At 37.1% G+C, this 246267-nt stretch overlaps 26 protein-coding genes, 6 long non-coding RNA genes, 1 other non-coding gene and 1 pseudogene across 64 annotated transcripts; 20 read left to right on the top strand and 14 right to left on the bottom strand.

The window, feature by feature from the left end:
• The first annotated feature begins 4785 nt into the window (after positions 1 to 4785).
• Positions 4786 to 13245, top strand: LOC124300559 (tubulin alpha-8 chain-like). Its single transcript, XM_046754776.1, has 4 exons — positions 4786 to 4806; positions 11630 to 11846; positions 12031 to 13024; positions 13116 to 13245. The coding sequence occupies exons 1-4, from the start codon at positions 4786 to 4788 to the stop codon at positions 13243 to 13245; spliced, it is 1362 nt and encodes a 453-aa protein (XP_046610732.1).
• A 7252-nt stretch (positions 13246 to 20497) lies between these two features.
• On the top strand, positions 20498 to 39070 carry LOC124300795 (modular serine protease-like). 2 transcript variants are annotated; one of them, XM_046755185.1, is made up of 14 exons: positions 20499 to 20944; positions 25519 to 25647; positions 25693 to 25842; positions 25921 to 26241; positions 26314 to 26345; positions 27179 to 27184; positions 27254 to 27555; positions 28856 to 28966; positions 29268 to 29545; positions 31303 to 31518; positions 32699 to 32863; positions 34067 to 34365; positions 34640 to 34796; positions 35787 to 39070. In XM_046755185.1, exons 1-14 carry the CDS (start codon positions 20881 to 20883, stop codon positions 35975 to 35977), a joined length of 2421 nt encoding a protein of 806 aa, XP_046611141.1. In that variant the 5' UTR covers positions 20499 to 20880; the 3' UTR covers positions 35978 to 39070. The 2 variants fall into 2 exon arrangements, with proteins under 2 accessions (XP_046611140.1, XP_046611141.1); XM_046755184.1 differs by having other exon boundaries at positions 20498 to 20944; positions 25519 to 25842.
• LOC124300802 (dihydropteridine reductase) lies at positions 36772 to 48044 on the bottom strand. Of its 2 annotated transcripts, none has more exons than XM_046755193.1 (5): positions 47913 to 48044; positions 41072 to 41155; positions 40259 to 40505; positions 39446 to 39638; positions 36772 to 39088 (listed from the first exon to the last, which is right to left on the bottom strand). In XM_046755193.1, the coding sequence occupies exons 2-5, from the start codon at positions 41135 to 41137 to the stop codon at positions 38989 to 38991; spliced, it is 606 nt and encodes a 201-aa protein (XP_046611149.1). In that variant the 5' UTR covers positions 41138 to 41155; positions 47913 to 48044; the 3' UTR covers positions 36772 to 38988. The 2 variants fall into 2 exon arrangements, with proteins under 2 accessions (XP_046611149.1, XP_046611148.1); XM_046755192.1 differs by lacking the exon at positions 47913 to 48044 and adding an exon at positions 46361 to 46562.
• On the top strand, positions 46971 to 64537 carry LOC124300796 (E3 ubiquitin-protein ligase KCMF1-like). Its single transcript, XM_046755187.1, has 8 exons — positions 46971 to 47201; positions 49269 to 49436; positions 51323 to 51462; positions 51567 to 51763; positions 52869 to 53061; positions 53376 to 53596; positions 56794 to 57256; positions 61732 to 64537. The coding sequence occupies exons 1-8, from the start codon at positions 47186 to 47188 to the stop codon at positions 61927 to 61929; spliced, it is 1596 nt and encodes a 531-aa protein (XP_046611143.1). The 5' UTR covers positions 46971 to 47185; the 3' UTR covers positions 61930 to 64537.
• Positions 64538 to 66991: 2454 nt separating this feature from the next.
• LOC124300801 (ribose-5-phosphate isomerase) lies at positions 66992 to 71137 on the top strand. Its single transcript, XM_046755191.1, has 6 exons — positions 66992 to 67173; positions 67318 to 67378; positions 68379 to 68494; positions 68900 to 69033; positions 69620 to 69761; positions 70707 to 71137. Exons 1-6 carry the CDS (start codon positions 67018 to 67020, stop codon positions 70899 to 70901), a joined length of 804 nt encoding a protein of 267 aa, XP_046611147.1. The 5' UTR covers positions 66992 to 67017; the 3' UTR covers positions 70902 to 71137.
• A 1181-nt stretch (positions 71138 to 72318) lies between these two features.
• Positions 72319 to 77813, top strand: LOC124300804 (ADP-ribosylation factor-like protein 3). Its single transcript, XM_046755194.1, has 4 exons — positions 72319 to 72838; positions 73469 to 73655; positions 74708 to 74889; positions 76040 to 77813. The coding sequence occupies exons 1-4, from the start codon at positions 72695 to 72697 to the stop codon at positions 76238 to 76240; spliced, it is 714 nt and encodes a 237-aa protein (XP_046611150.1). The 5' UTR covers positions 72319 to 72694; the 3' UTR covers positions 76241 to 77813.
• LOC124300798 (nucleolar protein 16-like) lies at positions 77459 to 79942 on the bottom strand. Its single transcript, XM_046755188.1, has 3 exons — positions 79693 to 79942; positions 78878 to 79217; positions 77459 to 78504 (listed from the first exon to the last, which is right to left on the bottom strand). The coding sequence occupies exons 1-3, from the start codon at positions 79791 to 79793 to the stop codon at positions 78001 to 78003; spliced, it is 945 nt and encodes a 314-aa protein (XP_046611144.1). The 5' UTR covers positions 79794 to 79942; the 3' UTR covers positions 77459 to 78000.
• Positions 79943 to 85568: 5626 nt separating this feature from the next.
• LOC124300797 (threonine--tRNA ligase 1, cytoplasmic-like) lies at positions 85569 to 87713 on the top strand (annotated as a pseudogene).
• Positions 87714 to 87720: 7 nt separating this feature from the next.
• LOC124300799 (nucleolar protein 16-like) lies at positions 87721 to 89837 on the bottom strand. The gene is made up of 3 exons (XM_046755189.1): positions 89511 to 89837; positions 88696 to 89035; positions 87721 to 88322 (listed from the first exon to the last, which is right to left on the bottom strand). Exons 1-3 carry the CDS (start codon positions 89609 to 89611, stop codon positions 87819 to 87821), a joined length of 945 nt encoding a protein of 314 aa, XP_046611145.1. The 5' UTR covers positions 89612 to 89837; the 3' UTR covers positions 87721 to 87818.
• A 444-nt stretch (positions 89838 to 90281) lies between these two features.
• On the bottom strand, positions 90282 to 93538 carry LOC124300800 (nucleolar protein 16-like). Its single transcript, XM_046755190.1, has 3 exons — positions 93192 to 93538; positions 92595 to 92934; positions 90282 to 92220 (listed from the first exon to the last, which is right to left on the bottom strand). The coding sequence occupies exons 1-3, from the start codon at positions 93290 to 93292 to the stop codon at positions 91717 to 91719; spliced, it is 945 nt and encodes a 314-aa protein (XP_046611146.1). The 5' UTR covers positions 93293 to 93538; the 3' UTR covers positions 90282 to 91716.
• A 314-nt stretch (positions 93539 to 93852) lies between these two features.
• LOC124300488 (uncharacterized) lies at positions 93853 to 95591 on the top strand. The gene is made up of 2 exons (XR_006907226.1): positions 93853 to 94037; positions 95506 to 95591. It is a non-coding gene; the product is annotated as an uncharacterized LOC124300488 (long non-coding RNA).
• LOC124300487 (nucleolar protein 16-like) lies at positions 94344 to 97518 on the bottom strand. Its single transcript, XM_046754653.1, has 3 exons — positions 97091 to 97518; positions 96276 to 96615; positions 94344 to 95902 (listed from the first exon to the last, which is right to left on the bottom strand). Exons 1-3 carry the CDS (start codon positions 97189 to 97191, stop codon positions 95399 to 95401), a joined length of 945 nt encoding a protein of 314 aa, XP_046610609.1. The 5' UTR covers positions 97192 to 97518; the 3' UTR covers positions 94344 to 95398.
• Positions 97519 to 97751: 233 nt separating this feature from the next.
• On the top strand, positions 97752 to 99490 carry LOC124300491 (uncharacterized). Its single transcript, XR_006907227.1, has 2 exons — positions 97752 to 97936; positions 99405 to 99490. It is a non-coding gene; the product is annotated as an uncharacterized LOC124300491 (long non-coding RNA).
• On the bottom strand, positions 98243 to 101204 carry LOC124300490 (nucleolar protein 16-like). Its single transcript, XM_046754665.1, has 3 exons — positions 100773 to 101204; positions 100176 to 100515; positions 98243 to 99801 (listed from the first exon to the last, which is right to left on the bottom strand). The coding sequence occupies exons 1-3, from the start codon at positions 100871 to 100873 to the stop codon at positions 99298 to 99300; spliced, it is 945 nt and encodes a 314-aa protein (XP_046610621.1). The 5' UTR covers positions 100874 to 101204; the 3' UTR covers positions 98243 to 99297.
• A 229-nt stretch (positions 101205 to 101433) lies between these two features.
• On the top strand, positions 101434 to 103172 carry LOC124301387 (uncharacterized). The gene is made up of 2 exons (XR_006907464.1): positions 101434 to 101618; positions 103087 to 103172. It is a non-coding gene; the product is annotated as an uncharacterized LOC124301387 (long non-coding RNA).
• LOC124301378 (nucleolar protein 16-like) lies at positions 101925 to 119872 on the bottom strand. Of its 2 annotated transcripts, none has more exons than XM_046756340.1 (5): positions 119750 to 119872; positions 117222 to 117228; positions 104455 to 104718; positions 103858 to 104197; positions 101925 to 103483 (listed from the first exon to the last, which is right to left on the bottom strand). In XM_046756340.1, exons 3-5 carry the CDS (start codon positions 104553 to 104555, stop codon positions 102980 to 102982), a joined length of 945 nt encoding a protein of 314 aa, XP_046612296.1. In that variant the 5' UTR covers positions 104556 to 104718; positions 117222 to 117228; positions 119750 to 119872; the 3' UTR covers positions 101925 to 102979. The 2 variants fall into 2 exon arrangements, with proteins under 2 accessions (XP_046612296.1, XP_046612295.1); XM_046756339.1 differs by lacking the exons at positions 101925 to 103483; positions 103858 to 104197; positions 104455 to 104718 and adding exons at positions 109517 to 111075; positions 111460 to 111799; positions 112275 to 112538 and having other exon boundaries at positions 119750 to 119816.
• On the top strand, positions 105116 to 106854 carry LOC124301388 (uncharacterized). Its single transcript, XR_006907465.1, has 2 exons — positions 105116 to 105300; positions 106769 to 106854. It is a non-coding gene; the product is annotated as an uncharacterized LOC124301388 (long non-coding RNA).
• On the bottom strand, positions 105607 to 108590 carry LOC124301380 (nucleolar protein 16-like). The gene is made up of 3 exons (XM_046756341.1): positions 108365 to 108590; positions 107550 to 107889; positions 105607 to 107165 (listed from the first exon to the last, which is right to left on the bottom strand). The coding sequence occupies exons 1-3, from the start codon at positions 108463 to 108465 to the stop codon at positions 106662 to 106664; spliced, it is 945 nt and encodes a 314-aa protein (XP_046612297.1). The 5' UTR covers positions 108466 to 108590; the 3' UTR covers positions 105607 to 106661.
• Positions 109026 to 110764, top strand: LOC124301386 (uncharacterized). Its single transcript, XR_006907463.1, has 2 exons — positions 109026 to 109210; positions 110679 to 110764. It is a non-coding gene; the product is annotated as an uncharacterized LOC124301386 (long non-coding RNA).
• LOC124301374 (threonine--tRNA ligase 1, cytoplasmic) lies at positions 118340 to 122603 on the top strand. Of its 4 annotated transcripts, XM_046756326.1 has the most exons (6): positions 118340 to 118486; positions 119748 to 119787; positions 120139 to 120225; positions 120287 to 121842; positions 121977 to 122266; positions 122381 to 122603. In XM_046756326.1, the coding sequence occupies exons 1-6, from the start codon at positions 118473 to 118475 to the stop codon at positions 122527 to 122529; spliced, it is 2136 nt and encodes a 711-aa protein (XP_046612282.1). In that variant the 5' UTR covers positions 118340 to 118472; the 3' UTR covers positions 122530 to 122603. The 4 variants fall into 4 exon arrangements, with proteins under 4 accessions (XP_046612282.1, XP_046612281.1, XP_046612280.1 ...); XM_046756325.1 differs by lacking the exons at positions 118340 to 118486; positions 119748 to 119787 and adding an exon at positions 119523 to 119655; XM_046756324.1 differs by lacking the exon at positions 118340 to 118486 and having other exon boundaries at positions 119651 to 119787.
• Trnar-acg (transfer RNA arginine (anticodon ACG)) lies at positions 119051 to 119123 on the top strand. The gene has a single exon. It is a non-coding gene; the product is annotated as a tRNA-Arg (tRNA).
• On the bottom strand, positions 121914 to 123835 carry LOC124301385 (uncharacterized). Its single transcript, XR_006907462.1, has 2 exons — positions 122776 to 123835; positions 121914 to 122203 (listed from the first exon to the last, which is right to left on the bottom strand). It is a non-coding gene; the product is annotated as an uncharacterized LOC124301385 (long non-coding RNA).
• Positions 123836 to 123910: 75 nt separating this feature from the next.
• On the top strand, positions 123911 to 124781 carry LOC124301384 (bis(5'-nucleosyl)-tetraphosphatase [asymmetrical]). The gene is made up of 2 exons (XM_046756347.1): positions 123911 to 124340; positions 124430 to 124781. The coding sequence occupies exons 1-2, from the start codon at positions 124229 to 124231 to the stop codon at positions 124744 to 124746; spliced, it is 429 nt and encodes a 142-aa protein (XP_046612303.1). The 5' UTR covers positions 123911 to 124228; the 3' UTR covers positions 124747 to 124781.
• Positions 124782 to 125254: 473 nt separating this feature from the next.
• Positions 125255 to 127598, bottom strand: LOC124301382 (GTP-binding protein Rit2). The gene is made up of 5 exons (XM_046756345.1): positions 127029 to 127598; positions 126904 to 126960; positions 126769 to 126842; positions 126489 to 126680; positions 125255 to 126380 (listed from the first exon to the last, which is right to left on the bottom strand). The coding sequence occupies exons 1-5, from the start codon at positions 127177 to 127179 to the stop codon at positions 126144 to 126146; spliced, it is 711 nt and encodes a 236-aa protein (XP_046612301.1). The 5' UTR covers positions 127180 to 127598; the 3' UTR covers positions 125255 to 126143.
• A 1502-nt stretch (positions 127599 to 129100) lies between these two features.
• Positions 129101 to 138969, top strand: LOC124301372 (spatacsin). Of its 5 annotated transcripts, XM_046756308.1 has the most exons (23): positions 129101 to 129290; positions 129378 to 129707; positions 129788 to 129954; positions 130100 to 130453; positions 130514 to 131314; positions 131417 to 131589; positions 131675 to 131949; positions 132031 to 132201; positions 132284 to 132484; positions 132560 to 132751; positions 132833 to 133127; positions 134076 to 134296; positions 134392 to 134552; positions 134707 to 135025; positions 135100 to 135268; positions 135348 to 135731; positions 135817 to 135975; positions 136378 to 136526; positions 136609 to 136719; positions 136913 to 137206; positions 137663 to 137734; positions 137930 to 138252; positions 138510 to 138969. In XM_046756308.1, exons 2-23 carry the CDS (start codon positions 129435 to 129437, stop codon positions 138718 to 138720), a joined length of 5475 nt encoding a protein of 1824 aa, XP_046612264.1. In that variant the 5' UTR covers positions 129101 to 129290; positions 129378 to 129434; the 3' UTR covers positions 138721 to 138969. The 5 variants fall into 5 exon arrangements, with proteins under 5 accessions (XP_046612264.1, XP_046612265.1, XP_046612268.1 ...); XM_046756309.1 differs by having other exon boundaries at positions 129101 to 129707; positions 137933 to 138252; XM_046756312.1 differs by lacking the exons at positions 129101 to 129290; positions 129788 to 129954 and having other exon boundaries at positions 129614 to 129707.
• Positions 138970 to 141211: 2242 nt separating this feature from the next.
• On the top strand, positions 141212 to 146853 carry LOC124301381 (aquaporin AQPAe.a-like). 2 transcript variants are annotated; one of them, XM_046756343.1, is made up of 6 exons: positions 141212 to 141439; positions 145012 to 145187; positions 146006 to 146149; positions 146244 to 146474; positions 146565 to 146645; positions 146737 to 146853. In XM_046756343.1, the coding sequence occupies exons 2-6, from the start codon at positions 145116 to 145118 to the stop codon at positions 146839 to 146841; spliced, it is 633 nt and encodes a 210-aa protein (XP_046612299.1). In that variant the 5' UTR covers positions 141212 to 141439; positions 145012 to 145115; the 3' UTR covers positions 146842 to 146853. The 2 variants fall into 2 exon arrangements, with proteins under 2 accessions (XP_046612299.1, XP_046612298.1); XM_046756342.1 differs by lacking the exon at positions 141212 to 141439 and adding an exon at positions 141956 to 142291.
• Positions 146854 to 148993: 2140 nt separating this feature from the next.
• On the top strand, positions 148994 to 152939 carry LOC124299615 (odorant receptor Or2-like). Its single transcript, XM_046752880.1, has 7 exons — positions 148994 to 149459; positions 150096 to 150477; positions 151084 to 151183; positions 151334 to 151438; positions 151990 to 152051; positions 152434 to 152527; positions 152623 to 152939. The coding sequence occupies exons 1-7, from the start codon at positions 148994 to 148996 to the stop codon at positions 152671 to 152673; spliced, it is 1260 nt and encodes a 419-aa protein (XP_046608836.1). The 3' UTR covers positions 152674 to 152939.
• Positions 152940 to 153972: 1033 nt separating this feature from the next.
• Positions 153973 to 164001, bottom strand: LOC124301383 (protein lethal(2)essential for life-like). Its single transcript, XM_046756346.1, has 4 exons — positions 163860 to 164001; positions 160882 to 161130; positions 156141 to 156362; positions 153973 to 154401 (listed from the first exon to the last, which is right to left on the bottom strand). Exons 2-4 carry the CDS (start codon positions 161128 to 161130, stop codon positions 154312 to 154314), a joined length of 561 nt encoding a protein of 186 aa, XP_046612302.1. The 5' UTR covers positions 163860 to 164001; the 3' UTR covers positions 153973 to 154311.
• Positions 164002 to 166435: 2434 nt separating this feature from the next.
• Positions 166436 to 187933, bottom strand: LOC124301373 (high affinity cAMP-specific and IBMX-insensitive 3',5'-cyclic phosphodiesterase 8). 9 transcript variants are annotated; one of them, XM_046756315.1, is made up of 20 exons: positions 187551 to 187933; positions 185073 to 185177; positions 178412 to 178497; positions 172386 to 172445; positions 172070 to 172260; positions 171920 to 171979; positions 171775 to 171841; positions 171503 to 171670; positions 171221 to 171435; positions 170871 to 171106; positions 170663 to 170799; positions 170008 to 170112; positions 169720 to 169922; positions 169279 to 169557; positions 169067 to 169193; positions 168663 to 168806; positions 168322 to 168483; positions 167332 to 167461; positions 166735 to 166802; positions 166436 to 166576 (listed from the first exon to the last, which is right to left on the bottom strand). In XM_046756315.1, exons 1-20 carry the CDS (start codon positions 187660 to 187662, stop codon positions 166496 to 166498), a joined length of 2736 nt encoding a protein of 911 aa, XP_046612271.1. In that variant the 5' UTR covers positions 187663 to 187933; the 3' UTR covers positions 166436 to 166495. The 9 variants fall into 9 exon arrangements, with proteins under 9 accessions (XP_046612271.1, XP_046612273.1, XP_046612274.1 ...); XM_046756317.1 differs by lacking the exons at positions 185073 to 185177; positions 187551 to 187933 and adding exons at positions 179875 to 180286; positions 183982 to 184267; XM_046756318.1 differs by lacking the exons at positions 185073 to 185177; positions 187551 to 187933 and adding exons at positions 179875 to 180162; positions 183982 to 184267.
• Positions 167345 to 193615, top strand: LOC124301376 (protein Cep78 homolog). Of its 8 annotated transcripts, none has more exons than XM_046756334.1 (6): positions 167345 to 167476; positions 189928 to 190236; positions 191200 to 191423; positions 192282 to 192448; positions 192515 to 192967; positions 193078 to 193615. In XM_046756334.1, the coding sequence occupies exons 2-6, from the start codon at positions 190088 to 190090 to the stop codon at positions 193609 to 193611; spliced, it is 1527 nt and encodes a 508-aa protein (XP_046612290.1). In that variant the 5' UTR covers positions 167345 to 167476; positions 189928 to 190087; the 3' UTR covers positions 193612 to 193615. The 8 variants fall into 8 exon arrangements, with proteins under 8 accessions (XP_046612290.1, XP_046612291.1, XP_046612289.1 ...); XM_046756335.1 differs by lacking the exon at positions 167345 to 167476 and adding an exon at positions 188346 to 189105; XM_046756333.1 differs by lacking the exon at positions 167345 to 167476 and adding an exon at positions 190871 to 191097 and having other exon boundaries at positions 190102 to 190243.
• A 339-nt stretch (positions 193616 to 193954) lies between these two features.
• LOC124301377 (coiled-coil domain-containing protein 112-like) lies at positions 193955 to 198099 on the top strand. Of its 2 annotated transcripts, XM_046756338.1 has the most exons (5): positions 193955 to 194205; positions 194280 to 194389; positions 194467 to 195322; positions 195435 to 195659; positions 195754 to 198099. In XM_046756338.1, the coding sequence occupies exons 1-5, from the start codon at positions 193955 to 193957 to the stop codon at positions 195767 to 195769; spliced, it is 1458 nt and encodes a 485-aa protein (XP_046612294.1). In that variant the 3' UTR covers positions 195770 to 198099. The 2 variants fall into 2 exon arrangements, with proteins under 2 accessions (XP_046612294.1, XP_046612293.1); XM_046756337.1 differs by having other exon boundaries at positions 195435 to 198099.
• Positions 195944 to 205503, bottom strand: LOC124301371 (nipped-B-like protein). The gene has a single exon (XM_046756307.1). The coding sequence runs from the start codon at positions 205439 to 205441 to the stop codon at positions 198797 to 198799; it is 6645 nt and encodes a 2214-aa protein (XP_046612263.1). The 5' UTR covers positions 205442 to 205503; the 3' UTR covers positions 195944 to 198796.
• A 3089-nt stretch (positions 205504 to 208592) lies between these two features.
• On the top strand, positions 208593 to 236289 carry LOC124300122 (aryl hydrocarbon receptor nuclear translocator homolog). Of its 5 annotated transcripts, XM_046753815.1 has the most exons (12): positions 208593 to 208768; positions 209083 to 209131; positions 218564 to 218644; positions 226122 to 226282; positions 229968 to 230288; positions 231502 to 231705; positions 232162 to 232356; positions 233281 to 233439; positions 233506 to 233814; positions 233939 to 234120; positions 234204 to 234351; positions 235125 to 236289. In XM_046753815.1, the coding sequence occupies exons 1-12, from the start codon at positions 208726 to 208728 to the stop codon at positions 235349 to 235351; spliced, it is 2079 nt and encodes a 692-aa protein (XP_046609771.1). In that variant the 5' UTR covers positions 208593 to 208725; the 3' UTR covers positions 235352 to 236289. The 5 variants fall into 5 exon arrangements, with proteins under 5 accessions (XP_046609771.1, XP_046609770.1, XP_046609769.1 ...); XM_046753814.1 differs by lacking the exons at positions 208593 to 208768; positions 209083 to 209131 and adding an exon at positions 211839 to 212504 and having other exon boundaries at positions 232189 to 232356; XM_046753813.1 differs by lacking the exons at positions 208593 to 208768; positions 209083 to 209131 and adding an exon at positions 211839 to 212504.
• On the bottom strand, positions 235795 to 239091 carry LOC124300123 (U3 small nucleolar ribonucleoprotein protein MPP10). Its single transcript, XM_046753818.1, has 4 exons — positions 238861 to 239091; positions 237096 to 238443; positions 236867 to 236975; positions 235795 to 236780 (listed from the first exon to the last, which is right to left on the bottom strand). The coding sequence occupies exons 1-4, from the start codon at positions 238935 to 238937 to the stop codon at positions 236407 to 236409; spliced, it is 1908 nt and encodes a 635-aa protein (XP_046609774.1). The 5' UTR covers positions 238938 to 239091; the 3' UTR covers positions 235795 to 236406.
• Positions 239092 to 246267: the final 7176 nt, after the last annotated feature.

The following is a 246267-nucleotide window of genomic DNA, read 5'->3' as shown; positions in this document are numbered from 1 at the left end:
AATTATACATTCAACCACATTTTTGCCGAACTGTCAAATCTATTCGATAGCTTTTCTTCAACATTGTAGTTTGGTAAAATTCTCACTCGCTCTTAGGATACAATTCTACTAAAATTCTGTTAAAAATCCAATTGTGATTAAGTGAATTGAGAGATTGAGGAAAACCTAATGGTTTTTGGGCATAGAATATGAATGTGGCCGTGAAAGTTTCCTACTCGATTAGTAATTTACTGATTAATTTAGTTTGAACTAAAAAAAAAATATACTGCATTTCATACGTTTTTGAGAAGGTTCAAGATACATTTAAATTTCCGTCGCTTATCCTGAAAAATAATGTCTTTGACTGACTTCTCGCGTGAATTCTGGCGTAGAATTAGGGTAAGCTGTCTTACACTCAATGACACGTTGCGTAAAATTGAGTTATTCAAAAGTGTGCAGGCGCCAAAGAAAGTCCTAGAGTGTAAAATGTAGCATTTCAATTGTGCGTTTGTGCGAACGTCGATTTGTCAAAAGTTTGGATATGGCGCACTCTACGAATGCTCTACAAGCTTCGAAAATCGAACTTTCCAATGAGGTGTTGAAAGTCTAACCTTTCGTACCATTCGGTGTTCTGCCGTTGTCCTATGAAATTCAGAACCCTTATATAAAATATAAAAATACGATGTCAGGGTTGTTTTTTTGATACGATCTACAATTCAAAATTATAATTCTACCAAGAGCAGCTCTCCCGGTCCTTCTGATAATCTATTAAAGTCAGAATTTCAATATTCATTACGTGTATAAGCTGGCCGGTGACTTGGTTTAGAGTTTTGCACATGGAAAGATACAATCGTCAGCCTTAATATCGCGTGTCTTATGGCATGAGGTCGAACCATTTCTTTTTCTCGTATTTATGCTGAGCATATAAAAATTCGTTTAGAAACGTAAAAATTTAATTCTAGGTCAATAAAAGTAGCAGGTTTTACGTATCAGTGGTTGTCGCCTTTCAACCCTGCTTTAAAAAATAATTGCTTTTACTAATTGCATAATGTCACAACAGCCAAAAATGAAACTGATCCTTTTTTTAACTCGAGTATAAATTTATCAAATAATGCCAAAAGGACTTATATACTTATGTCAGATATGATTTTTTAGTACAAAATGAAATTAGCGCTTACAACCTTCTGCTCCTATATACTTATAATATATTCTCTCAAGTTCTTAGAAACACAGTTTTTTTCAATTCATCTTCACATTTCATGGATTTACATGGCTATTGCGCGAAGATAGTGAAAAAGGCGCTTACGACTGGTTTTAACCTACGGATACTTTTTCGGAACTCTTGAAACTCCGATCACTTCGATTTTTCCATGCGTACGAGTAGTTTGTATCGCAATTGTACAAAAAAATAAAAATACGTCCTTACGCCTCTCTTTTTTTACGTATAAATAAATTCGGTGAATTTTTATTAATTCACTAAGTTCTCATTGATTCAGTTATTGTGCACAAATTTCTATGATTCTCATTGATTCAGGTAAATTATAGTTAATTCACAAACATATCGACACGTCAATTAAACGACTTATTTCCCCCTCGGGTGTAATCTCAATATTGCGTTTCGACGAATTAGGGCGTTTAACATTACTAAACACACGAAAGCACGATGTACTCGAAAAGCTTGTCATTCGGCAATCGATTCGTTAGTTATCGCACTTAACACCGCGATTGGTATGCCTGCAAACATAAATGGCAAATACCGCGCAAGCAAGTATTTGAAAAAAAATTTGGAGTTCATATGACTGTCAGAAAATTCACGGTGTTAATAAAAAGTCCACACCGATTGGTGTAAAATTAACCATGATCGGTGTAAGTCGTTCGATTATTGACACCAAGTGGTTTCAAAATCAATACCAAAACGTTGTGGACTCCCGAATATTTTCGGTGTTACATATAACACCACATTTCCAACATCATATACGTATGTTAATATCTATCACATCTCGTGTGAATTACTGATTGTGAGAAAGAAAGAGAGCTGCGGCGAGAAAGGAAAAGCAAAGAGGGTTCGGAGGTCACGGTAGCAGGGCCACGGTCGGGGCCATATTGATCCCCCGGAGATATCCTCTTTACACTAACTCCCACGCTCCTGGCGGCTTCAAGGCTTCCTGCTTTGTTCAACCGACCAAGTATCTGGTTTTCATCTGTGAGTGATTCTTTCACTAATATGCCAAAGGGGAAATACGCCAAAACTTCCGACTGCCCAGCAAAGCTGTGGTAGCCTTGCATTCGGTTTCCTGTAACAATGACGTCACGTCAAGCTCGAGCTGATTTACACAGTCGATAAATAAGACATCGTTGTTTAGTGCCAGTGGCGCGTAAGAAGCCTGACCTAAAAAATAAATAAAAAGAACTGGGCACACCGAGTTAGTTTTTCCGATAGAGCGTGCTGTGTCTGCAGGCAAAATCGTATCAAAGTGCTGAAAATGTTGTCAAATAATTTATCCGGTTCTAAATAATGTTCGCTCGTCCAATTTACCGAAACAACAAAACCGAAGCAAGACATAACAATTCACGATGAATGTGATGAAATTTCAATCAAAAATTATATAGAAAAACAAATCACACTAATTGATTGTTTTCCGACCAATTCACGTGATTACCAAGCCACCCAATATCTGTACGCACGCGGTCATCAAGTCGTCATCAAGGTCGTCAAGTACAATTTAATGTGATTGGTTGAAATGAGTTCAATAAATCCATCACAAATAAAATTGCTTCACGTTCATTTACGGTTTCATTAACCATTAACAATACAAAAACATGGTAGATCCCTGACTATAGAAGCAGAAGTACATGATATTTTTATTAATAATAATAATAATAATAATAATAATAAATTTACAAAAATAAATAAGTAAAAATGGCTACGTACAACGACAGTTACATTTGTATAGATGTTGATGAAATTTTGTTTTCTATTTTCAGATAACCTTTTACCGGGATATCATTGCCACGATGGAGGGGAAATTTTTTTACTAGTCGTAAAGTCAAGGCCCATATTTTGGTTAATTTTGAATTTTTTTTAACAAAAATTTTTATAAAACAAGTTAAATATACTAAAATATATATAAAACGTCGTCGGTTGAAAATTAACACGGCACCGTCGGTTCATCACTTCGGAAATTCGTCGTTTTAGGTTTTTTTATATTTTGTTCTAAGCTGGATTTAACAAATCCAACCATCTCAATTTTATAGCGTTGAAGCTCCACTGTATCTCATATTCAGCGGGGTGTTAAAGAGTATTCACGAAAAATGCGACACATTTTTTCGCATAAAAAAATAACAACATCCAATTCGAATTTTTAAGTATAAATTCGGATTTGTGATTAACGATTCAAATTCCCTCAGTTACCATATTACATGTGAATATGATATTTTTTTTATTTTCAACCACTATAATGGATCCACCGTTACAAATTTTGGAAGTCTGATCTTGGATACGTTATCGGTGACTAAAAAAATCTTCGTCTACTAATTTCTACCAATATCCGAATATTTTCAGGTTTTTTTTTTCACAATCTAGGATTCTCCATTTTGTATTTCGCAAGTCTGACCTCAGATTCATGATCAGCCTCCCAATAAACCTTCGAGTACCAATATTCATAAAAATCAATGACCGGATTCCCCAAAATCGCAATAGTAAAATCGTAAAATTCGTGCGATTTCTTTATGTTTGCATCAAATAAAAATAAACTGGAATATTTTCGTTCGGTATTGCGTACAGAATGGATCCGTTAAGCCCTTTTTTGTGTTCGAGATACGTGGACTTCGATATTTGGAGATGTATACCTTTGGGTCGGATCACCTACAGGCCGTAACGTGCACTCGCACGAGGATCCGACCAATCACGTGTGCGAATGAACGAGCAATCCGTAGGTGATCCGGCAACCAACGCAAGTCGTTTCTTGTGCTCCAGGCATTACTAGGGTCAAGGATCGAAGCCTTGGAGCCGGTTCGCAAGCCTTAGCTCTGTTACACGTACAGCACACAGGCACGAACCGCGTCACATTTGCGATCTGCTGCGCAGGATCAACGTGTGCGATGTATACCTGGTCTATGCCTGACCTGTTCGTAGTCCGATGCACAGGTAAACCACTTATGTATGTACCTCGTTAGGCACAGTCATAAATCTAAAGGAGCGTGGCGAGAATTCGAACTGCGAGCGTGCAGCCGTCTCGGCACGGACTCGCATTGGTGCCGGAAGACTCGCCGAGGCAATAAGTCCGACCGGACACCTTCGCTGCCTCACCGCTACCTTTTAAATAATTATTATTGCAGTTGTTGTCGCTTTTTAGTCGTTTGCGTTAAGAGCGGACTTCTCATTGGCAGGAGTGCGATTGTAGATGAATGAATTATATTCTCCTTGGAAAGAGATGCTTATGTTTAACTGCAAGTTATGTTACGTTTCGTAGTTTCGTAGCAAGTATGACCGAACCCTGCCACCTGAATCGGAAGTTAGGACAAGCAATAAATAAAGTCTGAGAATCTCCAGTGGTGTAATTTACCCCGATGATGGTGAGCACGAATGAAACAACATCCGTAATATGTGATAGAAAAGAATCCGAGCGAATTTGAACAGCACACACTAATTGGATATCATCAATTTCGGAAAAAGCTTCATGGTTAGACATTCTGAATGACAAAACTCTGGGTTTTCAACCTAGCCAAATATTTTTGGAGACATTTTGCTCCCTGACCAGATTCCCACAAATTGTTACGCTAAAATTATTATATCAGATCTCTATGATGAAGAAAATAATCCCACAAGTATTACAGCTATAGTTTGTAGACAGCAGAAAAATTAAAATAGTAGCACGTCAAATAATGTATTGGCTGGGTGTGTATGGAAATATCGAGTTGATAACACAGATATGTAAAACATGCGTGATATTTATTATTAACCTTTTTGATGCCATCAAAAATATAACAGATATTGCATTAAATAGTTCACGAAAAAACATTACTCTTTTATGCCAAAATATTTTTTGTCCGACTTCAACCATCCATTATATACGGGTTTAAAAAAAGAATCATTTCCGAAACGAGTAAATTAAAATATCTCAAAAAATTCACAGAGAGTCCCTTAAAGTAGTACTACTATATGTATAGCCAATTATGGCACAGGTACGAGAGGATGAAAAAAAAGTGGCTGAGTTGGTTGAGAACGTCTCGTATATGGAAATAATAAATCGATACTGAAACTCATTAGCGTCACAAGGATCTCATGCCAGTGTAATTTTTGAAGGAAATTTTTATTCAAGCCCATTATATCCTAAGCATTAAAATATTTTTTTTAGATTTTGTATAGCAACAGCTTTGACTGAAGTAAAATCGATATGACGTGCGCATGGCCAGCTAAGTTTTTCAAATATAAATGGCCAGTCGTAGGATTGAAAACCATAATCGAGAGGCCATTCACTTGAGAGATTAGTTGAAAATCAATAAGACGACGAAGAATTTTGAACGTTTAGTAATCACTCAGAGATCAGTGGAATTCTAGCTATTTTTTAATATTGGGAATCACTAGGAAATCACTTGTGAATTGTTGGTGATTTTCAAGCGACGGACCCTTTCGGCCATCATCGTAGAATCTGGCCACAGAATTCTTCGTACAACTTTATGATACCTCGCAAGTAATTTTATAATATTGCTCTAGTAAGTTTGTAAATTTTTAAATTTTCAGAATATACAGTCGAGTCTTTCTGAAAGATCACAGTAAGACCAATTCAACGGCAAATTTTCACTTTTGTCCACTTCTATTTCATTGAATATTTAATTATCAATGGCCTCAAAAACTTGCGAACTCCCTAAGGAACATCTCAGGTAAAAAGATCTTTTCCCAAGTACATTAAAGTAAAAACTACTAATAAAAATTTACTTTGCCACCAAACTGACAATGTACGTTGAAATAAGTACCGACAACGATACCTTCACCTACAAATAATATTTAAAACAAAATCCTAACTGCCAATTAACTTTTTTGCAAAAATAAGTAACGAACGCGAACAATAAAGAATGGGGGACGATATGAAAAATTCGAAGTTAGTTGTACTTGGTGGGCTTTTTAGAAAATGAAGAACGAAATACGGTGCACGTCGATAATATTTTTTCTGGTACTTATTTGAATGTTCATTGTCATTTTGTTGGTTTATAAATCACAACGTGAATTTTTTATGGTAGTTTCCACTTTAATATGTACTTGACACAAGAATTACGCACCTTTAATAAACTTCTGTATAGCAGGCCAGAGGAATGATTTCCAAAAGTCAATCCAAATAAATCAATCCTCTACGATAATTTAACAGTATTCTTAGCGGATGTGTTACGGTGAAAAATTGCGTAAACTCATAGCGATTATAAGAGAAAAACTTTATTACAGGCAAAACATCGGATCATTTCGAAAGAATCACTTATGCAATAAACATCATTAAATTGGGATTATACGGAATCGATCTGCCGTAAACATCTGAACGCGTAGCCTGCTCAAATCCACCTTATTTCAGCCAAATCTGTTGAAAATGAAAAAAAAATCTCCCGAGTTCGCGTGCCTGCATGTAATATTAAGTTTCATAGAGGGAAATCGTGTCTATCAACGCAAGCGAAAAAGTGTCCGACTGTTCGCGGATAATCTTCGTCCTAGACGCCTGCAGACTTTGCAATATGGAAGTTTGAGGAGAAGATTTACCACCCACCAAAGAATCGGAGCTTTTCAAGATGACGTGGATATACGTGTGCGTAAGTGTATATCCGCATATACTATACAGTGCAAACTCCTGCCTGACTTATGTAAGCCCCCCCCCCAACTCCCAAGTTCAAGTACATATAAAGTATAAAACACGGAATCTTCTAACGCAGGTGTGACAGTTTCACAAGTTAAAAAATTCTACCATAGACGGAGCAATTTATTCGGAAGAATCTTCACGGTTTATACTATTACGGACGTAAGTGAAAGTTGAAAATAATTTCATATAACGCGAGCATGCTTCACACGGTTTTTCACATGTGTTTTCCGTGTACAAAGTACCCGTTTTTACGACGACAGAACGAGTCTGCGAATACGCGTGTGGGGAGTACAGAAAAGACCACTTTTAACTTCAGTGATTTTTTCTGTACTGCGCGAATGCGTTGTCGCAAAGAAATCTAACGTTACGCGACCCTCAATTCAATTTCGTGCTTCGTGAAAAACCGCGTAACATACTCTTGTTATGTAAAGAATCGTATGCAACGAAAAAAAAAAAAAAACCGTTCGGCCCGAAAAGACCGAGTTGGCCTCCTTGTTACAAAATATAATATTCTCGTCCTGTCCAGTGCGAGAAAATGTGCTCACCGAAAGGTAAAAAACCATTCGACGTAGGCCGAGAAAAGTGAATATAAGTAAATCTCTGCTGAGCCGAAAAGGTGGCAGGGTGGAGGAGGAAGTATTAAAAACTTTTTATCACGTTAAAGAAAGCACGCCTCCAACGAATTGGGGCTCGACTCTGCACGATGTGTAAGGGGGCATCAGCCTCGAGATAAGAATGTGCTGCGTCGCTTCCATCAGCGCGAAACACCTTAAAAATTTTTGGTTTTTTTTCCGCCGAAAATTTCATGCTGAATTTTAAATCCCCGAGTGGCTATATAATACGTATACGTTCAATGTGCGTCTTTATGACACGCCATCAATTTAACGATACTTAGGTTATAATTGATGATAATTATACCTTGGTAAAATCACAAAATGGGTCTGTTTCATTTTACTTGTTTCACGTATTAAAAAACGTCTACTTACTGCAATTTTTATTTAATGATATATTAGGCTGTTTAATATTGGAACAATTTTATTTCTGCTACATCAAGGTCTGAATATTAATTCCCGCCTGCAAAATGAAAAATCCAAGAATTCATAGCGCTAAATCAAAAATTTAACCAACTATAAGGCTAAAAGATGCCTGACAGTTTGCCACTTTTTCCCCTTTAAAAAGAATGGTCTTACATGAATATAACCGTGCAAATAATTAAACTATCTTCAAAAATGATTCGAACAGCTTCTTGCACGTTCCAGTAACCGGAAATTTCATATCAGCACGATCAGGACTTTTTCTATTTATTTTACAAAGTGGATGAATAAAGTCGACCTTCCATCCAACCATTTTCGTGCGATCACAATTTTCCACTTGTCAGAAATTTCCTACCTTCGGCACTTTTAGCACAATGTACTATTTACATCCCTCTTGTTAAATTTTGCTGGGATGTTTACGCATTTTCATATTTAATAATGAAAAAGCGTAGATTCTGCTAATATCCCGGAATGTGATATCAAGAGCGTACTCAGAAGAAACGAGCGATACCGTAATCAGGGCGGATCTCAACTTTAACACGGAAGTTCCTTGAGAGAAAATTAAGCAGCCTTCAGCCAGAAGCGCGTAGGCCGTTCCCCTTCTCGCCGCAATACTGCCAGAGAGGCGGAATCCGTAAAAATGGAAAATGAGGGTTACGCTTTTTTGGCGGATATCCGGTCAAAATTTTGAGGATTTCGAGCGCTTTTTACGTGCATTACGGCGTAGATGTTTTAGTTCGATTACAAAGGATTATTCGAGCGATTTGTTGTTGGTATTGATCAAGTATTTTTACTTGTAACCATTCTTTTAACCCTTTCATGCTTGGTGGTAAGTATACCTAGCACCTCTTTATCCTCACGATTTCTTCTTTTCTACGTATCCGATTACTATAAAAATGGGTATGCAGGGATTTTCGAGGTCGCTGATCACATATTCACGATCAAATTGTCGATATTGAACATGGCGGTTCCAATATGGCAGACAAAAATTCTAAAAAGCCATCAGAATTAGAAAAAAAAAAAAAAAACAGTAAAGAAATCTTACGATTCTCGAGCCACTGAACGTAGCCAACATAAGTCTGTGAATCGGCTACAATTTTGAATGTTTTACTGCCTCTTTCAAAGCATGATCCATACATGAAACGGCAATGATAGAATTCCATTTATTCCTCAAACTATTTTTCTAAAACGCCCCATCAATTACCACTTCTTAGTTAAACCTCTTTTTATTTCTGGATTCTCGACTTCCTTCGCTTCCAACAAATCAAACGCTGTCTAATCACTATTTGTACGAACCAAAACGATTTCCTGCGCAAACAGATGTATTACGAAAAACCTGCCCGTAATCCAGTAAAAAGGAAATCAGAGAACCTTCAACTTCATATTCACTCTTGTATCAAACAGATGGTAGTCAGATTATTTGCCGTCAATACGTAGCCAAATGATGCCACAATATCTTGGACTATTGTTGATACTATGGGACACATAAATTTCAATTGCTTGAAAAAAAATATTGTTGCAATCGATATGAGAGTCGAATTTCAACTAAATCCTATCGCGCTGATCAAAAAATTTGTCTGCCGTGCGCCTTATTATACGCATCAAGATAAACTGTCGCGTAGTTGCAGTTCTTGCTGATGATACTCAGGCGGAGTTATAGTCCGACTCAATGGAGGCAACCAAAGTATCTATTGCGATTGCTTTTTCCGACAACGGTGCATTATAGAGCTAAAAATTATTATTAAAACATTTTGGAGCGGAAATTTTATGATACCGTTTAGGTGCAGGTGGCATGGTAATTGCCTACCTCCGGAAGTAAATAGGAAACCTGCTGTTTATATTGTTGCATCGATTGTCAATAACAAATTGCTTTTACAAATGACGAGATTATAAAATTTGAAAAACGTGAATAAATGGTCCAATTGTTGCGTTAATATGATTCCAATTTTCGACAATATTCTATGACGGTGAGGTAATGATTTTACATTGCGAGACATATATTTAAAATTGATTATCCGTTTTGTGTATTTTTCGTAGTGCAATAAAAACTTCGACATACAATTAACACTCATTTTCGGATATTTTAGCAACATTCAATCAATAAGAACATTGCATTTGAGATGAACGGCTTTTTTATTATTCGTCTCGGACTAAGAAACAAGGTGAGGGAATGACTTTTAGCGAAGTAAATTGACCGAATTATTTTTTCTCCAACGATATCCCGGCAGACTCATCAAGGGCGTATCTAACAAGAATTAATAAATTAACGGTCACGCTTCAATTTTGTGGGTTACGCCCTTCCAGCAGCAAAAAGGCGTATAATGCACGAAAATTGAAGAAAGATGTTTCCTCCCTTAGGCCTTTTTGATTCTCATATCTCGATATTAAAGTCATGGCAGGGTCGCCGTAAAATATGCTTTCCCATGTCTCCGGATATTTTGCCAGACCGACCAAGAAGGCAGCGCTGTGTAAACAGAGGAGGTATTCGCGTTTCGCAGGAACGAGGGTCGGTTTGATGTATAACGTCATTTCCGTACGAACTCGAACACCGTGAGCGGAAGAACGCGGTTATCCGTTACGATAAACTACACTGGAAGAAGTCGCAAAAGGAACCGAGGCATATCGGCGGAGATACAATTTCCCACCGCTGTAATGCCCCGGGAAATTATTCTAATGCAGAGACTTTTCTGCAGTAATAGTAGAAAAAATTGAAATTGATAAAAGGTGATAAATTTGTTAAACTGTAAAAGGAGGTCGAGAAATATAAGAATACAGGAGGGATATTGTTTTTTCAATTCGGATGAAATTTGCATGGATTATATTTTCGATTTCTTCCGTTTGTTTTCGAAAGCAGCATTAACGATTTTTTTGAAATCTTATTCTTAGCTTGTTCTCAAGCTATGATTTTTCAAAAAATTTCTTCTTCAACGTCTTCAAATAAACATTACTCAATAACGAAACAAGACGTCAAAAAAGGCGAAATATATTTACGAAATTTTGCAGTCGATTGAGCGATACTTTGCGAGAAAAATTTATTTTATTTATCATAAAAAAAAAATGTTTTTATTATAGGTAAAAAATTAATTTTACAATAAAAAAACACTGTCTTGTACTATTGCCCATTGGACTGCTTTGAATAAATAATTTTCTCACTTGGTGAGAAAAAAACATCAACGATCCTGTGGATAGATTGAATGGAATTAGTAAAAGTGAAATTCGACCTTAAAATTTCATAGATTTCAAAAATAAGGCCTCAGATATGTGTTTTACGAATATCAGAACGTCGTTTCACATATTAAGTAAATCGTCGCCAACGCAAAATGGTAGAAACAGGAAAATCGCTTGGAAAGGATCACTGTGCCAGAAGAGAATCTCCCAATTATTGTAATCTCCAAGACAACCGAGAAACAAATCAAAGACTTCTCATGTTTCCTCCAGTTTCGTTTCACCCGTGTTCGTGTCAAGATCGTTCGTTCATCCCACCCCCAATTTTTCGACATTCTTCTTCACTACCAATCCTTGCAAGATGGTAATATACCACTGTTCAACCATCTCAGCGGATCTGATACTGCCTCGCACCTCGCGGACAATGTGCTACACAAGTGATTATACGTGAATATAAGAGAATATTGTAATATCATCACGTAGTAAAAAGCCAATGCCTGCGGGGCGAGAGACAATATCATGCCAGCCATTGCGGCTGCATAACTGTGTTTCGGAAACTGATCACATACCTGACCCGAATTAACCTGATAACCGTCGTCATTCGCGTAGCGTGAGGTGCTTTCAATCCACATTGGCCAAGGGGGCGTCCAAATGGGAAATGCATGCTGGGAGCTCTATTGTCTGGAGCACGGAATTCAGCCCGACGGTATGCTGCCCCCTCAAACATGCACCAACGATGAGGGATTCCAGACCTTCTTCAGCGAGACCGGAGGCGGAAAATACGTGCCACGAGCAGTCTTCCTCGACTTGGAGCCCACTGTCATTGGTACGAACCTTCGTACGCCCGCCGTTTTACATTGCTTTGGCATCGATTTCGCCGTACAACCGGTTACACACATAGGATTGGAATAAGAGATTTAGTGATAATCACACTCATCCATGCGCGACAACCCTTTTCACTCTTTGTTTTTCCTGCCACGCCCTGATTCTGATTCTCGCAATCCATACAGACGAAGTCCGTACCGGAACCTACCACCAGCTCTTCCATCCGGAGCAATTGATCTCGGGGAAGGAAGACGCCGCGAATAATTACGCCCGAGGGCACTACACCCTTGGTAAGGAAATAATCGAGCTGGTGCTGGACAGGATCCGCAAGACTGCTGACATGTGCGCCGGTCTTCAGGGCTTTCTGATATTCCACGCCTTCGGCGGGGGAACCGGGTCCGGGTTCACATCCCTACTGATGGAGCGACTCTCCGTCGATTATGGGAAGAAGGCAAAGTTGGAATTCGCTATCTACCCGTCGCCCCAAATCTCGACCGCCGTCGTCGAACCCTACAACGCGATCCTGACGACACACACGACCCTGGAACACTCGGACTGTGCGTTTCTGGTCGACAACGAGGCCATATACGACATTTGTCGCCGCAACCTCGACATCGAGAGACCGACCTACACGAACTTGAACAGACTGATAGGTCAGATAGTGTCGTCGATCACGGCGTCGCTCCGGTTTGACGGGGCTCTGAACGTCGACCTGACGGAGTTCCAGACGAATCTGGTGCCGTACCCTCGCATCCACTTCCCCCTGGCGACGTACGCGCCTATCGTATCAGTGGAGAAGGCCTACCACGAGCAACTCACCGTCATGGAGCTAACCTCGTCCTGTTTCGAGCCCGCCAATCAGATGGTGAAGTGCGACCCGAGAAAGGGGAAGTACATGGCCTGCTGCATGCTCTACAGAGGTGACGTCGTGCCCAAGGACGTGAACGCATCCATCGCGGCGATCAAGACCAAGCGGACCATCCAGTTCGTTGATTGGTGTCCGACTGGGTTCAAGGTCGGAATCAATTACCAACCGCCAACTGTCGTACCGGGCGGTGATCTGGCCAAGGTACAGAGAGCCATGGCTATGCTGGCTAACACAACAGCCATCGCGGAAGCCTGGACCAGGTTGAACAGGAAGTTCGACCTAATGTTCAGCAAGCGAGCTTTCGTGCACTGGTGAGCTGCAGGCTATGTCGTTTCCATTCATCTTTTTTTCTTTCAGTAAAACTAAGTGATTTGAATTCGGTGATGGGCGATTTCTTCGCAGGTACGTCGCGGAAAGCATGGACGAGAGCGAGTTTAACGAAGCTCGCGAGGATCTCGCGGCTCTTGAGAAGGATTACGAAGAGGTGGGCATGGACTCTGCGGAGGGTGGTGAAGGCGGGGACGAGAACTGACGAGTTAGAAGAAATGTTGTGGCGTGGCTCGGACGGCGGATGATCGGAGAACGTCTTTCTTCGGAGGGAATAACCAACGATCGCCGACATCCGGAGTGCCACAGCTTTTGGTGGGATGAACGAACACACTCGTCGCTGACGAAGCGACAATGTCCTTGTCATTTATATTTTGATACAAAGTACTGTACAGTTTTTTGTAATCGTGGGTGTTTTGTGTAGTATTTTTATTCAAGCTTATTTTTTTTATACTGTCTTTTTGTCGTATTTATCGTCCTAGAAAATACACATGTATAAAAACGTTGATGTAACTTTCACAATTAGCATGATTTTTTGATTGATCATTCCGAAAGTCATCGCTTGAATCTTAGTCTTTTAGAATGAGTCCTTCATGGCATTTACTATGTTCAGTTACGAGTGCATTTGAAGCTGTTCAGCATTTGGCGGCAAATACAACGCTGTTTTATACTGATTGTGATCCCTGACTGGGGAAATTTCATCTGGCACAAATTCGGAATGCATTCCAAATTTTAAATCCTTATCAGGAACAATCTCTCATCATGGCACTTCCACTTTTTTTCAATCGCAAATAAGGTTACAAACACGGAAACGACTGGCTAGATGATTTACTGAAGATTACTCAGGGAATGATTGCATACAATAAGTGAGAGTTAAACTGCACAAAACGAAATCGGATACGTAACTTTTTACTGACATTGATGCCAATTCCAAGTAAATCGATCTCCTCGGTTTCGAGATTTTAGATTATTTCGCGAAAATGCAGCATGTTACTTTTTGCGATCGACATTATTTTGTTCTTAATACATGCAAATTTACCCTGTGTCAAGTTATCCACGCGACACTTCAAGGTTGGCAGTAGCCTACAAGCAATGCCACGATTCGTTTTCATCAGTAAGGATTGAAAAAGTAATGGTACGTAATAGTGGTAATTGCGGCTACTCGAACTCAGGTCATTATTTCACGATGATGCGCTAACGAAGCAGATACGAAAGAATTCGAGATTATATTTTTCGGTGAGTCTAGTCTGATCTTTTGAGAATAGAACCTCCGGAACTCATAATTCCAGACAGCTGCGAAATTATCTTTTAGATTGTCCGGGATTTCGGAAATGGCTCTAATCCGAAATTTGCGAAAGTCGGATTTTATTTTTGAAGAAACGAAAACAGCCGTGACGAAAATTTTCAAAAACTTCGCAATTTTCGGCAAACCCGATATTTCCGGGTACCCGAAATTTTTGGGTAATCCATTTTACCCGACCCGACCCGACCCGGAGAATTTCAGTACCCTAGTGGTAATTAACATTACTCTAGCTATATTACGAGCAGAGCAATCCGAAATCAACATTTATGCAAGGATGAATATTTTTTTCTCCAATTTCTGGTAAACTCTGTGAAATATCTCACCAAAAGTTTGCGAATTGAGACTGTGTAAAACATAAGAGAAAAAATAATCAGAGATGTTTCCTGTAAATTTTTTACTTTTTTTAACAAGCTCTCCATTCTTCACACAATTTCTTTCTAATATTTCTGAAAAATGAAACAATTCTCTGCATTTTGACATACAGTTTCTTTACATCCCTATGAAGCTGTGATTTATTTTACTACACTAGTCTGAAGAATTCAACACTACGAAAAAAAGTTTCATTAATCGTACCCAATCATTAACATTCAACGAGTTATATTCTGAATATTTATTTAGTATACATCAATATCAACTGATATCAACGGAATCTTATTAAAATATTGTACCACATCAGTATCAGACATACGATAATAATTTTTTTCATCCTCCCAGCGACTTTTTCAAAACCCGTTTTTCAAGAGCGCGTAACTCAGCAAGAAATTAAGATTTTCCATATTTTCTAAGGCAAAACAAAAGATTTATTCTTATAATTTTGAGCAGAAAAAAGTTCCTGAAATTCGGCCAACGTGTTCGAATTTTATTCTCGTTTTAAATTTGTCGTTTTTTCTTTCTTTTTTTTTTTTTGTCGACCGTATACGTAACAGCAGCCCGCCGTGGCTCTGGTCATAAATATTTTCAATTGCTTCTTGTGGCAAAACTATTAGACATAGCTATATGCTCGCATAGACTTTTTGCAGATCTCACTAAGACCGTGAAAACTCTTGAACGTAACTTTCCACTATCTGCAAGAGCTTAATTGGCGTTCGCATAAGTGTGAGATCCCGTTATGTTTCGACTTACAAATATCGTTTTATTTGATTTGAGTTGATTTGAAAAATTGCACGATTTACATTTTAGGGAAAACGAAGCCAACGGTAGCTACCGCGGAATGATATTGTCGAACGAAATGAATGTTCCATGTAGCTGCGCTCCGTAACGTCAACCAACTAAGTGACCGAATGAACGAGCGATTGAGGATTCTGAACGATGTATGTGTGGTACAGGTATATCCGATGCAGAGGATGAAAATCGAGCAATATATATACTCGGATTCACGTTCTTACGTACCACTTCGCGGTGATACGGGATGGGGAAATAAAAGATTACCCAGTCGTCACATGATTATTCCATGAGGATAGCGACCTTTTTATACCATGAATCGTGAAAAGCTTTTAAGACATACCACTCCGGCTCCCTAGGCGTGAAAAAAGCCCCGAATTGATCTGCTAAGCTTTCGTGGAGTTATAGGATGGGCAACTTGACTCTGCGTGTAGATGCATGCACATGGGTATGAGGAATTAATTGATTATCGAGTCTAAGTTTCTTAGATTAAACATTACCTAATTGTGGGAAATTCAGGTGGATAATTATGTTTGTACATTGATCAGAACTTCATTTTAGTCAGCTTAGAATGAGTATCATTTTGTACCATTTAAACTCTGTTTGGTTGACTTCATTCATTGAAGTGGATGTCAGACTGATTAGCGATGAGAGATAATATCGATGAGGCGGTTATCGTTGGAGTGAGGATAAGGAAATATTACGGCCGAGATGATCATCGATTACTTTCAAGCAAACGCGTTTTTTAGTACGTTCCAACCCACCACAGTTTACCCTTCCAAACTGTTTAGAGTTCAAGTCCTCTCCCGGCACCAGAATGGAGCAGCCAATTAACTGTACTCTAATAACTCCAATAGTCCAATCGTACTCTCTTCGCTCTATTCATCCCTGCGTTTGTTTATTCGATGACTCACCTCTTTTTCACCACGCAGAAATATTATATGAATTTAATAAAAATTTCGTATCCAGAATCAACATCTGCCTGACATTGAATATCTTGTTACGAGTTCGCAGATTGGACATTATCATATGACTACACGCGTTCTAACGTAATTGATGTAATTAATGGTTGAATATTTTGCACCGATTTAAGTGAAGTGGTGCCTAATTCCGTTTCATGGATTAGTATAGTCGAGGAGCTCGTTAATTAGTTTGCCCTGTACATAGACGTGTACCTTCTCCCCTGTACTTCCCCGTTTCCCAGGCGAGGCGTAGCAAGATCAATGGCCAACCACGATGCGGTCAGCTCTGATCCGGTCAGGCAATCTACTGTACAAACTCTCGAACAATCAAATTCAATGCAACTTGATTTGGAATACACTTGTGTTTGCGTCTACGTTTGTTCGGGAGCCTATAAGCTCTTTCTAATTATCGAGGTTCTCTGTATCTTGCGGTCTCCGAGAACGCTGAATCCGAATCTGAAACCAGATTTCCAAAATTCCAAATAGTAACTTCGTATCATCGAACGTCGGACTTACCATTTTGACTTTTTTCAGCATCACATATCAATTTTAACTGATTGTGAAATCTAGATATTTTTTCAAAATTCGAATCTACCGTAATGGATCAGCGACGTCGAATTCGGAAGTTCTGTCTTTAGATTCAGATCCAGCGGCCTGATTAAAAAACTTCAGATATCGAAGTATACTTGAATTGTAATATTGTCAACAGGTTTTTTCCTTTTAAGACGTGAATGTGTTTCGTCCTGCAAAAATGGCACAACATTTTCCTTGCCCCTACATACGTGTAAAAAATATTACATATGTAAAAAATATCCGTTTTTTCAGTCTATTTTTTGCCAACAATGGCTAGCGATTTTTTTATTTGGACAAAACGTTGACCATTTGTGATCAAATGATAGTCGATCTCTGGATAAAGGTGCTACCCGGAGCACACAACTTAGCGAGAATAACAAACAAGTATCAGAATTTTATTGCAATAACTAAACTCCATGAGAGGGTATGTAGGTCTCACCAGCGCTGTCATAAGTCCGGTATAGTCGGGGCATCTACTTTACCAACAGTTATCCCAAACGTTTTTTACTGACAATGAGTCTGAACTCCGTTGCGGGTGTCCATTCACTTAGGTGTTTAAAGCTCCGATCGTAATTCAAGTATTTTATTTGCAGGCTAACGTTGAAGATGTAACGGTTGGATGTGAAATTTATGTATACGTTAACTACCCTTGTCTAGATATCATGTGTAAAAATTAACGATATGGATCTAGGATCTACAGTATGAGCGCATGAAACTCTCTTATGGTAAGTGCGTATATCGATATGAATCTAAGAACTGTGGTAAGAGCATATAAGACACTCTGATGATAAAAGCTGCGCGGCGATAATTCACGGCACAGAGAGCGCTAAACGGTGAATTTATCACTTATCGTTACGTTGTAATATAGTTTTTCTATAAGCTGCGAGGGAATAAGAATAATTTCAAAGCGATTTGCAAGGTTTTATCGCGTCTACATTCACAAAATATAACTTCACGGCGATTTTACCATGAGTTTATAATTCGCACTCTTGGCATTGCATCATTTTTTTTCGCAAATTCAATTGATTACTTGATTTTGTAAAAAATCCAAAAATTATTGTAATCGTGAGAAAAGAAACATTTTTTTTGTAAATTTTACTCATTTGCGCGGAAGCTAATTGACTCATACTAAGTTTTTCCAATTTCTAATTATTAATTATTAGATATTCTCATATTCTTCATTTTTTCGTGCTACCTTAAATCTGGCATTTTTTTATCCCTTGATGACATTGCAGGCGAATATTATAGTATTACCAGTGCATCTTCCTCTGTGTCTTGGCAAAACTCGCACCACAGTATTCACTGTCGACTATTGGATATTATACTCTGTTAATGCGATACAAATAATATCGACCGATAGAGTCAGTGAGCATGGAAAACCTGACTTTACTTCGGCACCAGTAATTGTCAATACGACTTTGGAAATAACCCGCAAAGACTGATACTACACATAACCCACATCCTCACATGACGATTTAAGGGGGTGCCTGGTCGATTTCGACGTTCACCTATATATCCTCAAATATCGAAGTCTACGTATCTCAATCGCGAAAAAAGACTCAACAGCCCCATTTCAAACACAATTCTCAACAAAAACACTCTAAAGCATTTTCATTTGACCCTTTGACGCATAAATAAAAAGGTGGCACGGATTTTACAAAATCGCAATACTAAATTCCTAGAATCCATGCCATTTCTTCGTCGATGAGAATTAAAATCATATTCCGATGGTGAATTCAACAAATCATCACGGTAATAGGTCAAAGTGACCGATGAGAGTAATACTTTATACTAAAATTAGGTACTTAATTTCACTATTTTTCATGAAACGTATCGTGAGTTTGAACTTGGCTGTCACTAGTTGCCAGTGCTCTATACCGATAAAAGAACTCATCGTCATTCCAGCACCAAGGAATGTCTAACAGCAGTTCCCAGTGATGTGTCGAGGTGGGATCTTACGGTTGTACCAAAACCGGTACAATGCCTCGCTAATGGTCAGCTGACATATTGGGCCAATGATCCGCCGACAGTGAGACTTTGCAATAGTCCATGTCTGGCACAACGTCCTGTCAAAGTTGGACCAGTGACGAAAGTCATCGATGTACCGATGGAAAACCCCAGCCCAACGGCGGCCCAGTATTGGTACTACCTTCTGCCAAAGGTAAGCAAGTCATTGGCTGGAATTTTGTTACCTGCAGTGTTGGGATTGAGTGCCGGTAATGCCCTGGGCCATGTGATAAATACGGTAATGTCATATTCCATTCACCATTGGTCCCGTGTTGGGCAATGGTCTGCTGAGCTTTGGCTTGATGTTTGGCAAACGTTCACGATGTCATTTGGTGAGTAGTGTTGTGCCGGTATATTTGGTAATTCGTAAGGATAGGTTGGACACCAAAATTTCTACACGGCCGTGATGCGAATTTTTCGTAACTACGTAGGTCACAACTAATCGTGATATAAGTGATTCGTGAAGGGCTGGCAAACATTTAATATTAACTGACTGATGAATGCTGCGAGTCGTCAAGACAGCGTAATTACATTCGCTACTTGACGCGAACAATTGCCATTCGTTACTATTGATCGACCCAAGAATATCTGCATATCTGATTTTGAAAATTCTTAAGTTATTACAAGTATAAAATTACACAAATAAATATTTGAGCTGATTCGTGGATGCAATTAAAAAAGATATTTTGTGTCACATCATGGCTAGACGTAATCATCGTGAAATTCGATAAAACTAAGAGGAAATGTTTGAAGTGGCTTATCAAACAAATCATTTAATATTATCAAAAATTAACGGAAATTATTATCAGCGGAATGTTTTCCGGTCATTTTCTATTATGTCAGGTTTCATCACTTACAATTGAGGCGTGAAATATGGAAAGAATGTTTTATGTATTTATTTATCTGTTTATTAATTTCACAACTCTCATGGTGTTTATCTGATAGCTTGTATGTTACATTTATTCCTTATTTCGTGTTTTCAATTACCTTGTCCGACTACAGTTGCAAGTTAATCTTGTTCCGATGACTACTTTCGACCATTTCTACTAATTTCTAATAAAACTGAAGTATGCTCCATTGTGCGTGAATAAATTTTCGTTTTGTCTCCCTTCAGAACATGTACCGATTAAAACTTGTCCCGTAACAACGTGATCGTACTTGAAAAAGCTGCTGCATTCGTCAAAGAAGTAAGTAAATAGAATGGAGTTTTATAATCACTGTCGATGCAACCATACGGCACTTGAGACATTAAACTGAGAATAATAGCGCGCTTGGGAAAATATGCAAGTAGCGTATCGTAATTTCCATTCAAACGCGGATATATCCAAGTATCGTATATTTACCGGCGTTAATATCCCGTCTCTCGTATATATATATATATTTTGGACAGACATTCGTATAATGACGTAAGCGATACGGCCCGGGGCAAACCGGGCATCGGGACATCCCGGATAAACCGACAGCTATAGTCCGAGTACCAACTGACCGCGAGAGTGACCAACGACGGAAGAAGAGACGGGGACGTGCAACTTCGGTCAGACGAGAATGGGACAGGCAGATAGGGACTAGGAATAGTTTAGTAGATTAGTACGGACGCGTTGGTTATCTTGTTTCTTCGGTCGATGTGGAATCTTCACTCCGATACCTCCTAGTCGCGCAACGTGAACTTCCGAGCTTTGCAACGTATTCACCTGGCGTTGGTTAAAGTCCTGTTGTCGTACTTACTGGCAGGAATACGATTCAAGTTCACACTACCCCGGGGAGTGAGGTCTTTCGAACAGTTTCATCAGGTACCGTAGTGTCGAAGTGTAGGTAGCTGCACTTGGCTTTCCACATGCGGTGGGATACTTGCATCTCTGTTATACTGGTCGCAGCAGCCATCGCCGAGACATTGTGCAGTGAGTACCACCTGTCGTTCATAGACTTTAAGGTCATCGAAGTGACGATCGTCTGGCGTAACGAATAACCCATACACGGACAATGATTCGTTGTCTTAACGTCACGACGTACATTGCGCAATACCAAAGTAAAAATACTCCATGGAGTTTCCTTGTTACATCGAAATCTTTCGTTCTTTTTTCCTGACGTGCCTATGCTCGCCTATGATTTGTCAGATGTTCGGTACCATGACGCTCGGCGTTTCTACATGTACCCTATTTTACAGTGTGCCCCTTTAATCACTCCAAAAATTTGTCCCAAAACCAAGGTAATACGTACGATTACACTGTGCGTATGCTGACAGTGAAGTCAACTCTTCGTGTACATCGAAGTGAAAGTGCAAATCGATAGAATCATATGTGTTGGTTCAATATCGTGCCTCGGTGTAACAGAGATTTTTACGTACAGGCTGCACGCCTTGACAGTGTTCATTAATTGCATTCTTCAATCGTTAGAGCGATGTTGCTCACATATATGCATAAAAGTTTCTAGTGAATCTTACAATACAATCGCTTGGTAATACAATATGTTGTTTGCCACACATTTCATAACAGTACCGCGAATAATCAACGCACACTACTTTCATTATTCGGTATAACTTGCTCCTTTGCTCGCGTGTTTCATGAAATCCGTAATTTTTTTTCCTACTTGACCGTAACAGGAATGTATTAGACGGATATTGTATACCTACACCATCCCAAATGTTTAATGGGCTGCGACTGTTTCCATCTTCAAACTGATTCGTTACCACGAAATGAAAACCTTTATGTCGCATGATTATGTCGAAGGAAAATTTATTCGTACTTCTTTGTCGTCTTTTTTCTCTGCTGCAAAGCAGCAAATTCATTTGCAAGACATATAGAAATACATTTCTCTTATCTGAAGCTCGTTACCGATATAATGAGTAAAAGCTGAGTATTGCACCATTCTATGCAAGAACTTCTTTCCGTTTAATTTCAATTATCATCTCTACCACAACGCACGTTGTATTTTCAATTAAATTCCGTCACTGTTTTTGAATCGATCAATACCGTGATACGTCTCAATTAACGAATAATTACTGGCAGTAAAAGGAATGAAATTAATTATAACGATGAAAGTTGAAGGCAAAAGAGTATTTAAAAAACTTGTCTGAAATTAAATTCTTTGCAAACAGTCCTTGTCGCATTTACAGTGCGGCACACTTTTTTTTTTTTTTTGTTCATGTTTTGTCATTATGTAATTTTTCTTTTCTTCTTCTATGTTTTTCGCCCATTAGGATCCGAGTTTTTTCCAGCTTAGCCGTCGATGATAAACAACGAGCTCTTTTGTAGAAAACGATCGATAAGTTTCAGTGCCGGCATTTGAGTATCAAATCTTCAACCTCAGCACAATATTATATTAATATAAAATCATATTATTCATTAATTAGTGAAAGCTAGTGAGGCACAGTAAATCAAGAAAATTACCAATCTAGTAACAAAGCTCGTACTCTGTAAAACTTCAATAGTTGCAGTAGCTAAATTTGTTTCCCGCACGTTTGTCATAATAATATGAGTGCCAACCTTAATCTGATATCAGCGGCATGTATATATACATTATATTATTTACGTAACGGAGTCGAATGTGTGATGTCAAAACTAGACGTGAAGTTTAGCATACTTATCTGCTGTATCTCTCGAAAACAGTTTCCAGTGACCCTGAAACGGTCGGGTCACGGAAACGCATACTTATATTCGATTCGTCAATATTTCGGAAGATTAGATTACCCCGAAGTGTGACGAGGTTTGATAAGTCGATCCACTTCCATACCAACATTCATTAATTTATTCACCCGTCTTTCTCGCATACGTTTCTTGTTATGTTCACCCAAAAACTTTTGATATCTCCAAAGGTTAATATTATAAGTAAAAATTGATCGCAATACGCCGAACAATAATATATATAATTTACAGATATGTTTCGAATATTTCTGCGAAGTAGATATATTATTATTCAGTCAAAATCGGGTCAGATATGTTAGTAATGAAATCTGTTACCGTTTTCCGAACTAACTGAAAATATTTATTTCCGCCCTTGCATTGAGTTATTTATTAGACCCTGTCATTTCCACCGTATTTATACAATTTAGAGTACATATTAGCGATCAAAATTTCTTTCACGATTCACGATTAGAGTCGGTCAATCTTAAACAAGGAGACAAATGACGGTCGATGAAATGTAGTTTGAATTGCCAAAAACAGCTGTATGATAATGTAACTTAAATTGCATAAATCCAGTCGAATTTACCCTGTGTAAAATTACCCCTGTAACATTTCCACGAAATACTCCCCTGTTGTGAAATATAACACGAGTCAAGTGTTTCGGTATCGGAATTGAAGTTGAAATCTCTACGCGTCCAAAAGCCAAAAGCGGCAAATGGCAAAAAATATCAACTCAGCCCTCCTTCAACCCACATGATTAGCTAATCGCTTATGGGAAGATACCCGAAAAAATATGGCAAGCTTGATTTAATTATTATTAATTATTGTTATTAAACAACCGCTTAGCAATAATTCCACTTTTTTTTTCAAACTAACAGGCTTGACTTTTTTGACCAACCAAACTTAAGCATAACATATTTTTATACGGTTTGGAACGTACAAAAAGACGAATAACTCGAAATTTCTAAAAACTTGTCCGCGATAGCAGAAACCATCATGATTTTGATACCTCAAGTGCTCAAATGAGACAATTTCAGCTAGGCGAAAAATATAAGAACAGTTGAGATTTCCAATACGCAATTTTTTTACATTAGAGACAGTTGTGAAAAAATGTTGAAAGCAACGTGTAAAGCATTGGCAAAAATGTGTAATTCATCGTAGTTATATTGGTAAGTAACAATTACGAACGTCGACAGCCTTCGGCCAGACATGCTCAACATACCTATAATATGCGAAACTGAAAAACAACAACCGTTTCCACTTTTTGTGTTCCTAACTGTGAAATACGAAATTTCTAGAATCTCGAAACGATGCTGATTTATTTTTTTTTAATATTAATAACCCACTGGAATGACATTAAGTTAATAAAATATTCCACTAGGATGTTCATCAGTCGTTGAACGAACTTTTTCTGTGTTGAAGAGTATTTACCCTCTAGCTATAAAATTATTTACGTAATTCAAAAATAATCGAAGAAAATGACGGGCCTTTTATTGCACAATAAATAAAACTTCGCATCGGTATAATTTCGCGTGTTTCAATACAATTAATTTGACCGTCTGCAGTCGGTAAGATATAACTGCGGTTTTTAAACAATTATTTGGTTAGGAAGCAACGAAGGTTGAAATACCTCTAAGACCGTGTAAGCACAATCGTGTTTTTAAATAAATATGAAAGCCTAGGGACAAAAAAAAACATAAATTATACAACAGGTGTGTTTTAACATTCCAAAAAATCAGCTGTCACCATTTATTCATCCACCATTCGTTATTCCTAATTGTTTTTCCGGTAGCGAGTTCCTGCTATTTATCGAAAAAAAACTGTGCAGAGAGGTCAACAGAAAAAAAAACATGTAGTAAATAATTGCGAAGTAAATCTGGTCTTGAGTATGTTGTACGTTCAAATTTACGTATTATGTTTTGTATCAAAACGTACGAAAATCGTGAATAAATATCCTCAAATTTTCATAGAATTTTCAGTTAATAGATGTATTTTATGTAACACTAGTATGATTTACGCATCATTGTTACCTGCGTTCCGTACGTAAAGTAATCATTTTAGAAACAGTACAAGAAGGAGAAACGGAGTACGTAAATGTTCCCCTTTACCTCCTAGTACTTAAAAGTGTTATTTTGTACACTCCGCCATAAAGAAAGAACTTGTAAACCCCACTTTTGCTACATAAAGTATTGTGTGCACCATGGAGACAGTCTTTTTCGCCTCGCATATTTGCGATATTAGTCTTCGACTTCCGCGAACACTGGCTATTTTTGCATGGCTAATTCCACAATGATTTCGCGGAAAACGACCCTGGGTTAAATTCATCTTTGGCTTATAGTTTCTTTTTAAGATCAAGGCGGCTAGTTGTTGCTTAAAGAATCTTCTTGCTTAAGCATTTGCAATAATGAAAAATAAAAATAAAAATTTAAAAGCAGTTTCAAGTTAATTCTGACCTCGGATTTCCATACACTTTACTAAATTCTCTCCAAACTGTTTAAGTCCAAAAGTATAAAGGTTACTGCTAACAACCCTACATCTATACATGCACGTATATTGTAGTGAATAAAAGTACTCTATCGAAGTGTATAAAAAGTTCATTAATGTACATAAATATATGTACATTCATAAGCTGTCTGTCATCACACGCGTGTGAGTCGACACAGAAGCCGGAACCTTGAATATGTAAGAATCGGCGCCTCGAGATCATAACAACCTGTACCGGTTTTACCTATAAAATTCCCAAGTGTTTTTTTTTTTCCACTCGGGCCCGAAGCAGCCTCTGAAGTACAGTTTTTATCGGTAAACGTTTCAGAGATACAAGTTCCTAGAGTTTTTCTGTTCTCTTCTCACAGATGACGTGGTGTCAGATCTACCCACCGAAACACGCGAGAAAAGACAGCTTTCTCTAGGATCTCTGACGCAAACGCTGGGAAGACCGAATCGCCCTAGCAGCAACAGCGACAGGGAATACAGCAGGACCAGAGAACCGTCGAACAATCGCGGTTACAGAAATGAACAAAATACTCCAGATCGCTACACGGAGGATCAGCCTTCAGGGCGGCAGATACTCGGCTTGCAAGCCCAACCGTTGATGGGCGGCCTTGGTGGATCCTCTGGTATAGCGTTGGGTGTCCAGGCGGGCGGACTTGGAGTTTCAACCGTCGTAGGTCTGGGTGGTGGACCCCAGAACTCTGCGTCAGATGGACTCTACAACACCAGGCCGAATTATCAGGAACGTCCGCAATCGAACGGAGTTCAGGGACCTCAAAGACCAGAACCCAATGGGCCTCAATACAGCGAAGGAAGGCCGCCAGGTTTCCAAGGACGGCCAGGCAACAATCCCCCAGGTCTCCAAGGACGACCAGGCAACAGTCCCCCAGGTCTCCAAGGGCGGCCAGGCAATAATCCCCCAGGTCACCAAGGTGGGAGGCCGCCGGGAAGGCCCGATGATAGACCGGGAAGACCCGATGACAGACCGGGAAGACCCGACCAAGGATTTGGACCACAAGACGGAGGACCTGGAGAACGACCCGGACCGTATAATGGAAGACCGGAGGAACCGAATGGCTTTCAAAATGTAAGACCCGGCAATGGAGGATCGGGAGGACGTCCTGGGGAACGGCCAGAGGATTCTCAGGGCTTTCAAAATGGAAGACCTGACCAGGTTGGAAAACTATCCGTGATTACTCTCGATTATAATATTCTTAAATTGAAGCTGAGAGATTGTCCAGATATGCTTTTCATGCTAACTTTTTAATTTTTGATCGTGTCTTTCAAAATTTTTAGAATTCACGATCTATTTCTCACGTAAATGGTTTCAAGTAAAACAACAAAACACACATGTCTCTTAGATCAGTCATCCAATACTTTGGCTTGACCAAATCGAGGGACATGGCTGTTTTGTTTTGAAATCTCTTCTACAAGCTGGAACCACAGTCAATAAATAAAAAAATACAAATAGTGGAAGAAGACGGTTTTCTTTTCGGTTCTATTGAAACAACTCCGAAACGAAAGCTTTGAGCATAAAGATGTATCGGTTATTTTTTGTTCGTCGTGAAATTTTCTAAATGATGAAGTTTTTTCCAAATTTGCAATTGTAAAGTTCAAGTTACAAAATGCAACAAAACAGCCCAAGAAATAGTCTTTTTCAATGGCTGTAAAACAATATTAAAATTCAATATATGGTTACGAAAATCGAGGATTGAGTGGTTCGTTCTATCCTGAATTTATACCCAACGCGCCGTTCTTTTTTTATGTTGTTTTTATTTATTGATTGAACGACGGCTTCAGTTTCTAGCAAGTCGCAGATATCAAAGTATACATTGTTTCGAAGAAATTTCAGAAAAAAAGCAGCCGTGTTTACCAATTTGGTCTAATCACTGTAAAGTCGACCTCAGTTTTGTCAAAAAAAATTTGGATTGAAATACAGAAATTTACAATTTATTATTCGGAGACAAGATTTAGTAGTAATAAAAGATTTCAAAATTTTCAAACGAACCTTTTTTCAACCAGGGTGGAGTTGAAACACAAGGACAAAGAGTACGACCTGGTGAAGCAACTCAAGGTTATCAAAACTACAGGCCTGACGTTGATTCACAAGGACAAGGTGGGCAACGTCCAGGGCAGCAGAATGAGAGACCTCAAAGCACTCAGTATGATTTTGAAAATAATAGACCGATAACTGCGAATAATGGTAACCAAAACTCAAGGCCGACACAAAACAACGCAGGGAGACCTGCAGGGAGTGCAAATGACTACCAAAGCAGTGGAAATAACGTTCAACAGTCAAATAACCAAAACCGTGACGAAGATGAAATCAACGGTTACAATGGCGTATCCGTCGCATCTCAACCGCTATCAAACCGAGGACAAGGGAATAAAAAATGTCGGCAAGTAGGAGGATCTGATAATCAAATGAAATCTGACAATGAATTTAAGGGGAAGGGCCCAATTCGCCTCATTTCGATTCGCCTCAGTCAGCCGATCTTGCGTAACAACACATTACGCACTATCTTATTACACAGAGTATTATTCGACTCAGGGATTATTCGAAATGACTTTTCTCATACGCGATTACTCTACTGGCAGTTGATTGCATGTATGTTATTAACGTTATTTGACAGTATCTGTGCGATGGTAAAGGTGTTGAAAAAAGAGTAATTTTCATTGTTGTGCCAGATAATTACAGTATTAGAGTGACCCGAGCAATGTCTTCCAGTAAGAAAGGAATCGGGTTTAACTCACCTTCTAGAACATTGGAAATTACATTTCGCGCCACGTTCTTGGATAATAAGGTAGTAGCTCTACTTTCCGCTAGCTATCAACTTTGAGTGTACGATGCGTTGTCGAGTTTAGCTTCAGAACACTTTTTGTCCACTGCGGCATAGCAAGTTTAGTGTATTTGCAGTGGTCGTTTTTGAACTTTTTAGAAGTCTCTTTTGAGAATCTCAAGATGGGCCACTCACGCAAGAGAGAGAGCTGAAGTTGCGCGAGGAAGGAAGTTCAGAACCTTTGGTCTGCGAAGTAAAAAAAAACTACGAAAGAAGCTGAATCGCCAGAGGATGCGCAATAGTCGTGATAGTAGCAACAAAACCTCGAGTCAAACGGGTAATGCTTTTTTCGACACCTGTACCCTTGCACGGATACCGGTAAATAACTTTCTACTTTTGACAAATCGAAGTAAAATACACATCCCACAGGACATAGGAAATGAAACCTACATGCAATCACGTCCCGGTAGAATAACGCCGTAACAAATATCACGCGTGTAGATTAATGTTGTGTGGAATCAGATCGTGAACAATGTGTAGTGTAGAAAATATCCATTAACCGTACCAACGATATTCATGTGGTGACGCATTAAATGTTTTGAAAGAATTCAGCATGTAATTTATTACAAATCACATAGGAAATTACAAGAGCAAAAATCATCAAATATACTAGATCAAAAAGTACAGTAACAAATCGTATATTCAAGTACACGGGATGAAGTAGAAATAAAAAAATAGGTATCCCCTTATTCTCCGCGAGGAATAACCCGTAAAGTAGGTGAAGGAAATAAAAATGGCGAGAGTATGAATATGCAAGTTTCACGTAGAATGCCTAATGAGAACTGCAGCAAAAATTTTTAAAGAATTCTTATGAAAATTATAAATAATGATTGCATAATCTGGCGGTTATTGCTTACAGTGGGAACCAGTACACGTGTCAGAACCGAGAGTGCGTCCCGAGGAACGCCCGATGCAATGGTATCAACGAGTGCCAAGATGGATCCGATGAAAATAACTGCCAAACAGGACAGTAAGTTTCTGAATTCTGAGCCACTTTCAATTTTAACAATATAATGAGGTAGCAAAGATCAAACAAATTCCCCATCAAACGGTAAACGAACATAACAAAACTGGCATAAAACGTTCATCAGCTTCATAGATGAGTCGCCTTCGAGTCTCGCAACGACGAATCGCCGCAAAGTATCCTTAGACCAGTAAACGCTGATCAAAAATCATTTTTGAGTTGCTATCAAGGTTGCTATCAGGCATGAAATTTTCTGCGGTGTAGCTTCCTGACAATGAGTTTTGACTACCCATTTTTGGATTTATAGGAATCGTCCAAGCCAGGATTCGTCTAGCGATTACACCACAGCGGCACCAATCACTCCGACATCCGGTAGTACCACGGGTGGGTGTATTCTGCCGGAACAACCGACGGGAGGACGCTATGAGCTCGACTCATGCAAGAGACCATGTGTGCCAACCACAGGATCCAGAGTTCCCCTCAGCAGCTTCCTAACCTACATGTGTAACGAGGGCTACACTCTGAAGGGAAACAACGTTTCTTTTTGTCATAACAACACGTGGTACCTGCCCCCAACTTGCGTCAGTGAGTTTACACGATCACATGTACGATATTGTGCAAACGTGATCGGAGACTTTATCTTAAGGGAATGCTATAGTTAATCATTACCGACTGAGAATTGCCTGAAAAATGATGAATCGCGATCACGGTTTCGCATTTTTCGCGTTGTATCTCCTTTTTTTTATAAAATCATATAATGTATTGGTTTGATTTTGTTCAGAATTATGCGTAGAGTCTGGCTGATATTCCTTTTTGACGTGCGTGATCCGTGGACTTGGATGTTGAGAGATATCTAATTGTAAGTCCACGTTGAAATCGAGTATAGCATCCCCTTAAGGAGGTTGATCGGACAACAATCTATCCTTTTTATTCACTTTATTCCGAGATACTCGTACGTTCAGTGCTTATCAAATTATTATAACACGTTAGCTACAAGAGTGTCTGAAAATACAAAAGTAGAAAACACGGGAATCATGAAAAAAGACTTAGATATCGATGCCTCGTTATAAATGGCTTCGAAAATCATAGAAATATAATAGAATCGTCCCTATTTTTCACGAATTAACCAATAGACTTTTTTTAACATGTTGGATTTCATATTAACATTGCGCCGATATCAATTGTGAACAACAAATGGCATTATTAAATTGAATACGGGAAAAATCTGTTTCAGTGACTTTGTAGAAAATAGCCCGAGTAAAATAAACCACCGTCAAGTCACATCTAACGAATCTACTAGCTTTCTAACAATTTTGAAAGCTCTTGTTTGAAATTTTAGTATTTTTTATTTTTGCATTTTTGAAGAGAATCTTCGTAGTTTACGGATATAATAACTTCCTAAGTACCGTAAAATAAAACGATATCAAGCTTTGGCCAACCAACCTCCTCAACGGTCGATTAATTTCTCATAATCTAATACTAATTACATGAATCCTTATCTTTGTTTTTGAGCCCTAGCTCTACCTACAAGCAGTTATATTCTTACATGAATTCTTCAGGACTTGACATCTCCTGATTTATATGCAACAATACTGAGATACCTAAATACTCCCACTTTTCTTCATATGTTTGCATTGATAGAAATGAAATTTCGAAGTAGACTGAATGAATTTTTGTCGTTCCATAGGGCAGTATTTGCTATTCATTGTCAGATAAATCCTCAATTGCAACATACGTATTAATTTGGCTGTACTATTATATTAATCAATTGATTTTCAACTCACTAAACTCTTTGAGGAACTGTTTTTTTGCCGCTCATTGTCGTGCAAACTGCGTCATTTAGTAAACGCTTTTTGAAGATAAATAAGTCATACGCGGCTAGGATTAGATGCCGGAATAAATCAAGAACAAAGTTTGTCGCTACCCTTTCAGCAATTTTCTAGCGTATATCAACACGGAGATATATGTCCGCATTTAATCTTGTGTTTAACGAATTTGAGATACGTTATTACATTGTATCGATCTGTGTCAGAAAATCACTGCTAACGAAAACTATAGCCTTTCAAACATGAAACCAAAGATATCTCATAGACTTCTTTAACCCATGCAGTAATGAATAACATTTAAACCATACCAGAAAATGTTAGATTTACCGTATTTTAAGCCTCTTTCAATTAAAACTGACAGACGTACCTTCGGAATTTGACAAGTCTATTCAACTTTACGTACGTAAGTACGATGTTGTCTGGTTAAATATTCACATTTCTTTTCGATGAAAGCATTACATCGCCATAAATAGAGAATCAAAAAATACAGATGTGCGTATATTCAAAATGCTTCAGAAACTTGCTCACCACTGAAATCGAACAGCGTCGACATTATCTGCAAGCTTAACGGTGCGATCGTTTCCTGCGAATCCAACATCTCGCCGGGGACCAAGGCCACATTAAACTGCAAGCATTCCTACAAACTTCCACTTGCTGATGATCCTGTGTACAGGGATCTAACATGCCTTGAAGAAGGAATCTGGGACCGTACCCTGTTTCGCTGTCTTCCTGGTAAAATAGCAGTTTTCTGGATCTTGATATGCTCCTGGAATAAATTAAGTTAAATCAGAATGGGCCGAAAACATTTTTCGATAATAAAACGACGTTTTTTTGACTAACAAAACATTATCTGTCTACTCTTTTGACGTATATTTTGCGTAAAAAAGTTGCTGTAGATTCAAAAATTATAGAGTCAAAAAACTAACAGGCGTTGACAGTGTCATATCATACGAAAAAAAAAATCACTTCTAGTAAAATAATATACATCGAAACGAACCGATACATTTTAGAATTTTTTTTTCTTACATTTTATCTATTTCAAACTGATATTATCATTACACTTGATAATACTAGTCAAATAAAAAAGTCATGCAAGTATTGTTGACCGTTGGATTGTATATTCTGGGATATATGAGTTCTCAGTTAAGCAGTTGAAATTTTTTTTTGTTTTTTGAATTCTTTCTTATTACGACGTGTCATTGCCAGTCTAACACAGTTAGCCATTCGTCATTGTCAAGTCTATAATTTTTTTTAAAATCACGGACATTAAACTTATTCAAGATTTAATACCAATGTGTATTTACATGATAACGGGAGGAAAATTACCATTGCTCACAAGAGTCAGTCACTTCTCGCATCAAAGGTGTTGTTGGGTGAACACATCGTAAAGAAGTGACAGGTATGAAATGGAATTTAGAGACTAACGACCAATGTCAGAGAGTGATTTGAAACTGGCGATTACACACTAGTCTCAAAACTTGATGGTTTCCATCCTTACTCGAAAAGCCTTTTTGGTTGTAAAAAAAAAACCGCTCCGAGTCGGAATTGATTACTAAGTAATAAGTTTAATGTGATGATTAAGGTTTTAAGAAAAATTATAGATAAGATGATGGTTAGCCGTGCCTAGCCGAAACATCATTATACCGAAGGAAGTTTTGAAAAACACGATTGACCGCGCATCTCTAAACTCACACGTCTCACAATCAGCATACAACATATTTTCAAATTAATGATATACGTATATTTTCACAGACTTGTACCAAATTTATCAACCCTTCAAAATCATATTCAACAGAACAACTGTAAAATAAGATCCCGTTAAGATATGTTAAAATGTGTATTTCGTTGGGATTTGAGAAATTACATTGCAAGTGAAAGTTTCGCAACACAGGCTAATATTTGTGTGTTTTAGAATGCGGAACAGCGGTGGCACACGGAAATACTCTGATTGTCAACGGTTTTACGGCGAAACTTGGCGTTTTTCCTTGGCACGTTGGCATTTATCAGAGAAATTCGGCTGGCTCTTTCATGCAAATATGCGCCGGAACATTGATCAGCCCTGTCCTCGTCGTATCCGGTACGTAACCAATTTCTTCGCCGATTTACCAATTTATATGTAAAATTTTCAGACTTTAATTAATAATATTTCAACACGCTGGAAGAATCTATCGCGGGAATTAGTATAAGAATAAATAGCAGAATTACAGTCGGATAAAAATAATTTACGTGACATTCTATGAAAATACGGAAAAATCTTTATTCGTTTATTTATTTTTTTTTTTTTTTTGCGAATATTTCACAGAAAACGATGAAATTATCTATAACAAAAAAAATCAACTACCAAAAAAAATTAAAATATAAATCCGTGAATTTTCGTAATCGAAACTGAACTTCTACAGAAGTTATGATTGCCGACAGTTCTCTGCGTCAAAAATAAAATAAAAACTTAATCTGCCACAGGAATCAAAATAAAATTCCGCGAACTCGTTTAAAATTGTACTAATTTATACGACGATATTTACAATTAAATAGAAACGGTTATAGATGCATGTAGATAACTGCGGAAAATTGTGAGTTCTAACAATAATTGAGGAAATCTACAACTCGGAAACGAACCAATTTTTTTACCAGATTTCACGAAAAAATATTAATTCCTAAAAGTGATATGACTCTATTGGATTACTAATACGTACGATAAAGTGCGAAATACTATTCTTGACCCACCGCTAGATTTCGCATCTCTTTCACAACTAAAGCTTACTGACGAGTCGTTAAGTATGTAGCCGATGATGATTTCAAGACTCATTTTACCTTCTAATCATGATCGCAGTAGATTTATATTATTTTTTGGTGTATTTTCGAACTCACCTTATCTCGATAAGTGAGTTTAATGCAAAAAAAACAAAAAAAAAAAAAGAAAACATTAGTCATTTCTGCATACCAGGAATTCCAAGATATTGTAAATGTTGAGTGCATTGTAACAATTAATGTACGTAGAATGATCGCTAAAAAGCAAGCCATTCTACAATTATTTATAAAAAACCGTTCGATCAAAGAAAAATCTTTTTAAAAAACCATTATAGTATTCCAAATGCTGTAAAGAAATACAGTAAAATAATATAAATAAATTTTTGTAGAAAATCATATAAATTTTTTCGACGACAACTCAACTTACAATATCATTCCTAGTCACACGATAAGCGATAGTTTCAGTTGAACTACATGCTTTGTACTGATAAAATTTTTTCTTCATAATTCTCTACTCGTTGCCCGTTCACAGCTGCGCATTGTTTTTACGACGATACTATCAACGAAGTGGAAGATGCGAGCAATTACGCGGTGGCTGCGGGTAAACATTACCGATCTTACAACGCGCGAGAAAAGTACGTCCAGAAGTCTATGGTCAAGAAGATTGACGTTGCTACGAGGTATTACGGAGCCAGCGGGAATTTTGCTGAAGACATTGCTTTGGTGCATCTGGAGACCACGTTTAATTTGTCGACATTGGTCCGTCCGATTTGCATGGATTGGGACAACAGATACGAGAGAGAACAGCTCCAGAATGGGAAAACTGGAAAGGTATGCGAACTCTGACGATTCGACCCCATCAGCTGAATCAAAAGTTGGAAAAAGAGAAACAACGGTTTAAAAATTTTCCAGTCAATTTGTTTGCGCCAACAATAGTGAACGCGAATAAAATAAGATCCCGAATATGAAGCAGAAACGATCCTAAGCAAACTCAAATATCGCAGGCAAAAAGTCAACGATTTGAGACAAGTTTTTACAATGCTGTTTCTCATGTGTTAAATTGTCGATGAACTTTATTAAACTATGAGTTTTCTCTTCTAAACAGGCTGTGGGCTGGGGCAAAACCGAGGCAGGGGTTCCTAGCGAAGAGCTTCAGGAGATAAACTTGCCCTTCATCCCGTACCAGGAATGTGTGTCCGCAGTTCCAGAAGAATTCAAGGGTTATGTCACAGCCGATAAATTTTGTGCTGGTTACTTGAACGGTACGTATGTGCACAATATATTGTGTACACGCATGCAAACTTCCTGTGAACTTGTCGGATTGTTCGTAATATCTGGAAATCAATCGTAATCCATTCTGATAGATTCGAAATTGAGCCAATTTTGATTGTGTTAGTCGTCAGACGATAAGAAAAATGTATTTTCCACGAGAAATCGATAGGATGTTAACTATTGGGCCGGTAACTCAGGCAGAGTTACAGTTGTTCTAATTTCTGATCATGTACTAATTCCATTACGATAAATGGTATTATTCAAGATGGGATGTCCATTGACGAAAAGGAAAAAATCGGGAATTTTTTTCCCCCTATTGTTAATAAGTTTTCTTGTTCGGTTCATATTCAGAGAAATAAATTTCGAGGAAAAGATGGTCTGTCATGTTTTCTTACTGTTTCTACAGAAATTCTACTAAAAAACTTTTATAGCCTGCCAACGTTTTTTCCAAAATCCAAAATTTGCCAAAAATTCACGGAGGCTCTTGATAATGCATTAAAAATTCGGTTACCTTAACCTCACCACCTTTATCCAAAATAACTTGAGTAACATCGTGGAATGCATTTTTCTAAGCCCTATAACGGTGCAAATACTGCCGTTGAATTTTTATCAAACTTCTTACACACTTATGTACATTTTATTTGATCCTAACTACAAAATAAAAACTACTTTATTCCGTTAAATATCATCTCAATTTCGAAATACAAATGTAATTTGCATTCCGTTGCGTTTCAATTACAAAATTATAGAAATGCAATTCGGTTTCTATTTTATCATATCAACATAGAAAATACAAATTTCATTTGTATTTCACGCATCTCCAATTACGAATTACAAATGATGAACTTAATATGTATTTCATTGCCGTTTCAATTACAAAGTGTATATATTATTTAGAATTCCAAATTGACTAATTACAATTTCACCCGTTACCGCTACTTCTTTTCATAAATGGTAATTTTTTATTTTTTATTTTACAGGATCGAGTCTTTGCGAGGGCGACAGTGGCGGTGGATTATGTTTCCAACTTGATGGTCTCTGGTACCTTCGTGGTATCGTTAGCGTCAGTCCCGTGTCCGAAAACACGTGTGACAACCATTATTACACAGCGTTTACGAATGTCGGACGTTTCCGGGAATGGATACGTGCTGCCTATATTAGTGCAGTATGAATGTAACCATACAATTAGCATGATTTCGCACGATCTATTAGCCTTTTATCCATCCACGGTATATTCAACCCAGGATTACACGTCACTGCAGGAATCGATTGATTAGAAACAATTACTCAATGTTTACTATACAACCACGGAGTAAAGGGTCGTTCAATTATCTCTACGTAACTGCAACGACTTTCTAAACCAATTTAACCACCTCCTGGATGTCGCAAAAATCACTTTTCAACAATTGAATCTTACCCCAATTATACGATATTTTGGCAATAATGTTTTGCTATTGTATAGCCTGAATTATTTTACACTCTGACGCATATATATCCAGCTATGTTTCATTTCAAATAAATTTACCGTTTAATTGTAACATCACTCGACCACGGATTGGAGTCGCTCTATACATGCACGTGTATATATATGGGAGAGTTCACGTCAAATCGAACGAAAAAACGAGATTTTTTCCCTAACCACTTTTGATGTTTTCGCCATTTTACTCACTTGAAGTTTGCAGATTTTCCTGATCAAACATTTTCTTACCACAGCTAGTCGAAAAATTGTCTTTTGACGATTTCTTATTTTTTCAAGTTAACATAGCTTAAAATTCAGATAACATATGAAAATTCCTACACAAAAGTTTCGGATCTTTGTATGAAATTTAAAAAAAAAAATTTGGGCGATTTTTCGTGCCTCGTTAAAGTATACTTTTAATGAAAAATCCACGAAAATCGTAACAAAATAGTGCCCGGCTCAAGTTGGCTGAAATTTTTACACAGCATGTCTTTTTCAATACCAGAGATTGTCTGTAAGTTTCGTAGTGGGCGGAAAAGTAGTTCAAAAGTTACTTACAAGTAACAGTTTACATGGAACTGTGAAGTTTGTCATTCATACGTACTGTAATGTAGCGGTATGAACGGTAAAAGTTATACAGTCGGTATTACGATACGCAACACATCGTTGAATTTTTACCTTGGATGAATACTCTTCAAAAATATTCTCCGGCCTCACGTATCGTGTCAGGAATCGTAATAAATGACGGACTGAAGTATGCTCCTCAAGAAAAAATCGTCAACTGTTATAAACAACACGCGTAACAATTGAAGATCACGCTCGAGTGCGCAGCAGCGCCACGCGCAGGGTAAGCAAATAACTTGCCGCGCCGCGAAGTTTGAACCGAATTCTTGCCACTTGGTGAATATTCGTTGATATATCTTCTGAACCACTGAACCGCCCACTGTGAAATTTTCAGCCAACCTTTCGCATCGAAGAAGGCATGTTGTGTATAAATTGAGGCCCATTTGATTACGGCACTTTTCACTTACGAATTATTTGCACGCATTTTGTAACAAAACTACACGGAAACGGGGTATGAAAAATCCGAAAAAAATACTCTCGAGAAGTTCACAAGAGAACCTGAAATTTTTGTCAAGGAACTTTTTTCATATGTTATCCAGGAAAAATCAAAACATTGTTGAAAACAATTTATTGGATGAGTTGTGAATAAATCATGTGTCGAAAAAATTTGAAAAAATTCAAAGTTCATCCTTTCAATATGTACTTTGATTGTGTGAAAGGGCAATCAGATTAAAAGGGGTCAGAGAAACCGAACGTTCGGTTTGACACGGAATACGCCATATATATGTGTAACAGGGTGCACCAAAAGTACTAGAACTCCTGACTAATTTTTGAAAAGGTGTAGATATCGAAATGAAATTTAGATAAAACGTATCGGATCCAAAAATGAACATTTTAGAAGGGTGTGCAATTCCTCCACACACTTAGGGGGATGGATGAGTGGAATAGAGTGAAAATTTTCAGTAGGGGATTGACTGCATCAATTAGGCTGAAATTTGGTGAAGACACGCTGTTCGAAAAGATCTTTTAAACTAATCATCATTTGTCCCTGAGTAGTTCAAGATTTTCATCTCACCTTCCACATCCATCCCCCCTGGATGTGGAGCGAATTACCCATCCTTCTAAATCGTACCTATTTAGTCCCATACATTAGATCCTCCACATATTATTTCGATAAATGCATCCGTTTGAACGATAGTCAGGGATCCCAGTACTTTGGCCTGTACATGTTATTTACCAAATACATTGCAAATGATCATAATTGTAGTTACACGTTCATTCCTATTCAAGTGCGTATACTCTACTTTAAAATGCGATTCCTCCTGAATCTAATATAGGTACAAAACACGAGCAAAAATCAACGAACCGTGTATATAACTTATAATGTTTTCAATCACATGTATTTGTAAATAAATAATAATGTATGAAAATTTTAAGAGCTTGAATATATAAAAAATTTTGCTCCAAAGTACATACTTTAAGTTATCGCATTGTATTCTGACGTTCCACTCAATCGATTTCCCTAGAATTTTGAAGTATCCCCATTTGTTAACAAGCGGACTTGGGCTGACCATGAGGCAGCTTTTGAACTTCTTGTTTTCAAATTCGTTTCGAGCTGAAATAATAACGATGATGATGATGATGACGATGACGATGATAATGCTTACTGTCATCTTTGCTGCTGCGATAACTGCGGCCAAGGTGAGCGGGTTCAAGCTCAAGAACCGAAGAGAAGCAACTCACCGCCGAACGGACTCAAAGTCCGGATTTACCATCAGATTACCAAAGAAGGATTTACCATCAAATCGGGCGTAAATTATAAAGTCATGTAAATTCAATGCAAGGTACGGACGAAAAACGGTTAAGAAATAAATCGAATCGATCAATTTATTTGCTTTACATATATCTGTATCAATTATTAGAAGCACCGTTTGGAACGAGCAAAAGTATATTACCTTTCGAGACGCAAAATATGCAGCAAATTTAAAAAAAAATGCTTAAAGCTGTACAATTTCTACATCGGATTCGTGTTGAGGGCCGACTAAAAATAAAATTGGTCCACGTTCAAAATCGACTTATGCCTACAAATATGTTCACAGAATTGCAGTATTGTCATGGTAGTTCGTATTTCATCTTCGACAGCTTGGTTGTTTCCAATCTTAGACAGTTATTAATTCCGTCTGATTATTTTTAGTGATCAGCTGCAAAAGGCTTCCATTTGACGGTCTGTCCTGATTTTGACCCCATTTGAAAAATAGCCTGTAATGGAAATAACCAGTTCGTAGAGATGATCAGAGAGGTATCGTGCTGAAATTATTTACAAGGCACAGGTGTAAACAAAACTGCTACATATTGTCCAATTGTCTTAAACATGCAATTACCAGGTGAATTATGAAACATTGGATAATGAACACAAAATATTATTATTGGGTAGTGCAGCGTAAATTTAGCAGAATAACATCTATGATGATTTCTCAAGTTTACGATACATAAGAAAGATTGTTGGATTTCAGGTAACAAAAATTATACTGCTTCATCCGGGAACAACAAACTCCATCACTAGAATTTCGAATTCGAAAGATATCATTTTTCCGAAAATTTGGCTTTAATTCTCACCCTGCTACAAATTCCAATGGCGTCCACGTTGACGTATCAGCATCTGGCATCCACTTCCTGTTCATAGGAGTATCTAGTGTGACGGGTAAAATTGTGGCAACAAGAGAATCCTTAGGAAGACCGCTTCCTTCATTAGCCAATGACTTTGTCAATTGGTGAACAGCCGCCTTGGCCATTCCGTACCCAATCATACCTGAGAAGAGCAGCAATAAAAAAATATTCTCGTCACAAAAGCGTGGAATCTATGAATTTATACAATAAAAGTTTTCAAGATTCATTTGAGGTTGATGAAGGTGATTTTACTTGGAACAACTCTACAGTACGACAAAAAAAACAAGTCGAAAAAATTTCTGTCGTGATACTTTTCGTCAAATAGGAAAAATTATTGGTTGGCCGGTATAGTGACAAAAACGAAAAGTATAAAAAAGTGTGAAAAAAAATGGAATAAACTTTTATAAGCTTCAGAGATCATTGCGGAAGTTTGTCCATCTGAGGATTCATCTGAGTATATTTGCCACTAATTGTACATTTTCAATTAAAATGATGGCCCAGTTTTTCTCATGATGAAAGCATATTTTATCACTAAAAATGAAAAGTATTAATTTAAAATCTTTCTTCCGATAGGCTTCTGCGACACTCTAGGAGTATGTTTCATCCGTGCATGAATATTTCTTTTTACATTAAAAAATTAAAGAATATGGACTTAATAGCTTAAGGTATCGTATCGATGTATAAAAGTAGGTGTAGTACCGGAAAAAAATCTATCGTTATCGGCTGTAAAGTTTTTAGAAAGGATTTCTGAAAATCACAAACCAGGTGTTCCCTCAATTGCAGGCTTGGCACCAGTCAGTGTTAGGAAACCTCCCTGTTTCAAATGGTGGGCAGCAATACTAGAGGCAATTACTGAACTCCAGACGCTTTGCTTCCACATCAGATCACTATTTTTGACATAATCTTTGCTTGCTGCATTACCACCGGCCCAGCCACCTGCCACGCAAATAACACCGTCCAGCTTCTCCCCTTTCAGAACTTCTTTAATTTGCGACAAGATCTGGTTTTCCTGAAAATAAATGTTCAAAGATGAATAGGCTGTTCTGCCTGAATACAAAGTTAAGAATAGAGAAAAACTCGTTTAAGGAATTTCCATTGGTGTTATTTTTGCCAATTAATGAACACACGTGAAAAAACATCCTTACTGTAATAGAGTGGTTATAAGCAAATTCGAATGACACAAGCTAACGATAAGATATCAACGATTTGAGACGAGATTTTATAATTAGAACGTTCAAAATTCTCAAACTCTGATATTTTTCACCTGAATTCAATATTTTTTGGCTTATTCTATGCAACATTACGATTTCCAGGGACCATTTGAAAAGATATTTACAAATTGTTATCCCAAAAGTGGGTAAAAATAGATTTGTGTAAATACGATACAATACATGTTTGTAATCTAAGATTTCTTGGACGTTTTTAGACAATATGTGAGGGTCTGATCAGAAAAGAAAATGTGCCCAAAACATTAGAATTGGATCTAAAGTATCAGAATCTAATCATTTGTCCTATTCATTAAATCTAATTCCAAATAGTGGTGAACAAGAATTAGGTGATTATCTGTTTGAGTACCTGTTCTTCCCATGTTGCATTGGATGGGACGATAACGTTGACGTCTGCGAGGTCATTCTCTCTCATGTCGATGGACCCAACCCACTAAAACAACAATTCGAAATTGATACGAAAAGTATATGTTGGTTATAAAATGATAAACAAACAATCGTAGAACTATTGAGATGTCACAATTTCAACATATTTTGTTTTAGTTGCATAATTAATTAATTAACTTTATTGACTATCAAGTTTTTTCTTCCGAAAATGGCATCAAATCGGATAACCTTTGGCTCTGCTTTTATCACAGTATGTCAACATTTCTAACGTACTCGTATAGCCTGTTTGCTGTTGGATTGCTGATGAAACAGTAGCAAAATATCAATTCCACCGTTTTAAAACATTAGTTTTCAATGTTGGATGATGACGACTTACCAAGTATTTAAGAGAATTACATTTTTGTATCTGATTAGCACCTATAGTATTTTCTTAATTTTTCACTATTCTGTGTTTAGAAAATTTGGGCAGTTATTACAATATGTAAGTTCAAAGATGGTTGAAATAAGTTTTCAACAGGCGCAGTGAAACCAATTTTCGTCCTGCGATCTCTCAGGAACCAAAGAGGATAGGATAAATGAACGGATTTTATGATTTTCATCTTAATCGATGCGGTTCTCCGTAACCAACTAGATGTTGTTAGATTTCAATCGAAATCTGTACTGTTTGTCGATAATTTCGAGCAAACTACTGAAAAGATATCGTAATCCGAGCTTGACTGAAAAAATTTATCATCGGACGTTTGTAGATTTTTTTAACCGCATTCTAGAGAAAACAATTTCAATTGTTTCCTAAAAATTTCCAATTTTTCGCAGAAATCCATACCAGTTTACCATAATACGAAACAGTGCAGAAACACGTGCAGAACTCTGATTTTTCTGGTTCACGATGCAAACTGAAGTTGTGAAAGATATTCTTACAATTAGTAACAATCTGAGTGAAAACTGGTCAGATAACTTGATCAGATTCTACGGGTTATCCGGCATATCGCTAATCGTCTACGTCCTTATTTAATTGCAACTCTAAATATGCTTGTTAGATCCGTTTGCCCATACGGTTTTTGGCCTCTGGAGGTGGTTTCTTTTTCCAAGAGAATTGTTTTCTTTCGCGCCGCTTTGTGGCATAAGCTTAGTATAAATAAGCACAATCAAGTTGTTTTCTCAAAAACGAAATGGCCACGCTAAGTGCTGGAAAATACGAAATGTTTCGATCTTCGGTTAGAGCTTTGTACTCGGTATTCCAATTTTGGATCTCACCGCGGCCGACGCATCCACCTACGCCGGTCATATTGATAATCGATTGATTGGCCTTCGGGCCGGCTAAAGTCTTTGACGTCTTTCCCATCCCAATGAAACATGATACAATACACCAGTTACCTGACCACTTGTGCTATTTATGCAACTTTCCATAATAATAACACTTGCTTAGTCGACAAAACACAATTTTACGCACTGTGTCAATGAGTGTAAGTTACCTAATCCAAATTTTACGCGCTGTCAATAGCACAGTAACTGAAAAATTGGTGAAAGGATTTTTTTTATATGACTTCTAGTAAGGATTTTCAAAATTTCACCGAAGTCGCCCCTTATTCACATTTTCCTTCATAGGAGTTGGAAAAAATAACGTATGTCACACGTGCAGATGGTGGATATCTGACTCATGTGTACAGCGTTCGCCTTGGCTCATCTTGCAGTACTCGTATTCGTGTGATTACGCTGCAGCTTCACACGAATCGGAAATCACCCACTTTCCGCACTTGTAACACAATATACTATTTCTTATTGTTTGAATATATACGCCTGATATGTTTAAGGTTACTTAAGCCAAAACTCGATACTTTTTATCAATTTTATTCCGAAATAATTGTACATTGAGTATTTATCAAATTACTATACACTACTGCACGTCAACTTAAAACACACCGCCAGAATCAGAGGGTTTGTGAAAGGTAATGTATACAGAAGAATCTACTTTGATGAATTTAGAATTATTTGAGCAGATACAAATTAAGATGTCTGCGAATGCTGAAAATGTTTTTAACGGCAGAAGGACTTATTTTCGTGCAGAACACACGTATTAAGTTCATTCTTTATAGGGAAATCGACAAATCTGAGGGTGTATTGGAATTAATGATCGGCAATGTATTCGTAAGGTCTCTCTAACAATTCACAATATTAGAATTGTAAGCAAATGCGTGTCGTTAGATATCCATACTGCGTTTCAAAGTACTTCAAAAAGGTTCAAAATCTAGTAGATTAGAACGATCTTACTCCAGGGTAATTCATTTTAATCAGAAAGACTTTTCTTTCATCATGTTGGCATCAATATCTTATTTCAATACGTAGCACCGATATTGATTATGATAAAAAAATGTCGTTATGAATTTGACTACCGACAAAAATCAATGTTGCGATCTTCAGTATCATAAGCTTTCCGTATAATCTAGAACTTTCTGACCACAGGCTAGATTCCATGACTTTCTCTGACTTTCACTTTATCTAGCAAAATTATCCGATATTTTCAAATCTCACCAGTTTTCGATTTATTGCTTGCGTTAACGTTTCTCCACACAATTTCGGACGTTGCAAATATATCAGAACTTCATGTCATATCGAATATTTTCGTACTTTGCCGAATGTGCAATGGAAAAGTACTCCTGTTCAACTCAAGTTATTTCTTTACATAATAAATTTTTGCCGAGCCGTTTACCCATGTAGAGAAGTGCATGAAACATCATATTCACGAAGTATTTTTCAGCATTAATCGATAAAATAGACAGTCTGAACTCTTTCATTGCTTTGTACTGTCATAATATATTGAAATCTAGTAAAAAAAGTTGATAGAAGCAGTAGTTCAAATGGAGAGTCTAGTATAAGTTGAATTATTGAAATACTATCATTTTTACGGCTTATTCCTTACTGCATACCCAACAAGTACACCGAGGTAGGTGAATTTCATAGTAATGCAGGAGATTGTAGCAACCTAAGATTAAATGATATCTTTCGCGTGAAAGGCTCCAGTGGTTTCTAGCCTTGGCCTTGATACAGTTTCCCTCTCACTTATGCAACATTGATCAGTATAAATCTAACGATTGAAAGTGGAAGGAATCGCACATTGAAATAAAAAATAATATGATGGTGTACATGTGCTTATGTTAATAATAGTCAAATTGGAGGGCATTTTTCTTTCGCAATATATAATACGTATAACATATGTACATATGCAGACAATGGGTCCAAGCATAAAACGTTTTGACGCAGATCATACGCCGAACAGTTATTTCAGTAAATGAATACGGATTTTTTTTTTTTTTTTTTACCTTCCCGTTCTTTTTTTATATATATAAATAAAAAGAATAAGGATAGTTATTATAATCACTCCGAAAACTAAAAGTTCAGTTTTTACTGTCGACGTTTGAAGATTTAGAAAATCATTCCGATTATATTCGAATGGGCGTCTGGGTTTTTGTGTGGGTCAATTTTTTGTCTTACGATATCTGGAATGAATAGATGCTGATGATTTTGATTTCCATTGTCAGGGCTTTTCTTAACTTGAAATTATTTAGATTACCATGCAATTTTTGAATTTGCACTTGTTTCATTCTGTAAGGGTTTCGAATTTAAAGTATTAATTCATTCATGAAAACAAAAAATTATTAGGTTTAACTAATACAATTTTTATGAATACTTAACTTTTGTATTTAACTTTATTACATAACAGGTGTTCGAGAAATTTAAAACGTGCTTCAAGTTACTAACGTCGATGTTATGATGCATTTAGTTTAAAAATCGTTACTTCGCAGCATTAATATTATCTGAAAGTTCATTATAGTTATTGTAATCTCAATTCTTTCAAAGTAATTCTAAAGTTTCAAAATAGCAGGTATTTGAAAAATGTTTCGTTGTGTCAAAGTTACTAACTTCAAGCTCGTAATTTCAATGAGTTTAATGAGAGAATTATCTGAGAAATGAACATGGGATGCCATACAAATTTGAGGTCCATTTGGAATCTAATTTATTTTCCATACAAGATTTATATTCATGACACGGGCATTAATTATAATATCGGTCTGTGTAGTATGTAGTAATCGTGTGTCTCCCGTGTGTATTTTTTCAAACCCGCAAATTGTTATGTTATGAATTGAAAAATTTTATCATTAGTAGATTTCCGTATAATCACATCGTGACGTAATATTTAACTCCGGTAACTTTTAAATTGCTACATCCCTATTAATTTTCGTAAAATTCCAAATAAAGAAACGAGTTTAATACTGTGTAATTCATGATAATCTATCAAAGTACGTCAGTATGAAAGATCGATTAATTGAAATGTTCTAATTGAAGAGATTTCATTCCACGTCTATAAATAGGAAGTCCAACAATAAGTATTTAATATTGATATAATTTTCATCTGGGATTTAAACGACGCAGAGTTTCACCTGCTGATAGCTAAATGGTGCAATCTGGAAAAACCCAACAGATTTTGAAATATGACTGTTACTATTCGTCAATATATGTGTATGTATGTGATGCGATTTAATTATCGAGGTGAAACTAAAAAGAGGATAAAATTGAATGGAACTTGTTGCTCATATACACAGACGCATTTACGCAACGCGACCTCGATTAGTAAAATACGGAGAAAATGAACTTGCGGTTTAAAAAAAAGTGACTGTAATATCGTCAACGTCTGTATCATTATAAAATTTCGCAACCCGGGTACGGCAAAATAAAATTGCGCCAGGCGGCACTAACAATAACTTGTAGTCACGGCCTTATTTTATTTTATTATTACCTATACGATTATGAGCAAGTTATTTTTCCAGATAACCGGATATCCGATCGATGGCAGGAACCGAGAGCAAGTCCTGAGAATGACGAAATACTGTTTTTCCCCTTTTTCTGACAGTGCCAGTTGCCGCCCATAAAAAAGTTCTTGAATTATCTTCAAAATTTCGACCACGAGCCACGTCGAATAAAAAAGGGCACACAACTAGACTAAATTAAAACAACGTAAGAAAGATTCTATCAACTGTCAATAAAACATTTTCCGAATCAACAATTCGACACGTGTAAAGCGTCAATGAAACGACAGCTGTCATAATTTCCTTTACTATAATGCGAGCAGCCAAGATTTATCCGGATAAAAATGTACGAATTACAGACCGCGCGACATACACATCCTCTCGAGGGAAAATAAGTATACTGTTGAATCGTATGAACGTCGATATATCAAATAAAAAGTTCAACTCACCCAGTTTTTCGATTTGAATTGAGTGACGCAAGTAGAGCCGAGGGCTCCTTTGCCCCCGTACACGAGCACGCGACCGAGAACGGCGGCTGCCATTGTTCAATAAACATCAATAAGTGAATATAACGATGAAAATCCAGGGTAATATAAGTACGAATGCGTGGAGAGAAACGCGCGGAGTTCAGCGCATAGAGGTATAAGGATATAGTGTAGGAAGGGTACAAGCTCTCGTAACAAGTGGGAGTGTCTCGCTATTGGAAAGAGACGGAGAATGTAAAACCACTACTCTTCTCACTCTAATGACGCATGCGCAGTGTTATAACCGTCGCAGCCGTTGTAGCTGACTACCAGACTCGATGACATACGTTGGGTTACTTAGTAGTCTGCGCATGCGCCAGTAGAGAGAGAAGGGTAGTGGTCTTACGTTGTCTTTGTCTTTCTACAGGTCGGACACGTTCAGAGCCGTCTTTCCTACTCTATCCTTATACTTCTATGGTTGAGCGAGCGGCGGCGAAGATGGCCGAGCGTGTTTCGTAAACTTCCGCCGGCGATCGGAGGACCTCGAGTGACTTCGGCACTTCCCAGCCCGCAACGCACTCTGGGAGTGTAAATCTAGTGTGACGTCACAGTAGCCTAGTTGGGTTAGGTTTTACGCTGGAATTTGTAACGAAAAATTTTTTGTTTAAACGATTATTGTTTTTTACGCTGCACCTGTCGACCTGATAGCCGTGCAGACTGGTTCAGCGTCGGTCAAGTATTCGTCGTCTGGTATAAAGTGCTCGCGCGCGGCTCGTGCTACGCGGCGTATATGAAATTATTAAATAGAAAATGAGTCGACATGAAGGTACGTGTATTTCAACTTCTTTCGTGGGCTGATCGCGGGCTGGCTGACTGCGAAACGTCGAGCCAACAAATTTCCAAAATCCTAACACTGGGCGTCGGATTATCCCCCTAAAAAAACCAACTCATTCCACAAATACGTCCAGGTGCTTCTCCCAGGCCTGCCGTTCCCGATTAATCATGATAAAACATATTTCGTATGGCCAGGGCATCGGGATATCCCCGAGGAGCGATATAATGTCACCATACAGATGGCACCACCTCATCAGAATCTATTAGAATTTTTGTAAATTACCTTTTGAATTCGATTTTATTTCAATTCCAGATTAAGTGACGATTGCGTAACCTAAGATGACAGGAATTCCGATTTTTCAACCGAACCTCGTCCCCGATTTTCAGACCTTTAAATCCCCGTCTTTGGTGACGGCCGAAAATTTTACTAAGCAACTGTCATTTGGAAAAGCTAACTCTTACACCTTGCTTGAAGTCATTATATCCTTCCGTTTTCTCATGCAGCCTTCCTTTCCCTTTTATTCATGATTCAACACATGTCATATAATGTACCCTTAACTTGCCATATTTGTCATTTTTTGTTTCACAAAAAACACTCTACCAGATTCTTATACGCCTGGACTTGCAATATCATGCACGACTCTTCGTCGGAGAAGCAACAATAGTTGTAGTTTCTCTTCATTTTCTTAAACTATTTACACACCTTCCACAATTACTTTGCTGAATAATAATTTCATCGGATATATTCCCTTTCAAATAATAAAATATACAGTAGATTCATACAGTCGATTTACTTTCTCTTTTCTCTCACACTTTTTCTCTTTGCCATTGTTTCGAAGTAGCTATTTTACAAAAATAAACATAACTGGGGATATACTTTTGGCTCAAATCCAGCTTACAAGTTGCGTCTTAGTTCACTGTATAGAACTACATATACTAAACTGTTTGTCAACAAGTTGATGAGAGATGAAAGACTTCCCATTTAGCAGACCCCTAGAACACTGTTAATTTTCTGCCAGTGATAAGAGCAATTCTGTTATTAACCTGTTATGTTGACTACTCTTATTTCTTTTTCCTTAAAAAATATCACCAAAGTTGTAAGGGGATGATTTGTTTCTTTGTTCAGTTGATAAAACTATGAACTATAATTAGATCATTTACCAAGAATTGCGTGTTTTGCATTCTTTATTTGAGTAAACATTTCACCTCTTGGTTTTATACTACGTGCAAACATATCGAGCATAGTTGCCACATGCATTCCTGATTTCTACGATAAAATAAGACAGCACATAAAATATCCATTACCCTCTGTGCTCCAATTTATTACTGGTTGTAAAATTTTTCATTGGATTGTCGGTTTCGAATGTAAGAATAATTCACTTTTGTCTTATGCCACTATTGTATCACAAGTGTCATGTGTGATTAGTTAATTACTTTTTTATTTTAAATTGTAAGTTAATTTGTGTACACATATTTTTGTAGTGTATCATATAAATAGACAAGTTGACACAGTAATCTCGACCCAGAAACTAAACGTACAGGTTGCTGTCTATTTAAAGCCCCCCAGTAACCTGGATAACTTGACAATCTTGCATATTTATTGAGTATTATAGAAACATACCCTGAGATTTTGATCGATCAAAGTATTTAGCCATAATCACACCATTTCGCACTCTGAAATGACCACTCAGATTTTATTTACTCATCAGAAATTTACCATCAAATCTCAGTATTAGGAGCAAATGAAGTATTCGGTAAAACCTGACGGTTCGAAACTTGAGATCCATTCAAACAACATGCGAATATCTTGGAGCTTGTAAATTTAAGACACAAAAGTAAGCATTTGCAATTCAATGCTGAAAAATGAATTTACTTGTATAAAAAATAATCATTTATCTATATAATCTTCTCTTATTTCTATACGATGTGCATAGCATACACGCATACTCAATGTGTTGATCAATGTTTGAAAAATGCTATGAGATATTGATTAATTAATTCTTTTAAATGATATGCATTTTGTGTTAATCTCTGTTCTTGCTTTTCTTTGTGTCTTCAGGGGTAAGTTGCGATTCCTGCCTCAAGGGAAATTTCCGTGGACGCAGGTATAAGTGCCTGGTGTGCTACGACTATGATCTGTGCGCAAACTGCTATGAGGCAGGTGCTAATACAACACGGCATCTCGTCGATCATCCTATGCAGTGTATCCTGACAAGATCCGACTTTGGTAAAGCTCAATATCTTTCATGTAGCATTAAGGTAGTCGAAAAGTTACAAGAATTCTGCAAATGAATACTTTTCAAAATTTTATATCTCTCTGAAGAATTTTTTTTCTATTTTGTACTGCAGTTTAGTCGCAGCAGGTCGACGTGACTTCTTTCTTAGCATAATTAAAGCAACTATCGTGTATTCAGCTTACCTTTTTGTTAGGTAGGAATAGTTTACTATAATGGAATTATTTCCAGGTAGACTAAGAATATATTGAAAGCTATGCATACAAGAAATAAGGACACAAAATAGTTTTTCGAGTTCACGCAAGGCGACGCTAAGTAGCTGATTGTAACACTAATGCACATGTATTGTTCTTCCGACTAGCATACACCGATCTATGCTTAGTGTTCAGAAGCTAGTAGCATATTTCTTCCGATTTTTCGGTTTTTTTTTAACTCTAAACGAAAAAGATGTACCTCAAATTTTGATTCATTAAATTTAATCGCAAACTTTATATACAACTAATACTGGCTTACGAATGTAGATCAGTGCAATATTAAACCTCTAGTTAACTTACTAAGATGTTTTTATTTCTTGAGATCTTGTTATCAGAATTTAATGTTGGAATTCTAAATCCAGCTCACATAGTTTAAGAAAATAATCGAACAATTGAAGAAAATATATATGAAATTGTATTCGTTCCACAGATTTGTGAATAATTTGGATCTTGATTGTGTTTGCTGATCAACTGACACAAATGTAATTTATAATTAAATTATTCAACACAGGTTATAGATAAAAATATTTTTCTTAATCCTTGGTCAAAGTCGACTTACAGCCGGAGCTTTTAACAAACTTTTTTTCTTATCCTTATATTGACACTTGTTATAATAATTTGTTGTAATAATTAATATTGTAGTAATTGAAATAATTCTGTTATCACAACTGTGAAGTTTCATAATTGAAATGTGAAACGTAGGTCTAGAAGAGGTTTCACTTTAATTATGCAATATGCATCATGTACAGTAGATTTGTAATACTAGAATAATCCAAAGACAAGATGGTTGCTATGAGTAACCTACAGAAGTGAGGAATTTTCTTCAAAAACGAAGTATTCTTGAATAAATAATATATTTGTATCATATTTTGCAACCTTCGTAAGAAGTACACCATTCACAGTTTTGCTCTGTTGTGTGCAATGTGGATAAAACAAGTAAAAATAAAAAAAATCAAAGCTTTTCATGTTTTTCTTCGTTCACTTGGTCTTTATTATTGCTGTATTTTGTTTTTCAAAACGTGAAGAAAAATTTGTTTATACCTTCACTTGTGCTTAATCCAAATTTTAAAAAATTAAAATTTTTTAATTTCCATCGATGAAGCTTAATTCAAAATATTTTCAATACTGGACGAATAAGTCAGTGCCATGTTTAGTGTTGGCCATAATTTCACCTTTTCGTTTTAATCCCAAATAGCTAACATACTTTTGCTCAAATTGTGTAGTCTTCTTCCAAATTTTATTTTCAGTTCCAAACTAATTATACTAATGAAATTGAAAATCTATTGTAACAAATTTTGTTATTAAGGAATTTACTTGAAACTTTCCAATCTAATAATAACCAGGCTGAAGTTAGTAACGTTAACGTAACAAATTATTTTTAAAAACATTACTATTATGTAACTTTAGAACTACTTTGAAAGACTTGAATTCGCAAAATATGATTATGTTTTGTTGTATTAGATTTTACCAAATTTCAAACAATGCTGAGGTTGCACAATAACGATTTTCTTGAAAGATGCATCGTTACCATAATGTTACGAATTTCAACCTTGTTAAAAATAGCGTTATCTCCTTCGGTGGAGAACTGGATTAATTAAGGTAACAATATCTAATTTCAAATATAGAACTCTATTACGGCGGAGAAGGAGTGAGCATTGAGCAGCCGCAATCTCTGACGTGTCCTTACTGTACTAGGATGGGATTTACAGAAGCTACGCTGCAAGAACATGTTGCAGCAGATCATCCGGATACGTCGTTTGAAGTGGTGAGTACATCAATGTATTCCATGCAGTAGCCTCTTCATTTGACATACATTAACTTACTCGTTTTCTTTTTCTTCACTTCTCCTTATTTAAAAATTTTCAACAGGTATGTCCAGTGTGCGCATCTTTGCCTGGGGGGGACCCCAATCATGTGACTGATGATTTTGCTGGACATTTGACCCTTGAACATCGAAGCGGTCCAAGAGATTTAATATCCTTCCTTGATGAACCAGCTTCTAGTCGCCACAACGTTCGACGAATGCCACACCCGTCTCGAGGTGTCGGAGCTCCGCGAGCCCGGAGGTATGAGAAACCAGTAAAATGATCACGCCAACAGTGGGTGATGGATTAATCATCAGGTCTTTGTTCTCGTACATTTATTCCTAGCTAAAAAAAAGTTCTCTACATTGTATCTGTAAATGCCTGCGAAAATGTATGTTAACCTTTAGACGGCCAGCCTGGCTTCTGTTAGAGCCAGCAGGTAACTTGGAAACTCGACTGGACGTATTAACTATTTATATACGCTATACGATATAAATCATACCTCTAAAAAATATGGAATTTTTAGGGAAAAATGCCAGCCCTCTAAAGGTTAAAACTTTCCTATAACAATGCGAAATTCATTGATTAGTTGTGCAAAAACAGTAGATACTCAATGTATTACAGAAACCTCTCCGCTACCTCATTATACAGAATTTTGTGGTTCTTCCATCGGTACAAGTGAAGTTTATTTTACAGAGGAATATTATACTTGAATCAAGGAGTTCTTTGATTACAGAGCATTTTCTGTAGAGGAAAAAATTACCCTGTCATGTTATTGGAGAAAAAAATATCGGTATACTGAAATTGTCTGTATAATTTGACAATATTTTATTGTTGAATTTAAAAGGCTGTATGAGAGAAAATTTTAAATATAACAACGTAAGTTGGAGGAATAAATAGCAATTTATTGTCACATATAAATTTGGTTGTAGAGACAAATCTAATCAGAAATTCTTTCTATCACATTATATAGCAAACAAATTACTATAGTCACTGTATTTCAATAGTTTCTGTGTAAGCGATGGACCCAGAACTTGAGAGGCGGAGAATTCTCAGAATTCGTTTTATGAGCCAAGAAAGTCGCTAGAATCACAAACTATTTGTTTTTTCATGTACCATTCTCTGTGCACAATATCTACCATAGCCACATTTAGTAGATCGCATCAGTACCTGCCACCTTTCACACATCTCATCAATGTTTCATGAATAAAGACTTGTAGACTTTTACTTCATTTTATGTTTATTGATATGAAACTGGTCCATTTTGTCATGTATAATCTGATGATCATTTCATATAATTCATTGGAAAGTCAAGCCCGTCATCTCATCTTAGATATTGTTCATTGGAATGACATTGGACCTGCAGGTCCAACATGCATTTTAGTTCATCAGGAGCGCTGAGTCCTAGCAGTCGAGAAGGTATCGATCCAATCACAGAACTCCTGTCTCAACTGTCAGGGGTACGACGAACTGGAGCTGGCACAGGTCAAGGATCCTCTGCACCTTCGCAACTACAACAGTTGCAAATGCAGTTGCAGCTTGAACGTCAGCAAGTCAGGGTACGTTGTAAAGACTTGCCTAGTACACAATGATTTTATTTTTTACAATAGTTTTCTTTTGTTCGTCTTTTGTTTTTTGCTCTTTGCTCTTTTTCGTTGTTATCATGCGGCAAATCGATTAATGTCGAAGTAGCATGTCAATTGTGAAAGATTGTCATGAACATGTATTTCTTTGGTATGACTCCAAGTCTGTCTTAATTTATATCGTACTTGAGACGAATGAACAAGATCGTGCACAGTGTGCATTTTCATATGTTTAGATTTATATATACATGTATGTATGTGTCTGTATTGTGTGTGCTTATGCGAATCAGGCTGCACGGCAACAACTAGAGAGACTGCCAAGGAGACAGCCGCAAGTTATTGGCACAGTTAGCGGGGGTGTGGCCAGCAGTGGACACTCAGCCACGATGGCCAGCGTGGTTACCAACAGCTCGGCCAGCAACAACAACGCTGCTGTCAATGCTAACAACGCTGCTAATCCATCCAACCCATCGTCGCTGAACTCTCAGAACTCCATGTTTCTGTTACCCAGGTAAGTTTTGTCTGAAATGCGTCACACTGTAAACTCAATTTCAATAAACTTGCCTAATAAACTGAAGACGGAAGATTATTTGACCATCAAGATGAAGAAAGGGTTCTTACGAGGCATGCACTGTGGCACTAATTGCCATTGCCGATTCTATATTGTGCTTTTAATATTTTATTTGCATTCTTATCTAGGTCAAACCTGTATATTTTTATCAAATCGCAAAGGTGGTTATTATTAACCCTGGTACTGCAAAACTGAAAATCCATGATGTGACTTGGTTTAATTTCATTTAATTACGAAAGGTCATTATTCCCTATCTTTTTCATAAATTTTTCCCCAAAGTTCCATTCACCGGATGGTAATAGAAGCTGAGACTTTGAAAAACCTAAAAATATTACAATAGTTTCCATAGTCTAAAAAAATAAGGGAAATATCGTGGAAATATTTCAAACTGATTCATATCAACAATGGTAATAGCACAATCAAGTGTAATTTAGTGTTTTAGTAAATTCAAATTTTTAAATCAGGTAAAAGATGAAAACAAATCAATGGTTAAATCATTGAAATTGTGAAACACTGAAATTCTTCAATAAATTTCTCGACCCACTTAGAACTGAGAAACATAATGCATTAACAATTACTTTTATTTTACTTTTAAAGAAAAAAAATAATAATCAAGTTCGGCGAAGATAACTTTTCACTATTGAATGAAACAATATGAGACCCCAAGACCGTATGAACGGTTTGAGCATGGTTTACGGTCAATGTAAAGTTCCACAACCACGGAATTACAAAGAACCTGAAAACAGCCCGCTGAATATTAGAATATTGTATCACATATTTGAAATGAGTCCAGAACGAGTCTCAATTCATACTGAGAATTGTCTTTTCGCTTACAGCATTTGGGAATATTGTCGCGGATAAAATCTCTGGTCAGTAGTAATCATGATGTAAACCTACTGCTTATCACAAATGCATAGTTATAAAAACTGTGGTCTCATGTTAGAAAGTATAATGCCGATACTTATACATCTTGATTAACTTGGATATTCGTTGCATATGAAAAATGTTTAATAAATGCTGTAAGGTTAAACTCAGATCAACAAATATTATAATTTCTTACATTTGTGCATCACACATGTGTTACTAATGATCACGGAATACTCATGAAAGTTAACAAAGAAATGGAAACCTGAATTTTTTTTAATAACCCAGTTCATTACTCTTCGTTAAATTCTGAACAAGTATAAATTTAATGAATAATTGAATAGGTAATCAAATGGTAAATCTTACTGATAATTCACAGTGATAATAAATTTGTATATTTCAACGAAATGACTTGCGTCGACATGGAAAAAGTTTTGTTAGCAAGTTTAAAGTTTTTTTAAATTACGACAGAGCTAGAGACATCTTAAAATTCTTAAATTTCACATATTATTGCATGAGACTCTGCTACCAAAGTCCTATCAGTTAATAAAATTAATTACAAGCAGTGAAGTCAGGTTGAAGTATCAAGTGAAATAAAAAGTTGTTGGCAGATTTATATGTGAAACACCTGCGCTGTTAAACTATCTTTAAAAATGAATGTTAGTGTATGTTTCAAAAATTTTACAGCACATATCTTGTATGTGCATAATTTCCTGACATGATTGTACTTGAATTCGCGATTTTGCTGTTTTCAGTTTTCGTAAATTATCGAAATCTTTGAAAAGCTGTAAATTAGTAACGTAAAGTGCTGTAACAGATCGCACACTTAATTTCGTAAAAAGTCTACAAAAATTCCAGAGCTGATTTTCTGATCACATGTGATAATTAAGTTTGGAGACTCTTATTACCAGCTTTTCCCAAGTAAAATATTATAAGAATGACTTTTTCAAATAGATCATGAACCTATTTTTGAATACGGAGTATTACAGGGCTTTATTTATTAAATGTCTGAATTGGCATTATTAATTCGAATTTCAGGAGGGAAAAATTATAATTTGGTCAGAGAAACGACAGGGAATTCATTCGACTATATTTAGTGACCATTATGTTTCAAAGCAAGCCAAGTAATTTTGTTGGATTCCATCTTGAGGGAAATGATTATTATTATCTTAAATCAATTTAGCAACTTCAAAAATTTGTTGTCTCTGCTCTTCATAATCATTATTAATGCATTCTAAAGTACGGAAATGAATGCATAATTGGCCTTAAAATGATTGAAATTTTTTTTCATGTATCCTATAATCCAAATAAATAGTTAACAGCTGCTCCAGTGTGTTCAGAATGTTGACGAGCATTGGCATGATTTTCATCAGCTTTATTCCTTTACTATATCACTTGTCTTAAAAACAACAGAAAAAAATGATGAGATAACTTTGTATCTTTGATGGGAACAATAGCAATGGCTCAATTACAAATTGAAAAATACAAATATAATTTGTAATTAAAATAAAATCATGTACAAATTGCTATTAATATTATATAAGCGAGATACAATTGTTTCTAGTGTCTTTGGGCGGATATAAAAACTAGTGCGACCGTTGACAACGTCTACTAAAAACTCAATTACATTTTTTGAAAAACAGTGATAATGGGTTATTTGTCTAATTTGTAAACCTTGAAACCCGAAAAAAATTTTTTTATTCACTCACATTTGCTCGTTTTGCATATCTCTATTCCATTTTTTATTGGTGTGTCCAGAAAAAAATCATAATGAGATTCTTACTGTGATATTTTAAAATCACCGAAACTTTTTATAGGATTTAATCACACTTTTCCAGCTCTGAATATAGAATTTGAAAGTATAGACATTTGTTGGATTTGTACACAAAAAAGTGCTATAAATAGGAAAGGGAAAAAAACAGTAAATAAAAATATTCCGTATTAAAACTGAACAAAGATCCTCCAGACAGGCTATGTATACATGTGAACCAAAAACTGCATGTCATCTGTAGGCTGGTCATTGCCAAACTAATTTGCGAACACTATATTTTGCCAAAAAGTGTGCAAAAAACAAATCAACCTCAGTGATCACATCACATTAGATTTTGTTTAACTTCAACCACTGCTGAAAAATCTGTTATCCATAAAATAACTGAATAATTTGAAAACCACACTTTTCAAGTGATCTTTGCGTTTACAATGACATCAAATTTGACAACAGATCTTGAAGGTTATACAAAATTATTAATATATCCTCCTCCTCGGTGGCGCAGGTGCATGACGAATACGCTGTCCGACTCCCAGCTGCAGATTATTGAACGAGAGAGTGCAAACAGGAGTTTGTTCACGCGGGAGATTGTCGTAAGCACATTGTCTCAGGCTCTGCCTGAGCTGATTCAACAATCGGCTGTCCAGACTCCTGGATCGACAGCAACGACAACACCAGAAACTCCAAGCGGTGTAGTGGCACTGGTTCCGGCGAAGAAGAGTAACTCGAACCAAGAAGTGAAAAGGGATCAAACAACCACGAACAAATATGTTGTCCAACAAAATCCACAGCAGCAACAATCGCATCAAACTCTACAGACAGGAGCGGCTGCCACAGGAAGTCAGTCCCAAGCCGCAACTACGGTTGGGCCTACAAACCAAGGACTTCCTCCTAATCCCAATGCGGTCTCTGCTCAGAATACACCCATAGTCCAGACTTTAATGCACAGCGTATTGCCGCAGCCATTGGTGAGCTTTGTTACTTTGTATGTTGATGGAAGAACGTAGAGATAATTGGTCTTACGGGACTTACTGTGTTTCACTAAGGAGTTCAAAGCTTCGGGCGGAATTTTAGTTTGGAGTAGTTGAGGACTTGTTCACATTTGAATGGAATAAGGTTCGGTAAATTTAGGAAAATGAAACTATTCCCTGGTAGACCCAAAGCCACAAACATTTACCCGGGAGTAACTGTGTTTGCCTATCTTTAGTCAATCCATTCTTTGACAAAAGTTTTTCATTGACTTTATTTGAACAGAGTGTCAAACGTGAGGTCTTATAGTTTCGAATCAGTTCCTTCTACTTTTCTTCCAAGACATCGAAACCAATTTGAAACCGTCTGCAAAGACGAGAAATAAAGTAAAACTACTAAAATTTCACATATTTTTGAACACTTGCTCTACTGTTACAAAAACCGTTATTCTAATTAGTGATTGGCACAAAATTGTTGTCTTGGATTCAACCACCGGTTATTATTCCTCTTCGATCAATTTAGTTATAGTGATATGTGTAAAAACTCTTCCAAATTTGAATTCCGCCAAAAAATATGTTTAAGCATAAAGTTGGATTATGCATCCTCGCTTCTACTTGAAAAAGTCCTAACTGTGCATACCATTATAGAGATTTGCGAGATAAGGCACTTTTGTTATTAATTATAAAAAATTGATCTCATTTCCACTCTTGCTGTAACAAAGATAATTAACAGTCTTCTGAATTAAAACTTTGGAATTACATTCTTGAACGTGTTACCTTTGCAGTTTTTTTTTTTTAATGTTGGTTTAATTAGAATAACATTTGAAGAAAAAAAAAAACTTCTTTGACGTCTTCTGAACATTTCGGCCACTGAAAATTTAAACCTACTTGAACATCTCTTGAATGCCAAAACGTTAAACGTATTGATGTGTTATTTGGATAACGATTTGCAAATAATATAAGAACTATATTCAGTAAAACATTCCATAAATTTATAGCACACTATTTATTGCAGAACACGTTCAAGAATATGCATAGCAACATTCAAAGTCAAAAAACCACTGATTGTAGAGATATAACGAGTTGAAGTTATAACAATAAAAACTTTCTGCATATATTTCATATATTTTGTAACCTTTTTTTTTTATAATAATTACAACGATACGCCATTTTATTTTATACTTGAATATTTTTGTGGAAATAAGAAAAGAATTATAAGACCACACCGCATACGTATGACCTTATTTAAATTATCAAAATATCGCTATCCTTTATCCGAGGATGATTGAACAAAGACATAATGTTTCAGTACAAAAAATAAACAACACAGAAGTGAAACAAAAAGTATACAAGAGACTGCATCCTATTGATGCTAATACGTTATATGCCATGATTCATATTATTTTACATAATGACTCTTTAAACTATGGAAAATTATCATTTGTGCTGACACAGATTTTGAGGAATATTTTTTCAAAATTTACAGAATAGGCGGGTTACTTAGAAACTTAAAACTGAATAACGGCTTTAGAAACAAATATTTGAAAAATAAGAACCGATCGTTTTATCTTTAGAGTCAAGGTTATGATGGGTATGAAAGAATATGGATTAGATTCGAACTTGTGAGGGTCAGATGTTCATGAGTTGGTATTGAATACTCCGTACAGATATGCATCCACACTGCAACACTGAACCACCAAGTGATTGCACATTTTGCAAAATAGTTTATATCTGTTATTGCTTATTAAAGAATAGCCCATCGACACATATTTCAGTGGAATACAGGTAATATGACTCAAAAAATTCAAGGACACTGTATAATGGTAAACCTGGCCGTGGCAGGCAGGAATTTAATCTATGGGAAATATGGTACAATAAGTTTTTGTCAATGCACATGAAGCTTATTACAACGATATTTTTTTTTTCACACTGTGTGCGATAATTTTTATGAGCAAACAAACATTATATCATACTTTCCAAGTATTACCTGTGTGTCAAATAAATCATTTTACATCAAATATTACGTACCATAATTCCTATCGACATACCACACAGTTGTATCTTAAATTTTCTGTTTTATAGGCAGCAGTGTATCGAAAGAATTTAGATCTACTAAAAATGTTGTGTGCAATATTTCTTGTGCACTGAAATTACGAGTGGTAGTGCTCAGTGAGCCATTGCGCTATATAACAAAACATTATGCCAGTGTACCACTGACAAGGATCTTTCTATTTCGTACTTTCGTTTGACAGAGCAGATTTGTAGCATTAAATAGGGATGTGTAGAGATGCATAAGTGGTTTTTAGAACTTCAAAATACAATCGGGTCGTTCCACGTGGATATGAAAAAAATAGTAAAACAGATTCTCACAAACGTGTTAGGATATTTGTTACCGTGTAGCACAGAGTAGTTTGTGTACAACAATTTCATAAATGAGCCATTGATTTCGAAATTATGAAACGTTCTTAAAATCACACATTTTTTAAAATGATATATCTAGACTAAATCGAGCTACAGAGTTTGTCATTTCAAAACTAATAATCCAGACTATCACGAGATAGACAGAGAAAAATTTGTCAAACAATTTTTTCATATTTTGTTTATATCACTACATCTTTTCAATGCCGCTACCACGTCGTTTTTCTCATTATTTTACATTAACCTAGAGTAATATTTTTGTAGAAATACGGAAAAAAGATTTAAAAGTGAATTTTCTTGCTTGAGATGAAAAATAGAAAATGGTTTGAACATGAGAGTATAGTTTCTTTTTCAAGTAAACAGATTTGTTTTGAGTTGATACCATGTAGGAAATAATTAGAAAAGTATTTGGTTGAAAATAAGTATCTACATCTGGTGTTACTATATGAAAATGACTAGTTGAAATACCCTGTAGCTCAATGCAATCTCCAGATATTATTAAAAAGCTGTGTTTTTCAAAGTATGTTATGCATCCGAAATAAATGACTTTTTCAACGTTTTTTACTCGTGCTCGTTTGTTGGCCATTATGACATCCCAATATTTATGACGACATCGAAAGAGGTGAGGTTTAGTTCGTGATAGGATTGGCATGCACTGATTCAACTATATCTTATTTTAGATACCAAATCCACACATAATACATTTGTAATATGCAATTCAGATCCAACCAAATACTTACGTTGTGAAATATCTTTCCAATTCTTAATTGCTACGAAGTCAACTACAAAATATATTGAAATTTCGCATTGGCATGAGATGAATAACAAAATGCATTTATGATGCAGAATTAAGATGAGACCAAATGCAAAGTACCATTGTGAATTATAATTGAGCGGAGCTCAATTACTTGAATATTGATATTTTATCGAATAAAAATATCCAATTACACTTGAAATCTATAATCAAAGCATATACAGATATGAACCACTTTCAAAAATTTTAATTGAATTTATGTAAACAAAAATTATAAATGTAACCAACATAATTTTTGCTTTTAGATTTTTTTTTTCATGAAAATTCACTAGATTGAACTGTTAGCTTAGATTTTCAAGTATTACAAAGAGAGTCATTAAAACGTCCAATCTAATGCATTAATTCATTCCCTAAAGTTTCTCATACACTAAAGCCACATATTGTTTAAAAGTTTAATCTTCTGTTTTCATTAATGAGCCATTGAAGAAAGAAAATTTTGTCTAGATTAAATTTTTAACATTAAGTAAAATCCTACCATCAATTATCATAATTAATTGTGAGCATATCAAAAGAAAATCATTTTCACAATTGCTAACAGTTGCACAGTTTTCTAAAAAAATCCACGAAAAATCCTAATAATTTCTAGGAATTTTTTAGGAATATCTTAATTTCTGTGCAGCAAATTGAATTTTTCAAATTTATGGAAAACATTGGGAATTTTTTTGAGATACTCAATAGAAAAACAAGTTCAAAAAACATCTCGAGCTGTTCCTAAAAATTTATTTGATGTTTACATGGAATTCGTCTTAGTCAGGGTAGTGATAAGAGCTTTCCAGGTTTTCAATATAGTAAATGAAGTTCACAAAGAACATAAGTCCTCTCCAGGAATCCAGACTTATTAGAATAGTTCAAACTTTTTCAGAACTAATTCAGAATTTTCTCTCAGGACTGTCCAAAAATATGGAATAATTTCTAAGAAACGTTTACAAAAAAATTATGAGAAACTTCTAAGAACTTTTTTTCATCAGAGTGATAAATCATAATTTTTCGCTTCACCAGACATTCTTTGTAAAGTAATATGTTTCTGTATTTTACATTTATATTTAAAACTACACAAAAAGTGGTAAAATTTAATGGTATTTAAAAAATTCTTAGCTGTAACTCGTATGTATATTGTCCAACCCTGCGCGCATCTAATAATGTTACCTCTGTAGAATTGCTATATGTACTGGATTTAAGTACATTGTATTTATAAATTTTTCTGGTTTCAATAAATAATAATAATATTTGTTTCACACTTTAGGTACTGCAACAGCCTCTGTCCCCAGCGCCAGTAAGGAACACTGGAACTGGTACGATTAGGGAGCCAGTTGCTGCTCCAGCGCCAGCTTACATGCGGGGTGGCGTAGGTCCTGTAAGTGTGACAGGACCGTCACGCAGAAAACCTGTAAGAGCTGTCGATGGGAGGAACCAATCCACTGAGCCGCCGCCACCACACTAACCCCACCCTTTTGCCGGAAAAAATTACCCCTATAGGCCCTCTAGCACTAGTCCTAGCACTGTTTAGAACACCTCATCATTATTGTTATTATTATTATAATATTATATATTGATAATTATTTGAAATACCCCCGACCCCCCACTTTATCTTCTTCTGTACCTCAGCGTAATTTCTTTTGCTGTAGTACTTTTTCTGCCTCATTTATTCCACATGACAACTTAAACCACCTTGGTGAAAGGTAGTCTGCCGATAGATGGCGAGAGTTGAAAATTTACTACTGCTGCTACTACTACTACTGCTACTGCTACTGCTACTGCTACTACTACTACTACTACTACTACTACTATTACTATTATTATTATTAATTATTATTAATTATTATTATTGTGTTTGAATATCGTGATATTTGAAACAGTATGCATATTTTGATTGAAGAATATTTAATAAATATACATATACTCTTGTGCTTTTCCGCTGATTGAAGGACTGCTAATTCGGTAACATATACACACACGAACTTGCTACACGTAGACTGTGATATGGTGAAATTTCATTTCGCAAAAAGACTCGAGACATACGTATATTTCTGGGAATGGTGAAATAATAGTAAATGTAAAATAAAAAGAATAAACTGTTACACGTCGGGTGGAATAATATTTTTTGCTGTGTCCATAATTAACGCGGCTGACTACCTCTTGCAATACAAAAGGCTTTAACAAGGAAAATGAATCAAATGAAATAATAATTGATAATAATTAGGTTATATAATTTGAAAGAATCGTATCGGGGTCATTTTTGATTATGATACACTACTGCTATTAGTATTACGACTACTACTACTATGACTACTGAGTAAAGTACTGCTTTTGAAACTCGCTGCTGGTGCCGCTTCTGTGGATTTAGACTACATACTGTAAAAAAATATTATTCTGTTTGTTAACTGTTGTCATTTGCCAAATCCTTATTGTTCAATTGAGTTTGATTCTTTATCTGTCACATGACTAATTTATCTTATTTTTTGGGGGGTAGTTGAACATTTTTGAAAATTAAACTACAAATCTGTGAATTGAATGTAAAAAAAGAAACGTTACAACCAAAAATGTTTTAATATGCGTGAATGAGAAAATATTTTATCAAACGAGAGGTGAAGAAATAAATTCGGAAAAATGAAACGAAAAATGCAAAATTGCAAAATATATTACCTGGCATGTGATTCTTGTTTGATAAGGACGGCAAAAAAAAAAAAAGGAAAAAATACTACTCGTTTGCAGTAATTATTACTATACTAATTATTATTAATATTATTATTATTCGTTGAGTACGTTTTATACCCATGTGCTAACTCCTGGACATGCTGAAGTTTCCTGGTAAATGCATATTGAATTATACCATACGCTGTAGTTTAACATATAAAATATAACGTGAGATACGTTTGTAAAATCAATTGGTGTCTCATCAATTAATTAATTAACAATATAAAGAACACTTGAGTAATTAACGTGGTGAGTAAGTATTATCATTGGGTTAATTGGATTCTAGAAGAAAAAAAATTCTTGATGCTGTTGATATGTACAAAACGAGAGAAAATGCATTGAACAAAATCAATATATGAAAATCAGAAAAAACAAAATGTAGGTACATGAATACTAATTTCAATCTAACTATATCTATAGTCAAGAGCATTATGATATTCTTTGTTCTATCAGTGTGCATAGTGTACAATAGTACTCGCTCCGATGTGATTCTGATTTATCAAAAACAAAAAAACGAAATTTGTAAAATAACTTAAGTTATAAATAATAAATGATAAATATAAAGTTTTAAAAATACCTAGAATTTAGAACATGGTGTCAAACTTACTCAATTTCAAATATCCCTAATTATTCCTAGAGATTATTACAGTAGGCATCAATTGAAGATAAATCATTGGTGGATAAATCAATCTTAATTTATTATTACTTGGCAATCAAAGAAATAACTATTTTGAACAGAATTATTACTTTACTAATGATCATTTTGCATCTTTACATCATATTACCATCAATATTTCCTTCTTACATTGGCGCCAACTGACTAACATTTCAAGCGACATGAAGGATGATAAACGTTTTCTGATGATGGTCGGCCGGGACCGGGGCCAAAACGTCAAATAAAATTATGTGACTGTTTTATACCCAAGAACTCCATTCACTCATTACCTAATTACGGCAATGAAGTCTGTCAATGTTAGATCAATATTTAGTTATGCGATCCACTCTTTTCTATTTTCGACCTCATTATCGCATTATTTTTCCTCCTCACGTTTCAAATCAATTATTGTACAGTACAACCTAATTTTTATCTAAAACTTGTTGCTCGATTCTTTGGATTTACGATTGTAATTTGAGAAACTCTACAAGTAACACGCACTATTAAAAAATAGAATGAACGAAAGATGATAACTTGCTAAATTTTTCACATCACCTATTGTAAAAATGAACGGAGCCCAACTGGACACGTATTCGATAACATCCACTACATTATAGTACATTTTTACAAAATTGAATTCTCTGTAATGCACGTTCATCATGTGTATTGTAAACGAATAAAGCTGATCGGTATAACTGAATTCTATGGTCTGTCTTAAGAAATTAATTAATTATCCATGAATTCGCTTGTTATATTTCTTACCTGCATAGAAAAGACCAGAAATTTTCGGTAGTACAATAATCTACCATATTATATTGTGTTACAAATGTGGAAAGTGGGCGGTTTCCGATTAACGTAAAGTTCGCAGCGTGAGCCGCAAAACTGCCCATCTGCACGCATGACACACGCTATTCTATTTAACACCTGTGAAGGTTTGATTTGAGAAGCAACGAACGTGTCATTGGCAGTACGTAAAATTGGGGTTAAAGAACTTACGCTCACTAACACAGGGCGTAAAATTAAATTTTTTATAATTACCCATGTGCCAAAGAAACCCCGTGTGTAAAATCGAGCACTTTAATTATGCGCATGCGCTGGCGTCGGTTTACCGCACTGTTCGGAAATGAGGCGCTTCCCGCACATTCCACAGGCTTCGAAACTTAAACTTTTCAAGCAGGCGTCGAAAAACATATTTTTATTACCTTGATGAACAAAATAAAGAGAAAATCGTGATAGATAGAATTTCGAATTTTTCAACATCAAGACCCCAAACAAATATATTTATGCGATTTTCTTCGTACACTATAATTCACACGCCGTATGTACGCGCCCTTAAATACGTACCTATGCAAAATAGTATCATCAATAGCTGTTTTTTAAGAGTTATCTTCTCTGCAAATGGCCCCCTTCTTTGTTATAAATAGCTTAATTGTTAGCGAAACTATGAGTGTTGTCGAAAAAGTTTCAAACTAACAATTTTTATTTTTGGACTTTTGATAACAATTGTCGCATACACTTGTCTTGTCTTTAATCACCAATATATAACTGTGACATTTATTTATATTTACATGAAATAAAAATATATTGGAGTGTTTTTGTTGAGAATCGTGTATAGAATGGGGCTGTTAAACCCTTTTACGCGTTTGAGATACGTGGATCTCGATCACCAGGGATATAAACGTCAACGTCGAAACCACCAAAGCACCCCCTTAAATTGTGAGGTATTAGACACGCGTATTACGTACTTATATATGTCAATGTCGTCAGCATATATATTTATCTTTATTACATAGCAGGATATATAATACATATTTAGTACGATGTAGTATATTTTATTCGAATGCGTTTATATAATAATTACAGATGAGGATATTTCTTATCTCATTATAAAAACTGTCTTATCTAAATGTAAAATGCTTGACTTTTTCATACCTAATGATTACCTAAAGCTTTTATGCTTTCGAAGATATAAAATATACATTACTTTTTAATAATCTGTAAACTATAGCAATACACATAACACTTACTATTATATGAACACATTTCCCTACTGAAAATGACCATTTCTTAAATCGTATAATGTTATGACCGAAATCAACGTATAATTTATTGCATGATTTATCTTGTAAATTCGAGTAAAATATGTTAAAAATCACATATACTAGATAAAAAATGTCATATCGTCAACTGTATAATGACTTTTGATATAGTATATTTGATGATTTGTGCTTTTGTAATTTATTATACATTTACTATACCTGAATTTTTTACACATTTTTCTGGAATTTACAATCTAAACATAAGTTTCAGTTTTTGCGTTCACAGACTCACGTTATGCATTTCTTACCCTAGTTCTGGAAATGGATTTATTTTAAACCCGTATATCATGGAAGATTGCAGTCGGGCAAAAAAAATTTAATATAAAAACGTTTTGTCTGATTTAAATCATTTGTTACTATAATCTTTGTAGTTAAATGGAGTCGTCAGAATGCCCTAAGTAAGAATATGCAAACACAAATGCGATATCTACATTTAGTAAATATCGATTTAATAAAGATGACAGAAAGGCGCGAAAGATTACCTTTGGAGGAACGTAACTTTTAAGGTGCCGCCGGATCATTAGTGACCCAGGTGTAGACCAAAGAGTTAATCGTATCCGTAAGTTATCTGAAAACAGATATCTCAAAGGCAACTTTCAGAACACTGGGAGCATTCTAGGTAGAGTACGCTTACACAGCGGCTGATCTTTCGGTTTTACTATGGCCGACATAGTAATACCGGATTTACAAATGCGTGCAAAATTAAATCGGATATAACTGTTTTATGTGAAGAAATAACCGACTTGCATTAAATTTATTCACGAATTACATAAATATTCCTATTCGATACCGTACAGACTTCAACTGTGTTTCTGGTATCTATTGGTATAAAAATATCTTACTTTTTCCAAACGAATCAAGAAAATAATAAATAAAAATTAGTCTAAGGTAATCGCAATACTGCGCCATTCACTTAATTTCTAAATGGTTTGTATGTGGCGCGCAAACACTTCCTACCAAGATGGCCGACATGGCTGATCCCCCTTCCGTCTGTGCCGTACACGCCGCAGGCGGGGAAGGCGGGGAATGCTCCGCCGTTCCGTCCCCTCCGTCCATAATATAAGTCCGGGATGTTTCAAATATGATATTCAAATCTGCTGTAACACGCGTGGCGATCTCAAAGTCCGTTCCAAGCAGAATCGGACGTTACGGATACGAACAGTTTTCCAAAGTCATGGGTCCTCTCGAAAGTGCTAAAAAAGCTGCCGCCTATAAAGCGGTTGACGAATACGTGAAGGTAATGTAATATGAAATACAATTTCATCGTACTTTCATAGTCCTCTCGAGGAAAGTGAGCTGCGTTAGGTTAGGTCAGGCTAGAATTATTATCAACCCGGTACAAACTATTTTCCTTTTTCATTGATTAGTCAATTTTACACAGGATAACAGCATTATCGGCATTGGCAGTGGATCTACAGTTATCTACGCTGTTCACAGATTGGGTATGAATTCACATAATAGTGTTTTTTTTAATTGACTGGTTTATTTTTATCTTGATTTATGTAAAAGTATCCATAATAATAATTTAGCATTATTATCTGTAACTTCAATCAGTGAAATTATTATATAGATATACGTCAAGTGTTCTGGCACAATTCAGCAAAATTGTTACTGTTGTTCCTATGTTATTACACGTCCTTATGCGAAATCATAATCGTAGTAGGCTACCATCGTTTCTTCGCATGTATCAATTACAGAAAGTTACGAAGTTGAATTTGCTTAAAAAAAACCACATCTGTAAGATATGTTAATTTATGCTTTTATGACAACGTATGAATTTTATTTCATGTTCTCATGCATTATATATACTTGTGATTTGAAGTTCTTCAAACATTTATTTGTTAACATAATCTTTATTAATCTGATTTCAATTAATTTCTATAAGTCTTGTTTTTTTTTTCCTCTGCCTCTTCATGTAATAGTCATGTAATTGTTGAGCTACCTAATGTTAATATGGCAAATGTATAAATGAAAAATGTAGGTACTGCAATCACCAAAGTTAGTTTAATCACAGTATGTCAGGCTAGGAAAAATTAAAAATAATTACCAGTTGTGAAATGAATAACAAATCTTATGCCTAGTTTTTTGAGGCACTTGCTGCAATAATGTTAAAAACTTTAATCACCTGCGATTGAAAAATCTTTATCCCATGCATTTCCTTTACTTTCATTAATACTCTATCAAATCATTAGTCGTTTATAAAATTTGCTTCATTCCTTTTCTATGTACTGCTGCTAGTACCAGTTAATTTAAAATGTATATTGATTCTAAGAGTTTTAAAGATTAAAAATTATTCATACCTGGTGAATTACTCACATTTTTTGATGGAAAAAAAGGAGGTCAGGTAATATAATAATATGGTCAGGTATATATAATAAATCTACTCAGGCTTGCGATCTCAGAGATTTTTGCAACAAATTCAGTCTCATAAATTATTTACAGCCGAGCGTGTGAGAGAAGAAAATTTAAGGGTAATATGCATTCCAACTTCGTTCCAGGCCCGTCAGCTCATAATAAATCATCATCTGGCATTGAGCGATCTTGAAATCCACCCAAAAGTAAGATTTCATATTTTTCTTGTTAGATGTAAGTTGATTACGTCTATTGAAATGGCGATCACAGGTCAAAGGAGTCTTGAACGTCAGGTACTGTGAGGAAATATATAATTAGTCTGAGTAATAAATAATAACACAGAATATTTTGTTATGATGGAAAAGTTTCAGTTACAGGATAGAAGATGCAGATTCATGTCCAACAAAAATTTATTCACATCTTATATATTCATCCTCTTTGGGGTCATATATTCTGTGTGTGAACATTGTTGATAGTGTGATTTTGGTCAGAAATCTTTTGTCGTGGCCATTATGATTGACAGTCATTTTGTTATATTGAACTTCTTTTGTACTGCAACTAGGTTTTCGTATTCTACTCACTATTATAGTTGCAAACTTTTCTCTACTTAGCTCAGCTGCACCATTGATGGAGCTGATGAAGTGGATGCTGAAATGAATCTTCTAAAAGGTGGAGGTGGATGCTTGTTACAGGAGAAAATTGTTGCATCTTGTTCAGATGAGCTCATCATTGTTGCTGACTATACGTATGTTTGAATACATTTTTTTTCACTCTTATAATAAATTATTTAGAACTTTGCGTATTCTGAGTAAAGTAAAAAAATTATTCATTGGTTTATTAATATCGATAACTATAGCAGTGTAATTAGAAAGTCGAGAATTTTTCGTCAGATTGCTTATTTTGTGAACTTCAAACATTTAAGGTTGGGATTACATGGAGATGATGTAATTAACTATATTATTAAATCAGCCTTCTTTCGTTGAAAATGAGCCTATAATGGAGCATTTAGAGTTAAGAGTGGGTTTCTTTTATACGCATAGGAGGGGTCGATCTACCTAGGGTTCCTTGTTAGTTTAAACTTCGAATATTTAAAATTCGCGAAATAGGCGAACAGTACCCTGAATATTTTGTAATAGCAAGGTCGAAGATCATTGTGTAATTTCAACACGACCTTTGTATTTCACCTCGTTACTTACTGAACAATCCTAATAGGTGTAGAAAACAAATATGTCAAATAAGTAGTTCATTTAATTGGCAAGTTTACGAGACACCGTTCAAATTGTCACATTCTGAATTAAATTTTATTTTTCCTAATCTTGTTAAAATTTAAGCAAAAACTCGCAGAGGCTTGGTGAACAATTCAAAAAGGGAGTATCGATTGAAGTAATTCCACTCGCCTATGTACCGATAAAACAAAAAATACTGGAAAATCTTGGAGGTAGTATCGATCTCAGAATGGCAAAGGCAAAACTTGTAAGTATTATTTTAATTATCCCGATAAATTTAACCAACATTATTACATACCTAAGTAGCCTTGAGCCAATATAGAAAGGAGTTTTACAATTGCATATTGACAAAACCCTACTACCAAATATACAAGATTTTTTTCAACAGTGGTTCAATTTTTGAATATTGCGTTGTAACTTGGGAACTATAGTGTTTGAAGTAAAATGTCAAGTAAAAATAGCTGATTTGTTTTTTTATTTTGATCATGTTATAATTTTTCTTCTAAATCTTTTCACCACCATTTGTAGTCGAAAATCTGACTGCTATCTTATCAATTTTATGGCTTAACTACCCACCAGAAATTGAATTTAAAGTTCACAAGTGTCGAACATAAAATTTTATTGCACCGTTAAGCAGTTAAATTGATAAAACAAGGGTAATGGTGAAGCTGTAGGAATATGAGCAAATAGATGGGTCACAATAACAACGCACTCACATTTTCCACATTCAATCATTCGTGTGTGAACCTCATAATAAGAATGCCCAGCTTACAAGAAAAGAAAAAGAGATACAGAGAGAGTCAGTGAGCGAGGAATGTGGGCATGATGGGGGTACTTGAATTTGTGGAAAAACTCTTCCCCTCGAGGGCTTTAGCATTGTTATTGAGAGGTCAGACTAAATCTAAAAAAAAGAAACTCGAAAATCTATTTCATATTATTTGTGAAATGTAGAATGTCAAAATATGAAAGAATGAAAATAGTGGCAAGAGAAAAACCATACCATCCAGTGAGTGCGAAGAAACTTGTAGAAAATTATTAAAAAGTGCGTAATGAAACTGGTTCTTTCTCATTTCATTTCCCAATTGGATGATTCGTTTTCACCTTTTTACAAAATCTGTTTACCAGCGCTACCATATTGTATATTCTAAGTGATGTATTTTCTACTTTTTTTTTTTTTTCTTCACTTTTGCAGGGCCCAGTTTTAACTGATAATGGGAATTTTATTCTCGATTGGCACTTTCCAAACAACATTACTGATTGGAATAAAATAAATACAGAAATATTACTGCTACCTGGTGTGGTGGAAACTGGCATCTTTATTAATATGGCTAAAAAAGCATATTTCGGAATGGCGGATGGCAGCGTTAAAGAACAGTCTCAAGTTTGATTTCCCATAATATCTGTGAAATGAATCTTAAGTCGTATGATTGCGTCAAAGATGAACTTCCATTATCTCTGTAATTATTACGAAACATTTATAACTATAAAAGTAAATGCAGCAATGATTTTAACTCATTCTTCCAGCATTTACTGACTTGCCATTAGCATATGTAACTAATAAAAATCTTGATGTGTATGAAAATTTTTTATATTTATAAAGAATTATTTTGCACAAGAATTAAACGTCAGTTTCATTGAATTTTTTTACTTGTAAGGGAACACGTACTCAAGTGTTGACTTGATAATTCTGCATTGTATAAATAACGTTTAACGGATGTAATATATAATGGGCTGTTATAATCTTCTGTTTTTATTATTGTTATTCTTATGAAACGTATAACCAGTGTAAATTTGACAGTTGAAAACAATAAAAAATCAAGATTATAACGGGTCGTTATTTATTACGCTCGCTAAACGTTCAACGGACGTTCGTAAATTTAGGGGTTAGAAGGGGATTGTGATTACCACGTGATAGAATTAAGAAGGGGAATGCCGTGATCACGTGATGTAAACAATAACAAACGGACGCCATGGATCTGACATCTTAACACCATGCTCGAAACGGACTCTGAAATCCACTAGATTTCAACTACATTCTGATCAGTCATTCAAGATTCCGGCGATTCGGCCCTACATGGGACGGCACCATAATTGGTGACCCAAACTACTGATCATGAATCTAACTGTGCTTGCGCGATCGATACTAGTGTCTAACTTCTGGAAATCGTCGTGAAGTGCTGTTCGACATCACACAAGATTCAATCTGATTGGCGCTTTCTGGAACTTTTCCTGCATAAACGCCATCTTAATTTTCCTCTACCTTACGGATACTTTAGTCCTTAAGCAAAAACTATGGCGCATGCACTGTTACAAAAGTCCAGTGAACAGTGCGCATGCGCTATGTCTGCATTTTGCTTTATAGCATCTGAATTTTCCTTGAAATTTCGACCCACACAAAAATCTACAAACATATTGCACGGCATAACGTCAAACCAACGCTGAACCGGTAGAAATTAAACAACATAATACATAATAGTAATTTTGCCAAGAAATGGATTAATATCAACACAAAAGTACTTTTGCAACGTGTGAATAAATGTATTTTAGATAAATACTATTTGCTAATATGCGAATCGATTCAAACACAAGCATGTATTTGATTATTTCACTTTTGTAAGAATACAGTACTTTGAGGTTAAGCTGATTTTGTATAAAAGTGGAATAATCAAATAACTGCTTATAATATCGAATCGTACGTACATAGCGAATAGCTTTTATCCACATACATTTATTCAAACGTAGCAAAAGTACTTGCTTTTGTAGCAGCGCATGCGCTATGGCTTCTGCGTTGTGCCGAATGTTTTTGGAGTTTGATGTGCTTCAGCTTTTACCTCTGCGCTCCATACATACTCCGGCCAAACGCGATACAGCGGGTGACATTTTGTGACGCTGTCACGTTGAGCAGACAAATATATGTATACATACGTATGCAGGACATGCATATTCGGATTGCCATTAAACGTTCACCGAAGTCCAACTAAATTGCAATATTGCATACTTGCAGCGACCGCAGCGACTGCGATTACCCGTACGTGCGGGGTGTAGTTATTCCATTAGTGTAGTATAATGCGATAAGTAATTAGCTGTACCACCCGAATAAATAAAATAGAAGGCCGCGTTTTCTATCAGGCGGTTCATAAAGAGATTAAACGGCGCGGCAGGTAGTTTAAAAATTCTGATATGGTTGGGAACGTGACACGGTGCGGTGGTAGGAAAACCGTTTTTCTTGTCGGCTGTGCCTGCGTCGGGGCTTACGTCGCCTACAGATACTGGAGGAAAAGAGAATTGAAATCGATAGACGAAGGTTTCGAGGAGGTCTCGAAGGTTAGGGAGACTCATTCATATACAGCTCCATATTATCGCTTATACATGTATTAAGTCCAACAGTACTTTCACTTGTTCCTTTCATTTAAAACTTCACTCTTATATCTGATTCGTCATCACTCACCGATGGAACAATGAAATTTCAAGTTTTTGTTAACGGCTCATTTCCATTGCTGTATCGAAAGTTGATCTTTTGAACTGCTTAAGTAGCTTACATTAAACTTGATGAAGTCACAAAATTATTTATACATTCCATTTTCCATGTAGTAATCATACGTTCGTTATTGTTACGTAATAGATGAAAATTTTTCAATTGCTACTGTCATGAAGACAGTATTATAAAGAACTGCATCGTCACCGTTGACCAATGTACATGAAGTGTTGAATGATCAAGTTTGAACATCATATGTACAAGATATCACTGATGTAATTTCTGCTGATAAACAAGCAGTTTATTTTGATTTTGAGCCATGATTTCACTACTTGTTGCTCTTGGACTCAAATTATTTTTAGATTCTCGGAACTTAGTATCAGCTCAAACTTGACTTTGCATTTGAGCTTGATCAATCAAAACTTCATATACATGTTGATTATTATATCCTTAATACAACTAAATTATTCTGTTTACAGATCGATGATAGCAATGAGAGAAGAGTGCTTCTCCTAGGCTTGGATGGAGCTGGGAAAACTTCAGTTATGAACCAAGTTATAGCAGCTACTGTCACTGGAACCTCTTACTCAGTTCCTCCACCATCAACAAACGGCTTTGCTGTTTTCAAATTCCAAACTGGATCCTATACACTCAACATTTGGGAAAGTGTGTAGATTGTTCAATATATCATTGTCCGTTTGCCCCACTTAGATTCCATTAAATTTCTCTAAAATTTGTCAGAATAACATAGCAAGTTTGAGATTTGATTACTGTTTTATCCAATTTTTTAACAGTCCGTTAGACTGGTATCAGATGATTATAGTATATTATTTTCAATATACATGTATCAAGATTTTTGATGCTGCATGTGTTTGAAAAAAACATCCATATTTAGAATGTATTAAAAAAATAGTACTGAAACAAAGTCTTATTAGAATCAGAAGTAGGCTTATATTCAGGATCAACTATACTTGGTACAATATACTAATATTAGTGAGGAGATATACATGAGTAGACGGCTGAAAAATTTGGTAAATTTTAGGAACCTATATCCTGACAACTAAATGTTCAATTTAATTGCAACTTTTTTTTATTCAAAAGTAGATATGTCGAGCTTCATTTAAATTGTTTATTATTAGAATCAATTATTAGGAAGCATTTTTACTGGCAATAACGTCAACCATTTTGCTTGACATGTTTTGCAGTGCCTGTAATACCTAAAAAACAGCTCCACCAATTTATTTTTAATTTGGAGACAGTATTCTTGGATAGTTCACCCTTTTTGCCATGATGAAAAACTTTTTTCTTAATGAAACTGTGACCGTTCAAAGTTGAAATTCGATTTATCGCCCAAACTTTACATGTTTTTTATTCGATTTTTGTTAAAGTACGGTAGTTGAAAAAATGCGTGATCGCACCAAAAAAAAAAAAATATCCAATAATAAATCGATTTGTTTCTAAATTTGAAGTTGGGTTAACTTTATTGGTAATAACAATGCTTCCTATCGATTGATTCTAATAAGCAAATATGTAAATGAAGCTCAATCTACATATTTTTGAATAAATAAAATCCTCATCACATTGAATAATTTTTTATAGAAATATGAATTCCTAAGTCACCCATTTTTGTAGCTATCTATTCATATACACCCTCATCAAGCTCTTTATTATCACACATAATTTCGTTCACACATGACTTATGAAATTTCAACTCATAGTTGGCGGAGCTGATGGAACAAGAAACTATTGGAGCAACTTTCTTCAAGATACAGATCTGCTAGTGTTTATGGTAGATGCTGCGGACACGAATAAATTATCACTAGCAGTTTCAGAGCTGAAGCAATTATTGGGTGATCCAAGGATGGATACAGTGCCGATCTTAGTTATTGCAAACAAACAGGTAAATCCTTGAATTTTTGTTTTTTTCATGTTTTCATCGATTCTGTTCCTCTCATCCCCTTTTAGTAATTAAACAAATTCAATCAATACGTATAAAGAAGCATTTCATGTCAAATCAGATGGAAAAGCTTGATTCTTCCTCTAAGGCCATTACAGCACTTACACTAAATCTCGTAAGTTTCGAATAGTATTGCACCATATTTTTTTAAATTCGTAATGGTTTGCTGTTATTTTGTAAATGAATGTTTCTCTTCGTTTAAATGTAGTTTTTACATGAAATCTGGATAAATCATGTGACGCAAAATGCCAATCAAATGTCAAATTTTTTTCACAGCATGCATTATCGTTTGTCAATGTTACTCAATATGGGAATAAAATTATTTTTCCACCACGACCTGGTTTTCAAAAAGTGATCATGAGAATTCTTTTATGACATTATTTGTAGTAACATTCTAAAATTTGTAGCAGTAATAAGAATAATGAAGAGTTAACAAGTCAGAAGTAACATAATTATTTTCTTTCTGGTGTTAGTGGTACCTTAACCAGGAAAGTATACAGTCATTTATGCATTACTGAGTATTAGCAATATACCAATGTAGTCATATAAAAATGTATAAACAAATTTCGATTAAATTTTAGCAAATTTTTAATTTTATAAAGCCTTTGAAAGCTATGCAAATACAATTCCACTCCTGGATGTCAATAATTATCAAAATCGATGCAACGAAAAAATCATTCGTCTTCCAACATCAATATTTCGAACAATAAAATTTAAAACCCCCCCCTATGTCACATTGATTATCCCGTTTTATTGATGGATAAGATTTATGAAAACATTACGTGAGAACCATATTTCTAATGGTTTGGAAAACTTGGAAAAAACTTCTATAAATAAGTAGTTTTAGAAAATATTCATACCAAACTGTAAAGTTATATATAAATTATAATCTATTTAAAAAAAGCTTTTCCCCTGGATGAAATTCATTTCAAGATGTGTCAATGTAACGAAACCATAAATTATTATAATTGCTTTTTGTGAATGGTAACACAAAAACATGGTTGAGTAAAATATTCTTGAAATTTGAGATGAATTATGCCATATAAATGGGATGCATATTATATTGTGCAAAATTTTTGAAAATCATTTTCAGGACTCACCTAACGCCTTGAGGCCAGATCAAGTTAAGGAAGCTTTAGACTTACACAGCATCCCACCTAATAAACACAAAGTTGTAGTTATCGGCTGCCAAACTCGACCACTACCAGACCTTCCTCCTGGACTCACAACCTACACCTGGCATCATCCGTCTATCGAAGCAGTTCGAAAAAAGCTATTCACTATGGCCGCATGAACTTCATTAACTTAATTTCAACATATGCTTAATCTAAGAAATCAATTTATTATAATAAAAAAACCAAGAAAACAAAACGGCAACAAAAAACAACTACAAAAAAGCTCTAGCCGCGAAAAGACATGAACAAAGTATATCAATAGATGGTAAATAAACAGCGCACTAATACTTTTTGTGCATTTGATGCATCGGTTGAGCTAGAAATCTTGAAAATATCTTCAGGATACCTCATTTTGTTAATAAACTCTACTAATTGCAGTAATCTTACAATAATAGTTTGGTTAGTTCGCTACTGCAGTTACGTATATTTTTTTTTTTTCGTTCTTGTAATGCAATTTCACAAGCTCATCTGCAGTCAATGTTTTTCTGTCAAATTTGTAAATCTTACGTCTACGGGTGGTGGTCTTCGAAGATTTGCAATCAGGGAGGGTGTCATGGATGGATCAAGAGAGAATTTACATGTTTCTATACTATTGTTTCTGAAATGAATTATGTTCCGTCTATTACAAATTTATTGCCGTGATTTACAACGAGCTTTCCTTAGTTTTTTTTTTTCTATTTATTATGTACGCAACTCAACGATGAATTCTGCGAAATCTAAACTATTATAGTCGAATACAGTCATACTTAAACCAGATATTCGTACGGAGCATATTACCAACTGAGAACCTTGGAAAAGGTAGTTGAAGTTTTTTACAATTACGGTATTTTATGTTGATTCGAATTTACTTTCGACCCGATAATATTTTGATACGTTTTCAGTTACTAAAATGTTAAAATTTGTCTGATCTTTCAAATTTATGAGAACCGAAGCTGACAACTTGAACATTTTATGTAGTATCCAGGACTGTATCAGTTTGTATGAAAGAAACATTTGTAGAAACGGAAACCACAATTCTGATACGAATCAAATTATCTCTGATTTCTTTTGACAACCGAATGATCTTACATTCTATTGTATACCAAGTATTAAAACGAATAAGATATAATAAGGTAGAACCAAAATCAAATTTAGACAAATTTGTTTCAATTATTCGTAATTATGAATGATGGTGGAATGAGATTTATTTAATGAGAATTGCAGCTGAAGTATAAATAACTTCTGAATTATTGTTAATGTATTCACGTAGACTGTATAAAAGTATGCATGAGTCGCATTACAAAATAAGACATTTGGTTCATATCAATATTGAGGTGAGGTGTATTTTTTTAAAGTTATATATTTTTGAAGTGTGAAGAGCGCTCATATTTTGGCTCTTTTGTATTTGCATTCACTGTTACAAATCTGTAAACCTATGATTAATTATTATTACACCCCGTGAGGTACTGCCTGTATTGATTTTCGCTGATAGAAAAAATCCTCATGAATTCACAGGGTCAATAGTGAACGTGTATCGTGTTAAAATGTAGTTCTCTTTCAGGCTTCGGCATTTGCATGTCAAAAATGGTAATAATTTCTATTGATAAAAATCTGAGGAAAATGAAAACAACATTTAACCGTCAGGGTAGTGCCATATGAGAAATCGATGTACTGTTACTTGTCATTAATATAATAAAAATTCATTCAATAATATCACAGAGTTTTCATTCCGCTAAAAATGCTGTAGCACCAAATAAAATGGAAATAGAAACGAAAAATCTAGATGCTGCATTTACCAAAGAATTTAGATTTTTATAACAGAATTTTTATTATTATATTTACAGCAATACTGGGTCAGAAAAGATATGAATTTTGTACAATACAAAAAGAGGGTACTATTTTAATCACTCTCATCATTGCTGTCTGTTAGGAATTCACCATCGTCTAATATATCATCTTCCGAAAGTTCTTCCTCGCCCATATCGCTCAGATTAACAAATCCATCAGCATGTTCAGCATCACTCTCATCGTCAGAGAATAGTTTCAATTTTTTCAATCCATTCTTGCTGTGAATACTATTGGCATTGTTTGTATCATCACTCAAATTTTTATTGCCAATATGGAATTCATCAGTCTCATCGTCATCTCCAATGGACTCAACTTCCCACAGTGATTTTCTTTTTTTTACAACTTTCTGTTTGTTCGGAACAGAATATTTCATTGCATTCTCTTCGCCGATCCTTTTCTTGGTTGCTTCAAGCGGCGTTGGATCATCGAGTACAATTTCACCAGTCTTCAAAAGGTATTCTGCATACTGCTCTGGTATACTTTTGAATTTGTCTATCTTACCTCGGATTTGGCACCAAGTCAATTGGTAATAATTCTTTTTATCCCTAGCCATAGCCTGGAATAGAAAAAAGGGTAAATTCAGAAGAGTAGTTTAAGAGATCCAACTGCTATTACAATTATTTCTTGCAAATTTTCGTAGCGTCAATATTCTGCAGCATTACATATCAGTACCGTTAAATAACCTCAGGAATAATTAGAAGCATAAAGTGGTTTTCATTTTACATTTTGCAAACTGAGGTTTCTGGAAAATTTCTCGATTGTGCGACAAAATGTTAATATTACATATACATTTTGAATGTAAAAAGAATCCCGGCAACTTTTTTTGATGAGATCGGAGTTCAAAACAAATAAGTAAGATATGGATTTAAAAAAAAAACCTCGTCAGTCTTACATTTTTGTTTTCTCCTTATGGTTCGATTGGTCCTTACCTTATAATCATCTCCATACTTTTCCATCATATAAGTGATAAATTGAACCTGATTCTTGGGCAGACGGAATAAGCGTTCCCTTGGTGCCTTGGCTTCATTTTCGAGATCGTTGGCAACATGGATCTTTCGTTTGAAAAGATTTATTTGATTCGTAGAATCTTCTTCATCTACTTCCTGAACATTATTCTCGGTGATAATTTTATCCCGCTTAATAACTCCAATCAAATCTTGCTTTATTGAACGAATTTGCAAAACCTCGTTAGGATCGTATGTTAGGCCCATTTCATTTAAATTTGAGCGTATCGATTTCTTGCGCTCCCACTCATTCTCAATTTCTTTGCTAGAAAAAAATGATTGATTATCGACAAATGCATCAAAGAATTGTATCTGAGAATGTGTTTATATCTCTTGTCATACGTTTTTCCTTTTTATTTTGTTTTAATATAAGAAAAAAATGAGAATAAAGACGAATTGCGAAATGAAAAAGATTTATAAGGATATTGGTATCTTGTGCAAAAAACTTATAATTTCAGTCAACTTGCGATATCAAATAATTCCAATTTACACCAATATGTCCTATTTTGTCAAAACCTATTTGTACATTATTTTATTTTATTTTGTTCGTGACAGATATTTGAATAATATTGTTCTGAGGAGGGCCCCCACCAGGGCCGAAACGTTAACACGATAAAAAGTGTTTTGAGTTGTGACCTTCATATCCAAGAATAACTTTAATCAACAAATCTCCAAGGTCAAGATAAATCATCTTCAATTCCAATTTATAGGATAAGTCAGATTAGGTTAGGATTGCTTACCAATCGATTTTCGGTAGTTTTTGAAGTTTGTTTCGCAAACGTTTGCGATTCACGTTCGCTCTGAACCTCTTCTTGCGCTTTTGTTTGCGTACTTCTGTCATATTGCGTTTGGTTTTTCACTTTTTCAAATGTTGAATTTCATCCCGAAAACATGTGCGAAGTGTATTATAGCCACATTATAGCATCATCGACAATGAGGACCTCAACTATCAAGTGTAGAGTTTTGGAGTTCCGTTCCTTCCAACAGGTAAGTTTCAAACTGACTGAAGGAACAGAATGAATGCGAATTTGCATTATTTCTAAATATTAAATATTTTTACTATTTCATCATAATTTCGTACGTAAGGGTCATAAAAAAGGAAGCATTTTCTATATGAAAATACGTAAATTGTTTGACGAATAAAGCGAAAAGGGCAAATTTGCTTTCATTCTATTCCGTCATTCCGTTCGAAATTTACAACGTGGGATATAAGATTAGATTTTCATGGGCAGCAAAATTACGCGGCAGCAAGCAGTGCGAAGCTGCGACAGCGAATATTTGCCCGTGAAAATATGTCGGCAGCGGAAGCAAAATGCTGCCAACAGACATGGGCATACGAAATACCGAGAGAGAGTAATATGATTGGAACATCCGACCGACCCACTACAATTTTTTCCCTTCTATTTCATAACCCCGACTACCATGGACGTATAAGAATAGTCAACCCCGTGAGTGTAGTAGAATTAAAACTTCGCCTGATGTCGCATATTATGGCAATGCTTTTTAAGTTCGTTCGCGTTGCGCATAGCTTGCGTGGTGTTTTTCTTACCCGGCTGTTGACACCATAGAGATATATAAAATAGAGCGTAAACAACGGCGTAGCGTCTCGTCAACGGATTTGAATCGGTCCTCTAAAGGACAGAAGATAATAATTCTCCCGCCCTCTCTGTTGCTCTACCAACGCTGGGAAACGGGGTAGTCACGAGGGGGGAAGAACAGCTAGACAGGCGTGTGCAGATCACCTACCCCCACTCCACGGGAAGAGGACCAGGTACGCGGAGGGGGGGATGATGATCTTCCGTGCTTCAGAGAACGCAGAGAACTGATTTTATTCGCTTCTGAGCGCCGGGCGGCATCAGTCGGTTCCGAACAATCGGGCCGAAATTACGTGCTATCGGTATGAGTTCAACATTCAGACTGCGTTCTTCGGGTTGTGTTACGTTGTTCGGTCAGCGCATTTCCACCATACTCATCTGTGAATAATACACGACGAGCCGCGTGTAGCCTGAAGAAAAACCGAGTTACTGAAATAAAAACATCCTGCGAACGTTGAAGGTGAATTTCGTGTCCCGAGTTTTCATTGTTTTGTGTAACGTCGGACTTCAGTGATGTGTATTTTTGTTTTTGTGCGTCGAGTGTCAATTTTATTATTTTTTTGCCTGATTTTCGGCGAATGCGCAGTTGCACTGTTAGCAAATTTATTCAGTCGGTTCAAACAGACAGCTACAGCACAAAAAGTGAGTGTAGGATCGAGTGTTATTGCGGTGTGGATTTGTCCATAAGAGATTAGTGATCTGAATTATGTGAAAAGTGCGTCGCTTTATCGATAAACCTGAGATGCTACAACTACTACATGTGAAAGTGTGGAACAGCCCAGAGTCGAGGTAACAATACTTATTTTAATTATTGATTGATAGTTCACGGTGGTCATTTAAAGCCGAACGAATTCGTAAATATGAAACAAGACATCAGTAATAATTAATTTGAAAACTGAAAAGCCAATTTCCTAAATTAATTCAAGTGTCGTGTTTTGTTTTTCACAGATTTAAGCAGAGACTTCCGAGTAACTTTTCCATTTCTCGGCAACGTTGGTGAGTTTGCATGTGTTAGGTTACGGGTATTTCCCTGGGATTCCTTTGTCACGTGGCGTGGCGGTAACAATTGTTACACAAATCTTCGATTTATTAGCTGCATGGATAGGCTCATTCACAATCGCAACGTGCTTGACTTTCAGTCGTATCATTTTTTTTTCGCAATGCAATTTAACGTAGCTCACTTAAAGTTAGACGTTTTACACGTTGCTAAAAGTGGAATGAGCATCGCGACAGTTAACCATCGCTTACTCGGCCCTCGCGAGATGGAATTGTGTTTCGTAACTGATGTAATAATCTACGTTTGAATTTACCGATGATGCCGTTTAAGTGGTGGATTCACCTGAGGTTTCAAAAGTATTCAATTATCCACATTATTGTTAAATTGATAAAATTCCAAAGTCTGGCATAACGTAACGTAATCAATTTGCATCTTATATATCATTTTCAATCTTTTAACAGCCAACAAGTATTGATCAACTGCAGGCTTAGCTCGCTTAGAAAAATGCTAATTAGCATTCAGGATGTTTTAATCAATTTTACCAAAGGTTAATGTACCGATAGTCTGCCAACATTTACTAAAATAACAAATGCAATATTAGAGTTGGCGGGATACAACCGCGATACTGTATTCTGAGAAGGCAGACTACGATACAAAAACATTTTGCTCCCAACAGGTAACCAACGAAAATGTAAGTCAGTGACCACGGCGCAAATGATGAAGAATGATGTGTGTTGGAAAGAATGGAGAATCGTTTAGGCCGAATATAGGTAACCGGGTAGGTAGGTGGACGTTTTGGGATCCGTCGCGGGATTTATGCATGAGTGTGTGAATCTCTCTTTTCCGTTGGGTGGCTTCGTTGGGAAACTGGAGAGGGTAGGAAGGTCGCGATGTACCGTGATGTTACTAACTTTTGTAATCCACAGCGTCAAACGATCACAGACATTTTTTTCCCAAAAGACTCCACGTTCGAGTCTCTCGACCATTTGTAAACATTTGAGTATTAACGAGATTAAATTTCTCATTTCTTGTCACTTTGCAACGATTTTTCAATCGTTATGCAATTCGATTATTTAGTCATCACCGATCGTTATTCCATTCGATTAATCTCTGTGATCGTCTGAATGGGCAAAACGTATCTCTGGACCATTTATCGCGTTCCGTGGTACGCTAGATGGGGAGAGATGCTGAGCTCGAAGACTTCGCGTCGAAGAGGACCGCCGACCGTCACGCCACACAATAATGCATGCCCTCCAACCTCCCTCCCAGTTTCAATTTGATTTGTAATCTGAGAACAACAATCCGCATAGCAATGTATCTGATATCTAAAAGATGCAGATGCGGATTGGGTTTCTACAGAATTTTTGGGACAAGTCCCAGAATATACAAATTTTTTGACAGTTTAATCTGTCGCGCCTTATTGCGCGTAGATTAATCACGAGAATTGAATGCAGCATCATGCGCGTAAATTAATAACGAGAATTGCACGCAGCTTCATGCGCGTAAATTAATAACGAGAATTGGACGCAGCTTCATGCGCGTAAATTAATAACTGAAGTTGGACACGTTTTTTGCACGTCGATTTTGAAAACAGTATATAAAAAAGTTACGCACTCTCGATGTGCTGATTTTTCAGTTCTTCATCAACTTTTTAACCGATAAGAAAATTTTCAAGTTCCACGACGCCTTTTGCGCGTGGACTTGATACCTTTCAGTTATGATAGAAAGCGCGACATTTGAAAACCAGCGATCAACGCGCAGGAACAAAAATCTCGGTAGTGTATACTGATAGTAAGAAATCTTGGTGTAATTATTTATGAAATATATCCGAAATGTACAGAAGTACTCGTTTAACTGATCACATTATTTTCTATTTCAGTGTAACAAAACCAATTTTGTAACAAATGCAGTGAGAACTATAGGATGTTCGGTCGAAAAAAATATTCACTTTAATAACTCAAAACAGAAAGAGATGTGGAATCAAAAAATTTAGAATACTTGTTGCTCAGCAATGCAATTAATAATCGAAGCAGCTAATATTAAAGTGAATATCATGTTGGACTCGACCCATTTTTTGTCAGTGTATGACTTGTGATTGTGCTAACCATACCTCTGTCTGTTTCAGCTAATTAAACCTTTTGTCTGTTTCAGCCATTCAAACTTTTTGTTTGCTTCAGCTAATCAAACCTTTCGTCTGTTTCAGCTAATCAAACCTTTTGTCTGTTTCAGCGAATCAAACCTTTTGTCTATTTCAGTCAAACAAACGTTTTCTCTGTTTCAGTTAATCAAACTTTCTGTCTGTTTCAGCTGATCAAACCTTTTCTCTGTTTCAGCCAATCAAACTTTCTGTCTGTTTCAGCTGATCAAACCTTTCGTCTGTTTCAGCTAATCAAACCTTTTGTCTGTTTCAGCGAATCAAACTTTTTGTCTATTTCAGTCAAACAAACCTTTTCTCTGTTTCAGTTAATCAAACTTTCTGTCTGTTTCAGCTGATCAAACCTTTTCTCTGTTTCAGCCAATCAAACTTTTTGTTTGCTTCAACTCATCAAACCTTTCGTCTGTTTCAGCTAATCAAACCATTGGCTGTTTCAGCTAATCAAACCTTTTGTCTGTTTCAGCCAATCAAACCTTCTATCTATTTCAGTCAAACAAACCTTTTCTCTGTTTCAGCCAATCAAACTTTTTGTTTGCTTCAACTAATCAAACCTTTCGTCTGTTACAGCTAATCAAACCATTGTCTGTTTCAGCTCATCAAACCTTTTGTCTGTTTCAGCCAATCAAACCTTTTATCTATTTCAGTCAAACAAATCTTTTCTCTGTTTCAGTTAATCAAACTTTCTGTCTCTTTCAACTAATCAAACCACTTGTCTGTTTCAGCTAATCAAACCTTTTGTCTGTTTCAGCTAATCAAAGCTTTTGTCTGTTTCAGCCAATTGAACCCCCTGTATATTTCAGTTAATCAAACTTTTTGTACATTTCACCCAATTGAACCTTCTATCTGTTTCAGCTAATCAAACCTTTTCTCTTTTTCAGCTAATCAAACTTTCAGTCTATTTCAGTTAATTAAACCTTTTGTCTATTTCAGCTAATCAAACATCTTACCTGTTTTGTCTAATCAAATTGTCTGTCTGTTTCAAAAAATTAATTTGTCGCATTTTTCGTTAATTGTATGGTTCACTTATCTAAGCTAATTCTTAGTATATTTTTGTCCATCAATATATTCCACTAATGGCATTATCATCTGTTCCAGGTAACTGAGGTCTACTGATATACTGAAAAATTAACGTCTCATTTTTTAGGCATAGGTCTGATTTAGGTCTTGTTCAGGGTCAGTCATTGTGATTTCACCGATACATAGATTTAGCGATATAGTTCAGAATCATCATGATCACAAAGTGTGGTAAAATTTATTCAGCTCTAGTTTTAAAAAAAATGGTTTTACAATCTTTTATTGCGATCGTTTCAGTGTCAGAGTTATTTTCTCGAGTCGCTCATAGGTCATATTTGATTTGTATTTCACTGTAGAATTATACAGCTCTGTCGTATCTTGGTGGTTGTGCTTATTCTACTTCGATTTGATTCCATTTCTTCAGAGATTTCTGCATCGTCTTCTGATAGATAAATGCCAAAGTCTTACAGGGATCCGTGTTTTCGATCTTGGTCCAGTTTTTGATTGATTTGCGTATTCACCAGGTTCTCTGTTTCAGTGGTTATCTCATATCTCATAAGAAAAAAATCCATTTGCGAACATCCAAAGTCAATCGCCGTTCGGATATAAGATAACAATCACCCTTCATCCATAATTAAAACAGTCATGTTTCATCAATACTATTCAATGCTACTATTCTCCGTGGAGTAGGCCTACTGGGGATACCACGTAAAAAAAAAACGCTCCGGGTGCTCTACCGCTCGCGGTGGTGTGGAAACGAGCATAAGTGAACTTATTTTCACTGATCAAATACTAACGTATTGTAATTCTTCAAATGATACTTTTATTTACGCGTAAATTTAACTCATTCGATTATGCGTAACGCATGTCGAATGTCGCATATGTAATACCTCCGGATTTCTCTAGTTTAATCAGATTAAATTCCATGTAAATATATTTTTCTTTTTGATAATTTTCGTTTCTTAATTAAAGTCGAGAAGGTGCACATACCTTTGGCAATTCCAACATCTCTCCCTCGCTTGACCTTTCGCAATCGACACAGTAAAAGCGTTGAATTATAAAATTCGAAAGTTTTACTCGCTACTCATTGAACAACTCAATTTTTCGGAGATGATAGTTCAATTTCAATTGCCTATACATACTTATACATTAATTCCTATTGTTAATGCTGGTTTCTTATGTTTTACATTTTACTTGCATTATACCACGGCAGGGTGCGGACATATGCTTCGGTTGGTTATGACATATTCGTTCTTACACTTGTTTTGTAGTTGTAGTATGTAGTTTTTCTATTTGATCTTTTTTTAATCTCTCGAGTTCGTTTAACATAAACCGAAAAGCAGCCCTGACTCCATATTGAGAATACTAAACATTAGAATTCAGACGTTGAAACACTGATTTTTCCGTTTCTGACGCAACATCAATTACTTGTACCACCGAAGAAGATCGATAGGCTAACGTAACCTTAAATTCCGTAAGCACATCTGTCTCTGATCTCGTCAATATACATCAATCAGTCATTATACTTGATGGCTCTGCCAGTATAAACAATAAAACAAAATTAGATTGTAATACGCATTGTTGTTCATTCAGCCAAAAATGAAACCACCGAAAAACAAAAAGCCTCCGCAGGAACAGCAAGGCATTTCTGAAAAGAGACCATGGCCATCTTACATTCAGGTAATACTTCTGTCGTTCACTGAACTTGCTGCAAAATTGACACAATTTTTCTCCCACCCAGGAGCGGCAAGTATTATTTGACAAGCTAAAAGCTGAATACGACGCTGAATTAGCTGCAAAATCGACCTTTGATATTAAGGTGACATTACCTGATGGGAAGCAGGTTGATGCTCAGGCTTGGCGAAGCAGTCCTCATGACATTGCCAAGGGAATAAGCCCCGGATTGGCTGATAACACTGTAATAGCAAAGGTGAACGGGGAACTGTGGGATCTGGATCGCCCTTTGGAAGCAGACTGCAAGCTGCAGCTAATCAAATTCGATGATCCTGAGGGTCAGGCGGTTTTTTGGCATTCCTCCGCACACGTCTTGGGTGAAGCCATGGAGCGGGCGTACGCAGGTTGCCTATGTTACGGACCGCCCATTGAGAATGGATTTTACTATGACATGTATCTAGGTGATAAAGGAATATCAAATCAGGATTTTCCCCAGCTTGAAAGCCTAATAAAGGGTATAGTCAAGGAAAAACAGACCTTTGAGAGACTCGAGATGAAGAAGGAGGACCTGCTGGAAATGTTTAAATACAATGAGTTCAAGGTTCGCATTCTTAATGAAAAAGTGAACACTCCAACAACAACTGTGTACCGTTGCGGTTCCCTGATTGATCTCTGCAGAGGGCCTCACGTACGGAATACTGGTAAAGTTAAGGCAATCAAGGTGACCAAGAACTCTTCTACCTACTGGGAGGGCAATACCGAAGCAGAGACGCTGCAGAGGGTCTACGGCATCAGTTTTCCTGATACAAAACAGCTCAAGGAGTGGGAAAAGTTTCAGGAGGAAGCAGCCAAGCGGGATCATAGAAAGCTCGGTAGAGAACAGGAGCTATTTTTCTTCCACGAGCTTTCTCCTGGATCATGCTTTTTCCAGCCTAGAGGTGCCCATCTGTATACCACTCTGATAGATTTCATCCGCACAGAGTACAGAAAGCGTGGTTTCCAGGAAGTCGTTACCCCAAACATATACAACAGTAAATTATGGCAAACTTCGGGTCACTGGGCCCACTATGCGGAAAACATGTTTTCTTTTGAAGTTGAAAAAGAGGTGTATGCTCTGAAACCAATGAACTGCCCTGGGCACTGTCTAATGTTCGACCAGCGCACAAGATCCTGGAGAGAGCTACCCCTCAGGATGGCAGACTTTTGGAGTCCTGCACAGAAATGAATTGTCAGGGGCGCTTACTGGCCTGATTAGAGTTCGAAGATTCCAACAGGATGATGCCCATATATTTTGCACAATAGATCAAATCTAGATGCTGCATTTACCAAAGAATTTTAGATTTTTATAACAGAATTTTTATTATTATATTTACAGCAATACTGGGTCAGAAAAGATATGAATTTTGTACAATACAAAAAGAGGGTACTATTTTAATCACTCTCATCATTGCTGTCTGTTAGGAATTCACCATCGTCTAATATATCATCTTCCGAAAGTTCTTCCTCGCCCATATCGCTCAGATTAACAAATCCATCAGCATGTTCAGCATCACTCTCATCGTCAGAGAATAGTTTCAATTTTTTCAATCCATTCTTGCTGTGAATACTATTGGCATTGTTTGTATCATCACTCAAATTTTTATTGCCAATATGGAATTCATCAGTCTCATCGTCATCTCCAATGGACTCAACTTCCCACAGTGATTTTCTTTTTTTTGCAACTTTTTGTTTTTTCGGAACACGATATTTCATTGCATTCTCTTCACCGATCCTTTTCTTGGTTTCTTCAAGCGGCGTTGGATCATCGAGTACAATTTCACCAGTCTTCAAAAGGTATTCTGCATACTGCTCTGGTATACTTTTGAATTTGTTTATTTTACCTCGGATTTGGCACCAAGTCAATTGGTAATAATTCTTTTTATCCCTAGCCATAGCCTGGAATAGAAAAAAGGGTAAATTCAGAAGAGTAGTTTAAGAGATCCAACTGCTATTACAATTATTTCTTGCAAATTTTTGTAGCGTCAATATTCTGCAGCATTACATATCATTACCGTTAAATAACCTCAGGAATAATTAGATGCATAAAGTGGTTTTCATTTTACATTTTGCAAACTGAGGTTTCTGGAAAATTTCTCGATTGTGCGACAAAATGTTAATATTACATATACATTTTGAATGTAAAAAGAATCCCGGCAACTTTCTTTGATGAGATCGGAGTTCAAAACAAATAAGTAAGATATGGATTTAAAAAAAAAACCTCGTCAGTCTTACATTTTTGTTTTCTCCTTATGGTTCGATTGGTCCTTACCTTATAATCATCTCCATACTTTTCCATCATATAAGTGATAAATTGAACCTGATTCTTGGGCAGACGGAATAAGCGTTCCCTTGGTGCCTTGGCTTCATTTTCGAGATCGTTGGCAACATGGATCTCTCGTTTGAAAAGATTTATTTGATTCGTAGAATCTTCTTCATCTACTTCCTGAACATTATTCTCGGTGATAATTTTATCCCGCTTAATAACTCCAATCAAATCTTGCTTTATTGAACGAATTTGCAAAACCTCGTTAGGATCGTATGTTAGGCCCATTTCATTTAAATTTGAGCGTATCGATTTCTTGCGCTCCCACTCATTTTCAATTTCTTTGCTAGAAAAAAATGATTGATTATCGACAAATGAATCAAAGAATTGTATCTGAGAATGTGTTTATGTCTCTTGTCATACGTTTTTCCTTTGTATTTTGTTTTAATATAAGAAAAAAATGAGAATAAAGACGAATTGCGAAATGAAAAAGATTTATAAGGATATTGGTATCTTGTGCAAAAAACTTATAATTTCGGTCAACTTGCGATATCAAATAATTCCAATTTACACCAATATGTCCTATTTTGTCAAAACCTATTTGTACATTATTTTATTTTATTTTGTTCGTGACAGATATTTGAATAATATTGTTCTGAGGAGGGCCCCCACCAGGGCCGAAACGTTAACACGATAAAAAGTGTTTTGAGTTGTGACCTTCATATCCAAGAATAACTTTAATCAACAAATCTCCAAGGTCAAGATAAATCATCTTCAATTCCAATTTATAGGATAAGTCAGATTAGGTTAGGATTGCTTACCAATCGATTTTCGGTAGTTTTTGAAGTTTGTTTCGCAAACGTTTGCGATTCACGTTCGCTCTGAACCTCTTCTTGCGCTTTTGTTTGCGTACTTTTGTCATATTGCGTTTGGTTTTTCACTTTTTCAAATGTTGAATTTCATCCCGAAAACACGTGCCAAGTGTATTATGGCCACATTATAGCATCATCGACAATGAGGACCTCAACTATCAAGTGTCGAGTTTTGGAGTTCCGTTCCTTCCACACAGGTAAGTTTCAAACTGACTGAAGGAACAGAATGAATGCGAATTTGCATTATTTCTAAATATTAAATATTTTTACTATTTCATCATAATTTCGTACTTAAGGGTCATAAAAAAGGAAGCATTTCTATAGGAAAATACGTAAATTGTTTGACGAATAAAGCGAAAAGGGCAAATTTGCTTTCATTCTATTCCGTCATTCCGTTCGAAATTTACAACGTGGGATATAAGATTAGATTTTCATGGGCAGCAAAATTACGCGGCAGCAAGCAGTGCGAGGCTGCGACAGCGAATATTTGTCCGTGAAAATGTGTCGGCAGCGGAAGCAAAATGCTGCCAACAGACATGGGCATACCGCATACGAAATACCGAGAGAGAGTAATATGATTGGAACATCCGACCGACCCACTACATGAAAATATCTTCAGGATACCTCATTTTGTTAATAAACTCTACTAATTGCAGTAATCTTACAATAATAGTTTGGTTAGTTCGCTACCGCAGTTACGTATATTTTTTTTTTTCGTTCTTGTAATGCAATTTCACAAGCTCATCTGCAGTCAATGTTTTTCTGTCAAATTTGTAAATCTTACGTCTACGGGTGGTGGTCTTCGAAGATTTGCAATCAGGGAGGGTGTCATGGATGGATCAAGAGAGAATTTACATGTTTCTATACTATTGTTTCTGAAATGAATTATGTTCCGTCTATTACAAATTTATTGCCGTGATTTACAACGAGCTTTCCTTAGTTTTTTTTTTCTATTTATTATGTACGCAACTCAACGATGAATTCTGCGAAATCTAAACTATTATAGTCGAATACAGTCATACTTAAACCAGATATTCGTACGGAGCATATTACCCACTGAGAACCTTGGAAAAGGTAGTTGAAGTTTTTTACAATTACGGTATTTTATGTTGATTCGAATTTACTTTCGACCCGATAATATTTTGATACGTTTTCAGTTACTAAAATGTTAAAATTTGTCTGATCTTTCAAATTTATGAGAACCGAAGCTGACAACTTGAACATTTTATGTAGTATCCAGGACTGTATCAGTTTGTATGAAAGAAACATTTGTAGAAACGGAAACCACAATTCTGATACGAATCAAATTATCTCTGATTTCTTTTGACAACCGAATGATCTTACATTCTATTGTATACCAAGTATTAAAACGAATAAGATATAATAAGGTAGAACCAAAATCAAATTTAGACAAATTTGTTTCAATTATTCGTAATTATGAATGATGGTGGAATGAGATTTATTTAATGAGAATTGCAGCTGAAGTATAAATAACTTCTGAATTATTGTTAATGTATTCACGTAGACTGTATAAAAGTATGCATGAGTCGCATTACAAAATAAGACATTTGGTTCATATCAATATTGAGGTGAGGTGTATTTTTTTAAAGTTATATATTTTTGAAGTGTGAAGAGCGCTCATATTTTGGCTCTTTTGTATTTGCATTCACTGTTACAAATCTGTAAACCTATGATTAATTATTATTACACCCCGTGAGGTACTGCCTGTATTGATTTTCGCTAATAGAAAAAATCCTCATGAATTCACAGGGTCAATAGTGAACGTGTATCGTGTTAAAATGTAGTTCTCTTTCAGGCTTCGGCATTTGCATGTCAAAAATGGTAATAATTTCTATTGATAAAAATCTGAGGAAAATGAAAACAACATTTAACCGTCAGGGTAGTGCCATATGAGAAATCGATGTACTGTTACTTGTCATTAATATAATAAAAATTCATTCAATAATATCACAGAGTTTTCATTCCGCTAAAAATGCTGTAGCACCAAATAAAATGGAAATAGAAACGAAAAATCTAGATGGTGCATTTACCAAAGAATTTAGATTTTTATAACAGAATTTTTATTATTATATTTACAGCAATACTGGGTCAGAAAAGATATGAATTTTGTACAATACAAAAAGAGGGTACTATTTTAATCACTCTCATCATTGCTGTCTGTTAGGAATTCACCATCGTCTAATATATCATCTTCCGAAAGTTCTTCCTCGCCCATATCGCTCAGATTAACAAATCCATCAGCATGTTCAGCATCACTCTCATCGTCAGAGAATAGTTTCAATTTTTTCAATCCATTCTTGCTGTGAATACTATTGGCATTGTTTGTATCATCACTCAAATTTTTATTGCCAATATGGAATTCATCAGTCTCATCGTCATCTCCAATGGACTCAACTTCCCACAGTGATTTTCTTTTTTTTACAACTTTCTGTTTGTTCGGAACAGAATATTTCATTGCATTCTCTTCGCCGATCCTTTTCTTGGTTGCTTCAAGCGGCGTTGGATCATCGAGTACAATTTCACCAGTCTTCAAAAGGTATTCTGCATACTGCTCTGGTATACTTTTGAATTTGTTTATTTTACCTCGGATTTGGCACCAAGTCAATTGGTAATAATTCTTTTTATCCCTAGCCATAGCCTGGAATAGAAAAAGGGGGTAAATTCAGAAGAGTAGTTTAAGAGATCCAACTGCTATTACAATTATTTCTTGCAAATTTTCGTAGCGTCAATATTCTGCAGCACTACATATCAGTACATTAAATAACCTCAGGAATAATTAGATGCATAAAGTGGTTTTCATTTTACATTTTGCAAACTGAGGTTTCTGGAAAATTTCTCGATTGTGCGACAAAATGTTAATATTACATATACATTTTGAATGTAAAAAGAATCCCGGCAACTTTTTTTGATGAGATCGGAGTTCAAAACAAATAAGTAAGATATGGATTTAAAAAAAAAAACCTCGTCAGTCTTATATTTTTGTTTTCTCCTTATGGTTTGATTGGTCCTTACCTTATAATCATCTCCATACTTTTCCATCATATAAGTGATAAATTGAACCTGATTCTTGGGCAGACGGAATAAGCGTTCCCTTGGCGCCTTGGCTTCATTTTCGAGATCGTTGGCAACATGGATCTTTCGTTTGAAAAGATTTATTTGATTCGTAGAATCTTCTTCATCTACTTCCTGAACATTATTCTCGGTGATAATTTTATCCCGCTTAATAACTCCAATCAAATCTTGCTTTATTGAGCGAATTTGCAAAACCTCGTTAGGATCGTATGTTAGGCCCATTTCATTTAAATTTGAGCGTATCGATTTCTTGCGCTCCCACTCATTTTCAATTTCTTTGCTAGAAAAAAATGATTGATTATCGACAAATGAATCAAAGAATTGTATCTGAGAATGTGTTTATGTCTCTTGTCATACGTTTTTCCTTTGTATTTTGTTTTAATATAAGAAAAAAATGAGAATAAAGACGAATTGCGAAATGAAAAAGATTTATAAGGATATTGGTATCTTGTGCAAAAAACTTATAATTTCGGTCAACTTGCGATATCAAATAATTCCAATTTATAGGATAAGTCAGATTAGGTTAGGATTGCTTACCAATCGATTTTCGGTAGTTTTTGAAGTTTGTTTCGCAAACGTTTGCGATTCACGTTCGCTCTGAACCTCTTCTTGCGCTTTTGTTTGCGTACTTTTGTCATATTGCGTTTGGTTTTTCACTTTTTCAAATGTTGAATTTCATCCCGAAAACACGTGCCAAGTGTATTATGGCCACATTATAGCATCATCGACAATGAGGACCTCAACTATCAAGTGTCGAGTTTTGGAGTTCCGTTCCTTCCACACAGGTAAGTTTCAAACTGACTGAAGGAACAGAATGAATGCGAATTTGCATTATTTCTAAATATTAAATATTTTTACTATTTCATCATAATTTCGTACTTAAGGGTCATAAAAAAGGAAGCATTTCTATAGGAAAATACGTAAATTGTTTGACGAATAAAGCGAAAAGGGCAAATTTGCTTTTATTCTATTCCGTCATTCCGTTCGAAATTTACAACGTGGGATATAAGATTAGATTTTCATGGGCAGCAAAATTACGCGGCAGCAAGCAGTGCGAGGCTGCGACAGCGAATATTTGTCCGTGAAAATGTGTCGGCAGCGGAAGCAAAATGCTGCCAACAGACATGGGCATACCGCATACGAAATACCGAGAGAGAGTAATATGATTGGAACATCCGACCGACCCACTACATGAAAATATCTTCAGGATACCTCATTTTGTTAATAAACTCTACTAATTGCAGTAATCTTACAATAATAGTTTGGTTAGTTCGCTACCGCAGTTACGTATATTTTTTTTTTTCGTTCTTGTAATGCAATTTCACAAGCTCATCTGCAGTCAATGTTTTTCTGTCAAATTTGTAAATCTTACGTCTACGGGTGGTGGTCTTCGAAGATTTGCAATCAGGGAGGGTGTCATGGATGGATCAAGAGAGAATTTACATGTTTCTATACTATTGTTTCTGAAATGAATTATGTTCCGTCTATTACAAATTTATTGCCGTGATTTACAACGAGCTTTCCTTAGTTTTTTTTTTTCTATTTATTATGTACGCAACTCAACGATGAATTCTGCGAAATCTAAACTATTATAGTCGAATACAGTCATACTTAAACCAGATATTCGTACGGAGCATATTACCCACTGAGAACCTTGGAAAAGGTAGTTGAAGTTTTTTACAATTACGGTATTTTATGTTGATTCGAATTTACTTTCGACCCGATAATATTTTGATACGTTTTCAGTTACTAAAATGTTAAAATTTGTCTGATCTTTCAAATTTATGAGAACCGAAGCTGACAACTTGAACATTTTATGTAGTATCCAGGACTGTATCAGTTTGTATGAAAGAAACATTTGTAGAAACGGAAACCACAATTCTGATACGAATCAAATTATCTCTGATTTCTTTTGACAACCGAATGATCTTACATTCTATTGTATACCAAGTATTAAAACGAATAAGATATAATAAGGTAGAACCAAAATCAAATTTAGACAAATTTGTTTCAATTATTCGTAATTATGAATGATGGTGGAATGAGATTTATTTAATGAGAATTGCAGCTGAAGTATAAATAACTTCTGAATTATTGTTAATGTATTCACGTAGACTGTATAAAAGTATGCATGAGTCGCATTACAAAATAAGACATTTGGTTCATATCAATATTGAGGTGAGGTGTATTTTTTTAAAGTTATATATTTTTGAAGTGTGAAGAGCGCTCATATTTTGGCTCTTTTGTATTTGCATTCACTGTTACAAATCTGTAAACCTATGATTAATTATTATTACACCCCGTGAGGTACTGCCTGTATTGATTTTCGCTAATAGAAAAAATCCTCATGAATTCACAGGGTCAATAGTGAACGTGTATCGTGTTAAAATGTAGTTCTCTTTCAGGCTTCGGCATTTGCATGTCAAAAATGGTAATAATTTCTATTGATAAAAATCTGAGGAAAATGAAAACAACATTTAACCGTCAGGGTAGTGCCATATGAGAAATCGATGTACTGTTACTTGTCATTAATATAATAAAAATTCATTCAATAATATCACAGAGTTTTCATTCCGCTAAAAATGCTGTAGCACCAAATAAAATGGAAATAGAAACGAAAAATCTAGATGGTGCATTTACCAAAGAATTTAGATTTTTATAACAGAATTTTTATTATTATATTTACAGCAATACTGGGTCAGAAAAGATATGAATTTTGTACAATACAAAAAGAGGGTACTATTTTAATCACTCTCATCATTGCTGTCTGTTAGGAATTCACCATCGTCTAATATATCATCTTCCGAAAGTTCTTCCTCGCCCATATCGCTCAGATTAACAAATCCATCAGCATGTTCAGCATCACTCTCATCGTCAGAGAATAGTTTCAATTTTTTCAATCCATTCTTGCTGTGAATACTATTGGCATTGTTTGTATCATCACTCAAATTTTTATTGCCAATATGGAATTCATCAGTCTCATCGTCATCTCCAATGGACTCAACTTCCCACAGTGATTTTCTTTTTTTTACAACTTTCTGTTTGTTCGGAACAGAATATTTCATTGCATTCTCTTCGCCGATCCTTTTCTTGGTTGCTTCAAGCGGCGTTGGATCATCGAGTACAATTTCACCAGTCTTCAAAAGGTATTCTGCATACTGCTCTGGTATACTTTTGAATTTGTTTATTTTACCTCGGATTTGGCACCAAGTCAATTGGTAATAATTCTTTTTATCCCTAGCCATAGCCTGGAATAGAAAAAGGGGGTAAATTCAGAAGAGTAGTTTAAGAGATCCAACTGCTATTACAATTATTTCTTGCAAATTTTCGTAGCGTCAATATTCTGCAGCACTACATATCAGTACATTAAATAACCTCAGGAATAATTAGATGCATAAAGTGGTTTTCATTTTACATTTTGCAAACTGAGGTTTCTCGAAAATTTCTCGATTGTGCGACAAAATGTTAATATTACATATACATTTTGAATGTAAAAAGAATCCCGGCAACTTTCTTTGATGAGATCGGAGTTCAAAACAAATAAGTAAGATATGGATTTAAAAAAAAAACCTCGTCAGTCTTACATTTTTGTTTTCTCCTTATGGTTCGATTGGTCCTTACCTTATAATCATCTCCATACTTTTCCATCATATAAGTGATAAATTGAACCTGATTCTTGGGCAGACGGAATAAGCGTTCCCTTGGTGCCTTGGCTTCATTTTCGAGATCGTTGGCAACATGGATCTCTCGTTTGAAAAGATTTATTTGATTCGTAGAATCTTCTTCATCTACTTCCTGAACATTATTCTCGGTGATAATTTTATCCCGCTTAATAACTCCAATCAAATCTTGCTTTATTGAACGAATTTGCAAAACCTCGTTAGGATCGTATGTTAGGCCCATTTCATTTAAATTTGAGCGTATCGATTTCTTGCGCTCCCACTCATTTTCAATTTCTTTGCTAGAAAAAAATGATTGATTATCGACAAATGAATCAAAGAATTGTATCTGAGAATGTGTTTATGTCTCTTGTCATACGTTTTTCCTTTGTATTTTGTTTTAATATAAGAAAAAAATGAGAATAAAGACGAATTGCGAAATGAAAAAGATTTATAAGGATATTGGTATCTTGTGCAAAAAACTTATAATTTCGGTCAACTTGCGATATCAAATAATTCCAATTTACACCAATATGTCCTATTTTGTCAAAACCTATTTGTACATTATTTTATTTTATTTTGTTCGTGACAGATATTTGAATAATATTGTTCTGAGGAGGGCCCCCACCAGGGCCGAAACGTTAACACGATAAAAAGTGTTTTGAGTTGTGACCTTCATATCCAAGAATAACTTTAATCAACAAATCTCCAAGGTCAAGATAAATCATCTTCAATTCCAATTTATAGGATAAGTCAGATTAGGTTAGGATTGCTTACCAATCGATTTTCGGTAGTTTTTGAAGTTTGTTTCGCAAACGTTTGCGATTCACGTTCGCTCTGAACCTCTTCTTGCGCTTTTGTTTGCGTACTTTTGTCATATTGCGTTTGGTTTTTCACTTTTTCAAATGTTGAATTTCATCCCGAAAACACGTGCCAAGTGTATTATGGCCACATTATAGCATCATCGACAATGAGGACCTCAACTATCAAGTGTCGAGTTTTGGAGTTCCGTTCCTTCCACACAGGTAAGTTTCAAACTGACTGAAGGAACAGAATGAATGCGAATTTGCATTATTTCTAAATATTAAATATTTTTACTATTTCATCATAATTTCGTACTTAAGGGTCATAAAAAAGGAAGCATTTCTATAGGAAAATACGTAAATTGTTTGACGAATAAAGCGAAAAGGGCAAATTTGCTTTCATTCTATTCCGTCATTCCGTTCGAAATTTACAACGTGGGATATAAGATTAGATTTTCATGGGCAGCAAAATTACGCGGCAGCAAGCAGTGCGAGGCTGCGACAGCGAATATTTGTCCGTGAAAATGTGTCGGCAGCGGAAGCAAAATGCTGCCAACAGACATGGGCATACCGCATACGAAATACCGAGAGAGAGTAATATGATTGGAACATCCGACCGACCCACTACATGAAAATATCTTCAGGATACCTCATTTTGTTAATAAACTCTACTAATTGCAGTAATCTTACAATAATAGTTTGGTTAGTTCGCTACCGCAGTTACGTATATTTTTTTTTTTCGTTCTTGTAATGCAATTTCACAAGCTCATCTGCAGTCAATGTTTTTCTGTCAAATTTGTAAATCTTACGTCTACGGGTGGTGGTCTTCGAAGATTTGCAATCAGGGAGGGTGTCATGGATGGATCAAGAGAGAATTTACATGTTTCTATACTATTGTTTCTGAAATGAATTATGTTCCGTCTATTACAAATTTATTGCCGTGATTTACAACGAGCTTTCCTTAGTTTTTTTTTTTCTATTTATTATGTACGCAACTCAACGATGAATTCTGCGAAATCTAAACTATTATAGTCGAATACAGTCATACTTAAACCAGATATTCGTACGGAGCATATTACCCACTGAGAACCTTGGAAAAGGTAGTTGAAGTTTTTTACAATTACGGTATTTTATGTTGATTCGAATTTACTTTCGACCCGATAATATTTTGATACGTTTTCAGTTACTAAAATGTTAAAATTTGTCTGATCTTTCAAATTTATGAGAACCGAAGCTGACAACTTGAACATTTTATGTAGTATCCAGGACTGTATCAGTTTGTATGAAAGAAACATTTGTAGAAACGGAAACCACAATTCTGATACGAATCAAATTATCTCTGATTTCTTTTGACAACCGAATGATCTTACATTCTATTGTATACCAAGTATTAAAACGAATAAGATATAATAAGGTAGAACCAAAATCAAATTTAGACAAATTTGTTTCAATTATTCGTAATTATGAATGATGGTGGAATGAGATTTATTTAATGAGAATTGCAGCTGAAGTATAAATAACTTCTGAATTATTGTTAATGTATTCACGTAGACTGTATAAAAGTATGCATGAGTCGCATTACAAAATAAGACATTTGGTTCATATCAATATTGAGGTGAGGTGTATTTTTTTAAAGTTATATATTTTTGAAGTGTGAAGAGCGCTCATATTTTGGCTCTTTTGTATTTGCATTCACTGTTACAAATCTGTAAACCTATGATTAATTATTATTACACCCCGTGAGGTACTGCCTGTATTGATTTTCGCTAATAGAAAAAATCCTCATGAATTCACAGGGTCAATAGTGAACGTGTATCGTGTTAAAATGTAGTTCTCTTTCAGGCTTCGGCATTTGCATGTCAAAAATGGTAATAATTTCTATTGATAAAAATCTGAGGAAAATGAAAACAACATTTAACCGTCAGGGTAGTGCCATATGAGAAATCGATGTACTGTTACTTGTCATTAATATAATAAAAATTCATTCAATAATATCACAGAGTTTTCATTCCGCTAAAAATGCTGTAGCACCAAATAAAATGGAAATAGAAACGAAAAATCTAGATGGTGCATTTACCAAAGAATTTAGATTTTTATAACAGAATTTTTATTATTATATTTACAGCAATACTGGGTCAGAAAAGATATGAATTTTGTACAATACAAAAAGAGGGTACTATTTTAATCACTCTCATCATTGCTGTCTGTTAGGAATTCACCATCGTCTAATATATCATCTTCCGAAAGTTCTTCCTCGCCCATATCGCTCAGATTAACAAATCCATCAGCATGTTCAGCATCACTCTCATCGTCAGAGAATAGTTTCAATTTTTTCAATCCATTCTTGCTGTGAATACTATTGGCATTGTTTGTATCATCACTCAAATTTTTATTGCCAATATGGAATTCATCAGTCTCATCGTCATCTCCAATGGACTCAACTTCCCACAGTGATTTTCTTTTTTTTACAACTTTCTGTTTGTTCGGAACAGAATATTTCATTGCATTCTCTTCGCCGATCCTTTTCTTGGTTGCTTCAAGCGGCGTTGGATCATCGAGTACAATTTCACCAGTCTTCAAAAGGTATTCTGCATACTGCTCTGGTATACTTTTGAATTTGTTTATTTTACCTCGGATTTGGCACCAAGTCAATTGGTAATAATTCTTTTTATCCCTAGCCATAGCCTGGAATAGAAAAAGGGGGTAAATTCAGAAGAGTAGTTTAAGAGATCCAACTGCTATTACAATTATTTCTTGCAAATTTTCGTAGCGTCAATATTCTGCAGCACTACATATCAGTACATTAAATAACCTCAGGAATAATTAGATGCATAAAGTGGTTTTCATTTTACATTTTGCAAACTGAGGTTTCTGGAAAATTTCTCGATTGTGCGACAAAATGTTAATATTACATATACATTTTGAATGTAAAAAGAATCCCGGCAACTTTTTTTGATGAGATCGGAGTTCAAAACAAATAAGTAAGATATGGATTTAAAAAAAAAAACCTCGTCAGTCTTATATTTTTGTTTTCTCCTTATGGTTTGATTGGTCCTTACCTTATAATCATCTCCATACTTTTCCATCATATAAGTGATAAATTGAACCTGATTCTTGGGCAGACGGAATAAGCGTTCCCTTGGCGCCTTGGCTTCATTTTCGAGATCGTTGGCAACATGGATCTTTCGTTTGAAAAGATTTATTTGATTCGTAGAATCTTCTTCATCTACTTCCTGAACATTATTCTCGGTGATAATTTTATCCCGCTTAATAACTCCAATCAAATCTTGCTTTATTGAGCGAATTTGCAAAACCTCGTTAGGATCGTATGTTAGGCCCATTTCATTTAAATTTGAGCGTATCGATTTCTTGCGCTCCCACTCATTTTCAATTTCTTTGCTAGAAAAAAATGATTGATTATCGACAAATGAATCAAAGAATTGTATCTGAGAATGTGTTTATGTCTCTTGTCATACGTTTTTCCTTTGTATTTTGTTTTAATATAAGAAAAAAATGAGAATAAAGACGAATTGCGAAATGAAAAAGATTTATAAGGATATTGGTATCTTGTGCAAAAAACTTATAATTTCGGTCAACTTGCGATATCAAATAATTCCAATTTATAGGATAAGTCAGATTAGGTTAGGATTGCTTACCAATCGATTTTCGGTAGTTTTTGAAGTTTGTTTCGCAAACGTTTGCGATTCACGTTCGCTCTGAACCTCTTCTTGCGCTTTTGTTTGCGTACTTTTGTCATATTGCGTTTGGTTTTTCACTTTTTCAAATGTTGAATTTCATCCCGAAAACACGTGCCAAGTGTATTATGGCCACATTATAGCATCATCGACAATGAGGACCTCAACTATCAAGTGTCGAGTTTTGGAGTTCCGTTCCTTCCACACAGGTAAGTTTCAAACTGACTGAAGGAACAGAATGAATGCGAATTTGCATTATTTCTAAATATTAAATATTTTTACTATTTCATCATAATTTCGTACTTAAGGGTCATAAAAAAGGAAGCATTTCTATAGGAAAATACGTAAATTGTTTGACGAATAAAGCGAAAAGGGCAAATTTGCTTTCATTCTATTCCGTCATTCCGTTCGAAATTTACAACGTGGGATATAAGATTAGATTTTCATGGGCAGCAAAATTACGCGGCAGCAAGCAGTGCGAGGCTGCGACAGCGAATATTTGTCCGTGAAAATGTGTCGGCAGCGGAAGCAAAATGCTGCCAACAGACATGGGCATACCGCATACGAAATACCGAGAGAGAGTAATATGATTGGAACATCCGACCGACCCACTACATGAAAATATCTTCAGGATACCTCATTTTGTTAATAAACTCTACTAATTGCAGTAATCTTACAATAATAGTTTGGTTAGTTCGCTACCGCAGTTACGTATATTTTTTTTTTTCGTTCTTGTAATGCAATTTCACAAGCTCATCTGCAGTCAATGTTTTTCTGTCAAATTTGTAAATCTTACGTCTACGGGTGGTGGTCTTCGAAGATTTGCAATCAGGGAGGGTGTCATGGATGGATCAAGAGAGAATTTACATGTTTCTATACTATTGTTTCTGAAATGAATTATGTTCCGTCTATTACAAATTTATTGCCGTGATTTACAACGAGCTTTCCTTAGTTTTTTTTTTTCTATTTATTATGTACGCAACTCAACGATGAATTCTGCGAAATCTAAACTATTATAGTCGAATACAGTCATACTTAAACCAGATATTCGTACGGAGCATATTACCCACTGAGAACCTTGGAAAAGGTAGTTGAAGTTTTTTACAATTACGGTATTTTATGTTGATTCGAATTTACTTTCGACCCGATAATATTTTGATACGTTTTCAGTTACTAAAATGTTAAAATTTGTCTGATCTTTCAAATTTATGAGAACCGAAGCTGACAACTTGAACATTTTATGTAGTATCCAGGACTGTATCAGTTTGTATGAAAGAAACATTTGTAGAAACGGAAACCACAATTCTGATACGAATCAAATTATCTCTGATTTCTTTTGACAACCGAATGATCTTACATTCTATTGTATACCAAGTATTAAAACGAATAAGATATAATAAGGTAGAACCAAAATCAAATTTAGACAAATTTGTTTCAATTATTCGTAATTATGAATGATGGTGGAATGAGATTTATTTAATGAGAATTGCAGCTGAAGTATAAATAACTTCTGAATTATTGTTAATGTATTCACGTAGACTGTATAAAAGTATGCATGAGTCGCATTACAAAATAAGACATTTGGTTCATATCAATATTGAGGTGAGGTGTATTTTTTTAAAGTTATATATTTTTGAAGTGTGAAGAGCGCTCATATTTTGGCTCTTTTGTATTTGCATTCACTGTTACAAATCTGTAAACCTATGATTAATTATTATTACACCCCGTGAGGTACTGCCTGTATTGATTTTCGCTAATAGAAAAAATCCTCATGAATTCACAGGGTCAATAGTGAACGTGTATCGTGTTAAAATGTAGTTCTCTTTCAGGCTTCGGCATTTGCATGTCAAAAATGGTAATAATTTCTATTGATAAAAATCTGAGGAAAATGAAAACAACATTTAACCGTCAGGGTAGTGCCATATGAGAAATCGATGTACTGTTACTTGTCATTAATATAATAAAAATTCATTCAATAATATCACAGAGTTTTCATTCCGCTAAAAATGCTGTAGCACCAAATAAAATGGAAATAGAAACGAAAAATCTAGATGGTGCATTTACCAAAGAATTTAGATTTTTATAACAGAATTTTTATTATTATATTTACAGCAATACTGGGTCAGAAAAGATATGAATTTTGTACAATACAAAAAGAGGGTACTATTTTAATCACTCTCATCATTGCTGTCTGTTAGGAATTCACCATCGTCTAATATATCATCTTCCGAAAGTTCTTCCTCGCCCATATCGCTCAGATTAACAAATCCATCAGCATGTTCAGCATCACTCTCATCGTCAGAGAATAGTTTCAATTTTTTCAATCCATTCTTGCTGTGAATACTATTGGCATTGTTTGTATCATCACTCAAATTTTTATTGCCAATATGGAATTCATCAGTCTCATCGTCATCTCCAATGGACTCAACTTCCCACAGTGATTTTCTTTTTTTTACAACTTTCTGTTTGTTCGGAACAGAATATTTCATTGCATTCTCTTCGCCGATCCTTTTCTTGGTTGCTTCAAGCGGCGTTGGATCATCGAGTACAATTTCACCAGTCTTCAAAAGGTATTCTGCATACTGCTCTGGTATACTTTTGAATTTGTTTATTTTACCTCGGATTTGGCACCAAGTCAATTGGTAATAATTCTTTTTATCCCTAGCCATAGCCTGGAATAGAAAAAGGGGGTAAATTCAGAAGAGTAGTTTAAGAGATCCAACTGCTATTACAATTATTTCTTGCAAATTTTCGTAGCGTCAATATTCTGCAGCACTACATATCAGTACATTAAATAACCTCAGGAATAATTAGATGCATAAAGTGGTTTTCATTTTACATTTTGCAAACTGAGGTTTCTGGAAAATTTCTCGATTGTGCGACAAAATGTTAATATTACATATACATTTTGAATGTAAAAAGAATCCCGGCAACTTTTTTTGATGAGATCGGAGTTCAAAACAAATAAGTAAGATATGGATTTAAAAAAAAAAACCTCGTCAGTCTTATATTTTTGTTTTCTCCTTATGGTTTGATTGGTCCTTACCTTATAATCATCTCCATACTTTTCCATCATATAAGTGATAAATTGAACCTGATTCTTGGGCAGACGGAATAAGCGTTCCCTTGGCGCCTTGGCTTCATTTTCGAGATCGTTGGCAACATGGATCTTTCGTTTGAAAAGATTTATTTGATTCGTAGAATCTTCTTCATCTACTTCCTGAACATTATTCTCGGTGATAATTTTATCCCGCTTAATAACTCCAATCAAATCTTGCTTTATTGAGCGAATTTGCAAAACCTCGTTAGGATCGTATGTTAGGCCCATTTCATTTAAATTTGAGCGTATCGATTTCTTGCGCTCCCACTCATTTTCAATTTCTTTGCTAGAAAAAAATGATTGATTATCGACAAATGAATCAAAGAATTGTATCTGAGAATGTGTTTATGTCTCTTGTCATACGTTTTTCCTTTGTATTTTGTTTTAATATAAGAAAAAAATGAGAATAAAGACGAATTGCGAAATGAAAAAGATTTATAAGGATATTGGTATCTTGTGCAAAAAACTTATAATTTCGGTCAACTTGCGATATCAAATAATTCCAATTTATAGGATAAGTCAGATTAGGTTAGGATTGCTTACCAATCGATTTTCGGTAGTTTTTGAAGTTTGTTTCGCAAACGTTTGCGATTCACGTTCGCTCTGAACCTCTTCTTGCGCTTTTGTTTGCGTACTTTTGTCATATTGCGTTTGGTTTTTCACTTTTTCAAATGTTGAATTTCATCCCGAAAACACGTGCCAAGTGTATTATGGCCACATTATAGCATCATCGACAATGAGGACCTCAACTATCAAGTGTCGAGTTTTGGAGTTCCGTTCCTTCCACACAGGTAAGTTTCAAACTGACTGAAGGAACAGAATGAATGCGAATTTGCATTATTTCTAAATATTAAATATTTTTACTATTTCATCATAATTTCGTACTTAAGGGTCATAAAAAAGGAAGCATTTCTATAGGAAAATACGTAAATTGTTTGACGAATAAAGCGAAAAGGGCAAATTTGCTTTTATTCTATTCCGTCATTCCGTTCGAAATTTACAACGTGGGATATAAGATTAGATTTTCATGGGCAGCAAAATTACGCGGCAGCAAGCAGTGCGAGGCTGCGACAGCGAATATTTGTCCGTGAAAATGTGTCGGCAGCGGAAGCAAAATGCTGCCAACAGACATGGGCATACCGCATACGAAATACCGAGAGAGAGTAATATGATTGGAACATCCGACCGACCCACTACATGAAAATATCTTCAGGATACCTCATTTTGTTAATAAACTCTACTAATTGCAGTAATCTTACAATAATAGTTTGGTTAGTTCGCTACCGCAGTTACGTATATTTTTTTTTTTCGTTCTTGTAATGCAATTTCACAAGCTCATCTGCAGTCAATGTTTTTCTGTCAAATTTGTAAATCTTACGTCTACGGGTGGTGGTCTTCGAAGATTTGCAATCAGGGAGGGTGTCATGGATGGATCAAGAGAGAATTTACATGTTTCTATACTATTGTTTCTGAAATGAATTATGTTCCGTCTATTACAAATTTATTGCCGTGATTTACAACGAGCTTTCCTTAGTTTTTTTTTTTCTATTTATTATGTACGCAACTCAACGATGAATTCTGCGAAATCTAAACTATTATAGTCGAATACAGTCATACTTAAACCAGATATTCGTACGGAGCATATTACCCACTGAGAACCTTGGAAAAGGTAGTTGAAGTTTTTTACAATTACGGTATTTTATGTTGATTCGAATTTACTTTCGACCCGATAATATTTTGATACGTTTTCAGTTACTAAAATGTTAAAATTTGTCTGATCTTTCAAATTTATGAGAACCGAAGCTGACAACTTGAACATTTTATGTAGTATCCAGGACTGTATCAGTTTGTATGAAAGAAACATTTGTAGAAACGGAAACCACAATTCTGATACGAATCAAATTATCTCTGATTTCTTTTGACAACCGAATGATCTTACATTCTATTGTATACCAAGTATTAAAACGAATAAGATATAATAAGGTAGAACCAAAATCAAATTTAGACAAATTTGTTTCAATTATTCGTAATTATGAATGATGGTGGAATGAGATTTATTTAATGAGAATTGCAGCTGAAGTATAAATAACTTCTGAATTATTGTTAATGTATTCACGTAGACTGTATAAAAGTATGCATGAGTCGCATTACAAAATAAGACATTTGGTTCATATCAATATTGAGGTGAGGTGTATTTTTTTAAAGTTATATATTTTTGAAGTGTGAAGAGCGCTCATATTTTGGCTCTTTTGTATTTGCATTCACTGTTACAAATCTGTAAACCTATGATTAATTATTATTACACCCCGTGAGGTACTGCCTGTATTGATTTTCGCTAATAGAAAAAATCCTCATGAATTCACAGGGTCAATAGTGAACGTGTATCGTGTTAAAATGTAGTTCTCTTTCAGGCTTCGGCATTTGCATGTCAAAAATGGTAATAATTTCTATTGATAAAAATCTGAGGAAAATGAAAACAACATTTAACCGTCAGGGTAGTGCCATATGAGAAATCGATGTACTGTTACTTGTCATTAATATAATAAAAATTCATTCAATAATATCACAGAGTTTTCATTCCGCTAAAAATGCTGTAGCACCAAATAAAATGGAAATAGAAACGAAAAATCTAGATGGTGCATTTACCAAAGAATTTAGATTTTTATAACAGAATTTTTATTATTATATTTACAGCAATACTGGGTCAGAAAAGATATGAATTTTGTACAATACAAAAAGAGGGTACTATTTTAATCACTCTCATCATTGCTGTCTGTTAGGAATTCACCATCGTCTAATATATCATCTTCCGAAAGTTCTTCCTCGCCCATATCGCTCAGATTAACAAATCCATCAGCATGTTCAGCATCACTCTCATCGTCAGAGAATAGTTTCAATTTTTTCAATCCATTCTTGCTGTGAATACTATTGGCATTGTTTGTATCATCACTCAAATTTTTATTGCCAATATGGAATTCATCAGTCTCATCGTCATCTCCAATGGACTCAACTTCCCACAGTGATTTTCTTTTTTTTACAACTTTCTGTTTGTTCGGAACAGAATATTTCATTGCATTCTCTTCGCCGATCCTTTTCTTGGTTGCTTCAAGCGGCGTTGGATCATCGAGTACAATTTCACCAGTCTTCAAAAGGTATTCTGCATACTGCTCTGGTATACTTTTGAATTTGTTTATTTTACCTCGGATTTGGCACCAAGTCAATTGGTAATAATTCTTTTTATCCCTAGCCATAGCCTGGAATAGAAAAAGGGGGTAAATTCAGAAGAGTAGTTTAAGAGATCCAACTGCTATTACAATTATTTCTTGCAAATTTTCGTAGCGTCAATATTCTGCAGCACTACATATCAGTACATATCAGTACATTAAATAACCTCAGGAATAATTAGATGCATAAAGTGGTTTTCATTTTACATTTTGCAAACTGAGGTTTCTGGAAAATTTCTCGATTGTGCGACAAAATGTTAATATTACATATACATTTTGAATGTAAAAAGAATCCCGGCAACTTTTTTTGATGAGATCGGAGTTCAAAACAAATAAGTAAGATATGGATTTAAAAAAAAAAACCTCGTCAGTCTTATATTTTTGTTTTCTCCTTATGGTTTGATTGGTCCTTACCTTATAATCATCTCCATACTTTTCCATCATATAAGTGATAAATTGAACCTGATTCTTGGGCAGACGGAATAAGCGTTCCCTTGGCGCCTTGGCTTCATTTTCGAGATCGTTGGCAACATGGATCTTTCGTTTGAAAAGATTTATTTGATTCGTAGAATCTTCTTCATCTACTTCCTGAACATTATTCTCGGTGATAATTTTATCCCGCTTAATAACTCCAATCAAATCTTGCTTTATTGAGCGAATTTGCAAAACCTCGTTAGGATCGTATGTTAGGCCCATTTCATTTAAATTTGAGCGTATCGATTTCTTGCGCTCCCACTCATTTTCAATTTCTTTGCTAGAAAAAAATGATTGATTATCGACAAATGAATCAAAGAATTGTATCTGAGAATGTGTTTATGTCTCTTGTCATACGTTTTTCCTTTGTATTTTGTTTTAATATAAGAAAAAAATGAGAATAAAGACGAATTGCGAAATGAAAAAGATTTATAAGGATATTGGTATCTTGTGCAAAAAACTTATAATTTCGGTCAACTTGCGATATCAAATAATTCCAATTTACACCAATATGTCCTATTTTGTCAAAACCTATTTGTACATTATTTTATTTTATTTTGTTCGTGACAGATATTTGAATAATATTGTTCTGAGGAGGGCCCCCACCAGGGCCGAAACGTTAACACGATAAAAAGTGTTTTGAGTTGTGACCTTCATATCCAAGAATAACTTTAATCAACAAATCTCCAAGGTCAAGATAAATCATCTTCAATTCCAATTTATAGGATAAGTCAGATTAGGTTAGGATTGCTTACCAATCGATTTTCGGTAGTTTTTGAAGTTTGTTTCGCAAACGTTTGCGATTCACGTTCGCTCTGAACCTCTTCTTGCGCTTTTGTTTGCGTACTTTTGTCATATTGCGTTTGGTTTTTCACTTTTTCAAATGTTGAATTTCATCCCGAAAACACGTGCCAAGTGTATTATGGCCACATTATAGCATCATCGACAATGAGGACCTCAACTATCAAGTGTCGAGTTTTGGAGTTCCGTTCCTTCCACGCAGGTAAGTTTCAAACTGACTGAAGGAACAGAATGAATGCGAATTTGCATTATTTCTAAATATTAAATATTTTTACTATTTCATCATAATTTCGTACTTAAGGGTCATAAAAAAGGAAGCATTTCTATAGGAAAATACGTAAATTGTTTGACGAATAAAGCGAAAAGGGCAAATTTGCTTTCATTCTATTCCGTCATTCCGTTCGAAATTTACAACGTGGGATATAAGATTAGATTTTCATGGGCAGCAAAATTACGCGGCAGCAAGCAGTGCGAGGCTGCGACAGCGAATATTTGTCCGTGAAAATGTGTCGGCAGCGGAAGCAAAATGCTGCCAACAGACATGGGCATACCGCATACGAAATACCGAGAGAGAGTAATATGATTGGAACATCCGACCGACCCACTACATGAAAATATCTTCAGGATACCTCATTTTGTTAATAAACTCTACTAATTGCAGTAATCTTACAATAATAGTTTGGTTAGTTCGCTACCGCAGTTACGTATATTTTTTTTTTTCGTTCTTGTAATGCAATTTCACAAGCTCATCTGCAGTCAATGTTTTTCTGTCAAATTTGTAAATCTTACGTCTACGGGTGGTGGTCTTCGAAGATTTGCAATCAGGGAGGGTGTCATGGATGGATCAAGAGAGAATTTACATGTTTCTATACTATTGTTTCTGAAATGAATTATGTTCCGTCTATTACAAATTTATTGCCGTGATTTACAACGAGCTTTCCTTAGTTTTTTTTTTTCTATTTATTATGTACGCAACTCAACGATGAATTCTGCGAAATCTAAACTATTATAGTCGAATACAGTCATACTTAAACCAGATATTCGTACGGAGCATATTACCCACTGAGAACCTTGGAAAAGGTAGTTGAAGTTTTTTACAATTACGGTATTTTATGTTGATTCGAATTTACTTTCGACCCGATAATATTTTGATACGTTTTCAGTTACTAAAATGTTAAAATTTGTCTGATCTTTCAAATTTATGAGAACCGAAGCTGACAACTTGAACATTTTATGTAGTATCCAGGACTGTATCAGTTTGTATGAAAGAAACATTTGTAGAAACGGAAACCACAATTCTGATACGAATCAAATTATCTCTGATTTCTTTTGACAACCGAATGATCTTACATTCTATTGTATACCAAGTATTAAAACGAATAAGATATAATAAGGTAGAACCAAAATCAAATTTAGACAAATTTGTTTCAATTATTCGTAATTATGAATGATGGTGGAATGAGATTTATTTAATGAGAATTGCAGCTGAAGTATAAATAACTTCTGAATTATTGTTAATGTATTCACGTAGACTGTATAAAAGTATGCATGAGTCGCATTACAAAATAAGACATTTGGTTCATATCAATATTGAGGTGAGGTGTATTTTTTTAAAGTTATATATTTTTGAAGTGTGAAGAGCGCTCATATTTTGGCTCTTTTGTATTTGCATTCACTGTTACAAATCTGTAAACCTATGATTAATTATTATTACACCCCGTGAGGTACTGCCTGTATTGATTTTCGCTAATAGAAAAAATCCTCATGAATTCACAGGGTCAATAGTGAACGTGTATCGTGTTAAAATGTAGTTCTCTTTCAGGCTTCGGCATTTGCATGTCAAAAATGGTAATAATTTCTATTGATAAAAATCTGAGGAAAATGAAAACAACATTTAACCGTCAGGGTAGTGCCATATGAGAAATCGATGTACTGTTACTTGTCATTAATATAATAAAAATTCATTCAATAATATCACAGAGTTTTCATTCCGCTAAAAATGCTGTAGCACCAAATAAAATGGAAATAGAAACGAAAAATCTAGATGGTGCATTTACCAAAGAATTTAGATTTTTATAACAGAATTTTTATTATTATATTTACAGCAATACTGGGTCAGAAAAGATATGAATTTTGTACAATACAAAAAGAGGGTACTATTTTAATCACTCTCATCATTGCTGTCTGTTAGGAATTCACCATCGTCTAATATATCATCTTCCGAAAGTTCTTCCTCGCCCATATCGCTCAGATTAACAAATCCATCAGCATGTTCAGCATCACTCTCATCGTCAGAGAATAGTTTCAATTTTTTCAATCCATTCTTGCTGTGAATACTATTGGCATTGTTTGTATCATCACTCAAATTTTTATTGCCAATATGGAATTCATCAGTCTCATCGTCATCTCCAATGGACTCAACTTCCCACAGTGATTTTCTTTTTTTTACAACTTTCTGTTTGTTCGGAACAGAATATTTCATTGCATTCTCTTCGCCGATCCTTTTCTTGGTTGCTTCAAGCGGCGTTGGATCATCGAGTACAATTTCACCAGTCTTCAAAAGGTATTCTGCATACTGCTCTGGTATACTTTTGAATTTGTTTATTTTACCTCGGATTTGGCACCAAGTCAATTGGTAATAATTCTTTTTATCCCTAGCCATAGCCTGGAATAGAAAAAGGGGGTAAATTCAGAAGAGTAGTTTAAGAGATCCAACTGCTATTACAATTATTTCTTGCAAATTTTCGTAGCGTCAATATTCTGCAGCACTACATATCAGTACATATCAGTACATTAAATAACCTCAGGAATAATTAGATGCATAAAGTGGTTTTCATTTTACATTTTGCAAACTGAGGTTTCTGGAAAATTTCTCGATTGTGCGACAAAATGTTAATATTACATATACATTTTGAATGTAAAAAGAATCCCGGCAACTTTTTTTGATGAGATCGGAGTTCAAAACAAATAAGTAAGATATGGATTTAAAAAAAAAAACCTCGTCAGTCTTATATTTTTGTTTTCTCCTTATGGTTTGATTGGTCCTTACCTTATAATCATCTCCATACTTTTCCATCATATAAGTGATAAATTGAACCTGATTCTTGGGCAGACGGAATAAGCGTTCCCTTGGCGCCTTGGCTTCATTTTCGAGATCGTTGGCAACATGGATCTTTCGTTTGAAAAGATTTATTTGATTCGTAGAATCTTCTTCATCTACTTCCTGAACATTATTCTCGGTGATAATTTTATCCCGCTTAATAACTCCAATCAAATCTTGCTTTATTGAGCGAATTTGCAAAACCTCGTTAGGATCGTATGTTAGGCCCATTTCATTTAAATTTGAGCGTATCGATTTCTTGCGCTCCCACTCATTTTCAATTTCTTTGCTAGAAAAAAATGATTGATTATCGACAAATGAATCAAAGAATTGTATCTGAGAATGTGTTTATGTCTCTTGTCATACGTTTTTCCTTTGTATTTTGTTTTAATATAAGAAAAAAATGAGAATAAAGACGAATTGCGAAATGAAAAAGATTTATAAGGATATTGGTATCTTGTGCAAAAAACTTATAATTTCGGTCAACTTGCGATATCAAATAATTCCAATTTACACCAATATGTCCTATTTTGTCAAAACCTATTTGTACATTATTTTATTTTATTTTGTTCGTGACAGATATTTGAATAATATTGTTCTGAGGAGGGCCCCCACCAGGGCCGAAACGTTAACACGATAAAAAGTGTTTTGAGTTGTGACCTTCATATCCAAGAATAACTTTAATCAACAAATCTCCAAGGTCAAGATAAATCATCTTCAATTCCAATTTATAGGATAAGTCAGATTAGGTTAGGATTGCTTACCAATCGATTTTCGGTAGTTTTTGAAGTTTGTTTCGCAAACGTTTGCGATTCACGTTCGCTCTGAACCTCTTCTTGCGCTTTTGTTTGCGTACTTTTGTCATATTGCGTTTGGTTTTTCACTTTTTCAAATGTTGAATTTCATCCCGAAAACACGTGCCAAGTGTATTATGGCCACATTATAGCATCATCGACAATGAGGACCTCAACTATCAAGTGTCGAGTTTTGGAGTTCCGTTCCTTCCACGCAGGTAAGTTTCAAACTGACTGAAGGAACAGAATGAATGCGAATTTGCATTATTTCTAAATATTAAATATTTTTACTATTTCATCATAATTTCGTACTTAAGGGTCATAAAAAAGGAAGCATTTCTATAGGAAAATACGTAAATTGTTTGACGAATAAAGCGAAAAGGGCAAATTTGCTTTCATTCTATTCCGTCATTCCGTTCGAAATTTACAACGTGGGATATAAGATTAGATTTTCATGGGCAGCAAAATTACGCGGCAGCAAGCAGTGCGAGGCTGCGACAGCGAATATTTGTCCGTGAAAATGTGTCGGCAGCGGAAGCAAAATGCTGCCAACAGACATGGGCATACAAAATACCGAGAGAGAGTAATACGATTGGAACATCCGACCGACCCACTACAATTTTTTCCCTTCTATTTCATAACCCCGACTACCATGGACGTATAAGAATAGTCAACCCCGTGAGTGTAGTAGAATTGAAACTTCGCCCAATGTCGCATATTATGGCAATGCTTTTTAAGTTCGTTCGCGTTGCGCATAGCTTGCGTGGTGTTTTTCTTACCCGGCTGTTGACACCATAGAGATATATAAAATAGAGCGTGAACAACGGCGTAGCGTCCCGTCAACGGATTTGAATCGGTCCTCTAAAGGACAGAAGATAATAATTCTCCCGCCCTCTCTGTTGCTCTACCAACGCTGGGAAACGTGGCAGTCACGAGGGGGGTAGAACAGCTAGACCGGCGTGTGCAGATCACCTACCCCCACTTCGCGGGAAGACGGCCAGGTACGCGCAGGGGGGGGATGATTATCTTCCGTGCTTCAGAGAACGCAGAGAACTGATTTTATTCGCTTCTGAGCGCCGGGCGGCATCAGTCGGTTCCGAACAATCGGGCCGAAATCACGTGGTATCGGTATGAGTTCAACATTCAGACTGCGTTCTTCGGGTTGTGTTACGTTGTTCGGTCAGCGCATTTCCACCATACTCATCTGTGAATAATACACGACGAGCCGCGTGTAGCCTGGAGAAAAACCGAGTTACGAAATAAAAACATCCTGCGAACGTTGAAGGTGAATTTCGTGTCCCGAGTTTTCATTGTTTCGTGTAACTTCGGACTTCTGTGATGTGTATTTTTGTTTTTGTGCGTCGAGTGTCAATTTTATTATTTTTTTGCCTGATTTTCGGCGAATGCGCAGTTGCACTGTTAGCAAATTTATTCAGTGGGTGCAAACAGACAGCTGCAGCATAAAAAGTGAGTGTAGGATCGAGTGTTATTGCGGTGTGGATTTGTGCATAAGAGATTAGTGATCTGAATTATGTGAAAAGTGCGTCGCTTTATCGATAAACCTGAGATGCTACAACTACTACATGTGAAAGTGTGGAACAGCCCAGAGTCGAGGTAACAATACTTATTTTAATTATTGATTGATAGTTCACGGTGGTCATTTAAAGCCGAACGAATTCGTAAATATGAAACAAGACATCAGTAATAATTAATTTGAAAACTGAAAAGCCAATTTCCTAAATTAATTCAAGTGTCGTGTTTTGTTTTTCACAGATTTAAGCAGAGACTTCCGAGTAACTTTTCCATTTCTCGGCAACGTTGGTGAGTTTGCATGTGTTAGGTTACGGGTATTTCCCTGGGATTCCTTTGTCACGTGGCGTGGCGGTAACAATTGTTACACAAATCTTCGATTTATTAGCTGCATGGATAGGCTCATTCACAATCGCAACGTGCTTGACTTTCAGTCGTATCATTTTTTTTTCGCAATGCAATTTAACGTAGCTCACTTAAAGTTAGACGTTTTACACGTTGCTAAAAGTGGAATGAGCATCGCGACAGTTAACCATCGCTTACTCGGCCCTCGCGAGATGGAATTGTGTTTCGTAACTGATGTAATAATCTACGTTTGAATTTACCGATGATGCCGTTTAAGTGGTGGATTCACCTGAGGTTTCAAAAGTATTCAATTATCCACATTATTGTTAAATTGATAAAATTCCAAAGTCTGGCATAACGTAACGTAATCAATTTGCATCTTATATATCATTTTCAATCTTTTAACAGCCAACAAGTATTGATCAACTGCAGGCTTAGCTCGCTTAGAAAAATGCTAATTAGCATTCAGGATGTTTTAATCAATTTTACCAAAGGTTAATGTACCGATAGTCTGCCAACATTTACTAAAATAACAAATGCAATATTAGAGTTGGCGGGATACAACCGCGATACTGTATTCTGAGAAGGCAGACTACGATACAAAAACATTTTGCTCCCAACAGGTAACCAACGAAAATGTAAGTCAGTGACCACGGCGCAAATGATGAAGAATGATGTGTGTTGGAAAGAATGGAGAATCGTTTAGGCCGAATATAGGTAACCGGGTAGGTAGGTGGACGTTTTGGGATCCGTTGCGGGATTTATGCATGAGTGTGTGAATCTCTCTTTTCCGTTGGGTGGCTTCGTTGGGAAACTGGAGAGGGTAGGAAGGTCGCGATGTACCGTGATGTTACTAACTTTTGTAATCCACAGCGTCAAACGATCACAGACATTTTTTTCCCAAAAGACTCCACGTTCGAGTCTCTCGACCATTTGTAAACATTTGAGTATTAACGAGATTAAATTTCTCATTTCTTGTCACTTTGCAACGATTTTTCAATCGTTATGCAATTCGATTATTTAGTCATCACCGATCGTTATTCCATTCGATTAATCTCTGTGATCGTCTGAATGGGCAAAACGTATCTCTGGACCATTTATCGCGTTCCGTGGTACGCTAGATGGGGAGAGATGCTGAGCTCGAAGACTTCGCGTCGAAGAGGACCGCCGACCGTCACGCCACACAATAATGCATGCCCTCCAACCTCCCTCCCAGTTTCAATTTGATTTGTAATCTGAGAACAACAATCCGCATAGCAATGTATCTGATATCTAAAAGATGCAGATGCGGATTGGGTTTCTACAGAATTTTTGGGACAAGTCCCAGAATATACAAATTTTTTGACAGTTTAATCTGTCGCGCCTTATTGCGCGTAGATTAATCACGAGAATTGAATGCAGCATCATGCGCGTAAATTAATAACGAGAATTGCACGCAGCTTCATGCGCGTAAATTAATAACGAGAATTGGACGCAGCTTCATGCGCGTAAATTAATAACTGAAGTTGGACACGTTTTTTGCACGTCGATTTTGAAAACAGTATATAAAAAAGTTACGCACTCTCGATGTGCTGATTTTTCAGTTCTTCATCAACTTTTTAACCGATAAGAAAATTTTCAAGTTCCACGACGCCTTTTGCGCGTGGACTTGATACCTTTCAGTTATGATAGAAAGCGCGACATTTGAAAACCAGCGATCAACGCGCAGGAACAAAAATCTCGGTAGTGTATACTGATAGTAAGAAATCTTGGTGTAATTATTTATGAAATATATCCGAAATGTACAGAAGTACTCGTTTAACTGATCACATTATTTTCTATTTCAGTGTAACAAAACCAATTTTGTAACAAATGCAGTGAGAACTATAGGATGTTCGGTCGAAAAAAATATTCACTTTAATAACTCAAAACAGAAAGAGATGTGGAATCAAAAAATTTAGAATACTTGTTGCTCAGCAATGCAATTAATAATCGAAGCAGCTAATATTAAAGTGAATATCATGTTGGACTCGACCCATTTTTTGTCAGTGTATGACTTGTGATTGTGCTAACCATACCTCTGTCTGTTTCAGCTAATTAAACCTTTTGTCTGTTTCAGCCATTCAAACTTTTTGTTTGCTTCAGCTAATCAAACCTTTCGTCTGTTTCAGCTAATCAAACCTTTTGTCTGTTTCAGCGAATCAAACCTTTTGTCTATTTCAGTCAAACAAACGTTTTCTCTGTTTCAGTTAATCAAACTTTCTGTCTGTTTCAGCTGATCAAACCTTTTCTCTGTTTCAGCCAATCAAACTTTCTGTCTGTTTCAGCTGATCAAACCTTTCGTCTGTTTCAGCTAATCAAACCTTTTGTCTGTTTCAGCGAATCAAACTTTTTGTCTATTTCAGTCAAACAAACCTTTTCTCTGTTTCAGTTAATCAAACTTTCTGTCTGTTTCAGCTGATCAAACCTTTTCTCTGTTTCAGCCAATCAAACTTTTTGTTTGCTTCAACTCATCAAACCTTTCGTCTGTTTCAGCTAATCAAACCATTGGCTGTTTCAGCTAATCAAACCTTTTGTCTGTTTCAGCCAATCAAACCTTCTATCTATTTCAGTCAAACAAACCTTTTCTCTGTTTCAGCCAATCAAACTTTTTGTTTGCTTCAACTAATCAAACCTTTCGTCTGTTACAGCTAATCAAACCATTGTCTGTTTCAGCTCATCAAACCTTTTGTCTGTTTCAGCCAATCAAACCTTTTATCTATTTCAGTCAAACAAATCTTTTCTCTGTTTCAGTTAATCAAACTTTCTGTCTCTTTCAACTAATCAAACCACTTGTCTGTTTCAGCTAATCAAACCTTTTGTCTGTTTCAGCTAATCAAAGCTTTTGTCTGTTTCAGCCAATTGAACCCCCTGTATATTTCAGTTAATCAAACTTTTTGTACATTTCACCCAATTGAACCTTCTATCTGTTTCAGCTAATCAAACCTTTTCTCTTTTTCAGCTAATCAAACTTTCAGTCTATTTCAGTTAATTAAACCTTTTGTCTATTTCAGCTAATCAAACATCTTACCTGTTTTGTCTAATCAAATTGTCTGTCTGTTTCAAAAAATTAATTTGTCGCATTTTTCGTTAATTGTATGGTTCACTTATCTAAGCTAATTCTTAGTATATTTTTGTCCATCAATATATTCCACTAATGGCATTATCATCTGTTCCAGGTAACTGAGGTCTACTGATATACTGAAAAATTAACGTCTCATTTTTTAGGCATAGGTCTGATTTAGGTCTTGTTCAGGGTCAGTCATTGTGATTTCACCGATACATAGATTTAGCGATATAGTTCAGAATCATCATGATCACAAAGTGTGGTAAAATTTATTCAGCTCTAGTTTTAAAAAAAATGGTTTTACAATCTTTTATTGCGATCGTTTCAGTGTCAGAGTTATTTTCTCGAGTCGCTCATAGGTCATATTTGATTTGTATTTCACTGTAGAATTATACAGCTCTGTCGTATCTTGGTGGTTGTGCTTATTCTACTTCGATTTGTTTCCATTTCTTCAGAGATTTCTGCATCGTCTTCTGATAGATAAATGCCAAAGTCTTACAGGGATCCGTGTTTTCGATCTTGGTCCAGTTTTTGATTGATTTGCGTATTCACCAGGTTCTCTGTTTCAGTGGTTATCTCATATCTCATAAGAAAAAAATCCATTTGCGAACATCCAAAGTCAATCGCCGTTCGGATATAAGATAACAATCACCCTTCATCCATAATTAAAACAGTCATCTTTCATCGATACTATTCAATGCTACTATTCTCCGTGGAGTAGGCCTACTGGGGATACCACGTAAAAAAAAACGCACCGGGTGCTCTACCGCTCGCGGTGGTGTGGAAACGAGCATAAGTGAACTTATTTTCACTGATCAAATACTAACGTATTGTAATTCTTCAAATGATACTTTTATTTACGCGTAAATTTAACTCATTCGATTATGCGTAACGCATGTCGAATGTCGCATATGTAATACCTCCGGATTTCTCTAGTTTAATCAGATTAAATTCCATGTAAATATATTTTTCTTTTTGATAATTTTCGTTTCTTAATTAAAGTCGAGAAGGTGCACATACCTTTGGCAATTCCAACATCTCTCCCTCGCTTGACCTTTCGCAATCGACACAGTAAAAGCGTTGAATTATAAAATTCGAAAGTTTTACTCGCTACTCATTGAACAACTCAATTTTTCGGAGATGATAGTTCAATTTCAATTGCCTATACATACTTATACATTAATTCCTATTGTTAATGCTGGTTTCTTATGTTTTACATTTTATTACAGTATATGATAATACAGTATGTACGTGTGTGTATTATTCATGTTTCCATAAAATTGTAATAAAAATGAATAACAGCATTTTACGATTTGATATTCTTTTCTTAGCTTATAAAATGCTGAGCGTGGATGCGCGTTTTGACAGAGATATAGGGGGATCCATATGTGGTTTTTTCCTTCTGCTGCGCTTCCGCATTCACCATTGGGCCACCTCCGTACTTCCAAGGTCTATTCTTACATGTCCATGATCTTCAAAAACCCTGCCATCCCATGTACCAAAATCACACGGAACTACGGAACGGAGCAGATTCATAGCTGTGCTATTCGGCTTCATTTGTCCATTTATAACATTGATTTCTCAGTAACTAGATTTAGTTCAAACACGGATAATTAGTGACATAATTTATATATTTTTATCTAGACTTAATCTATTTTGTATTATTTTGCATCATATAAAAAAAAATTGTAGACGCAAGTAGAGTTTGCAATCCTGAACATCAAGTTGACACTTGTTAGAAGCATTGGTTAGAAGTAAATTGTAATTCCACATCTCAGCACAGCATGGTCCTGTGGCGCAACGGATAACGCGTCTGACTACGGATCAGAAGATTCCAGGTTCGAATCCTGGCAGGATCGCTTGTAATGTATTTTTTTTCCAAAAGTTGCGTACTTTTTTGGACGAGCATGATCAGATGGAACAGCAATTTGCAATATAATTAAACGATCTTGCTAATCAACGATTTTGTGGTGTAGAAATCCTCAATGTGGATGTAGACATTACACTTGTTGCATGTGATATGGCTGCAGCTCATACACTTGATATATCGAACATGATTTTTTTTAACAACTTTGTAGTCCGCGACACGTCGTCAGTTCCAAAGTGTATTCGTTCTTCGGTTCTATGCGCATAATCAATGTCAGATTATATATTGTATGAGTGCGTTTTGCTGCATTTGAAGAGTAAGCACCCGACATGCACGTATATGTATAATGCATCAGCGGTTTCGGGCCGCAGATGCCGCTGGCTTAAGCTAACCTAACCTGACCTAACCTTAAGCTATATATCCACGAAGCAGGTGGAGTAGTTGGTCGGCGAGTTCGTGCGGCAGCCAAGATGAGCGACAGCGTAGCCTCGGAGTTACAAAACGTGAATTTGAGTGATAAAAAGGCATGAGCACGCAAGTTTCACTATTATAATCAACTTATTCCATTATTCTGTAACGTAAATATGCTGAAAAACCTCGCTTTTCGTAGTCCAAAACTTGCATTATACCACGGCACGGTGCGGACATATGCTTCGGTTGGTTATGACATATTCGTTCTTACACTTCTGTGAATGTAGTTTTTCTATTTGATCTTTTTTTAATCTCTCGAGTTCGTTTAACATAAACCGAAAAGCAGCCCTGACTCCATATTGAGAATACTAAACATTAGAATTTAGACGTCGAAACACTGATTTTTCCGTTTCTGACGCAACATCAATTACTTGTACCACCGAAGAAGATCGATAGGCTAACGTAACCTTAAATTCCGTACGCACATGTGTCTCTGATCTCGTCAATGTATATCAATCAGTCATTATACTTGATGGCTCTGCCAGTATAAACAATAAAATAAAATCAGATTGTAATACGCATTGTTGTTCATTCAGCCAAAAATGAAACCACCGAAAAACAAAAAGCCTCCGCAGGAACAGCAAGGCATTTCTGAAAAGAGACCATGGCCATCTTACATTCAGGTAATACTTCTGTCGTTCACTGAACTTGCTGCAAAATTGACACAATTTTTCTCCCACCCAGGAGCGGCAAGTATTATTTGACAAGCTAAAAGCTGAATACGACGCTGAATTAGCTGCAAAATCGACCTTTGATATTAAGGTGACATTACCTGATGGAAAGCAGGTTGATGCTCAGGCTTGGCGAAGCAGTCCTTATGACATTGCCAAGGGAATAAGCCCCGGATTGGCTGATAACACTGTAATAGCAAAGGTGAACGGGGAACTGTGGGATCTGGATCGCCCTTTGGAAGCAGACTGCAAGCTGCAGCTAATCAAATTCGATGATCCTGAGGGTCAGGCGGTCTTTTGGCATTCCTCCGCACACGTCTTGGGCGAAGCCATGGAGCGGGCGTACGCAGGTTGCCTATGTTACGGACCGCCCATTGAGAATGGATTTTACTATGACATGTATCTAGGTGATAAAGGAATATCAAATCAGGATTTTCCCCAGCTTGAAAGCCTAATAAAGGGTATAGTCAAGGAAAAACAGACCTTTGAGAGACTCGAGATGAAGAAGGAGGACCTGCTGGAAATGTTTAAATACAATGAGTTCAAGGTTCGCATTCTTAATGAAAAAGTGAACACTCCAACAACAACTGTGTACCGTTGCGGTTCCCTGATTGATCTCTGCAGAGGGCCTCACGTACGGCATACTGGTAAAGTTAAGGCAATCAAGGTGACCAAGAACTCTTCTACCTACTGGGAGGGCAATGCCGAAGCAGAGACGCTGCAGAGGGTCTACGGCATCAGTTTTCCTGATACAAAACAGCTCAAGGAGTGGGAAAAGTTTCAGGAGGAAGCAGCCAAGCGGGATCATAGAAAGCTCGGTAGAGAACAGGAGCTATTTTTCTTCCACGAGCTTTCTCCTGGATCATGCTTTTTCCAGCCTAGAGGTGCCCATCTGTATAACACTCTGATAGATTTCATCCGCACAGAGTACAGAAAGCGTGGTTTCCAGGAAGTCGTTACCCCAAACATATACAACAGTAAATTATGGCAAACTTCGGGTCACTGGGCCCACTATGCGGAAAACATGTTTTCTTTTGAAGTTGAAAAAGAGGTGTATGCTCTGAAACCAATGAACTGCCCTGGGCACTGTCTAATGTTCGACCAGCGCACAAGATCCTGGAGAGAGCTACCCCTCAGGATGGCAGACTTTGGAGTCCTGCACAGAAATGAATTGTCAGGGGCGCTTACTGGCCTGATTAGAGTTCGAAGATTCCAACAGGATGATGCCCATATATTTTGCACAATAGATCAAATCAAGCAGGAGGTATCAGGGGCTTTAGATTTCCTCAAACACGTTTACTCTGTATTTGGATTCACATTCAATCTATGCCTCTCCACAAGGCCTGATAAGTACATGGGAGAGTTAGCTGACTGGGATCAGGCTGAAAAAGCCCTCGCAGAGAGTCTGGACGCCTTCAAAGAACCATGGAGAATCAATCCAGGGGATGGAGCCTTCTATGGGCCAAAAATTGACATTACCATTATGGACGCGCTCAAACGCTCTCATCAATGCGCTACCATTCAGCTAGATTTTCAGCTACCTATCCGCTTCAATCTGTCATATATCAAGTGAGTTGACGCAGATCGATCTTAGTTGATATTTGTTTCCTCCTTGACGAAGCAACTTGGAAACTAACCAGTTTTGGTTCTTTCAGTCTTTAGCTATTGCTATTTAATTACTACACAATCTTTTTACATTACAGCGAAACAGGGGAAAAAACCAGGCCAGTTATTATCCACAGAGCAATATTAGGCTCTGTTGAACGGATGATAGCCATCCTGACTGAATCCTACGCTGGTAAATGGCCGTTTTGGCTCTCACCTCGTCAGGTAATGGTGATTTCGGTCAGTAGTCAATTTGATGATTATGCTTTCAAAGTAAAGCAGCAACTATGGGATGCTGGTTTCATGGCAGAGGCTGATGTTGACCCTGGTGACACATTGAATAAGAAAATTCGAAATGCTCAATTGGCTCAGTTTAATTTCATTATTGGTGAGTAGTATCTCCTTATTTCATCAAGAATCGTAGAAAAAAAAAGTGCTTTAATTCTGAAGAGATCGTTTTGCAAAAATTCAAGTTTGACTTTACACATGTACTTCTTTACAGTTGTTGGAGAAAAAGAGCGCAGTGCTGGTACAGCAAATGTGAGAACCAGGGACAATGTGGTACATGGAGAAATATCAGTGGAAGAACTGATTAAAAAATTCAACACATTCAAAGAAACGAAAGATAGAAACTGCGAGGAAAATTTTTAATGCAAACTTGAGATATGTTTCAATACGTGCGTCCGCCGTAAGAAAAAAAAATAAAGTAAACAGATAATGATTGATTTTTATATTTTCAATATCGTATGTTATCCACTGCTTATACTTGCACTATAGTTTCTAATAGATTAATATAACAACTTTAGGTCTCTGGATAGCTAGTATCGAGCAATGTTTCACAGCATTTATGAGTTTTATAGATGATGATTTGTATAGGGTCATCTATTGAATACTGACCATCTGTGACCCTTGATCGAGACAACCGCTTATGTGGGCTTCAAGTAAGATCGGTTGCGTCAGTTGTTTGTTGTCAGTTGTAGTGATGGCCAGTATTTAAGAATACTTCATTAGCTCCGACGCTGCGGAAAACAGGCGACCGGTCCCGGGAGCAGTCGGCCTTCTCCACCAGCCACACTTCGCCCCGCGAAACCAGCACACTTGCGCATTTGCTTGTGTTTGTGTTAATTAATCATAAACGATGCTGACGAAGGGATTCAAATTTCTTATGCAAATTCCTACATATATTCTCAGTAGTTTCAACAGCTCTTTGTTTAAGTTTCTTATTTTTAACTAATTATTCTCAATTCAGAACGCAATATTTGTTGCATCTTTTATAAGAGTCCATGCCTGAAAATTCAACTGTCTCATTTTAATATTCGTGCACAGTGTGGACAGAACTTCTTAAATAATTCAGGTATATCTCTACAATAGTGCAGAGAATATTAATACAAGGTTTAGAATTTTTTTGCACTTTTATTACACTAGTGAAACTGTGATAAATGACCCTGTAGAACAAAACATCTGAAAACTATTCTTCACATACTTGTTTACACTGTATGCACACGAAGATGTATTAGGTATTTATATTTATTGAATAGTGCAAAATAAATTTCCTGCTTACGTTAACATAAGATGCATGTAACGTATTGTTCTATTCAAATTGATTGAATAAATTATTGGTATTCCTCATTCGTTGAATAATGTTTGTACAATCATTTAGCTGCGATGATTGTGATTTCTTACATCAACAGATTTAAGTACCGTGAGGAATCACTCAGAAGTTTTTTTTTTTTTATTAAATTCAATTCTCTACTCCAATCCCCAGAATTATCCTGGATCGTGTAATAACAATAATAGTAATTACAATCAAACCCGTTATAACCTATATGGAAGATGTTCGATATGCAAAACTGCAGAAAATATTGCTCGGGTGTCTCCGGATCGAGTTCAAACCTCAGCTTGACGATCCGCCTGACAACCGATAATCAATTTTCTACGTCTCATTAACGCGCTGATGATTTAGATTTAAGTCCTACCAATAATCTCTGTAGTATCCTCCCGTTCCGTAGTCTCGCATGATTCGCAGGCTGTACGCACATTGATCCCTATTGTATAATAGAGATCAGTGTAGTCGTGACGCTGCTGCAGTCGGTCATAACCATAATCAATGTAACTTGAACTTTATTTTAATGAGCGCCGTGGCCTGATTCTCATTCTCTTTTCACCAGTGAAAACTGACAAACGTGATATAGACCAGCAGGAAGCAGCTTTAAACCTGCTCTGAACGGAAAATCCTCTTTTAGTCGGTGAAGCTTGCATGCATACGTGCATGTATAAGCAATCTAATTTTCAGAAACAGTGGAACCACTGATATATAGTGTAGTTATATATCAGTGAGTGAAACACGGGGATGGCGCCGCCACGAGCCTGCGGTTTCGTGATATTTCGTAGGTTTTTCGGACAAGTTGAGTATTTATTGATGCAGACATCGTACGGAATTCATCACTGGACTCCCCCGAAAGGTTGTTTGATATTATATTCATGAAAAGATTTGGAATAAGCGTTTGTTCCTAATCTGTTAATTTTTATTCATGACAATTGACAATTGCAGGTCACGTGGATCCTGGTGAAACAGATTTACAAACCGCCTTGCGTGAGACCGAAGAAGAGGCTGGTTTGTCGCGCGAGGATTTGAAAATATTTGACAACGCTAGACAAGAGCTTGTTTACAACGTTAATGATAAACCAAAAACAGTTATTTATTGGCTTGCCGAGCTGATAAACAGAAACAAGGACGCCAGACTATCGTCCGAGCATCAGGAATTCCGATGGCTTTGTCTCCAAGATGCGTGTCGATTGGCGGGATACGAAGAAATGCAAAACACCCTGAAATACTTTGACAGATATATCGTAGAGAATGAACTGTAATAATTAACATATAAAAATAAATAATTTTTTCCGCATTATTTTGCTTTCGATATTCATGCATACTGTAGTTAACATTTCGACGGACAGAATGGTCAGCTTTAAATCTTTATACACATTTTATTTTTCTTTCCTCAAAAACCACGAGTTATATTACAAGTTGTAATCGTGGAAAATTTGGTTATTTAAATACTTCACTTTTCTTCTGCTCAATTTTTATATCGTACATCATTGTTGGTACATACAGTATTCAAATAGGGTATACTTATAAATTGCATGAGATACACTATATTGAGAATGATTCTTTTATTGACAAATATTATTCTGCTAGTGAAGCTAGAGGTGCATGTTTTCCTTTCTTTTATTACTTAATTAAGCGATACAGTAAACAAATATGGTAAACATATTCTTATCTAATTTACGTGTTTACATACATTTTATGTACGCGATAATAATTATATATCATTTGTTTGTATAAATATAAATCACATCTTCAGTGTTTTTATAATAAATAATAAATAATAATAACAGTAAGAAAAATAATATTTAAACCGTAGCTGCATATCAACATTACTTAATGTTTTTAACTTGAACTTTATTTTGTGGCTCCTCTTTATAAGTCAAGCACTCAATAACAGCATATCTATTACTATTTTTTATACGAAAACTATAAGAGACTCATCTTTACCGTAATGCTTAATTTATTCAATTTGATTATTGTCAGGCGACGATTCAAGGGTCTGATTGCTTCTTCATATTGATAGGTAAATTAAGCTTTTAATTATTTATCTTTCGTGTCTCCTACGAGTAATAAACTGTGCAGATTAAACATATACCCACTAAGCATGCTCTTCTGTGTTAGAGAAATTAAAATTACGATAATCATACACAGGTATTAAATACGAGTTATACTCCAATTCGATGATTAATAATATTTACTCTGCTGTTATTTGTACATACATACACCTATAACAATAAACTGTGAATTTAACGTAATTAAACATGTGTGTAAACGAAGTTAATAAATATATGTATGCATACAAGTATACTGTATGTGTATTGTATTTGTTTCTGTATCTAAAAAACAATAATTAGAAAAAAATTTAAAAAAACTTAAATCTTCAACCCAATGACTAGTGAATAGTAATATTCTGTAAATGACTAGAGTTGAAAACTACTTTTACATATGAATATGTCTCTCTGCTCAAAGAGAAAAAACACATTAATTATGTCTTGTATATTGACATTGCCTATTGAAAAATACTTCACGAAAGACCTGAATATGATCATCAAACAACTTCGGAAGAGTCGTTTATAGTCAATTCTCAAATAATTATTGTTCCCCTTATCATCATCTCAGAGAAGAAAGTGCCACGAATTTCGACTGAGAGATGCTATTACTAGGGTGAATAGTGATCAGCGTGCCGATGTCTTCTGCGGAATACAAAAGCAAATATAGACCTGAGACGCCACCAGCGACTGTGCTTTCGACTCGCTCCTTGCGGCCTTTCTTTAGCACGAATTTGTCTAACTAGCGAGTGAAAAGCATCATCCACAAAGTGCCTAAGAGCTGCAGATGTCTCATAGAAAGGACATCCCAACTGCCTAGCAAGTGCTTTACCCTCCTCAGTAGTCACCTAGAAAGTAGAGCAAGAATCTGTCTCAACAATTCACTTTCTGATTTAAATAACGTTATTTCAGTATCACCGAAGAAAGTTGTTGACTGAAAAGCGAACAAATCTCACTTTGCGCTGGTGCTGCAAGTCAAATTTATTGCCCACTAGTACCAGAGGAATGTCTTCCTGGGCTCTAACACGGGAGATTAGTTTACGATACTCGATCGCCTCCTGGAAGCTGTGTCGGTCTGTAACTGAGTAGCAGATCATAAAACCTTCGCCGCACCTCATATACTGATCTCTCATAGCGGTGAATTCAACCTAAGAGGAGAGAAGGTGGTGCAATGAGTAATGGACATTTGTCATTAGATGAAAATCTACTTCGTAGCGAAGTAGGTGGAGGACTCACCTGCCCAGCTGTGTCCAGGATATCCAGTAAAGCGGCTTCTCCGTCAATGACTGCTTGCTGCTGGTACGAATCCTCTGAAAACATTAACATGAAACGATCCTTGCTACGCCAACGACTTGGGTACTTATAGCTCACCTATAGTGGGATCGTGATAGTCGAGGAAACTGTGGCTAACAAACTGCAGAGTAACAGCTGAAACGAAAAACCAGTAGTATTAATGGTCACGCAAGTTTAGCCTCTCGTATCGATCGACGTCTTACCTGATTTCCCAACGCCGCCATCTCCCAGTACAACAATTTTATAAACCCTGAGACCACCTCTGGTGGTCGGTTGAGTGGGTATGGGAATGCTGTTGATTAGAGGGGCGACGACGAAGTTGTCATCGGCCGAGGGTGGCTCATTGACAGACATAGCGATGGGGTCGTTAGGTCGGCTCAGAATGAGTCTGAGCCCGCGTTATTCTGTTATCATAACCCGGTTCTCGGCTCAGAGACCCGGTGTTCACATACTAGAATGGTATTAACTGGACGAAAAGCAGGTGGATGATCGGGGATAGCTGGTGACGTTTCGCGGATTACGCAGCTGTGATCGATTTCCAATCGCCTCTCGTGCATATTTGGTTACGAGGGTAATCATTCGGCCACCGTGGGCCGACCGCTATAACGTTCGATTGATATTTAACATCGATTAAACCTTCACCGAACACACTCGACCGCGTTTAATACGGATGTACTAAAAATCATACTCCGACAGCCGCTCTCGACGACCCTGAAATCATTACGCACGCGTAGCGTCGACCCGAAAACCGCCATCTTGTACACAAATGTCACTTTTACGATCGCGTGTATACATTTCACATTTCACGAATGCGTGATTGCATACATACACATAGGTATGTATGCCTTTAAATCACGACAGATGTGCGTGCTGGCTGTTTGATCGCCTGGGCTAAGATAAATTCGACTGATGAGCGTCGTTTCAACGTAAACGGAAATATTTACCTCAGGAATGTGGATTATATGGTGTAGATTTCAAGCATATCTCACGCAAACGAAAAAAAGAGACAGATTTTTTGGATAGCCACTAATCCGAATTTTACAAGAAAACTGATTGCATAATAAGAATATTAATATGAATTAATCTTTGTATTGTTGTGATTAATTGCATTTAACAATTGAATCGTAACAGTATAAAACAGGGTATATTCAAGTGAAGAACCAAGAATTAGGAAGAGTGAAATGTAATGTTGAAAACTTAAAAACATAATATAATAACATGTAATAACAAGAATGAAATACTAATACTATTATTATACATACCTACGTATTTAGTCGCTTTCTTGTTTTTGAATCCGATTTTACGATTAATCAGAGAAATTCGGACACCTGCGTAGTTTGAGCTTAGGATTTTTTGTAGATTATCGTATTGGTTAGTGAAATATTATACTTTTTCGTATATTATAGCTGTTTATTATAAATGATTATAGAACGGTTCGCATTTACACGATCGTTTTTCTTATATGAAAGCTTGAAATGGATATATAATGTGTTGTAGAATATCGTAGAATTCTTGCTGTAGAGAAATAAATTTTAGTTATTTCGTGAAATCCACCTGTCAGTTCAACAAATGAATGAATAATGAAAAGATTAACATTTGTTATTTCTCTATATCAGAATTTTCACAATATATATTTTACAATAAATTATATCCATTTGAACTATACGAATAACGATCACGTAAATGCGAGCCATACCATAATTTTCTATAATACGAAAAATTACGATTAACTACGAATATCAAGTGCTAAAACTAAAAGAAAATTGTACCATTTTACGATAATCTGCGAAAGATTACAATATTTTATAAAAAAGTACAATAATCTACGGAATACTGTGATTTTCTACGAATATCAAGACCAAAAAGCTTAGAAAATTAACGAAAATTACGAAAAATAAACGACAACGAGTTAGAGCAGATTAAAGAAATCTACGAAAATCTATGAAAAAGTACATACAATGATCTACAAAAGAATTCTACGCCAAAACTACGCACGCGTTCGAATTTCTGTACTAAATCGTAAAAATTTTCGTCAACATCGTAAAATGAAATTCGTAGTTTAGCGTGGAAATTATTTTCATCCCTATTCGATCCTAATTTATAAATTTAAATTCACATGGGAGGAAATTTTGAAAATTAAAAAAATGACATCAACAAAACTAATTAATCTGAAACCTTCCGTGTGTATCATACTACTTTGCAAAGCTTAGTCAACAAATCAGAATTCTTCGATGGTGGGAAATGTGAAAAGTGAAAAAATGTAATACGCTCCTAGGTCTTCAGGCTTCTCGCTGTTTCCTGTGTAAAATGAAAAATGTTACCAGGCTTGGATTTGTATCAAGATGGCTGCCACCAGTTGTCAATTGTTGATCGGTCAACGAGTAGAATAATTGTCAGTAAATCTGAAAAACTTTTAATCCTGATCTATAATACGTTATCGATTACCCAGAACGAAAGATAAATGTGCAAGTATTTTTTCATGTAAAGGAAAGGAGGAAAGGTTAGGTTAGATTGTACTATTGTCACGTGCAGTACTTTGCCCCGTTTGACAGCTCATCCTGTTATCTCACGATCCCTGTGATTGTCGTTAATCAAATGGTGTTTGAACAATGGATACTGTGGGCGGTATTCCAGTTGAGTGTCTAACGGGTGAATTGGCAGGTGTTTGGTCAGGTTGGCGTATACTGGGGGACCGTGAGATAGTCAGAGAAGCATCGGCAAAAGGGACGCACATTAATTTGGCCATAAAATGTCTTGCGACAAGGAGAAACTGCCCACTTACAGAGGCAGAAGCTTATTTTTATCGCGAAGTCGACGTTTGGGTAAAGGAGCTGCTTGACAAACAGCAAGTCTTCAGAGCCACCCACATACTAAAAAATGCGGTGAGCTTTAGTTCTCTCTCATCTATCTTTGATCAAGCTGATCATTTTCTCACTATCATTCTTATTCTTTAATACTACAGGGAAAAAATCCCAAGGAATACATCAACGTCATTTGCATCAATAGCAGAGATCAGAAACTGCGCGATTACTTGGTACAACATTTGAGGAAAATAGACGGGCTCCAGGCATCAGAATTAAAAGCGTGGCAGCTTTTTAACATCATGAATGACTATAAGGCCAAATATTTGTACGTGTGATTTAAAAGAAAATTGGCTCAAAAATTCTCCTTTTACTAACTCTACTTGTTGCATAAATGCAAAAGCTTTGAGTCAACTTATTTTATCAAATATACCATGATTTACATTAGGAAAGTTAGTTTTTTCTAATTCTAGCGTGGAAGATGATCCTATAACCAATAAGTCAATTGAAGAGATTATCCAGATGCCAGAAGATTTGAAGATAATCATATGTACGGATTTATACTTTCATACATTCCAAGGAGAATTGGTAGAGTATTTGTCGAGCCAAATTGTTTGGGATTATCTATTAATGAGGAATAAAGTTGACCTGATTTTATTTTGGATTGACATCAACTATGGAGTCCATCAATTGAATCCTTCATCTAAAGACAAAGAGCTGTATGAAGCACTGAAGCATTTGAAAATTACTGACAACGTGATAGACTCCACTCAGCAGTCAAGCGCTGCCAGTATCACCAAAGAAGTAGTCCTAGATTACTTGGGCAGGTATGTAAAACGTGTCTGCAGACTTTGTTGTCTGTCTAACATGCAATTTCCAAATTTCAGGTATGGGGTTTTCACATCCAATGAAGCTGTAAGTGTTAAACACGTGCTGACTAGATTATTAAACAATAAAATAGTTCCAGCAAAATTCGAGAAGATACTCAGTCAGCCTAGCTGTAATATACAAAACAGGAATCTGCTGTCCAAGTTGAATATTGGACTCTATTCAAAATCTTATTTGGAGGAGGACCATATGCTTGATGTTGACAAAAAAATACAGAGGTTTACCATTGCCCTGGAACGTGTTGCATCTAGCTCTGCGAGTATTGAAGAGTTTGAGGGATGCATTTTGGCGACGATTGATTACATTTCTGACGACGCAGTTAACTATCTTGAGACAAATCCTTTGGTTTTTTTGAGTCTGATATTTTTACTGTATCGAAAGAAAACTGCACAGTTTGTTGAGAGTGACAGAGCTCCCCATCGAATTCTGGGTGATACTGTTATGAATAACGAAGGTGTTCAGTTCGGTAGTACTCTCATGGTTCCTAGAGACGTTGTGAACAGCATTTTGCACCGCTTTCCACACTTTGAAAGAGCCATTCTGGGGAAAACTGTTGCACGAGATTCAAACATGTACCAGCTTTTGAACGGTTTCAAGAACTTTAATGCCTCGCGAAGCTTTCTGTGGCGCCAAAGAACTAACCAAATGCCCACGTTTTATAATGAGTACCTGGTCAAAAGATACGGACATAAAGAGAAGCTGACTTATATTAATTATCTGAAACAAGGAAGACCGAACATGGCTGTGCGACTTTTTGTCTATGACCAAAAGAAATTTCACCATGACATATCTTCAAAAATGTGAGATTACCCTTATTCTATAGTATTTCAATATTTATTTTTCTTATTTCAAACCAATATTCCTACGAATGATTTTGAATGTCGATGAATTAACTCCTTTAGGAAATGTCAGGCATCAACCGAAGCTCACATTCTTGCTCTGCGGAATATTACCTTACCAGAAATTACCTCAGCTTGCGTTTCATTCATTGAAGCAATCGGCGTCGATTCGGAGACTCTAAGGCTGCATCTCACTGTTGCTAAACGCATTCAGGATCAACTGGAAATTTCTGCTGGTAAATTCTAACAAGTCTTATTACTGGTGTGATTTCAGCAATTACTCTACTTTCTGAATATCTTGACTTATTTATGAACCACTAGGTGAACTATTAGAGTCAGTTGTCTACAAGAATGCATCAGACTTGAAAACTTTATCATCACATCTGGAACATTGCTTCAAGCAGCATCTAAAAGAAACTATTGAAGAAAATCCGTGTGAACTGATTACTGCCATCAAGGATTGGGACTTGAACATTAAGTTTGCTCAAACTCATAAAACTTTGCTGCCAGAATCATTTCTTGAATATTTAGTCCAGCGAGAGTTATGCTTCGAATTTCTTCTTGTTGGACAGATATTTGATTACCCCATAGATCAGGTATTCATGTTCCATTTGTTACTATACCCTACCATAAAATGCTATCAAAAATATCTGTGTCTTTTCGAAACTGTCTTTCAGATGTTAAGACTCGTCAAAAAGTTAGCAAACCCTAGCATCAAGGGTCACCTGCTGGCATGTCTCGATAACCCAAATCTGTGCAGTGGAGACTCAATCAATTTTGTGGATCGTCAGTTGAAAAGTCGTGATTCAAGGCAATTCTTGTACTCAAAAATTGGTCTGAGAAATTGCGTGAGTATATTTTCTATTTTTTTCCAAAGTGCCATACATTTTAAATTCACAGTATTTTTTCCATTCAATTAATTTATCGCAGAGTTCTGGCAGCGGAAGTCCAACAGAGTCTGGATCTCATGCTCCTGGGAATTCGATGGAAAGCTTCATGTGCTTGTCCCACGATGATCTGTGGATGGCAATTCTCAAGTGTCACTATAGTCAAGATCCACCTGGATCATTGGTGCAGACAGCACACTGCCATGGAGCACCGTTTTTGGTTGTTCTGGCAACTTGTTACGAGGTGATAATCTTGCAGATTGTATTCGAAGTGATCTTTAAATAGTCATACAAAGAATTTACAACTTTCCAATCACAGCCATCAGCGATTCCAGCATATTGGTGTTCCTGGCTTGTAATATCAACTAACGACCGCTCAATCATTACCGATTACAAAGATTGCCTGGATCGCCAAATTTGGCCTGCCGATAGGGTGCTGAAGTTGTTGACACGGCTAGTTGCTGCTGGTTACACCAAAACTATCACCAAAAGCTTACAAATATTCATGCCGGTGAGCTAAAGTGCCTATTCGATTTCTTTTGTCTTGAAATTGATTGCTCACTACAGGAAATTTTGTATTTATTCTGAAAAGGAAAATCCACTGCGTCTCTTCGCTGAGTTTTTGACGCAATGCGTTAATCTAGGGGACTTTGAATCTGGTCAGGAAAAGCTGCATACGTTCAAAACTGCTTGCTCTGGTCTTGTGAGCAACATGAACATCAGTTGGATGGACTCAGATCCATCCTACTTGAAGAATTCATACTGGATAATTCTTGCTAGTATTAAATGTGCAACGATCGCTCTGGGTTATAGTTTTTCCAGCACTGTTTCGCAGATGGAGTTTATCAAGGTGCTGTGCTCGTCTAACTTCAGTGCTGACCTGCCAGGTGAGAAGCAACTCATCGAATTCGTGTATTAGAAAAAGAAATAAACCTCGTATTGCAACTCGATTTGATTAATCAAAGAGGTATATACGAGTACACTGCTGAAAAAATAGATAAAGTTTGGTAATGTACAGCGACAAGAAATTATTCAATTGGATTAAGGTTTGTTTTATTCATAAGTATGTACATTGACTTTCATTCACGTATTTTTTTTTTTGATTAGACTGAACTAAGAGAAAGCAAGATTAATTATTTGAGAGAATATATACCTGTGCAACGAATTATTTAATTCGATTCAGGTTTATTTTATCCAAGTATGTGTAGATCGAGCTTTATTCACATCTTTTCTTTATTAAAATCATTTAATAAGAATCATTTTCATTTACAACAACGTTCCATTTTAGTCGGTGACATGTTTTTGCAGTGCCCACAATAGCTCGAAAACGGCTCGACTGATTCACTTCAAATTTAAAAATAGAATTCTGAGACAGTTTATCATTTTTGTCATGATCCAATTTTTTGTTTTAACATAATGGAGACCGTTTGAAGTTTAAATTTGAATCTCATTCAAAATTTATAACTCTTATACTTGATTGACATAAAACATATGACGATTATACAAAAAGCGGTATCGTAGCAAAGACGATAATCTATCCAAGAATACTGGTTCCAAATTTGGAGTAAATCAGTTGAGTCGTTTTTGAGCTGACGTGGGCAACGCAAAATATGTCAGTGAGTAAAATGGTTGACGTTATCAATAACAAAGCATCCTACATACTCATTCTAATAGATAATATATGCAAATAAGGTTCAAGCTATGTACTTTTTGATGAAACAAACTTCTATCGAATTGAATAATTCAATGCAGAAATATATATTTCCCAAATTCACTGACTTTTTCAGCCATCTACTCAGATATGTCCCTTAATAAGTAAATTAATTTTATCCCAGATGCTCCAGACTTTGGACAGCTGTTCACGATCATGGAGATTCTTAAGGATACTGAAGTTAGCTTGAACTTTACATACCTATCTTCTTTCGACGATCCGAACTTGCTTGAAAAGGAGATACAAAGGTGCTTAGCTCAGTTAGCACAGAGCGACAATTACAAAGTTGCTCTGCGACTTTGCAATGCATTGAATATTAATTGTTCGGACGTAATAATAGCCGAAGTAAGGATAAGTTACTCATTTATAAGTTTACCTACATTTTTTGCTCTGTTTATTCTCATCCACAACTACTTTTGCACATGTATGTTATTTTTCAGTGGCGGAAGGAATTTGAAAAGACTCTCGTCGAGGATGGACAGTTGGTAACAAAGTGCTGGATCAATTGTTCCAAGGACTTTGAAAAGTACCATGTCAGTTATGAAACAGCTGCTCAATTTTATGTCGAATTTGCCGAGAAAGTTGTTTCACACAAAGAACGGTAAGTGTTAACAAAGTTTGAAGAGTTGCAATTTTCTTTGTCATATTAAGTGTGTTTGATAAAAGAATTATGCTACTGACAATCAGTACAAAAATCTTGTGACTTCTGTCAATATAAATAAAATTTATCGAATTAAAATTTATATTTTGTACAGATTTGAGATACTAAAGCTGGCACATGAAATTCTGCAAGGAACTTCTGTAAATCCGAATATCAAACATGGCGTAGAAATGGCGATGTGGAAGTCCTGCATTCTGGCTGATCCTGACACCATCGATTTCAACAATGCGCCAATTTCACTGAATAAGTTGAAAACTGAACTCATGTCTGGCCTGTCGGAACTTCAAGTCTGTTGTGAACTGACAGAGCCTGGTGAAAAGCTAGCTGCGGAAAAATTGCTCGAGCGATTTCTTGATACTGGACATTTGGGTACAGCCCTAAGAATAGCGAAGATTTTTAACTATAAACATAGGGTACGTTAACTTGTAAGAGTTTAATTAAGAGTTTGCTACAGCACAACTAATAAAGAGAAGGTTTTATCGTGTAGGATTTACAAATTTTGATGCTGTGTCTCAGCTTAGCCGAAGGAGAGGTCAGTCCCTATGAGTTAACAGCACAGCAACGATTGTTGCTATCGACAAAACCGAAACTCAAGAACCAGTGGCAAGTTGCGTACAGCGGCAAAGGATTTCCCAAAGTTTCATCAATGAGTTCACGTAATTGGATCTTTCTGCAAAAACTCTGTTTTTCACTTTTATATTTTCAATTCCTCTAATGTCCATTCCTAATTTACAGAGAGCCAAAAGTTTTCGGAAGACGAGACTGGCGATATATCGATGGAGGTTGCATTAGATGCGGCGAATTCTACCCCAGAAAAGCTGGTCAAGATAGACTGCATATTTCAGCTTGAAAGATTCACTGAAATTCTCTCCCATGGTATTGCTGCTGGAAGAAAAGTTCTGTTATGCTACAGACTGGCGACTCATCTGGGAAAAAGTTATCAGAATCTTTTAACTTTGACTGACCCAATTGCATTTCTTGAGGAAATAGTCGCTGGTGAATGTGATTACAAGCTCGAAGTGATTAAGGATGTTGTGGCTGCTTATAACATCAACAATCATCAGTTAGCCGAGTTTTTATCTGAAAAAATTGAGAGCTCGATTGTCAGACACATTGAAGGTGTTTATTTCTGTTTTTCTCGAAAGTACTGTGCTTGATTCGAAAACTTCCTACTCACTCAATCAGTAATAAATTAATTTTGCAGGAGGCCACATCGACCAGCCGATGACCATGTGGGGATACACTTTGGATGGGAATTTCCACATAATCACAGAATTATGCAGTGAGCCTTCCTTGCTCGGTTCAAAGCTGCTTCACACTACTACGAGGCTGCTGGGACGTTTTCATGGAGAGAATCGTGATGGTAAATTCGTGTATCCCTCATTAAGCAGATATGTACCAGCACACGGATAAGAAAGTCGGTAAATTTTGGGAATTTATGTTTCAACAACGAATTGTTCAATTCAATTGATGTTTAGTTTATAAAAAAGTATGTAGACGAAGCTTTACTGGCATTTTTTTTTTTCAATTAAAATAAACTAATAGGTGGCATTTTTATTGAGCATAACGTCAACCGTTTTGCTCGATGACATGTTTTACAGTGTACACGATATCTCAAAAACCACTCAACTGATGTACTTGAAATCCGAAGACAGTATTCCTCCATAGTTAGTTCACCCTGATTAGCACGATCCTACGTTTTTTAATTTGTCGTATTTTATTGTTAATGAATCCTCAGTAATATCTTGATGATTTATTTGTATAGCCAGTACCCTCAGAGTGATCGTTGAGCTTCTCATAAAGTCTCATGATTGTTTTACCGCGGCCTGCAACATGGAGGGAATAGCATCGATCCTGAGGAAATCTCAGCAGTTAGCTAACTCCCTTCAAAATCTTAAGCAATGGGGATTGTTGGTAAATTATGATAAGAAATTTGATCAACAAATATAAGAATATCTATAACGGAAAATTGTTTTATGCACCTGTTCCTTTGCAGGTACGGCTATTGACAGGTGTTGGTCGCTTTACTGAGATGAACTACATCCTGCAGATAATAAAAGAAAATGAGCAGTTTGAGTTCTTGTTGACTGGAAGAGGTCTTGAGAAAGTATGAAGATCTTTTGTTTTCAAATGTGAATTGGTAGTGGGTTTACTGTGATGAATGACAACCTACGTCTTAAGATTGGCGCAAATGACCGCAATTCTTTAGTCAAGTTTGCGAGTTCAGTCTAGGCAACAAAAACGAACTATGCATATCCAAGCGGAGTGTATTTAAAAATATTTTGATTATTATTTCGTAGATTCCGGGACTAAAAACGGCTCTTTTAGATTTCTTGAAGCGAAATTGCCCGGATAACGAGGATCTGTTTAAACTTGTTGCGCACCACTTTTGTCTCTACTCCGAAATTGCCTCAATATGGGAGCAAGAAGCAAAGGAAGCGATTAAGAAGGTCCTGATAAATGCAAGGATCGAATGTAGAAATGAGGGAAATCTCAACCCCGGAGATATTAGACTAAGAAAAAACGACATAACGGAGAAACAGCTGCATCTTGCAATGATCAATTACACCCATGCGACAGAATACTATTTGCAGGTAATGTGTAATATATTTCGTATTCAAATACGGTTGAATAAGGGACAAGAAATTGGACGGTATAATTCGAACAAATTTACCGCACATTTAAAACGTGATGAATTGAATTAATAGATTTATAATATTTTCCCTCAAAATATATTACTCACCCATGTGGATAAGTTTATATACAATCGTTTGCAAACGTGACAACATGCAAATTTAAACACAAAGTAAAAAGACAAGAGCTCCAAATTATTTTATGCCTGAAGATTACCCATTTATAAGGATTTTTTGATATTGTACATACATGGAAATGGAACAAATTGTTGAATAGCCAATTGAAAAAAATGAAACGAAATAGTAAATGTTGGCAGATGTTATGATTTCGGTGATAGTATATTCCAACTTCTTTCTCTTTTATATTGATGGATTCTGGCAAAACTTGTTTTAGTTTAGCAGATTTATTGTTCTCAGGATCAGCGTAAGTATGAGAACCCGCTATTCGACATCAAACGGCGATTATATTCAGGGTTTCAAACCCACCAAGTAAGTATGCCGGTTTTTTAAACTACTCAGATTTCACGAATTAGCGAGTGCTATTAATATGTTATATAACGAAGTGAGCTAAGTTCCTGTAATCCTTTGGCGTTTTCCGATTACTGTAATCAGTGCACGCCGAGTGCAGTGAGTGAGAAAACGCGTTCTCTCTCCTGGAATCTACATCAGTTCCGCTTTATTTAGCAGGACAGTAAGCTTTCGCTTGCGTACCAGTGTTGTCATCTTGCTGAGTTGGTGGCACTCCAAATATCCTTTCTTAACTCTGTGCATCAGAATCAACAAGTTCTTTGCGTCCTGAATTTGGGGAGCGCTGACATTGACAGGATGATCTGTAACGATTTAAATTTTTCACAAGCTAACATTCTTATTCGCGCCTATAATCATCCAGTTGACTGGGGAAGCGTACTGTATGCTCAGTGCATCACACGAACCAACGCAAAGTATCTAAAAGACTTTATGACAATCAACGAGCTCACCACCGCCATTGTCAAAGATTCTGTTAAAAGGTGAACACGGTTTATATCATTGTACAAGACACGGTATAAGTCAAAACTTCAGTGCAAATTATTGTTTCATATTGATTTATTGAACAATTAACATATTAATGGGGTTGTATATTATATTAACAATTTGCATTCTGTGAAATGTCGTTAATTTTGAACATTTGATATAACTTTTTCTTTTTGTGTATCTTGAAATTTTTTGATTTTCGCTTTAGATAAGTACTGTCCAATTACATGCACATTATTTGTCTTCCCAATAGGTATCAGTTGGAGAAACATATAACCAAGGAAATGGTAGAGAACATGCAACAGCTGATATCAAGGTTGAAAGACGTGAAGTGCAAATATACTCTGGCTAGTCAGCTGGGATTTAAAAATGTGATAGAAACTATACTGGGAGATGCCGCGGTCAGTGCTTATCTGAAAGATACAGTATGGAGGAAGGGATATACGAGCACAGCCTTTGAGTAGAATCGCTTTTCTTCCAGGCTAATCCTAAAATTTTAAACTTTGACTGAGTGTAATCATTTTATAACATAACAGACAATATTTATCATTTTGTTTTTACCAGTATCTGATCAGTTAGGCCACTTACCATTAAATAATGTCATAAGAAAAATAAAAAGTTACTTGTTTCTCTAGCATTTTAGTCAATGACGAAGTATATATGAACGATATTTAAGTGTAAGATAAAGTTGAATAAAGCAAGTTTTATTACAATTTCCAACATTTATGATTTCATAAATACGGGTGGTTTCCGCTGTTGGTTTGGATGCCAAGATAAGCCATGAATAAAAGACGGATAGGCGGTGAAGAGAATTAAATGAAATTTTATGACTTAATGCGCTGATGGCTTCAACTGCATATAAGTAATTGGATTAAGTCATAAACTATTTACGGAATTGAATAGCTCCCAGCATTTTCTTCAACTCTCCACCAAACGTTTATCATACGATACAAACACAGTTATCGGTTATTTTCTACACGTAGATAGGTACAGTTGATGAAAAAAACGACTGTGCAGAACAACAACACGACTTAGAATTAATTTCAAGCACAGCAAACTTGTTCAAGAATTTAGTAACACAAACTTTGATTCGAGAACATTGTATAATATCTCCGTGCCATTTTTTAATTTCTGTGTCAAATGAGAATGTATTGAATTATTTTTATTCCGAATCGTGTATATAATGGGGTTGTTAAACCCGTTTACGCGTTTGAGATACGTGGACTTCGATATTTGGATATATATGCGCCACGTTGAAATCGACTATTAAGATTTAGTTAACAACATTTCTCAAGGTTACGCCACTGCTGACTACGTTTGATTTTTGTACCAAGCGAGTTTCAGCTAACGATAAGCCAGCCTTTGAATTTCCTGTTTTTAAACTCATTCCGTTTTCAAATAAAAAATAAAAAAAAATGAAAAATAACTACAATAACAACAATGTCATTCTTATTCGTACTTTGGAAGCGCTATGTCAACTTCGTGATTAACGAGTTTTTACTTGTTGAAACTCCACCCCAGGTACCATAGTAAACGATAAGTAGACAAGTGCTGGGCTTTGGACTACCATATTTGACCTGCAGCTATAAATTACAGTTCTTTCCAATTCACGTTGGAATCATGACCAGCGATCGTAAAAACCTTATAATACTAAATTTAAATGTTGCAAATCTGACTTTATATTCGTGATCCGCGACCCAAAAAACCTGCTACGAATTTTCATTTGAATTCGTTGATTCATTCTCAAGACATCATCATTTTTATCTTATGTTTTAAAATTGCATTTAAATTATTCGAAAAACACTTGAATGATCAAAGCCAAAATCTAATCAATTTTAAGTTTAAAAAAGCGTGAGTTTAAACCAAGATCATTAAAATCTGCAACTCGTTTTCGACGTATCATCGGACAAAAATTGATCACAAAAAATGACCTATACACGATGGCGGTAATTCTGAGACTTCTAATTTTTGGGACATGTTGGTTTCAATAAATGAACGGAACGTCAAAAAATCGATTTATCTGAAATTTGTTCTTCTTGTGGTACGTATTAAGATGGAAAAGTTCACCAGGTTTGAACATTCTAGGACGTTCGCGAGAAATGCCAAATCCAAGTTTATTATTTCGACCTGATTCAGGTTTAAACGCGAATTGTTTTCGTATCGTTATCGGCATGAAAAAATTGTGAACATATAGGTATATGTATTATATGGAAAATTCTCACTTTTCCGAAGATGTCATTAATTTTTGGAAAACTTTTCGAAATCAACCACAAAAATACGTTTTTCGGTAAAAACAGCTTTTTTCATGCCCCATAAAAATTTATCTTACGTTTGAGTTTTTCATGTGAAAGCTGAGATTTAGGGGAAAACTCAACTACTTATTTTCGGGGTGGTTACGATAACCTTATTTTTTCTCTAAAAAGAGAGAAATATGGAGTTAAAAATATTGGTGCCGCTTAACTTACAAAATGAGATTTAAGATTCGATCATATGCCGAAAAATATTATGTCAATATTATTTATCAATAAAAAAAAATACCAAATCTCAATCACATTTTACGTGTCAACCTGCAGTACCAACGTCTTTTCAACAGTCGTGTAGCCTCAAAGATGTAAACGAAATCTTGACTTGGCGTACCAAGTTATTAAACCAGACTCTGAAGCACGATGTATGCAATTAAATTCTAAGACATGACATTATTCTAACAATTTCTTAAATACGATGTTATTCTCCTCAATCGTCAAAAAGACGGAAATCAAGCAATCCTGTCCTGAAAATAATATCCGGATTCCAATATCAGAATTCTCTCATTCAACGTAGCCTTAAAGTTTGAATGCAGGTTTATTGACAGTGTAATTAATCGTTCGATCCATTAAGATTAAGATTCCCTCAAATCCTGTGTAAGCCATAGGGACGATAAGAAAATTCTTTAAACGTTTTCGTTTCAACAAATTTACTGAATTGCAGCGATTGAATCGATGCGGGACATATTCTAAATTCGCGTAGCACGAAACTTGCGATTCCTTCGACGCCTGTTCGGTAAATAATGAGTAATTTGTGACTCGTGTTTGTGTACAGGATATACATTGTATGACCTCGTTCATAGTGAAATTCAGCAGTTAGAACTTGGTAAACATTGATTCAGACAAAATTTGCGCATTCTGACGCACACCTCATTTACAGGTTCGAATTTTTTTACATATTTAATAACTCGAGAACGTAAATACATAGTCCAACAAAAATCCATAATCAATAGATAGTAAAAACTTATAATCGGTGTTTTACGGTTATAAGGAAAGTTTAAATAATATTGATAGTTCGATCGAGTACTTCTGGTTCAATAAGTTTATAATTCGATGAAATCTGTTGTCAAGTATATTTGGACAGTTTGTCTTGGCCATCAAGATAGTCATGATATAATGATTAGATATTTGATTTAACTTATCCGCGTTGATGTTCCGTTTATACCACAAATTTATTTCTTTCGTTCCCTTCGGTCCAGTAAAATGAGTACCGGCAACTCAACGATGTATGTATCATCACATTAAAGCATTCGTTACTTGTATTCAGGCAAAGCACTATAGTGAATGTCAAGAAAAAACGCGTGAAAAGGAAGAAAGAAATGAAAGAATGGAAAAAATCAACAAAAAATCTAAAGTCCCAATGCAACGTCACCTTATATTAAATCTTAGACAAGTATCTACACCTAGTTGAACGAGTGCCACCAACTCGAGTGCTTCGTTGACGATTGAGGCAGAAGCTCCCGGCGTGTAACGAATATTATATCTCGATTCAGAAATAAAATTTTATCGCCGCATTTCAATTCATTGAATAAGATTTTTCTGAAGATTTGAACTAAGAAGAGCTGTAATTTATGATCGAAAATCTATCTTTGAATAAATTTGCCGTTGCAATTAATACTTACATATAATATAAAATACCGATACTCCACTTTACGACCGAGACAATCAGTGGAGATGCTTCGTAACAGCAGAGAAATTTCGGAGGTGAAATACAACAGTGCGCACGCAAAAGGTGTTTAAAAATTTTGTTGTATAAATATTTATCGATCGTATACACCAAAAGAGTAATAATCAAATATTCATAACTTACCATACACACGAGTATTCGATGATTGAAAAATATATTTTGTATCCAATTAAAATTAATTTGTATTGTAAGTTTCGAATTTATCGTTGACACACAGCAGCAAGGATCCCAAACATGAGATTTTCTTTTCTTTTTTGTTAGCCACTCAAGAGTTTCTGTAATTTTGATTTCTCGAAATGCTAACATTTTTTCATCCGGTGATATGTATTCCTATCCGCATCCGTTGTTGATTAAATATCTTTCTCTTTCAAATTTCTGGACTATTGTGATGTCTAGTTCTGTGTGGTAGACAAAACTTTTTTTTCAATACGCCTCACTTTAACTCATTTCTGTACTGTTCAAATTTGAAATTAATCAAGTAGTTGCAACAGTCGAAATTTTTGTTTCTCTAAGTAACAGCTGTCTCGATTATAATTTAGATCTGCGTTAAAATAGATAAGAAAATTATAAAATATATAATTCCCGGATTAAAAAACGGTGGAAGTTTGAATCGTGATTGAAATAACGTCGCTCAACCGCCTATATTTTTTGGCAAAAGTCAAAATTGTTATCACGTTTCCTCAGCGATTTATTTTTCTCAAGCCTACACATCTCGATGGGTATACAGATAAATTTTCTTATGATTGAAATCATTGCATTCTATGCTGTATGCCGGCCTGCATGTGCTTTATAATTTTTTTTGATTTCAAAGTATCTGTCATTTTTAATTATTTAAGTTTCTATCTGTTATACCATCGGGCAGCCAAACTTCGATATCAACAACGGCAGGTAGGTATAAGTATTGACTTGGTTTAACACCAATGAAATCTGAAATTCGACTCAAAGATTTGCGCCTTTGAGTATTTCAAGTCGAACTTTTTCCCTCACTCGGTTTCGCACGGAAGTTTTCCGTAAAGAATTATGATAACGATCGATCGGTACCCGCGAAAATGATGAAAATCTCGATTATCTCTGGATGCCATAGTCCACAACGGATTAAGGGGGGAGTCTGCTTTAGAGGCTTCAAAAAATCTATTTTTTTTTTTTTTTGCATGAATGTCTTCCCAAACTATCCAAGAATGTGTCCCTCAGATTTCAGACGCAAATTCGAAATATTTTCGGAGTTACAGAAGAAATAGTGAGCAAGCGTCGAGTAGGTATACGAGCGGTTTTTTAAAGTTTTCAACCAGTTTTTTGAAGTTTTGAAACAGTTTTTTGAAGAGTCTGAAGCGCAACTCTATGGACCAGGAATCGCCGATTAGCATATTAATTCGGTAAGTTCAAGAAAATTATGATTTTTTATGTACGAAAACTTTGACGCACGATTTCTCCGTTTTTCATTTTTACGCTTTTTCCTAATTGGCGGGAAAGATAGGGAAAAAACTAAACGTCCCATCGAAACGAGACAAATTGCATTGTACTCGGGGTGAAATTCTCTTCTAGTTGAACCTAAAAAACCTTAAGAAAGTTAAGATTAACCCACTTTTTAAACAATCTGAAGTGAATTCTTTTCCCAAGAAAAATGAAATTTTTTTTTAATTTGCGAAAAATTGTTGAATTTTTCACTTTTTGTGGAATTTTCTTGGTTTAACTAGAAGCTATACTGTTGAGAAGTAAAAATTTTTTTGGTTTCTTTGTTTCAGATGGAAATTGCGACCTGCACCTTTCCGACGCACGACAAATGCATACTCGAGACGCCTCGGTGAAATGCTTCTACCAGGCATAATATGACATGTATCCTAATGAAAAAATTCGAGAAGACTGTTGAAATACATAACAATAAACCCTGAAAGTTTCGTTTTAATCGGATATTTCTTTCCTTCCCAAAAAAATCCTCGAAAAAACCGATTTTTTGAAGCCTCTAAAGCAGGCTCCCCCCCTTAAAAGATCACGGGTACCAGAATTAATATAACGTAACGATCCATTTGATCGTACTATCGCAACTAATTTATGTGTACAAATAATTCGAGCTGTGCGATCACAATTCACGGTTGCTCAACACGAACATAATTTGTATTGTCACCAAGAGGAATAGAACAGTAGTCGTTACTTTTTTTTATCTAATCTGTGATAAACTTATCACTCGTTACCCGACAACGGGACAATTTATACCGTCACAAATTGGAATGGAACAACAGTGATTTCTGCTTTACTCAATTTGTAATAAATTTGTCACTCGTTTACCCGCGAACGGGACAGTTATAGCGTATAAATCTTCACCGTAATCTCTGCATCGCAAATGTCGCACAAATTCAAGGGTTTACTGTACGGATGTATACATAAAGATGAAAAGGGACTAATTTGCTTCGTCTCTGAGAAAAATATAAAGTTAAATCTAATATTCACAGTAGCGATTCAACGAATCAGAAATATTTTCAAATTTTAACAACTAATTTACAACGAATAGACTAAATTATAAAGGGAAAAATAAAAATTTCAGTTCAGTTTGTAATAACGTGGTAACTACCAACTTTTGTGGATTCAGCAAATGTCTCCCCGATAGATTGCTTGATCCTTTACCTTCTCGAGGCTTTGTCATACCTGCATACTAATGATTATATTTTTGAGGCGAATTTTTGATTCATATTTTATCAGGTTACGAATTTTTTGTACATGTATTTTTAGGCACTTGAAGTTAAATATACTTTACATTACCTTCCCCACAGCTACAAAATGGAAACTGGAACAAGGAACATGCGTCAAAGCGTTTGGCGAGCTACTCGGAACGGCTTTTCTGCTCTTCATCGGTTGCCTGACGGATGTCGGCAGCATGACCGTAAATCCTCGACCGGAGCATCTCACTGCGTTCAATATGGGACTTGTAGTGAACAGTATCATCATGGTTAGTGAATAATTGACTAATCGAAAAGCTATGTGTAACATACAGTACACTGGAATATACGTAAGGGGCATGAAACCTCTACTGTATAATCTTCCGCGAGAACCAATTTTAGACTGTCGTGCATATTTTTCTGTTTTTTCTTCCTATCTCGTTTCTACGAACGTATACATACAATTACACATTCTTTATTAACAGGCGTAAACTGTATGCACATCCGTTTGATAATAGATACACTTTGCAGAGAGAGAGAAAAAGCAATTATTCTCAATTTCTTACAGGGAAATGTTTAAACTACATCACGTCCTAATATTTCACGCGAATCCGTGTACAGTGTTTTCTGTACTTATCTATCGAAATTTGATCACTTTTTCTCAAATTTCCTTACTCGTCTGAAATTTGTTTTCTGTACTGCCGTGCAAGAAAAAAAACTTGGAACGCTAAATCACTTCTACCGAACATCTTTGAGTTTTCCTTGAACCTTTCTCTCATTTTTTCTCATCTTTTATCTTTTCACGTATCCATTAGAGTCAGAAAGTTTTAATGAAATTGAAATATTACTAATTAAGAGAAATAGATTTTAGACAACAACAAATAACGATAAGGCTCAATACTCAAAAGCGTGTAGATATATAGATATCTAAAAACTGATCATCTTGAAACAATCCAAGACTCAACAATGTACCGAAAAAAATCAGCAATTCGCAAACTCCCGCGCATATATTTCGTGGAGGATACAACCACGAAGAGAAACTTCGAGAGAAAAAATTCAATCGATGCTCACACTTAACATTGAAATATATATTCTTCGTATGTATCAGATGCTGGGTCACATAAGTGGCGCGTACATAAACCCCGCGATGACAATCGGCGCCGTGATATGCGGTTACAGAAGCGTACCGACTGGCATAATCCTCATTATCGGCGAGATAGTCGGCGCTGTATTGGGATATGGACTCCTACTGGTAATTCCTTGGCTCGGAAGTTGAAACGAATCCATTAGGCTATTTTGAAATGTATCACGCAAGGGAAAGCCAAGAAAAAATTCCTTTCCTTCAGGTAGTGACACCCCTGACCCTAAGGAACACGGGGTATTCGGAGTCCGGCGGAGTGTGTCTCACCTTGGTTTACCCGGAGCTTTCGTCCCTTCAGGGGTTGATAGTGGAGATTGTCTCGACCATCGCATTAATGATGGTAAACTGCGCGGCTTGGGACTCGAGGAATACTCATAATTCAGACTCCACTTCGCTAAGGATCGGGTTCGCAGTGACAGCCCTCTCGGTTGCCGGCGTGAGTTTCGCGCTTTGAACCCTCTGCCTCAGTTACACTTGTTGTTGTTCGAAGTTCCATGCATTTATACCCGTTGTCAATGTTCCTCAGGTTCCGTACACGGGTTGCAGCATGAACCCAGCGAGGAGCTTCGCCCCCGCTCTTTGGAACAACAACTGGACCAGTCACTGGGTGAGTCGATTGAGTCGGTTAATTTGTCGTCTAACCCCTGCTAGTGCATTTTAGAATTGTGAAAATGAAACAATTTTCACATACACCGCAGGTGTACTGGGTAGGCCCCGTGATCGGTGCCGTCATCGGCAGCCTGACCTACACCATCATTTTCAAAGACAGACCGTTAAAGTCTGACGAAGACACGAGGGACTGAGGCTCTTCAGGGTTTACCGTAAGGTATACCTATTGTCTTTATACTTTATTTGTAAAAATTGTTATAATAAATATTCAAGAAAAAAACCTTATAACTACTATGCGATCCCTGCACTGCAACGTGTAAGGAAATGAGATGATCGATTCAATGCGATTATTCTGATCTTGTGAAAATCCGAAGAATCGTGGAGTAAGGTAAAGCGAATCTTGAAACATTCCTTCAAATCATTCGAAGAACGTTTAAAGATCTTTTTCTTTAAAAACAGATTGACGGCCATACAACGTTTATTTCGTCCTCCATTTTTAGCATTTCATTGCCTTTCCCATTATTTCTTGTAAAATAGTGACGATATTAAGTCGCGGGACTGTATCGAATAGGGCGTATACAATTTAAACAGAAAGCAATAGATCGTATGTAGGCAGCTGGATTGTTTCCACGGAAATAACGACAGCCGTGTATTAGAATATGAGCACGTAATATGCGAGCAACCCGTCATTAGGTACCCTTTACGAAAAATTGCTACTGGTCTCTAGTAGAATAGTACTGGTCCCCTGCAATAGTGTCAAACATCGAAGTGCAGCACCACGTGAGTGAGAAGTATAAGTACTACCGAGTAGTCAGCAATACTTACATCGTGGTATTAAGGATTAAGGAAGAATCGGAACGTGTGGATCAAAAGTTGGGGAAAAAAAAAAGAAAAAAGGTTAAAAAGAATCTCCAGAAATGTTATCTGCGCTAATGATAGTGAACACGAATGAAACAACATTCTCGCTAGGTGTGTGATGTGAATGAATGTGATTGTGAGCGAATTCGAATGCCACAAGTTAAGATATCATTGATTTGAGACAAGGTTTTATAATCACATCGTTAAAAATTATTAAATTCTCGTGTTTTTGGGCTTATGTGTTGTTCGCCATATTTATCTTCAAAGATCACGCGAAAAGACATTCAAACATATTTATGTCCAGAGGGAATTAAAATAGATTTGTGTAAGTACGTTGCAACGGAATCAGTCGTTACATTGAGTGTTATAACTTTGATATAATGTGAGATTTTTTTAAGGCTTTTCAGACAATTTGTGGGAATATGGTCAGAGAACAAAATGAATAACACTTGAGTTCAAACATTTCAAACGTTCTAATTATCCAGAACGTTTTCTTAAATTGTTGCGATATGTATTTCTGTGAGGATGCTAAATGGGGAACAATTTACGTGACAAAGGGTCGTATAAGGGTTCTAAAATTTCTGCAGTTCTAAAAAAAAGAAAATAAATTTAAGGTACGAGCACCTTTTTTAAAGTTAAAAATTTCTGTAACTCGAGTCAATTTAAGTTTTCTTCAGTAAGCCCACCGCTTCATAATTGTCATTGCAACGAATAAACTAATTTGATCATGATACAATCTTTGTAATTCTAACACGGCAATAAATCTTTTTTTTCAGTTTTCCGTATTTTCACTAAACGTGTGATATTGCTTACGAGTGCAAAATGAGGTAATAACGATATATTATATTAGAATTAGAAAAAATACAATAATAGTGTGACACTGAAAAAAGAGAAGCCCTGCGCGTGACTCATTGAGACTTATTGTTAGAAGATATTGAGATCAAAACGCGGTTTGTCAGCCACGTGCGTAAATTTTGTAAAGCCTTGCGTAAGTGAAAACTGCGCCTAATCAATCCCGCAAAATTGAAAGAAATAAATGAAAAAACTTGGCAAATAGCTAAAAAAAACGTCGGGTTCTTGATAAAATTGTACGTTTCAGATTACGTTTGACAGAAGCGTTTAGCTTTATAGAGTGATTTTAAGAAATAGCAAAACATAGGTTACTTTTAGAGTAATAGCGGATCCACTGTGAAGCCTTGCAGAAATGATGTTTGATTTGTATTCATTGTCATTAGCGCAAACAACATAGCTCGAAATTTTTCCATCTTTTTTCCACTTTTCCTGACTTTTCGTGCAGGCGGTCCAGCAGATTTATCCTTAAACTACAGTAGTAATGAATTGTGTATCCGTTTTTGATCTGGTATGAAATGTATTTTCATTGCTCTTTAGAACCCAACCCATCTCAGCCAACTGCGTGTATCAATTGCTGCAAGCAATTGAACGAAACCTTGTTCCCACGTTAACGAAATAGAATACAAGCATCAAACGATGGACCAGAGAAGGTTCCTCTGGTGGCACGAGGCTGCTTTGTCAGTCCTGGGGCTCTGGCCTCCGCAAGGCATATCCGGGGTTTCTTTCGGCGTTTACTGGGTCTACAGAATCCTGTTCCTCTTCGTCTTCTGCTTCGCATTCAACGCGTTCGAGATTGCTGGTTTCTTCGTCATTTACAACGACCTGCAGGCTGTGGCGTCAAACCTCTGCTGGTCCCTGATGCACTTTACGGTGTGCCTGAAAATCGGCCTATTCTTTGCGAAGATAGCAGAGTTGAAGAGAATCTGTGCCCGCCTTCGGACCTCCGTCTTCCTTCCAAACCAGGAACGAAGCCCCGGGGAACCGGAAGTGGTCGCCATCGCGGTCAAGATGAGCGTCGGCTACCTCCTCGTCTACTATTCGATGACTGTGGTCATTCTTGCGAACTGCTTCATCGCCCCGCTCTATCGCGAAAAGCCCCTTGGTGAAAATAATTACTACAATATCCCACGAAAGTATGGAGGAATAGAAAATCAGAGAAATCTGTTGTTCTCTGTAGAGCTTTCGTAGAAAAAAAGGTTGAAATATTACGAAAAAATATTCCAATCATCTACAATTATTATCCATATCAAAATAAAATATCAGCAACCCCAAAAAATTGAAATGCGTGTTTCGCGAATTTTCGCTAAAAGTTTTTTTCAACGTTTGATGTACGCAAAACGATATCAAAAAAAAAAAGAAAAAAAATCGGAGGCTTTCGGCGGAGATGCTCCCTAAGTGGAAAATGTTTCGAAAAATCATTCATTTTTAAAATCAAAATTTTGATCACGCGGACTTCTCACAGTAACTATTGGATACTGAACAGTGCGCGATAGCTTTAATTTCAAACCTTTTCAACTGTACGCAGTAACAAAAATACGAATATGTTTTAAGAACATCTGAGAATTTTAGTAGCAACATTTGATATGCATTCTAGAGAATATCGGTAGTTGGCCATCTTTTCCAGCGGGGTATTCCTTCCGGACTTGTCGAATTAAAAAACTACGATCGTGTTGTAAATTTTCTAAAAAAACTCGTAGACATTTGACAGAAGGGAATCATACGGACTCTTTTCCTCCAGAGACGCTGGACGCCAATCCAGCCGATTCGAAGCCGGAGCCTCCGCAGAATCCGCTGCCCTATTACACCTACGTTTTTTGCAACGCCTTGAAGTCTCCATGCTACGAAATCGCCTACATCTACCAGACCCTCTCTACCCTCGTTTGCAGCCTCGTTCTTATCCATTGCGATAACCTCTACCTCTTCATCGTCATGGTCTGCACCTCGCAGCTGCGAATTCTCAACGCCTCCCTCGAGACCGTCATCCGTAGGGCCACCAGGAACTGTCCGAAACAACGGTGGAAGGATTACGCTGGACTGAGAACCAAGCGGAACGACGTCGTCGATAGGGAGTCCTTCAGACTTGGGGCCAACTGCGTAAAACATCATCATGCTATTCTGGAGTAAGGGAGATATAATGCGCGCATCTTTTTTATTCCTTGCATACTCCTGTGTCTGTTTATTTTTAATTTTCACGTCTATTTTAGTCCGTTTTACACGTAAATGACTCGCCTGTGATGCTGGTTGAGTCAGCTGGTAACTCCGTCAGATAATACGGTGTATGTGCACTAAAAATTTGAAAGTTTAATCAGAGCTCGAATATGGATTTCCTTTCATTATACTATACGTAGTAGTATTAATCGGATGTTTTATAAGCATTTTTAAAATTGTATTTTCTACGGTGTAATTCTCTTCAATTTCTACAAGCGTTTTCGAATTGTCGTTTCTACAGTTTAGATACTTTTAAAGTAGCTTAAACGTATTTTGAAGCTTCTCTCATTGAAAAGTCAACCGTACGTTTTTGGTACAATTTGACACGACATTTTTTTTGTTAGTAATTAGAAAACTTGAACATCTTGTTCAGTCTATTGATTGAAATCCGTGTGATTTTTTCTTCTAACAGGATTAAATCACTGGAGAAACGTAATTGAATCCCGAAGATATTATACAGATAAGGAAAACTGAACTATTTCTGAAAATCACCTAACGACTTCCCTATTGTGTCACAGAGTACTGGATGAGCTGGAGGGAATATACAATTTGGTTATACTCATACAATTTCTCTCACATCTGGTACAGTTGTGTTTCCAAATGTTCATCGTTTCCGAGGCGAGTACATAATTGAAGTTCCAAAGTAGAGAAACAATTGCGAATAAAAATTTATCGATCCTAGTCATTCATAGAAAATAAATTATTCACTATTTAATTTGTAACCGTTTTTCATCTTGAATAGTGTATTTTCATACCCTGATTACACAGATTTCTCTGCTGAGCTTCGACGGTCTTAGCATGCTTGCTTTCGTCGTTGCGATGGTGATCGAAGTCTACGTTTATTGCCAGTGCGGAAATGAGATCGAAATAGAGGTAAGCAAAAGAATCAAGTAACGTAACAGCTGTCGCACCTGTTCCAAAGTCTGTGCTGAACATACAATGCATGAGAATCAACTTATCTTCGCGGCCAAAAACATCTTGCACATACTGTGGAAAAGGGAAAACAGTAGAATTGATTTACCACTGGATGAATCAATATTTCAATTGTTGATCATTTTTTACTTTTCATGTATCAAATTTATTTCAATGTAATCACAATTTTTTCGGACACGATTCGTATAGATCAGTGCGCGCATTTCAAGTTTACGTTTGGATTTTTGTATTTGAAAAAAATATGTTTCTAACTCAAGGAAACACAAGATAATTTGGTCAATTTTTTTCTTTTTCTTTGAAAAATTTAATTGTAGGTTTTCGGGTTTGCAGAAGCAATTGAATTTCACTGATTTAAAAAAACAAAAAATATGACCCAATTATGTTTTGTTTTTATGCTTAATACGTATATGAAATTTTTGCTTGCATAGACTTAATTAAGGTAATGGTGGTAATATGAATTAAATCATCTCACTTCAATTTTCTGTTTACAGAGTTCCAAGATTTCCCAGTCAGCCTACAACGCCCAGTGGACCTCGAGCTCGGAACCCGTAAAGTTAATAACAAATTTTCTCTCTATTTGCCTCTGTAAAAGGGAGCAACATGTTCCAAGTAACAACAAACAATACTTAAACAAATAATTTTCCTTCCATTCAACACTGTAATTCAGCAATTTTGGTCTATTTTTCAAGTGACCATGAATATCCATGACCTTCGTAAAAAATTCACCTCATACTACAGTTTCAAATAGAGAAAAATTATTTAACGCAGTAAAATGTCCGATATATGTAACACGTAGAAGGAGATAGCGTTGCAGCTTACGACGCAGTTTGAAATTTGCACGGCTCTCCTTGATCTGCCCCTGAGGGCGCAGGGCTCGTAGTATTGATCAAGTGCCGAACCGACTCGCACACAAACATATATTTAAACGTTTGCAGGAGAATGCTGCTGATCATCATGCTGCGCGCTCAGCGGCCCGTTGAATTCACAGTCGGAAAGTTCGTGAAGCTTTCACTTAGGACCTTGGTATCGGTGAGCCCTTAAACTCGTGTGACACAAACCTGCGGCGATTCTCCGCAGCGGTCTAAATACTACGCAGTAACGACCCCTCGTTCGTTGATTTACAGGTTGTCCAAGGCTCGTTCTCATACTTCATGGTACTACGAAAAATGCAGTAATAGCCATTCGCCAACGCAGCTATTATGCCTAATGTACAATTGTACGGCTTAATTAAACGCTTCGTATAATTGATCTTTCGTAATTTTGACACACCGGTTGTTTGTTTTCATTCAAAACGAACCTTCGCAACTTAATGAATAGCAATTTAACTTATAGAGTAAGCTGATATTACTGATCGTCGCTAGCGAATCCTAATACAACGTGATTGCGACCGAATTATTAGATCGAGGAATCACAGCAGGCGACTAATAGATCCTTGGGTCTACAGTCGAAATGGGAAAAAGACACCGTGATTGAATAATGCAGGGTTCTTAACCCTGAGCCAGAGCGGAGTTAAGTCAGTTGCGCAATACCGCGACATTTTTTTTGTTATTGTTCGTATCGTATTTACGCTCGTTATTACGTTCTCCTTCGGTAAGTTCCAGCATCATGTGATACCCAAGCCATTGGAAGGTTCTCGAGTCGGTGCGAGCTGCGCACAACCGAGTACACTGTGTCGGCGTGGATACACAGACACAAGAACAGCCGGCCGGTTTTGCTGCCGCCGAGTCTCGAACGATCCGTGAGCCTCTGGACGACGTGCTCAAAATCTCTTACATCCCCACCCATGCCCGTCAGCCCGGACGATCAATACTTTCGTTCGCAATCCGAGATCGCCGCCACGCCTAACATATCGCAGTATATGCTGCGTAATTTTATTCGTATTCGCTCTTATTACCCGATACGAAGCGAGTAAGCCAGTCAGAAGTCACGCGTTACCATTAATACGGGATTTTTATCCTTACTTTCAGGATTTTAAATCGACTCGTTCGAATGCATGACGGTGCTCGACGATTATAGTAACAACATTTAGCTCACGACAATACGAGATATTCTGTTTATAAGTTATCACGTTTTACGGAGTAAATAGCGGAGATGGAAGTTGTTCCAGAACCGCGTAATAACAAGTATAATAACGTTACACACGCGGAACGTGGATGTCCGTTTGCATGTGTTCAATGATTGTGAGAATGGGTTTTGCCTGTAGGACAGGATCCTGCGGTGTGAGGCATGGAAGTTTTAACTGCGCATTTGCGCGGCGGAAACCACCGGCAGGCACAGCGACGCGCATTTGTTTTGACTGGCTGCTCGAACGTTCGAGATACGAAACTGCGTCGCAACAGCCGAGTAGGGTATAAATTCACGGCGTTGCGACGCCGGCCGGCATTCCCTAACAGATTTCGAAGGTGCGCGCATCCCTCGGTGGACTGGCTCGTTCTTAGTTTACGAAAATCACCATTTTTCTTTTTTTTTAAAAATTCATTTTATTACACCTGACAGTGGGCGATAATATCATCGACGGTACGATGTGAAAAGACGACAGCGCGGGCACAGCGGCGGTCCGTCGAGCCTCAGGTTAATATGATTATTAGTACGATATACTTAAGATTATCTTTGTTCTTACTCAATCAAGAATTACGTTTTTAATTACATAAATCGGGTATACGAACGTTGGTTGAATCGTGCCTGTACCGGAGCGTCAAATCCAGAAAAGAAAATTTCCAAATTTTGTAATTTTGGTATACAATTGTATATATAGGTACAATAACTTATGCGACGTATTTGCTTATCCATAATTAATTCATTCCGTTGCGTGGTTAGCTGCTCTTCTGTTCCTCGGGCTTTGCGGCAGGTACACCAGTTTTTACGATGTTTACTACTCTCTCCGTCCCGGGTGCGGTCACGGACTGCAATAATTAAGTGAAATATAATATTGAAAGACTGAGAAAATATGATCAGATAATTCAACTACATGTCTACAGGGTATCGAAAATCAAGAATTTCATTTCGGTTGGGAGAGGGGCAATGATATATTCTGATATAGTAAAATATTTGTGCAGTCGAAATTCAACTTCTATTTCAATCAGTTTCCACGAATTTAAACATTTTTAACATTGATTTTTTTCAAATTTACAGCGCATCAGGAATGTGAGTGCTTGAATATTCGAAACCCGCAAGCTGGAGCGAGGAACGGAGGTATAAAGAAGAAACACCGCAGTTGTGATTACATCGTCAGGAATTTCGCATAGCGAGACCATTAGGTGAGACATAACCTTGATATTAGAATAGAATATCGAAATGTTTGCAATCTTGCAAGACTCTACGTCCTCGTATCTTAAACAGAAATTTATGTTCAAATTTATGTCCAATCACAATTTTCAACGTTTGTGATCAACTCTTTCAGTCGCAAAAGCCGCTCCAGTGTGGCACCCCTTTTTCTTTTTTTTTCTCATTGTTTTTATACAGCGTGCAAAATTCTGAATTTTTATGCATTTTCAGGTAAGATTATACTTAAACTTGCGAATGATCAGTATTTATTGTGAATCCATGATTGTCTATAATTGTTATAAATAAACATGTGCAAAAAAAAACGTATTTTCGTGAATGTAATTAGCTAGCGGAGAAATTTGATGATATACTAAAAATGCTTGGGATTCATCGATTGACAGAGATCTCAGAATAGCCATTACGTACACAAAATTTAATGCACAGGGATAGTTTTCACCCTCCTTGGGGTGCATATAGATAGTATTGGAGGTTACACCTATTCTCGGCCAAAAATCTTGTTGTCTCAAAATGAATATTCACATAAATATCATTCAAAAACACTGTCTAAAACAGTGTCGACGTTTCACCCTGTTGTCATCCATTCTAGGGCTTGTTCTTATTTCTATTAAATTTGTGACACTAGATTCGCATTCAGCGTTGAAAAATACATAAGAAACGAATAATTGCACTTCCGTGCCAAGAAAAATTGAATTGCGTGACTGAAAGGGTTAAAAATAATTCATTTTTAAGGCAAATTTAATTTTTTGTCCAAAATGATTCAATTTGTACCCCTTGAAACGGGAACTCGCTATAGGAGGCATTACCGGTTGCCGGTACAAAGGCGCTTTGCCCCCCCCCCCCCCCCCACCGGACCCGGTTTGTGATCGATAAACCGGGAAAACTTGCTTACTCACAAACTGTTTCACTGACTTAGTAGTATCAATCAGATTGTGTAAATTCTTGTCCTCATTTAACGGACACATCAACTTGGTCGTATGTCACGTATGTCATAATTCATTTTACAGAACAATCTACGCGATGCTGTTGTAGTTTTGAATCGTTGCGTCGAGGTCGGCGTGCGGTGAAACGCAATTTCATGGATTGACTGTAAATCCAGGACCTACGGGAGACGATGGTATAGAGGAAAGGAGGAGAGTAGAAGCAAAAACAGAGAGACTGAAAGGGAGCAAAAGGAGTAAGTAAAAAAGATTCGACGCGCTCTGTAGCGCTTTCGGGCGCGTGATTAGAAAGAGGAGGAGAATAGCACCAAGGAAAAGGGGAGAAAGGAGCAAGCTTCGTGGATGTATAAGGTCTAGGCGATCTCCGGAAGGCGATCTGCGTTATCCCATCACCTGATCGCTATTGCAGTGTAACTTACCTTCTTTGGAGCAGTAATAGTGAGAACACCATCCGAAGATAAGCTCGAGGTAACGTCCGATACTTCGTGGGTCGGGGGGAGGAGATAACGCCTAACGAAGTGCCGGCTGATGTAGCCGTGCTCATCCTGCTTCTCCTCGTGTTTCGCCTCGACGACAACGTTATTGTCGACGGTTTTGACTGTTATTTCATCCGGCGAGAATTGTTGCACGTCAAGTATCACCTGGAAAGAAAAGAAGAGAGGATTTGAAGGAGGTAAAACAACAGCATAAAATCAAAAATAAACATTATACCAGTGCCAGCAGCGTGTGATTGATCGTCGCGGTATACTGAGAGGTACTTATTGCTAGGCCTACGCTTCGTACGATAAAATCATTTCGGCTGCATCGCGTTGACGATCAAGCCTTGAATAACATCGACGAGCCCAGCAACAGTCACTGTGTCCGGAACACTGATAAATCTGGCAATTACCTTCTATCCACCTGCAGCCGTCATCGCAGCCTTCCCACGTGAGATATACAATATCACTACATCTTAATTATTAACTGGTACACAAACAATTTCTGGTATCACACATGCGTATATTCCCGTAAGACAGCAAAGAAGTTGCGATTTGTTGTTTTTTTTTTTTTTTTCCTTTTTACTTTTTCTTTCCTTGTTCAAAGATAATTGATACTGTTTCAAAAAGGGAAAGTTAGGCGAAACTATGAGTAAATAAGAGTTAAAAAAAAAAACATCTGATTGGATTGTGTCCGCGATAAATTATCTAGAGACGAACGAAGAAAGACGCGAGGTGATATTATCGGAGGACAGAAAAAAAGAAAAAGGAAAGAATTTCTTCTCGTTATTACGCTATCGAGATTCGACCAAATATTAATGAATTGCTGAATTCCTTCATTAAAGACTGATATAATTTTATTTGACTGTATTGAAATCGCAACCGTAAAGATGTAGCTACACGGATCGCCTGCTTGTGCTTATTTCACCAGTATATACAAGTAAGGCGTGTTAACACCATCGGTATTGTCAAATTTTACGGATTCGCAGCGGTTGCTGCTCGTGTTGCTGCTGTCTTTAGAACTTTATATATGTGATCGTTGACTCGTCTCTCTCATCTTTCTCATCTTGTTGCAAAAGCAGTAATTATTATATATATATATAAAAAAAAAAAAAAAAAAAACCAGCAAGTACAAGCAAATGTAGAGACCGAACCGAGGAACAAAAACCATAAATCTGATTCAAACACCACCGAAACAATAGTCAGGGGATAAAAGGCAAAAAAAAAAGTTGACTATACGCAACAACGAATGTCGTATCAATAATTTGTACATATACATGCGGTACTTTGTGCATGTGTGATTAAAGAAAGAATAACAAAAAAAAACATCCAACAGCAACCAGAAAGAAAGGAAAAGAGAGAAAAGCATTGATTTCTTTCAAACATGTTACAGATTTATTACCATGATTATTATATCGTATAAAATTTTCCTATATTTTTTTATATAAAGAAAAAAGCAAAAAAGTGAAGAGAGCGTAATATATACTTACGGAAAAAATATTTATATATTATATATCAAAATAATAAAAAAAAAAAAAAAATAAAATAAATATAAAAACATCAATTTAAACACGGTAATAAAGAAGCGGAATATTCAATTATATATCATACGTTGATCTGATCGACCGTCGATCTTCCGGGGAGCCCAGCTCACTGGGGGGTGCAGGCACCCGCCCCCCGAGCCCATTTTCGTACAGAAAAACACAAATTCATTAATTCAATCTGCTACTCGTTACAAGACCCATCGGTAAGAAAATCATCCTAGCGTGAGTTCTGCAGAATTTATATAGATATCTGTGAAAAGTCGTAACTTGTTTTCCTTTAAATCACTTTTTCACATAGGCTGATATATCTACGAACGAATTGATTTTTATTTTTAATTTTTCTTTTCGTATCCTTTTAACAAAAAAAAAAAAACGATACGATTGACCGACGACCAATAAGATTTTGGAAAATCTTCCGCGGCGTGGGATTTTAAATACCACCAACCCACGCCGCGCGGTGGAAGGGACGATATACAAAAATATATACTCTACATTCGCCTCTCTTAATATAGAAACGTGACTGAGTCAAGAACTGAGCATTTTGAGGACGTTTTGTGTGTTATAATGCGAGACGAGAATAGATTTAGTTTATTATGATTCCATCGCGAGAATAGTTACGAAGTCTCAGGTGTGAGGGAATAATACAAAAAACAGTCGAAAAACCGTCTAAATAGTAGATTTGTGATACTTCTTTACTGTATTTTACTTGGAAAAAAAAAAAAAAAAAAAAAAAAAATTCCCAGCGTATGATTTGACCGCACGGTTGCAATCGTGTCTACTTGAACTGCAGCGTAACGCTGTCGGAATATATTTGAGGTGTGTAGAGATAATACCGTACGCGATTATTCTTTATTTCAAGTTGAAATTAACCAGACGATTATTGTATTCCACGGATATAAAATTACATTAAATCACTGCAGGACTTGCGTAGGACGTTTTTACCCGCGATATTTGAACTTGCAGAGCTACAAACACACCACGCAAATACAGACACAGATGCGCAGATTTGCTTATCGTATAACATGTGAAATACTTGGTCATTTGTCCCATGAAAATTGACACTAACGTCATAGATACAAGCCAATATAGTTGAGATTGATGAGATATTGAATCTGTGTAAGAGTTTATAAAGAACAAGAAACACAATATACGATCGTGTGTAGCTTCCGCATTCTATTTCTTAGAATATGTTCTTGAAAGACGAGTAAAACAATATCGTATAACACTGTAAACCGAGAAATAGCTGCATCAGTTTAAAAGAACAAAAACAAAAAAAAAAGCAGGAACAACACCGATGCGATGTATAGATTATGAGTACATTTTAGCCAGTAGTACGTATAATAAGTTATGTTTACCTAACATCCAAAATGAAGTAAGAATGATTACGAAAGAGAAAGAAAGGGTTTTTTTTTATTGAGAAAAGAATAGAGTGAACTAGAAGATAGCAACGAAAAGTTGATTTAAAAAGATAAGATCGTTGATAATTATTAAAATATAGTAATAAAACGCACAAGTGCAACGAGGAGGAGGAGAGAGCCTCGTTGTCTCGATTAATATGCTTGACTAACCATGCTGCATTTGTATAATAAGAGATTGGTAAAAAAAAAAAAAAATAACAAAAGTACATTCTGAAATGCCACTTATATTAACGATTCTGTATCGACGTCGTACCGATTTGACTGGCGTAATTCACACGCGTTGACGCGATAATTTCCGCAATTCGAACAACTGAGTAGAAGACTATCGGAATAAAGATCATTAAGAAACGTTGAATCAATCGACGTCATCATCGCGGAGTATTGAACGCCTTGTTAGAAAGTATAAAACACCCACAATACCCGTTAAATCGTAACTAGGTGTATCGTAACATCGTGAACTCGGTATTAAAATTAAGATCTATCAGAAAACTGTGTGTGTGTGTATATGTTAAGCGTATAAATTCGGTAGTTTAGTTGAGAAAAAACAAGAAAAAAAAAAACCTCAAAAACAACTACTTAAAAAATAAATAATAACCGAACACAACGACTCAGGTAGAACCTATTATTATTAATATTCTATCTTTATATAGTATTATACATATATCGATTGATATGTGTATTTTATGATAAGTTGAACATACTCTTGTGCACAATAAGACGCGGTTGGATACGAGCGTTTCATTTTCCACTTTCAGTTTTCTTCTTTGAGTTTTTGTTTTGATCGTTTTGTAATCTGTCAAATATCTATAACGAATTGCGTGATCTCAAATCGCCAAATTAAAATCCTTCGCGTTGACGGATGAATTTGTAGATTGTTATTCCGGGGAAAATTTTCGTGACTAGTATCGACGGGAGCATTTAACACGCAATAAGGGTAACTGTCTTTTTAATAGTGTCAGTGAACCCACCGTGCAAGAGCTTGTTATTATATAAATACGTACCTAATTTATGTATGTATAATACAAATAATTCGCAAGTAAGTCAGATCGACTAGGGTTACAAATAGACGAGTGGTGAATAGGAAGAAAGAGAAAAGGGATAACTAGTAATTTATATTGGGTCATTAATCAGCCGAGAGGAATTTAGGAACCGTATTTTATCGAGAGATCTTCGTCTAACTAATTGTACAGAAACTAGAACAGAGTCAGAAACCCACGACCGGATACTGATGCAGTTTCCGGCCGTGGGTTTCTGGCAGATGACATACTTTCTGAAACAATAATTGATGAGTACAAAACCAAAAAGAAAGTCAGCATTGATTTTTCAACATTTGACGGTCTTCTCTTAAACCGATTTTGACAGCGGAACAATACATAAACTTTGTTCCTGAGTGCTTTTTCTATTTTCAGATCTCGTCAAAGCGCTAAATTGTAAATTTTTATCGGTATTCCAAGCTTCGGAGATGAATATCTGCAGATACAATTTTCATCTGTGCGAAATTTGGAATACCGATTGAAATTTACAATGAATTTAATACGTCGGAAAATTTTACTGTTTATTTCTTTGTCTTCTTTCCGAATCGATTTCATTAGTTTCTTCAGTTTATTATAAGTGTACTTAAGAACTTGTACAGGTATAAGCCGTCCGTTGTTACCGACGTCGTTATTCCCTTCGTGCGAGAAAAAAAAAAAAAAATTAAAACTAAAGATCTAACAAACTTGCCTGAAACTTTTCCTTGTCGGCTTGGACGGTGCTTGCACCACCCGAATTTTGCCTTACGATGTTGCGCCAAGGCCTGTAGTATCCCGGGCTGCCAAACACCGGCCTTTGCCTAGCTAGACTCAGACTCGAAAGTCCTGAAAGCAGGTCTTCTCGGTCCAGTCCGCTTCCAAAATGTTGGTCTATCAGGCGCGACGTGGGGCGGTCAAGATCGTCCCACCAATCTCTGAACATCAGAGGAACGACCGACATCTGAAACCGAATTTGTACATCACGGTCTCATTTTAAAAAGATATTCCCCGGAAGTATTCAGGTAGTGCGAATTTCGTAATGAAAAATCGAATTATCGCCAATTGTGATATTTTACTGTCACAACAACAGAGGCAATTAATGGCGAACGATTAGTCTCGAGAAGACGGAGAGGCAGCTTAGATCTTCGTTCGAATTCAATTTGTCACGTTATAGCGTTAGATTCGTCGCGTTTCGCGTATTGATCCGATCGCTCTGTGATTTTTCGTTAACTCCGGACAAATCGCGGTATAAAAAAACTGGAAATTAGCCAGCGATACGAAGGTGAGAAGACATGGTATACAGTCGAGTGATATGCGCTTTGATTTGAAACTGCAAATGACTTCTCTTACGAACAGTCGAGTATTTCGCGTCCCCCCCACCTCCTGCACGAAGCAATCAAAATATCAGGACCAATTTAAAAAACGCAAGGTTTAAAAAAAAAAGCAAGAAAAAAATGAATCAAAATAAGAACTTACTAAGCGAAGGATAGAAATTCTGTGTTTAGGGAATCTCCGTTGTCATGCCACGTTTTCGTCATTTCGTCATTTCGTCGTTGCATAGTTTTAGAATTGAATAATAATTATAATAATAATAACGAAATCACGAAATTAAATGATAATGATAACAACAACAATGATAGCAGTATGTAATAATAATTTACCCGCGCGAGGCCGACTAATCATTATATTAACATTACATAGCGGTGTGCTGATTAATTGTAAAGATTATGCGATTAGTAAGAGTTAGTAGTAATCTAAACTTGGTACGTTAACAATTCGTTACTAATGCCAGTTCACTCGTAATATGCCTACGTCTTGTTAGCATTCCTAGTTGATTATATTACATACGTATGAGTAATAATAACGTTGATGATAAAATTGAACAAACTCATTCTCGGGTATACGTGAAGTAATGTATGTAGTAGAGTTTGTATAACAACAACAACAACAACAACAACAATAATAACAACAACAATAATAATAATAATAATAATAACGATGATGGTAATGATAATAAAATAGTGTTAATCACATGATTGCGAATAGAAAATCCAAATCTATTATAATATATGTCTTAAATAAGTTACAAATCAGCCATATCGTCCATATTTTGGGTACTCGTATAATTTATGCAGAATCGACTAATTGCTTTATCGGATTTAATTTGATTGAAATGACGGTGTATGAAGAAAGTGTTTTTTAATTTTCAATTTTCCGGGAAAATAATCACTAAATTTTGTTTACTGTATAATCGGTATTCAAGACAGTGCCGTACACATGATACGGATAGGGTGTATACAAACAGTATGTGTATTTTCTTCGTAAATTTATATATGCTCGGAAGTAGAGATGCCACAACTACGTTCGCCCATAAATATCATTTACGCGTAATGAGTAAATAAATTAAAAAAATAAACATAGGGAGGGAAAATTTGTCACTGCAAGTGAGTGGCGTCAGGTTTTCTATTTTTTTTTTTTTTTTTTCTTATTTTCTTTGGTAAATCCTTTTCTTGAAAATATTTAGAATATCCAGAGAGATTGCATGTTGTAAAAGAAAATTGTAATAAAAAAAAAAACAAAAAAAAAAAAAAAATACCATTCGATGAGTTCCGCAGCTTGAGACGATTTATTGCAAGTTACATACCGATTTCATTACACGATTAGTTTTTAATTCACATTACAGGCATGTATGTGAGGATATGCTTTTCTGTCATCTCATATTTAATCCACGTTAAATTTGGTGCATTTTCTGATATTCTTGTACCATAGCAATTGCCTAGATATACTTATACCGTGTTATTATCAACTATACCCGCTCTATGCGTCAGAGTGCATTTACTGCAGCAATTCGCCGACTTTAAGTAGAATGCAATTATGAAGAACGCGAGTTTTTGGAAAAAATACGTAAAGCTGTAGAATTTTGTGCTGTTACAATATCTCGAATTTCAACGTAAGATGCTTGTGGGTAGAAAATAACTGAAAAACCCCGGATGGTTTTACGTAACCAAGTGCAAGAGGAACAGAATTTGAAAACAACGTGATCGGGCCCTACGTTAAATTGCATTTGACTGCAATAATATTGATGAAAAAAGCCTTGACACAAAATTTGATCCCTCTACAGAGAGAACTAGAACGTAATTCCATTACTTTTCAAACGCGTGCGGATATCCAAAGACAACCAAATGAGATATGAAAAAATAATCTGTGCAGTATTCGGTTATTGTCAAGAACAATCTTTTCATCGGAAAGAAAAAAAAAACCGAATCGAACAACGAGCGTTACTGCAGTGCAGCATATACGTATATTTCAAGAAGTAAAAATAAATTTAAAAAAAAAAAAAAAAATACCACAAGTGTACAAAGATTCTTGTGTACGATACGCATCTTTACAGGTATATTATATGTTATAGATTATATTGCAAGCACTAGATTGTAGGAGCGTAAGGCTAGAAGAAAAAAAAAAGAAAAAAAAAATGAGAAATAACAAAAAGTTGTTGAAAAAAAAACTTAGCGATAGACTAATCATTATATAAATACTATTAGTATATGAATTACTCTACTAGCTAAGCGATCGATTATAAGCACGCAATACGTCTTTAGTGATATAGAAAAAGTGGCCGAGAAAATCATACGGTATAATAATCGTAATAATGATAAAGAATTTGAAGAGAGAAATAAAACTATTAATTACCGTGCAGAGGGGAGGTGGCGGGTGGTTGACGATTAAGAATCCCGTGCGAAATATCCGCGCAACACTTTGAAACGCGATTTGGTTAGATTATGTGATTAGAAAAGGTAAAAATACCGGTTTCGATGGAACTTGGAGAGCGAAGAGAAAGAAAATGAGCGAATATCTGACTGTAATACAAGCCAGGTTTCGGCCGGAGTTTAAATAGACGACGACATCCGGCGCCGCGACGCCCGCACGATAGATGTAGGAGGGGATTTTCGGTGATGCAAAACGCGTCTGTTCAACGCATATGAACATTTTGCTTTTAATAGTACACTCGGCTAAAAATATCCAGGCGTTCTCATACCGATAAAATTCACTCCCCGCTCTCTACGGAAAACGCGCGAAATTTCAGCAATGACTAAAAAATAATTCGCAAAAATAGCCCAACAGAAGCGAAAGATCCGGTTGAGAAGTCAGCTGAGAAGTTTATCTCGAAAGAGACACAATTACTAATAACGACGTGTCGGTTAATACCGTGACTGTACAGGTAACGGCAACATCAAAATAATAACAACTAATCACACATATATGTATATTCCTACGATTGTAAAGTACGCGTTTAAGATTTTGACTGGTTACTGGTATTCTTGAGTTTTAAGGTTTATTTTGCGACTGACTGCTGTGTTATTAATTAGCGTTGTAAGCATATCTTCTCCACTTACACAACTCTTTTTTTCTCTTTCGTCTGTTTTGTTTTTACAATATTTTTTCCACGCGTTAGTATTTCTTTTCCATTACTCCGTAATGGATAGAGATACCTAAGATTTATTTTTTATTAATCTATGTAGCCGCATCGTTACACATCGTCGTAAGAGAGGAGATTTAATTTACAATTAGGTATATATCTAACGTGTTTAGGGGTCCTTATGAATGTATTCTGACAATTAAGGATTACAGAGTTCTTTGAGGTATTCGATCGGTAGTATAACATTAATATATGTATACATATATACGTGGAATATGATAAGTGGCATTATAGAAATACATTGTACTTATAATGTAACGTGTAAACCGTGTATAACTATTCGTAGGTGGTAACCGTGTTACGGTAGGTTGAGTCACCGATGATTATAACTGTTCGATGTATTAATCGTGATGCCTCTGCATAATTCTGTCTAATAACAACATCTAATCGTAACCTAATCGATAATATTTCATTAATCGGTAAGACATTTGATTTGATTGAAAGAAATCTTCGTTGAATTTGGTGCAGAGTGACGGTTGCCCTGTTAAAACAACGACTGCTTGTAAGAAAAACAACTAAGAAAGCTATGACATGTGTTTGAAAGAAAAACAAAACCAAGAAAAATGACAACAATATACAACACCATTAAAATATAATTACTCTACGTTTTACTATTAAGTGCGGATTATTTCTATTTCATGTAGTCGAGGATAAAGTTGTGTGTACCTAATTAGCATAATAATTTTCATCAATCCGTAAATAATATTATAATTTTTTTTTTCCCATTTCGTAAACTATTATAATTCAAACATTCGTCCTAATAATGTTAGATATGTCTCTGTATTATCGTCCAGTATACGGAATAGAGCATTGAGTGATTGATTGGCAAACGTTCGGAGATCTATAAATGGCTTAAGAATTATATCAACTGTATCGATTCACCACGCGTCGAGAATTAACTATTGAAATTCATTAGATGAGTATCATTCTGCTGAGATACTTGTATCGGTCAATATACAATTGATACATATACCTATACGTACTACATATGTAAAACTTGTGTCATCTGCTATACATATATAAACATATTTTGAATATTCCGCATGAAACTAATCGCAGTTTATAAAATTACTTAATAGAATAATCCATCAGTTTCATCTGTTTTGGCTGGTATGGTAATAAAGTTGATAAACCTATATCTCATCACGGTGCGGTGTGTTCCGTGTCTTTATTTCAATACAATATCCATTCCTCGTTGTTCGTCAATTTACTCACTTTTTTTCATGTCGGTCATCTTGTTTACGGGTCGACGTACAGCGGCTGACGATTTATACAAGGTATGTGAATCAAATCTCGATATCTCAAAAACTGATATACCGATGATGGCACATGGTTTTCAAAAAAATTGCAATGGCTTGTACTAGCTTTTCACTGAACGGTATGTACGGAATATTACGCATTTCTATAGTGTATCTTGACAGTATAAAGGAGTAGAAGAAAGTTCAACTGTTTCATTTATCGCTCGGCCATTTCGGTGTATAATTTTAATAGTTTTATATTCTACCAAGTCCAGTTGCACCTAGTACTTGAAATAAAAACGCCGGTTATTTGTTTATGAAAAGTATAACATGGGCAAATAAGGGAAATTTTTAAATGAATAATCAACATATAGTATATATATTTTATATATATATATATGTATATATTATTTATAGAGTACGTATGACAATACGAAAATAATTTACAAACGTATATTTATTTCATTTTATATTCGTGTCTGATGGCGGTATGCTATGTGCCGTGTACCAGTTGTCGGGGAGTAAGCGGTATTCAGAGTATTAATCGATGTCCCGCATTTCATAAGTTACGCCACTCGTCAGATTTCTCAATTCATTATCCAAATATAGTATTACGTAGTTCGTCGCGGTATTTGCAGTTCTGGCGATGTCTGCAGTTTTTCAATATCTTGGAGCGTCGATATTCCTTGTTCCTGCGAATTAGAATTCAGAAAAAAGTATCACGTTTTAAATAATTCAAATTAAACGTGGTGTTGTCTTACACTCGATTATTAAAATTGATCATACTGCTAACCGCTGTGTAATTCGTATAAATAATTCATGTGTGCATTTCAAATATAACGTTGCGTACCTGATATTCCTTCCACTTATCGTAGTTCAGTCTCATGTGACTAATTAATTCGGGCATGTCAACGAATGCTGAAACGTGAATAAACGATGTGAAATATCGAATCAATAAATACCTTCGACAATTATATATTTTCTAAAATATTCGAATTTGCATATGTAGGACGTCGATGCGGTTTATCTCTGACAGAAGAAGTCATATAGAAAGAAATACGTGCCGCGTCCTTTCGTGGATGCGCAACACAAGGACCCCAAATTGTTGTACGCAATTCAGGGTACAAAGTCCACTCTGAGCACTACCGAGTTTCGCCAAAGCGACATCAGCCGTACGACACACATTAAGCTGCTCAGAATGGTCTTATATTCCGAATTGCCTATAATCCGGAGTCCTAGTGATGCGCCTCCAGGAACGACCCGTTATAAATAATGTCCCGATGCCTCTTGTTGCAGGCAACCCGCATAGCACAGTGCTCGGTTAATCATCCGCAGCGAGAATGAATAAGCTAGTGGCGCTACCCTGCGCGGCGTTCATTCTGTGAATTGTAAGCGCAGTTCTGTCGTATTCACGAATTTGTTGCTGTTAAGTAAATTCTCTACTCACTGTCCCAAGCCTCGACCATGTCATTGATTATAAAGTCGACGAATCCAATTTGCGACTTGGGTATGGAACACGTCAGTCTGTCAAACATCGGCATCACGACCGGCATCCCGTTTTGCTTCTCTTCGTCCGTCTGAAAATATTACAGGTATGTGTACGTGTGAGTATTTGGAAATTTAGCGGGTGTGTTTGGGGCAATCCCGTGTAATTGACCTGAACAATAATCTTATCCTTAGCTTTGAGATTTTTCGAACATCATACTTTCTTCACTGAAAATTTGTAGAAAAACGTGAGAACGTTTCATTGCGGGGCGGAATTTAGTACTTGAAAAGTATGAATGATTTGCTGAATTGATTTCTCAGGAAAAAAAAGAATAAGTTGTCAACGCATAATGAGCAGTCGGCGAAATCAAAGGAAACAAGGCACACAATCAAGAGTTCTCTTTATTTCATGGTTTCTGAAGATTTTATGAATCGATACAGAGTCTGAATGCAAAATGGTGTCATTTATTCAGAACTGTATTCTTCTAATACGATCTTTTTATACACCGATAGAACCTTAGAAAAGAACTTTTGATTGCGTACGTGTTTTGTATTGTGTCTCTGTCCTTAGAATTCGCAAAGTGATTTTTATGTGCCAACAAATTGGAATTATTTTTCTTTTAGAAATTATTTTAGCAAAAAGTTCATCGCTTATGATCTAAACTCGGCATCGCGATATAATTTTCACACGTTTTTCTACACTAACAGATGAGTATTCGGTATAAGACTTTCAGCAACATGTAAACATCACCGAATAAAATTCTATAAAGAATCACACAACTAACGAAAATATTTCATAAAGTTTGACCGGTATAAGAGAGTGAGGGTTTTAACCAGATCGATTAGACGTGGAATGCCCAATTTACAGTTCAAAATTAGAATCAGGGGGGATGATTTAGTTGAGAGTAAACAAGATTGGAAAGAAAACATGTTTGGCAGTGTATTTTCATACCTGCCGAAAATATTCCTCAGCGATTCGCCTCGCCCACTCAATGCAAGCCTTCAACGGTCTAGTCGGGTTGGATACATCCGCGCATTTTATCATCATTCTTTTAACCAGGGTAATGTTCTCTGGTTGAAGGAGTACGGTCATGTCAATAACCTCGGAAACAGGCTGAAAGAAAGTCAATAATACGGTACATTCCGAACTGCATTTATGATGATATGGCAACTCGTTGAAATCACTTCACCGTATTTTTCTCGCTTATATCAAAACTGACTTCATCGATTTGTTTCTTCAAGTAAGAAGTATAATACAGCAAGTACAGTGTAGAACGAAGGCATAAGAGATACCTCGGACTGTGAGTCACCTGCCATTCGATTGCTGCAGACGTTGACGAATTTCGCGAGGTGTTCGAAGTGCCTTGTCATCTCGGTAGCGAGAATCATATCAATAACGTTCTGCCTTGCCACTTTGTACGACTCTCTGTCCAAACCCTGAAGAACAATAGTTTAAATAACAATCTTGGTAAAAATAGATTTCACGATTATTCATAAATTTCTTATCGCAAATAATCACGAGTTTTTACACACAATTTCTGACAATTTTTGGAATGAATGAACTCGATTCACACGCAGTTCCTCGAGTGCAAAATATTTTTTGATTCATTTCGTGATTTTGCACTTCGGCGAAGTTAGGAACGTGGGAGAAATTTCTGAACAGTTACTAGAATTGAACGCAAAAACGCGATAATTACCTTAAAAATATTCGCCCTGTCGTCGGCCAACGTAAGCTTGAAAGTAAGGGCAGCGTGGTGCGACTCAAGAACCGCCAAGTCGTTGTACAAAATTGCAAGTTTGTTGTTAGCGTTGCAGAGAAATTGGCTGAAATGGTAAAAATATTGTCATCTTTACACACTTCCTCAATCAAAAGTATCTTTGGATGTCAGAAGCCTCGTCTCCAGCTTACCTCGATCTTCCCGGATGATCTATGTCGTGAGCCGCGGCGGCTATCAGAGCCGTGACTTCGTCGAGCGGGTCGAATATCATCTTGAGTCTCTCGGATCGCATGAACTTGGCGGTTGCCTGAAGGACGTCAGCAGCGTGCGACGAATTGTGGTAACTGTTGTCTGCGTGGTAATGCATCTCGACGAGGGTGAGCCAGTTGAAAAACGTTTTTTCGTCGCAGCCCAGTGTCGCAGGGCCTTCGTAGAGCCCGATAAGATTCATCCCCAAGTAAACGAGCGGTCTGAGAGTCCGAAAAAATTAAGCGTATGTAGCAAGATTCAGAAATCAAAAAATTGCCCCAAAGAACTGCCAGGTGCTAATTACATTATCAGAGTGAATTACAATGATACAAGAAAAGTTTCGATGCCAGATCAGCGTGCATGCCTGGCCACCTCTACTCTACCTTCCGCAGGAAAGAACCTCTAGTTTGAATATGTCGAAGTCCCAGTCGAGACTCTTCTCCATCATGTCGTGAATTTCTTGGGGTGGCCTGTAACCCTTGAGAGACATGCGATGAGCAGAGGCATTGGTCAGTGTCTTGCTCGTTGGTATCCGACTCACGGAGTCGTTTGACGACCTTCTCGAGTCCCTCGCGTAGACCGGAGACTGCACATGGATAAATCAAGCACAATTACTCTCACCCATCGATGCACGTCAAGAGTTTATTATCGCCGACTCGATTTTCACTCACCGCTAAAAGAGCGCCGACGAGGTCTTCGGTGACCGGATCGTATCCTCTGGTATCCTCCCTTAGCTGTGGCGTGTACAATTCCGTGCCCTTAAGCAGCTCGATCGCCTACGAAGAGAACAGAAGTGAATTTAGCCGGATCACTTCAAAAGTTTACATTTTTCGCAATAGGCATGACGACATGATCGCATTAGTAGTTCTCAATAGCTTAGTTTCATTCGGTCGAACCATTCCTCTGGTAACTTAGGATATATTGAAATAATTATTGAAAAGTTCGAGAAACGTGGCTATTCGGTAACCGGAAATGGTAAAGTCCTGGAAAGTTTCACGAATCATCTCCACCCAATACTTGATTTTCCGTCCTACTTTCATCCAAACTGATGAAACCGATTTCCTGGCATTCAGGATACAATATTTTCTGCGTACACACACATGAGTCGTGATTGACGAAACTTGTTTCGAATTTGAAGAGAATTTTTTTACTTCGAATCGTCGTTTTTTGTAACAACACATTGTAACAATATTCGTCCCGCTTGACGATCATACCTAAAAACTACTTTGGTTGAATATTATTCACCCTTGTTATCACAAAAACTTCGCTATCAGACATAATATTCTCTCTTTTATAACGTCGTCACCTAGCTGCTGTATAACGCACCTTGTACATCTGCAGCGCGAGTTCCGGACTCGTCGTCGACATGTCGTTTAGTGCGGTTGAGAGTATACCGATGACACGAGTGATCGGTGCTTCCAGTGGTAAATTGTGAATTTTCGTAAAACTGGATCGCCTGTGGGCTGAAATAAACCGATGCTCATTATTCGGTTACGGGCATTCTTAACCAGCTGAATGGGTGATTAATATTCACTGCGTGCATTTTCGCATTGGCATTGATTTTCGATCGGGACATGCTGGTAACTGAATCGGGTTTGGAGATCGGGCGCCTTACTCTCACTCCCCGTCGACTTGACGTCGAACGATCCTCTTCTTAGCGAGTGAACGCTTCCTCTGGGCATTTGCTGCGTCCCAGTGTTGCCCGGACCAATTGCCATGTTTTCGAGGAGGTAGGTGGTGTCGTGGACGTAAATGTAGTGGGTCGGTGTCCTGGTTAAACAGATTGGACGATCGTGAAGCAGGACGGAAGAACGATCTTCTTGTAACTGATTATGCTAACACGACAGATGTTCAGCCTATGTTCATATTATACGTACGACGCACCTGCCCGAGGCGGAAAAAGGGACTATCCGGCAGTTGATGGTGATCGTCTTCGACGATTTTCTCTTGCAGTTCATGTTACCCTCCCATTCTCTGCCTCGCCGAAGGTGCTGATCCATTAAGACAAAGTTGTCGGAGGACACGATGTCCATTATTTTGTTGCCCAGAAGCTCTTCCGGTTTGTAACCGAGAAAACGTTCGCTGGCCTTGTTTGCAAACTGTGAAAAAAGAAGACGAAAAACATGAGTACCGGACTATCGATCGGATGAGATCTTGAGATTTCACCTGGACAACGTGGCGGTCGTTGGTTACGTGGACCATATCTCTGCACCTGTCGACGGCTACGTAAAGCGCGTGAAAAGCGGCGAGGTGCAACCTGGGCTGGAGTTCGCTTGCGTGGATATTGACGAGTTCGTTGGCCAGAAGATTTTCCTGGGAGCACTCGAGGAGCGTCTGTCGAGAAAGCATCCGATGTGCGCTAGTTAATTGCAATGCAGCGATCATCAATTTACTACGATCAGAGATTTAGAAAAAACCGGCTAGCTCGCAGTACTCACTCTGTTGAAGCCGATACCCATCAGTCCGATCGTCATGATCTGGTCCTGATCCGCGTTGATGAGGAACCTGGAAACGACATCGCGAAATCGCGTTTAGTAAACTAGGAGAAGAAGTATCAGACGAGCAAAGAAGTATTTTACTTACGACTTTCGAACGAGAGCGACGATCACTGTGTTTGGATTGACGCCCGAAGCCCTGATCGATCTATCGGTAAGAAAAAATCAAGCTTGTACTACAGTAAGTCATTTTGCTAGTGACGGACACGATTGAGGTGGTACCTGCACGTCAACAGACCTGCAGAGAGAATCGGAATCTATTCCTCGAGATCCCCGGTGATCTATCACGACAATGTCATGCCCGCGGCTGTGGAAGGTCTCGAGGGCCGTGTCTGTGCTCCTTGAGTAAGTCACCGACCACCCTAGTTTCTTCGCTGCCGATCCCAATACTTCTGATTGGTGATCGTCCCGCCCGAAGACCAACATTATCTTCGTCGTGTGAATGGGAATTTTAATTTCATGAAAATTACCAGACACCCTTTAAGCATCGGGTTACCGTGAAATTCGTTACGTTTGTTTTTGTTTTTGTTTTTTTTTTTTTTTTTTTCTTTTACCTTGGTCGAGCTGGGGCTCCATGATGTCAGTAGATTCGACTTCAAATCTTGAGGTCCCTTCTGAAATCGGAATTAATAAGTTCGTTTCGTACGTGTAATTTTTCATGTTTATTAAAGTCGATGTGCAGGCAAAGACCGTAGGGGGGATAAGCACGGCAAAAATACCTTTTCCGAATATCATAATGACATTTTATGGATAAGTAGGTACTGTTAAAATATTAATATCCCGAAAGTATCAGACCACAATCTCAATTAGTTTTCGAGCAAAATAGAGAAAACTGAAATATGTAAAATGATTTTTTCCCTAGAATTGATTTGACCGATTTGTTTAAAAATTTAATGTGTTATTGAGGGAGTCAAGAACTTTCACGAACATAATGAATAGATTTTTAGCTCAATAAATTCATGATTGAAAAATTTATTGCATTCTAAACTTTTCTTTTCAACTTGTTTTTTTTCCTAACGGTACACCGTAGTAAAATAAAAATTAGCAACAATTTTTTCAAGAAAAATTGACTTATCAAGGGTTACCCTGTCGTGACGAACATCGAAAAGGGTTAATCTTCAGGAGTTACTTTTGGAAAAACTACCGATGCAATATGAAACTCTTTTTAATATTCAACTCGTGTACACGTTGAGGAGTGTGTCCAGCAATTTTTATTGTCAATAGAATGCAGTTCGATAAAGTACGTCTCTTCGCGACTTTCGATATTTTTCGTGCGCGGCGAATCGGTTTACATTATATCGCGCGTATCGGTGATTTGACAATAAGAAAAAAAAAATAAAAATATGCACATTAAGTACATTGTATCAGTTTTTGGCTTACGAAGCTTTTCTCTTCCCTGGTGCCGAAAAGATATTCCTGAATTTTTTTCGACGTTTTCGGCTCAAGAACACGTTGCATTATTATTAACAACTGTTTGATAAAAAATGAAAAGAAAAAAATGGTTCTTCGGCTGAAAAGTAATATTGCTTTGAATATGGTGTACCTATTTCGGCAAAGTATAAGCGAAGTCGTGACAATTTAATTTGAAGTGTTGTCTCGTACTCATTACATTCATATTTCATTCGCGTATCACACTTCAAAGAACTCAATTGCACATTTCATGTACATCGTCGACTGTCGTAAAATCATATTTATGTATCACCTATGTATTCTCTCGATTTCGTAAAGCCTTAGTTGCCGTTCTGATCTCTCGCGATACAGTTCGTATCGCTATCTCGAATAAAGTATATCGTTTAATTGTTATTAATCGTGAGAAATCTTTAATTAACAACCCACTTTACCCACTTTTCTCTTTTATCGCTGATTTCGTGGATTCTCCGTCGATGATCCACCATCTACATCTATCTCTCTGAACAGTACTAAATTTCGAGTCGACTCATCGATTACAGCTCGAGATAGCGTGCGCGCAGTTTTATAAAACATAGTTTCTCGAAAAAACGTTTCAAGTTTGAACACCAATTTTTTTGAAAGCAGAAATTGAATTTACATTCACCATTAATCCTCGTAATGCATATTAATTTTAATTGTTCAAACGATCTTTTATGGGGGGAGGGGGACCAAACAATTTCTGACAATTTCACATTATAGGGTAACCCGTTAAACAAGTTTCAGCCGTATTAATGCAAATTCTACTCTTGTTTCTTTATAAATAATATACTGAAATAATTTGACGAAAAACAAATGTCACAACTTCTAACGTAACTGAATCATTTCATGACATCAATTATAAAGTAATAATACGACTGAAACCCATTAAATAATTCAATTTTTCTGATAAGAAAAAGGGTGTTTCATTTTTTCTAACTACAGCGCGCCGTTACGAAAATTTCTAAAAAAAAATTCTAGTTATTGACCAATCTATAAGAAATGTAGAAATAATAGTTTCATAATTTTTCTCGAAAAGTAACGCGGTAGAAAACAAAAATTTGAAAGAGGATAATTATTTCTATCATGAACGTATTGAGCTAAAAATTTATCCATTGTGTCTATGAACGGTCTTCACTCCCTTAATAACATTTAAAATTTTTACATTCTATAGTTTCTTTATTCTTATCGAAAACCAATTGAGATTGAGGCCTGCTACTCAGAGGATCTTAGTATTTTGATGGTACTTACTTCTCCATAAAATGTCATTACGATATTTGCAAGAGGCATTTTCACCCTACTTATCCCCCTGTGGCCTTTTACTGTCTTCTTTTTCGTCGCTCATTCGGCACACAGTTTTTAATACGTGCACTAGTGGATAACCATGAATGGCCTAATCCTTGGGATTACGATCCACTCGATCTACAATTACTTTTAAATACATTAAAATAAACCGGCAGCACTGATAAGCACTATCCGAAAAAAGGTACTAGAACCAATAGTAAGGTACAAGCTTGTGCAATGCGTAATTTTTACAATAGATTCTTGATTTCATGTATCTTACTTCGATAAGCTTGCCCTGATTCATTGTTCATAAATACTTCAGAGACAGCTAAACTTTTCTTTACTGAGGCAGGTGCTGATCATGGATGATACGAAACTGCATCGAAAAGTCCACGAGATAAGATGACAGAAAAATAATCAAAAGCGCATTTTTAGCAAAGCAAAGGGGTGAAGTCGAATCAATTGCTCTAGGAAACCACAAGAAATTTCGGAAGTGAGAAAAGGGGAAAAATTAATATACATAACGTAGAAAATGAGTTGCTGAGGTAAATCAAGAACAGAAACTGAACAGGGTACTTCCACTTGATAAAAAAAAAAAAGCACACTAGTATCAAAGTGGAAAAAAGAGAGGGAAAACGGTGGAAGGATGTATGGCCAAGATAAAAGAGCGTAAACGAAGACTGTTTCGTTGGCGTGAACCTTAAGTAAACATTATCACTGGTTTTACTCCTACTACTACTACTACTACTATTACTACTACTACTACTACTACTGCTACTACTTCTACTACTATTACTACTATTACAGATCCACGTGCAGCCTTTGGTCTTATATAACCGTGAAAAATTTTTCCAAATTTACTCTCTCAGACGAATACCATACTGTCTCTTTTTTCCTCGGCCTGCAGCGTCATACCGACAGTTAAGCGTCTCACTGAATCTAGACACAAGTGCCTGAGGTTTCTCTACGTTTTATCTCGTGTAAGAGGCCAGGAGGAAGAGCGGATAGTTCAACGCGTCTGGGCAAATTTAACTCTGTCGCAACATCTTGTCACTTGAGAATGCGGACCCCAAATCGAATAGTCGAGGACAGAGCGCTGCTGGCTTGATCAAAGAAAAGAAGAAAAACGACGGAGGGGTGAGAAAAGGCGCTCGTTTTTTTCCCAGCTCGGTTTTTTTTTTTTTTTTGTTTTTTTCTCCCAAACGGGAAAAGTGTGCAACCGGAAGCAGGCTCCTTACGTATGTTACGGGTATGACGATGGGGATCGCGGGCTCCTTGACCTCCATGACGTATCTGCTCTGACAGCAGGTGGCGGCTAGTCGAGTGCAGATACCAGGTATCAGTCTGGTGAACCACGTATCACTGTCCTCGATACTAGTGTTCGGATTTTCACTTTCCGTAGGACCGTATACGTAAAGTATCGGCTTCGTCTGACGCCGCGTGTCCGGCATGCCGGCGTTACCGTCCAATTCTTCGCGGTCGACATCCGCGAATGACTGAAAACTTTGGACGCTCCTGGTCGACGACCGAGGAGCGCGGTTCATTGCCAAAGTATTGGCGTTCTTCATCTACGCTCCATAAAACCCAACGATCACACTAGCTCTCGACACTCCCGGATAACGGTCAGTCAGGGTTGCTACTCGATCGCCGATTTTCCACCTCAACTCATTGCACCTGATCCGTAAACGCACCGATCGCGCGGAATCTAGCGTTAATACTGTTTCGTCAGGACTCTGGCGTTTCACGCACTCGCCGATGGCTGTTTACTCCTTAAACTGGCTCTAAATTGACCCTTTCCAACTCCCGCTTATCAACCATCGTGCTGATTATCTTTATCACTGATATGTTCGACGTACGTTCTTTATGTCTCTAATCTACAAGTTGATACCTATATACCTGCCACTGATTAAACCTCCGAGTATAATACAGTATCGGAGATACGTCATGCGATTGTGTTTCAAAATCTTCGCTAATTGATCGTTAGACAGTTTTTGTTTTCACTTGTTCTCGTTTATTCTTTCCGGATCCAATCTTCCCCGAATGCCGTAACGTATATCTATAAGCCTTGTCACGCGGACAGGATCAGCGATCATCTGTGCCCATAGATACAAGGTACCTTGGATCGGTACATCGGTTTTCTAGTCGTTTTGTACCTGCTTTTAAATCAGCAACAACAAACAACCAAGCGCTCCAAGTTATTGAAGATTAAAATGATAGATATCTATTTGAACCGCTGATACGAAGCTCGAGGTTCGTTATCATTGTCTATAATAAAAATGTGCGGTTATCGATGATAGTTTCTTGCTATGAATAACAATCCTTCGATCACACTTTTCGTAATCGTCGTGATTACACCCTGTTTCACACTTTCCCAGATGCATTACTCGCGGATCAGTAATCGATCCCAGATTTTCACGGATTTCGTTCCTAGATCGTTACGGAAATTTCTATTACGCGATTTTCGTTACACGATTGCATCTGGGAATTTTCACCAACCGCGCATCCGACTTTTAACTCTCCTATAGAGAAAATATTTACACTCCGTCGAAGTCCTGCAGATAAAAGATTTAACGACGATAATTTTTCTAGTTCGTAAAACACGAGGCTTCGCTTTGATTAAACAGAATACCAATGCGTATACAACGTGGACGTGGCTGATGAGGAAAGAGGAAAACGTACACTCCTGTTGCTTACGGTGGGCAACGAAGTGCCCAGAAAACGCCGCAGCATCACCCAGTATACAAAATTGTGTACATTCGCGAACTAACTATAAAATCGCTATGAACCAGGTCTCGAGTCGCTTCCCGTCGTGTTTACGCATCTCAAGTTGAGCTTCTTCTTTATAGCTATTTTCACGATCCACGCTGATACCTGTACGGCCTATTAGTTTTATCTTAGCCTAGATTGATGGGGGACTTGAGGATTGAAAAGAACCGACGTACTTCTTGCTCTCAAAATGTGTTTTCAATCGAAAGACAGGAAAAGAATGAGAGATTCCGATGAAAAGAAGAAGCGCCTGCACGCCGTTAAAGAAAGATACATCCGTGGGGCAATTCGCTTGGAAATCAACTGACAATGATTGATTACAATTTATCGGCATCGATTTCGAATGATTCTTGTTGACCTCTACCTTATCCAATCATTTTCAATGATTTCCAGTGTCACCCTTGAATGCTGCTGGTTTTCGGATGTTCCGGGCGTTATTCTGTGATCTCCGGATTGAGTAAAATCACAGGTATTTAGAATAAATGACTGAAAAGCATTAGAAATCAACGAAAGCCAATGGTAGGATAGAAATCTATAGAACGTTAAAGAATGAAAACTGTTCGGTCTGTACCGCATGACGAGGGGGTATTCGCTCATAGATCGGGTGACAGGCGATTACAATGATTTCAAGGAATTTCATACGATTTCATGCGATTTCAAGTAAATTCAACTGATTCACTTAAAGTTATTTCAAGCGATTTTCAAGCGACTGCTTTCCAAAGTGGTTGGTGATTTCAACAAGTGAATACACTCGTGATTTCATGTAATTTCACACGATTACACGTGATTTCAAGCGATTTCAGCTAACTTCCAGCAACTTCAAAGTGAATACCCCCTCGCTGCAAGACTTACAACGGTTTCTATGATTTCTAACGCCTGTCACGCTATCTCTTCAGCGCCATCGTGGGGTTTCAAGTGATTCGCAGTGATTTCCAATGAGCTCAGTTATCTCTCGATGGATTCCTCGTAATAACAAAGAATATTTCAGTCATTGACGATAAGTTCCATTAATTTACTGTTACTAAATTGATTTCCAACTGTCAAATTTATGACTTCCTTTAAATTAATGGCCCCTCGACTAAAGCGACAAGAATATGTTACTCACAATAACGGAGACCTCCCCATCTTCTTCGGGAAGTGTACGAATCCGGGACTCCAGACCCTCCGCGATTGATTCCTCTTCTTCAGATCCTGATAAACAGAAGTTGCAGGTTTTTACAGAATGAATCGCGTTGCAAAGATATGAGTGTAGATTATACTCTCAATTCCGAACGGACAATTATTTATATTCTTCGCACGTTAAACAGTGGATCAAAGTGGAGCTTTCAAGAGTAATCCCTTGATTATCGATCCGATTGCTTTCTTTTTTCGATTTTTCGCTTTTTTTCTTTCAACGGGATTTCTAGCCAACCCGAGCGCGATAGCTCACGGCAACGTTATCGGGAATTGTACTCCATCTAATGCGTAGTGGAGAAGAATTGACGTCACGATTCTTATCAGCGGGAGGAGATGTACATGGGAGAGAGTGGGTGGCTAGAAGGGATATATCCAGGTTCATCCTAAAATGTATGTGCCATAAATATTTTATACAGGGTGACGTTTCTCGATGTATGATCGCGTCGCTTCTGTGGCCCAGTAATTTATTGCTCCGTTGTATACGCTTATAACCACATGTACAACATATAAACTAACGCGTATAATAGCGTGTCGAAATTTCGAATTTCCAGAAAAAAGAAGACGAGGAAAAAATTGGGTCAGACCTTGAAAAAGGTAAATAAATTATCGTAGCGTGTTTATTCTGTAATGTTGTACCAGAAAATTGTTCAAATTATCATGCTACCGATACATTATGCATGTTCGTTTGGATGATACGATCGAATTATGGGTATACCGGGATTGATGTGCAATTTATCGTACACTTGCAATTTTGAAAACTTGAAAACAAAAGTAAGGGGGAGAAAAACAAAAGTCTGCCCAGGAAGAGATGATTTCGTATTTCGCCCGATTCCTGAAGGGTGACATGGCAAAATGGTGCAAGTACCATCATTATGATTTTTCTGGAGAGCAAAAAAACTTTCCGAAAATTTGAGTAATTGATTCTTCTTTTTAATCAAAAAGGAATTTTCCGAGTTTTTCAAGCTCTTTCAAATGTTAATTTTTTTTTTAACTTTGAATGCTGATCAAAAACACAATTACGATATTAAAAGTACAAAACAGATATGAATCGAAAGCTTGAACATTACCGAATAAGATTTGGTTGTAAATTCTAAAATTTGAAGACACTTTCAAATATTACGGAGTAAAATGGCGGACTAGGAAGGGGTCGAAAATGGCGTAAGTGCAAAATGGATATAATTTGCGAACAAAATTGTGACATTTTAATGAAAAAAACAGTAAAACAGTACAGCAAATTAATTTTATTTAAATAAATCACGAAGCGAAGCATATTGGTGTGATCCTTCTTTTTCTCATTCGAGACGTTAAGCGATTTTGCGAACTTTCATTCTTATTTTTATTTTGTTACGTTTGTGTTTCCCCCACCGCGCGTATTCGGCTCCGATCACCTACCGTTATAGTTGAAAAGAAGCTGGCTGATACCCAGCACGTCGTCCACGTCGTCGTTTGGTATGTAAAACTTGCTCCCAGACGATGTCATGGAGCCGCGACGCGAAGGCACGACCATCTAGGCTTGTAATTACAATTAACCCGCGAGGTTTCCTCATCCGCGATTTCTGTCGATAGTCCTTTATTGGGTCCTCATACAATGTGTAACATATTTACTTGTAACCTCCGTACAATAACTGTCTCTTTTGCTTTATTTTTGTGTTTTCTTTTTTGTTTATCACTCCCTCCTCGCTTGAAAATTTATGTTTTTTTTCACACGCGAAAACACGCGTGCAAGTTACGTGCCCGCTGCATTCGGATTCGAATCGCGATTTTTCTTCCCTTCATTCGGTATTCGTTACATGCTCGTGTGAACCTATTTACCCAATAATATATTTATGCGTTCGAAAGTCGTATCGTTCGAAAACGTGCGTTGCATGTGGCGGGCGATTAATTTAAACCCGGAGTTTATTACACCGCGTTGTATATATTTTCGTTACTGTAGGAAACGGTGTCGTAAAATTCTGATAGTAATTACCACAGGAATAGGAGTAACCCTAAGGCAATAGATTGTGTAAATGTCGGTGGTACTTTTTGTTTCGAAGAGGATATGTAACGTGTGATTATTGGATCAAATTTTATGTAGGAAAATGTTAGCAAATCTACAGTAAAAATTCAATGTTTCGTAATAGTTCACGCCGCATCTTGTTAGGGGCAGGGTTGAAGTTCCGAAAGCGCATAATTCAGAATCATTTGGTGGGGAAACTTGAAAATGATCGGAAATCCGACGTCTCAAAGTTCCGAAATGCGAGATTCCAAAAATTCAAGTTACGATAGAGCGAAGTTCCAAAAAATAAAGTTTCGCGAGTGTAAAATTCTAAAAATTATAATATACTCGCACAGTGTAGTTTACTCAACGAGTGGGTGTGAAAAAATAAGAATGACCAGGATTCCGAAAGTAAAAATAAAATTTTTAAATTTTCTCATTTTCGCACTTTCGGTACTTCGACTTGTCGGAGTTACGTCCTTTCGGCATTTTGTCCTTCCAGAACTTTGAAACTTTGATGTTTCCTCAAAGTTCGACTTTTTTACTTCGAGTTTCACCGCCAAAAATTTCGGAACTTTTTAAATTCGGAATTTCAACCCCGCCACTCCTGTTATTCATGTCTGTTCGGATCACCGTGCGAAAAGCGACTGGTTTTAAAACTCAGCGTCTGGTTAAACTTTCCGGCCGAAGAGTCGATACCGGCGATAAGCTCGGGTACATAATAAACGATGGATACAGGTATAGCTTTACTGATCGGTGATGAGCACCTATCGCTCTCTGACCATAAAACCTTCATCACTTTTACGAATTCCTATCTTGTCATTTCGGCAAATAATTCGAGCCGCAAAAACGGGCCTGTCGGATGCAAGAAGAGAGTGAAAAAATAGAACCCGTGAACATTCGCATTAATTTAAGCATTTATATCCGTTTATAAATATTTTGCACTGCACTGCAACCGAAGTCTGCATGTCGATGCGGCTATACGCGGATAAATTTAGCTGTTTGCAATTTATTGTTAGAGGATGTATGGAGAAAATACTTTAAAAACGCGCAGTTCGAGTATTTGTTGTGATTTTCGGAAGTTGCGAGTTTATCGCATTAGTTTTTCATATTTGAGGTATAATGCTTATTATTATCTCAATGACTTTTTGGGTAAAAAAAAAAACGGACGCTTTGAAGTTGAAATGTTGAATCGCAGTAGTTTTCTGAATAATTACAATCCGAACTTGAAAAAATACCATAGAATTACATCGTTTGAATAAGAATAATAATAACGAAGGTGATCATTGAAATTAGGAGAATAGACAGAGAGAGAGAAGGGAAGAGGGAGCTGCCGACTTTTCGGATGACGTATAAAGTAAACAAAAACGTGCACAGCTTGGATCCAAAGCAGATATCAACGTCAACGTGGCGTTAATTTATCGACCCAAAAAATAAAGTTCTCCGTTCGTGTTTTTTTTTTTCTTTTTTTTCTTTTTTACTTCTTTCATCGACACACGCAAGGTCTTCGATCCTCGCGTCGTTCGCTGTAATCACGTGCCTATAATACAGTGTTTAGACGATTTTATTCCAGAATTTATAATAGAGGATATGTTTGCACGCATGGGCCTTGAGGAAGGAGCTTTTTTTTTACGTTTTCGAGTTTCTTTCAGTTGTAGAGATCACAGAAACGCACGTTTTGACAGCTAGAATGACAAGAAGAGAATTTCTTATTTGTTTATCGATTATATTCAGTGGATTTTCTTCTTTCGCTTCGTCCTGCTAAATATTTTCCTTCAAGCCTTCCAGCTCATTTTCACCGAGAACATAATATATTGTTCCTATGTGTTGGATGGGACGCACGACAAAGATGCTTCAGCCCTACTTTTGTCGAAAATCTTCTTTTCTCCATTCGTTCAAATGCTTTGAAATTCCCCTGCACGTAATTCGAAGTAATTTAGAAGTCAATAATCCTGAAGGTTTGTACGACATAATCGCCTGTCACGGGTTATAATCGGTTGAACATAATTCTGAAACGGTTACAGAGAGCTTTTTAAACACTGAAATAATTTATATAACATTTATGTATATAAAATAAATTTCAACGAATGAATGCGTGTTGTGAACTGTATTGATTAAAAATCACCCGTGTTTCAACTAACAGTTAACTCACCGTTATTCATTTTTCTCATTAATCTTATCGTTTTTCCACACTTTTATACCCCAAGCAGATACTGCTATACTGCAACTTTATTCCGATGGAACTTCACGATTTTTTCTCTAGATTGCGTCAACTTTTACAATTTTTCATTCCGCGCTTCAATTCGAGTCATCGAATAACGTAAACTCTGTGCTTATCAAAGAATTCGGTGTACATTTGCGAATATCTCTTCGCTCTTCTGAAACATTTAGTTTACTCGAATTCAGCGCTTCTGTCGTGCGACCTTTCAATTATACACAGGAAGAAAAGAAAACCGCATCGATGATGAATCGATATGTATTACTTTCTTTTTCTCTTCCTACGTTTGAAACATATTTTCGCTTGAACTCTTCAAGTAGCCAAATGCCAAAAAAAACTCTGCCTACGGATTTAGTAAACAATATTACATCTACCGGCAAACGTGAATTCGTTCTAACCTAAATATTAAAATATTTTTTATAATTCGAAAGCTTACAAGTCTCGGTATGTATACGCGAGTCAATTTTTGTAACACATGTGCTATGGTTGCTCTAATTAATCAATAAATTAATTGATTAACTTCAATGGGAGATCAGATCAAGCAACGCGATTATCGTCATGCATGTTCACATATGTATATTATCTTCGCGCTAATCTTGATGCGGTATAACAAAATGAGAATAATCTTTGAATAGAAATCATCTGCCCACTGCCATTGCACGGGGCCGACGTCCCTCGCTTCTGATCTAAGATGCGTATTACGAAACTTGCGTCTTATATATATATATATATAATATATATATATAACGCACGTATATACATGCATACGTGCGTATGCACGCACACATGCGTAAGTCACACGTGTATACACGGGTACGTTTCTACCAGTACCGAATTGGGTTACAGCCGCAGCCGCAGACAAGACCAGTTCCGAATCACTCTCTTTAAGCCCGCAGGCGCGTAGTGGAAAATACTACGGCCTCTATTCTACCCTGCAGTGCAGCGCCCGAAATCACCTTCCGCGCCCCTAATTCTCAGCAAAGAAATAAAAATAAACCTAAAAATTAAAAAAAAAAAAAAACAATAAAAAATGCGCCGGTTAGAATGATCCAATTCGCGTATAACTGATATTTGGGAACTCTGTAACGGCCCATTTTACGGATCACAGTTTTTATTTATCCGCGATTCACAAGAACCGCATTCATTCGTTCATTCATTCATTCATTCGTACAGATGCACTGTTGGTCACTGCGATTCTGTACAATATCATGCAACACGATCGCGAAATCGATGTATTAGAATATTAAATAGCACGTGGTTCTGTGTTATATCGTTGAATGATCGTTACTATTGCTAGTGCGTATACCGTTATTAAAAATGTGTCGTTACGATTATTAATATTTAAATTTTCACTGTAAATTTTGTCGTAATTTTTACACGATTGATTTGAATTTTGAAATTATTTATGTAACAAACACGCGGGCAGCGAGTGCGTTGGTTAGACTTGATCTTGTTTCTCTACTTCTCAAGCGTGTAAAAATGCGTGGGTCGAACTTTTCGAATCCGCGGCTCGCGACGCCAACTTTTCATGGGCTACGACCGGCACTGACTGACTTGAGTCGCGGATTGACGGAGAATACTTTCCGACCAGCTGCCTAGCTTATACTCTCGATCAACGACTAACTAACACCGATCGTTGCCTCTGGTCGTTTGCTGTCAAGAAGAATCGGAAAACGGTTGCCGCTGACGACGATAAAAAAATCCTTTAATCCCCGGCAAGATTGACGATCGAAGAATTCCCGATAATGTGCATAACGCGCGAGATGATCCCTGTTTCTTCACTGACAATTGTACGTCTAATGCCCTCTGACCACGCGGTGCTTGTATGACCACGATGGATTCGAACATTGTATAATATGTACAATATACCGTACATGCATGTACAATTATGTTCATTCAATTACATTACACTGATTCGCGAGGTAGTGTTGCAGTTACATTGATAGCAATGATAGTGACGAAAATAAAAACAACAAAGTATGGCAAATCGGAAAGCCCTGGATTTATTGATTATTTTATACCGACTACACCCTTTACGCTGCAGGCGTTAACGGGCGTCAATCAATCAAATGATAATACAAAAACACATATAGGTGTGTAATTTCTAGATCCCGCTTTCGAATTTTAATTTATTTGATCGATTACAACACGTGTTTAACTCTAGGATACACATTGGCGATTGTGCGGTTGTCTTAGCTCTTGAGAAGGGGATGATATTGCCGGGTCTGTGTATTTTCAAAAGTGCCGATACGTCGAATTTCAAACAGTATTCGCGCAGCATTGACGAGCGCGAGTTGAACGGTAAAACGGAGAGAAAACGTGCTTTCTCTCGTTTCGTTTTTACAGATGACAAAATTATGAATCTAGGCTCTGCGTTGTTAAAAAATGTCAACTTACCGACGCTGCGAAGTGTCTGTCTCGACGGATCGCTTGACTTTTCAGAGATCTGTAACGAGAGCCTCGGGCAGTAGTCGTCGGTATTTTTGAACCTTTCCGAGAGATCTGTAAGAACCGTATTATACGAGGCTGAAGTTATTAACGTTAACGTAACGAACCGTTGTGGCGAAAAATTGCTATTTTTCAAGTTTACGGTGACTTTGAAATAGTCAAGTATTCAAAATATGTGTAAGATGTGATAATCGAATACATTTTGCCTTATTACGATTAACTGAATTTCAAAAAATTCCTGCAAGACTATGAAATAACGATTGTCCGGAACTTGAATCGTTACAATAACGTTACTCACTTCAGCCTGATCATATTATAGCCTATGTACAATGTTAAGTCGCGTTACAACGCTTAAACTGGTAGATTCAACGAAAAACCTTGCCAAAAAACGACGAGGATAAAAATTGAAGAAGCAAATAAGTTTAAAAAAAAAAAAATAAAAAAGAAAAAAGATAAAAGAAAAAACACCACATCGTGTGTATGCGTTCAATACAAGTTTTGCGTGGGAATTAGTTACGTAACTTATGCGTCTACGTATGCAATACACACACGCATGTATTTATACTCGTGTGTATGTACACACACAACGCACACATATTTATATGTGTATGTAAGTTACCCGCGGAGTGGAGCAGATCGTTGAATGAGTTTCACGGGGTAAAGCTCGCGATAAACCAGAGCAAACTCTGCAGATAAATGGCGCATGATGTACGAACATGTTATTATGTCTACCACAAATTTACCAAATCCAAGACAGATTGTGTCTGCGTTTGTGTATGTTTGTGTGTATTCTGGGAATTTATTTACCGTAAAAAAAAAAAAAAAAAATAAATAAAAAAAAAAACGTCGACACCAATTTTCTTTTCTCTTTTTCTTCCCGATTTTTTCGGCACACATTTCTCATAATTATATAATACAAATATGAAATATTGATGTCGCAACGCTGCCGCTTATTATCGTTGTTTCATATTCTAAATCTGTGCCGATGATCAAATCCGAACGAAACGAAGGGTTAAATATGAAATAAAATTGAATCGTTGCACATCCGGTCATTATACACTATAGGAAAGAAAAATAAGGAATGGGAAGGTAATTTATTTTGCAAACGCATCGTGCAATGATTTGGATCGGGTGTCCTAAGTTTGTATATATTTATAGGCTCGGAGCCTAATTATCACTTCTGAATTCCTTCGGTGAGTTTTAAACGCAAGTCGCGGCCCGGCATACATCCTACGTATGATCTTATAGAACGGCACCGAGGGGACTGGGTCAAGGGGAATCAGACTCACCTATCACGGTCCCCTTTCTATATAAGATGTGAATAACGAGTAAAACGTGCGGGTGAGAAAAAAAATCCCACGACTTGCCGACATGTCTTTTCCCTTCTCGTTATGCATTATTATACCTTGTATATACGCACGCAGACTAACGATGTTATATTGAATATGTGTATGTATGACGTACGGAGTGATTACCTACTGAACGTCGACCGACCTTCCCATCCTCGACACTGTACAGATCGTTATCTAAAATTTTACGCAATTTAGTCGTCGGTACGTCATTATAGGTACGATACTTTTTAAAACAATCCAGTCTTTCATTGGACGTTTTATGATCATGCTGTCTCAACTCACAGTATCGGAACTAACGATCAATCGAAATTCTATAACAACTGTGATAATTTTATTTTCAATGTATATGGAATACAAACTGATTTATATTGGAACGAAAAAGTTAAAACCGAAACTAGTGAAAGCCTCTCGTTCATTAATCATACGTATAATAAGCCTCCCGTGCAACGTTTAGAAATTTTTACGAGGTTGAACAACGAAATATTGGGTAAAATTGCTATTTTCTTATTTTTAAAACGATTTTGAGGAAACTACAGATTGGAAAAATTTGAGTACGTTTAAGTTTTGTTTCGTTACGGTTCACTGAATTTCAAACAGTTCCAAAATCGCAAAATAACGATTTTCTTCTCATCATGAATCGTTACGATAACGTAACTAGCTACAACGTGACAAGTCTTACAACATTACAAAGTCAAAACATATTATTAAGACGACGATTTAGAAACTTGGTCAAAATATGCGATATTCCTTTCCGCACGTTCTACGTTATAAAACCGTCTTGAAATTGAAGCTTTCCAATCGCCGGCCAATCAACGATCACCTTCGATAAAGAGTGGGAGAATTTTGAACGTCACCCGATCGGCAGGCTTTCGGGAACGTTACAAAAAAAATAAACAGCGATTGGCGGAACTCGACGATGACTTCATATTGAAACCTCCAAGACCCGTGAATTTAGTTTTCTCTCGATCGTTTGCATCACGACCAAAGCACATCTATAACCCAAAATTGAGACGATTTTCCCGGTCATCGAGTCGCGATCCGCACAGTAATTCACACCGTAATTTGAGCGGCTCACCTGTTTTTACGAGACTCTTCCTTTGCTCCAGTTTTTCACTGGGAACGGGGATCCCATCCAGCTTCTCTCTAGCCTGCATACAACGGAGAATCGAGCTCGGCGAACATCCCATCGCCCTCGCAACTTCCCTGATCACCTGTCTCCACAAATATCGTACATACGTTTCATCCGGAGTTCGCGATGGGTTTGCGCAGAATTGCAGATTTGTTTTTTTGTTTCTCTCCCTGATCTTATCTTCGTCCGTTTCCACTTCGTCTTTGTCTTCTCTTCTTTTTCCTTTTATTTTTCTTCCTCTTCTTGGTTGGAAAAACTCGAGTCAACGGTCACATTTTAATTGCAATACCATACCAACGTGGAGAACTGATCATCCGCAACGTCAAGCTGCGACCGCGACCACTAACTACTACGCACCTGTACTTCCGGCATGCGGGATGTGCGAGGAAAAGAGCGGCCAGATCACAGTGCGATATTTGATCTCGCAGATGTGATAATTGGATCGGCATACCGTGGCGCAAACCTCAGAGGTGACGAGTTTACGGGTAGATGTGTAGGAATTAACCATATTACGATTGCAGGGAAGAGGAGCCGAAATCTCAGCTAACGAGCGAGTAACAAGTCGAACAAACTCGGCGGCGTTAATCGTTACATATCGCTCTCATATCGCGTCTCAATCGGTTCCGAGATCGACGGTAGATGCGTTGCGATAAGGATCGGTGAAATTTTTAATTACGACCGAGCGACCGCGGTGAAGAGAATAAAAATATAAACCGGTTAAAATTTACCGATATAATGTACTTGTACACCAGATGGATAAAACAATTTACTATATACCGGTCCAGAAATTAACCCGCTAAAATATGTGTGTATTGTCAGACAAATAAAATGGCATATTATAACCGGAGAAGCTACTATTTGACCAGAGATGTTCCTGGCAACGTTCTCGCGTGACGTAACTTATCTTTGCTCAAGACCTTATCAGATGTTTGTTCCCGCTCACATATTATTATACCCACGTATATCGGTATGCTTATACATGGGTGTATGTATAACCGACGCAGCGACTTATCTCCACCGCATCTTTCGTCAGGCTAAAATCTTCGTCATGTGTATCTGTCGACGTCTACGCGATGTACACCGACAAGCTATATTATCTCGCACCTACCCTACGATTCGTACACGAAGGATACCGCAATCAGAATAGACTCGACGACTCGACTGACCCATCGGAATTCCATCATCAACATGTATTATACATTTTCACAGTACAACGCTGCAGGATTTAATCCAACAAACGTAGGATCGTACAGTAATATTCGAAGTTCAGGAAATTTCCTTCTTCGTGGTAATGGCAAGGTAGCAGAACGAACCCTGATGCGGTACCGGCTGAGCTGCCAAAAACGCGCCGCCATCCGGCGACATTTTCATAACCATGGGACCGTCGCCTGAGTTTTCCTCGAGGGAGGCAATTATCTCATCAGCATTCTCCGTGTTGTCGATTCTGCCAGGCTAACCGGGATTCGTTATGATTGGGGAAACCGGCATGAGCAAACTTTGGGTAATAGGTTTTCGTAAAAATTAACGTCACCGAAATAAGTTTCGATATGACTCAACTTTTGTGTCATTTCACGTATAACAATATATAGGGTGATCTTTTTTAATTCCCTCGGGCGAATATCTCAGAAACCAGACGAGATACGAGAATAAGTTTGATACAAAATTTGAAGGGTTTCTTCGAGGGGGACAGTTAATACCGATATGTGTTTCGAAATTTCGAAAACTCTGTGACTTTAGACAAGGAATACATATTTTGACTGCAACCGGCTGATAGTTGGTTGGAAGAGCAATTCAGAAACGTAAAACAATATATTTAATCGTACAAAATTGTCAAAAAAAATTTCCAATTTTCGGTAAGTAAAGTATTCAACCACTTTCCTACGAAATGAAGCAAAAACGTGTTTTCGAGGTGATCCAAGCATCTTCCATAGTCCCTTAAATGCAAAAAAGTGATGAATTTTTCGGGATTAATGCCTTGCCTCAGCTAAATATGGCCGAATATATCACTCACGGAAAATTTTTAAAAATGTGGCCATATTTAGAACATTTTTTGAAAATGTTGATAAATTTAGTATTTTTTTACCTCTGTGAATTTGTCCTCCAAACCGCTATTAGCCGGTCTTAGTCATAATACGCATTGTCTGACTAAAAAATCTCAAAGTCGCGCAATTTACAAATCAACCCATATCATTATTACCTTCCGCGTTCAAAACCCTTCATGTTTTGTACAAAACTTATTTTCGTATCTCTTCTACTTTTCGAGATATTCGCCTGGGGCGATTAAAAAAAACCACACTTTGTACCGATTTTTTGTTCTTTGCAGGTTCAGCGAGATTCGGTGTTCATCGATTCGTAACTATGCAACACGAATGAACGATCAATTGTGTAATATTACTACTGACAATCAGACCAGCGATGTCAACGATGCTACTTGAGGCTGGCGGTTCCTCGTCGAAGGGGGGCCTGAGGACGCCTTCTTGAAGATGGAGAACCAGATAATACATGAAGTCATTCCTCAGCTGCATTTCTTGGATCGATTTATTCGCAGACATAAGATAACGGAGCCACTTCATAACGCGGCGACGATCTTGGATATTAAAACGGTCAAGAAAAAGATTTTAACGACGTCTCTGTGAGAAGTTAGCCTTTCTTACCTTGCATATGCCTCATGTCAGCTATTAGTCTTTTAGCTAGGAACAGGTTATAGTTGCAGTCGTAATTCAAGCTCGCCTTTTCCTCTTCCTGCTCCATTATGCATGAAAAATATATAACAACTATCACTCGGGACTGGACAGAAAAACGGTAACAATGTTAAAGATAAAATGAATAAAAAATATGTGTAAGTACATTTAAAGAAAGACGAGAAAGACCATAAAACGAAACAAATTGGGACGGGAAACAGTCATCTGCAATTGACGTGTGAAACGATGCGCTGTGTTCAAGCTGTAGATGAGATTACCAACATTTTCAACTGTTTCTCGGTACTCTCAGATTATCATTTTCTACTCAAGGAAACGTGTGATTTATACAGGATTTTTTTTTTCGCTTTTCATTCTCAAATTAGTTCTATTTATTTTTTAATAAATCAAGAATCATCAAATGAGCAAGTCAATTTCCTACCCATCTTTCAACCGAACGTACGAAGTAGGCCGTTTGATGTCTTAATCATCTTCATTCAAAATTACTGCCTTTCCCTTCATCGTGGGGGTTAACCTAACCCAAACAATTTGTCCGCGTTTCACACGATTGATATTTTTCACGTTCAGCTGATGTGCAAAGAGGATCACGTTCAGCCGCTACCAGCGATAAAATCGCACCTCCGCAAAGGCCGACTGCGTTTATGTGCAGACCGGATAAATTTCGAAGACTGGTCACCGGTGTTACGTACCATCGCGAATGATCGAAGCCTGTTCGAAATAATCGCTTACAGTCGTCACAGGCGTAAGAAAATTAGAGAACAAGTAAACAACGCGGAGAGGATCGAAAAATTCGGGTAATCAAGGACTCGTCATTAATTACAGAACCACACAGTCGGAAAATGTTGATCATTTCTTTCCACACCACTGCTAATTCATCCCTTAAACAATTTGTACAGACGACGGCTTCGCAGCAGAGAACCGATGCTCTACACAAATTTCATCCTCCGTTGTTTTGTCGATGCAATTTCATCCTGCATTGGGAAATCGCCGGTGATTACCTCGCTGACACTGGACGGCATCCCTTTGCCCACCAAATATTTGGGCCCTCTCTGCGAAGGCTTGAAATGCGCAAAAAATCTTACAGCCCTTCGACTACCCCGATGCCGCATCGGAGATACTGGTAATAAAACCCTGTGATGATATACATTTGCTTTGACTGGATAGTGGAAATAAATTTATTGAGGATGAATGGGCGGAACCATTTGATTAAAAACTTAGGAATGTAGGAGAATTATTTCAAAAATCTCTAAAAGTGTTAATGATGCCAATTATGGTGGTTAATTATAACACAAATGAAACAACATTCCGTATGAATAACATAAGCTATGATTTTAATAATTCGAGAACACGTTCTGCACAATTAGAATGCGCAGAATGATCAAGCTGTGGTGTTTTTGATCCGATCTACATCTTATTTTAGTTTCTCGGGCATTTTTTGTTCGTTATCGAGATCTCTAGCAATCATTTGAAACCAATGTTGATAAAAGCTATCTCCAGAATGGATAAAAATAGAGTATCTGATGAGTACTATACTACAGCTAATTATCAACAATTACAATTGCGATTTATATATAATAACTATACTATTAAGAAAGATTTCATTAGCGTTTTCGGATATTTTATGTGGATCTATTCAGCTAGCAAACGGAGAGCAAAAACGTTGGAAACTGACCGAAAATACTAAAATTTATTGATCTTAAAAGTTCTAATTATAAAACCTTTTCTCAAATTGTTGATATCTCTGCTCATATTATTCGAATTTTACTCTAACTCATTATCTATCACGTAATAGGGATGTTGTTTTATTCGTGTTTATCATCATTGGCACAAATAACACTGCTGGACATTTTTTTAACGATGCTTTCTTTCTTCCTAATTTTTCATTCGGACGGCGGGGTCCAGTAACCTTCAAGCATGTGAACAATCTCGTCAGTAATTGAATTAAAATATCTTGTCATTTTGTTACTCTAACGAAAAGGGTGCGACTTGGTACTGAACGCGTTGGTGGACTGCGTTAGTCTTTGCATCCTAGATCTGTCGTCTTGCCGCTTGACCATCCGTAGCTCGATGTCGCTGTCGACTTTTTTGAAGAAGAGGAGAACAAACCTGCTTCACAGCGCGTGGAGTGACGCGCAAGCTGTGCAGGTATAACAAAAAATCTAATTCCGAATATTGCCCTGTGTTCATTAGATCTGTTAAATGATTGGAAAGGGTCTTCACACCCTGGTGCTGAACCACAACCGTAAACTGGGCGACTGTGGCGTTCGACTGCTAGTCAACGAACTAAAGGAAGATTTTTGGATGAAGACTTTCAACATCCGACATTGCGGACTGACTTCGAGAGGAGGTGAAACTGTCGTTAGACTCCTAGAGACGAACAGCGTGGTAACATCTATCGATCTCAAGGAAAACGATATCCCGGAGACGATTATCCACAATGTGTCAAAGATTTTGCGCAGGAGAAAGGAGAACGGTGAGCGGGCATCGATGAGAAAGAGGCTGATCACTGCAAAAGAGATGAATTTTCAGGGGAATAAAGACGATCGAAAGAAACCAACGACAAGGATGACGGATCTTCTTTTGAAGAAGAAATCTCACTTCGTCAGTACCCTGAATAAAAATTTGACGAAGAACCAGCGGTCCTGGACCCGATTGATCATTAAGGTTATTGCTCTCATTGTATAATAACATTTAACACGAAACAACTCAACCTACGTGCTTAATCCTACCAACCGAAATATAATCAATTTGCACTCTCATTTACATATTGAAAGAGCTCGACGAGGCGTATTCCTGGATGGAAGGTCACGCATCCGAGGTTCCGTAGACCGAAGAACACAGAACGCGAGAATTTCGATTTGAAGAAACTTTCGGCGCGACTGTCTAGAACGATTGGCAGTAACGCGGTCCTTCTTCGAGAGCTGATAAACGACCGAGAACTTTTAGGCGAGGTGAAAACACGCAGACTGGAAGCGGAGAAAAAGTTTTCCGAGCTTGAACCGCAGCTTGAAAAGCTACGGAAGAGCATCTGCGAGCAGGATAAGCTTCGTTATCGAATTTCGCAAGAACGAAATCTCTTCGACTATCTGAAGAGGCTCTTCGCGCGGTTAGAGGAATTTCCTGAATCAGTAGCTGTTGTTTCTAATCCGGACGATGAATCGACGGGTGCCGAAGAGATAATCGGCGGCAATCCTGCCTGGAAAATCGTTTCCGAAGTCGACCTCTCACCCGAAGGAAGAAATCTCCGAGCAAACTATGCCTCGCAACGTGGCCGACCCCATTGTCCAAGAAAATTGCGAGGGCAATGAGAATTTAAAAGCGTGTAACTTGTCCTCGGAGCATATCCATGTCTTGGTACAATCCTCCGATGATGCCGATAATGAATTGAAAAAGAAAAATAAAGAAGTTGCCCCGATTACTCTACAGTTTTTCGTTTTGTTAAAGTCGAGCGCACATTACGCGCGCAGATATCGATCGAAGGTTCCATCGAACGATGATTGGCCCTTGCAATGAATTTTTCCACCTGTTGCCACTTGTCGTCATAGAGATACGTTTGTTTTCATTTGCGTTGCCGGCTTGGCAGAAGCTCGGCAATAGAAGAATATGACCGCTGTGTTCCGCGACTGTTTCTGAACTCTGAACACTGCAAGTATGGATAAGAACTGCACCCTGAGTCCAGAAAGGCGTGACAAGAACCCGACGCAAGTCAGGGGTGACTCGAATAATGGAAAGAGAGTTCCTGTTTTGACCAAAAAAATTGAATCCTCGAGGGAATATAGAAGGTTGAAACTACAAGAGGATTTTTTGGAAAAGGATCTTGCGTCAACGATAAAGCGTATGAAAATTGACACCGATATGATTCATGAAATAACCGAGTACCGGATAAAAACGCTCGATGAAAGGTAAGAGTGCGCATATCAAATATTTACCTTCTCCAATTTGCTCGTCAAACATTCGTTTTCGCACGTTGTTCCAGGCAGCCAAGCTTGCAGAAATTGGAGTGGACGACCCTCGGTATTCTGAATGAGTTAAGATCGGTGAAATTGATGCTTCAGCAAACTGATCCTTCGGCGATTCGAAATCTAGGCGAGTGTTTGAAGTACAATTGCTCTACCCAAAACGAACCCACACTATTAAATATACCGTTTCACCTGTCATTTTAGATATAAGCGACTTTCGTTTACGGCTAATGAGACTGTCAAACCAGATCGAGGTCTTGAAGGATGTGGAAAAAAGTCTCGCTAAACTCGGCGAAGAAGAATCGGCGCTAGATTCCGATCAACGAGCATTCGACAGAATACTTTTCACCGGAAACACAAACAGAGCTCCGAAACGAACCGGAGAACGGAAGTGCCCGACTCGTACCGGGGTAAACGATCAGTTCATTGAGCTCGTTGCTCGCACCGGTCACACGCAAGGATGGTCCGAAGATGATCATTCCGAGTTTCTCAAGGTAAGGAGGAAGTGCGATTCGGTTCCGAACCTCGTGACCGAAATGCGCGCGCGACGAGTTCACCTTACAAACGAGCAAGTGATAAACCACGAAGCGTGGTACAAGCTGTATACGGAATTGCGACTGAAACGCAAGAAGGACATCGCCGAGTGGCGGTCAAGGCGACAGGACCTCAAACCGAAAGCCAACGGGGAAACGGAAGGGAACGAATCTTCCTCTTTTTCTCATGGTTGTGCCCCTGCGGGTGGAAAAGAATCTATTCCTCGATGCAGGAGCGCTGACACAAAAGCGAGTGTTGCAGAAAAGAAGCAGAAAATCGACGCATGGAGGGCAGAAAGAGCGAGGAAGGCTGCGGTGAACGATGAGCAGAAGAAACGTCTAGAGATTGAAAAGGCTGATAAGGAGAGAAGGCGACGGCAGGCGCTGCGAAACGAAGCTAAGACTAAACTTCAAGAGTTCGATGACCGGGAGACAGCGAGAAAATCGAGGTCAGATCCGAACTTACAGAGAAAGGAGATTCGTACGCACGTGAGGTCCGAATCACTGAAATTGTTGAAGTCCTTCAGGTATATATTTTTGCCACTTCTTCATTTCACTTTAGTGGGAAACAGTCGATACTACGGTTACCTATAATAGATTCGCCTACCCGCTTATAATTCGCGCAATTTCGTAATTCAGAGAACAGGATGAAAAATTCATTCGAAAAAGGCTTAGCTCTCTGAAGACTTGGCGACAAAGTTCCGCTAACTCTGTAGCTCCTGATTCAAGGCCCCTAAAGTCGAACGTCTCCTCGGTCACGACTTTATTTTTACCAACGAAAGCCTGGGAGCAGAGATGCAAATTGGAACAGAAGGCGGACGACTCCTTTGGCAAAGTCAATTACATCAAAGATATCCAAAAATTGTCAGTAGGAACGAATGACTAGTGAATTTTGTTTATTATTTATTTATTTATTTTTTTTTTCCCGTTCTGACTTCAATTTTATTCTTCTTTTCAGAGCTCCTCCGCGATGAAAATGGTACCGAAGACTTATAGTAAATGTGATAGGATCTGAGATAACGTATATGTATATTGCAATAACCACATATGAAAATTTCATGTCTTCAGTATAAAAATTCTCGTATTTGTATAATATGTTCACATATGTGTTTATTTTCTCTCATACGAACGGAACCTTTTTTTCTTTCATACGATTTACATAATAAGTTATGAGTAAGTGCGCGTCGATTCTTATCCAAAACAGTTTTAGGGTTATACTGGGTTCCATAAGATTTAATAACTATGTACCTATATCGTGTGGATATAACGTATACAACAATAATAATAATAATAATGATGATGATGATGATGATGATGATGATGATGATGATGATGATGATGATAACAACAACAACAACAACAATAACAATAATAACAACAGTAAAGTATGCGATAAAAGGAAAGAAACGCTAATGAAAATCACGTAGCAGGTGAATTGTTGCGGGTAACATATTAACGCCGTTTCGACTTTACTCAAATATATAACATACTTTCTATTTACCTTTTGTTTATTTTATTCATATTTTTTCTTTTTAATTATGATTACCAAATACAAAAACATAGGTGCTATGTGATAATGTTATAATACAAGAGTGTCGTCATAATGTTATATTGGACACAATCGCTCTAGTCTGGGCAGCAACATTCTGTACAACGTAATGCGAAAACAGCTCATTCAAATACTTACGAGTTAGATTCTTATCGGTAGAACTATGTATATACAAGTATGCATTTTAGCATATACGTGTATATAATAGATTTTTTTTAGAAGTACCTTTTAGATAACCTTATTAAAACAAATTGTATATATATATATATATATATATATATATATATATATATATAATATGTATAAAACGAAGCGAACCGTTCTTCCTTCAAGTCTTTTTTTCTGCGCAACTTTTCTCGAGCCAATTTTTTTTTTTTTTATCTTTTCCTATCGTGTTTTTTCCTCTTTCGTTTCTTTTCTGTTTCTCTAGTGCGCAAGTCGTTTTATCTATGTACACGCTCTGAAAATGTTTGCAGAATGGTAGCAGATTGTTTGCGATTTTTAAAAAATATAAATATATGTAATATAAATCAAGTGAATAAAAAATAAAAGTTCTGACTTCTGCGCTTTCTCTTGCATTTCAATGGTAATAAGTCCCTTATTTTCGTGTAAAAAAAAATGTTTGTCCAAGTCGAAAGAAAAATATTTGGGATTCCTCCCCCTTCCCGAGTTTTATATACGTATGAAATTACTGGTAAACAGTTTGGCGTTCAAAAGGAAAAAAAATAAAGAGACAGAAGAATAAATTTGACAAAATAATTGGCTTTTGAAGATCTTTTACTGATTATAAAAATCGACTTGATTTAATTTCTCGTTTAATTATTAATTCATGGTTTTCTTTTTCGGAGAATCGCAAATCTATCGCATATAATATATTTAACGTTAATCTACACACGTACAAAACTTATTATACTGAGAAAACATTGAAACGGATCAAATAGCATTCGTTTGACAAACTGTGCTGCGGTGATTTTAATAATTATTACGACTGTTAGAGGTCGTCAAATATTTGACACCGGAATGGATTGTTTAAATCCATCAAGATTTCAAATACTTTTCGCAAAGCTGCTACCACCGCCGCATAATTTGGCACGAAAATCAAATAAAATAACCCTATATACGCGAAGTTTTATGTACACATATTACAAATAACTCTTTATTTGTTGTATTATATATCTATAGATAATGCATTTACTACATACACTCTTTCTTTAAGAAATGAGATTTGCCTATTATACACGAGAATAGTTTTACCCCATAGTCTCTCATCGCACAGTTCAGTTCGCAATTACGATTTTTAAATCAGAAAGAGACAGAGACAGCGTGGATTATGTGGTGGGCATGTTTCTTTTTTCGATTCATGAAACAAGCTTTCAGTTCAATATTTATATCCCCACATTCAGGTTAGTTCTTTCAAAGAAAACCAATAAGAATATTACAATGTCCCTTTTTTTCGTTTTCATTATTTTATTCGGTAATTTTCATATTTATTACTATTATTATTGTTGTTATTATTACTATTATTATTACTGTTATTGTTATTATTATTATTATTTACATAAAAATCTTATCGAAATGAATCTAGTAACGAGACTATTGTACTTTGGATCTCGGAGAAAAACTTGGCTCGGAATATTCCGTCGAGATGGTTTTGACGAGGAAAGAAAAAAAATCTCAATGCATCGGATAAAAAATATTTCTCCTACCAAAGCCAATCAGCGGATGAGATCGAGATAATAAATAGCAATGTTGTATGTCTAAGGAAAAAAAAATATAAAAAGAAAAGAGCTTATTAAGAATGATTGCGTGAAAAAGGTTTCGAAAAAGAAAAGTGTACTAAAATAAAATAGCATCCGAGCAAAGCTATTCCCCCTGAAATTTGTGTGGAATTTTTGTATCTTCCTTTCTCACATTACACAGTGTAGGTACAAACGATTCATTAGTACGATAAATCCTTTGCGTCTGTAACTTGACCATTAGAAAGAATAGATGATTACGTTATCATTTTTTAATTATTTTTTTTTTTTCGAAAATAGTCTCATTGTATTATGATAATTTTTTATTTCTTTCTTTTTATTCGCATCCATTTTTCACTGGGTCAAACTTTTTCCGTGTCACATATTTAGCACGTCGCCGCACTCTTGTGTCCTATTGCACACTAAATACGAAAAAAGCAAGATTAAAAAATAAAATTGAGAAAAAAAACATCTGGCATGAAAAACGCCTTCGAAAATGAGCGTCGGGGATAATAATAGTAATAATAAAAAATAAGACAAAGAAAAGAAAAAAATCCCACAAAACACGCATCTGGCATGTCAACGTTTTTCATTAAATGAGAAGAATGATTGTTTAGTGTGTGTATATATATATATAATTTATATATATAATTTATATATATATATATATATATATATATATATATATAGATAATTTAGTTATTTACACTCGTTTTTCACACTAGAAAATCAGGGTCACTATAGTCCTCAGCACTTTCGCTACTGTCTGAAATTCTTCTCCTTTTTTTCTTCTTGTGCTTTTTAACCTTTTCCGTTTTATGGGTACGATGCTGTTTTCTGTGGTCCTTGTTTTCGCTGTGGGGGTGTATGGTTAGTTTAGGTACACGTGGGGTGGTTGCCGCAGCCTGTGGAGCTGCGGGGATTGAATTAACAGAGTTAACTTGAACCGCAGGGTTACTCATGTTAATCTGATTCTCATTTAGCTGTCTGTTCATAGAGTGAGTGGGTGTGGCGTGAATATCTGCAACAGTTGGTAATCTACCGCTAGCAGCAGTTGGATCAATTTGATTGGCTTTTTGTAAAGCTTCAGGGTTTCCCCCCTCCTCATCGGGTTCCTCAGGATCAAATTTGAGCATCAATTGCTTGAAGTCGAGGTATTCTTTTATCAACTTCTTTTTACCACTTTCGTCCAGCTCATCATTATTTGTACCATCTTTCAGTTTCTGTAGCGTTGCTTTAGGCCGGAAGTGGAGATTATTTTTTCTACTAACAGCCTTCTCGTAGACCTTCGCAGATTCTGAAGGTGAATACTGTCCAATTTTAGCATCCGTGAATCCGTAAAGATCTTTGAGATGCTGTCTCAGAGTAAGCAGCAATAAAAAACCTTGACTAGCCGTTATATACTCCCTGAGTAATGTCGTGTCTTCCGGTAACCTTGCCATTATCGTTTCCTCGTCTTCTTCGTCATCCTCTTCATCCTCAATATTCGGTAAAACTGGAATTGCCAGTGGTTCTCCATCAGGCCCAAATTTCATAAGCGAGGGATGCTCCTGCTGTGGCTGCTGTTGCTGCACCTGCGATTGCTGGGGATGAATCTCCTTAGGCAACAGGGCCTCCTTGAAAGACTGTAGGAGATTTGTGCCAGACATTGAAATGATGATGTCGATATTATGGATGATAAACAATGGCTCATCCTGAACCTGGTAAGTGAAGTAAGACAAATTGTCTGCCAGATAAAGCATTTGTGACAAACTTGTCTTCGCACTTTCGTCAAACTGTTTAAGGAAAGAGAGAACAATCGCCCTCCGTTGCTGCTTGGTATTCCTAAGTATGGTGTACAGAAAACCGTTGAGAGCAGATGGAAATTCCCCCTCCTTTATTCTCATCCCTCTAACGGTATCGTCGTTTTGCAGTATCTTCTGAAGCCGGTAGCTCAGCCTGATTCCAAACTGTGACTTCATGTGTATGAAGCCTGGATATTTCTTCTCAATGTCTTGCAGTTGTTTGTCGGCACTATGACTCACCATCTTTTCGCAATCTGTACTCATGCAAATCAGGTACGGAACTATTTGCACAGGATGTACGAGACCCTGAGCCAATATCAGCTGGATTACCTTGAGAGCAGCGTGCCTCACAGATACATTTATATGAAGGAACGACTCCAGTATCTCTTTTAGGTACAACTGGATTACCGTACTAGCCATACCCGATGAAACGTCGCCCATTTCCTTGAGGTTCTCTTGCTTGGACAGCTTAGCCCATTCCTGATCCTGTTTTATCATTCGCTTTTCTTCCTCTTGCAGATATACTTCAATGTTGTTGAGGACCTGTGACCGCATGTTGATGGGCGCATTTTCGGAAGTGAGTAAATGGTGATAAAGTTCTTTGAGCTCGGGTGTCATCATGAATTCGTAGTGCCTGATGCACAATGAGCCAATAGCCGAAAGTGTGAAAAATCGTATGTCGTCGTTATCCTGATGCACAAAGTAGCTCAGCGTCTCAAAAACTTGGTCCTTTATATTCTCTGGTAGGCCCTCGGTTACTTCCTTATCAGTGAAGTTGAAATGCCTGAGCAAAAGTCCGACAGTGAACAAAGCGCGTCTGAAAAACGGTCTATTCTTCTGCAGAATCGGATTGGTACGATTTTTCTCATACAACGACTTGTAGTCGGTCAAATGTCCATAATATTTCTTAAAGCAATCGCGTATCAGCTTGAAATTCCTCGTTACATTGTTTACTATAGATCCCAGACAGGAAAGGCAACTTGCAACAACAGACTTATCATGGAGTAGAATCAGTTTGACAGAATCCTCTTCGAGCTGAGCCAGAAAGGTTTCGCTGGGGTGTTCCATCAGCGGAACAACAAGCTCTAACGTGTGAGCGACACTGCTTATTATCTGATAGTCACCCTGGGTCTGGCATTTTAGACTGAGATAGGGCTGTAACGTTATCGCATGGTTGACGAGGAGCTGCGGTCTTATTTTTGCAAACAAATATAGCGTAGTTAAACAGGCTACTAGCCTTTGCGATGAGCCCTTCTTCTCAACTTTCTCAGCATCGTCAAGGCCCGTTTCTTCAAGTCTTAATACATTCTCGATAAGACAATCAACGATCTGCTTGCAGGCTGTGAGCAACGCCTTAGGCGGCTCAGTCATTGTCTTTGTGCTATCCTCTTTGTCCTCTTTAGGCTTGAACAAGCTCACCAGGAGCTGCTCGAACCACTCAAGTCCCATGTCCTTGCTAGCAGTAACGACATCTGTGATGTTCATCACCTTTCTAAGCAGTGCCTCGGAATCTACAACAGGTCGTTCCTTGACAGGAGTGAACCACATGTTCTGAAACACTTCCATGACCAGTTTTCTTATTCCCTCTTCGTCGTTAACCCTTCTGATCATCTTGACGCATATTTCCGGTATTTTGGGGAAATTTGGGCACTCCATACATATATCCTTGAGTATCTTGATGACACGCTTTCGCACGCTGACCCCAGTGTCAAGAATTCGCGTGGAGAGCATATCGTAGTATTTGTCAATCAGCTCTGGCCTACTTAGGACAAATTTACCAACGAGATCGACAGCTGCTTCGCGAACAGACGTGGACAGGTCGAAAAACGAGTGTTTTACACCAAGCTGCATGTCAACTCTGGCCAATACACTCGAATCAGCCTCGACAATCATTGTAAGGCATTTCATTGCCTTGGTGCGAATAGCGATTGAAGATTCAGTCAGAACGTGAAGTATCTGCTTGAGATAGCGATCGAAGCTTTGTGAGAAGGGCCGCTTCGATGCAAGGTACTGTGATATCAATTCCGCAGACTTATAGTCGATGTAAGTTTGTAGTATATCACTTTTAGCGGTGGAATGACTGTAAGGTCTTATCTTATTTATAATTAATTTCTTTTTTAGTTCAATGAGCCGATATGACTCTGAGTTTTTCTGTTCATTGTTGTCATTCTCATCCGCGTCACACTCATTCTCATCCGATTCACTTTCCTCATCGCTGCTGAGATGCCTATTTTTCTTTATTGACTTTTTCTTCTGCATCTTTTTTGTTGGCGTATTTTTTGTCTGGCCAACGCGAGATTTTTCAACTACGGTATCTCTGTACCATTGTGCTAGGTAAAAGTGCCTCGCATATCCTAGAGCAGCGTCGTTCGTTCCATTTACTGCGAGATAATCGATTAGCACTCTCTGCAGAAATATCGTTCTTTCTTCATCCTCACTGATCCCAACAATGTCCTTATCCTTTGTCACCTCATAGTCAGTGTCTTTCTGCTGTTCAGTCTTTATGTCTTTTACTATCTGATCGATTGTCGACAGTTTACAGTGCGAGTTTACTGCATCCCTGCGCAGTCTGGCAGCCACAACGCCAAGATATTCAATGGACGCTATCCTGAGCGACATGTCAGATCCTTTGTTGGAAAAATGGCTGACAAGCAAATTCCCCAGAAGACTGAGGAGCAGTTCAGCGGCAGGCCATTCAGGTTTGTTAACAGTCGCCAACAGATCCTGTACAAAGTTTTCAAACAACGGTCTGTAGTCGATTTCCTCGCCTTTGCTTCCACATTTGTTTAGGAAAACATTCAAAAAATTTCCAGCTGTTCTTGTCGCAGTTTCGTACTTGTTGAGTATAAGAACGTCGATGTCAACCTGGTGGGATTTCTTCTCTTTTTCTTCACTCTTCTCATCGTCATCTCTCGCCTGTTTATCACGTGGCATTAAACTCTCCGGTAGAACTACGACACATTGAATTAGCTGAAGAACCAAAGCAGTAAGCATTTGTATATAATCTTCAGAGTTCAGTCGGTAAGTCCTAAGACTCCTTTTACTGCTTGGGAGCCGTGCTATTGAGGCCAAAATATCGTCGAGTAGCAATCGCCTGTGTTTCTCATACTTTGTAAAAATAACTGTTACAAGTTTCAGCGCACTCAGCTGCAGCTCACTCACAGATTCGACAAAGAAAGGAGCAACACCCAGAGTAGAGGCATGTAGCACACTTGTGTCGGTCAAGACCTGGATACTGAGGAGTTCGGCGAGCAGACCAACAAGCACGTGCATTTTATTATAAACTCCAAGGATACTTTTCTCCCTTACTTCTTTAGTATGGGCTCGTTTTTTTCTACCACTGGCATTAAAATTTTCTGTCTTGTTTTTAGAGTCTATTCTGTAAACAGGGTCAAACGAAGGGTAAATCGTGTTCTGTAGCTGAAATTTCATAAACAGCACAATTCTGTCTATAACGTCCTCAAGGTAAACATGCTTAGACATATTTTGTGACGTCATGATGTAGAGAGCGGTAAGTGATGCATCAACTGCACGCTGCACCCTCTCCATGGCGAGTTCCATCCAGAGGCGGCTTTCATCTATGTCATCATCTGGATCAGCAAGTGGCGAGACTCTAGCGCCGTCACGTATGTTCTTCTCCAATATGTTGAGAAGTCTGACCAAGCGGTCAGGTGGGATAGATTCCATAGCCCCAAGACCTTTGAGCTTGGCAGCTTCGCTGCATAAGTCGTGAAGCTGATATTTAGATATGAGCATTTCAGGAGCTACGTCGCCGTCATCGTCAAGGTCAGCTGTTGCTGCAGCGTCTTCAGTGTTTTCAAATATCGCGTCTATAGTTCTGTTGAATCTCTGATACGTGTTAGTGTCCATAAGCTCCTCAACGCTGAGTTTATGCAGTACTGGAACTAGTTTTCTTTCTACTTTCCTGATCTTAGGTTTCGTCGGTGAATTTGGTTCTTCGTCCTCTCTATAATCGTCATCATCGTCTACTATCCTCCTGCGTCTTCTTTGGGTCTTGTCCTCCCCTTTCTTTCGCTCTGCTCTTTCTTTTTCTTTCTGGACCTGTCTCTCCCTGGCTCGTGCCTTGAAGTGCTTGTTATTCCTGCCTATTTCCTCTTCGCTCTCCGAATCACTCTTCACCTCATTGTTGCCTCCCATAATGCCCATTTTTGCTGCAAGGTTCGGAGATTTCTCCGCAAAAGCGCTGAGGCTCTTTTGCATCAGAGCTTGATCGGCCAGTGACAATCTTTTCAACATAACAATAGGCTCTTTCATTTTTTCCACTGGCGTAGCTGCCAGTGGCAGCGTTGCTTGGCTCACTTCGCTCTTGGCGAGATTATTATTTTGAATGCTCGAAGGATTCGTCATTCTATGTGGTGAGCCGTAAGTTTCGTTTGCTTCGTTTACTAACAGGTTAGGATTAGGGTGAACCGGAATTTGCTGCAAATTATGAATGACATCCCGGATCGGCATTTGTGCAGGATTCCGCCTCTCGTCCAAATCATGCGATATAGGTAGTTGAACGTCCGGAAAGCCAGTTACCGGATCCAGAATGAACTGTTGATTATCCTGAACGCTGTTATTGACATTATCAAGTTGGTGGGATTCTAAGGGGTGAGGTAGCTGCTGATTCAGTACAGGATCGTAAATACTTTGTTGTACGTTCATACTATGATGATGAGTAGGAATTCCAGCGTGCATTGGTGAAGTATGGTGTATATTGTGCTGAGGCGTGAGACCGCCGACGTGATGCTGAGGTGTGATGTTGCCCAGAGACGTAATTGCGCTATTAGGTGAGCTGAGATGAGCCGGGGAGTAAATATTTTGTTGCGGGTTCATCTGGGAAATTGGATTCACACAGTTGACATCTTCCTGCATATGTTGCGGCGTCGTCGATGCTCTGGTTTGTTCTGTGATGACTGTGGCTCTTGGAGAAGGCGAGGGAACAGCAAATGGTGACATTTGCGAAAGTTCGGCGTGGTTCTGAGGCGCGATACTCATCCGAGGATGCTGTGGCTGGGCCACTGCTCCTGGCGGTGGCAAAACGATGCGCGCAGCAGCCGGATGAGCAGGACTGCCCTGAGGAGTGTGGCGTGATCCTGACGGGCTCGAATAAGATGGTGAAAACTGTCCGTAACTGGCTGGCGACTGATTGGGGTGCATCAGCGAAGTATTTTGGGTTGTCCAGTTCCGCGGAGAGTTGTACTGTGGCCCTTTAAACACGTGGGGATTTATCTGAAGTATCGCTTTCAGCAATTCCGGTGTATTTTGCTGGGGATCTACGAGCTGCTCGGTGTTGGCGTAGTGGTCCTTGAGCTCAATGTGGTCTGAGGACGTCTGCGAGAGAGAGAGAATTAACTGAGGCACTAAGTTCTCATCCCTTGCACTAAGAAGTATCTGCGCCTCCTGCGCCACACGTGGATGAAACAAAAGCGATTTATTTGTCAGAGTCTGCGGAAGCGGCGTTGGCAAAGGCATCTCTGGTAACAAGTCAGTCAGACTTGCTATGCCCGCAAGGGTAGTTATCGGTACACTCGGTATAACCCCATTCATTTTGGCTAGGATTTGTTCTGGCATTACAGCCCTAACGATAAATTTATTTTTCTCTGGTATTTTTTGTTCGTTTTTGCTTCCACCCCAATATCAATTATTCCAAATTCTCTGAATAGCTCACCTCAGAGATGGATTGCGTTAAAACTAAACGATTCTCGGCTCTGCTATATCCGCGTCTCTGACGTTTCGATATTGTAGATGCAGCAGCGGAATACCAACTTTCGACGGAGCGCTACATACAAGCGCACTATCAATCAATAATATCTTCGAGTCTTCAAACTTTCTACCAAGCTTGGGAACCCAACAAAGTCTCTCTAAGTTCCCATTGTTGCTGTCACTAAGAAGTCAGCCAAATTTAGATGACGCTCTAGGGTCCTGCAACAGTCGATTCATGTTTGAAGTACGGCCCGTTACTACCTGCAACAATTGAATTTAAATTAAATTTACATTTTTTACTGAACAACATGGATAATTATTAACTAACGTACAAGTTGATGTTCATTGTCAAGTAATAGATAAATCATTAATGTATCATTTTACCGTTGTCGCAAATTTTCAAGGAGGCGCCGAGGTTGTGATCTTGAAATAATGTAAAAATCTGAAATGTGCAAAAAAAAAGGCTACATAATTGAAAAAAGAAGCATGCAAAATAAATAAAACTAAGAACTAATTTCGGTAAGCTAAATGAGTGAACTGTGAAATAAATAAACAATAACTATAGACGATGGTATCATCGCATGCAAATATGTGCATTAAATCAAGAAAAGTCATCAACTTATCGTGGTAACTAGTTCGGAGCAATAGATGATAACATTGCATAACAAACGTGGTTAAAAATGATTAAAGATGCTATGGTATTCGCATCAATTTGTGCTATTTGTAATATTGTTTAGAAATTAACGAAATATAATCGCGCCAAAGTTAGCCTGACATATTGAGGGGGGTGAGGTAAGGGTGTTATTCGATTCTTGAATGAAAACAATACTAGTTTTGAAAGTTATGAAAAGTCAAGTTCGGTATGCGTAGCTAGGTTTGATTATCAAATGCATGATATTTCTCTTACCAAGCAATACCGCTGATTATTTATACGCTGGAATGCGCGGTGGCCAATACTGTTTTGGCGGGATGCTGGTGTATTTTCTTTAGTCGAAAATAATACGGCGTGATGATATTATAGGTTGCCGATCTTTCACGTCCATCGGTGTCTCGGTTAGTTGAACGAAAAGACTTTTTCTCGCAGCGAAATATCCACTCAATTGTCATCCGCGGCTGTGGCCTACATGATTCTCTTAGGCCTCAAGTCATATCGTAACAAAACAGACGGCAATCAACACCATGCACTTGTCACTCTCATTTCACGAGACACCTTGTACTTATTTAGAATGCGGGGGTGATTAGTTCTAAGGATTATTTTATTTACGGGGTATGAATACCAAGAAAATAGACACAAAGGCGTCCATTTTGATCACCAGCGAGTTGGCGGAAGTGGCGTAGTAGGTATAAGGCATCAATGTATAATGGCAGAACTCCCAGGTTACGTTTTACCGGCTGGCGTATGTCAGTACACAACGTTGCATTCCTTAGCATTATTCCATCCTATGAAATTAATTACACATCTAATATTTATACGACATATGCTAAGTGAACTCTGGTCAAACGATTTTCTCTTTTCTGGATAATAATAAACTCTACCTCACGTACTCAATGGTTGTATATAGTTTCATTTCACCACTCGCAGCTATCTACAAGCTGCATAGTCTTTGCTCGTGTAACGCGTACGGCTGGCGCGCTGGCATAACGTCATATATACAACACGTAACTAACGTATTATTAAATCCAAATTGTTTCATCGCAATTTCTGATCACAATAGAACCTATCTAGCTGTCTGTAAATCAAGCTCCACGAATCGTATTATCACTAAATCTCAATCTCTAATTAAAAATCCAGTTACTTTATTACTCTGCCTTTATACGTGAATTGTATGTATTGAAATGTTTGCTTTTCATTTATATCCATGGATGCATATGGAGACGCTACATATGTAATAGCAAAAATATGTTATACATGCATAAATTTTTGTAAAGTATGCATATTGCACTTGCTTGTCAATACCAGCAAAATGTCGCGCTGCGACGACATCGTCGTGCAACAGCTGAAAAATGAGGCCAAAAAATGGCATTGTCGACATCGGTAACGGCTAACTAAATTACTTAGTCAGATCAAGTCAGATATCTCCGACATGTCGAAGATGGCACATTCCTGAAAAGGAGATAGCCGTAGGGAAGAATAAGAAGACATAGAACGTAGTGCATACTCCTTACACTAATGTTGTAGAGCTTGTCAATTCAGTTCAGTAGATTCAGTAGACTCTTGATTAGTCGGATTAGTATACTCACACCACGGTCTCTACTGACCACGTTAAATATTATCCATTCTAACTATTATTATCCAAGCCTACGCATCACCGATGTGATAATACCGCAGTTAGCGCAATTCGACATATTCCAATGCCAAATATAAATACCCGAAAAAAGGTTGGTTTTTCGCAACAATAACGATAAAAAATGGATTCCTGCTATTGAATTACTTTTTGTTGCAAAAATACATTCCCTAGTGTCACTCTCGCATAAGACAAAAGCGTATTCGGACATTTTTGTTTGATATTGCCTGTAAAATTGTGCTGGAAGATTATTCCAAAGTTTGCAAATTAATCAGAATGCTTGGATGGTGGGAAATGTGAAAAATGAAATTATAACATGATTTCGGCCATGACAACGGCGTTTCCACATCAGTGCCGCATAGATTTCGATATTAATCAAGATAAGTACCTTTCAAGGCCGAAGTACATAGAATTCCATAAGCTATAATCAGGCTGCAAAAGCCATAACAAGATATTGCTACAGCTTCTGCAATCTGCTTACGGCTTCTGGAAAAGGATCCATAAGTATGGGTATGATCCACAACGGAAAGGCAAGAAAAAGTGAGCATAGAGATACTAATCGTGATATTTTCAGGCATTCCAATCGGTTCTGGTCCTCCATTTTGAAATCTCGAAACGCCATCTATAGGCAAGAACATGTATCATCAATCTTAGGGCCGTATTTCGACACGTCTACGACTATCTTCTTGCTTAATTTCGTGAGTCTAGTCTATGCCGTGTCCGCCAGGAAAAAAGAAAATTACAAAATGGCGTAACCCCTCGTTGTAAACACCCAGTTTTGACGACGTACGAGAATAAGCGTCACCGTATTATAACGCACAGTCTGTTATTGTGTCAAAATGGTGTAAAACAAATAATACAACCTGAATGTTTACTATTCAGATGTCTGCTATCACCCATTCTATGCCAGGTAACGATAAACAGTTAATAATATTAACGCAACGTTAGTATACTGTACATACTACATACCTGCATACACGCCAGATCCAAAGTCAGTTTGTTGTTCATTCTCGATAAAACTCAATCGTTATTTTCCTCGTTGTTCCGTGAAGTGTTTTAACCAATAATCAGCCTCTCGCACCAGAGCGAATCTCCATTACAGTGATGAATAATTCCAAAATTTTTGTGCGGGTTAAACGTCATCCGTAGCTTTGAAAATTCTCTCTAATAATAACAACCATTCATCTTTAATCGGTTCATCTCTAACCTCATCACATTTTTCAGGGACTGACCCAAGCAAGATAATAGAAAAACGCAGAGCTGGCAGTATAGGGTGAGTACTAATAACAATCTTAAAAATCTATCTCGCATTAATCCTGCCCCCGTGTACAAAACATCGGTAGACTCGCGTGCGATCTGCGGTCCAACAATCTTGAAAAGTTCCGATATCAGCTGCGTTGATTAATTTCTTGGAAAAGTCAATGGCAATTGGTAAACCAATTATACTTTTGTCAGATTCAATCAACTCAAACGAGGAATTGTTAACAACATATCACGTCCGATTTATCTAGTCTACTCGTATTCTAATAGACCGCAGTTTCTCGTATCTCGTTACCGACCGAGCGAATAGCACAGAAACCTCTGTTACCTTTTTATGCGATCTAATTTGCACAGCGTACCAAGAGATGAAGAAAAAAATCTTTGTGCACAAAAAATAAATTCATCAAACGTCGAATCGAGATCGGAAGCGGGGCCGCATATTCTCCGATATTGTTGTAATGATGTATAGTCCCGAGGTGTGAACCAGGCGGTAAAAAAACGAGGCAACGTCTTGCCGAGGCATTATTCACGGTACGTTGTTTTTTCTAAATCCCTATCCTTTTCGCTCCTCTGGACCAAACTGTCGTTCCAAGAAGAAGAAAAGGAAGAAAGATCGGCAGAAGTACTGGAGGAGGAAAGTAAGGAGACCCCGTTAACCGTGGTACATGTACAGCATGCAGGCAAGTGAGGAACGTAGAGAAGATCAGTTACGGTTAGACCGCACGTTGCCCTCCCCCCTTATTGTCCCCGGCGAGTTAACGTTTTCGGGAAAGCAGCTCGGACAAAAGGAGTTCGAGTCGTTTTATGACTCGCCGACAGGCTAGGTAGGCTTCCTAATTCTCAAACGGTACACGGAACTTGAGTTGTCCGCGAGTGGCGGGAGTCAAAATATGGCCGGTAACTCCCTCCTCTTCACTTACTCGCGACGTGCTTCATACTTGGGCGTTGAAGAATTTTTCCTGATCGTCAGGAAGATTTGCTTCTTCTGGGTAACGCGGCATAATCTCCCATTTTTTACGGTTATTTCGAAACCTCGGAATCCGTAAAGGCATTTTTTCCCTAATCTGCACATATGTGCTTGCTAAAAGACGTGTTTGGATTCCAAGGTGTAGGTGGATATATGTGAATAATGTTTATCGTCATTTTTATTACATTATATCGTCATATGTTGGCGACTCAACAGAGAAAACCGAGAACTGGGAATTTGAAAAATGGTCGGGCAAGTCAGAGAAAAGATGGGGAATTGTTGGGTTGGGTAGAAAATTTTGTGGCAGGTACGGAAGAAGAAAGAATAAACTTTCCAATTTTTTTTTAGTTAGAATCTAGTTTAGGTAGATGGTTACGAAGTTAAAAATGTTAGACAGGGACAAATCATAACTTCATCGAGGAAAGTTAGGAAAAGTCATGACATTGGTGACTTATGAATTGATTATCACAGGTATTGATTTTTTGAACACAAGTTCAATATTGCAACGGAAAATTATTGACAGTTATTAGCAACTAAAAATCTTAACATTTATCCAATTTATTCGAGACTTGCAGGACCCTCAGATCTCTCATTTTTGTGCATTTAAGAGTTAATGGTGTATTGAGTTTATAGAAGCCGGATGAAAAGATTCGTAATATGTAGCAAGGTTCGTAAAGTGTAACTGCAAAAGTCACTGAAATTGAGTTCAGTGGTTGAATTTCCTCAACGGCAAATAAATTCGCTACTCACAAATTTTAAGTAAAAAATCCACGTTAGTTTGAACTTGAGTCTTACGTTTTAATCTCGAAAGACAGAAATTAAAAAATTGGGTGAAATCGAAGAGACAGCGTAACCCGCGAACCAGCCAACGCAGTTCTTACGATGTTTTTCAATTCATTGCAAGTCGTCCAGGCGAGCGAGTATGATTTAATTCTTAAAATTCTGATCAATCAAGCTTGATGAAAACGTCAATTCATTGCTACTGCAGAGGTTTAATAATATTATACGTGGCTGAAGTCAGTAACGTTTACGTAACGAAACGTATAAGAAAAAAATCATCATCGTGCAATTTCCTAATGACTTTCAAAGAGATGACTTTTCGAAATACATGACTACGTTTTGTTTATCCTGGATCGATGAAATGTCAGACAATCATAAAGGTGCGAAGTAACGATTTTCCCTAAACATTCATCCTTACACCGCAACGTTACCGAATTCATCCTCGTCTTCTCATTTCTTAAGGGGTGAATGACTACCGAGTCATTTGTAAGTTGACTTAATGCTGAATATCGAATCAACCTACAGTCGTTTCTTGATCGTAATATCAGTTGCAGCGACAATTTGTATCATCGATCAAGCTCATTGGAAATTTCAATAACATCGAGTATGCTCAACGGCAACGCCTCGTTGTCCGTGAGGTGTCTCTTTACATTGACCCGATCACGCTCGCCTTATCGCGTCGGTCAAGTGAGTCCAAGAAATCGAATAAAAGCTTCGTTTTTCGCTTACACATAAGCATTATAAGATCCGAAGATGGACTCGTCGAAGGAACGGGGAACAGCCGAGGTCCTCCTCTCCTTAGACTCGGAGGAGGCAGTCAGTACAGGACGACACCCGCACACGGGATATAGACTGAGTAGTAACTGCACGCGGCGGTTTAATGGTGGGAGAAGTGATAGTCTTTACCGGAGCACCACCAGCGCACATAATGCTCCCGGTATGGTGGAAGAATCAGCACCAGTCAGTTGGATCGAGTTGTGGGTGGTGTGCAGTGCGGGTTACCACAACTTCTCCCGGTTAACCGTCGTTGGAACCGATATTCGAATCGCGGATCGGTACTGTCATTATCAGCGCGAACCCCGCGGATGCGGTGTGCAAGGTGCTGTTGTGTTCTGTGTGCTGTGTTACTCGTTCATCAATGAAGCTTGCGCCGCCCGGACCATCGTCGGATGATAATAATGTGATAACAGTCCTCGGGTTCAAGGCCAAAAAGCGAATCAGACCTACAGGAGGTGCGAGATAAGAATCGAGGGGAAAAAACAGCCGCTCCTGAAGACTTTGTCCGATATCCATCCATCCATTCTTACCCCCCCCCCCCCCCACCAATAAAGATAGATTACCCTGGCATCGACGGAATGTACGGAGGCAGTGGATCCGCCGGGGGTGGCGCGGGCTATGCCGTCGGACTTCATCAGGGTTCTGGAAACGCTCCGGTTTCCGGTTCCTACGCCGGGGTTTCGGCCCCGATCGGCTACCAGCTGGGCCCCAATTCTGGAGCTCCAGTATCCGGTGGACACTCCGGGTCTACCCCCGGTTCTCAGCTGCTTTCGTACCCTCAGGGTAACGCCGCCTTGTCGCCGCACCATATACACCAGATGCAAGGTACACCGTCCGATGCCGCGCAGACTAAGAGGAGAAGGTAAACTTCACCGAAACATGTCCAATGAACGCTTATCATTCAGGGTGCCACGGATCGAAGTGGCGCCGGTAATTGCGAATATCATGATTTAATCGGTTTATGGAATGGCATGTGGAAAGTATAGGAAAAGCTGTTTAAAGAAGAACCTCGTGAAAGAGAAACATATCGCACTATAGAAAACACTCGTGTTAAAATTTATCAAAATTGCCAGCTGTGGACTACTATAAATATATATATATATATATATTTTTTTTTGTGAATTTGGAAATTCAATACCAGATAGTATTGGATTGACACCCAACTATATACTTTGAAAAAGTCCACTCTGCGTTTTTCTTACAGAACGCAAGATTGCCAATCTACTTGAAAATCTGGAATGGTGAAAGATTTTCGTTTTACCTGGAAATGTTGACATTTGAAACTTAAATTTTCATATCGTTTCAAACATTACGGTTTTAGCGAATATTTGTATATATCCGTGATTTAGTTCCGAATTAGAATCTCGGGTATATGAGTGCAGTACAAAGACTTTGAATAAAATGTAATTTGTAGCGATAGATTACATTTTTTGTTCGGTACTTTAATTTTCATCGTGTCGAAGAATGTCTGATTTAAACGTAGGTGAACAGAGTTGGCTCCTCATTCTGCCCTATTTCCTTCTTCTTTACATGGTAAAAGGTATTAATTTTGACCACGGATATTTATTGTTTACACTCTTACCGTTAAAAAAAGTCAAAATTTTCGCCGCCAAATCACTCATTTAACGATATAAGGCGGCATCGTCAAGAAGACGCGAATTCTGTGGGCGCCACAGCAGAGAGGAATATTATTGAAATGAATACATTTTCAAACATCAAAAACAGCCGAACGACGCTTGTCAATTTAGTTGCTCATCCTAAAAATGTCATTAACTATTTCAATTTTCATGATGATTGTGCACAAATCACAATAAAGCCTCACTTTTTAGCTTCAAAATAAAATGTCTGCTTTGTTGTTCCGGTTTGATAATGTTTGTCAATAAAATTCAAAACCTTCATAAAACACACGATGTGTGATCTGTTTCTTTTCTTTTTTTTTAGCGAGATCTACTTTTCAGAATTATGTTCATTATGTTCAACATATACTCGTATCTACCGAGATTAGTTCTCACATCAGATCCTGTGTTGAAATAATCAGAATTTCCATATTTTTTCTTCCCATTATTTCGTCGGTGACTTGACTTTTATACTTGGAGATATGTAATCGTCAGTTGTAAAATACTTGAACCACCACCCGAAGTGCAGATGCAGCTGCTATTTTTCTCATTTTTCTAGGGAATTGAAACTGGGTATTCGGGGTATGAGACAAAAATCAGAGAAAATAAAAACTATAAGATTGTTAAAAACTTCGACAAATCATTCGGGGCATTCGATCATATACTGAAAGGAAAATTTGTACAGAAAATTCTAAGACAGCATATAACATATCCCGTGGCAACTTTAAAACTCGCAATAAATGCATTTAGTCGTAAAATATCGCGGAATTCAATGTATGCACCTATGTATTTCCGCATAGTAAAAATCGCGGTAAAACAAGCGCTTTTATATCTTACTTTTAAGGATCAAGCACCACTGTCCGAAAATTCAGTATCAAATTATCAGAAAAGGTGTTATTAAAACTGAATTTCACAAAGCGATATGTGTTTTCTCTTCAACTCGTTACAGATTTCTATTAGAGGAGCACGTCTTATTGTAGCATATCGATCAATTGCAATTCGTTAATCTCTTCGAAATGAAAAAAAATCTATTAACAATTGCGTCACCAGACCATTTTTATTCTGTGATTCGTTCTAATGAAATAGCCAAGCATAGGTTTACTGTTAATAGATTATATTTTTTCCCTTTCCGTTCTTAAGTTATTTTTTTTTTTAATTTCCTGCAGTTTAATTCACATCATTCTTCATAAAATATCCGCTGAAACGTTTTCTGGAAAACCAGGGAAAACGAAGAAGTTTTTAATGTAAAAAAAAATTTGAAATCTCTAATCAAAACAAGAAAAACTGGAAAAACACGTTCTCTTCATTCTGTAAAAATCACGCGCATGAAAAAGAAAAGGAAAGCATAAAAATATGGGCAGTGTTGGTACACACAAGGTTTACATGATTGTGCAATGCAACTTCCTCGCGGTATAATATCACATTTAAACATCGTAATCTTTCACTTTTCTATATCACACCGATTATATACGTATAGTAATTATTTTTCTTCTTCCGTTTTTTGTTTTAAATCAATTTTATTTTATTATTATTTACTTTATTATTCTCGTTCTTTTTTCCATTCCATAATTCTTCTTTTTCTCCTCGTGTTGGTTTCGAGACGGTGAAATCGCTTCGTGCATTATTATACAATGTGTACACACAGGCATTTGTATGCGTATATCTAATCGGTATTTAGGCTATTATACCCGCAGTTGCACATGCATACCGTAACGCCTGTTTTACACTAGTATTACACGTATGGCCGGCTGCTCCGTCGCGATGAACAACGCTCGTAACATTAGAAACTGGCATTTTTATGGTCTCAGCGGATATAGTAAAAGTACCGCCGAATCTTCACCTATCAAAGGAAACGATCTCGTATCATTTTTTCGAGTGCACTAATTCTACGATTATTATTTTCATATATATGTATATATATATATGATTTCTAGGTAGTTGCAGTCGGGCAAGTTCATTCATAATACGTAACGATTTTACATTTAAATGAAAGCCTGAATTTTCCTGAAAATGTTATAAAAAATATCGAAACGTATAATGAGAATACAAAGAGAAATGTTCGGTTATAAATCGCGATCTTGTGTTACGTCGCGTATCAGGTAGTCGGTTCCAGTATATATAACAACTCGCGACTCGTGTTTAATATACCAAATATACGTATAATTGTTGCTGCACGATCAGCTGAAATTTTGAGTAACAACGAGTGTAAACACACTGCCATATACGACCTCTTGCAGTTACACCTTGACCATTTCAGTCAAAATGACGACTTACAGCTCTGATGAAATTAACTCTTCATTCGTTTTGTGTTAATTTTTAACAATATTGTTTTTTTCACTCAAATTAAGGAGATGTTTGAAATACCGCGGACAATTATTGCTGTACAAAAAAAAAAAAGGTTTTATAATTCAATTTGATAACTTTGATGAAAAAAAATTATTTTTTATTACGAAAGGATCATGAAAAAATCAATGGCGAGCGGTAAAATTATAGCGCGGTAATTTGAAATATAATTCCTGTACCTAAACGTTAACATATAGTTGTTATTGCACGGTACATATGTTACAAACCGATCCGATGTACACGCAAACTTGGTTGATCACGTCACGTAATAGAGATTTGTGGTCATTGGCTGGTTAATTCCCACGGTGTACATACATTATACTCATATATGCATTCGTATTTACGGATATAATAGAAACATGAAACATATATGTATAATATTTGTAGCACACGTTGTACCAGCTTATATCTTTCTATATTTTCTAACAAAATATAAGTGACTTACCGTGGCTTCAAACTACTGAAATAAGTTTTTGTGTTCGGGTATAAATGAGTGGAAGCACGATGTTCCGCGTAAAAGAAAGACCGGTGGTAGGACTCGTTTGGGGGTTTCATAACATTGCGTTGTTAACAGAGCGTTTCAAAACATTGCGTTTCACAAGATTCTGCAGTTACACCCGCTCAAGAAGTTTCACCTCAATATCCAGCCATAATTGTCCCGAAAATTGATCTAAAATATGTACACGCGAAAAATTCAGTTGCTAAATTTCTGTATACTGTAAAGTATTGTTAAAAACTGAATAATAATACGAAAGAACGTGGGTGGCAGTAGTGGTTGAAAAACAAAGAAATAAGAAATCGTTACAGTCGCATATGCACGGATATTAAACTTCCCCAGTATTAATACGTATATACATATTTTATATACGGGTTGTACCGACGCGTTAAATACAATATCCGCGACTATAAAGATACCTGCACTGACGTATTTAGATGTACTATATATACACACGCGTGCAAATAATTTATACATATATACATGTCGCGTACACGATCGGAGGCAATCGAGTACCGATAACGGTATTTTTGTATCGTAAAACAGATGAGAAAGAGAAAGAAAGAAAAAAACGGAACGAATAGCCACAGTCTGCCGCATGTATAATTATACTTACAGTGTGAATTGCTAACGACAGAATGGCCCGTCGTCTGTTATAATTTAATACGTATGCGCTACAATCCGACAGCAGTCGTTTGCTGGTTTTGCGGGTAGAGGTAAGGAGAAGTATCTCATATGGGTGTTTAACTGAAAAAGCTTCCACCAAAAAGCAGCAAGTAGTATTTGAACGAGTCGCCAGAATGGCGCTCATAAGCAATAAGGGTCACAATCTGATTCGCGCTTTGTAAAGCTTTGCTGCAGCAACGCCATCTTAATTTGCTTCTACTTTACGGAGACTTTTTATACACGGAGATAGTCCTCCTTACCTCTACCCTCCATATTTGCCAGGGCAACCAACCGTCTTGAACGTAACCTCAAAAAGTTTAACACTTATTCCTGGCAGTTGTGTTCAACACCGATTTTTGAGGTTACATACACCGCGGCGATCTGTGGTTTAAATTTTGACGGTTGGTCGCCCTGGCAAACAATTCATTCCTCTCGAATGTTAACGCATGTGCCTTACATTGTAGCAATGACGGACCATTCGGTCGTGTGATCATCACTCTACATATCATATTGCAATAGCTTCTGTATTTAACGTGAAAATAAGAATATACCGAGAGTTCTTCTCGAAAAGACCAGCTCTTATCGCCCGCGATTCAACTTACTTAATTTTGATTGGCTGACTTCCGAGCTTGCAGCCTGAAGCAAACCTTCGCTGACCAGAACAAATTCCCTAGGATCGACGATCATTCTAGCCACCATGCTGGTAACATTTTTACGAAGCTGGCTACGCTTACGAACTAGACGAGTCGCAATTGTCAAGCATGTCCTTTCAAGAAGAACTCTCGGTATATTGATTTTTTATTCTAGAAAAAATAAAAACCCTAATTTAATTTCCCGACTCGTTAAATCAATCCATTTTTTTTCTGCAGTTCGTACGGGCGAACAACGTCTTATAATATACTTGGGGCAGTACAGCTGACATGGGTTCACATAGGATGCTCGAGGCGCATCATTGCCCGTCGTACTCCATAAATCGCCATTCGCCTCTTCTCATATTTCTCTCACAGTGGCTTCGGTGCCGGCATTACATATACATCCAACCAGTGCACTAAATATATTTATATATATATATATATATATATATATAAATATAATATATATGTAACGCCATACCGCACCGCACGGCGTTAAGCTGCATTTTGTTGTTGATGGTTAGAATCGAGGATGATCCTGTATACATACCTGTGTAGAAGTGCAGGGTGTGCGCGTGTATGTATCTACTTATACCTAGGGGGGCCCAAGAGGTTCAATCCGCGTGGTACCCGGATGCGCTGATCTCGATCCTCCTCCTCGTCTCTCCCCGTTTTCTGCCCCTGCCAACCCGCGATTCTTCTTCCCTTACCTCCCCGCCGCATTAAGGTGATATACTCGGTCCTCTTATAACGCGGCAATGCCGCGATCATGCATCGGTTGCATGTGCATCAAGAATTACAGGGTTATGCGTATTTCGAAGTATGTATGTGTTACAGCCTTCGCGGGTTTAGTCCCTGCGCACTCATCAGGTTGAAGTTTTTGCTGTTTTGAAGAAGCATTGTATGTACGGATTTTTGTATGCACAAAAAATAATTAGCGGTAGGGGATCCTTCGCGCCCCACCTTTCCCTAGTTACCTGTCGCAACTGTATTACATAGCTATTGAATTTAAAAAGAAACTATTACGAAATCAAATTGAATAGCTAGTGTTCGACGATTGAAATCGTTGTGGTGATGTATTTTTTATTTATTTATTTATTTTTCATCTTCCGAATCAAGCGAGTGACTATTTATTTCTACTAAATTTATTGTTGTATTCTTATTTCAGATCCGATGAGGACGACCCGAGCGGGGGAAAATACGGCAGAATGGAGGACGACAGTATGCAAGACAAGGAAAGGTTCGCCAGGTAATAAGGATTTTTACTTAAAAATACGATTATGTATCAGAAATTAAAAGAGAAAAACAACATAAATCATCCGAATTTTCACGTCTCTTGCGAATGTATTTAAAAAATTATTTATTAGAATACGAATCGTTTCTAGGATGAAAGTAACGAATAAATTGTAAACGCATACTTGCAAACCAAAAGGAAGTCAAGGTTTAATCGGAAATCTGTCTGCAAGAATTATTCTGTATTTGCGGATAAAGTCAAGAGCCCCAATTCATAATAATTACAGGGGTATCGGGACTCTAAATATCAAAAGACGCAGAACAAGTACCGCAGCGTGGATCGAGTCGTCTTCAACTATAAAATTTATTTCTCATCGTTCATTTTACGCCTCATTAATTCAATGTAACTAACAAAACACGAGTTGTTAGTACTGAGAGGAAATACTCAAACTTGAAACCAATTGCGCCAGCGAAAAATAATCGAATCCTATTGGTCGGTCAAATCGTATATCGCGGTAATATTTTCGTCCGCAAGGCAGGGCAGCCAAGTTACTAGAAACGGAGGCATGAGATGACAAATTTTCCCGCGTCAAAGGGTGAATTGAAATTATATTGTTAAGATGATTCTTAGCAGTCATCGGTCGCATCAGTCAGTTAACAATAAAAATTCCATACATTCCCGAATCACTATATCAACTATTTGAATTCTTCTTAAGCTAAAAAAATTCGCATCACCAAGCTACTACATAACCTTTATAAGCCGAGTTTGTCCAGCCAAAGCTTGAGGTGGCCAGCCTGCATGAAAACACGACGAACCTCGCGCATGCGCAGTCGGACACTGAATCTGCTAAGCTTCACAATTTCTTCCGAGTGTAATAACAGCCTGCACAAAGTTAACCGTGCGTTTAAATTTGTATTATAATATACCTGAAATGATCTGTACATCTTCGAGTATGCCACCATTTTATCCTTAAAGCCATGCCTGTGATATAAGAGAAAGAAAAAAAAGCAAAGAACAATGAGAGAAAGAAGAGAAAAAATGTGAATAAAGCAAAACCGCCGCCGTGTCCTCAACAGACGGAGTCGTTGCTTTAGCGACGACGCGACGCTGTACAGCGGACCATTGCATTATACTTTTCAGTTATAATAATGTAATTATCCTCGCCGCAAATCTGTTCCCTCCGTGATAGCGAACTGCTGCAGGTGGGGATCAAACCTCAGACATGAACCTGCTGCTTACCTGGCAGTCGCACTGTTCTTATCGTGTTTTCACGGTGATATTTCTCGATTCCACCGTAAACCGAGAAGTCCCGTTTTTTTACTCCACTATTATACGCCTATACGTTTATGATTGCACATATATATCGGTGCGTAAAATTATCATAATACGCAATTTTTTTACTGAAAATGGACTGAAAGTGGACTGAAAATATAAAAATTGATACTATTCGGTCATATTAAATCAACCATTTTTAGTTTTGAAAATATCTCGGATCTGATCGTATTGTTGAAACCAGTGACTTCGGGAAACCTTATATACCCAATTTAAAGGAAATTTACTGCAAGGAAAAATGTATACCAATCAAAATACGTTCATATTTTAGAAACTCAACTTCTTCAAAGTTATTCTAAAAATGGAAAACAATAGCCTTATACGCTTTAGTTATAAAACCTTTTCTCAAATCGTTGACATCGAATTAGCTTGTATTATTCGCGATAATCCAGACTCATTCCTAATTCTACGTAGTAATTACAAGTGATGTTGGTTGATTTGAAGGGTCGCGTCGGGAGGAAGAACCTCTCTAGTCCATTTTTCACTGAAAACGAATCAGCGATAGCATTGTTGTGACATTGGAGAGTACTTTTCGAAAGTACATCTTTTATACTCCTTAAACCTTCCAGAAAAATTGCTTTCGAATGTGATAACAGCGAATTATATTTCTCTTGAAATCAGCCCGAGTGGCCTAAAGCGTTTTTTCCCCAGGACTCTTCACTTGTTTCCGCCGTAATATATCGGCGCAAATAACACATCCGGATGTTTTGTAGACGGAATACGAGGAGAGGAAATTGTCGGCAAAGACTAAATCCTTCCGCATCCCGTTCGTGGTGGGATTTGCGCGCATCTCGGGGACTCCGCGTGGGAAGCGCGGAGACGTCCGAACCCGACGCTCGTTGATCCCCGCGGTATCAGTACGATCGAACGGTCAGCGTCGAGACGACGTCGCCGTCGGCGTCGAGAGTTTATACGTACAAACCGCGGCCATCTTATTTATTTAACCGCGACACGGGTTCCGGTATACCGACCTTCGTGCCACCCCCTCTTATCGTATAACCCTGCAGCGAGACACTGCACGTGCCCTCGTTGGAATCGAGGTAAAATTATACGACGAAAATAAAGCCAAACTCAAATATTTGAGAGGAGAGAGAGAGATAGAGAGAGAGAGAGAGTGTGTGTGTGTCTAAGAGAGAAAGAGAGGAAATTCGAAGATGTTGCAGACAAATGGATATTCTTCGTTGATACGAAAATGAAAATAAAAATGCAACATTGATTTTGCTTGGCACGTTGAATTTGGAGGGAATTTTACTCGTATTTATAGTCTCATCGTTTCTATTCGTTATCAAATTCACTTGATTTTAATTCTTATCCAGGTGATACTTATGCCAAATTTTTCTCCACCGAACGCCTGACTCTGTTATGTTATCTACGTGTCGGTTCGAATGACATCGATCGGTTAATTTGAAACTTGTGAGAGTTGCGTAATTTAATTACAGGTACACTGTAACGACGTCAACGTCCATGCAGTGATGAGATAATTTATACCCAAGTTATATTACTCCCGTGACATTGGTGACTGCAAAATGTGGAATGCGGGTTAATTTCACTCACGGAAAACTGCACGTATGACGTGTCAGGTACTAAACACAACAAGACCCAACGCGGCGCTGTAACAACGACGATGGTGAAAACTTCAGGTTAGAATTACGCGTGTTGACAAATAGGGAAACATGAACAGAATAGATGATGATCACGGAGAAACCGAAAATCGAATTCAATTGCTTGATTGCAGATGTTTAAAAAGTAAAATCTGGCTACCGTGTCGATGTATATTGTAATCGCGAGACCGAAAATTACTGCGGGTATAAATTCAGAATGACGGGACGTAAAATAAGCGTCAAACATGCAGGTGCTTGGACAACTTGCCTTTCAAATGGATAAAGAAATTTAGTTTCTGAAGATTTTTTGACTACGCGGGTTACTAAAATTGCGTGAGATAAGCCGATGCACGTTAATTAACAATTACATATCGCGTACCTGTATATCAGCAATCAGCATTAACGATGCCACCGAAGCGAATACAGTTAAATACCTGTTTTATCGAAATGGGGACAAGAAAAGAAACTGCGTTAATTATAAATTCTACATATGATGCCGGATATGCATCGTTGTTTGCCAATCATCATTTTCAGACCTAAAAGTAAGGCTTCGTTTCACGACTATCATTCTCTTCGTTCCTTTTTACTTTATTGCTTTGAAATCTGTATACATATATATACGTATACAAGAGAATGAAAGAAAAAAAATGTACTGCCACATGGAAAACACATAAATCTATTATACATTATTATACATTAATTTTTTACAACAATGAATACCGTTGAAAATAATAATGGAAACGTAGGCGATTATTGAGGAAGTGGGTGGAAGAAGATTCGCAGCTCAGCAAATAGCAGGCTACACAGTGGGTCCCCTATTTCTCTGAAAGTATCCTATTTTTTTTTTTTTTTTTCTTACCCTACGAGCACTCCAAAACATCAATTTCCACCTAAAACCCCCGTATTTGTGCCAGACAGTTGCATTTTTGCATAAGCTAAACTGGGATGGAAAAGTCAATTGATGCTTGAAAACAATGTTTACACTTTCAACTTAATATAGGAACAAGTAACTATACACTGAATCTCAAAACTTTCTTACATTGCACAAAACCATCATTTTTACAGTTTAATTTGAGTGTTATTATCTACGGGTGACGTGTGCTCACCCTATATTATTTTATTGCTACATCTAAATGGAATTATAAACATTGTTCTTAACCATCCGTTCCCACTGTTACTTTTTAATACGCGGTTCCCACTGTGGACACTGTAGTGCTCGGATGTTATTTTGCAGGGAATTCTCCGTCAAAGAATTTAAAAAAACAAAAAAACTCGTATACAGACGTATACGTATACGTATTTTGTACTCCAACAGGTTTTGGATCTAAATCTTTTGCTAATTCTTTCAAAAAACAATTCTTAAACTTAGCTACAATGAGAGCTTTGCTATATCCGCTTGGCAGTAAATTAAGCATGAAATTGAGTTGTTTCATCAATTTTAGTTTATGAAAAAAAAAAAAATCATAATTACAAAACATCGAAAATTTCAATGTATCTTATATTCAAAATTTTAATGCCCCTGCGGCACGCGTTAATATTATCCGAAAATTTTTATAGTAACAGGTGATTTTTTTTCTTCCATATTACGAACATATTTTTGTGATGCAATCGAAGCAAATCCAAGATAACTGACACCCTAGTGTGTACCTAATTTTGCTCTATTTGCTCAGTAATGTGAAAAAATATTGGAACCCTAATCTCCCCCCTATTTCTCCTAAAATTACCTGGCTTTAGGACTTCGAAGCCTGAAATGACTATGTGAGGATCGCGCGAAGAAGTAAATAAATACTTCGGCATACAATGCTTATTCTATTCTTCTCTTCTCGGGACCGAGAAGATGCTCGTCTCGGTATAAGCACAGGCTGCTGGAGAGGCTGCATGCAGACGCTAGTATGCGTGACCTCTGACCCATGCAGCCCGATCCTCACGGGCTCGCTTCATCCTTGCTGATTTTGCTTCGACCGAAGAAGGATAAACCCTACCGCAAAAGACCTGCAGTACCCTCTTTGTATACACGTTTTAAACTTACCCACAGACGTTCTTCTTCTTGTCTATTAGTGTAGTTCAGCACATACTTATGCACATACACACATGTATCTATATCGCCTGTTAACGTACGGGGCATTCCGTGCCAATTGAATTTTAGCGACCCATTGAAGAGATTGGTTGACAAAAAAATGGATGCTTTTTAATAATTTTACTACGTGATGGTTATAGGTTGAGCACGTTTATCAAATTATTAGATTCGTGAATGCGAAGATCTATTTGAACATGAAAAATACCGGGATTATAAACAAAAGCTTGGTATCGATACTTTATTTCAAATTGCTTATAATTTTAAACATCTATAGTAGTAAGATTTATTCGATTTCACTCTACGGTATGTCAATTTTATTTTTCACAACATTTTCTACTGAGTCACTGAAACGGATTTTCTTTTTACTCGGTAGTCAGGTTAATACATAGTTATGGCCATTCCTTACGATTAGTTGATCATAACCAATATTCGTGCAATTTTGTAATATCAAATAGTTATTAATACCAACTGAAATACAAAAAATAAACGAACAAAAGGAAACCTTGTAGAGTGCAATGGAACAAATATAATGAATTTTCAACAATTTTGAAACGATTCAAAATGAAGCATCGACATCTACTCCTTTACTTTATAATTGCCTTGTTTTCTATTTCTTTATTTGTAAGAAGATCTTCGTAGCTTATGAATATAATAATTTTATAAATACTCAATGTACCACTTTATGGTAATGAAATTAATTAATAAAAACTTTATTTTTATGTTTGTATCAATTGTTAATTAACCGTACGGATTTGTGTAAAACAATTTATGTAAATTACTCTGCGGGTGTAATTTCGTTGTCACTCGTGCAAGTATTTTTTCTCCCTACTATGCTGACAATGATTCAAATTTACAGGAATTTGTATAACGACATTAGTCACGCTTGAGACTCTGATGTGTAAAAGTAAATGAAGCAACACAACTTCGTTTTCCCAGCCCAGAAATCGATGGTTCAAAATAAGCACCGTCAAAAGAGGGAAAGAAATACTGTAAAATCTCTACCGTATAACTAAGAAAAATTTGACTTCAGTTTTCAGTTATGGGACGCAAACGTGTTGTCGATTCGGTGTGGAATGTACCGTATAAGTATATCCCATCGAACACCTAATGTACCTGCAACGTGGCTTCTTCCTCTTTTTCTGCTTCTTCTTCTTCTTCTTCTTCTTCAAGGCTCGCGAGAGCTGCTGCTGCTGCTGCTTCTCTCTCTCTGCCTCTTTAAATTGCAAAGATAGCCGGGCATTACGCAAATCAGATGCGCTTCGGAGGTACACACGTGCACTGACTCTTTACGTACGTGCGTCATACGTGTGCAACCACACACACACACGTATGCCGAGGTACACTCTTCGCCCTGCGTCGAAACAGAGGATCGGGTCAAAGGGCGGGCAGACTCTGCGCGGGAAACGCGATCACTACGGTTTCTTTCTTTTTTTTATTTTTAGTATTCGACGAGATACTTCAAAGCTTTATCACTGCAGATATTTACCTATCCTACCTTTGTATTCAGTTACAGTACGCAGTATGCCTAATAATATGCAATATGGCATGGCGGTGATCGACAGTTGAAAATGAACCTTCATCGTCGTCTTCTTTCCGAGCTATAATGAGAAAATCCTCATGCAACTGACGAAATTTTTCATCGAACACCCGAATCAATCATTGGTCCGACTTTTTTGAGGCTTTATAGGTTTAGTTTTCTTCGGGATCTGATGAGGGAGGATCTCCAACCAGCTGAGGCACCGCCTCCTTTAATTCATACTCGTTCCCGCCACAGTAATAGTGTGTGGTTATCGGCTGGGTTTTACCTAATTCCCAATCTGTTTACGTCTACACGTGTAGCACATATACGAAATTCGGTTAATAATCATACATTGCTATTTTGTCGCGAACGAGTATGAATAAAACGGGGAGGAAAATTCACCCTGTATATTACATTAACGTAATTCGGCGAACCAGTAACGAACAAAGAAATTCACGTACCACGGTTACATAGCGATGGTTTCTTGAAAAAAATGTATGCTTAAAAGTAACAGCTTGAAAGCAAAATCGAAAGTAATTCCATTGAAATGATTCACTTTTTGCACCGACGAAAAAGTGTTCTTTTACTTTTTAGTACCAATATTATGTGTATAAGATATTTTCAGGTTGAAAATTAATTGATCCGATTACAATGAACTGTTATAGAAATAGAAAAAAAAAATCGGTGAACAACAGATTAAAAAACCATATGATGAGAAAACTTCAGATGGCTAAAAATTGAACAAATAAGTGATCAAGCTGGATCGAAAGAATCTTGCGAAACTGATGGAATGATAATTTTCGTATTGCAGAAATCTTTAAATTAGACAAATCGTTCCTTGATTATTGATTCTATTCGTTACTCGGACGAGAAAAATGTTTCTTAGGTGTGGAAAAAAAAAACGCCGATAAAATTGACTTGTTAAAGTGGTGTATAATTGAGCTTTATTTCGTGTTCTTTCAGCCGGGAAAATCATTGTGAGATTGAACGTCGTAGGAGAAACAAGATGACCGCGTACATCACCGAGCTTTCGGACATGGTGCCAACGTGTTCGGCTCTTGCTCGTAAACCGGACAAGCTAACGATCCTTAGGATGGCCGTTGCCCACATGAAGGCGTTAAGGGGTGAGTTTTAATCGAGGGTAATAAATAACTATCATATCATATACCATTATAAGTGGGTGAAATTGAAAGAAAGGTTGAAAAAGCATAATATAAGAAGTTTGTACACATGAAAGAATTGGCTATCAACTTGCTTTGAGGAAATATAAAAATGTATCCTAATACGATACTGTAGTCAGTCTTTACCGACCGAGTAAAATACCAATTTTTTTTTTTTATTATTGTCAAATCTACGCAGCACCGAAGTAAAAATGCTGAAGTCAGCGCGATTCTACATGCAATGCTGAACAAGAAATATTAAGAAAGTATTTTGTTTCACGTAGGAAGCTAGACCAAATGTATTCCTACACTCAATGGTAATTTAATTGCAGGAATACGTTTCTCAGCATCATTCTTGTGTGAAACAAAACTGTTTTTTTGGCATTCGTATTCGGCATTGTATGTATAGTACTGCGCTGCTGCGGATTTTTCACATCAGTGATACGTACACTTCGACAATAGTAAATATGTATAAGTGACAATCATCGCCGTCGGTAAAGACTGACTATAGCATGCTCTTAATATGCTTAGTAGACTCATTGCTTCATCCGATATTGATATTTTAGCTTTTCTTTACGTTACTTCTGAGGTAACAACACTGCATCGACTCGCAGTCAGTCGAACGATGCAACGTATGTAGTCGCTGGTAAGTTATCGCATCGGCCTTGAAAAAAAAAAAAAAACGGAGACCTAATTATACATATGTATACAATATTGTATGTGTAAATATATCTGAGAGATAAGAAAATCAGCGATACGTCACGTCATTCCCGCGAAATATGACAACTTTTATCATGTTTCTTATTTTAACATTTTTTTCCGACCACCTTTATGTTTTGGTTTCTTTTTTTCTCCTTTCAATAATCTAGTGACGATCGTATTTGCGCATTTTTACGAGCCCCGTGAGCTTCAGATCGTCATAAATATGCGTATAAAAAAATTTCTTCAAACTTTATATTCAAACTGTATATCGGAGTGTTTCTTCCGTTCAACCATTCTTTTATACGGATAGAACACTTGCAAAGCTAAAAATTTCAGTGCCTAAGCAAAGAGGAAAGAAAATTAATAAATAATCTTCAGTTATATAATTTATAATAACACCTGATCAAAAAATAGAGGATTTACATCCGAGGCGAAACTCTCTGGCAATCGAAAAATGTCTATTCGTCGGCTCGCAATGAGGTGATGTGCAGCGGATTAGCTCGAAGCACTTCGTATGTCCTGCCTCTTACTTTTCATCCTTCTCTTCGACGTCGTCGTCGTTTCCGTACCCATAATACAGCCGTTCGTCAGGGCATTCGTATGCCAACAACGAATTCCTCCAGGATCGCCGTTCCGTCTCTTGACTCAGTCACTCGTTATTTCTCGCTGACTACCTATTTACGTTACATTCACTGACATGTACATACGTGTAAGTTTGCCGGAGGAATTTATAAAAATCTTACCTGAAAGAAAGAAAGAAAGAAAAATGGAGTGGAAAAATGTTTTACGCTGCAAAAGCAGAGTGTAGAACAAAAAATACCAAACATTACCTTACTTGTTTTTTTTGAACCACTTTCTCGTTGTTATAGTTCGTTTCTTCGGTTCTTCTTCAACTTTGAAAGAGAGTGATTCACTAATTTTTTCTACAACGAGTAAGAAAAAACTCATGCTTCGAATACAAAAGTAACAGAGATGGTAAACTGAAGCGTTGAGTGAAATCTTTTGTAATCGTGTCAAATATTTCAATATACACGATGTTTAAATTGTTGAAATATAGCTAAATATTTGAGAATCCCATGAATTGACGTCAAGAAGCCGTCAGATAGCGCAATTCTTATAGTTGCAGTATCGAAAAACCTTTTCGTTTCATGCCGAGAATAGCACCAGAAAATTTATTCCTGAAATTAATTGTAGTTCTTCAATTACGGGACAACATTTTCTCGTGCTATTGTTCAGAGAAACGAACATTTTCTTTTTTTATTTATACCTGTGTTTGGCTATCGATAGAATATTGCGATGGGTGTAACTTTTTCGCTTCAACAATTCGCATTGTCTTTAACAATGGTAAAAATAAGGGACGCTTTACTCGGTCGGTAAAGACTGTCTTATAGTACCATCTCAATGAAGTAGAAGACTCTATACGCATAACGAAAAAACATTCGTTATTCTTTGCAGTTTCTTACGTCGTCCGGCATATCGTATTCTTCTCCATCTCCACGTCCTCCTTCGCTTGTTCATAGCCTGCACGTCATATAATCTCAGCAGGGAAGAACGCGTGTCTACGCACACATCGACGCGTAACGTTCGTTCGTATTTACTTGGAGAAATTTGTATTCAACCGCCGATGTTAACTCGTTGGTATTATAAGAGAAAGAGCTCTGGCTATAAACAATACGACACTTCCACCACCACCGACGCGATGACGCCGAAGAGGACGACGGCGGTATGTCCATCTCCCCCGTCTCCTCCTCCTCGAACCGCTGCCGAGGCACCGGAAGCGTGTATCGTGCTTTCTGCATTCGATATGATCATGCTGGGGAGAGGAGAGAAGAAAATTTTCCTTTCGTACGCCATTTATTTCCTTATTTTCGGCTTTTTTCATTCCTCCTTGTTTCGAAGAGCTTGAATCTTTGTTCAAACGTATCCACACTGGGAGTTTTTCGTGAAACGAAACACCCAACGCTGGCGGATAGGCAACCGAAGCTACAATTTGCGCTTCTACATATTCACAACGTAGGTTTGGTTGCCTATCTACCGGCGGTGAGACAGTCAGGTTCACGGAATTCTCCCGGTATGTATAATATCGTTAGGGACGCTGACTCTTATTCCCGGTATCCCTCTACGATGTTCCATCGGCATACACACCGCATAAGATCAGATCTCGTGACCGCAACAACGGCAGCCTGCACAGATATTCCCCTCAACTCGAACGAGATCTTCCTCTTGATAGGGGGCGAAAGTCGCGACAGTCTACGCGCCGTATTTTCTACCGTCGAATACTAATTATTCGACCTTTTTTTCTATGAAGCATCCACGTGTCGTGCACGCGTAGAGATTCACATCTGAACCGAAAATCTTTTCTTCGCAGAGCGGGAAAAAAAAAACGGATCATAAAATTCAAAGCGCGTAGAGGCCAAATTGGTTTATTCATCCATTTGAGGGGGAAAAAACGTATCATTTTTTTACGGCAATGTAGAGCATGAACATTTGTAAAATTGAATTGAAAAAATTTCATCCACTTGTTTATTTGGAAAATCTACAACATTCTCCCAAGCTGTCAATTAAGTATGTCAAAATGATGTACACTGATGACGATTAAAAAGATTACAAAGATTACACAAAGATTGTAAATAGTATAACGAATTATTTGGGATAACAAAGATTGCAAGTGGTTGCAAATGTTACCAGGATTTCGAGGATTATGAAGTAACACAGAATACAAATGATTACAAAACAATTACAAAGATTGCGTGAAGAATGCAGAGGGATTAAAAGTCATGAAGAATACAAAATTGTTACAAAAGATTACAAAGAATTATAGCGATTACAGCAGATATGTACACCGTATTCCAACAATAATTTAAACCCTCCCACCCACCATCCGCCCGTCCCGTCGAGAAAAAAAGAAACCTAACTGAACTCTTCCCTAACTTTTTTCTTTTTTCAGGGACCGGTAACACCAGCACCGACGGTACTTACAAGCCGTCCTTCCTAACGGATCAGGAACTAAAACACCTGATCCTTGAGGCAGCGGACGGTTTCCTCTTTGTCGTGAGCTGTGAAACGGGACGGATAATATACGTGTCCGATTCAGTTGCGCCTGTGCTGAATTACTCTCAGAGCGAATGGTATGGTACGAGCTTTTACAGCCAAGTGCACCCCGACGATGCTGAGAAAGTACGGGAGCAGCTGAGCGCTGCGGAACCGCAGCACGCCGGCAGGGTCCTCGACCTCAAGACCGGGACCGTCAAGAAGGAGGGACACCAATGTGAGTTTCATTTTTGATCAGCGGCGCGTTTTCCGCGTTTGGATGTGTTGAATTCTAAGAAGAATGAGAAAACATTTTTCATATTCTGATTTCTCTGCTTTTCAGAGATAAAATGGAACAAGAAAAGTTACTTGAGTTTTCATTGAATTCATCCACATTTTGGGATCTAAAAAATCTCCGACCTTTTTCATGTGTGTTATCAATTTTTTGTTCAACCACGTCTCGAGAATGATTGAACGGATTTTTATGATTTTGGTCCTAATCGGCCGAGACTCTTTTTTAATCGAAGTCGATTAGGTTTTGAATTTTTTCGGTTCAGTAGTTTTGAGTTATTCAAATATATGATGAGAAAAGTAATCAATTGATATCTCAAGAACGGACTTACGGATATTGATGATTTTTGTTTCAACCTATGCGGTTCAATTGAACTTAGAATTGATTAGATTTTAGAAATGGTTGATTCGGTAATCTTCGGTTTGTTTGAATACAATTTTTTTTTTTTCTAATCCGTATGACATCTCGAAAAGGGATCGAGAAATTTGAATTCGATTGATCCCTAGATTCCAAGTTATTTAAATATCAAAATTTAAAAGAAAACATTATATTCAGTTATGTTTTTTGAGCTCCAAATGCATCCGAACCGAAAGTTCATTTAGGGCTCAGACTATTTGAACACTTCAATTTTTAAACAGCTGACTTTTATTTTTCTTGGCAGTACTGGTAAATTTTTTTTTGAGCAAACATGGTGTTTTTTACTCTTAAGTATAGAACCCAGATCACACAAGTGCTTCTACATATTATTAGTTTTCGCCGAAATCACATGATGTAGAATGCTCATCCTTTATTTCTATAATCCAAATAACTCTACGGGCCCCAATGATAAAACAGTTAACTCATGTGTATATGAATAGAAGACAATTGCTTTATTATCGGGGTCGGTAGAGTTACATGGATTATAATCGTCACGCCAAAGTTAGGTCTTTAATAATCAACCTCTCTAAAGTTGAGTGAATTTTATTAGAGACCATCGACATAAATGTTACTTCAACGGATTTGTTTGTAAAATACTAGTAATCTGCTGTAAAAAGACTTAGTTGACCAAATATTCGATTGCAACACAATAGTCTTCTGAGTACTATTTTTTACAACGTTCGTACATAATCTAGGCAAAAATTCAACCGTTTTATCATTTCAACTCTTACTTGAATTTCAGCATCCATGAGACTTTGCATGGGCTCTAGGAGGGGCTTCATTTGTCGTATGAAAGTTGGAAGCCTTCAGACAAGCGGTGACATGGCCGCGGCACATGGTTTGCACCGTCTTAAGCAGAGAAACTCTTTGGGACCACCCGCAAGAGACGGTCAAAGTTATGCAGTAGTACACTGCACTGGTTACATTAAAAACTGGCCCCCAACCGGTGAGTATGATGGGCAGTGGAAAGTGAAGTTGGCCCATTTATCTGAACCTACGTTTCTTAATTATGTCTGCAGGGTGGTCACAGCAAGGCAATTCAGTTTCTCGATTTTCGGTTTTCACAAAGAGAAACAATAAAGAAAAAAATTAGTCAATGTGTTGTTTTCTTCGGGCAATGAATATTTGGTAGAAAATCATATCTTAGGATGTCGAACTTTTTGATACTTGCTTTCATTGTCAATAATTACGCTTAATCGAAACATGTTTCTTTCAATACCCAATAATCACTGGTTTATTTTTATTCAAGAAAATACTGCATTTACATCTGAATGAAAGGACAGTTATTTTTTTTTTTTTTTTTCACTTATATCTGTGACCACTCTCTACATGTACATATAATTAAGTTTGTTAAGTTTTCGATGGTGGACCTGGGTACCTAACAGGCTCTTTTAAATCGTAGGTGATTTTGTTTCCCCGTGTGTACCAGGTGTGGGTATAGGTGACAGGGGTCAGGGTGGGGGAGTTCCAGGGGCACCTGATGGGGTTGTTGGTGACGACAGCGGCTCGTCACACTGCTGCTTAGTAGCCATCGGACGTCTTCAGGTCACAAGCACACCAAATACCAGTGATTTAACTGGTTCAAACAGTAACAATGGTGAGATGCTACTTTATCTTGTTTAAATAACATTAACACACTGAAGGAATACTTATCTGTTTCTTTAAAATCACAGCAGTAGAAAAAATCTATTTAAGGTATTAATCCCCATCATATAGACTATAAAAAAGTCTCGATCAGTACGGACTGGGTGAGGAATACTCTGTAAAACTTCAGTCATTTAGATCGTTTGGCTTGAATTGGTCAGTTGAAACTGTTCTCTTTTTTTTCTCACAACATATCTTTTCAAAGTGCTCTTTCCACACAGGCTTATCGTATTGTAAGCATTTATAACGCGTTTTATGGTCGGGAGAAGAAGGGCACAAGTTGCATCATTTGGTTTTCGCTATCTTATTATCGGCCAATTCATGCTGGATATCCTATTCCTCTAGCACATCACTAGGCTTTAAAACATCCTCAATTGAATTTCGCAATTTGAGATGTCGAGTGGGTATAACCAGTCTCCTAACTAAGGTTTTACAAGTTTTAATGATAGTTCTTTGATAAATTTGTTTTTTTGTATGGCTGTTTTTTTCATTCAAATTACATGAAATGAAACTATTTACACTAGCTTGATCCAGCATACCATACAACATTCTTACAGGCCATCTAAACGATTTCTTAGCCGTTTTATACTGATGGCATTTCTAGTCAAAACTATCAATGCATTTCGAAATGAGGATGCATTTTTAGAAAAATCGTTATCTCCCAACTTTAGTATAGTTAGATATGCAGTAAGCCATAATAATGCCAGATATCTTCATGCTTTGCAAACTAAACTGCTTTAAAGTCATTCTGGAGTTACGAAATAGAGATTTGTTTGTTCAATATTTCATTGTGTCAACATTAGTACCTTCGATATCGTTGGAAACTTCAATCGCTAAAACTGACTGTCATCCAATGGTGAATTTCTCTGTACTACAGAATTCATCTCCCGTCATTCAGCTGAAGGAAAATTCACTTTTGTCGATCAGAGGGTCGGTGGAATCCTGGGATACACGCCATCTGAGCTCCTCGGACATCCCTGCTACGATTTTTTTCACCCTGAAGACCTGACGCACATGAGGGAAAGCTTTGAGCAAGGTAAATAAAACGTAGGAAAAAAATGGTCGAAACTTTTTGTTGACCGCGTTTTTTCTTATATCACAGTACTGAAACTAAAGGGCCAAGTTATGTCGGTGATGTATCGATTTCGGGCGAAAAATCGGGACTGGGTTTGGCTCAGAACGTCCGCCTTTGCGTTTCTCAACCCTTACACAGATGAAGTCGAGTACATAGTCTGCACGAACACAACGGCCAAATCCTTGCATCCTGGTGGTGAGGGACAAACCGAAGGAGAGAATGTCTCTGGTTATGGACAACCTAGTCTTGACTACAGCGTCCACAGACATCCTGCCAGAGAGGCTATTTACCCAGCCCATCAAATGATGCAGCATCCTGCGACAGTTGCTACTGCAGGTATGGTATCTTATAACTTGATTTTCCACCTGTCATGAAATTCTTTGTCAAGTGCCGCAAAACCTGAATGTCGCCAAACGAATTTTGACCAAGTTATCACTTCATCTCGGTCACCTACTTACAGGACCCCAACAAGCAAGACCATCCAGTGCTCAAAACGTTTACCAGGGATATGAAACGACCCAGTCACCAATAGCCTATGGATCCCCCGGTCAGCAGAGCACCTCCTCCTCGGTTCTAAATCGTATACCAAAACCGGCAAACACATCGCCGACTCCCGTTCAGCAAGCCTGGACACTCAGACAGGTAAATGTCAACGGTGCAATTATTGTTCCGCATCAGGTCCTGTCAGGAATTGTCTCATTCAATGCCACCCTCTTCTTTTATAGCAACAACCTGTCACCGAAGGCTACCAGTATAACCACCAGTTAAGTCCGTCGAGATCTCCAAGTGGTCCAACTTATACTCAGCTTAGTAGTGGAGCTCGAACACCTGCGGCGTCTTACCACGCGGTTACAACAGTTCCGAACAATCCGGGTAAGTCAACGTGTGGTAGGGTTAATGATTAAATTTATTCGATTAACAGGGCTTATACCAGTAGGTGTCTGAAAAAGTGAGTGAATTCTAAGAATTTATATCTTGACAATCAATCATTCAATTCGATTAGGGATCGTTTTATTCCAGAGTATGCAGGTTGAGCTTCATTTAAATACCATTTTTATTAGAATCAATTATTAGGAAGTATTGTTAATGACAATAACGTCAACTCTTTCGCTCATTGACACCTTTTGTGGTGCTCACGATAGCTCAAAAATGGCACAACCAATTTACTTCAACTTGGAGCTGGCATTCTTGGACAGTTTATTCTTTTCGCCACAATCCTATTTCTTTTTATCATCATATTATTATGTTAACTAAACTTAAAAAGAGTGGTAATTTTTTATTGTGGAAAATTATATTCCAACTTTAAACGTTTCTTGTTCCGTTGAGAACGAAAAATTTTGGATTCCGGAAGAGAAGATAAACTCGCCGCGAAAACTCTCTCCAAATTTGAGGTACCAAAACTGCCACTGAGCGAAATGTTTGAATTTAGTATCAATAACAATGCTTCCTGTTAATAGATTAGAATTAAAAAAATGACCTCAATGAATCTTGATCTACATACTTTTAAATTACATAAACCTTGATCAAATTGAAAATCGATAGCAGAAATTTGAATTCTCGAAATTCCCCCGCTTTTTGAGCCGTTTACTCGTATACGTAGGTATACCCCCCCAGCAATTGATTTTTTTATTTGATCATCATTTTAGGCATGTGGGGCTGGCAAGGCCAGCAGCATCAAGGGCCGCATCAAGCACAGCAGGACGGTGGACAGGCGGGTGCACCGGTCGCTAATCAAGGCCAGGGTCCTCACCCCTCGCAAGGAGGTCCAGGAGCGCAGCCTCAGGAGTTATCGGACATGTTACAGATGTTACAGGACCAAGGCGGAGCCCCTGGTTTTGAGGAGCTCAATATGTTCAATACTAATTTCGAGTAGGAAGGGGGGCAGGGGAAATCTTGGTGGTAGAAAAATAACTAATGAATATAACTATTATTGATATTGTATTTTTCCACCTTCAATATTACTCCCTTTTATTGATATTTTTACTCAGCCCTTACCATCCTTCCTGATCTTAATACTTTCAATTTAGAAAAGAAACAAAGTAAATAAAATTTAACAAAATTAAGCGAAGTCAAATAAGGATAGTTAATACGCAGAATTTCCAATTTCTACTTGGAATGGTATTTTAAATATATTTAATTGTGTACATTTTATGATCAACTTTGAATCATTGATCGATCCATGTTCCATATACTTATTTGCCAGTGTTCTGGAGAAATTCATTGCAAAAGTGGAAAACTATTTAAAATGAAGAGGAAAAAAATGAAAACTACAAGGAGTTAACAAAAAAAAATATTGAAATATTTTTCAAACTTTTCAGAATAGTTACGAATAAGAAATTAAAACTTTTCGACTGCAAGCTTTCAACGTAGATATATATGATAAGGAGTAGCTTAATGAAATTGTTTTTTCATATATTTGTAAACCGTGCAATTACTATAATGTTTTTGATGACAGATATTAGACAAAGACACGACCGTGACAATGTACAAAATTATATGACTCACTCGAAGCTGCTTGTTATTTACAAAATGATGTCATTAATGGATATCAATTTTCTAAGTAATATTTTTTCTTAGATATTAGTAATAACATAGCACATAATTAAATAATTGTAATTATAATAAGACTATCACTTGTGAATTGTTGCATTTGTATATGTTTAGCAATATTTTAGATTGAGAGCAAGAGAGAGATTGAGAAATAACAAAAAAAAGTTTTAAAAAACAAAAAAAAAAACCATAGCATATCATAATCGTGAGAAAACGGAAACACTTTTTCACTAATATATGGGGAATACTATACGGAGAAAACTCGTGTTTTAAATTTCATTTATTAATAATAATAATGATGAATACCTCTAATTGTAACTAACGTACTTTAAAAAAATAGTAGAAGAGGAAATTGTTTTAATTATCGACTATACAAGTTCAGAGTTTTAATTTCACCGCGGATAATGCCTTCTTGTCTTTCTTGTTCCGCACATTGCCGTCTTTCGATTTTATATGAAAGTTGACTTGATCCTGAAGCTGATCAAAGAATGCTGTGGAAGACTTTGCCGTCTTTCCACTCGTTTCATCTATCTTTGAAATATTACGCTCCTTACTCAAACTGTCAATCATCTTTGCTGCTTTTTCCTTACTGTACTTATTTCCAAGACCAGGTTTCAATTTCCCAACAATCTTTTCCCGCTTTTCTTTAGCCTTCTCTCTGTCTCGTTGATTCAACTTCTTTTGACGCCTTTCACGTTTCATGTCCGTCTCAGTTCTCTCGGCTCTGCCGATCAGGTCGCCACGCGATTTTGCTGTAATGAAACGGAATTGAATAATTTGTAATAGCGAACTTTTTCTGTATTCAGATAGATACTGATTGCTGTATTATGTGGTTTACCTTTTATTTCTTCTGGTGCCAATAAAGTTGCATCACTTGTGGCTATCGGAGCTACTTCCTCCATCGTTACAGCAGGAAGGTTGCTAACGATTTTGACGTCAGGCCTGGCCTGAAATAAAATGCAAAAACCATTATCGATACATTATGAATTTGTGAATTCTAATCTCTGTCTCATTTCGGATCTAACTAGAATTAACAGATGCTGCATCAAGAGAAACTGATGGCTTACCAATTTTGGAGTGTAATGAAAATTGGAAAGAGCGTCAAGTTTGCTGAACAAAGAATGCATCATATTACGAATTTCAATGTGTTCTTTAGGTTCCTCAGTTTCTCGTTCCTCGTTGTCAGGGTTCAACGCTTCCTTTTGTTTCAAGTATTCATTTTCATAAATCTGTGCCAGACTAAGTTTACTCTTCTCCTGGTCTAACACCAGCTTTTTTTTATATTCCATTGGGGTTTCAACAGGTTTAAATTTCTTCTCAACATCGTCCCAAGCTTTGTCTTTTATTCTCTGCTTTATTATATCCTCTAACTTCAATGTTGTCTCTTCAGTGATCACAGGAGCTGGTCTGGAAGTTATGTCAAACTCAACGTGCTCCTGCAGCAGTGAATCCTGTGGCCTAGATGCAGCATCAACTTCACCCTTTAATTGCCAAGGTTTTTCTGAAATTGCTGCTTCTTCCAATTCCTCTATTTTTCTTCGCAGTCTTTCTTGACGTGTTTCTAGGCTGGATTTTATCTCTGTAGTCCCTTCCTTTTTAGATTCATCTTCCTCTGAACTACTTGAAGCCGATTGATCATTGACACTGAATTTAACGCGTTTCTTATGAGGTTCTGTTGTTTCTTCTTCATCTACAGATAGGTTGGTATCGTTCTCAGATTCTTCATTAAAATGATTGCTCTCAGTCTCAGAGTTTGATTCGTCGTTGCTCTGTGGTTGATCAAAGAAATCTTTAAACTTTACTAGTCTTGGGTCAGTTTCGTCGTCTTCGCTTCCATTATCAGAAACATATTCAAATAAGTCGACAGACTCCTCATCAGCATCATCACTGTCTTCTTCATTCGACTTCCCTTTTTGCATTTCTCTTTTATCTTCTTTCGTGAGGTACTCATCCAATTCTTGGAGTTTGAAGAATTTATCATCTACTATCGAGGGCGGTGTTTTTCTTTTGGCCACTCTTTTCGATTTCTTCTTCCTCATCTGCTTCCCCAGTCCTTCTATGTCTAAATTACTTAAGTCGCCGTCACTTAGGTCTGAATCGTAGGTAGATACCTGTTCGCCATCCAAAGATTGATCGAGGCCTGATTTACCATTGCTTTGTTGTTCATCACTCCTCGTTAGCTTGACAGGTAGTTTCAGTCTCTTACCCGCAATCAACGATCTAGAGACTCCTGTCAGAATATGGGGCAATTCTCCTTCATTCTGGAGTTCTAGCTGTTGCCATATTTGCTCAGTATCAAAACCCTCTGTGATTAACTCTGGCAACGCCTCTGTCATGCGACCAGATTCTTCCTTAGTAAAATCATAAAGGGATTTTATCGTGTGACGGAATTCCAACGATACACCTGCCTGTATGCTACAAAGATGAAAATTATCGGTGTTAAGTGGGCCGAACAATGAAAGGTAATCACTGGTTGCGTAAATTATTTGATAAAAATCGTAAGATGAAGATTTTCTTTCTAAATGAATATATTTTACATCTACTTCAATTTCATGGGACTGAAGTTAGTAATGGATAAGTAACGCAACGTTAAAAGAAAAATTGTTTTACAACTTTAAAATGAGTTTGAAAAGTTTCAGATTATAAAATCTGAGTATGCCGACGGTGTTTCAGTGTTCACTGAATTTCAAACAAGCCGGGTTTTGCTAGAAGTAGAAGTACAACTTGAAAATAACGTTGAGAACTGCAGCCTCATTCAATTTTAACGTACTCCAGTCGAAATAAAAATTAGACCTGTAAAACTACGGTTGTTAGAAATGAATTAGAATTAACCTCAAATAATTTTCAGTTTTCTTGGTGTTTGCTTCTACGACGTTGATGATGTCGTGGAAAACCCTCGAGCTCTTCATGATCGGTGAATAATTCTATACAATAGATAACTTAAACTGCAATAGTTCTTGAATTAAAAGACATTGTCACAACCATGTGGCATTCGAACTACGATTCGACCTTTAAGAATGCTAGCCACATGCATTCACACCATGCATACTATCGGCATTGGTCAGGACAGGGGACGAATCACAGACTTTATACGTTGACTGAAGATATACAAAGACTGAGAACCCTGGGTTATTTTTCGTAACAGTTTGTCGGGTCTGGCCGGTTTGGAGGTATTAGCAGATTCCCGTATTATCAACCAAGCAACTGAACACGCCCATAAACGAAGTTCATAAGTATTCATAACCAACAACTATCGCGTGCAAAACATTGATAACATACCGTTGACATGGTGAAATTGCAAAGTTGAGAAAATCCCGTTCAAGACATATGTGTGCCGAAATTATACAACGGAAAAATAAATGTCAATCAAGGACATGAACGTGTATCATTTATATTTACATGAATACATCAAATCTTTTGCGGGCGACAGTATCATCTCTAAGACGCTCAATTCATTTCTTCAAAGTTTTTTACGTAGTATTTTGGAAAAATATTGACATGCTCTATTTTTAGTTCCAACCATTTGAAGAATGTTTCTATAAAGAATTTTTGTTTGCTTTGATGAGCACTTTTAAGATTACGATTTGAAGAAATTCGATATCTCAAGTTTTGAAAATATCCGAAAAATTCTGAAACACTTTTTTCTTTGCTAGAAGCATGTTGAAGATATGTAGAAGAATGAGCCTATTTTATGAGTTTTTCCCAAAATTTGTAAACGATAATTGGGTTTTAATTAAGAAAAATTCCGCAAGTTCTTGAATAAATATAAAAATTAATAATGGAAATGAATCTATCATGAGATTCATTGCAAATTAAGTGGAATGAAGAATAAAATATTTGCGGATTTATTTTAAATTCTGATGAGGTTTTAAAATTGTCTTTCAGTCATACACCTTTTTAGAAATGTGACGAAACAAAAAATTTATTTTATCTTCTGTATAATATTGACTTATCAAACCATATTTTTTCTCTCAATTGTTGAAATGCTAAATATTGATTGTTGTCAATTCGTAGTTCTTTAAAGCGCTAAAAAAAATGGGAATATCTCTTTCTTTCAGAGCAAATTTTGAAATGTTCTGAATGCCATAAATAACATTATTGAAATATCAACGGTTGTTTTTCAATAAGTGGTTTTCAAGGGTAATAATCCGATAACTTTCAAATCGTTAAATCCTGTTACCAACGCAACATTATTCGTAAAGTCAATTTTTATCCTGTCGGCTATACGTACTGCCGTTATCAAAAGATACTCATACTTATAATCTACTGCTATTCCGCATCAAAGGAAGTTGAAGCACGTATAGTTAAACCTTGCACCACTGCACATTTATTTCATTTTAAGAAGTGAGAATTGACTATATAATTGTTACGTTTCCAAAAGGTGGAGTTAAAAATGTTGAAAAGGTTGATCAAAGAGATACTTGATTTGTAGCCACCTACAATGAAGAGAGTACCGAAACCGGTAATCGATGGTAGTATAGCTAGAAGATAACTCGAAAATTTCCTTGCGCGTATTTATAATTGAACATGCAGATAACTTTGTCCCAAACCATAATCATCCTTGTCAATGGAAAATATTTTTTTGGAATATTTAGAGTTCCAAGTGCGCGACATAGATTTTTATTATTATATAGGGGTGTCAGCCTAAAACTCGAATTGAATTATGAATTCATTTGTTTATTTATTTATTTATAAATTTATATATTTTACGGGATAAAATTCATTTTTACATAGAAAATACAGATTGGCGTTGATAGGCAAGCCAGTATCTACTTGTATGAAGAAGTAAAGTATCAATTCTGAATTGTTTTTTATTTCTTGATTCATAAAATTAGATTTGTGATTATTTTTTTGTACTCCAAGAAATTGAAGTGGGAATTATTTTTTATTTCTTAATTCGAAAAATTATACTGGGAATTTGTTTTCACTCTCGTGATTCGAAACGATGAATAAAGAATCAGTTCTTTATTTCGATAATTGGAATAATTTGCTTAAGAATTAATTCATCTTCTTCAATGAGCAAATTCGTATTATTGCAATTACTTTCAATTTCTCAATTCAAAAAATCGAATTGAGAATTTTTGTGACAAATTTAATTTTAGTAGCGTAATTAAAAATGAGTGCTGTCAATTGTGATTTTTAGTTTGAAACTAAAATATGCCCGACACTGCTACATTGTATTACATAATTGTGTGAAAAATGTGCATGCGGCGGGTTGCAAGCCGGTGTGTTTACCGGTCCAAGGATAGTGAGGGGGGTGAGGTTGCGATCGAGCCTCTGTGCTGCTGGGCGTCCTAAGAAAATGAGACTCGCGTAAATACTACGCAAAGGACGTCGCTTTACGATGTGTTTATCTCGTTCATTTTTGATTACGAAAAGTCCCATAAGACTATGAGTCTTTGCATATCTTCAGTCAACGCCGTAAGTGGTCGGAGAAGTGATACTTCGCCTGACGTCGCACGTTTCGGCAATCTTGTAAACATTAGATCGCGTTGCGCGTAGCTTGCGTGGTGTTTACACCCGGCCGTGAGACCATAGATATATAAAATAGAGCGTAAGCAACGGTGTGAGCGTCCCGTGAACGGATTTGAATCGGTTCTCTAAAGGATAGAAGATAATAATTCTCCCCCCCTCTCTGTCGCTCTTCCGTTATCGTCGTGCGCGGGATGGGGAACGGGAGAGGAAAAACAGCTAGGTGGCGGGTGCAGCTACCCCCACTCCACGGGAAGATCAGGAGAGAGGGCGGGAGCGCCGAGCAGAATCAGTCGTCTCCGAGCAATCGAACTGAGATCACCCGTCCTCGGTATCGGTTCAACATTCCGACCGGTGATTCAAGTTGGGTCACGTCATTCCATTAGTGCATTTACAACATACTCGTCTGTGAACAATACACGAGGAGCCGTGTGTAACCTAACAAAAAACCGAGTTACTAAAGTAAAAACATCCTGCGAACGTTGAAGGTGAATTTTGTCTCCCGAGTTTTCATTGTTTGTTGTGTAACTTCAGATTTCAGTGATGTGTGTTTTGTCTCTGGGCGTCGTGTGTCCATTTTAATATTTTTATGGCTTATTTTCGGCAAATGCGCTATTGCATTGTTAGCAAGATTATTCACTCGGTTCAAACAGACAGCTGTAGCACAAAACGTGAGTGTAGAATCCGAGTGTTATTGCGGTGCGGACTTTTGAACTATAAGAGACTAGTGAAGATGTGAATGATGTGAAAAGTGCGTCGCTTCACCGATAAACCTGAGATGCTGCAACTACTGCATGTGAAAGTGTGGAACAGCCCAGAGTCGAGGTAACAATACTTATTTTAATTATTGATTGATAGTTCACGGTGGTCATTTAAAGCCGAACGAATTCGTAAATATGAAACAAGACATCAGTAATAATTAATTTGAAAACTGAGAAGCCAATTTCCTAAATTAATTCAAGTGTCGTGTTTTGTTTTTTACAGATTTAAGCAGAGACTTCCGAGTAACTTTTCCATTTCTCGGCAACGTTGGTGAGTTTGCATGTGTTAGGTTACGGGTATTTCCCTGGGATTCCTTTGTCACGTGGCGTGGCGGTAACAATTGTTACACAAATCTTCGATTTCTTAGCTGCATGGATAGGCTCATTCACGATCGCAACGTGCTTGACTTTCAGTCGAATAATTGTTTATTCGCAATTTATTTTACTGTAGCTTACTTCAAGGTAGTAATTTTACACGTTGCTAAAAGTGGAATGAGCATCGCGACAGGTAACCATCGCTTACTCGGCACTCGCGAGATCGAATTGTACTTCGTAACTGATGTAATAATCTACGTTTGAATTTACCGATGATGCCGTTTAAGTGGTGGGTTCACCTGAGGTTTCAAAAGTATTCAATTATCCACATTATTGTTAAATTGATAAAATTCCAAAGTCTGGCATAACGTAACGTAATCAATTTGCATCTTATATATCATTTTCAATCTTTTAACAGCCAACAAGTATTGATCAACTGCAGGCTTAGCTCGCTTAGAAAAATGCTAATTAGCATTCAGGATGTTTTAATCAATTTTACCAAAGGTTAATGTACCGATAGTCTGCCAACATTTACTAAAATAACAAATGCAATATTAGAGTTAGCGGGATACAACCGCGATATTGTATTCTGAGAAGGCAGACTACGATACAAAAACATTTTGCTCCCAACAGGTAACCAACGAAAATGTAAGTCAGTGACCACGGCGCAAATGATGAAGAATGATGTGTGTTGGAAAAAATGGAGAATCGTTTAGGTCGAATATAGGTAACCCGGTAGGTAGGTGGACGTTTTGGGATCCGTCGCGGGGCTTATGCATGAGTGTGTGAATCTCTCTTTTCCGTTGGGTGGCTTCGTTGGGAAACTGGAGAGGGTAGGAAGGTCGCGACGTACCGTGATGTTACTAACTTTTGTAATCCACAGCGTCAAACGATCACAGACATTTTTTTCCCAAAAGACTCCACATTCGAGTCTGTCGACCATTTGTAAACATTTGAGTATTAACGAGACTAAGTTTCCCATTTCTTGTCACTTTGCAACGATTTTTCAATCGTTATGCAATTCGATTATTTAGTCATTACCGATCGTTATTCCATTCAATTGATCTCTGTGATCGTCTGAATGGGCGAAACGCATCTCTGGACCATCTATCGCGTTCCGTGGTACGCTAGATGGGGAGAGATGCTGAGCTCGAAGACTTCGCGTCGAAGAGGATCGCCGACCGTCACGCCACACAATAATGCATGCCCTCCAACCTCCCTCCCAGTTTCAATTTGATTTGTAATCTGAGAACAACAATCCGCATAGCAATGTATCTGATATCTAAAAGATGCAGATGCGGATTGGGTTTCTACAGAATTTTTGGGACAAGTCCCAGAAAATACAAATTTTTTGACAGTTTAATCTGTCGCGCCTTATTGCGCGTAGATTAATCACGAGAATTGAACGCAGCTTCATGCGCGTAAATTAAGAACGAGAATTCGACGCAGCTTCATGCGCTTATATTAATAACAAGAATTTGACGCAGCTTCATGCGCGTAAATTAATAACTCAAATTGGACACGTTTTTTTGCACGTCGATTTTGCAAACAGTATATAAAAAGTTGCGCACTCTCGACGTGCTGATTTTTCAGTTCTTCAGGCAACTTTTTAACGAATAATAAGATTTTCAAGTTCAACGACGCCTTTTGCGCGTGGACTTGATACCTTTCAGTTATGAGAGAAACCGCGGCATTTGAAATCCGGCGCTCAACGCGTAGGAACAAAAATCTCGGTAGTGTATACTGATAGTGAAAAATCGTAGCATAAATATTTATGAAATATATCTGAAACGTACGGAAATACTCGTTCAACTGATCGTATTATTTTCTGTTTCAGGGCAACAAAACCGATTTCTTAACAAATGCACTGAGACCCATAAAATGTTTCCAAAAAGATATTCACTTTAATAACTCGAAGCAGAAAAGCATGTTGATTCAAAAAATTTAGAATGTTTTGTATTCGTCGATACAATTGATAAACGACGCAATGAATGTTAAAGCGAATATCATGTTGGTTCCTACCCATTTTTTGTCAGTGTATGAACTTATGTGACGGAGCTAACCATAACTTCGTCTGTTTCAGCTAATAAAACCTCTTGCCTGTTTCAGCTAAACAGATTATATGTTTGTTTCAACCAATTATTTTGCCTCGTTTTTCGTTAACTATATTTTTCACTTACCTAAGCTCAGTATATTTTTGTCTGTATTGACATATGTCACTAATTGTATTTTTATCTTTTCCAGGTAACTGAGTTCAGTTGACTGTATTGAAAAATTAACGTTTCATTCTTGAGGCTTAGGTCTGGTTTAGGTCTGGTTCAGGGTCAGTCATCTGTTTTCATCGATACACAGATTTAGCAATGTGGTTCAGAATCATCATGATCACAAAATGTAGTAAAATTTATTCAGCTGTATTTTTTTTATATTGGTTTAACGGTCTTTTATTGCGATCGTTGTAGTGTAAGAGTTTTTTTTATCGAATCGCTCATAGGTCATGTTTGGCTTGTATTCCACTGTAGAATTATACAGCTCTGTCGTATTTTGGTCGTTGTGCTTATTTTACTTCGATTTGTTTCCATTTCTTCAAAGATTCCTACATCGTCTTCCGATAGGTAAATGCCAACGTCTTACAGCGATTCGTATTTTCGATATTGGTCTAGTTGTGGATTGTTTTGCGTATTTACCAGGTTCTCCATTCTAGTGATTATCTGATACCTCATACGGAAAAAACCCTTGCGCTAACATTCAAAGTCAACTGGCGTTCGCATATAAGATAAAAACAATCACCCTTCATCCATAATCAAAATAATTATCTTTCATCCATAATTAAAGCAGTCATCTTTCATCGATAATAAATAGTCAGCGGGTTATATGAACTGAAAAATTTCGTACAAACTGCGAATTTCCGCGGGTACAAATTGATTGGGAAACAATTTAGCATAATTAAGATGTGAAAAAAACTCATTTGCAATGTTTCGAAGAACGTAAGATCGATCTTGCAAGTATTCTTCGTGTAGTAGGCCTACTGGGGATACCACGTAATAAAAAAAAAACGCGCCGGGTGCTCTACCGCCTGCGGTGGTGTGGAAACGAGTGAACTTATTTTCACTGGTCAAATACTAACATATTGTAGTTTTTCCAATGACAATTTTATCCGTTGCTCATTGTCAATAAAACTCATGCTGTGATAATGTGTAACGCATGTGGATTCATAATAGTTTCGGTTTTCTCTAGTTTAGTCAGTGAATTCCACGTAAATACATTTTTCTTTTAGATGAATTTCGTTACTTAATTAAAGTCAACAAAGTGCACATACCTTTGGCAATTTAGAGTGGCAATTCCAACATCTTTCTCCCCCGTTTGACCTTTCGCAATCGACACAGTAAAATCGTCGAATTGTAAAATTCCAAAGTTTCACTCGCTACTTATTGAAGAACTCGATTTTTCGGAGATATTAGTTGAATTTCAATTGTTTATTCGGCACAAAATTCCCAGTATTTTTTTCTGGAACTGTTTTTATTATAAGAATTTGTAAGAAACCACGGAAATCCAGCGTCAGTCAAGAATTTAGTTTTATGTGTCAGCTGCATCTTCTTTCGGAATGATGATATGAGCGTTGACTGAAGATACATATTATCATCTTCAGTTAAAGGTGCGAGTTCAATATTAAACATAATATATGGACAGAAAT

This window comes from Neodiprion virginianus, chromosome 3, assembly GCF_021901495.1.
Source record: "Neodiprion virginianus isolate iyNeoVirg1 chromosome 3, iyNeoVirg1.1, whole genome shotgun sequence".
Classification (NCBI taxonomy): domain Eukaryota; kingdom Metazoa; phylum Arthropoda; class Insecta; order Hymenoptera; family Diprionidae; genus Neodiprion; species Neodiprion virginianus.
Note: the sequence above shows the minus strand (reverse complement) of the source record. Positions and strands in the feature narration are given on the sequence as shown.

What these genes read in the sequence shown, in the direction of transcription:
- LOC124301384 (XM_046756347.1), top strand. Translation starts at nt 124,229, where the DNA reads ATGGCGCCGCCACGAGCCTGCGGTTTCGTGATATTTCGTAGGTTTTTC. An exon ending in TCACTGGACTCCCCCGAAAG is followed by an intron (nt 124,341 to 124,429) that starts GTTGTTTGATAT and finishes TGACAATTGCAG; the next exon opens with GTCACGTGGATCCTGGTGAA.
- LOC124300799 (XM_046755189.1), bottom strand. Translation starts at nt 89,611, where the DNA reads ATGACAAAAGTACGCAAACAAAAGCGCAAGAAGAGGTTCAGAGCGAAC. An exon ending in AAACTACCGAAAATCGATTG is followed by an intron (nt 89,036 to 89,510) that starts GTAAGCAATCCT and finishes ATTTTTTTCTAG; the next exon opens with CAAAGAAATTGAAAATGAGT. An exon ending in AGTATGGAGATGATTATAAG is followed by an intron (nt 88,323 to 88,695) that starts GTAAGGACCAAT and finishes TTTCTATTCCAG; the next exon opens with GCTATGGCTAGGGATAAAAA.
- LOC124299615 (XM_046752880.1), top strand. Translation starts at nt 148,994, where the DNA reads ATGGACCAGAGAAGGTTCCTCTGGTGGCACGAGGCTGCTTTGTCAGTC. An exon ending in CTATCGCGAAAAGCCCCTTG is followed by an intron (nt 149,460 to 150,095) that starts GTGAAAATAATT and finishes CTTTTCCTCCAG; the next exon opens with AGACGCTGGACGCCAATCCA. An exon ending in CACTTAGGACCTTGGTATCG is followed by an intron (nt 152,528 to 152,622) that starts GTGAGCCCTTAA and finishes GTTGATTTACAG; the next exon opens with GTTGTCCAAGGCTCGTTCTC.
- LOC124301382 (XM_046756345.1), bottom strand. Translation starts at nt 127,179, where the DNA reads ATGTCTGTCAATGAGCCACCCTCGGCCGATGACAACTTCGTCGTCGCC. An exon ending in TGGCGGCGTTGGGAAATCAG is followed by an intron (nt 126,961 to 127,028) that starts GTAAGACGTCGA and finishes TTTTCGTTTCAG; the next exon opens with CTGTTACTCTGCAGTTTGTT. An exon ending in TCCTGGACACAGCTGGGCAG is followed by an intron (nt 126,681 to 126,768) that starts GTGAGTCCTCCA and finishes CTCTCCTCTTAG; the next exon opens with GTTGAATTCACCGCTATGAG.
- LOC124300122 (XM_046753813.1), top strand. Translation starts at nt 212,221, where the DNA reads ATGTACGGAGGCAGTGGATCCGCCGGGGGTGGCGCGGGCTATGCCGTC. An exon ending in CAAGAAGGAGGGACACCAAT is followed by an intron (nt 230,289 to 231,501) that starts GTGAGTTTCATT and finishes CTTGAATTTCAG; the next exon opens with CATCCATGAGACTTTGCATG. An exon ending in GAGGGAAAGCTTTGAGCAAG is followed by an intron (nt 233,440 to 233,505) that starts GTAAATAAAACG and finishes CTTATATCACAG; the next exon opens with TACTGAAACTAAAGGGCCAA.
- LOC124300804 (XM_046755194.1), top strand. Translation starts at nt 72,695, where the DNA reads ATGGTTGGGAACGTGACACGGTGCGGTGGTAGGAAAACCGTTTTTCTT. An exon ending in TACACTCAACATTTGGGAAA is followed by an intron (nt 73,656 to 74,707) that starts GTGTGTAGATTG and finishes TTCAACTCATAG; the next exon opens with TTGGCGGAGCTGATGGAACA. An exon ending in TAGTTATTGCAAACAAACAG is followed by an intron (nt 74,890 to 76,039) that starts GTAAATCCTTGA and finishes AATCATTTTCAG; the next exon opens with GACTCACCTAACGCCTTGAG.
- LOC124301378 (XM_046756340.1), bottom strand. Translation starts at nt 104,555, where the DNA reads ATGACAAAAGTACGCAAACAAAAGCGCAAGAAGAGGTTCAGAGCGAAC. An exon ending in AAACTACCGAAAATCGATTG is followed by an intron (nt 104,198 to 104,454) that starts GTAAGCAATCCT and finishes ATTTTTTTCTAG; the next exon opens with CAAAGAAATTGAAAATGAGT. An exon ending in AGTATGGAGATGATTATAAG is followed by an intron (nt 103,484 to 103,857) that starts GTAAGGACCAAT and finishes TTTCTATTCCAG; the next exon opens with GCTATGGCTAGGGATAAAAA.
- LOC124301383 (XM_046756346.1), bottom strand. Translation starts at nt 161,130, where the DNA reads ATGTCGGTCGTTCCTCTGATGTTCAGAGATTGGTGGGACGATCTTGAC. An exon ending in CCGACAAGGAAAAGTTTCAG is followed by an intron (nt 156,363 to 160,881) that starts GCAAGTTTGTTA and finishes TTTTCTTTCCAG; the next exon opens with GTGATACTTGACGTGCAACA. An exon ending in CTATTACTGCTCCAAAGAAG is followed by an intron (nt 154,402 to 156,140) that starts GTAAGTTACACT and finishes TAATTATTGCAG; the next exon opens with TCCGTGACCGCACCCGGGAC.
- LOC124300123 (XM_046753818.1), bottom strand. Translation starts at nt 238,937, where the DNA reads ATGAAGAGCTCGAGGGTTTTCCACGACATCATCAACGTCGTAGAAGCA. An exon ending in AAAACTGAAAATTATTTGAG is followed by an intron (nt 238,444 to 238,860) that starts GTTAATTCTAAT and finishes TCATCTTTGTAG; the next exon opens with CATACAGGCAGGTGTATCGT. An exon ending in TTCATTACACTCCAAAATTG is followed by an intron (nt 236,976 to 237,095) that starts GTAAGCCATCAG and finishes ATTTTATTTCAG; the next exon opens with GCCAGGCCTGACGTCAAAAT.
- LOC124301374 (XM_046756324.1), top strand. Translation starts at nt 119,716, where the DNA reads ATGCTGAAAAACCTCGCTTTTCGTAGTCCAAAACTTGCATTATACCAC. An exon ending in CATGGCCATCTTACATTCAG is followed by an intron (nt 120,226 to 120,286) that starts GTAATACTTCTG and finishes TCTCCCACCCAG; the next exon opens with GAGCGGCAAGTATTATTTGA. An exon ending in TCAGTTTAATTTCATTATTG is followed by an intron (nt 122,267 to 122,380) that starts GTGAGTAGTATC and finishes ACTTCTTTACAG; the next exon opens with TTGTTGGAGAAAAAGAGCGC.
- LOC124300798 (XM_046755188.1), bottom strand. Translation starts at nt 79,793, where the DNA reads ATGACAGAAGTACGCAAACAAAAGCGCAAGAAGAGGTTCAGAGCGAAC. An exon ending in AAACTACCGAAAATCGATTG is followed by an intron (nt 79,218 to 79,692) that starts GTAAGCAATCCT and finishes ATTTTTTTCTAG; the next exon opens with CAAAGAAATTGAGAATGAGT. An exon ending in AGTATGGAGATGATTATAAG is followed by an intron (nt 78,505 to 78,877) that starts GTAAGGACCAAT and finishes TTTCTATTCCAG; the next exon opens with GCTATGGCTAGGGATAAAAA.
- LOC124301381 (XM_046756342.1), top strand. Translation starts at nt 142,234, where the DNA reads ATGCTTCGTAACAGCAGAGAAATTTCGGAGGTGAAATACAACAGTGCG. An exon ending in TGGGATATGGACTCCTACTG is followed by an intron (nt 146,150 to 146,243) that starts GTAATTCCTTGG and finishes CCTTTCCTTCAG; the next exon opens with GTAGTGACACCCCTGACCCT. An exon ending in CAGCCCTCTCGGTTGCCGGC is followed by an intron (nt 146,475 to 146,564) that starts GTGAGTTTCGCG and finishes AATGTTCCTCAG; the next exon opens with GTTCCGTACACGGGTTGCAG.
- LOC124300490 (XM_046754665.1), bottom strand. Translation starts at nt 100,873, where the DNA reads ATGACAAAAGTACGCAAACAAAAGCGCAAGAAGAGGTTCAGAGCGAAC. An exon ending in AAACTACCGAAAATCGATTG is followed by an intron (nt 100,516 to 100,772) that starts GTAAGCAATCCT and finishes ATTTTTTTCTAG; the next exon opens with CAAAGAAATTGAAAATGAGT. An exon ending in AGTATGGAGATGATTATAAG is followed by an intron (nt 99,802 to 100,175) that starts GTAAGGACCAAT and finishes TTTCTATTCCAG; the next exon opens with GCTATGGCTAGGGATAAAAA.
- LOC124300559 (XM_046754776.1), top strand. Translation starts at nt 4,786, where the DNA reads ATGAAGAAAATAATCCCACAA. An exon ending in CTTGGAGCCCACTGTCATTG is followed by an intron (nt 11,847 to 12,030) that starts GTACGAACCTTC and finishes CAATCCATACAG; the next exon opens with ACGAAGTCCGTACCGGAACC. An exon ending in AAGCGAGCTTTCGTGCACTG is followed by an intron (nt 13,025 to 13,115) that starts GTGAGCTGCAGG and finishes ATTTCTTCGCAG; the next exon opens with GTACGTCGCGGAAAGCATGG.
- LOC124300801 (XM_046755191.1), top strand. Translation starts at nt 67,018, where the DNA reads ATGATATTCAAATCTGCTGTAACACGCGTGGCGATCTCAAAGTCCGTT. An exon ending in CGGTTGACGAATACGTGAAG is followed by an intron (nt 67,174 to 67,317) that starts GTAATGTAATAT and finishes AATTTTACACAG; the next exon opens with GATAACAGCATTATCGGCAT. An exon ending in CTACGCTGTTCACAGATTGG is followed by an intron (nt 67,379 to 68,378) that starts GTATGAATTCAC and finishes AATTATTTACAG; the next exon opens with CCGAGCGTGTGAGAGAAGAA.
- LOC124300795 (XM_046755184.1), top strand. Translation starts at nt 20,881, where the DNA reads ATGCGGTGGGATACTTGCATCTCTGTTATACTGGTCGCAGCAGCCATC. An exon ending in AATAACTGCCAAACAGGACA is followed by an intron (nt 28,967 to 29,267) that starts GTAAGTTTCTGA and finishes TTGGATTTATAG; the next exon opens with GAATCGTCCAAGCCAGGATT. An exon ending in TTGTGCTGGTTACTTGAACG is followed by an intron (nt 34,797 to 35,786) that starts GTACGTATGTGC and finishes TTTATTTTACAG; the next exon opens with GATCGAGTCTTTGCGAGGGC.
- LOC124301371 (XM_046756307.1), bottom strand. Translation starts at nt 205,441, where the DNA reads ATGCCAGAACAAATCCTAGCCAAAATGAATGGGGTTATACCGAGTGTA.
- LOC124301377 (XM_046756337.1), top strand. Translation starts at nt 193,955, where the DNA reads ATGGATAAGAACTGCACCCTGAGTCCAGAAAGGCGTGACAAGAACCCG. An exon ending in TTCGGCGATTCGAAATCTAG is followed by an intron (nt 194,390 to 194,466) that starts GCGAGTGTTTGA and finishes CTGTCATTTTAG; the next exon opens with ATATAAGCGACTTTCGTTTA. An exon ending in AAATTGTTGAAGTCCTTCAG is followed by an intron (nt 195,323 to 195,434) that starts GTATATATTTTT and finishes TTCGTAATTCAG; the next exon opens with AGAACAGGATGAAAAATTCA.
- LOC124300487 (XM_046754653.1), bottom strand. Translation starts at nt 97,191, where the DNA reads ATGACAAAAGTACGCAAACAAAAGCGCAAGAAGAGGTTCAGAGCGAAC. An exon ending in AAACTACCGAAAATCGATTG is followed by an intron (nt 96,616 to 97,090) that starts GTAAGCAATCCT and finishes ATTTTTTTCTAG; the next exon opens with CAAAGAAATTGAAAATGAGT. An exon ending in AGTATGGAGATGATTATAAG is followed by an intron (nt 95,903 to 96,275) that starts GTAAGGACCAAT and finishes TTTCTATTCCAG; the next exon opens with GCTATGGCTAGGGATAAAAA.
- LOC124301372 (XM_046756308.1), top strand. Translation starts at nt 129,435, where the DNA reads ATGGATACTGTGGGCGGTATTCCAGTTGAGTGTCTAACGGGTGAATTG. An exon ending in GATTGTCAGACACATTGAAG is followed by an intron (nt 135,732 to 135,816) that starts GTGTTTATTTCT and finishes TTAATTTTGCAG; the next exon opens with GAGGCCACATCGACCAGCCG. An exon ending in TCATGGAGAGAATCGTGATG is followed by an intron (nt 135,976 to 136,377) that starts GTAAATTCGTGT and finishes TTATTTGTATAG; the next exon opens with CCAGTACCCTCAGAGTGATC.
- LOC124301380 (XM_046756341.1), bottom strand. Translation starts at nt 108,465, where the DNA reads ATGACAAAAGTACGCAAACAAAAGCGCAAGAAGAGGTTCAGAGCGAAC. An exon ending in AAACTACCGAAAATCGATTG is followed by an intron (nt 107,890 to 108,364) that starts GTAAGCAATCCT and finishes ATTTTTTTCTAG; the next exon opens with CAAAGAAATTGAAAATGAGT. An exon ending in AGTATGGAGATGATTATAAG is followed by an intron (nt 107,166 to 107,549) that starts GTAAGGACCAAT and finishes TTTCTATTCCAG; the next exon opens with GCTATGGCTAGGGATAAAAA.
- LOC124300802 (XM_046755192.1), bottom strand. Translation starts at nt 46,453, where the DNA reads ATGGCAGCCGCCGTTCTCGGTCGCGTGCTCGTGTACGGGGGCAAAGGA. An exon ending in AATTCAAATCGAAAAACTGG is followed by an intron (nt 41,156 to 46,360) that starts GTGAGTTGAACT and finishes TTGTTGTTTTAG; the next exon opens with TGGGTTGGGTCCATCGACAT. An exon ending in TGCAATTGAGGGAACACCTG is followed by an intron (nt 39,639 to 40,258) that starts GTTTGTGATTTT and finishes TGCTCTTCTCAG; the next exon opens with GTATGATTGGGTACGGAATG.
- LOC124300796 (XM_046755187.1), top strand. An exon ending in CCTGACAAGATCCGACTTTG is followed by an intron (nt 49,437 to 51,322) that starts GTAAAGCTCAAT and finishes TTTCAAATATAG; the next exon opens with AACTCTATTACGGCGGAGAA. An exon ending in TCCATGTTTCTGTTACCCAG is followed by an intron (nt 53,597 to 56,793) that starts GTAAGTTTTGTC and finishes TCGGTGGCGCAG; the next exon opens with GTGCATGACGAATACGCTGT.
- LOC124300800 (XM_046755190.1), bottom strand. Translation starts at nt 93,292, where the DNA reads ATGACAAAAGTACGCAAACAAAAGCGCAAGAAGAGGTTCAGAGCGAAC. An exon ending in AAACTACCGAAAATCGATTG is followed by an intron (nt 92,935 to 93,191) that starts GTAAGCAATCCT and finishes ATTTTTTTCTAG; the next exon opens with CAAAGAAATTGAAAATGAGT. An exon ending in AGTATGGAGATGATTATAAG is followed by an intron (nt 92,221 to 92,594) that starts GTAAGGACCAAT and finishes TTTCTATTCCAG; the next exon opens with GCTATGGCTAGGGATAAAAA.
- LOC124301373 (XM_046756314.1), bottom strand. Translation starts at nt 176,108, where the DNA reads ATGAAGAACGCCAATACTTTGGCAATGAACCGCGCTCCTCGGTCGTCG. An exon ending in GGAGCCCCAGCTCGACCAAG is followed by an intron (nt 172,261 to 172,385) that starts GTAAAAGAAAAA and finishes CACACGACGAAG; the next exon opens with ATAATGTTGGTCTTCGGGCG. An exon ending in TCGTCGGCGCTCTTTTAGCG is followed by an intron (nt 169,923 to 170,007) that starts GTGAGTGAAAAT and finishes ATCCATGTGCAG; the next exon opens with TCTCCGGTCTACGCGAGGGA.
- LOC124301376 (XM_046756328.1), top strand. Translation starts at nt 190,532, where the DNA reads ATGCGCTGTGTTCAAGCTGTAGATGAGATTACCAACATTTTCAACTGT. An exon ending in GAGAGGATCGAAAAATTCGG is followed by an intron (nt 191,098 to 191,199) that starts GTAATCAAGGAC and finishes CAATTTGTACAG; the next exon opens with ACGACGGCTTCGCAGCAGAG. An exon ending in GGACCCGATTGATCATTAAG is followed by an intron (nt 192,968 to 193,077) that starts GTTATTGCTCTC and finishes ACATATTGAAAG; the next exon opens with AGCTCGACGAGGCGTATTCC.